General features: G+C 41.4%; 7 protein-coding genes and 2 long non-coding RNA genes across 16 annotated transcripts; 4 read left to right on the top strand and 5 right to left on the bottom strand.

Moving 5' to 3' along the window:
- The first annotated feature begins 8174 nt into the window (after positions 1-8174).
- Positions 8175-36890, top strand: NPHP3 (nephrocystin 3). 3 transcript variants are annotated; one of them, XM_061374913.1, is made up of 28 exons: positions 8175-8762; positions 9042-9167; positions 10289-10439; positions 11826-11978; positions 13180-13313; positions 13557-13717; positions 15607-15739; positions 16315-16389; positions 16984-17163; positions 18503-18606; positions 19275-19389; positions 20429-20572; positions 21141-21238; positions 21706-21808; positions 22392-22474; positions 23478-23616; positions 24377-24541; positions 25348-25445; positions 26230-26352; positions 26716-26905; positions 27048-27289; positions 27647-27722; positions 28852-28979; positions 31343-31583; positions 32567-32692; positions 33785-33900; positions 34106-34282; positions 35902-36890. In XM_061374913.1, exons 1-28 carry the CDS (start codon positions 8415-8417, stop codon positions 35951-35953), a joined length of 3981 nt encoding a protein of 1326 aa, XP_061230897.1. In that variant the 5' UTR covers positions 8175-8414; the 3' UTR covers positions 35954-36890. The 3 variants fall into 3 exon arrangements, with proteins under 3 accessions (XP_061230897.1, XP_061230896.1, XP_061230898.1); XM_061374912.1 differs by having other exon boundaries at positions 8179-8762; positions 15607-15754; XM_061374914.1 differs by lacking the exon at positions 35902-36890 and having other exon boundaries at positions 8181-8762; positions 15607-15754; positions 34106-34457.
- Positions 36891-38841: 1951 nt separating this feature from the next.
- On the bottom strand, positions 38842-47913 carry UBA5 (ubiquitin like modifier activating enzyme 5). Of its 3 annotated transcripts, XM_061374915.1 has the most exons (12): positions 47715-47913; positions 46213-46258; positions 46030-46119; positions 44616-44725; positions 44135-44221; positions 43608-43692; positions 42569-42673; positions 41998-42125; positions 41073-41208; positions 40553-40628; positions 39682-39788; positions 38842-39159 (listed from the first exon to the last, which is right to left on the bottom strand). In XM_061374915.1, exons 1-12 carry the CDS (start codon positions 47858-47860, stop codon positions 39076-39078), a joined length of 1200 nt encoding a protein of 399 aa, XP_061230899.1. In that variant the 5' UTR covers positions 47861-47913; the 3' UTR covers positions 38842-39075. The 3 variants fall into 3 exon arrangements, with proteins under 3 accessions (XP_061230899.1, XP_061230900.1, XP_061230901.1); XM_061374916.1 differs by lacking the exon at positions 46213-46258 and having other exon boundaries at positions 47715-47841; XM_061374917.1 differs by lacking the exon at positions 47715-47913 and having other exon boundaries at positions 46035-46119.
- Positions 47914-48944: 1031 nt separating this feature from the next.
- Positions 48945-80308, top strand: ACAD11 (acyl-CoA dehydrogenase family member 11). The gene is made up of 20 exons (XM_061374843.1): positions 48945-49108; positions 51318-51417; positions 51639-51764; positions 52939-53100; positions 53469-53633; positions 55017-55164; positions 55872-55993; positions 58123-58229; positions 58371-58494; positions 60079-60156; positions 60545-60683; positions 60794-60901; positions 61611-61709; positions 73870-73936; positions 75309-75394; positions 75573-75644; positions 76587-76741; positions 78464-78580; positions 79001-79110; positions 79503-80308. The coding sequence occupies exons 1-20, from the start codon at positions 48972-48974 to the stop codon at positions 79615-79617; spliced, it is 2337 nt and encodes a 778-aa protein (XP_061230827.1). The 5' UTR covers positions 48945-48971; the 3' UTR covers positions 79618-80308.
- Positions 63573-69969, bottom strand: ACKR4 (atypical chemokine receptor 4). 2 transcript variants are annotated; one of them, XM_061374844.1, is made up of 3 exons: positions 69523-69969; positions 68620-68951; positions 63573-65485 (listed from the first exon to the last, which is right to left on the bottom strand). In XM_061374844.1, exon 3 carries the CDS (start codon positions 65476-65478, stop codon positions 64405-64407), a length of 1074 nt encoding a protein of 357 aa, XP_061230828.1. In that variant the 5' UTR covers positions 65479-65485; positions 68620-68951; positions 69523-69969; the 3' UTR covers positions 63573-64404. The 2 variants fall into 2 exon arrangements, with proteins under 2 accessions (XP_061230828.1, XP_061230829.1); XM_061374845.1 differs by lacking the exons at positions 68620-68951; positions 69523-69969 and adding an exon at positions 67708-68540.
- DNAJC13 (DnaJ heat shock protein family (Hsp40) member C13) lies at positions 80151-134789 on the bottom strand. Of its 3 annotated transcripts, XR_009728684.1 has the most exons (58): positions 134572-134789; positions 128818-128898; positions 124545-124620; positions 123930-124079; positions 123558-123599; positions 122312-122512; positions 121144-121350; positions 120965-121060; positions 120724-120815; positions 119788-119954; positions 119621-119700; positions 119372-119541; positions 118427-118526; positions 118068-118175; positions 117380-117535; positions 116583-116639; positions 115166-115287; positions 113886-113961; positions 112741-112836; positions 112451-112594; positions 111278-111292; positions 110702-110784; positions 109077-109230; positions 106873-106976; positions 106635-106794; positions 105584-105646; positions 105142-105243; positions 104878-104982; positions 104293-104495; positions 103763-103847; positions 103142-103296; positions 102183-102228; positions 101814-101968; positions 100979-101180; positions 100112-100227; positions 99337-99415; positions 98619-98754; positions 97367-97551; positions 95888-95962; positions 95407-95526; positions 94368-94547; positions 93306-93473; positions 92642-92755; positions 92199-92315; positions 91469-91646; positions 90369-90460; positions 89937-90036; positions 89435-89509; positions 89159-89271; positions 88587-88756; positions 88203-88245; positions 87174-87347; positions 86007-86186; positions 85610-85750; positions 85025-85168; positions 84228-84327; positions 82345-82456; positions 80151-81009 (listed from the first exon to the last, which is right to left on the bottom strand). XR_009728684.1 is itself a non-coding variant. In XM_061374841.1 (57 exons), exons 2-57 carry the CDS (start codon positions 128883-128885, stop codon positions 80912-80914), a joined length of 6738 nt encoding a protein of 2245 aa, XP_061230825.1. In that variant the 5' UTR covers positions 128886-128898; positions 134572-134789; the 3' UTR covers positions 80151-80911. The 3 variants fall into 3 exon arrangements, 2 of the variants coding, with proteins under 2 accessions (XP_061230825.1, XP_061230826.1); XM_061374841.1 differs by lacking the exon at positions 82345-82456; XM_061374842.1 differs by lacking the exons at positions 82345-82456; positions 111278-111292.
- A 14490-nt stretch (positions 134790-149279) lies between these two features.
- On the bottom strand, positions 149280-171809 carry LOC133223794 (prostatic acid phosphatase-like). The gene is made up of 11 exons (XM_061374834.1): positions 171444-171809; positions 164911-165006; positions 162862-162948; positions 161771-161923; positions 159034-159132; positions 157620-157724; positions 156496-156628; positions 155458-155540; positions 153628-153734; positions 152911-153080; positions 149280-151975 (listed from the first exon to the last, which is right to left on the bottom strand). The coding sequence occupies exons 1-11, from the start codon at positions 171555-171557 to the stop codon at positions 151857-151859; spliced, it is 1266 nt and encodes a 421-aa protein (XP_061230818.1). The 5' UTR covers positions 171558-171809; the 3' UTR covers positions 149280-151856.
- Positions 171810-175894: 4085 nt separating this feature from the next.
- Positions 175895-189240, top strand: LOC133223797 (uncharacterized). The gene is made up of 5 exons (XR_009728682.1): positions 175895-176012; positions 177468-177595; positions 182710-182849; positions 187607-187807; positions 188869-189240. It is a non-coding gene; the product is annotated as an uncharacterized LOC133223797 (long non-coding RNA).
- Positions 179223-193208, bottom strand: LOC133223796 (prostatic acid phosphatase-like). Its single transcript, XM_061374836.1, has 10 exons — positions 193095-193208; positions 191817-191912; positions 189422-189508; positions 188640-188792; positions 186439-186537; positions 185245-185340; positions 182739-182871; positions 181470-181552; positions 180488-180594; positions 179223-180027 (listed from the first exon to the last, which is right to left on the bottom strand). Exons 1-10 carry the CDS (start codon positions 193206-193208, stop codon positions 179865-179867), a joined length of 1131 nt encoding a protein of 376 aa, XP_061230820.1. The 3' UTR covers positions 179223-179864.
- Positions 190974-203323, top strand: LOC133223798 (uncharacterized). Its single transcript, XR_009728683.1, has 5 exons — positions 190974-191802; positions 193113-193268; positions 193709-194200; positions 195023-195189; positions 202947-203323. It is a non-coding gene; the product is annotated as an uncharacterized LOC133223798 (long non-coding RNA).
- The last annotated feature ends 643 nt before the right edge of the window (positions 203324-203966 follow it).

Below are 203966 nucleotides of genomic sequence, written 5' to 3'. Positions count from 1 at the left end.
AATCACATGTTTAAAGGGATATATGCAGCTTTTTTCCAGACATTCCTATTATGCAATGGTTATCTAATCTCTCTGTGTGCCAGTCAGTTATAGCCTCAGGACATTTCGAAGCTGCTGCATAAAAAGAGGAACATCCTTTGGTTTCAATGCACTCCTAGATATAGAATTTCAACACAATATACAATGAAGTGCTAAAAACTCCTGCTAACCCAATAGCCCAGGCAACGTTTTAGGAAACTATATATACTGACTCCACAAAAATGCCACATAATGGTTTAGAAATAAAACTCTACATCCTGTGGTTGTCAGATTCAGCTCACACATGCAGAACTAATGTAGCACATAAGTAATTTCTAATACTATGAACGCCATGGAAAATACCTAAGATTCTTCATTCATTTCAGCAATTTCCACACTATCCAGATTAATTACTTGAAATTATATCCTCCTCAGAAAGATAGTAATACAACATAGCAGCCCCCCTCAACAACGAGCACTTCAAACTACACAATTAAAATGGAGACATCAATAGAAAACCAAAGGAAATTAGTATTTAATTTGCAGCTAGATGAAAAGGACCTTCCTCTGGAAGGCAGGAGTTCACAGCATCAAGACTTTGTAGGGACCCTTCAGAGCTAAAACCAGTTTCAAATGTACATGCTAAGAACAACTGGGAAGCTTTCTAGTATGTATCTTCTTAAAGCTGGGATTTAACATCCCACATGCTATGCCTTCTACCATTAGCCTAGCAACATGGGGATTTCTGAACAACCTTCTTCTAATAGGATATGAACATCATTTCTTCTGTATTGGATCAAGTCAGGAAAAAATCTGTGTGACTGTCCTTATAGCTCCTGAAAGCAAAATTGCTTGTGCATGAAAATAAACGTGACACCAACCGCAAGAAAAAATGGCAGAAGGAATTAGCCCCTTGGATATCAAAGTAAATACTGACGTGATTATAGATCAGGAAGGATTAGACATTGTTAAACTGATACCATAGTGAACTGCAGCCATTTGCATCATTGAATAAAGGTTGTTCTAGAAATAGCCTTAGGAATGGCATCTTCTAGTACTGCCACACCAAACTCTTCAGTCTTTTGCCCTGATTGTGCAACCTGTGACTTTAAATGTCTGAATGCTCTAGGCACTATAGGGTGACAGTCATATTGCACCACAGGCTGAACAAAGACGATAGCTACCCTAAAGGAATGATGAAGAATGGCTATGTTTTATACCTGATCTCTCTTGAGATCTCAGGTGACTCCCTGAATCAGACATCTAAAATGAAGTACAAGTTCATTTCAACTTCATATAGGTATAGATGAGTACATCTAGAGACAGAAGATTTGGGTTTTTAGCTTGCTGGAAGAGAAGAGGAGTCCTAATTAGAGATTTAGAGAACCATGATCCCTATAGTTCTTTCTTTCTGGCCCCCAAAACCATGCACTGTCTCCTGTATGATGTACTGTATATCCAGCTCTCCCCAGACAGTTGTGGAAGGTCCGAGACAAGTCCTCCCTACAGCCTCTTGGTCGGGCAGCCTTCTGGAAAACAAAAGGTGCAGGATCTAATTGCTGTAGTATGAATAAGCCAGTGAACCCATTCAGGTACCAACCTTTTGGGTTGGGTGGCAGCATCCTTTCCACCTCTGTTTTTGAAGAAAATTTTGTTCAGATTTAGGATGCTTGATTTGCAAGTACAGATTAGGATAAACTATTGGGACATCCAGCTCTGCCAAGAAGGCAGATGTTCTAGGCACTAACAATAGAACATAGAATCACAGAGTCATAGAATGGTTTGGGGTGGAAAGGACCTTAAGATCATTCAGTTCCAACCCATGGGCAGGGACACCCCGCACTAGACCAGGTTGCTCCAAGCCCCATTCAACCTGGCCTTGAACATGAAAGTACTCAGGGAATTTCAGTTGGGTACCATTGAGTTTCACATTCCCACTAGCACACGAAGGTTTTGTAAAGAGCACTTTTAGGTGATCTTAAAAATTATTAGGTGCAGTCTTTAGCATATTTTATATTCATCCCTTGTTATGAGCTATTGTAGTTCTGTGGCTCTAGGCTGAAGCAATAAAGGGCACAGCAAAACAATTTCTTATCATTAATATCTCTCAGTTTTATATTTATTTTGACATTTCCCTCCCTTTCACCCCACTTTTCTGGTGAGCAAGATTAGCTGCTCCTCAGCACAGTGAGCACACACAGTATTAAGCCAATTGGTCTGGAATGAAATGGCCATGAGACTGCAAAAATCTGACACCAAAATCCTTCTCAGTTGAGTGACAATTCAGTGATGATAAAATGGATGTTCAACAGCGCTCTTCTTGATAGGATTATAACTTATAGTGGAACTTTCAGCTAAAACTCATTTCAGAGTTCTGACAAACTAAGGTCGCTCAAAGCTTTTAATGGAGAAATGCCACTGAGTGACTTGCCATAAAGATTAAAGGAGTTTAACTTGTCTGACATACTGAAGCCATGAAGGTGAAAAGTTTGGTTTCAATTATGAATTGCATTGTTCTGAATCCGTTTCCTACAGATTATAATGAAACATCTAACGAGTCCTTGTGTTACAAGTTACAAACATAAATATGGTTAAAGTAATAGATATTTGTGGAGACAGAAGATTCCAGTGGTTTCAGACCATTATTTCCATTCTAAATAACGGACTGCAACAACCTTCCTACATAATGATATCTAACTCCTTTGTCAAAAATCAGAACACCCACCAGTTATTTAAGATTGCAAAGCAAAGCCCTATTCTTACTGAAATCAATACAAAATGATCTATGAATTTAATGGAACAGTGTACAGCTCTCTCAAAACTAGTCAGTACTGTGCTTTGCAAATAATATTATTATCTATGACAGATAGCAAACCACTAAATTAAAACTTCAGCTTTTATATATCTGTCTCCTGTGTATTTTGCCTGGAAATATCTTCCAAAATTGTCTCAATTCTTTAAGAAACTTTGTTATAAACTACTTTATTAGAAACTAGAAGCATGTAACTTCTGAACTATTCATTTCCTAACTCTTGTGTAAGAAGTTTCTCTCTTCTCCCTCCTCCTCAGACACCCCCTTTTTCCTTGGGTCTTGGTGTCCTCTAGTGGCGAAGGGTTATGACATGTAAAGCTATGGGAGCATTTAAAAGCATTTAAAAGTCCTCTCCTTCCTTATGATATTCATCATCTCTGCTCCAGGGAATTTTCAGGTCTCTCAGTAAATAGATTCTTGAAAGAAGCTGATAATCTTAGCTTGACAGCCTGTAATAAGTTTACTGAGGGAAACAACAGTGAGTTCAGCAGCTATTTGAACTTAGAAATATGCCCCAAGGTTGAATTAGTTAGGCAGTTTACCATTAACCACCTGTATGTTGTATTATTTTTAGCTTGAAAGCAAAAAGCAGATGCATTAGAGACTCTCATAAACGTGCCTACAGAGTTTAGATGGGATTTTCAGCACATTTCTACAGACTTCGACTGTACAATCCTATTTCTAAAAATTAAGTTTATGACAAAGTCTTGATTTTGAATGTGAATTTCCAACTTTTTTGAGATAATGATGAACTGTAATGAGTTTCTTAGTTACTCTGTCTCCTGTACTCACTCACAACACCTCAAATTACTCAAACCCCAGTTATACAATTTCACACCAGGTCACAGAAAGACTGTGCAAGGTGTAGGCCAATCATAATGATGGATATTGCTCCAGCCATGCTGGGTCACACGAAAAAGATTTCTACCTCCCCACCATCTAGCAGACATTCCCTCAGCTGCACACAGCTCCAGAAGCACACCAGTCATAGTGGCTGGTAATCATGGAACTGCCGCTGCTTAGCATGAAGGTCTCGGAGAAGGACAGAGGCAGATGCCTGTCATGAATGAAATGCAGGTGTTAACACGGTAGAGACAACAAAGTAATTGTCATGCTCAAAGCTAAGATATAGCAGGCAACATTTTTTCCCTAAAAAGAGGGAAGTAGAAACATATTTCATAGAATCATAGAATGGTTTGGGTTGGAAGGGACTGTAAAGCTCATCCAGTTCTAATCCCCTGCCATGGGAAGGGACAACTTCCACTAGAGCAGGTTGCTTCAAGCCTCTTCCAACCTGGCCTTGAACACTGCCAGGGATGGGGCAGCCAGAGCTCCTCCAGGCATTCTGTGCCAGCACCTCACCACCCTCACAGGGAAGAATTCCTTCCTAATATGTAATCTAAATATACCCTCTTTCAGTTTAAAGCCATCATCCCTTGTCCTATCACTACATGCCCTTGCAAAAAATACATATAATCCAGGACAAAACTAGTCTTTTAAAAATGACCATTCTGCATCTTTTTGCCGTGTGTCCTCTGTAGAAATCTCTTAATCATATTCCATCAGACACAGATATTTTTGAATAATGAGTGAGATCATAAAAAATTATGAACTTGATTCAGTGCAGACACAAACAATTTAACAGGGATTTATGAAGGTCTCCTAACATACTTTGCATATGCCTGTGGTATATATACACCTTTTATATATATATATATACAAGGTTATACATAGGGTATGTATAAATATATATAAGTGACTGATATACACAAGATATATAGGTCACTCCAGTATCTGAGCTAACAAAAAGGATGTTAGGTAGAAGTTGGGTCAGCTGCCTTTCATTCAAAGCATCTTCTGCTTTCAGGTCATAATCAACATTCATTCTAATCATAGCAACTGTTATTTCTAATGGGTAGTCAATCTGCAGCAACCTTTCATCTTCGAATCCTCCTCAGTTTCCTCTCATCTTGTTGCATGCTGATCTTGTACAGTAAAGTTTCCAGGAATACATATCAGATACACTGTTACATAAAATGAACACCTGCTGACTTGGAGCTGAACCTAATAATGCATGTTAAAACACCAACCTTCTTTCAGAGGGCCAGTTCCTGCAGTTGTACTTTTCTCAATGGGACAGACCCTTAGATTTTGTTCATTGACAGTCATCAACAACTCCTAAAATAAAATGAAATCAAGAGTAAGAATCTTCAACAATAAAACATGTAGTAATACAATAGATACATCAAAGACAAAAGCAATACTACTATAGATGCCACATAACGGTTTTAAACTGTAGCCCAGCCAATTTTAAGTAACAGTAAACAAAGTACTTACGATATTTGCACAAAATTGTCTATGCTTTTGTCCTGGGTTCAGCAGTAGCAGTCATTTTTCTCTTTCTCAGTAGCTGGTGCAGTGCTGTGGTTTTGACTTTCAGCCTGGGAACAGCGCTGATAACACCAATGCTTTTAGTTGCTGCTCAGTAATGTTTACTCTGACCGAGGACTTTGTGAGCCTCATGTTCTGCCAGGGAGGATGGGAAGCCAGGCAGAAGCAGAGACAGGACCCCTGACCCAAACTGACCAAAGAGGTATTCCATACCACAGCACGTCATGCCCAGTATAGAAACTGGGGGCAGTTACCTGGAAGGACTAGGTCACTCCTCGGTTGGGCTGGGTATCAGTCGGCGGGTGGTGAGCGGTTGTATTCTCTTCCCTTGTTATTTCCTGTATCATTATCATTATTGGTGGCAGCAGCAGTGGTTTGTGTTATACCTTAGTTACTGGACTGTTCTTATCTCAACCCATGGGAGTTACATTCTTTCAGTTCTCCTCCCCATCCCTCTGGGAGCGGGGGGAGAAGAGGAGGGAGAGCAAACGGCTGCATGGTTTCTGGGTGACAAGCTGGGCTTAAACCATGACAGCTTTATAGCACAAAACTACACTGGGTTCTAAGTAACACACACACTAACAAAAAACTATAGCCTCAGCAAGAGAACATTGGCAGAGTAGTTGTTCTATTGTGGATCAGGAGTACAGGCTGCATACTGACCCCAAAGGGAGGTATGAGAGAGGAGAGGAGTAAAATTGTCAGAGGACCAGCCAATGTACTGTATTCCTCATTATGTGGATTCAGGGATGGGAAGCAGTCGGGTTCTGTTACAGCTGAAGTCAGGAAGGACTTTTACAAAGTACAGGTCCTCGTTTGACAAACAGAGGATGCTCAGCATTAAAACTCAGGGGTTCTACCAGCATAGCTGTTCCCAGAAAATGGCTGCTGTCTAGGAGGTGGTGAGCGATGCCTTGTCATCGCTTACTGTTTGTTGGGAGTTTTTGTTACTATTTTCTTTCTTTCTTTCAGTAATTAAACGGTCTCTATCTTGACCCACAAGTTTCTCTCTGTCCAACATGTAGCTGTGCCTGGGATTGCCCGGACCCAGGGGCACTTGGCTTGGTTGAACTCCATGAGGCTGGCATTGTCCACCTCTCAAGTGTGTCAAGGTCCCTCTGGATCCCATCCCTTCCCTCCAGTGTATCAACCAACCACACATCTTAGTGTCATGTTGGTGGCAAACTTGCTGAGGGTGCTGGATCCCACTGTCCATGTGATTAACAAAGATTTTAAACCGATTACTAGATGATAATAGCAGAGGTCCCCTCCCACCCCAATAATTCTGTGATTCTGTAATTACTTTCTGAATTATCCATATCAGTGACTCAAAGCAGCCATTGTTAGCTTACAAATGAGATGTTGAAGAAGGCTATTCTAATCTCTAAACATTAGAGAAACCCCTGTCCATGGCAGCAGGGTTGGAACTAGATGATCTTAAGGTCCTTTCCAACCCTAACTATTCTATGATTCTATTCTATTTCTTTTCAGAAAGGGTTGCGTTAATATGGCCTCTACTATCCATACAAATTCAGTAACACACCTGGAGACAGCATTAGAGAAACAGCATTTACAGTTTTTCTGATCTATTTGTTAAAGTCAAGTGGTTTATCAGGAGGACTCCAGGCACTCTGGCAATGCTACACTTTTTACTCTAGGCTGAAAGCTTGGAGATTTTGACTTTCACAACTCAGAATACGAGAACAATTCAGCTCAAGCACCAGCATGAACGTAGTTTTAGTTATTGCCAGAGCTCAAGCAGCAATGGAGAACCAGCCTGATACCAACATGCAAACGAAGGAACAAAGAACCTTGCTTTGTTAAAGAACTACCTGCCGATTTGCTGAATCACCTAATACTGGGCAGGCTCTTAATGGCAATATTAGAGAAGACATAGCAGCAGCCTTCCTCTTTCCAAAGTTGTCACATATTCTGTATCTGTCCTTTTCACTGAAACAGGGTTTAACTGGAAAAGATCACCAGCATAAGTGTAAATGTTATTCTGACAAGAAATTATTTTTTCCTTTTGATAGCAAAGGAGTAAAGCTCATATTCCTGAATCCCTGAGTTTTTACTCAAATAAACCAACACCTTTTCTCTGTTGTACAAAAGGGATTTCCCCCTCCAATACATTTTGGAAGTTAGAGATGTGTCATTGGAAAGACATTTCTAAGCATGGATCCCTTGATCACGGCTAACAAACCTGGCACACACACGAGGCTAAACTACTTTAGTGCTGGGTCTGCTCTTTGCACAATGGTAGGGCAGGTTCTGAGATAGGTGCACAAAAGGACATGTGCTCCATCTGCTCCTCCGAAATCCCCAGGATAAGGGAAGGAACCACACAGGGCTTTTTGAAGAGGAAGGGAGGGAGGGAAATGCCATTCGGGTAATTTAAGGGGCAGATAACCTATGACCACCTTATTCCTGAAAAGGAAGGTCTTTAAACAGAGTTTTAGATGAGGCAGCGCAAGGTGCAGGCACTGAACTCAGGCGTGACATGGAACAATAACCCGGTACTTACTTCTCAGTGAACCCACTACTTGCTCTTCTCAGCTCGTCTTCTTCAGAGCATGTCTTCTTCACCATGGAGGCCGCCTCACGATTTCAGGGTAGTGAGAGATAAATCCCCCACGAGGTCTCTACCACACGAAAGCCTGCGGGACCCTGTTCGGCCAAGGCAAACGCTGCCCGGCCTGGAGGCAGGGCCGTGCGGGGCTGCGATGATGCCGGTGGGAGCGGACGGGTTTGCAGTGCCCCACATTAGCGCCTGGTTTTTACAGCAAAAGCCTAAAACATCCCGACTTTTCCTCACAGGAGCGGCTTCCCGCCCTTCAGCAGCTACCAGTCCCTGCCGCTCACCGCCGCGGCTCCGCCTTCCCCCGGCCCTCCAGGGCTGCTCCAGCGGCGATGCCGCCGCTACGGGACGGGGCGGGAGGGGGAGAGGGAGGCGGCCCGCGGTGAGGGTTCCGCCCGCTCTCCCTCCCTTCCTTGTCCGGCCGCCTCACGGAGCGGGCCATGGCCCGCAGGTTTGGAAGGCCCTGCGGCTCGGCCGGGTCGGGGGAGCGGTGAGGGGCGCAACCGGGGCGAGGCGGGGAGCAGCCGCCTGTGGGGTCCCTCCGCCTCGGGCATGTCCCCGCCGGCAGGGCCCTCTGCTCGGTGTTAGCGCCTCAAGCCGGCTGCGGGCGCGGTCATGGGGACGGCGTCGTCCCTGGTGAGCCCGGCAGGCGCGGTCGGGGAGGTGATCGAAGACACGTACGGCGGGGGCGAGGCCTGCGAGATCCCCGTAGAGGTGAAGCCCAAGGCCCGGCTGCTGCGCGGCTCCCTGCGGCGGGTCGGTGCCTCGCGGCCCGGCGGCCTCATCGGGGCCAGCTTCAAGTCGACGGCGTCGGTGCAGGAGCTGGAGTGCGTGGCCGAGTACGAGCGGCTGAAGAAGGAGTACGAGATCTTCCGCGTCAGCAAGAACAACGAGGTGGCCTCCATGGTGAAGAAGGAGGCCAAACTGGACAGGGAGAACAAGCGGCTGCGCGCCGAGCTGCAGGTAGCGCCCGCCGCTCTCTCGGATGAGGGGTCTGAGCAGAGAAGCTGTGGCAGGGAGGTGATGGGTGAGGTGGCTTTTCCTTCCCAAGGTGCTGGAGAAGTGGTGCGTGCCTCAGTGCTGTCCTGGTGTGACATTGGTGTGCGGTCAGTGTGTGCCTCTGGGATGGGGACCACAGGGTCCCTGGGTGAGGAGGGATAATATCGTTGCATTCAGACCTGAAGAGGAATCTAAAACCTTTTATCAGTGCTTGCTTTCACTCGGTATATTAAATGTTTTCAGGCACTTCAGAAAACCTACCAGAAAATCCTTAGAGAGAAAGAAAGTGCATTGGAAGCTAAATACCAAGCCATGGAGAGAGCTGCTACTTTTGAACATGATCGAGACAAGGTCAAAAGGCAATTCAAGGTATGGCTTCACTCCCTTTCCTGGGAAAAGGACCAAAAAGAAGATAAATGTCATTTGGGTACATTTCCCCAGTGAACTCTTCTCCAATAGCTTTTGTGAGGAGGACCCTTTCTTCTTATAAAAAATAATTGGAATATCATTGCTGTAGCTGTCTGTTCTGTTTAGGATAATCTTACCATAACATCTCTGTAAGACTGAGGAAAAAGGAGAATATGCAGTGATGCATCTTGAACTAAATTCCTGTGTTATTTGAGCCCAGAAAGTACTCATATTTGAGAGTGACAGGAAAACCTGGGCTGCAAACTGACACATGCTGAAGGAATGTATAAACACAGAGCTCCGTTATTTCTGAATCAATTTTATGTATAGTATTGTAATGTTAAACACTGCTAGCTTACACTGAAGAAAAGTGTGTATTGGTGCATCTCTTGGCTGCTGAAGTGTGATACCCAGTTAAAGACAAAGCGTTTGTGCTTTTGGAGAGGTGACTTGGAATGCCAAGCTGATGCTTCTGCTTTTTCCGTGCTGCAGGTGGTATTCCTACCACCCAAAACAGAGCAGTAGGTCTGGTTTTGCTGGTTTTGCACTGTTTTCAAGATTATCAATACCTTTAATTGTAGCAGGTGTTAATGTTTGGCAGACATATAAAAGGATTGGTTTTGACCTTATTCAAGAAAATGAGACTTAAAGAAGATGTCATCTCTTTGAATTTAGGTTCATGTTTTCTTCCATATGTAAATGTAAAAACAAAATACATGCAGGAATATAAGGGAGCCTTTGAAAAAAGTTATTACATATGGTGGGTTTAGAAGACAATAAACTTTAAAGGATACAAAAAGTTACTTACCATTTTTAATAAACTTCCCCGACTAATGCAAACTTCTGACTTTCAGAACAGTATGCTGAGGTTTAAAATGGTAAAATTGTGAAAACAGGTCATTTAAAACTATGTTTTCCTGCTCATTTATAGGCTCCTGATGGCTTCTTGTTTGCATTTTCATGCCTTTGCCTGCTAAGTGACTGCTAGAACCTGATTTTTCCAACTGAACCAGATAGTATGAATTGAGGAACTGATACTGATTATTGAAAGATTTATGGTTTGTATTTTTCTCTGCTCACAGATTTTTAGAGAAACTAAAGAAAATGAGATTCAGGACTTACTGAGGGCCAAACGGGAGCTAGAAGCCAAGCTTCAGAGACTCCAGGCCCAAGGAATCCAAGTGTTCGATCCTGAAGAGTCTGATTCTGATGATAATTGTACGGATGTTACAGGTGAGAATTTCAGCCTCAATATTTCATGTTGGAATATGGCTGAGGTTTCTGAGTGGTAAAGCACAAGTCAAGTACTTAGGTCCTACAAAAAGAAACATAAAATAGTTTAAAGGGTAAAAGCAGCTGACTTCACAGGCTTGGTTTAGATTGTGGGAACCCCACATTTCTAGTCCTGTGAATGAACTGATGAAGAAAGTAGAGCACTGTCTTGTGTGACCTGAACACTCTTTTAAATTGTTCCATGAACAAGTCTTTATTTTTCTAGTCTTTTCTGAGTTTTCTGTTTCTAGATCTGAGGATCACGCTCCAAAGGATCCAAAAAGCACACTTGAGACTAGAGGGAATCTTAGAATTACTGTTTATGAATAATGCAGTATGCCAGTCTCAGCTGCTGTCCTTTTCGGAACAGCAGTTAGGTATTTAACAACCATGAACTGACCAAAAGAGTAATTTTATTGAAGAACTTTTTGACAGGAAAGCCCTCACAATCTTAATGATATAAAAGGCAAAAGTTTGTTGTATGCTGTAGGAGGTATTTGATAGCATGGGAAGGATTCAGATAGGCACGCGATGAGTCCACTGGCTTTGCATCAGGTTCAAAATAGAGCAATAATAGTAGCAGACTGTTAGCACTTTAACACTCTTAAGGATACCCGCCATTATTTCTTGTACCATGAAGGGTTATTGAGGAAAAACTGTGTGCAACTGCTGTTGCTTAACCTGTGTTTTGCTTATAGAGATCAACTGTTACATCTTGGCAGGAGTATAAATATGCAATCTTTAAAAGTAGAAATGTTTCAAAATGTTTTATGTATTTTTTCTGTCTTTTGTGTTAAACTGATTTTTTAATTCATATTTCCCTTACCTTTTTCTAAGTAATTTTCAATTTCCTGATTTTCTCCATGGAAGGTTTATTTAGTGTCTTGAATGTTGTGTGTTGATTGGCAGAAGTGTAATCCAAGCATGCTGTGAAGAGATACCATGAAAGCTCTTTCACACAGCATAGAGACTATATTTCAATTCTGACCTACAGCCCCTTTATGCTTTTCAGTGCTGGAACACTCCTGAATAAAAGTTGTCAATATTGTGGTATACCAAATGACTGCAGCAATCCTGATTTGTAATGCAGGTCAGCATCTGAACCCAACAGATATCAGCAATCTATATATTGGCAAATAAGCTCATCCTTTAGCTTCACATTACCTTTGGACAAGTGCCTGTTTAGAACGACAGCACACAAAGGTGTGAGCAGATCTGCTAAAGGAGTAAAAATTACAATCAGTGATACATGGCAATGGGTTTCAACTGGAGCATTTAAGACTGATAATTTACCTTGTTTAGTGTCATTAAAAAGGGGGTGGTTTTTTGTTGTTTTCCAATTCTTAGCTGCTGGGGCACAATCTGAGTACTGGAATGGAGGAGCTTTGGGAAGTGAGCCATCCATGGGTAGTATGATGCAACTTCAGCAGTCTTTCAGAGGGCCTGAGTTTGCTCATAGCTCCATAGATGTTGAGGGACCATTTGCAAATATAAACAGGGGTAAGTAATGGTGGTTTGTTTGGCTGGGATTATAGGCTTCTGTGTCATTTTTCTATGTATTCTTAAGTAATTCTGTTCTTTTCTTAGCTCCTTTTCTGTCCATTCATGGGCATGTGAGGGTTATTTGGAATTCTTCATTGTAAAAAACAAAGGAACTGTAGCAGTACATACTGTTACTGTTAATGTATTTGGTGACTGAATATGCGTAGCAGTGATTTTAATGAGCAGCAGTGACTGGCACTTTGTTGAGGGTAAACCAAATACCATTTTGTTACTTATATTGACTAAGGAAGATACTGAGGGGGCCATTGATGGAAATCTGATTACAAGACCAGGATGTATGCATTGTTATGTTGAGTCAGTGTTAGGTATTTTCATATCCATAATTGTTGCTCTGGAACCTTGTTTCCCAAATGACCTCTTGCAGATTGCCTTCTGGTGCTCTGGTTTCCCTCACTGTCCTGGCCCTGGAACCCCTCCTGCATACAGTTGACTTTGCTGGCAGTTTCTCCCTTTTTCCTTCAGTCCTTCAGGCTCTGATTAGGAAGTTTGTGCCTGAAAAGTGGGAGGGCAGGGTCTCTTCTGTGATGGCTCCTGCTTCATACACTAAGCCTTTCATCATCCCATGTGGTACTGAAAGGAGAACCTGCTCCTATCTTGAAAAAGTGACCAGCCACAAAATGAAGAACTTAAGAAAGTTTTAAAATCCATTGCTTCTGTAGGCTTCTATATGCTTCTAGTTGACATTCAGTGCTATAGAAAGCAATGGACTTCATCTCAGTGGGGATTTCCTGTAATGTTCCACTGTGATTTATTCACATAGTCTAATCAAAATAAAGAAATGTAAATCTAGAGAGAAAAGAAAAAACAGCTTTAACTATGAATGATTTTATTGTTTCTGCATATTTTTACTTATTTTACAATTATCAGGTTGGTTTTGTGGATACATTTCATCAATCCTCTTTAAAGGGTTGTAATTGTAATGTATTTGTAATAATATATTTAACACTGGTTTTGCCACAATATCAAATTCTATGACATTGATGATATGTGGACTCTAAATTCAAATTTACAATATTGTTTTAGTAAAAATATTACTACTGTTTTAAGTAACACATAATATTTATGATGTTGAGATGTCATGACTTACCTGTTACCAGTGTAATCAGGCATGAAGATCTCTTTGTTTTGTATTTCTTAGATGATTGGGATGCTGCTGTTGCCAGTTTATTACAGGTTACTCCTCTGTTTTCCCACTCTCTCTGGAGTAACACAGTAAGATGTTTTATTATTGGCACTGATGAGACTCAACCAGAAGTGGACATGTTCATTAGAGTGAGTACCTCATGAGCTTATGCACACTTACAATGCTGGTTTGTTTCCACTGTGATGCTTACTCAGAAAATTGTCTAATATTTCTTGAAAGCCTTAGTGAGTGTAGCCGGATGTCATTGAAAGTATTGTCAAGGACTTCAGAGCAAGAAACTGCTTAGAGAAAAGAAACTGAGATTCATCCAGTAGGTCCGTAGTGCTATGCAGGTTTAGTAATGAAACACCGTTACTCAAATTTGCTTTCAGAACTACTCACCAAAGCTTCAAAGAGCCTGTGAAACAATGGGGTACTTCTTTCAAGTTGTTCATTTTTCAGAAGAACATGAAAGGCCTCTTAAGGATGTAAGAAAATGGGAAATTGAAAAAAGTTCATTAATCGTTTTGCTCCTGCATTTAACTTTGCCAAGGTGAGTGTTTTCCAGACTGGTAAAGCAAATGGAAGCTGGTAATCCATGCAGAGTGCATAGCTTAGTAAAATGTATGTGATGCTTTGCTCAGTACTTTTCCAAATCTACTATCTTCAAAGTGATGCTCCTTCAAACTTCAGGTTTGCTAGTGCAGACAGTTAAAAGAATACATCAGCTTTATATCATTTCCTTTTTCTTTTAGCTACAGATATTCTTAAAACACAGCACTGAAAGGTGTCTTCATAGTACAAAAAGGTTTTGCTTTCCAAGAGCATCTCTCGATTGTGTGTATTGCTGGAGTCTTAGGGATTCAGGATGACTGGTGTGAATGTCTTCTGTGTTTTTCATGTGCTTATCTAGCTTTACACCTGGCTGTAGCATTTTGATTTTATTCTGTCACATATCATTTTCTATCTTTGGTTGGTTTTTGGACTGATTTCTTGGCTCTCCTGTGTGGTACCTTATGCTAGCTTTCTACAGCTTAATTTACTGAGGGTTTACGACAAAAGGTGCTTCCATGTGTTCTGTTTCAGTAAGTAAATTCTTAACTTTCTAGAAGAGGAAACATGACTCAGTAAATGAAAACCACCAAACTAAGAATACTTTTAGAATGGTGTTAGGACTGCTTCTGTTAATGCATTTGGGAAACTTGGGCAGTTTTGATGTTTGGGAGAGGAAGGGATCTCCTTTTGCTGAAGAAGAGAGAAAAAGGGATTAGAAAATGTAATACTAAGGGTCATGGAGTGGTCATTCCAAAACATCTGTATGAATGCAAAAAGCTGGAAATACTGCTATGCATTAAGTTTCATATTAAGAGTAGATTTTGAACTCTAGGGATTTCAAATACTGTGTGTTATTAGAGCTCTTGTATTAACTAGATCTCCTGTTTCTGTAAATAAAACATCTGTCCACAGAGAATTAAAGGCTAGTTTAAGACACTAGTAGCTAAGCTTTACAGCAGTGGAGTAGTTCAGGGAGCAGCCAGGTGCTACAGAAGATGGTGGTTTGTTTTCATAGAGGAATCAGACTAGAGCTGTTGGCCATTTATGCTGGTAGAAGAATAGTGTAAGCTGCCTGGGATATTGGAACTCTGAGGGGATAGTGTTGCCAAATAACCAGCCCTGTGTATGTGGGTCATAAGTGTTCAATAATGAAATACACAAGGAAAAAAAACCCACACAAAGGAATGTTCTTGCCAACAGTATTCACTTAGAGAGTTTCTCTTAGAAAACACATGATGAAAATTGTAGTTCTCATATAAAGAATATAACATTTGAGAGATCCTGTCTGCTGTTGTCAGCATCCTCAAGTTGTACTGTTCTTTGTGGAACAGCGACTGATTGCTGGGAATGATACCCATGGTTATCATTCACATATATAAATACAAAGAGCCTTTGAGTTTGGAGATGCGTAATTCTCCTTTTTAACTACTAAAAATGAAAAGATTATCCTACATCTGACAAATAGTAAAGGACTTCTCCTACAGAGGACAAGGAATAGAACAGAGCCTTCAAATAAGTGGTGACAGAGCATGTGCATGGTGTTTATTAATCGCGTGACTCCATGTTCTTGCCATGCAAGGCAGTTAACCTTCACTCTGCATATTGGTATGACAGGAGATCAACTTTTGATTTACAAAGCAATGATCATAAAAAATAATAAATGGTTTTAATGGTTTCGGTACAGAGAGCGTGTATTTCTCTCTTAGCTTTTCCTTGCTTCAGAGTTTATCCTGAGTTCTCTGCTGAGATATTTGCTTGCCCTTTGTTGTAAATAGATATGGCTTTTGAATTAGATTTTGCAGTGAAACCCATCTTTGGAGCTTGTGTTGATTGAACTGTTTACTACAGCAGTGTAATATAGCACAAGAATGCTGATTTCCAATCTAGTTGTTTGTTGGAGGACTGTGAAGAAGCCTTCTTGAGAAATCCAGAGGAGAAACCCCGGCTCATTTACCACAGAAAGGAAGATGGCAGAGTCAGTTCAGCTTCAGTGCAACAATTCATTGAGCAAATCTCTCATGTGAACAAAGCAAAGGTATGCCGTTTTAAAGACTGATGAATGCTAAAAGGCTTGTTTTCCTGCTATGAACAACATGGAGTGCTAGTAGTCCCACATTTTAGGAGAAACCACATTGAACTCATTGCTCTTGATGCACATTATATGAGCAGATTGAAGCTGGAATCTATGAATGTTATAGAATTTTCAGTAGCAGATGAGAAAAACAGCCACTGCATTTTCACTGAAAATAAAAACCCTATTCTATAAGGATAGAATTTCTCACCTGTGTTTAGCCATTTAAATGGCAAAGTTACTTATCTAAGGCCCCTCTGTATGGCCCCACGGAAGAGAAAGAAGTATGGCTCCAGAGAGACTGTTCCCATCTCAGAATAGATCAGTTGCCATTTGTTTCCCTCTGCAGAGAGAACTACTGGAACTAGGTGCTCAACTTTTAAAACCTTAGACAAAGTGAATCCCGCCTAAGGAAGGCATCAGAATGGAATTTAAATGTGTTCAGAATGTTTTTGTTGGAAGCCCTAAATGATGTTTCCAGTTGGGTTCAGATTTGCATCATGCTTTCCTATTTACTTTTTCAGATGATTGATCATACTGGAGGTGCGGAGGAAGGAACATATGAAATCTATAACTGTGTGGAAAAGATAATTAAACAGGTAGAATACATGGTGCATTTCAGCTTTTACCTGTTTCTGCCTTGATTTATGACCTTAAGTGATGTCAGTATGATTACTACATGTTACTTCAATGTAATTTAAAGGATCATTTTTGTGGTTTTATCATTAATATTTGACAATCGAAGAAATCTGGAAGTGGAAAATAAAAACCCAACCTGATAAGTGATTTTAGGGACAAGAACAGGAATAACAGGGGGAAGGAGTCTCTTTGTGGCTAAAATTCTTCGAATTTCTCTTTAACCATATCATAGGATAAGGAAAGATTGTATAGTCCATTGTTTCCTTATTCTTCCTTGTGGGGAGTTGCTTCCACTATGAGAAGACTAAACCCAATGTCTTGAGACCTGTGCATTCAGTTAACTTGGTTTCATGTAGTTGCTCATTTATTTATGTTCTATGCTACTCTTAAAGGAAATGATCACAGTGATGTTAATAGAGCTGTGTCATACACAGTGGAAATGAGACTAACACCAAATGTGCCTGCACATTTATATATAATAAGAATAATAAATAAGATTTATATATATTAAGAATTAGTTACAGTTTTCTCCATGTAATTTTCTTTTTACTCAGGATATATTGGGGTGTGAAATGACAGAACTAGAAGGCAAGGATTTAGGTAATAAGGAAGAGTCCACTGCTCCTGAAGAAGAAGTTTTTGGTGATGTATTGTGGGATGCACATGATGAACAAGAACAGATGGAAGCTTTTCAGCAGGCCTCTAATTCAACATGTGAGCTGGGATTTGAGAAAGTAAGTACGTTGGAAATGTATATGGATGAAGATGAAAGTCATCACTCCTATCCATCTCTTGTTAGACAAGTTGTACTTCTGCAGAAGAAGCTGTGTCTGAGAGCATCCTTGAGGCTGTTACTCCTTAGGCTAGAAAAAGCCATATGTCTTATATAGATAGCATACTTATTTTTGTGGGAGAGCTGCCAGTTTGTATTGTTGAATGACATTGATGAAGAAGCAGTTGTTGTTCCTGCACTGGAAGAAAAGGACTGTAATGGTGTGCCAGAAGTAGGGTGTCCTAGAAAAGGCTCTGAATGTTTTGGGGTTCTTGGAGGAAATCCAAGCTCTGTCTTGACACCTGGAGTTAGGTCTTTTGGAGATGAGTAATGGAAAGATTACATGGTCCATATGTATGTGAGAAGAGCGAGAGAACTGAAGAGCTGTTGAGTAGCTCGGTCCTTACTCACTACTTGAAATAAAACTTAAAACATTTGAAATTGGGGATGTCAAGCACGATTATAGGTAGGGAAAGTATAGTGAATGTAGGAAGATAAACATTAAAGTGGTTGTGGAAGGTGATGCAACAGCTTATTTTGGCAATATTCCTTGATACTACAATGCAACATAAGCATGCATATTCTGTGTTAATTGTGTTTAAATTGTTAGTACCCTTATTTTACTAGCAAAATTTATTCTTTTACTTCATGATACTCCATTGGCAATGGTTTGGAGGATAGTGCCATCTTTACTACATAGTAGAACAGGAATACAATAGAACATTAATAGAAAAAATACCTATGTATATCTTAATGTGCATCCACTTCTTTTTTCAGCCAAAATAGTTCTCCCAAGTTGATGAAGGGTAATTGTTGGTTTTATCATCCTGAACTCTGCTACAACATTGTTGAGTGTCCATGTGGTGAAAGAAACCCTTTCTTTTGTATGCTTACTGCCTCAAAATACCATTTTACTACCAAAGTGCCAACTTTGAAGGCTTTGTCCTGGCAAGCATATCTAATGCAGTGGAGTAGCTGGGGGGCAAAGAGAGGCAAGGAAGCCTGAACAAACATAGTTCCCAATTGTTTTACTGTAGTAACATTAGTTCAGTTTATTAGGACTGAAAGTTGCATTTTAAATAGTTTTGAAAAAATGTTTCATTTATTTCACTATTTCTTTAAAAGAGATAATAAATTCTGTGGTTTCAGTGTTTAATTAGAGAATTTATTTCAGTAGTTATTCCCATACCTGTATAAATCTGTACATACCTTTTGTATCTAGATGGTTTACAGTACCAAGCACTGTATTTCTCCTTTAAACAGTGGAATATTTGTAATGATTGTTGCTTTTTTTTTTATAGTACTTTGAACGTCTAAATGACCTTGTAGCAGCACCAGCACCAATTCCACCTCTGCTTGTATCAGGAGGACCAGGCTCTGGGAAATCTCTCCTTCTCTCAAAATGGTAGTTTAAACTATTATTTTTTTACATGAATGAAATTTGATGGATTTAAAAAAAAAAAGATGGATTCTATTTCACACATTGTATCAGTTTAATTAGAGGTAAAATGGGAGAATTTACAAAGCACTGAAGTTACTGAAGCATCCTGGAAAGATGTGTAATATTAAGTAGCTAACTCCATCTGGACTGCCTTTAACATCTCCCTGCCTTCAATGTCAATACCTTACAGATCTGTCTGTGGTATCAGTAGCTCCGTAGCTTTGCCCTTCTCTGATACAGAAAGGGGATCCTTTGAAGTCTGTTTAACCAACCTAATAATTTATCATAGAAATGCATTCTGTGGTCACTTGTAGGCTATGACAGAATGTGCTGACATATAAATAAATTGGTAGTGTCATTACTTCTTAGCAGCTTAGTGACATACAGCTGTCCAGTGCCAGGAAGGGCAGTTACTAATGGCTCTCAGTACTGAGAGAACAAAACTTGAATCTGACACAAAAAGTTCAGTTGTAGCTCAGGAAATGTCTATCCTATTTTGCAAGACAACCATCGAACACCTCTAACGCAGACTGTCCATCTCCTTTGGCAAACTAATTGCTTTGATTTGAGATGTATTTGCAAAATTACAGTGTGTTAAGTGCCCTTTCTTTATTTTTGATTTCTCTCATTAGGATTCAATTGCAACAGAAGCATTCCCCAAACACTCTAATTCTTTATCACTTTGTTGGGAGGCCCATGTCTACTAGTGCAGAATCTGCATTGATAATCAAACGCCTTACTTTAAAGGTAGGCTGTGTATTACATACCCTGTATTGTATTAATTCTTTGGAAAGTACCTGTGTGTGTGTTTGTATGTGAAAAGAGAAAATCTTCTACAGGTTTCAGGGTTTTCTACATCAGTTCAGAGTAATACAAATGTAAGGCATTATAGAACGGGGGGAATCGAATCATATATGTTGACTACAGATCAATTAAATAGCATCCCTGGGATATTCACAATAGATTGCCATTGGCACTTGTTCTTCCAGTAACCTATATTGATTGATATAAAACCATATAAGCTGCTTCCAAACTTTCCTGCCATCTGGCCAATGACAGAGGCATGTGGTACCTCTTCTGTCTGTGCATTTAGAAACCTGAGGCTGTATTCATCAGTTGGCGCTATATCTGTTCCTGGACTACTCTGTCTCCTATGATTATTTATTTATTTATGTGTGGTGTGTTAAATATGTGGGGGATAGATGAAGAGTATTTTTGTGCCAGGGCTTGTGCTTTCTTCTTCTTTCACAGGATTAAAACCTTTAGAAAAAGGTCTAGTGGAGGCCAATAAGGATGATCAGGGGTCTGGAACATCTCTCTTTATGAGGAGAGATTGCAGGAGCTGGCCTGTTTAGTCTAGAGAAGAGCAGCATGAGAGGGGCCCTGCCTTGAAAGGGGATTGGACTGGGTGATCTCCAGAGGTCCCTTCCAACCCTAATGATTCTGTGTGAAAAATGAAATTGATTTCTGCTCTCCTTGCAATTTCCTCATGTATTTTAGAAGTCATCCTGTTTAATCTCTGCAACTTTCAAGCCCTTTAAGTCTCCACATCCCATGTCCTCAGGTTATCTCTCTAGAATTTACACAGCGAGTTCAATAAATAGTCTTTGTTCTGCCTATGCCAGCTTTCTGCATATACTAGAAGGAAAGATTTCTGTGTGAACTTGACTATTTTGTGCCAAAATTGTGTGGGGTTTTGTTTGTTTGTTTCTGTCCTGAATCTCCAGGACTTCTTTCGTGAGAGTTTTTAAGGTCAAATTTGCTATATGTGTTTGTAATTCCACAGCTTATGCAACACTCATGGTTAGTGTCACCTCTGACTTTCGATCCAGCTAAACTTCTGGAAGAGTTCCCTCGTTGGCTGGAAAAACTTTCTGCACGTCATCAAGGCAGCATTATTATCATTATTGATTCTATTGACCAGATACAGGTATGTCTTCGAGATACTTACCTCTTGCCAGTCTAGAGGAAATCTCAACTATTGTAATAGGTTTGGCTACATCTGCGTAACAGAAATATTAATGTTTGCTTTTTGCTCTGAACATCACATCTAGAAAATAGAAAATAGTTCTGTAGATAAATTGTGTTCTTTTGGGATTCTTCTTCTATCTTAACACCTTATTTTTGAAGCCTTTTGAAACACCTTTATGTATTGAAAGATTCAGAGCTGGGAGATGATTTATGAGCATCCAAACAGCCTAGTCTTTCTGAGGTAAACTTTTCAACAATAGCATTCTATCATCTGCTTTATTTTATGTACAGTCATGCTCATACATGTCAGTGGGTCAGTTAGTATGGCTTCAAGAACCACATTATGAACATTTATCTTAAGGCAGGGCGGTTGGAACTAGATGATCTTAAGGTCCTTTCCAACCCAAACCATTCTGCGATTCTGTGACACTGGAGAATGTACTGAGCTGTGCAGTTAATGAAATATATCAATTTCCTGCATTGTTTTGAGCAATCTTTGTATTAAGTAACAAAATTTGTTTTTTAAGCAAGCTGAGAAGCATATGAAGTGGCTGATAGATCCATTGCCAGTGAATGTGAGAGTGATTGTATCAGTGAATGTAGAAACATGTCCACAGGCTTGGAGGTATGTTGTATTTCTGAGTTGTTTCAAAGTAGCCTGGCTTGGAATTGTTGTTTTAAATTACAGTTACTTGGTGAAGAGCAAACACCAGTTTTGCCAAGACTTGGAGATTTAATAGGATACAGTTTTGCAACTATTGAGGACAACAAAAGCTTCCCTATTGCAACTGCAGAGGACAGGTTTTAGCTGTTTTGATTTACTGTGATGGATCTGTCCATGTGACTATATGGAAGAGGATATTAAATGCTGTCAGATGCACATGAAGAACCACAATACCATGATGTAGATCCAGGATAAGGCTAAAAGCGGAAATTTGACTTGTGATGACTAGAATTTCTTAGTAACAGGGAATAGCCTCAATTACTGCTGTGATATAAATCTTCAGAAGGGTCTGAAACTTTGATGTCTTTTTTTCCTTTTGTGTGCTATTTAATAAGGTCTGAATATGACTTTGCTCTCTCTTACCAAAGGTTGTGGCCCACTCTTCATCTTGATCCGCTGAATTCCAAAGATGTTAAATCTCTCATTAGTGCAGAATGTAACTCTGCAAATGTTAAATTGACTAAAGAGCAGGTATGTCTGTTGCAGTTCTAAAGTACCTTACTCTAGTATAACTTTTAATGGAAACATACAGGCCCAGGTGCCAGAGGAAAGTATTATATTTAGTTAAGTACTAATGCTCAAGACAGTGTGCCATCTTTTTACCCCATAGCTCATAGCACTGAAACAGATGGAATAGCATAAATTATTAACACATAAACAGTGCAGTTTTACATATTGCTATAAACATGTTACTTTATATTAGAATAATAGGAGGTTTAATATTGTATAATATTGTAACGAAGATTGGCAGAGTGGGGAAAAAAGTATTTTACTTTTAATTTTGCCTTAGAGACCAATTCTATAATGACATCCTCATCTTGAGACGTATGATGGTTAGATCTTAACTCTTTAAAATTCAAAAGGAAACTTTCACTCGTATGCTCCTACAGCTACAAAACTACGCAGTATTTTGTGTGCTGGTCATCATGTCATAGAGTTCAGATCTTACAGATAGAAGCATAGCTAGAACTTTTATTTTCTTATGGAATAGTGAACATGTCATTGGTGCAGTTAATTTCATCTTGGCTTACAGATTTTGTTTGGAATGTTGTAGGAGAAGAAGCTTGAGAGACATTGTCGTTCTGCTGCAACTTGCAATGCTTTGTATGTCACTCTCTTGGGCAAAACCATTGCCTGGTAAGTTGAGGTGATCTTGAAACTATTAACACTCATCACTAGATTAGAAGACCTGAAGTAGGTTTGTTAGCATTTTGAAATACATTCATTTAATGTAATATGAATCTTGTTAAGAGAAAACAGTGGAGCAGCAGTTTCCCCTTTTCACTGACTCTACATGCAATGGGAAGAATAACCAGAATCACCGTTGTTTTGATCCTCAGTGAATCCAAGGAGCTATATCCATCTTTTTTTCTGCTCTTCTGTTTTGATTTTATTTTTGTGTTACTCTTCTGTCTGGGTATGTCAGTTGCTTCAGTGATTTTTAAAGGTATTTGGGGAATGTTGGCATTAAACAGTTTAATTCAGGTCTGTTGTATTTACTGATGTACCAGATAGTTTGCCTCATAGATTTTTAAGCTAAAGGAAGTTCAACAACTGTTTAGTGTAACATCCTGCATATGGTCCTTTGCCCTATAATCCCTGCTGTGGAGAAAATTAATCTTCCCTCTTGTGCAAGAGAATACTTAAGAAGTGCATTGGCTTATTATTAACCTAGACCTCACCTTGTTGAGAAAGATGTATTTTTAGTTGAGAGACTCCCAGGAGATGATACACTGATTGGTAATTTACCCTGGGTGACCCATTTTGATTATTTCTTGTTTCTGTTTTATGTCCTAGAGTGCTTAATGCTCCTGAAAACAGGCTTTGTAAATGCATTAAGCGGAACAGCAGCATGTGGTCTTACCTTTATCCAGCCTGATGTTTTTATTCTGTGCTCCTGTTGGAGGAAAGAACACTGCAACATACTTTAGTAAATAAGAATGTGGCAGTTATTTAGAGAAATCAGTGTAACAGAAGGTGGCTTCAGGAATTCACCTCTTCTGAGTTTAATCTCAGCAAGACCTGTGCTCCTTTTAAACCCAGTAGGCATTCAGAGCCTTTTTGAGCTCTTCAGTAGTTTCCATTCATCTTACTCTGCCAAATTTGATATTCTAAACCATGCCCTTCCTGTCCTGCTCAGTCTTGGAAATACAGGAAATATAGATGAAACCCTTCAACAGTGTTTGCAGTGTCAAGACACCGTGTCACTGTACAGGCTTGTTCTGAGATCAATTCAAGAATCATTGCGGAGTGATTCAGAGAAAGGTCTTTTGAGAGAGGTAAGCAGAGAATGTGTCACTGTTTCTACAGGTATTGTACATTCTTTACTGGAAGAATCTTAAGTTACAAGTAAATACAAACCTATGCTGGTTTATATGTAAGATTAGAGATGGCTGTATTATTAGTATGGAAGGGACAATTTTATTAATTGAATTATATCTTTTGCATAACTGTAGAATGCCTAACTGCTTTGTGTTAAGTTTCAACTAAGTCATTGTCTCCCAAAACAACTTTTCCACTATCATGTGATGCAGAAATAGCATTTCCTTGCTGATCGCTACCTTCATCCAATGATTAACTACACTGAGCATAGTAAATGTAATCAGAATGTGGGATCTTGTGAACACAGGGCACTGCTTCCTCTTCCTACCTTTGCAGAGTTTCCCTGGTGTGTGGAACACAGATTTGATTAGGAGATGATACTCAATTTTTGCTAGAAGTTCTTTGGTGCTGGCAGCATTAAGGCCTTCAGCATATTTTACTGAGATGGAAGTTCCTTATCCTAATGGAGTTATTTTCCAGTGTTTTAGAGGAAGGTTGAAGGAGCCATTCATTTGTCCCAGAGTGTCCCATTTGGTGCTTCATCTATTAGAATGCTAATCCATTAGCACTGAGGACTGTTCTTTGAGGACTGAAGAGGGGAAAGGGCCTGTGTAGGCAGGTGTTGTGTTGGCTCCTAAAGTATTTTTAGTGGAATTTCAGCATAAGTAAGCTCTGTAGCAAACACTGCTAACTATAAAATACTTGTGCTCTATGTAGATACTGTGTGTCATTGGTGTTAGCCACAATGGTGTGAGTGAGTCAGAGCTGATGGAACTTTATCCTGAGCTGTCTTCTGCAGCCTTGGCCTCGCTCATTCACAGCCTGCACAGAATGTGTTTGCTGACATACGGCTGTGGTTTGCTGAAGTTCCAGCACCTCCAGGTAGGTTTTGTTATCTAAACATGTGCAAGTGAAACTCCAACCCCTGAGCCCCTGCTGGGTTTTATAATAGTTCTCCTGTTAACTGGGATGACTGTGTTATGTCTGAGTTTGCTCATCTATTTTCCTTAAGGTCTGATCTGATGTTAGAATCACCTTGAAAACTGCTAGGGCTGTGACATTAGTATTGGCCATTATAGTTCAGCAGTTGAAACCTGGCATTTCAAACCTTCAGAAACTTCTGATCTATTAGTTGTTAACTAACTCCATGTGCTCTAGAAAACACAGGATGCTGGAGAGGGACTCTTCATCAGGGACTGTAGTGATAGGACAAGGGGTGATGGGTTCAAACTGAAACAGGGGAAGTTCAGTTTATATCTAAGGCAGAAGCTCTTCCCTGTGAGGGTGCTGAGGCACTGGCACAGGGTGCCCAGAGAAGTGGTGAATGGTCCATCCCTGGCGGTGTTCAAGGCCATGTTAGACAGGACCTTGAACAGCGTGGTATAGTGTGAGATGTCCCTGTCCATGGCAGGGGTTTGGAACTGGATGATCTTAAGGTCCTTTCCACCCTAAACTATTCTATGATAAAACACTGGTTCTGCAAAAAACAAGCAAAATGAAAGGAAAAGGGACTATTTGCATAACCAGAGCTCTGGTCTAATATAAGACAATGTGTTGCTACTGCTTTCATCATCAAAAGAATTTCAGTTCTACATGATGTGTTTCATAAAGAGATCTTTCATAGCATGCTGTATATCATCAGCACGTAATAAATGCATTTTCTTTCTCTCAATTATACTGTTTTTCAGGCTTGGGAGGTGGTGAGATTAGAGTATATGGAAGAAGGTGAAAATGTTCTTTCTGCCTATAGACAAAAACTAGTGGAGTATTTCACCATGCAGCTAAGGTAGGTCAGAATTCCTCAAGACGTGTTAAATTGCAGGCTTTATGCCTCGGGGATATTTTTGTTTTCTTCATATATCTTCTTTGACTCAGTTTCGTAAATTATTTCAGCAGAATAGCTCTGCAAAACCTTAGTTATCAGGGTCAGTTTATTATTGATATGTTGCTTTTTGATCTTGGAAAATACCGAGGACTGTGGAGGGGAATGGGAAGGAATTTTTACCACATCAGTTACTTTGTGCTAACTGACCCCATGTGCATTTTAAACTCCCAGTAAATGTTAGGAACTTCGAGGTTCCTTAGAACTTGGAGAAGCAAAGGACAGCTTGTGTTCAGCAAGCAGTTAGCACACACACAAGAGGAGGTCCAGTAGGAAAGCTGAACAGCTACAAGTTCACATCCAGCTTGAGAAGTGGTTTGCATTTACAGTCCTGAGGTAGTGTGGCCCACCTGTGGGCTACTGCTTACTGTATCCACTGCTGGGGAGCAGAAAGCCAAGAGAGCCACAGTGTGCCAGGGAAAAGTCACAAAGGGATGGAGGGCACAGGTCAGCCCATATGGGAGGGAGGAGCAGCTTCCTGTGGGGTACCTGGGGGTTCCACTAGCTCTGAGGTGAAGTTAAAATGAAGATGTGAGAAAATGGAGTACATAGGTCTTATAGTAGTCAGTCTGTTTAGGCATTCAAGCATGGCAATTGTGTGCTTGCCTAGTTTTCCCTTCCAATGGGCAAGTTCTTTTAGGCCTCTCAGGGTTTTAATGTTTGTATTTATTTGCTTTTCTTTCAATAGTCGAGACCGAGTGACTTGGAGAAGCGCAGATGAACTTCCCTGGCTCTTCCAACAGCAGGGTGATAAGCAAAAGCTACACAAGTGTCTTTTGAATCTCTTTGTGTCGCAAAACCTTTACAAAAGGTACAAAAGCAGCCACTGCTTCAGCGGTTAGAAACACTTCAAAGCAACTTTTTGTCAATATAGATCAGATAATGACAGATATTTATTAAAAGAGCTGAAATAGTAGAGGCTGAAATGCTAAATGCTCTTGTCACATAAATCATCTTTTTTTTGTCTATTCTGTCACATATGGGGGTTGCTAAAGGGACAAATAAACACTGCTGTTGAACAGCTTAGTCTCTATGGATTGTGTCTAGATGCTGTAGCCTAAAGACAGCCTAAAGACAGCATTCATGCATATGGCCCTTTTCTTCTAAGCTAGCATGAGTCTGAATAGAGGGGTATCAGAGATAAGATGAGCTTCTTATTTCCTTGTTAAAACAGGGGACATTTTGCAGAGTTGCTGAGTTACTGGCAGCTGGTTGGGAAAGATAAGAGCTCTATGGCAGCTGAGTATTTTGACTCTCTGAAAGAATATGAGAAAAGCTGTGAGGGAGAGGCAAGTATGATCTGCCTGGCTGATCTTTATGAGACCCTGGGACGGTTTCTTAAGGACCTAGGTCTTCTCAGTCAGGTAAGTGCACGTAGAGATTGTTGTAACAGCAAGAAGGTGAATTAAGCAGAGCTCAGCGTGTGCTTTCTGTTGCAGTTGTGAAGTCGTTGTAGCATGCAGGGTGCTGCCTGCTGCCATCATACACTGACCTCCCTTGTTCCAGGCCGTGGCTCCTCTGCAGCGCTCTCTGGAGATCCGCGAGACTGCGCTGGATCCAGACCACCCGAGGGTGGCACAGTCACTGCACCAGCTCGCAGGAGTTTATGTGCAGTGGAAGAAGTTTGGGAATGCTGAGCAGTTGTATAAACAGGCACTGGAAATCTCTGAGAACGCTTACGGAGCTGAGCATCCTCGGGTAGCCCGTGAACTTGATGCGCTTGCAACCCTATACCAAAAGCAGAACAAGTAAGCTTAACTACACTGGTATTTGTATGTGGAGGTGCCCAGAAATAACAGCAAAGATTTTCCTCCTGAAGCAATGTTTCATTGGTTCTGGTTTAGAGTTTCATAAGTTCCCATGCAACCGTGAGCATCCCCTCTGTATTCCTGTAGCAAGCCACCCCGTAGGGGCCAATATCTGTTTTTCATCTAACAACAAAGCATTATCTGGCCCTAAGCATCTTGAATATTCTTATCTTTGACAAAAAGTGTGATTTCTTCCCCCAAGATTCTTAAATTCTCCTCAAATGTATACACTCTGGTAATTTAGAGGCTTTCCAGAATACTCATCGATGCTACATTTGGCATTCTAATTGTTTTCAGATATGAACAAGCTGAGCAACTGAGGAAAAAGTCCTTCAGAATACGCCAAAAAGCAGCAAGGAGGAAAGGCAGCCTGGTGAGGAGATGTTTGATACTTAAAGTACAGGGCATGCTATGGCTCTGCAGAATGGATGATAAAGTGCCCCTGCAGAGCTGACAAAGCTCCAGGGCTTTGGATAATGGAGGGCATAGGTAGTGGAGTAGCCCAGCAGCAGCTTTTTCAACTGGCTTTTCATCTCTGCTGTGAGTGGAGATGCATCAGTCCTACTGGTATGGAGTTGAGAGGGGTGGAAAAGAAAGAAGTGGGTATGTCCATTTTGGGTGTGCAAAATGACTGCTGATACAATTGGCAGGGGAATAAGGTGTTCTCTAGAAGGACTGAGGCATGTATCCTAATAGGATGAACAGAGTGTTTTACTGCAGTGAATAATCCAAGTAATAATTTTAGGTGCCATACTAAGTTTTTCCCCATTTTGTCCTCTGGGTTTTTCAGCTACAGAGTTCCTCTTGCCATTCTTGAGTTAATGCTTTGTTTGTCATGCAGTGCTTGTAACTTCAGAGCTCTAAGTTGTACCTCTAATAAAAACAGTGAAAGGCCATAAGAATGTTGCTATTTCCACAGTGCTTAAGTAGAAATGAATTTGAATCTTGAAGATTGTGTCCATTTCTGTAACAAATTCTGCTGCACAAATCTTTCTATTAAGGCTGCAAAGATGGAGAATAGGAGGAGTGTGTAACAGTGGCTGCACTTTCTACTTGTAATTCACTTTGCATGTAAGCATTAGCTTGGCAGCCCATGTTGCAATGATCCATGGAACATTTTACAATGATCCAGCCTGGAGTAATAGTTAATATGTATTTGTAAATGGCATTTAGGATAGGAAATTAAATTGGTTTTGAGTGTAGAAACCTAAGAATTTGATCTGAATTCGTTATTTGAACTGTGGAGTTTAAGCAAATCAGCGTGTGTGATACAAGACAAACAAAGCACAGTAACTTTAAATTCCTGGAAGCATTTTGGGTGAAATTCCCTGTTAGATTGTAAATAAGCAATTGTTTATGTGGCAATCAATCAGCTTGAAAACAGAACTTAGTTAGGATAATTGTGTTCCTTTGGCACCAAACTAAGTCTTCTGATGTTCTGCCTTTAGCTGTACTTTCAAAGTAATGGGGATTGGCTTAAAGTACCTTGTGTTTTGCCATAGTGTGGCTTTGCTCTCCTGCGCCAAAGAGCCCTGCAGTTGGAAGAGCTCACCTTAGGCAAGGATACACCAGATAATGCTCGAACCCTCAATGAGCTTGGAGTCCTCTACTACTTGCAGAATAATCTGGAGTAAGTGTTCCTAATTGTGATGCATCCACTGAGTGTCCCTATAGATGTAAACGGAGGTAAAGCATTGAGAACTAGCACTAAATGTGAACACATGATCAAATGTGGTGCTGTCCCTGATTCATTCTGCCGAGGTTTGTTTGCTGTGAAATTCACTCATCATTTCTACGCTTGATGCTGTTAGCATGTGAGTATTTACTAAGTCAGTGCATTTCCTGCATTCAGAATTGCTGCTCCACAGTTTAAGTTCACTATCTTTCATTGCACATATCAGTTCTTTCTTGACATTTGTGCCTCCTCTACTCAGCGTTTCTGTTTTGTGACCCTCCTTTGTACTGTTCATCTGTGAATGGCAGCATTGTTCTGTAAAATACACTCAAAATATCAGTATTAGTAGAAATTATGAGTTAAATATTCGCTGTGCTTGGAATCCTTCGGCTTTTACCCTGCTGGCCTTTTTAAGGGGATAGAGCAGCACAAAGGTGTTCTAAGAGCAGATAAGCAGGGGTGTTGAAGGGGAATAAAAGGTGCAGAACAGTTCTGATTGCATGGCAAGAAGCCACTCTTCAGATCAGCTTCTTCAGGCTGCAGAGTAGTTTAAAGGTGTGTGTTGTGAGGGAGTTGTAAAGTCACGTTAAATGTTTTCAGAGGAAAAAGAGAGTGCACAGCAAGAAAAGCACAGAGTAAGTTCTGGAAGTCTCTTACCTTCTTCCTATGTCTGATGTTTATGTCACAGTAGTTGTTGGGGAGCTGCAGAAATAAATATGTTGGAATTTAGGATCTGCACATGGAATCTCTGTTAAATGCAGAAATTATAAATATTTAATAATTATATAAATATAATCAATATAATAAATATAAATATGTAATTATATATAATTATGTATTATGTATAAAATATGTAAATATAATACATAATTATATGCTTATATATAATTATAAAGTTATATAATTTATATAATTTCTCATTATATATAATTATATAAACATTATCATATATAATAATTATAAAGTTAGAAATATAACTTCTTTATGGTGAAGCAGTTGATTTTTAACAGTGTTGGAAAATGGGGGGTTTTGCATCAGTTTTCCCTCATGAAGTCATGCTGAAGTGACTGATGATAGAGGAGTGGCACCTCTGTAATGTCATACAAGATCATTTTATATTCCTCATTGTTCATATGTAGTTTCTGTCCAACGCAGCCGAACTTCTAGAGTAACTCTATCTCCACTATTTCATAGGTGAGCAAAAGGATAAACCTTGTGCTAGTGAAGCTTGAAGTCATTGTTTTAACTGGATATTGTGTCTCCATTCAGAATCAGCAAGTCTGAGATTGAATTTTTTGATCATTTGATGCAGTTAGAATGAAATCAATGACAGTTGTGTATGTTAGATCACATCATCCCCCATCCCCTGCATAGAGCGAAGACCTTCTGACATTTCTCTGAGATCTCCAGAACTGAACCTACAGTTCTGTGTATAAATGACTTATTTTTTCCCCTGTAACGTGAAATGGATTTTTCCCATTTCCTAAGCTGACCTCTTGGGAATAGTGTCGCACAGAATTTGTCTGTATGTCAGGATGACAAACTGCCTGGTTATAGTGGATGCTGCCATGGTTACATGGGGATCACGCGTTGTTCCTGACAGAGGTGCTGTAAATCTGTAGTGGAATAGTAGTACTACACTAGTGAGACAAAGTATACCCTTTTGATAGGGCAATGCTTGAATGGTGGCATTACAGAGTCTCTTCTACTTTGTCACTTCTAGACAGCTTCTTCTATGAGAAGCTAGCTTGACATACATAAAACCCTGTTCCAGTCTCTGTCAGCTTGGTGTGAAAGCTGTCTGTTCAGCCCTATAATGTGGTTTATGTTCTTTAAAGTCCCTTGAAAAATATGTGTTCTGGACCTTTACCTCATACCTCACTATTGTTTTATCCATGGAGCTACTTGACTACTGTGCCCAGAAGTCAGTAGACTCTTTTGAACAAGGAAGGGTTACTTGCATAACTGAAGATGTAGGCTGAATTAAAGAGCAGCCATGGGTTAGGGTAACGTTTGCTGAAATGTGCTAGACTGTCTTTTCAGTGCTTATAACAGGGGGGATACAGGATTGCACAGGAATATATTAGCTTGCTGCCTACATCCTAGACACAGCAGGTCTGTGTCAGGGATGTGTAGTTCCTCACTGTGTAAGTGAATCTCTGCTCTGGTGTTTGGTTATTCTGAGGAGAGTCCACTGCCAGATGCCAGTGTCTGTGCAGTTTCCAAGGCTGAGTTTGTTCTGTTTCAAACAGCCACTTCAGCCTGTACGGATGTCCCCAGCTTTCAGACACTGCTGACTGAGTGAATGTGTTCTGCAGGACAGCAGAGCTCTTCCTGAAGCGCTCCTTAGAAATGAGAGAGAGAGTCCTGGGGCCCGAGCACCCCGACTGCGCGCAGTCCTTGAACAACCTGGCAGCCTTGTACAATGAGAAGAAGCACTATGACAAGGCAGAGGAACTCTATGAGAAAGCTTTAGACATCAGGAGGAGAGCACTGGCTCCAGATCATCCCTCCTTGGCTTACACTGTCAAACACCTGGCAGTGCTGTACAAAAAGATGGTAAGCACAAGCCTGTTACTTTTTCTTGACCACCTTGCATTGTTAGTCTTCAATCCAGAGGGAGTGGGGCACTGGAATATTGTCAGCTGTTGGTGATCCACACCAATAAAAGATGCATAAAGATGTGGTCAAGTGGCCTTGGTGTGTTTCCAAAAGGCCCACTAGCTTTCTCAAAACACATTTATAAACACGTACTTATTCCAGGTGAGTTACTGAGCATCTTCAAACTGGTGATGCTTTGAAAACATAAGGAGAAAATACGAGTTCTGCAATTCTAGTGATCCATTTCTCACCATTACAGTGGAAGTTTGCAATATTTAATTGTGATTAAATATGAGAACTCACATTCTAAGAACAGAAGCCTAAGCATACTTGTGAAGTCTATCCAGTCAGTATGTGAGCAGATTGGAATTTGGAGGAAAACAGATTTGCTGGAAAAATAATCTCCAGTAAAACTAGCTGGAATATGAGAGAGGTATCTTAGAGAAACCGAAGTCAAGAAGCCAATGCCTCAGTATGGCAAATGGGAAGCAACAGGTACTTGAAAAGGCATCAGACACTGTGGCTGTTCCAGGGAGGATGGTGTGAACACCACTTCAGTACGTGGAAAACTGCCCAAAAGTTAAGGCAGCTCCATTCCCATTCCCATGTCACCGGTAAAATGTAGGCCCTTCAGGACAAAAAATAAGCTCTGCTCTCTGCAGGATGAGACAATTGTGGAGAGAATATACATTCTAAAAGAAACAGGCATAGCTGAGGAACACATCACCTGGGAGCTGAATGTGCTCAGTGTTGGGGAAAATTAGGTCCTAATCAATATTCATGATAAAGAATCTGTGCAGAATATAACTATGAATTAACCAGAATTAAACCCTTATTCTGGAAACAGCCACATCTTCTCCAGGGCTTTTTGTTTAAAACAGATTTTACTGTTGCCGTTTTGACACAAAACAACTGAATCATTTCCACCCCTTTGTTTCTAGGGAAAACTTGACAAGGCTGTTCCTCTGTACGAGCTAGCAGTTGAAATCCGACAGAAGTCATTTGGCCCAAAACACCCCAGTGTGGCAACTGCTTTGGTCAATCTGGCTGTCCTGTACTGTCAGATGGTAAGTGCTTCATGTCTTTATTCGTGTCATAGGTTGTATAAGAGTAGGACTAAAGCACAACATTTCCAGTGACAGGTGGTTGTCACACTATGAGGAAACAGCTCGACTGCTGACTCAGGGGGAAACACAGCCCTTTGAATCATAGAATCACAGAATGGTTTGGGTTAGAAAGGACCTTAAGATCATCCAGTTCCAACCCCCTACCATGGCCAGAGACACCTCACACTAGACCATAGCACCAAAGGCTCTGTCCAGCCTGGGCTTCCAGTGTCTGAAGGGGGCTGCAGGGATGTTGGAGAGGGACTCGTCATCAGGGACTGTAGTGACAGGACAAGGGGTGATGGGTTCAAACTGAAATAGGGGAAGTTCAGGTTAGATCTAAGGCAGAAGCTCTTCCCTGTGAGGGTGCTGAGGCGCTGGCACAGGGTGCCCAGAGAAGCTGTGGCTGCCCCATCCCTGGCAGTGCTCAAGGCCAGGTTGGACGGAGTCTTTGATGACATGGTTTAGTGTGAGGTGTCCCTGGGTATGGCACAGGGTTGCAACTGGATGATGTTAAGGTCCTTTCCAACCCAAACCATTCTGTGATTCTCTGTATAATAAAATCTGAGAAGGCTGTAGACTTCCTAGTTTACAGCTAATACAAAATTCAAAAGAGATGCAATCAATTTGATAAAAACCAAATCAATTTACCACATTCCTTACTTAGCATCAGTAGGAGCGAGCTGTTGATTTTTTTCTCTCTTTCTGCAATATGCGTATGTGATTTTAAACAGGGATTAAAGTTGTCTCAGGTAAAATTAAAGAGCATTTGGTAACTCAGAGCTTTCAGAATTGAGATCTTTCAAAACTGCCCAGAAGCCCAGACCCCAATTATTACAATACTGGGGGGGGGCGGATTGTATTTGCAAGGGCAAACCAATTGCTCTGACAATCTCAATTACCATCCTCATCTGTCAACAGTATCAAGAACTCAAAACACTTTTCTGGTTAAATATGCACGACTTTGCATCTAGAATGTGTTGATATTCTGTTGGCAAAAGGAATTACAAGTGTAACATACATCTGTAACAAACAACTCTCTCCTACCCAAAGAAAAAGCAGATTGAAGCTTTACCTCTCTATGAACGGGCGCTAAAGATTTATGAAGACAGCTTTGGGCACATGCATCCTCGTGTGGGGGAAACTCTGAAGAACTTGGCTGTGCTTAGGTAAGATTATATGGTTTAGCCCTATAAAAGCAAATTACTATAACAATTACTGGATGAAAGAAAACATCCTGGACTTGTGTACTTAATAGGCAAGTGGAGAGCCTTAAGCACACTTTGGTGATAGCATGGTGTGCATTTCAGTTGAAACTAAATGAGAGACCTGTTTTATTTGCTTGTTTCAACTTTGCTTTACTCTTCTCCAAAGCTATGAAGGGGGAGACTTTGAGAAGGCAGCGGAACTGTACAAGAGAGCTATGGAAATAAAAGAAGCAGAGACTTTGTTGATAGGTGGAAAAGCAACTTCTCGACACTCATCGAGTGGAGATACATTCAGCTTAAAAAGTGCATTATCACCCAATATTTTCCTGGAACATGGACAAAGGTGATACAAACCTGCTCCAAGGAAAGGCAGGCTTTGTTGCTATTTTAAAGCAGACATGAAATGACTATTTTTCCTGAGATAATGTAGTATTTTGGGACCGACCCCTGTCTTCATGAAAGACAGGGAAACAAATGTTGAAGCTTGAAATCCATCCATGTTAACTTTGCAGGCTGCATGGTACGAAGTGAGCTTCTTTCATTGTATATAGATACGCACATTAATTACTAGCTGAAGTCAGAGCTACTACTAAACCCATGGACTGGTTACCTCTTAGCCTAAAGTTCAGTGAAGCATATCAGATATACTCTATGGAGTAACTTATTTCTGTGTTGGAAGAGCTTGGCTTGTAGGATTTGTGTATTTCTGGGTTTCATCCATCCTTCTTGCCTTTTTAGAAGCTTTTAAAGGTGTTTCTAAAAAGAGGAATTTTGAGTAAGTCAAAAATTCCACTTAAAGTACCTGCAGGGTGGCTTCAGCTTGAAGCAAACTTACATTCAAGGGACTTGCGCAAAAATAATTGGTTTCCTTGGGCAGCTAATACCTAAATACACCCTTGTATGCCCTAAATATACCCTCACCTGCAGCTAAAGCTGTTGTCAGATTCAACTGTGTCCAGTAAAAATACTTGCAGTAAGGAACCAGAAGGATGATGATGATGACCCGATTCCCTGTTGTTAGCCCTTTAGCAATGCTTTTGCTATTTATTCTCATAGAATCCCTTAAAACACAACAATATTTGTATTATCTGCAAAAACCTGGTAATTCAAATTAGTTTTCCATCAGATAAAAAGATGCTAATGAGATCTACCTGCTTGCTGTATTTCGTGATACTCTGGTCAGCTAGAAGTCTGTTATTCCAGTTCAGTCATAGAACCCCAGATTGGTTTGGGTTGGAAGGGTTCTTATAGCTCATAGGCAGAGACACCTTCCACTAAGGTGCCCAAGGCTCTGTTCAACCTGGCCTTGAACACTGCCAGGGATGGGGCAGCCACAGCTTCTCTGGGCACCCTGTGCCAGCGCCTCAGCACCCTCACAGGGAAGAGCTTCTGCCTTAGATCTAACCTGAACTTCCCCTGTTTCAGTTTGAACCCATCACCCCTTGTCCTATCGCTACAGTCCATGATGAAGGGTCCCTCTCCAGCATCAATCCATGAATCAATTTAAATACATACTAAAAAAAGACATTTTTATTAAGTGAATAATTAAAACTTCACCATAATGTTTTAGTGGCAACTGATGTAAAGATTTACTTGATCTAATTTTGACTGAAAAATGCAAGTGGCTATCACCATCAGAATGGTACTTCCCTTCCACAGTATTTTCTTCCTTTTTAGAACAGAGTTAAATATAACCTATTTCAGCCCTTGTTCTGGAATTTAACATTCTGGTAAGGGTGTAACTTAGCAAAGGAAACAATATATAAACCTGATAGAACAAACACACAACCCAAATCTGATTCTAAAGGTTAAAATTTAGTTGAAAAAACCCCAAATAGGTCTTGAAGGTATTACAGTACAGCAAACAGGAGTTGACACTGTGTAATAGCTCTCTGGGTATTTCATTCTTAGTTCAGAAAATGGGGTTTTAATCAAAGCAGGAGTTTTCCCCCTCTGTTCCAGCCACCTTGAGAAGCTGTGGAAATTGGGAAGTTCTTTGCAGGATTGTTGCTAAAGAGAAGGAAAAGAGGAAAAGGTAAAAAAGAACACAAAAACCACCCCCCAAACCCTCAACCTTTTCAGCTTGTGGGTGTTTCTGTTGCCTGCTCTGCTCAGAGATGGGAGTTCCCTCCTCCAAAGCCAGTGCTGGGAATTAGCAGATGTCTGCTCAAGGTTGTCACCTCTGTTCTGGTTTTAAAATGTATAGTGGTGTATCTTGTTCTCCTCAATAGCTTTCCTCAGTGTTGTTATCTTAAATGAGAAGATACAACACTGGAGGGTCTAGAAGGGATCAGACTTGCCCCATTTAGTGATTCTCACTTCTGACCTGTCACACTTCTTCCCTTGAGTGACTTCTTTCCAACTCACTCACAGGCTGCAGGGTTGATTTTAGGAGAAAAATCAGTCCCTAAAAAGTAGCAGATCCCGACCATCCATGCTCCACCAGCAAAGATAGTGAGGAAACAACAGGCTTTAGCTGTCAACCCAAAGGAAACCTTCTACAGGAAGTAAAACAGGACCATAAGTAATGGTGGAGGGTCTTGCAGGCCGCATGTTGGCCATGAGCTGATGCAGCTGTAGTCATAGTGCTCTTAAGATAGTTGTCCACGTATCTGCAGTTGTGCCTCATGGATATTAAAGAAGTAACTTGTGTATCTGGTGTATGCCAAATGATACTTCCATGTAGAAAACACCTTAACACAGAGCGTGACCAGTTTCAATGGAGATTTCATCATAGTCAGTATCAACATGACAGTAACACTCGTGATGCACTGTAAAACCAGAAAGCTTCATTTATCAGATTGCCAAATAAACAAAGCTGGGCTAAACCATTGCAAGATGCTTTGTTAGTTCATCATGAAAGGAGTCATAAATCTTCCTTCGTGTTTTATAGTCAGAGGACATTATACTTGTAAATGTCTTTTTAACTTAACAAAATTCCTTGAAACTGCTTTTTCTTTGATGCTGTTTATTTTAAACTCATTTTAACCATTGGCACATACAATCATCTTAATGTGTTTTCTGATTATTTCAAGTTCTTGTATACACAAGCTGAAAGCAGCAGGAGAACCACCCCGCATGCTCTGTAAGCGAGCATACGAAGTGTATTACTTTGCTCATAAAACTCTCCAGGAAGTAGGATGGTAAATGCTTGCCTCTTGTAAAGGTGTCAGTCGTGTATAGCTGTCGTGCCAGCAAATACTGAAGAGACAAGATTAACTGAGCTCTTGCAGAAGTGACACAACCATTGGCCTCAGGATCTCCAGAGCCAGGCCTCACTTCATTGCTCCCAACAGAAAGGTAAAGTCACAAAGGAATGCAAGTAACACTTAACATGAGATTTACACCAAACTAATTGGACTTAGTGACACAGATTCGAGCATGTACCTTGTTAATGATCTCATTGTCCTATTTCCCATCCCTATTTACAGTTCACTTCTAAAATCTGCTTGCTCCAGAACTGGAATCAGTCCAAAACCCCACTTCCATTCTATAAGATAATGCACCGCAGCCAAAACCTCCCTCGCCACCTTCATGAGTGATTTTTACGTATATAAGACCTAGTGTCAGATGTGGAGGAAAGAGATTTTGAAGTTTATAAGCCCTGCTTAGAAAGCAAACCATTTTAAACGAAGTACCAGAAGCACCTGCACAGCACTGCTCTCTCTTTACATGTTGGTTGGATACTACTACCACTAATTACTACCTGGTCTGTGCTGGCTGCATCACACTGTGGAAAGGTAGCTTTTGAAGAGCCCAAGGTGGAACTATTTGTATTATAATGCAACTGGTATTCTCCTAAATCTTAATAATGATCAAATTCTGGATCAGACACCCCCAGTAGCTCACGTAGTTGCAATGGATACTTCCAGTTGTGCAGGGCACTGGCACTGCAGGATGTACATTTACAGGTCAGTTCAACAGGTGACAATTTAAAGGTACTATGACTGTACTAATGTTATTTACAGGACAAATGCAATAACTCAGCTACTCCACTGAAGATACTTGCAACACTAAATGGAGTTTGGAGCATCTAATTTTAGAAGCTTTCCTATGCAAACTCGGATGAAGTATATTCCTTAATATAACCCATATAATGGGGGATGGATCAGAATTCCAGCTGAAATAAAATAAGCAACAAAAATACAGAGATTTTCAAAGAGATAGACAGCATCTCCTATTCTCACCAGTGGCGCTGGTAATTCTTAAGACTATCACAAAAAACATCTGCCAGCTGATGTGGCAATGTTAATACCCAGTTTGCTAGTATAATTACTACTAACTAGAGACTTTGCCTTGGTGCAGCATGCTCAAAGCATTATCCCATACAAAACATACAGGCAGTTATTTAAGAACAACCAGTAGTAAAACACTGATAAACCCAAGGTAGTTAAAAAAAATTCCATCCCAGCAATATTTAAAGTGATGAAAGGGCTGAAATGATCTACTCAGATCAACAGTCACAGCACGATCCATGCCAAGAATACAGAGACCAGTGAGCAACAGCCAAGTACAAGTGCCTGGAAAATCAGGAGCAGCAATATGAGTGACGTACTACCTGCCCTTGGCCTACCAGGTGCTCTCCAGCAGATCTCATCTTTCACTTGTCTTATGCTGTGTTCTGTTCTCATCACATGATGGTGCATATATCATGCTGTGCCTGCTTTTGTGAGTTTCATAGAAGCATGGAATGGTTTAGGTTGGAAGGGACCTCAAGATCATCCAGTTCCAGCCCCCTGCTATGGGCAGGGACACCTTCCACTAGACCAGTTTGCTCCAAGCCCCGTCCAACCTGGCCTTGAACACTGCCAGGGATGGGGCAGCCACAGCTTCTCCGGGCAAACAATGCCAGTGCCTCAGCACCCTCACAGGGAAGAACTTGTGCCTTAGTTTGTCCATCTCTATTTCCTACTGAACAGCTGCACACTAGGAGTGCTGAGGAATTAAGAGTTTACAGTAGCACAACTCCCTGTGTACAACGTAACCGCGTCTCCTTCCTGCCCCTGTAACAGTTCCATTTCATCAGAAACACAAAGAGAAGTTTCAGTGGAGGTAAAAAAAAGAGGGGAAAAAAAAGTGTGGTCTTCTTACAATCCACTGTCAAGCCAGACTCCCCGGAGTTGTACTTAATATTTGCTACATGTTTCTCATTTTGGCCATGAGTTCTTCTAGGCTTTCTTCAGACTCTGCTACCGTTTCCTCAGTTATCAAATTCTCTTCCTATGAGAAACAGGAAGAAAAAGTTGGCATCACAAGTAGCAAACAAAAGGCCCCCCACAAATAAGCTTGAATTCGCAATCACAACATTAGGCCTAAATCATTCTCAGCTTAAACTGTAAACTGTTCTGACGGAGAGTTAGAGTGTTCTGGCTGCAATCACACAGATTCTATGTTCCCCAGGTATACGAATTGCTCTTTGATTACACACAGCTTTAACAAGATAAATATGGTAAAAATCAATTAGTCACCAAAATATCAACTGAGAAATACAGGTTTTCCTTTCCAAACACATTCATTCCTGTCACCTTATAACTACAGTCACACTGACATCCGTCCTTAAGCATCTTTAGAAGCACAAACCTGGACCACAGAAGGCACTACTGGGATGCACTGAGGTACAGCTGCACTGGGACTGCTCCAGATGGAGTTTTAGTGTCGGTTTAAAGGGTAACCAAACTGGCTGCTTATTATAAATGTAATCTACAACACATTTCAAAACTGCACACAGAATAAATACATTACCTTGTTGGGGATAGTGTATGCTACAGTAATGCCCTCGGGAAGCTCAGGAACCGGGCCAGATGCAGCCTTCAGCTCATCTTCTGAAGTTTCTGATACTAATTCAATGCCTTTGCATTAAAACAAATTGAGAACTCCATTAAAAGTTAGAAGAACAAGTTCTTTAAGCACTAAGTTATCACAGTGAGAGGAAAACAGCAGAGACTTTCCCAAAAGAGAAAGAAAATTAAAAGCAGGAAGATCTTTGATTCCAGCTTCTCCATTCCATGATCAATACAAAATATTTTCCCTTGACAATGTATTAAAATCTATGGACAAGAATGGCACCTCTCCTATAGGACTTCCCTCTCCTTACCGTTTAAATCTTATTGTGAGGGCACTTCTCCCACTGGTGAGCTAAGATCATGTAATAAACAGAACGTATATATCTTTTCTTGAAACAGTTATATAAAACACACCATTCCTTAAGACAATTCCTTCTAACTTAAAGCCCTGAGAGGAACATAAAGATCCAGGGGATGGTTCAGCACAGGGGGTAGGGAATGACAAAAGCTCTTGAGTTACATATTTAGTTACACAGTGAGTCAATCTTCTCACACGTTTTATATCTTCAGTCCATCTCCTGAGAAAGTTTCCTATTCCAACAGCTGTTGCATTTTGAGGCTAAAACCTGCACATTACACTAACAATACATCACTGAGTTGTGGTACCATTACTGTCAAATGCTGTGAAAAGCCAGCAGGAGTTACATGGTGTAAATCACAAAGCTGGGAACATAAGGAGTCCATGTACCCTGCGGTGTGTTACCCAAACCAAAGACTTTAACTGAGTCTCCATACTGGGAACATGGTTCAGTCTCCAGCTGAATACGTACCCCAGTCGTTGTCTTCATGTACTATTTCCTCTTGCTGTTCAATTACTTCTTGTTTTGGTTGTGCAGCTGCTTTTTTCTGGTGGAAAACCACAAAAAGATAAACACCATAATGTATGGAATAGTCCAACAACAGCAAGAAAGAGAATATCTAATGTTGACACTCCTTTGAATATTTAAGGTATGCAGTCACTATTTAGAGCTTTGTAGGGCATAAAAAGGCAGAATACCTGCAAGGGAAAAACCCAAACCCACTAACACTCAAAACCATGACTGCCAGAAAGGCTGAGTAATCACTGTAGAAGAAAATACTATTTAACTGAATGTCAGTTCTGCCTCCCCTTTGCTTTGAGATAATGCCAAGTACTGTGTTTTTAGGAACACATGCAACCATCTGAAGACAACACTGCTGAAAACTGGAGCAGCAATACAAGTTCTTCTGCTACAGATCTGTAGCTTGCTTTGTTCTTAAGACTTCTAAGAGAGGAGAGAAAACAAACCAAAACCAGCAAATCTTTTTTACCTTGTAATTTTCTTGCTGTTTTCTGCAGTTTTGGTCACTACATTGTGGGTTTGGCTTCATAGACATAGTTGGAAAGAAATCCTGCATCGCATTGTAACCAAGATAGTAACTCACAGTACCAAAGTTTAACAGGTACCTAGAAACACAGAGAAAGCAGGCCCTTATGTACAAATTCATTCACTCAAGGAATCCTTTTTCCTCAAAGAACTTTCATACTAGTGCAGTTGTAAAGAGCTACTGTAATTGTCCTGAAATAAGCTGTAGTCACCTAACAATGGGATAACTGCATCAACATAGAACTCTTACAGAGGCTTTTGTGGTGTAAGTGTGAGAACAGGTCAGCTACAGTCTCACAGAAAATGGGTTTAGAGTGGCATATGAGAAGCTGTCTCCTCTGCCTTAATGCACTGCTTGAAATGCTCAGTTGTCCTGTATTACAGTGAGTTTTCAGCAGCTAATCAGAACCAGCTTAACCATCTTTACTGGAGGGTCAGAGCTGCAATGGAAATAAACATACAAAACTTGATACATTTGAGAGGTGGCCAATGCCAACCTCTCAACCAAGCCAAGTGCAAGGTCTTACACCTGGGTTGGGGCAATCCCAGGCACAGCTACAGGCTGGGCAGAGAAGAGATTCAGAGCAGCCTCAGGAGAAGGACTTGGGGGTGTTGGTTGGTGAGAAACTGAACATGAGCCACTTCAGTGTGTGCTTGAGCCCAGAAACCCCCCTGTGTGCTGGGCTGCATCAAAAGCAGCGTGAGCAGCAGGTCAAGGGAGGTGATCCTGCCCCTCTGCTCTGCTCTCGTGAGACACCTCACACTGGACCAGCTTGCTCAGAAAACCAGACCCATCGTTATGACGTGTTCCTTCAGGTTTCTTTCTCTCATTGTGCTGAACACTGAATAGCAACAACTCGGTCACTTACTTGAGAACATTTTGGACAAGAATTCCTGCCACAACGCCCATCGTTGTAGGGAGACTCGCTGCACAAACTCCTTCTCGTTTGAGTGTTTTCTCATCGATATTTGCAGCAACTACGAGTGGAGGAGCACACTGAGGGCAAAGAAAGAAAGTGTTAACAGAAGAGAAGGCTGTGTGGAGACCTCATAGCAGCCTTCCAGTATCTGAAGGGGATCTCTAGGGATGCTGGGGATGGACTCTTCATTAGGGACTGTAGTGATAGGACAAGGGGTAATGGGTTCAAACTTAAACAGGCGAAGTTTAGATTGGCTATAAGGAGGAAATTCTTTCCTGTTAGGGTGGTGAGGCACTGGAATAGGTTGTCCAGGGAGGCTGTGAATGCTTAATCCCTGGCAGTATTCAAGGCCCGGTTGGATGAGGCCTTGGGTGATATGGTTTAGAGCGAGGTGTCCCTGCCCATGGCAGGGGGATTGGAACTTGATGATCTTAAGGTCCTTTCCAACCCTAACTATTCTAAGTATTAACCCCCCCCCGCCTTAAGAGCCAAACAAGCAATTCAGCAGAGCAATGCGTACCGCGAAACAGGCGGATTCCCCAGGTATGATCAGCTGGATGTGTCCTGACACTGCATTTTCACTCACTCCAGATTCCATCCAGATTTGTCCAAGTTCATTGCAGGCCTTAAAAAACACAGAAATGCCAAAACAGAACCACACACAGTGTAAACTGAGAGGGGTTAAAAACATGGATCTTCCTGCTTTAAGACAAAAAGGCTATAATCAGAAAAAAAGTAGAACAGAAATCACTCGTCTGAGTCAAAGGACAACTTAAAGATGTCCTGAGGATGCACATGTCCTTCCTATGGCCATGTATATCCTTTGTGCTTTCCTACGGACCTGGCATTTTTGAACAACTACAGGCATTAGTGATCCAGTTACCAGCACACTACAGAGTCTCATTGCACAAACTACTATTATACAGTGTATCTGTGGACCTTCAGTGCACGCAGTTTATGGATCATGTTAGCCAAAGGATAACAGAAAACATGCACTTGGCATATACCCTACGTTGTCTGCTACTATAAACACAATCTGACTAGGTACACAGCCTCAAGGCACTTTATATGCAAGTATAAAAGAAGTCACATGAAGTATACAATGAGCTATACACAGTCTAAGGAGTTTGAACGCTTTAACATCCCAGGCTTTGATCATACCTTTATATAAACAGAGCAATTTGGAAAGATGGTGAGGGCTTACAACACATAACTTTTGCTAACCATTAGCTGCTAGAAACTTGAGTAAGGATCACAGAATCCCAAGGGCTGGAAGGGACCTCAAGAGATCATTTGGTCCAACCCCCCTGCAAGAGCAGGGTAACCTAGAGTACATCACACAGGAACTTGTCCAGGCAGGCCTTGAAGGTCTACAGTTATATTTATGCACGTGTTTTATAAGAATGGGGTGAAAGCTCAGATTCTGCTTCCTTAAACCCAGGAGGAAACTTCTTAGAACATTTTGGTAAGTCCCTGTCTTTTCTCTAGTCCCCACACTTCTTAACATTACTTATAGGAGAAAACAGACTTCCACAAGCTCATGCCCTCGATGCCCTTACCGTGTTAATCGCCATGCGAGCTTCGAAGTTGTCCACACAGCTCAGAACAAGATCCACAGGCTTCCCCTCCTCTAGGGCCCCGTTACTGAAATAAGCACCAGAAGTTTGTGTGAAATTGCTGGCAGAACAAAATGCCAGTGTGGCAATCCACACGGCTGCTTTGGAGCACTGGGAAGTGAGTACCTAACAAAACCTGTGCAAATAGTATGTACTCAAAGCACATACAAGGCCAGGTTGGACAGAGCCTTGGGTGACATGGTCTAGCGCGAGGTGTCCCTGCCCATGGCAGGGTGTTGGAACTGGATGATCTTAAGGTGCTCTCCAACCCAAACCATTCTGTGATTCTGAGATAAGGCCAACTACAAAGAAAAGGTCTAGGTAGGAATGTCTCCACATATATATGTATTTCCCACTGGTTTTCAATTGGAAGCCATTACATCAAACCCCCCACCCCATAAAGTCAGGCCTAACACAAGGAACCACAAATCAGCAGAAGTTATCAAGATGCTTTCGTTGAGAGATTTTACCTTATTCTATCCATGAAGTGTTCAAAGTTGTCCAGGGTTGTGATGTTGTAGTTATGTACTTCAAACTGAACATCAGGATTAATATTCCTTATGGAGGAAATAATATGAGCCAATATCAGTAAATATGATAACTTGCATTCTACCCCCTAACTTCACAAGTGTTCCCACAGTGTTAAGCTTCCAGTCTGACATTTAGAATATCAGTATCAGTAATTCACAGATTAGGAAAACCCCACAACACTGAAGTGGCATAGTTTATACCAAACTTCTGAGCAGAATTAGCCATACTTAAAAAGACTCACATTAAGGTTTTGGTCAGTATAAAAATGTCCATAAAGTACCAACCATTCCCACAACTATTACATACTCACATTTCCAAATGAGATCAGGCTACTTTGCAAGTGATTAAGAGTGAAACATCAGTCTTCTGGAGCAGTACCCCGGGTAAATACATTTTGATACCCACTTCTCTAAGTCATACCTCAAAGTATGCTCTGCTGCTTGCACTTTACTTAATCCAGCTTGATGAGGTTGGAAGAAGAGTCTGTTCATGTTTGCCAGTTCCACTTTGTCATAATCAAACAGAAGCAGCTACAACAGAGATTGGAGATTCACTTATGATAACACAAAGACTATGCAAGCAGAGCATTACGGCAAGGCATTTTATACAACAGAACTCACTCTAAAACCAACAACAAAACCATCCACAACCAAAAAACCCCCACTTCCACAGTCCCATTCAGTTCACATATAAACGCTTTTAAGATTGTATGTGAAAGACTGAATTCTAAGTACTATTCAACAGGAACTGACCAAGTCATGAAAATCACCTTTAAAAAGCAATCTGTTCATTTGATCTAAACTAGGAATATTCAACAGATTATCTACATGAACACGATCATCTCTGTTACCACATTCCTACTTGCTGTTATGGCATTAACTAGGAATACACCGTTTCTTTCACTTGTCCTGGCAGGTAGTTCTTCAAAAGCAGTTCACTTAAAATACCTACATCATACACAGACATGTTGATTATTATAAACTCTGAATCAACTGTCCAATGTCCTTTTCTGTGCCCAAGATGCTGGCCTTCAGGAAATGCTCCTTCACAGGAAGGGGGAATAAACTTTGCAATCAAAAATTGCACCACCTCCTTATTAAGAAACTTCTTGAAGTTCTAAGAGTATATGGTCAGGATTTGCCTGGAAGTACAAACATCTAACCCATTTCCCAGATTCCTTCTTTAAGGAAAAAGCCTGTTCTTTAACTCTGCAGGTTCTTGATACACACATCAAATTACTTTGAATTGCTGCTAAATTTTTAGCTCCAAGTGCCACATGACAAACCAATATATGTGACAAAAATACCAGTTCTACGTCTACCACATTTCAACTTGAGGTCTATCAAATTGCTCTCATAAGACTTTAACATCTATGTCAGTTACCCCCTCCTTTATTTTGTTTTCCTTCTGCAATAATCCATTACAAAGTTTACATAGATGGGCTGATACAGAATCACAGAATGGTCTGGGTTGAAAAAGACCTTAAGATCATTCAGTTCCAACCCCCTGCCATGGGTAGGGACATCTTCCATTAGACATGGTTGCTCAAAGCCACATCCAACCTGGCCTTGAACACTGCCAGGGACGGAGCAAACACACTGGAATATAAGAGCAGGAAGACAAGCATCCAAACAAAAATCATTCCCATGATTGAGGATTAAGCCCTAAGTAAAACCAGACTGTATTTGTGATGTTTACACAAGTGCTGCTCTTGAGTGCTTTCTTTACTACTCTTTTATTGTGTGAAATCAACTGAGTGAAATCAAATCTAGTTCTTTATGAAGACAACTGGTCCATCTACTGTAAAGAAGCAGAGGAAGAAAGCTCTCATTACCTTACCAATGCCACACCGTGTCAGCATTTCAGCAGTCACGCTGCCAACTCCACCTACACCTATGACTGCGACCGTAAAGGTACGGATTTTCTGCAGAAAGAAACCAAAAGCACATCAGTTCCTCAGAACTGGTCCTCAAAGGGGGGAAAATGCAAGGCTGTTTCAATGCAGACAGAATCCTACCTCATAGTCTTTGACAATTCCCATTCTTTTTAATGCCATCAAGCGACTACGAAGAAAAAACAGTAACATTATGTAGACAATGCTCTCTACAGTACTATAAGCAATTTTGCTTTTCACTTACTTAAAATCTTTTTGTTTAAAGACAACCCCACCAAGCACCAAACTCAAGCCTGCTGTTTTCACTGTAGTTGTGATTGACAGCTAGATATAGGCTAAATAAGATAGTAGATGCTTTCCTATTACTCCTTCAACAGAGTACTCAGCCTGCAGAAACTCCAGTACATACTCAGCTGGTATGAGTAGCATCACTGAACTCCATAGCTATCTTTGTAAATGAATCCCTGATTTTCACACTGAAACTCGACACATTTTTCTGCAATGAACCACACAGCAGCAGCCCAGTGAAGACTCTTCTTCTTTCTGATCAATTTAATTAGATTAACTCCAGCATCACATTAAAGGAAAATAAACTAAAAGCCAGAGGTTATGAGGATAACTGGAAGAATGTTGAAGCAATCTTTTGTCCTGCTATTGCACTTTTTCACTGAAAGTATCAAAGGAAGTACAAGACTCAACTTGTATTAAAGCAATTAATCCTGGAAAAAATAATGCATCAGAATTCCAGAAGCGCTGAGCATTAGAAGAGGTTGCAGATGCTCAAGACTTCTCAAATCCAAACTCTAAAATAGTTAAGTTAGAGGAATAAGACCTCATGCAATACCGACATCTGTCCTGTTTAGTACCACCTTAGCTGAAAAACCCATTTTTCTCTCACTCCCCCTCTTAAATGTAAGAGGTTCTCTTGCCACAGGGCATGTGACTTCACAGAACTGTCTGACCAGTCATAGAATGGTTTGAGTTGGAAAAGACCTTTAAGATCACCTCTTTCCAACCCCCTGCCATGGTAAGGGTTGTCCCAGACATAAGGACATGGAGCTGCTGGAGCAAGTCCAGAGGAGGCCATGAGGATGCTCAGGGGCTGGAGGACCTCCTGTATGGAGACAGGCTGAGAACACTGGGGCTGTTCAGCCTGGAGAAGAGAAGCTGCGTGGAGACCTCAGAGCAGCTTCCAGTGTCTGAAGGGGGCTACAAGGATGCTGGAGAGGGACTCTTCATCAGGGACTGTAGCGATAGGAGAAGGGGTGATGGGTTCAAACTGAAACAGGGGAAGTTCAGGTTAGATCTAAGGCAGAAGCTCTTCCCTGTGAGGGTGCTGAGGCGCTGGCACAGGGTGCCCAGAGAAGCTGTGGCTGCCCCATCCCTGGCAGTGTTCAAGGCCAGGTTGGTCACAGGGGCTTGGAGCAACCTGGTCTGGTGTGAGGTGGCTGTGGCCCCAGTGCATGACCCTCAGACCCCCGCCCGCCCGGGCCCACCTCCACACGCCCCTTCCCGAGCCCCACGGCCTCAGACCCCGCACCCCTCCCTCCTCCCCACGCCTCAGTCCGGGCCCCCCCCCCCCATAGCCCGACCCCGCGGGTGCAGCCCCTCGCCCCCGGCCGCACCTGTAGGGGTTGGTGTCCGTCACCTCCGGGCTCATGGTCTCGATGCGGGCCCGCGGCGCCGGCCGCCCACCCCTCTCCCGGGCCAGCTCGTCCTCCAGCTCCCGCACCCGCCGCTCCAGCCGCTCCAGCCGGCCCGGCTCCGCCATGGCAGCGACACGTCTGCCCGGCGGGGTGACGGAGCTTCCGGGAGCGGCAGCGAGCGCCGTCCCCCGCCACGCCGGCGCCTCAGAAGAGTTCCCGCCTCGAGAGGGGCTCTTGCCACCTCACAGAGGGCAGCGAGGGGCTGCGGCCATGGCGGAGGGCAGGTGCGTCCTTCGGGGAGCCGTGGTCTTCCGAGAAGAAGCCGTTCGTATCCGGGAGCCGGTCTTGTACTTGTGCCACAACAGCCCCATGAACTGCTCCAGGGCTGGGGTAGAGCGGCTGGAAACTGCTCATGGAAAAGGCCCTGGGGGTGCTGACTGATGGAGCTGGACATGAGCCGCTTGTGCCCAGGCAGCCAAGAAGCCCCCAGCATCCTGGCCTGGATCAGCACCAGTGCGGCAGCAGGGCCAGGGCAGGGATTGTGCCCCTGTGCTGGGCACTGGTGAGGCTGCACCTCAAATCCTGTGTTCAGTTCTGGGCCCCTCACTGCAAGAGAGACATTGAGGGGCTGGAGCGGGGCCAGAGAAGGGCAATGGAGCTGGTGCAGGGCCTGGAGCACAAGTGTGATGGGGAACGGCTGAGGGACCTGGGGGGTTCAGTCTGGAGAAGAGAAGGCTCAGGGGGGACCTGATGGCTCCCTACAAGTGCCTGACAGGAGGTTGGAGTGAGGTGGGGTCGGTCTCTGCTCCCAAGGAACAAGGGACAGGACAAGAGGAAACGGCCTCAAGCTGCACCAGGGCAGGTTTAGATGGAGCTGAGGAACAATTCCTTCCCCAGAGGGTGCTCAGGCATTGGAACAGGCTGCCCAGGGCAGGGCTGCAGTCACCGTCCCTGCAAGTGTTCACACAGCGTGGAGACGAGGCCTCAGTGCCATGGGTTAGTGGTGGCCTTGGCAGTGCTGGGAGCGGTTGGACTGGGTGAGCTTGAAGGGCTTTTCCAAAGCGGTTGTTTCCATGACCCCATGACTCGATTTGCTCCTCGCCGCCCCTCGCCGGGGACCGCTTTCCTGTCGGACCGAGCCGCCTCCCGTTGCCGGGGCGATGCCAGGCCGGGCCGGGCGGGGCGCAGCGGCGCGGTGGGCAGGCACAGACCGTACGGGGGCGGTGTAGGGGGAGAATGGCGGCGGAGCCGGGTACGGTTGAGGTGCGGCAGCAGCACCGCTTCGACCAGCGGGGCTTGGAGCGGTACCTGTGCAGCCACCTGCCCGGCTTCCCTCGGCAGCCAGCGGGGGCGCTCGCTGTCAGGCAGTACAGGTAACCGGTGGGCTGCTCCGCCTGTGCGGGGCGAGCGGCGGCCTCCCTGGCTGCTGACACGGGCCCTCGTCCTTGGGGCGCCATGCGGCGCGGAGCAGAGCGTAGGCCCGAAGCGTATGCTGCGGGGCGCCCTGAGGCGCTGAGGCGTTGCCCGCTGCCCGGCAGGAAAGGTGGGCAGGGTTCAGGCCCTTTGCGCTGGGGACAGCAGGCAGCGGCCATCGAGGTAAAAGGGCTTCCCTGGGGCAGCGGGAGAATGGTCAAAGTTCACATTGGCGGCAAAGGGGATCTATAGCTCAGCAGGTGGCAGTCTGCAGGCAGGAGATGGGAATGTTGGGATAGGACAAGGGGAATGGCTTTAACCTGCCGGACGGGAGACTGAGATGAGCTCTCAGGCAGAAGCTCTTCCCTGTGAGGGTGCTGAGGCGCTGGCACAGGGTGCCCAGAGAAGCTGTGGCTGCCCCATCCCTGGCAGTGCTCAAGGCCACGTTGGACACAGGGGCTTGGAGCAACCTGGTCTGGTGTGAGGTGTCCCTGGCTGTGACAGCGGGTTGGAACTGGATGAGCTTTAAGGTCCCTTCCAACCCAAACTAGTCTGGGATTCTGATGATTCTATGTGTTGGGTGGACTTGCCACTGTCCTCAGAAAAGCATGTATGTAGCCCTTTATGGTGCACTCTGCTGCAGTATACACACAGTTGTTTTATTGCCTGCTTATAAATCTCACTTTATGTGATTAATCTTTAATTGAACAGCAAATAATAATGTTCAGAAGCACATACATGGCTTAAGAAACCAGTTTTAAAAGCCTTCAGTTAAGGCCAGGTAAGCAAATCCACAAAAAGAGCCTAACGATATTCTGAGATGCCCATTAATGCCTGCAGGGCAAAGCAAGGTGCTACCCCCAGGCTCTAGAGCTGCTGTTGCAGGGAACACCTAGCTCATTTGTGCTCAGCAGATCAATGGTGTGACTTCAGATCAGGAGCAATTAGATGTTACATTATTGCAAAAGTATTAATTGCTTTGTAGACATGACTTCAGGTGCTTCACCTGCAGCTCTCACTAAGAACCAGTAAACAAGTTTTCATTGTCTTCTGATGCAAATATAGATCATCTGTTGTATCCTCAGCTACTTTAATCCTGCAATTGAGGAAGCTTTAGGAGGGGCCTCAGGAGTAGCTGTTAGTAAAATCTGCTAAAATACTGTCAGTATTTATACTTTTACTACTTTCTTTGTCTTGTGGTTGCAATTTGAAGCTTCAACTGATTTAAACCTCTTTTGTGTTTGTCTCTGCAGTATACTTGTTAAACTGTTACAGATTATGCCCTGACTGCCTCAGGGAGAATGGAAGTATTGTGGGGAGCATGAGGGCAAAAGTTCACTTGATTTGGGTTTTCTGCTAGTTGTCTAATCTTTTACTGGACTAGGTCAGAATGTGTGTTAAAAATGATCTAGAAGGAGGAGAGGAAGGCAGGTGAGGATCAGTAAGCTTGATTAGGATATGATTGACAAAGTCTGGTGAAGGGTTTGACTAGGTTGTCCTTGTCTTTTGCACATGTATGTGATTGAAATGTGTACTTGCTACAATTCCTTGCCACTGTAACATTCTTTCTTTAAAATTCCACAGTTACTATAGGCAGTCCTTTAAGTGTAGCATAGGTATGTGATAATCAGGACAGCATACAGTGGGGTTTGGTACTAGAATCATCAGTTACTTGGAGAGCTTTCTCTGTGCTTACGTTGTTCAAAATACAGCTCTCCAAAGGACAAATACAGTTCTAGGGTAGTGTGAATTCTGCTTTCTTTGATTTCCTCCAAATCAGAAAGCTTTACAGTTAGTATCTACTGCCTACCCTGAAACATTAATGATGTCTCTTCAGGGAGGAGAGGTAAATGCCATCTCCGTTTCGCAGGAGACCAAATCGTGTGTCTGTGACCTCTCTGCAGTGAAAGAAGACATCTTCCTTATAGGCAGGAATAAAACCTCTGGCTTCTGAAATTGTAGGCTATTACTTGCATCCTTGTAAGACTATATGGGGGGGGGGTGAACCCAGATAAAACAAGCCAACATACAACTCTTGAGAAGAACCCTTTCCTCTGTCTGCCATTTTGTTCAGGCCAACCCACAGTGCATTTTGCATCATTTCTGTTGAAAATTTGCAAAATGGTAAGTACTTGAATTTGTAAGTAACTATAATCTTCCTCTTTGTAGCTCAGGTCAGTCAAATCCAACCTTTTATCTTCAGAAGGGTGAGAAGGCTTATGTGCTCAGGAAGAAGCCCCATGGCCCCCTGTTACCTAGAGCTCACAAGGTAAGGAACATACGTCGTCAAGCTCCAGACTCTTTGTATTGCTAAATCTGGTACACGATGGTGTGGCACATGGTTGAGTATGTCCAGAAACGCAGTGAATTGCTGGATCATTTGCAGTTCTCTGTGCTGTACTATACATGTCATCAAGGAGGATACGCTGTTGTTCACAGATTTGTGTTTGGGAGCTTTTCATTGAACCTAAATTTCTGTGTCTTCTTCAGGTTGATAGAGAATATCGTGTGCAGAAAGCCTTATTTTCAGCTGGATTTCCAGTGCCTGAACCGCTGTTGTATTGCAGTGATGTTTCTATCATTGGAACAGAGTTTTATGTAATGCAGCATGTGCAGGTTGGTCTTCTAACGTGAAGGATTTTTTTTCTTCTCCCTACTACAAGCTGCTTTTAAATTGTCTAAAACTCTTCCTGTTAGAGCCTTGTCCAGCATTTACTGCATTTTGTGCTATAAACATAAGCAATCCTCTGATATTTTAAGAAATGTTAGATACTGGAAATTCACACTGATTTCAGCTTCTTCAGGAGTTATTTCCCACTTTGTTGAAGTTTTTAGCTCAGTATGTAACGTCTTGGTCTCGTTTAGAGCTCTTGGAAAGATGTCTTGAAATGAGGCAATATTGCTTCTGTTCAAAGCACACACAAGGCAGAGTAAGAACAACCAAGGTATAAAGTTATACTGAACCTTGGGACATCGTGGGGCCTCTTTACTGCTGAAGACAGGAATCTACTTACAATCACCTTTTCTTGAAAACCAAGCAGGGTTCCAATTCAGGCCCTAAGAAGGAAGGAACATGGCATAACTCTGTGGTCTATCACTCGAGGGGTTCTGTGGCAGAGTTCATTCTGTTTCTGCTAGGTTTTGGTGATTCTGATTTGAAGTCTGCTGTATCATCACTTTGGTTTTTTATATACTGTGAGAGGAAGATTGGAACTCAGGCCTCTTCCCTTTTCACCGCATCCTTCTCTGTCATCTGGTTCACTGGGAAAATAGAAATACATTGAAGCCATCATGTGAACCAGTGAAACTAAGGAACTTCAGGCTGCTTTTTCTTTCCAGTCTGTTACTGGCATTGTTAAAGGAGAAAATGGGAGAACACGCTCATCTTCTAAACATGTTAAACTGCTCCCCCTTCCCTTAGGGTCTTCATTAATAGTTTTTTCTGGAATTTAGCTGTTAAGAGACAATTGCAAAACCTTTCATTCCCCCACACACACCCCTCAGTACTTTAGTTTGAGGATATCTGGATTGAATTCTCCAGTTCAGACTTTCATCTACTGAATATATCTGTTATTTTAATTGCCTTCCAATAGACGTACTAATGATCTGAGTTTACTATGAATCCCTTCATCTGTCCTGGGCAAGGAATAAAGCAAGTGAGGAAGGCATTTTTGATTGCATAGGGAGTGTTGCTTCACTGCATTTGGTTTTGCTCCTGAAATGTAGAGCTTTAACTTCTCTTTGTGTGATGTGTACATCCCACCAAGTACCTGATCTCTGATGTTTACAGGGTCGCATCTTCCGAGACCTCTCCCTGCCTGAGGTGGGCCCAGCAGAGCGTTCTGCTTTGTATATTGCAATGATAGAAACTTTGGCTCTCTTGCACTCCTTTGATTTACAGTCATTGGGTCTCCAAGGATATGGGAGAGGACCAGGATACTGCAGAAGACAGGTACAGCTCTTCAAGAAGTCTTCTGTTTTGTCAGGTCTTTGAAGATTTGTTTGATTCACAAGCTAAATTGTTGTTATTAATGACTTGTAAAGTAACTGTCGTATTTTAGCTATTAAATGCCTTCACTTAGTTCAATTATTTGTGCACAGTATAAAGTTAGTATTACATTCAGATCAGTTCTGTAATGCTATACTCAGGAAATGATATTTATTCACTTTTGGAATAATATTAGATTTGGGCTCTGTAAATAGGATTGAAATAGAAAACAGAGGTAACATGGTAATAGTCAAAACCCAGAAGCATATGCTTCAGAATTTATTACTCATGAAAAACTTGTGAATCAGTTGAAATGCTTGTTATCTCTTTAGGTATCCACTTGGAAAAGACAGTATGATGCAGCTGCTCATACCGATATTCCTGCCATGAACAAACTGGCTGAGTGGTTAGCAAACAACTTGCCACCGGGTGATAATGAAGAAAGCCTGATTCATGGGGACTTTAGAATAGATAACATCATCTTCCACCCAACAGAGGTATTTGAAATATATCTGTGCATGTTTAGTACGTTTTGATCCTCCATTTGTTTGCACTCCTACCATGTAATGAGACACTTACATGGGTGTTTTGGCACATGATACATGTTTGAAAGGAACAGTGGAAAACTTAGTGCTTCTCCATACTCTGTCTATGGTGTTCAGCTACCTTATACAGTCCTGGTTTTCACTGCAGGAGCTAGTTACTTGATATATTCATTAGCTCTAGTCCCTACTTCGAAGTCCAGGGACAAGGCATTTTATATGTATAAATCCAGTTGAATTCAATGCAACTTAAGAGCATATGAAGGCTCACTTCATAAGCATCTGATGCAAAGCCTATTGAAATCAGTGGTATGGCTTCAGTTAACAACAGTGGCTTTTAGAACAGGATCTGAATGGATGATACATGATGCTAGTAGAAGCAAATAAAAATCTGCAAAAGCTGCTTAATTATGGAGCACGTGTAGATTACAGAGACCCTGAAGTTCCTCGTTCATCTTTAGGGGAAAGAGAGATTCTTGTTTTCTAGTTTCTTAAATAAATGTGTGTTACCTATCTATCAACACAATCGCATTGTCATTATCTTTTTTTCCATGCTGTTTGCTGGGTTCTGACCAGAACAAATGCTGGGGATTTGTGACCAAGACTTTGCAATTCCTGTTTCACAACAAAGAACAGGTCCCACAGATTCCTGTTGTTGATAGACAACATTGGATCCGTTGATAGACACTCTAGGCTTAAATGGGCTGACAGACTCCCTGAGCAGAGGGGATCTGGCAGTCCCAGGAACTCTCTGTGCTGTTCCTGATGCAGTTGAAAGAATCAACCAAACTGTAAATAGGTCATTTGAAATAATCTGTAGAAACTGTCCATGCAGAAAAGAAGTCTTTTGCCCATAGAGTAAGTAGCCATGGATCATGAGTAGGCTGGAGGTGTCATTCAGGATGACCATGTGTGTTACCCTATGTGTAATATGAGACATCGGTGTTTTGTCCATGAGTATCTGTGCAACAGGACTGGAAACCATAAAAACCAAAACCAACCCAATTGTCAGTACTACCGTTCTTTAGGATACTTTAATCCAATCATATTTTGACTAGAAGAGTTTAGAAGTTTCTGACAGGAAGAACACTACTCAGAAATGAAAAATTCTTACCAGAAATTCATTGGAAAAGTTCTTGTTTTGTGCCCTATAGGAATATTACTTTTCTGCAGATCCTTACCTAGTGCTAAAAGGAACCGTGTTTGCTGTAGACAGCCACAGTGTGTGTTTTTAAACACACAGTAACCGAGTGAAGCTGTTGGATGTTGTGTTGTGCATTTGTGGATGGTGGCAATTTATCTTCTATCATTCACCTGAAGTTTTGATTTTTCTTTAAGGCTCGTGTTTTGGCAGTGTTGGACTGGGAACTTTCAACTGCTGGTCATCCTCTAGCAGATTTAGCATATGCCACTCTGTTCTACTTTTGGCCTCCATCTGTTAAGGACTTGGGTCAAGGAACTGTCTTGGGTTTCAAAGACACTGTAGGTATGAAACTGTAATTTTTTTGTTGAAATGAATCCCAGGGTTGATTTCTATTTTGATGTGTTAACTTTATCATGATAATTAAGATATTTAATTAATAAGCACATACATTTGCACTTGCAAAGAACTTTTCCATTGTTTTCTTTGTAGGAGAAAACAGGCTGATATGGGGGTTTAAGGTCCCGTTTTAACAACCTGTGGTTCAGCCGCAGGATGCTACCTCTGCAAAAGTTTATTTTGAACCTTTCTTGGAGATAATGGAAGAAGCCTGAACTGAAAATGTAAATTTTATCATTGATTAGAAGTAACACCCCTTCCCAGCGGGGTTGTGGAGTCTCCTATGTTGGAGATATTCAAGGCCCGCCTGGACAAGTTCCTGTGTGATGTACTCTAGGTTACCCTGCTCTTGCAGGGGGGTTGGACTAGATGATCTTTTGAGGTCCCTTCCAACCCTTGGGATTCTGTGGTTCCCCTTGTGACACTGATTTCCTGATGGAATGGAGGCAAGGGGCAGTAAAAAGTGTTCTGCCCATCTGCAATTCTGACAACTCCTATGACCTCTTAGCTCTCCATACCACATGAGAAGCGCTAAATCATGTTTACTACGTCAGCGGAATAAAGCTGAAAAACTGTTCAGGTAGTTAAAGAATAAGGTGAAAAAATAATAGAAAATGTTGAATATTCTAAAATGTTCTGTTGTTCTTTTGTAGAAACCCCCTCATTTGAAGAACTGGTTTCCATTTACTGCCGCTGCCGGGGCATCAGCACTGCTTTAGCCAACTTTAACTTTTTTCTTGCTTTGTCATATTTTAAAATGGCAGCAATATCCCAGGTAGTACACTCACACTTGCTGAAATGTCACATGGTTTTCTTATGAGTATTTGTAGTTGGTAATACTTGTTCAAAATACAGGGAAAGGTTGTTTGGGGCTCAGGTTTTTTCCATCAGTTCTCCAGGTCAAAGGGAATAACCTTGAAAAGGCCAGGTGGATCTGGCAGGTTAATAAGTGATTAGAAGGGTGGTGCCATAGTCACAGGTTTGGTTATTTAGAAGATGGAACTTGATTTGGGAGGCTTACTGGAAGCTTGTGGAGCTGGTCTGACAAGAGGAAGAGCTGCTTTGGTAGGAAACTTGCCAGGCTGGTTAACCGATGCTTCCAGTCAGTTACCAGCACTTGTAATAAATGCTTGGAGCAATGCATAGCTACTTCAGCTGCTCCAGCCAATGAGTTGACTTTATGTAGAGCTCGGCTCAGATGCCTCTATACAAATTCCCATAGAATGGGGAATAAACAAGAGGAATTAGAGATGTGTGCACATCTACAGGGCTGAGAAAGTTGGGGCTGTTCAGCTTGGAGAAGAGAAGGCTGTGTGGAGCCTTCCGGTGTCTGAAGAGGGCTACAAGAATGCTGCAGAGGGACTCTTCATTAGGCACTCCAGTGACAGGACAAGGGGTGATGGGTTCAAACTGAAACGGGGAAGTTTAGGTTAGATATAAGGAAGAAGTTCTGCCCTGTAAGAGTGCTGAGGCACTGGAATGAGTTGCCCAGGGAGGCTGTGAATGCTCCATCTCTGGCAGTGTTCAAGGCCAGATTCTACAGAGTCTTGGGTGACATGGTTTAGTATGAGGTGTCCCTGTCCATGGCAAAGGGTGGAACTAAATGATCTTAAGGTCCTTTCCAACCCTAACCATTCTATGATTCTATGATATGATATTGTTGGGATCACGGAAACATAGTGGGATGGCCCCTATGATTGGAGTGTTTGAATGGAAGGTTACAGGCTCTTTAGGAAAGAAAGGTCTGGCAGACAGGGAGGAGGAGTTGCTATTTATGTTAGGGACAGGCTGGTGAGTATGGACCTTTGCCTGGAGACAGGTGGTCATTCAACAGAGAACTTGTGGGTCAGGGTTCAAGGGAGAACAGCAATGGGGGACATTACTGTGGGGATCTGCTACAGGCCGCCCAATCAGGAGGACTCTGTGGATGAAGTGCTCTATAGACAGATAGGAAAAGCCTCATGCTCTCAGGCCCATGTCCTCATGGGGGACTTCAACCACCCTGACATCTGTTGGAATGATGGTACCACCTGGCACAAGCAATCCAGGAGATTCCTCGGTTGTGTGGAAAACAACTTCCTTCTGCAAGTAATAGAGGAGCTGACAAGGAGAGGTGCCATGCTTGACTTCGTGCTCACCAACAGGGAGAGGCTGGTTGGGAATGTGATGCTCCAGGTTAGCCTTGGCTGGAGTGATCATGAGATGATCGAGTTCGAGAACCTCAGGACAGTGAGAAGAGCATGCAGCAAGCTCACTGCCCTGGACTTCAAGAGAGCAGACTTTGGCCTCTTCAGGAACATGCTCAGTAAGGGTTCCATGGGATAAAGCCCTAGAGGGCAGGGGGGCCCAAAACTGATGGTTGATACTCAAGGATCACCTGCTCCAAGCTCAGGTGTGTTGTGTCCTAACTAGAAGGAGATGGAAAAGAAGACCAGGAGTCCTCCATGGATGAATAAGGAGCTGTTTACTATAAGCACAGGAGACCAATCTTGAGATGTGATCAGGGGAGAAAATAAGGTTCCTTGATTCATTGTTACAGAAGTAACTGTTGAATATTCAGCCATTATAGGGCATAAGTATATTTTAATGACTTGCAGCGTGAGGTCAGCATACCACATGTGGGATAAGCTACCTGGTATTAATACAGAGTAAGAGTGTGTATGTGGGTAGTTAATTTAGTTGTGGATAATAAATATGTGTATACTGTTGTCAGTTAGCACCAAGCATGTTCATTATATCAGAAGTGGATCAAAACCACTATTAATCTGTCTGGGTGCTATTTTTTTCCTTTTAAGAATATGTGCATTTAAGTGTTAACTTTCATAGTTGAGGAAATCACCAGTTTATTAAAGAAACAATTTTAAGTGCCTATTTATACCATACATGCATTTCTTTTGGTTTTAGGGCATATATGCTAGATATCTCCTGGGAAATGCTGCTGCAGAGAATAGTCATGAATTTGCTAAGATTGTGAAGCCTTTGGCAGAGAAAGGGTTAGAGCTCTCAGAAAGGTAAGGGTGGTCTAAGCTACTGGTCAAAGGCAAGGCAAAGCTTTTACAACATCCTTACTTTTTAAATACCTGAATAAGGCAGCTTATATTATTATGAGGGAAAATCTGGTCTTACTTGTTATTGCATTTCATGTCCTTTAGGTCATCTTTCAGCAGCACACATCGCAGCATCTCTGGAGAGCTGTTCTGTCAAAGCAGGAAGGGCCAAGAAATGTTGCTGAAGGTGAAGCAGTTCATGCAACAGCACATATACCCAGCTGAGAAGGTAAAAGCTTTCAGTAAACCTGTTCATAAATGCTACCACCAGAGCTTATGAACATGTCAAACTGGAGAGAAGTCACGTCCTATTTCTTTCAAAACAGCCTTATGTTCATGCAGTGATTTTGTGGCATTGCAAAATATTAGCAGAAATCTTTATAGAGTATAGCATTTCCTTTTTTCAGAATTCAGATGTTGTCTGTGTTGTGAATAAAATTGAGAGGTACTTTGAAAACCTTCTAAAGTTTAAGAACTACTCTTTTTAAAGAGTTGCTGTTTCAAGGTATTTGCCAGAAGACTTTTACCACTCACAAACCCCTAAAACTCTTACATACTAAACAGGAAGATGCTTAAAAAGTGGAAACCGCTGGTTTCAACCATACAAGGGTGAATGTTTCTGTTGCCTTATTTTTAAAGTGTGAATTCAATCCAAAAAATGGGATTCCACAATGTATCAATTTAGCCTCATTCCTGTATATATACTGATATCAGTGAAGGTTTGAAATTGGATAATAACGTATACACAAAAGTCCCTAACTAGTGGAAGGGAAAATGAGATGAAGCATTTTCATTCTTAGCCTAGTGATATTAGAAATATCCTACTTGGAAAGTTTGGTTCAACTTCCAGCCTCGTGGAAGCACAGGCCGCTTGTGTTGCAGAATTAGGATTTGTGGCTTTTGGTGGGGTTTTTTCCGTGTTTTTTTTGCAGTCAGGCAGAAGTGCAGATAACATGCGAAAGATTTATGGATGCATCTGCCTGTCACAAAGTTTCCTGAAAGCCTGTTTGTAGTTAGTTTTGGATTCTCCAAGGAAGCCTTACTATAATTGAAGCACTCACTTTAAAACCAAGCCAACCACAAATAGCCATGCAAGTTTTGCACATGAGTAGTGTTGTGCTCCAAAGTTATTTCTGATAACTTGTGGATCAGGACTTACATATTCTACTTAGGAACTTGTCTTACTGTGTGGTTTCCAGAAGAGGGCAGTACTTGTATGCACTAAGAAGGTAGTCTGTGCCAGCTTCATGCCTCACGAAACATGCTTGTGAAAATACTTGGGTTACTGCATAGAGTTTTACTTAGCTCAGAATGACTGCTTACATAACCTGTTAGGAATTGTTTTGACAGGAAAATAAAATGTATTATTTGTGGAGTTTTTGGTGTTTGGATTTTTTTCTCAGTTAAAAAAGATTAATTGGCTTACATATGTGAATTTTATGATGGAAAACCTGAATCTGAAGTGTTAGCGCATCAGGCTTTTACTTGTTGTTTTACTTTAGGGTTCATGCCTCTTGTGCATACTGTTGGTAACAGTTGTATCACCAGAAAACACTGACCTTCTAATGTCATCATCACATGCTTTAAACCACCCCAAATCACTTCCCTGTATGAAATAAGGAGCTGATTGGGATCATCTCCATGATGCTTTTAAAGTCTTACAAAATGAATAGATTGCAACTAACTATATAATAAAACCTATTGAATATTTTTTTACTGGTTTCTTGAGGTCTGGAAAAGACACCATGTTATTACTTGTGTATATTACGCATGTTCTTAATTTAAACAGTATCTTTTTAATTGTTTCTCTAAGGAAATAATAGCATACTATGCTGGACATGGAAGTACTGAGGAAAAATGGAAGAAACCACCACTGCTTGAGAAACTGAAGGTATGGGATAATAAATATACTTGAGAACTCTAGCAGTAAAAGAAACAGGCACTGACACAGAGTGTAAGAATGTTTGGCATAGCCTGCTAGAGAACCTACTTCATATGGAAAGAAACAGAGTGAGGAACAGTGAAAGGAAAGGAAGAAAGGGGTGTGCAAAAGGTGAGAGGTACGAATGAGAGAGGAGCAAAGCAAAAGTGGGTTCTGTGAGGGATACATCTGAATTGTAAGTCAAAGACTGTAGCTACTGAAAAGAGCTGTGGAAAACAGGCATGAGGTATTTTGGACAGTGTGTTAGGCAGGAAGGAACAAAGCAGGCAGCAAGCCAGAATGTTTTACTTGCTTTAAATATATTGTTGATGTTTTTCTCTGTTGATTCTTTCAACAGGAAATGGCCAAAGCAGAAGGTCTGTGGAACCTTTTTCTCCCAGATGTCAGTGGTCTCAGCCAGCTTGACTACGCGCTAATAGCTGAGGAGACTGGGAAATGCTTCTTTGCTCCTGAGGTTTTCAATTGTCATGCTCCAGGTCAGCAGTCCTGTTCTATATCAAAAACACTGAGAGCATTAAAAAGTTGGGCATCTTATGCCTTAGGAGTTGTATGTCTCCAGAAGTAAATGTCTGCTGGTTTCTTACAGACACTGGGAACATGGAGGTCCTGCACATGTATGGGACGGAAGAGCAAAAGAAAGAGTGGCTTGAGCCTCTCCTAGAAGGGAGGATTAGTTCTTGCTTCTGCATGACAGGTAAATTTTTCTCCAGAAGGAAGTTAAAGACAATGGGCAGACATTTCACATGGCATGTACAAGAAGTATAGAACTACAAGTTGGCATGTGTTAATGAATTAATACAGCAATCTCTGCATCTGTGAATGTGTTTGAACATAAAACCGTCTAGGAGGCAAAATGAAGAACGCTTGCTGCCCTTCCTCAGTATTTAGGGTTTTTCATGGTTACAATGACTACTATTTGCTTTACATATATTTTCAGTTTAACTGTTTTCCAGAAAAAATACTTTTTCTGTATTTTTTTGTACCAAACAGGTTTACAATAGAACTTATCCTTTTTCTTTTAATGTGCTTTGGGTTCTCTGGCAACATAAATTAGGTACGATTATTGTGATTAGATTTGTGTAGTTTTGCAGTATGTTATAGGTAGAGGTTTTAAAACATAACCTGAAGATAACTTGCAAAACATATGATGCACTTACTTTACATCTGTAGCTTAACATTAGTTTCAATTCTGAAAGCATTCAGCATCTCTGGAAGGCCTGGCTCTTACTATAGGAAGGTGGCTTTTTAACCATCAGCAGAGTGAGGTTCCAAAACCAGCTTTTCTACTGGGAGCAAAACAGTGTTGCTGTCAACAGGGTATATCTAGAGCCTTATGTTTGTGGAGGTAGTACTACCTGTGTGTTTAATCCAGTGCTCTGGTTTTGGTGTTTTCTTTAATACAGAACCTGACGTGGCTTCAAGTGATGCCACCAATATGCAGTGCAGCATTGAACGAGATGGAAACAGTTATGTGATAAATGGCAAGAAGTGGTGGAGCAGTGGTAAGTACAGAAACCCTAAATAAGAATGTTGAAGTCTAAAATTTTTTCCAGGAACTGATAAACCAAAAATATGCTTCATTTCTGAGATGAAAAACTGTCTCTTCTTGAGTAAAGGCAATGGGATGTAAAAAAAGAAGGAGCTGAATCAAGCTTTTGTTCTATGAAGCAAACTCAGAGACTCAAATCCATTTTGGGGTTTGGGGCTCTTTTTGGAACCTGTGAATTTTGTTCACAGAATGAAGGCTACTATTACTTCATATTACCTCTGTCCATCAGGTCACTTAAATGTTTATGACTGTAACCTTCATATCTTTTTTTATGTAGCTGTCTCAGCAGCTTGTGTGTGTGTAGTTACAGTTAAGATTTGATTGCCTTTTAAAACTAGCCTGTTACGCTGTTGGACTGACTGTTGCAGGTGATTTTCTTGCATTTCATACTATACTTCCCAGAAAAACCAATGGTCAGTGGTAAATGTCCCTGATATTGTAGTACTGTTGCTTTTTTTACCACAAGATATGTGACAGCAACTTGAAAATCATCATTCCCTGGGAGCTCAGAAGCCAACTAAATTGAGATGTTAACTGGAGTGAAACTTGAATGTTTCATTTACGTACCTTTGAGTGTAGCAGCTGCCTACTGACACATGCTGGTGCAATACCTAGAATCACCAGTAGATAGGACTCTGTCTTCTCTAGCACTGCAAAACTGGTGGCAGAAGGAAGCATGCTATCTTGTGTCTCTCAGAGTGTCACTTAACTGCTGGCTGCTACCTTTGCTTGGGGTGAGTGTCTCCCAAAGGTGCATTGCAGTTCCTAAGGAAGCAATGGCAAAGTTTCTAGGAGGTTACACACACAAAATATTATTCATAAAATGAGTTACATAATTATAAAAAGGAGAATGAACATAAGAGAGTGAGCATGGTTTATCTGATTGCTGATAAAAGTAATTGGGACAGTCACATTTGCATAAAGACACATACAAGGCATTGCTGTTTCAAGAGATTTAAGAAACACACACTCAGCTTGGTGTTAGGCAGCCTCCTTTTCTGCCCAGCTGATTGTTCAGGGTTATTTTGGGTGGGTTTGCTTTTTGGCATTGGTCATAGTGTCATTCTGCCTGCAGCCAGCCTGTGTTTGTGAAGATACATGCAAGGAGTCAGTTGCCCTGTGGAAGAACTGATGTTTCTTCCTATGCTCTGCACATCTACAGTAAACTGCTAAGCATAAACATATTAACCCTGGCTTAAATATCTCAGATTCATTGTGTATGTGTAGACCATCTGCCAAGCACTTCTGACTTTTATCTGTTCACACCCTAGTATTTTGCAAAATCCTGGGCAGAAATCCTGTTAGTTTTTGTCATCCAAACAGAGGGAAGAGGCTCGTGGCTTGTTTATGCTACTGTTGTTTCTTCTCTGTCGTTTTGGAGCTTGCTTCTTCCAGTCCCTAATTTTGTAACTAGGAACAATGTGTAAAAATGAGAGATTCTTGTTGGCTTTTGTAATCCATAGCTCGGGCATGTTGTCAGAGCCCACTGGATGTTTGAAGACAGGGACTGTATGCTGTATTACTGCTCTTCATTGGAAGCTAATGTATCTGTATATAGTTGAAATGCTCCCAGAGACTCATGGAAAACTGCTGTTTTCCTGGAATCCAAGCCAGCAATGTGGCAGGGGACAGCTTAGGGAACTCTCCATGGAAAAACTAAATCCTACTGAGTATGAGCTCTGTATGGAGTCAGAACCTCTCTCATCCATCAGCCAAGGCCTTGAGCCGTTTCTGGCTGATAAATGACTATGATGAGAGATGTCAATGCCCACTAAACCAAACCAAACATACATGAACAAATGAAAAGCAGTGCACATTCTGGATTCTTTGATTTTATTGTATCTCCATCTGTTTTAGTAGATACAGTTATGGTAGTGTTTGATTCATTTTACAAAGTCTGACTAGAAATTCCAGGCCCTGTATCTGAAGATTAACTTAATTTTTTCTTACATTTGTGCTAATGCTTGGACTGCACTGCTTTGGCATTTACAGAGATCTAGAACATGCCTCCCATAGGGCACTGGCCTTGTGGATGTTTAGAGTGAGCAAAACAAGAGACGTGAAAGGTTACTTTTGGTAGTTAACTGGTTTTTGTGGAGGATGTTGTTGTGACTATACATATCTAGAAACACATAGAGAATGTCTCCCTTTCCCAGTTCTCAGCCATGAACTTAGACCTCAATTCAATCCGCAAGGCTATCTATGGAATGATAGCTGAGGAAAGAAATGGAACTGATTTATTAGGCAAATGTTCCATCTATTTTACAAAAGAGCTGGGAAAACACAAGATTATGAACTTCTGGTACAAATGGTCCTGTACTGCTGCTTTATTGCTGATAGTTCCTGTTTTAATTAGATGTTTAGAGATGTGCACGTTGGTCATTCTCTAGCTTGTATTTCCACTTGTTTCTAGCAATTTCAGTATTTAGTTCTTGCCTGATGCTTCATTTTGATGGAGCTGTTCCCCTTTGAACTGCTCTGTAGTGACTTGGCTGGTCTGCAGGTTCAGAAAGTCACCTGAAAGTTGACTTGCAGAGAAACAGCTGCTGAAACAATACCTTTGTATAACAGTATTAGTAGTTGTTATAATCAACACTAGTAAATAATTCCTTTGGTTACATAAGATGATAATGAAAGCAGTGGAGAATCTATATAGTGAAACTAGTTGTTTCTTCAGTATGGTCTTCATAATTCATAGAAATCTCTTCAGGTCTTCCATTCTGTTGCTGTCTTCTCCAGTACCCATAATTTTTTGCAATCTTCATAATGTGCATTTTAAAAGAGGCTCCCAGAAAGACATAGAGAAGAGGATTCAGGCAAGTGTGGAATAAAGCTATGCTCTTGGTGACCTGGAGTGCAACGTCTATGCTTTTACTTGTCTCACAGTCAGTGATCAACATGTAGATGATATCTGTGGCCCGCCAGAACTTGACAATGTTGTAAGGTAGCTGGGTAATAATGAAAGTAGTCACTACTGCCAGCAGGACCATGAAAGGTCGAGACTTTTTAGCACTTGCAGATCTAAAGATTGCTCGAGCAGTAGCTGAATAGCAGATCAGCATTACTAGGAAAGGAAGCAGAAATTCCAGGATAATTTCCAGGATTTGAATGGTTGCTTTTAAGAGCGTTTCCATGTTCATTGGAAATACTGGAAAGCATTCGTTCCTGTCATTGTGTTTCTTGACTTGATTAAATACCAGTTCAGGGATACTGAGGAAAATGGCAGTCAGCCAGACACAGATGCAGGTAACACTGCAGTGATGACCAATTCTTCTGTGACCCCTGGATTCATAAGTGGCCTTGTATCTATCCACACTGATACAGGCCAGGAACAGCATGCTAGAGCTGAAATTCATGGTGTACAGAGAAGAAGCGAGCTTGCACATTGCGTTTCCAAGTTCCCATCCCTGCACTGCATTTGCAGCCCAGAAGGGGAGCGTAAAGAGCAAGAGCAGATCCGCAATGGCTAGATGCATGATGTACACATCTGTCTTAGTCTTCGGTTTCTTGCAATAGGCATAAATTGCAACCACTAATGAATTTCCAGCAACTCCAAGAGTGAAAGCCACTGCATAGAACACGGGGAGGAATACTTTACTGAAGTTTCTCACATCACTTTTTTCACAGAGAAGCTCGTATGTATCGTAATCTATAACCGAGTTGACATCCTCCTCCTCATCCTCAATCCAGTAATCAGTTGAGTTATTCAGATCCCAGCCCATGGCAAAGCTACAAGACACACACACACACACAAAAAGGAGGGGAAGGAAACACCAGAGAAATAACACTTGGGTTTAAATTTTAACATTTCTGTTGAAACCTAAACCCCTTACTCAGGGTTTAAAGAAGTTAAAGGACCCCTGGTTCAAGTTTAAAAAAGCTGGATATTGAGAGTACTTTTCTGAATAATCAAAGTAGAGCTAGACTATGATGGAGGCACAAAATAGGGTAACAGACTACATGCAGCCTTCCAGTGTCTGAAGGGGGCTACAAGGATGCTGGAGGGGGACTCTTCATCAGGGACTGTAGTGATAGGACAAGGGGTGATGGGTTCAAACTGAAAGAGGGGAAGTTCAGGGTAGATCTAAGGCAGAAGCTCTTCCCTGTGAGGGTGCTGAGGGGCTGGCACAGGGTGCCCAGAGAAGCTGTGGCTGCCCCATCCCTGGCAGTGTTCAAGGCCAGGTTGGACACAGGGGCTTGGAGCAACCTGGTCTGGTGTGAGGTGTCCCTGCCCATGGCAGGGGTTGGAACTGGATGATCCTAAGGTCCTTTCCAATCCAAACCAAGCTGGGAATCTATTAGTGAGTCTGTCTGTGCAATACAAAGTAAAATGGATTCAACTGAAATGCTTTCATTAAACTTAGCATTTGAGATTGCAAGGTGCTTTGAGTGCACCTCACTGTTTCCACATTTCAGTTGAAGAACCATCATTGCTTAAACTGCACTGACTCAGCTGTGTTTGACAATATTCCACTGCAAAATAAACCTGTTTGTACCTTTATAGGGTTGAAATTACACCTTCATCTTTATAGCCTCTTCAAAGCTGAGTATCAGTTGGAGGCTGTAAATGCTATTACAATAGAGTGGATAAGAAATACTAACAGATTAAAGCGGAGAGGAAAGCAGTAGGATTCTGTGTCTACTGTTATAAATTTTGGCAAATTTGGGGTATAATATAGGAAGAGTGGGCATGTATACTTACGTCTCAGGCGCACATACCTATACATGCCCATTATGTAAAGCACAGCAGCAGCGGTGGTTGCTAAAGAGCAGCAGTTTTAGTTTAGTTTAGTCTCCATCCCACAGAGAGTGAGCCATGCCCACAAGGAATTCCTTCCACAATCAGATTGCTGTGGGTATGCTGCATCGTCCAGCTGGAGACTTTTCAGGATGTTATGACAGGAAAGGAATCTTACCACGTACAAAACTGCCCGCAAGTACCCAAACAGCTCAGAAGCTCTGCTGCTTTCACAAGTACTATCTCATGACACATTTACTCTGTAAACACTACGGCTGCATTCCCAGTGCCAGTTTAGGGTTGAAGTTGGAGTGTTTGTATGATTATGTCTCCAGCAAGTCACATTCTACAGTATTTTCTTCTTTTCCTGTAATTGTGTTCATTGACTGATTTGATGAAATTCTTTCTGTTGTGAACTACAGTCCTGCAGTGCCTTGTTTTCTTGCCTTAAATGGGATTAAGATTTCCTAACAGCAGTAGCAAAAAGGAGCTGAGAATGAAAAGCGCATCTTCCTTTCTCATCCTCTTGCAGTGTTTCAGAATTCCAGGCCATTGTTATTGAAAGCTGCAATTTGGCTTTTTCAAGCTTGAAAACTCTCCAGATGCTATTTCTGGTTTTTAGACAAGTTTTAAATGAAGGCTTGCCAAACCTTTGTTATAAACAGGATCTCTTAAAATTTCTTCTTGTGTATTATATCTACCAGGAAAAGTAAGTTACTGATTGAGCTCATAGTCAGGAATACAGAGCAATAAATAGAGAGAAACTGGTAATTTCTGGTTTTGCTTGAATTTTTTTCCCCCAAATCTACATTTTTCAAAGAGTCTGTTAGAAATTAACTACTTGGTTTGGCTTCATCCCTAATGGCCATTAAATTATTGTGTTAGCATTTCAAAACGCTTCCTCAGATAAACTTTAAACAATGATTACTCCTATTTTAAGTCTTGTAATCTGTCATTTACTGTTGCCTAAATAAGGTGTGCAGAATGGAAAACCACAGTAATTCATTACTTGGGCAAGGGATGTCTATTCTATGCCTAACAAGCTGGACTTTTCAGCTGGGGAAGTCTTTTGCAGCTTTATGGTACTTGGAATAGAGCTTCGGACATCAGCAGCAAATGCATCAGACAAGGAAACTGCTGCAGGGAAAGCTTAAGCCACTTAGTCAAGATGAAAGGTTTGGTTTTGGTCTAAAACACTTATTACAGAACCCACTTGGGAATGCTTAATCAAATTGGACCCCTGGCAAATTGGCTTGAGAGCAAAACACTGAACATTTCAGTGTGACTGTCAAGGCAGCTGCGGATCACAAAGCAGTCTGGCTGCAACAAGGAACATGTGCAGCTGCCTGAGAGGCTTTTGTCTGACCTGGGATTTTGACAGAAACAAAGTTATCTAAAATGCAACAGTTGCTATTTTCCCCTTAAAAACATGTTTTGGGTGGCATACCTGTTCCTTTGTATCATTGCTGTTGTTTCTCAGGCACACCTATACATGCTATTACATAAAGCAGAGCAGTCCCATGGGAGTCAGGTGCTGAGCAGTGGTGGAATGAGCTTAGTTGAGTCTCCATCCTGCACAGAGAGCCACCTTAATTCCCACATGGAATTCCTTAAGAATCAACTTGCTGTGGGTAAGTTGCATTTTACAGCTAGAGACTTCTCAGGATGTTATGCACAGGAAAGAATCTTATCACATAGAGAACGACGCACAAGCACCCAAACAGCTCCCAAGCTGTTTGTTACCAAGTGCTGTTCTCTAGGAGGCACAGTAATAGATATATTAACAGGCAGCTTTGCACGTTTTCTTGCAGACTTATTCCAGCATTCCAGTTACATACAAATTCATTGTTTCTGTGTGTTTAAACTTCACAGGGGATTGTATGTCTATACATTGAATTAAGTTAATATCCCCAATTTAAACAGACAGCTTTTGTATTTCAGTGACTTAAGCAGCATTCCAATCATCTACTGAACAGTTCTGTTAAACTGGAAATGAGCGTGTGCCTTAGTTAAGTTGGCTTTACAGAGAAACATCATTTCACTAAGTAAACCCTAGCTCTCCTCTATATACACAAGATAAGTATATCACAATATAAAGAGCAGTGAATAAGAAAGCAAAACTAACCTTTTTTTGTCAGCAGGCTAATAGCAGGTACTGCGAGTGAGATGTGCTCTGGTGAAATGGTCTGAATTGCTCTGATATTGCATGTAGTCTTCCAGCACCACACCCTCAGCTGGAAGGCAGTTCCACTTTCATTTTGACTGCTTTCCTGGAAGCTCTTCTCACGGTGAACACACGTATTCCCTATGTTCCAAGCGGAACGTGAGCGTTCTTTGGGAGCTCACGACTCTCTCTTGCTGTTTCACTGTGGTATTGGTTGGTTTGTTCCTAAGAATCCAAATGGTTGTTGGTTTGGGATTTTTTCATGTCATCAAAAGGCTTTTATCAAATCACACCTTTAAAGAGGAGATAAGGAGAGAAACGAGGGGAGGTCTGTCGGGGGCAGAGTTACCTGGAGGGACTCACTATATGCTTTCCTTCAGTTTTGATGGCTGCCTATATAAGGCTTTAAGGGATCCTTACATTCCCTTTTTAAGTAACATTTTAGAGGATACAATAGAAAGATGAATTTGCTTTTTGTGAGATGGGGGAGGTTGCTCTTTCAGTATGTGGTATGGAACAAAACCAGGAACATGATAGGGAAAAGATGTGAAAGCAATGATAACTTGTCAAACGGAGTATAAGCAGATATCCTGGACCCTATGGGAGAGCTGTCAGGGACTTTGATGTTACCAGTCAGACTCATAATAAATGTTAGTGTTTGGCAGTGTGTCTATGGAAGCTGCAAGCCAGGCAGATACTGAAGAAGTAAAACAGAAAGATGTTATCCCATCTACGAGGTTCATCTCCCACTTGAAGTGTGCTGTCTGTATTATAGAGTCAGAACTTGGACAGGAAAGGGAAGATGGAGAAATTCTGCAGTTTGCATGCAGGTATCAGTATTTCTGCACTGAGGCATGGACTTACCTGTGTTAAGAATTCCAAAAGTGACTGGATCTTCCTTCAGTTTCCACAATCTCTACAGCTTCAAATTGGTCTCTTGTGCAGGAATATGTTGTGGAGTGTCAGGACCCTTCCATGATCTTCTGCAGCTTTTGCTGGAATCAGCCTGTATGCTGTAGCTGTGTACTGAGTTCCTGTAAATGCAATACTGAAGCCAAATAACAGAGATTTTGAGGTGGCCAGAGGTCAGGTTTTGCCTTTGGCACATGGACTAAATTGACACACCTGCCACAGCTGGATTGGCCATCTGTCTGTGCTTCAGCATGTGAGAGGAAAGCTCCTTCAAAAGGGGCAGCTAAGGATGGAATGGGCAGATGTTTTCCACATACTTCTGGCTGCATTTACATTCACAGCAAGAAAGAAAAATGGCTTGGGAGAGGAATTGGAGTCTAGGGAAAGTGCTACAATATTTGTGCATCTTCTGTAGAATTCCAGGCTGGTTTGGGTCGAAAGGACCTGAAGATAATCCAGTTCCAACCCCTTGCCACGAGCAGGGACGCAGTGTTTTCATGTTGAGTTCTCTCAGTGCTTCACAAGTGTTCCTCAGGGTTGCAGATAAGACATTTGGGTTGCTTCCAACACACCTGCTTCTTGCAAGTTGTGTTGTGCTTAGAGGCCTGAGCTGTATCTCTTTGAAGTGAATCTTTCAGGCTTTGTCTCAGTATGGTCCCCAACAAGGTCAGGCTAGAACTGTGCAAGCTCCCAAGGAAATATATCTGTGTGTTGCCTGCGTAAAAGAATGTTGTGTTACCTGTGCCTAAGTAAAGGGTCCTGTGGGCAGGCTGCAGGAGGGCAGTTCATGTAAATCCTGTGCTGTTTGTTACCATTACATTTCAGTATAGCCCTACAGACCCAAAATAACAAAAGATATTTAGTAAGTAAGAGTGAATACAAAATGACAGTGGATCTTGTTTAACTAAGAAGCACTTGAAGGTGAGGGAAAAAACATTCCTAAACTCAGCAGCAGCTCTCACTGGCACCATGTGAGACTGTGAGCTCAAGCTGGGAACAAGAAGCAGGCACATTCAGTGATGGGACTGTGTAGTCCTTGCTGAATAGCTATACAACCACAGCATTGTCTGTCTCTACTGGTGGCAGCCATATGTGAACTAGATGCCCAGCAGCCTGGCTCCTCCAGTTATCTGCAGAAGATGAGATAAACCTATAGAATACATTGTGCTGGTGAATAGAAGTTACTGCCTGCTCTTGGGGGTCCCCTTTTCTCCATTGGAATGTATTACACCGTATCACACCAATCACTACCATGCTTCCATCCACCCTACTCAATCCAGTTTCTTCTTGTAGGAGAGTCCAGAACACGTGGTTACCAGCTGCCTTTATAGGAAGCTGACAAGTCTGTAATGTCACCAGAGGCCCCTGATCTTTAGCAGAGAGAAGTAACCCACCAGGCTCACTGGTGCAGCAGCCAGCATGGCAAGAGTCATAGGTACTCGGTGCACTCAAGTAGATTATCCTGCCTCAGTTATCGTAGCCAGTAATTCAAAGGCTGGAGACTGAAAAACAGATAACTAGAATGCAAGAATTAAGTGCTGTTGGATTCTGAAACAGGGTTATATGGCAGCTTCTTTAATTAAAGGTTGTACTGTCCATGTTTGTGCAACATTTAGTCCTCTCAAGCAGAAAGAACATGAATTGATTGTGGGAAGGTCAGTAGTCCTAAGCATGTTACACTCCTGATAGCAAGGATTAGGCTTCTAACAGGGTTTGGATCAACCCTCTAAGCACATTATAAAATATCATTGTCTTTGCAATGCATCCAAAGGGGGCCTATAGGGATGCTGGGGATGGACTCTTCATCAGGGACTGTAGTGATAGGACAAGGGGTAACGGGTTGAAACTTAAACGGGGAAGTTTACACTGGATATAAGGAAGAAGTTCTTTACTGTAAGGGTAGTGAGGCACTGGAATGGGTTGCCCAAGGAAGTTGTGAATGCTCCATCCCTGGCAGTGTTCAAGGCCAGGTTGGACAGAGCCTTGGGTGACATGGTTTAGAGTGAGGTGTCCCTGTCCATGGCAGGGGGGGTGCAACTGGATGATCTTAAGGTCCTTTCCAGCCCTAACTATTCTGTGATTCTATTTGTGAGTTAAAAACCATCATGTGTTAGTTAATGATGTTTTCCAGGGTAGCAGCATTGTGGTTTAAATGTTTTGGACAGCTTGTGCAGTCGTATGTATGAAAAAGCTTATTTAAAAGCTTAGCAATATGGAAATAGGCTTCACACTGACCTTCTAAAACCTCTGCTGGTTTTATTTGTTCAATTGTGAGTTTCTTGCAAAACTACTTCTAGCTCCTGCCAAATGAGAGGCTTTTCTGACTCTTCCCCCAACCTCCAGCAGCTGCTTTGAATTCTGTGAGTAATGTAAAAATGCCATTTACAAATGAGAGGTTTATTCCATCCAGACACTGTGTTTTTTCCAAAGCACTGGAGTCTTTCAGTTAGAGCATTAGAGCAGAACTTCCTTCTGGCATTTCTGGGTCAAAGTTGCATAAAATTGGGTTTAGGTTTTCAGGACTTGAGACTCTAAGGAGTATAAAGGCCAGGAATCTGCCTACCTGCCTATGCTCAGGTGGGAAAACACAAGTATGAAACAGGGGTATTCATTCGCCCTCCGGAAACTTGGCCTAATGATTTAGAGCATTTATATCTAGCTCTCGGTGAGCTCGTCACCAAGTTCAGGTTGAAAGCTGCTTCTGATTTGGTTCTGACCCTGTGGTAAAAGTTGCCTCTTTGAAGCAGGATGTGACTTGAAGGTTATTTACAAAACAGCGCTTGAAGAGATTCCAGAAAAGTCAACATCTCTTTTGTGGTAAATTTCCCTTCAAGACAAATGCGCTTTAGGAAACCCCACTTGGGCAATCCTTTATCTTCTGTGCAAAAGGAGAAGAGTCAAATAGCCCTTGGGCAGTGCATTGCAAAGCGCATCTTGTGTTCTTTTGGGGCTGGTCACCTGCTTGTTGCAGTGACCCATATGAGCCAGCTGGGTTCGATCTACCACATTTTAACCAAGCTGGTTTCCCCCCCTCACCCAGCTTTCCTCTCAGTTATTTTAACTCACTTGCATTGTCCAGCTCATGGGCCCCAAATCCAGCCCCACTTTAGAAAACAATGGCTGAAGAGCATATTGCAGAGGAGGAAAGTAAACAGCCAGCAAGCAGCCTGGCCTGGCCTTCACAACAGGCAGTGTTTGTCAGAATGCAATAAATCTCTCTCCCACTTCCTGGCCATCACAGTGGCTGTTCAGAGGAGGAAGTAGCTCAGTACCCAGGTGGGTTTATTGTCCAGACCAGAGGCTCCCATCCTTGTGATAACAGCTGCCAGAGAAGCTTTGTTTCTGACCTCAAAACAGAGCTGGTGCAGATTGAATCCTGAATTAAATCTGTGCAAAGCTTCTCATCTGCACTGAGATAGCAATAAAACACTCACCGGTTGTTATGCACATCAGGTGTAACCGAGCCCCTTTTTCCCTGCTTTACTGTGTGTGTGAGGCTTTGAAAGGAATGAGAGCAAGCTTTGGTACTAAGAAACCTTTCAATATAGTGAAGATTAAGGCTCTTAGAAATAAGATGCCATTTTAGTTAATGATAGACTGTTCTTTAGGATGTGTACATTAAAATGCTAGCTTTATGCTACAAAGACATTCAAATAACGTCTTCAATGGCTTGAAATGCTAAGAGGTTATGTTCAGGTAATGATTTCCACTCAGATCTTTCTTTGAATTGCAAACTAAAATCATCCTGAAGGGGGAAAAAACCCTTAATCCCAGAGAAGTTACACTGAAGTAGTAGCCAAGTCCTCGTGGCAACCCTTTGATAGCCTGATTTACATGATTTGGTTCTAATGTGGTCAGCATTTTATTCCCCCACCAGTCTTTAGAGCTTTAAGAGGAAGTTTTACTTCTGAAATGGCTGCATCTCACCTTGAGGTGTGCTTTTGTATCACGCTGACCTGCTTATCTGTAATGGAGACTGAAGTAATTAGTCTTCATTTCAAGTACCTTCTTGTTCTCTTTTCATAGGAATAGATGATGGAGTTGGATCCTGGAGGGTTTGCATGTTTGGCTTTTCACTGTTCCCCTTCCCACAAGTTAACTCCCTTTCGTGTGTTAAGCAATAAGATGTATTTTGTTTCAGTCTGATTACTCAGAGTATAAACACCAAAGTAGATTGCATGCTTTTGCTCCTGTAGCACGCAAGGAAGGGAGTCAGATGTATTTGTATGAGACTTCACTTGAGTCTACATTGAGATTTTTATACTGAAAACTGGCTTTGTGTTTGTGACTTGTTTTAAGGTGCTGGGAACCCAAACTGCAAAGTGGCAATTGTAATGGGCAAAACCAGGAACTCCTCAGCATCCAGGTAAGGAGTCCGAGGACACTCTCCATCACCTGGAGGTGCTCATGAATCACAGGAGGGTTTTAAACCTGTGCACATGCCTGTTGTGCCCAAGCTCCTGTTTTGCTGACCGAAGGCTCCCAGCCTTTCACTGTTCCCTGCTTGCAGTGGGTGCTTTGTCCTAGCTTTGCTGTTTGTGCAGCTGACACAAACCACACTGATGGACTGGATCAGGACATTTGGGAGGGTTCACTTAGTCATGTTGGTTTTAGTCTGCATCAGTTGTTCAACCAACAGCTATCTCTGGCTTACAATCTATTTCATATAAATCAGTGACCAAGAGGAAGAACTGCTTGCTTAAATGATAATAAACCCCAGACTTTTCAGAGCTTCCCTGAACAGGGAAGCCACAAGCAGCACCTCAGAGACCTACAGTTATCTACTAAGTTTTTCCACGTGATTATCTTTAGGTGAAGAAGATTACATTTGAAACATAGGATGTTTATTACATGAAGTTGTGTGAGCAGAGAGCATTGCACATCTTTAATCAGGCCTCTCATTCCATTCCTGTATGTGTAAATATAATACATCCCTCTTCTTATTGAGAGTATGTTGTTCAACCCTTATTACCAACCTAAAATTGCCTTTTACAAGAACCTACACCAGTGATGAATAAAAGGCTTCATGACTGGTTCCATTAAAATCACACAGCTTCTAATGCAAAGAATTTGGAACCTTTATATCTCAAGCTTGGATTTTAGCCCAAATCCAACTGCTTATCTTGAGATTTGGCTAGGTTCCACTGAGCAGTAAACAGTAACTTACAGCATGCACAGGATGGTTTCTCTGGTGGCCGTACAGACGCTGTTGGAACACAGGTTTGTGGAGGGGATTCTGTGGCACTGTGCTTGCTGGAACTGTGTACTGAATTCAGGGCCCTGGGATGGCACCTCCCATTCTGTGTGACTAATAACTGACCTGAAATACTCTGAAGGAATTGAAACATGGGGATTTTTCCCCTATAGGCAAGCCCAGATGCTGCTGCTGCTGCTGCTGCTAAACATGTTTTGGTAACAGAACAGAAGGGCAGTGGTGATGGGGAAATTGGGTGATTCAAAAGTACCTGCATGTGGCAGAAGTGGTACTTTTTGTACAAGTGGTTGTGGTGCACTCCAGTGCCAGGAGTATGTTTTTACTTGTTGACTTAGGGATTCAAGGAGTGCTGAAGCATGCATGCCACGCCAATGCAGATGGGGACGGCTGTGATCTGTGTAGGTAAATCACAACATGGGCTTTATGGGACTCCTGAATTGATGATAGAAAATCAAAGAAGTGGAGGGAGGGGATAGCGGGAGGCTCAAAGCTGATCCTAATTTGTATGTTTGGTCTTGGTCAGGTACAAGCAGCACAGTATGATTATTGTTCCCATGGACACTCCAGGGCTGAAGCTGATAAGACCCCTCTCGGTGTTTGGCTACCTGGGTAGGTGACAACATTCATCAGCTCTATGTGTATGAATTTGTCAGCAGTCTCAGAAGCTGCAGTAATACTAACAAATACTGTATATGAAATAAATCAGTGAAGTGTATCTATAGAAAAAGGGCTAGGAATTGAAGGTGTGCATTCTTACCCTGCAGATGTGTTTTCTCTGCCCCTGCAGATGAGATCCACGGAGGACATTTTGAGATCCACTTTAATGATGTGCGAGTCCCTGTCTCCAATATAATACTGGGTGAGTTTCAGTGTTAATTCCTTTTGAATTCATACAGCAATGAGCCAAGTCATATGTTCTGAATCATCCTAAGTTACCGTGTTGGCTGTGGTCAGTTGAGCCAGGGCCTCAAACACACTCAAGAGGGAGCTCACTCTTCCCTTTAGCAGGCTACCTGCTGCTTGAGGTGCACAGCAGGAAGGTGACTGAAGGAAGCTGTAGCTCTCATGTGGAAATCACTACACTGAAGCAGAGCAAAGCAGAAACTGTCAGTTCTTTCCCCAAAGCCAGTTCTCATAGACTGTACGGGCTTTGAAAAGAGCATTCTGTGGCCATCCATGCCCAGTGTCTGCCAACTCAGCGGAACTGAAAACAATCATGAAAGAATGGGCAGGCCAGTGCTGTGCCCTTCTGCAGGAAGAACTTTCCTTTGCTTCTCTCACTGACTACAGATCCTGATGTCCTCTATTTATTTCCTCTCTCCTATTTTCATTTCACTGAAAGAGCTTTCTGGCTTGAGCAGCCCTGGGACCCAGAAAACAGAGCCTTCCCCCAGATTCCCATACCAAATCTCTTACATGTATTTGTCAATGTATTGATTTAAATCAGGTAGATCAAGCCCTCTCAGAAACCATCTTAGGGTGTGCTATGGGCTGGAAGCGTTAACAACAGTGTGTCAATGTAGACCTAGCTGGCAGAAACAAGCAAGATTTCTGCAAAATAAACTTAGAATCATAGAACAGTTTGGGTTGGAAAGGACCTGGAGATCATCCAGTTCCAACCCCCTGCCATGGGCAGGGACACCTCACATTAAACCATGCCACCCAAGGCTCTGTCCAACCTGGCCTTGAACACCACCAGGGATGGAGCTCTGGTTCTGTGAGGCCACTTCTGCTCAGAGCCAGGGGTCACTCCCAAGAGGGAATCAAGGACTCTGCATGTGCCTGTTCTTCTTTCCATCAGGTGAGGGCAGGGGGTTTGAGATCGCTCAGGGTCGGCTGGGGCCTGGCCGAATCCACCACTGCATGAGGTCCCTTGGCGCAGCTGAAACCGCTCTGCAGCTCATGTGCCAGCGTGCGGCGCAGAGGGAGACCTTCGGCAAGAAACTCTATCACCACGTAAGCACCTTCCCTCTATGTCCCCATTCCTGTGCTCCAGGCACCACCCTTTGTTTTGCCTGCACAGAACCCTGGGACTCTAATAACAGGCACTGCAATAGATGTGCCCTAAGCTCGATCTTTTCTTCATAGTGCCTCAGGTAGCAAAGGAAAAACCCTATTGCAAGGCTCCCAGTTTTCACTAGAAACCATGGGATTTGACTGAAATCTGGCATTGTCCCAAGTATCACAGGTTAGGTAACTCTTCCTGCAACAAAACCATCTGCTACAAACATTGCCCAATTGAGGAACCCTCTGTGCTTTAAAGTCATTCATTTCTGTCTCAAAGCTAAATCTAAAACCTGCCCATGGCAGGAGGTTGGAACTGGATGATCCTAGGATCCTTTCCAACCCAAACCATTCCATGCTTCTGTGATTCTATTTCCCCTTGCAATGACTTGGATACCCTTTGCTGGATCTGAACACAGGTTTTGGCACCATGGTTTTTGGCTTTCTGCCTTCACTGATCAGTTTGGAATGCTCTGGAATTGAAATACTCTTGTGTGAGAGGAAGCATAATAAAAAGGTGACACTGTTTTTTTTATAGGAACCATCAGCATTTAGTAGTTGCTTATCACATGTCAAGTGTTCCTACATGTGTTTCAAGAGCTAGGATGACTTCATTGGAAAAAACAAGGGCAATGGAAAGAGGAAGCTGAATTAGTGCCTGGCACAGGTTAAAGAAGTTTGTACAGATCCAGAGGGAATCATCTTACATATCCCTTTTCCAGTTGTGTCAGACGCCAACCAACTTCCATTCACAACCATAACCCAGAGTTCATGCATTGCATGAGGTGCACTCTATGTCTCAGCAGCTCAGCAAAGTAAAACTGGTGCTGATGCAGCAGCAGAGCTCCCCTAGAGCTGGGAGGAACCTGTGCTATGAGGCTGCCTTGGGGAGCAGAGGCTGTCACTACCCTTCTGGAGGCAGCAGGGTGTAGCTGAACCCCTCCAGCCGAGCTCAGACCACCTTTGCTGCCATGAGGCTTCACACTGACACGAGCACTGCGTGTTTCTTCATGCCTTCATGGCTACAACATCCCCGCTCCAGGCAGCTTTTGCGCTGACAAACATCCCATGAGCAGGGTTTGGTTTTGCTGTGGTATGTTGGCTGAAAGGGGAATTAGCTGAGAGGAGCAGGGAAGGGCTGCCAAGGCCATAACTTTGTTTGGATCAAGGCAGCTACTGATTTATCATCAGCAGTGTGAACAGGCAGTTGTGGCAGTTATCAGCCCCGCTGCAGCTGTGCACATGACACACCACCACCAGTACTTGATACAAAACAGAACCAATTCCTCTCCCTTTTCACCTCCCACTGGCTGTAGCCTGAGGCATGTTAGACAGAGAGAGGGTTGTCAATCCTAGTGGGTAAAGGAAAGCAGTAAAAAAAGCAGGCATTGAGGGGGTTTGGGGAAAAGGGGAGCAGGCAGTGGTGGGACCAGGAACTGGGTGTGCCAGACTGGAGTTTTTCCCCTTTTCCTCTTTCCTGCCAGGAAAAAAAACTTCTTCCCATTGAGTATTCTATCAGACAAGTGGTTTCTTTCTTTTTAGCTCATCCATGCATTAAACTACCTTTAATTTGCCTCCAAGGGATGCTGAAAGCAAGGGGTGTCCTCCTTGGGGCAGGGCTTCCCAAGCAGGCTGGGAGTATTCACAGCCTGCTGCTGGCTTTGCTTTCTGCAGGAGGTTGTTGCACACTGGATCGCTGAATGTCGCCTCGGCATAGAACAGGCTCGGCTGCTCACGCTGAGAACAGCCAGCAAGATCGATGCGCTGGGCAACAGAAAAGCAAGGAAAGAGGTAAAACTGCTTTTGGTAGCCTCAGGCTAGGACTTGGCCCTGCAATAGCTGTGCATCCAACTGCCTGAAACACAAGCTAAAGCACAGCGCTAAGCATAGCGTAACTTTGTGTTGAAAATAGATGGTCTTGAGCTGTGCTTTTGATTGGTATGAGCTTGGAAAGGGTTCTCAGTTAAAAACTCTGGGCTCCATCTGATGAAGTTGTTAAAAGTTAAAGAAGCTCAAGTATTTCTTCCCTGTCTCAATACAATGAGAGGTTTGGGTGACTGGAAACAGTTCTACCTTACCCAGGTAAGCCCTCATCCAAGCCCAGGTGGAGGAATGGGCTGTGAGCTGCCAATCTCAGTAGAAGGGTTAGGTAAGCATTTTCACTTCATTACGAAACTCTTACTAATAATGTGGGTTCTCTTCTAACTCCAGGTAGCCATGACCAAAGTGGTTGTCCCTCGAGCCGTGCTTAAAGTGATTGACTGTGCAATCCAAGTGTGTGGGGGAGCAGGAGTTTCCCAGGATTTTCCTTTGGCTTTTATGTGAGTAAAGACAACCTCCGCTGTAGCTTCTGAGCATTCCTTCTAAAATCATTTTATAACCCATTTCACCTCAGATAGCCTGAAATAATGGTCTTTATGCCTTTAAGCTAGAAAGAGCTCAAACCATTTGGTTTTACAATTCAATTCCATTGCAATTGAAGTGCTTTACCTTACCTGAAACAGTTCGTAGCAGCACAGAGGGCCTGTTCCTAAAGCTTTGAGGAAAAGCAAACCTTCCCTTTTTCCATCCCACATACCTCAGGCCTGCCAGGAAGATTCTGCTGCAGCATCTCCTGCACGATCACCTTTTCAAAGAGGTTATTGTCACAAGGGATGGCTGGAGCAAACAGTGCAGAGTGCTCCTGCTCCCCCTAACCCAGCTCTCCCCACAGGTTTGCCTACATCCGGACCTTGCGCCTGGCAGATGGGCCCGACGAGGTTCATCTCTCGACCATCGCAAAGTGGGAGCTGCTTGAGCAGTCCAAGAAGCTAACAGCAAAAATCTAACATCAGCACAAAGCACCCTGCAGGCAGGAAGGGCTCCGGAAGGATGTTGTTCAGTGCAATAGTGTTGTTTAAGGTAAAACTGAATACAACAACTTGGTTCTGCCTTATAGAATCATAGAATGGATTGGGTTGGAAAGGACCTTAAGAACATCCAGTTCATACCCTCTGCCATGGGCAGGGATGCCTTGAAGCAGTACACATGCTCTCTTTACTTGCATTTTACACTTACTTACTAATCAGGGGCTTGCTTTTAAAACCTTGCAGAGTGCCTTGTAAATACCAGAGTGTGGCTGGGTTTTCCAACACTAAATTAAATCTATTTTCTAACAGCCCTAAAGTTCCTTCTTTGCTCTGAGCCAAAGCCTTCTTTACCCTTTAGTGTAGGCAAAGCAGTTTTAGCTCAGCAGTTTCACCCCGTGTAGTTTATTGCAAGCTGGGCAATGGCCAGAAGCCCTGTTCAGCCATACTCAAGTTCAAGGCTCTGACCGCTCTTGTTTCCCACACCTTTAAAGAACAGCTTCATAAGGCCACCACCTTTTCTCTCATTAACAAGGCTCTTAATTCCCTTTATTTTAAAATTTTCTGTACATATGAATGATCTGTATAATGTACACTCAATATAGAAAGTTTTTATATACTGGATAATGTATAGAACATTTCACAATTACACTAATTTCTTACATAACGTCAACTTTAAGGTTGGTTTTTTTGCTGAAGCTCTGTCAATTTGGTCAAGCCAGTTATACATACGAATGTCTAATGCTGTCTGATCTCAGGAAGAAGAGAATGTTAATGATTAAGGACATCAGTGAACCGGTGCAGGGACAAACCCTTTGCAAGTCATGTTCAATGGGAGTGCTCATGTCAGACTGGGAAGAGGGGGGGATGCCCTTTTAGTGGGGGTGGGTGAGGTCCAAGTGATTTTAGCCCAGTTCCTCTAGACTGTAGCTCAACTCCAGTCGTGCTAATTCATAAAATATAAAAACTAGGAAAGTTTGATTCACAGTCTTGTAAACAAATAGAAAGGAACAAAATGTGCTTACGTACAACAAGAAAAAAAGCTTCTTGTGTACCCATTTCAGCTGATCCACAGAGTGCTTCCTTGTGGTACAGTGTGACAGAATCACTGACTTTTCCCTAAAAAAAGAAGAACCAAACAAGTCTTAGAAAAAGGAATAACACTGTCTTAAACACTTGGAAAAGGCAGTAAGTTCACTTCAGAGCGTTGGAGGAAAGTGCTGTTCCTCATCACTGGCCACGCTGCCTTCGCCTCTTTCACACGGGTCTGCAGTCCTTAGCTGCCGTCTCCCACTTCGTTGTCTACCGGGGGTGGTACGTGGGGCATTACAGATGCTGTCGTCCCTGCAGTGAGGTAACCAGCGACTCCAGGGCCTTTTGGGAGGAAAACACAGCGCTGGTGAGGAACCTTGAACCCAAAGAGCAACTGAGTAGCTTGATCCCCTCTGGTACCACTCAAACACATCATTTAAGTCAACCAGACACCTTAAACAAGAACATGTCAGAGTTTCCATTTAGTTCTTTGGAATCTGGGAATAGCAGGAATTCCAGGTAACTCAGCCCACTAAGTGGAGTGGCTTGTGGAGGCCATTCTCAGACTTGCTCAGCATTGTTTATTCTGATGTGCCAAATGAGTTCCAGAGGAACCCCAACCACTCTCCAACCCACCTGCACCATGGATATGGCACTGAGGAGGGAGTGCCTGGCCTTTACTAATGGGAGGATCCACTGCAGGAGCGAGGTGAGTTTGGGTGAGCATCCCACCACTGCTTCAGCACTGCAGGGGGGTCTCAGTGAAGGAAGTGCAGAGGGCTGCCTTGTGCTTTAGGCAGCTCTTAGTGCCTCTGGCTAGGAAGAGGAACAGCATTCTTGGGATACACAAACTGTATCAGAGGTACAGAACTCCTCACCATCAATACATCTCGATGTCAGTAACTGGAGGGGTGGGCAGTTTTGCACTGCAGACAAAGCCCGTCTCCATTGAAGCTTAAGAGTTTAAAATGTATAGAGATTTCCAAACACAACCAGAACTGCTGCTGCAGCAGGAGGTATTCCAACAGCAGCTCTTACCAGATTTAACGACTGTAATAAACTGCCAACCCACAACATGCTCCTGCATCGATACAGTGATCAACTTGGTGTTAGACCTTCAACCCACTCTGCTGATCTTCAGCAGGGTAAGTTCTGCTGCATCCTTAATGCTCCCCCCTTAAGTAATCCTCACCGAGTTCCCCCAGATTTGCTACCCCTTCATGCCCCAGCCTCCCTCCTCACACCACAGCCTGGAGCCAGAACATGAGTGGCATTTATCTTCTTGCAAACAGTCCTCCACTTGTCCTGCAAGCAAGAGAGCAAAGCTAACAGGGTCTGTGGTAACAAAAGCTGTCTGGCTTCAGAACAGGCTTCTCTTTGCCAGCCCAGCAGCAGCATCTGCCCAGGGCCAGTCCCACTTCTACATGTCCTGCTGCAAACATTCCGCTAGTTCTTTTGTCTCTCAAGCTTTTCCACCACAGAGGATTCCTAACACACTTCACAAGTTTAGTAGTACCAGTGAGTATCAGCCACTGCAGTTGTTAGTTTTATGCCCCTGTGTGTTGAAGGTGGCATGTTTATCAGTGCTCTGCAGTTTGGGCCCACACGTTTGTTACAGTTCGGACATGCATCTACAACTTGGGAGTGCAGCAAGTGCGTTTGCAAGATGGTATCTACCTGCTTTAGAGAGCTACACAGAAGTGAGCAAGCTGCCTGGCAGAGCAGATCTAAAGCCCACTTCTCAGGTGAAGGGGACTGCTGCCAGTTAGAAGGGAAGGAGAAGAGACACCTGAGGGAAGAGAAACAAGCAAGGGAAGTTTCAAGGGAAGTGCAAATAGCAAAGCAATTTGAAGCAAGACATAAGGCAGAATACAAGATAAAGCAGGTTAAAAATAAAGCTTGTAGTTTGGTTTCCATCAAATACAGCTTATAGTTTAGTTTCCATCTATACTTGGCATTTCTACAGCATCTTCATTCTACATTTGCAAGCACTTACACATTAGGCAACTGAAATGCAGCAGAGGCCTTAAGGAACTGGACAGCTGTATTACCCCCAGTCTCAAGCCTGACGATGCCTGGTAGAGTTTCAGTTCTTGGCCAGTAATCCACCAGCATTTACTTCACATTTCTCATGACAGTATTTATGAGATACCCAGCTCCAAGTGAATCAAGTGTTCTTTGTCAAAGCAGCATTAAATGGTACAATAAACTCAAAACTCCTGTTCCGACCTGAAGTGCTGAGTCTTTCCTGTATGGAAAGTCTTGCCATATACCTGCTCTCAAAATACTAACCATCGCTTCCAGAACATCTAAAGCCTGACTTAAGAAAGGTTCTTGCTTCATTTTCTCAAGACACACGCAAGAAAACGTTCCCTGTCTCTGTGGCCATCCGATGTGTACCTTGTTAATTCACTCACACTCAAAAGCTTTACCAAGATTACTACACTGGGTTAGAGAAAAAGCTCCATGTGGCACAGGGGAGTGTTCATATTGTCACAAAGGCCTTGAAAACCTCACCTGGGAGCCTAGGCTTGTAAGACTGAGCATCAGCTGATAGCTACTGAGGAGGCAGGCATCTGTACCATGCAGGGCTTTAGACAAAGCTTGCTACGATGCTGTTATACAAAGTATTTTCAGATACAGCAACAACTCTGTGACAGCAAAGTTCTGGATTGTGATACAGCAGAATATAGTCAGATGTGTCTGTCAAGTGCTGCATGTCAATGAAGGGAGAACCAGAACTTGATTTGCTATGACTTTACTGTCCCAGGATTATGTTCACCCAGTGCAAGTCCCAGCAAGGATGTTCACAGCAGTTGCTATCCTTTGTGGGTTCACAGTACACAGCACAGCTACAATGATCTTCTGCACTGTTTAGGATGCAGTGGGACTGAAGTGCCATCACAGGCTTGGTGGTGCCATCACAGGCTTGGTGGCACCAGCAGGGCACTCCAGAGCGCACCACAGATACATTTAGGCCACAAGCTCTGTGTACAGGCATGAGGATGTTCCCAAAACACATGGGCCCTGCCAGTGCTCTGAGTCTGACTGGAACATGGGCTCACACCTGAGCTGTTCACTTCCAAACTGCTCCAACACTACTGCTCCAGACCTACCACTAACACACCCTGATTCACGTGGCACAGTTCAAACAGTCTCAGTGATTCTGAGCAGAGGTCACTCCTCCCCAAAACCCTGGAAAACAGCAGGCTCTGCAACTCAAACTGATCCTGAGAAAGCCTGGAAAGATACTGTCATCCATTAGTTCTCATCACACCTCTGCTTTATCACTACAGGGTAGTGGCAAGACTTGCCAGTGTCCAGACTCCACTGCACTGATATTTTATATGTAGGTACAGCAAAGACACTGCAGAAAATACATTCTCAACCACAAAAGTTTGGCTTTTGATAAGTGTTTTAAGAACTTACTGTACTTTTGCAGCACTGAGTGTTCAGGCCACACAATGGCTCTAGATCCTGAGGATAAACTGTATCTCCAGAGTCAATGACAAGTAACAGTTCAATAGGATGCAGGACATAAATAGGAAAGGGTTACTAACCTGTGAGGTATCCTGCTGTTTGTGTCTCAGAAATGAACAAGTCATGTTTCTGATCCTTGAAGGCACTCCACACAGAAGAACGAGACAGGATTTCATTTACCTACAGTTGTTGAAGAGATTAGCAAGATGAGCAAGGGACATTTGTAACGTTCCAGGGGAACAAACCCATTCTCTAGAACCAAACCATTGCACAGGTATTGCACAGCAATAGTTCAGGCTACAGCGTGGAACCTCACAGTTCCAAGGAAACTGTATCAACGGTTTTTCCCCTGTGAATTGTGCAGCTGAACTTCATGAGCCTCCTGCATTATGGGAAGTCATTCAGTTGCTTGACTTTCTTCCCCATTCCCCAGTTCAGGTGACAAGGAAAAGCAAACCCTGCAAGCAGCCACTTGCCATGAACCTAGAGCTGACCTACAACAGGATGTTTCCTGTACTACAGCAAGATAGGGACAGCCTAGAGGAAAAACCCATCCCCAGTTTCCCTCCTACTGATAAAGCTTTCAACACAAGGGTAAGAGTAAGGCACCAAGAACTAGCAGTTACTGGGACAGATTTTACTTGCTTCAATATACATCCCTAACACTGCTGCAGTTGCTTGGGATTTGTCTTTTATTGGCACTCCTCACAAGAATCAAACCAATGACTTCTTCACCAGAGATGGAGACCTTCCAACCCATAATGATTCTGTAGTTTCATGACATTAATGTTTTAGATGGAATGATGCACATGAGAGCCAGACGATGAAACAAGAGATGCTGAGTTTGATGCCCAGTGAAGGACCGGTCAGTACTCACCTGTTCTCCATACTGCAGGCTGCGAGACATGGACTTCAGAGTTTTAACAATCTGAGCTTTTGTTGCAGCTGGGCTTTCCAGGTTCTCGAGACCAACCCCTTCAAGCAGCTTTAGAAGGTAGGGGACCAAGTCTGCCTTCAGAGCCTGCACACATACCCAAAGGAGTTGTCTTAACATAGACTAGGAAGTTCCATACAGAGGTTTTACATTACTGTGTTAGTGTGAACCACGAGTGCCAAGAGCTATTACCAAGTATGTACAGGAGAAAGCACAGGTACTGTCCAGCAGTTCTATGTCTAGCTGTAAGCTCAGTTGAATTAGCTGGCATTCCTCTGGCTTTCTTAGCAGACAAAAGCCAACGCTATTCTTATGCATTAAGGTTCACTGCTAGGGTAAGACCTTGTACAGGTCTGCATTCTGGAGAGAGGACTGACTTCCAACTTCTCCTACATGAAAAGCACCTTAGATAGATGGATTCTGGGAAGCCTCCTGGACACTGAAGTAGAACATACATCCTGTTCTTATGAGCAGTTTAGATACCCAAATGTAATCACGTATTTTACAGTCTGACAATGTACTACTTACTTGGGCCACCAAGTCATTCTGTTCCTTCTGAAACATTCGATTAAGTGCTTCACAGGCTACACCAACTATATCTGATCTCTTTTTCATTCCATTCATGAGAGGGCTGATGGTCTCTAGCGATGCCATTGCTCGAACACAAAGCTACAAAGAGACAGAAACATCCAGAGTACTTTATTTTATGCTAAGCTTGATGAGTATGGCAGATATGGTCAGCCAAGGCCATCAGTTTCTCAGTGTATTTAATTTATCAACTCCCCATCAATTAGCTGCAAGTTCCTGCTCATCTGGCACACAGTATTTATCATTACATTAAGGCCCTTCTAGGAACAGTGTTAAACAACAGAAATAACTCTAGTGATGCTTTTCTCTCCCCTTGAGCACTCAGAGGACTCCTTACCTCATTGTCAGACAGTATGTGCACGACACGAATGGCACTTTTAGGAATGGCGTTGTTCTTGTGATTCATAGCTTGGATTATCTTGTGAAGATGACCAAGTGGAGGAACTTGATCAGCCAGCTGAGGCTGGGCACTGAACAAGCACACAGTTGCTGTGGTAATGGTTTCTAAGGTTTCCCCCTGCAGAAGACGAGCACAAAGTGTAACTCAGCAAAGCCTCACGTCTCACACCATCACAGCAATGTTCCTCACTTGCTCTGCATCACACACTTTTAACTCTAATGCTTTTATCATGTCACTCTGAAGTTGCTAAAACAAGAAGTTTAGAACGTGATCAGCTCCAGCAGTGACAGACATTCACTAGTTTCATGAACACACATCACACAACAAATCCTAAGCACTCTTTCCAGTGGCTAGAGAAGCCAGTGTCCGGCTGCAGCCTCTGTGTGCACAGCAGCACACACACCAATGTGCTCGCTGGCAGCGTGACAGTGTGGATGGATGTTTAGGCTGACCACCTGAATCCTTAAAGGGTCTGCTTGCTGTGTTCTGCATGCCTATACAAAGTGCTGCCACATCCAAAGATGACCATTATAGTCAATGTGCAAGTTGTCTCCCTCCCTGCAAGACTAAGGATACATCCGGACAGCATTTAAAACACAGGCTTTAGTAATTAACATTAAGTTAGACTTGAACATGGTTCTTATTCAAACTGTAACACATTCATTCTACTGCATTCTACTGTTGTTAGATGGCAGCCTGGTGTATGTCACAGTTTACACCAGAATGGGAAACCAGTGTTGCAGAAGGACATGAGAAGTGTCAAGAGTTGAAAACTTCTAAGCATGATAGAACAAGTGCTATTTGCTTAGGTTGGTCAGTCATGGGATAATTTAAGACACTTTAATAGTTAAGCCTCATCTCTAACACAGAAAAAGCCTCTAAGACCTACTGAAGCTAGTTCTATGCTTTCAGGGACTTTAAATGCACTGACTCATGCTCAGAAGTCGCCTAAATACATCTGCATGCTTTTATAGAGAGCCAGAAAAGAGACCAAAAAGCATCATGTAAGAAAGTGTGAGAATCTAAGTTACTCAGATACTAAAAGACTAAAAGCTTAAAACTGCTAAAGAAATCCAAAGAGCAGAATCAGAAAATCCATCTTACATGGGGGTTATTCTTCTCCAGCAGTTCAGTAAACTTTTCCAACAGTGCAATGAGAAATTCTCTTGGTTTCCGTAAAACCCAGGCCGGCTGGGCAATAAAAATCCTTAGGAAGACTCCCCCCACTGAAAGTTCACCTTCTGCCTCACCATACACCACAGCAAAGTCTTCAGGAAGCTGTTGATTGTAAAGCAGAGTTATTGGCAAGGGCATTTGTGAGAGCTGACATCGCTCCTTTAACATCACGGCTCTAGGGGTAAGGGTCACTGAACTAAATGTATTCTCCAAAACCAAGGGACACTTCATCTTGAAGGAACACCACGTAAAGAAGCAAGAGAACAGTGCAGGCAGTACTGCTACAGTGGAACACAGGTAACTGAATCTACATCTATCGTAGTTCAAGAGAAACACCAGCAACAAGACTGATAAAACAGCCCTTTCCCTCCTTCCTTGTACACCTCAAGGGATGGTTTCTCACCATCAACCATCAAAGCTTCCAGTTTCCACCTGCATCTAAACAGCCATCCTTGCATGTGTTCAGTTGTTTTAATGTTGAACTGTTGGCAGCAAGTCATACCAGGCCTTTCTCAGATCCTGGGAAGTAACTACAGACTGAAGCGTCTCACTGACATACCTGACATGATAGAATGGACAGTGATTTCTGAGACTCGGCAGCTTCCTGAACATTTACAAAGAGCAGGTTTACTGCAACAATATAACCAGTGACAGAACTTTTCCCAGTAAATCCATATTCTCCTTTGCTGCTGACTTTTGGCGAGTTTTAGAATGAGCTGAACTGTCAGGAAATTCAGGCTATTACTGGCAAAACCACTGCCAATGCAATGTCTGAGTTCAAGGCACCAGAAACAACAAAAGCATCAATTCAACATTAAAACAGTTATGTTAGCACAGAAGTAAGTTCCGGTTGGTACTTTAAGACAAAAGCCTGCCAGAGATTTACATACATGCAGATACTATCAGCTGGCTTTAGTCTCCCTGGATGCACTCGACACAGAAACAGTGTACTCTTACCTTCCAGTTAGTGTCAGGGTTGTCTCTCTGAAGTTTAAAGTGCCTTCAAAAAGAAAGTACATTTTCACAAGCAGTGAAAGAAGCAGTTTCTCCTGCTTGACACCTCAGCCTCCCCCCTTGTTGTGAAGGAGTTCCACTTTTTGACCCCATTTCCTCCTCTGTGTAACCCTCCCTCCCAAATCTTACAGCAGCGAGCAAACACCTGGATTGTGCATAAGCTGCACTTGCATCACTGAGTAACAGCTACAATATGCAGTGAACAAGTTCCTTCTCACTGAAGTCTGCCTTTTACAGGCAGAACTGTCTGACAGTGCTATAGCAACTCTGGTTTACTGCCACCAAAAGAGCCTCAGTTAAGAAAGGAGTTAGTAGGTCTCCACATACTCAAGCATCATTTCTCGAACTGTTGTTGATACTTTCTCCCTGGAGTTGTCATTCCAAATTAACTCGGGATTTTCATGAGTTCCCTCAAAGATATGAACAGCAGCTTCAGGGTTGTCTCTCATGGCATCCATGAAGACTCCAGGTAAAAACTTCATCAGTGTAATCCTAACCTAGAAATGATGAACAGAATTGACACCTAGTAACTGCAAGACACAGTAACTGACAGAACAGAGAACTCCAGGAAGTCCAAGTATCTGTAGTGCTATCATGCCAACTGCTAGAACACAACAGCACCAAACAACAGTGCAATCATTTTAAATACTGCTAGCCTCAGACTGGTGACAGGTCTCAAATCTGGGGACCTAAAGTCATTACAACTCAAAACCAAGCTGCGTAGAGCAGGTACAGTAAATACAACTGCTGCTAGAAGTCTGCTCACCCTTCTGAAAAAGCTAGATTGCTTTTCATATGAACGTTTCAGTCACTGAACAGGTTTTATTCTTTTGTTATGTCTTTACAGCAAGGCAGGTAATATCAGGACAAGAGTTCCAACAAGACCTCAAGATCCTTACCTTTGGACCCACCAGTTTATCTGCAGTCATTTTGGCAAAGAGCTCTGCTGTTTGGGCTCGAACCTGCGGGTGAGTTGAGTTGCAAAACATATCTAGTAAGTAGATTAAAGCACCTGTACAGAGAGATGGGAAAACACTCAAGGTTTCTGCTGGTCACAAGTAGTATGTATTCACCAGTTCCACACTGATTGTTCTAAAGGGAAGAGGAGGATTTGACCGCTGTATTCACTTTAAGTCCTGTGCTGCAGAACCATTTGCTTTCAGTGAGCACCGTACCTTTTGCCATGGCCTCTTTGATTATTTTTGTGCTAGATGTCAAAGCATACAAAGTCTCAAGGACGAGCTGCCGACCTGTCAAAACCAAAAGTATCGAGAACTTTGATTAGTTAATAGTCTTTATGGCACAAAGAGGAACTAAACAGATCTTAACAGAAAGCTGTATCAAAACTGCAATTAAGCTTGTGATGATTTCAAGCTTAGAGATTTCTGGCTAAACTCAGTTAAGGAATGTCCTATTGTACATTTTAGTGTGGCACAACTTCTTCATCTACCTCAATTGAGATACCTCAGCTCCTTAAGTTAGTTAGTCAGTAAATACCACACACTTCAAATACTTGCAATGCCCGTGTTTCAGCTCACACATTTAAGACAGCAAACAGGTTACTGAAATGCTGTTTTTGCCTAAATCTCTGTAGTAAGCTCAGCCAGCTGCATTCTAATTAATTTCTGAGTTGGAAACCCTTTGCCTTGCAACACTTAAGGATCATATAGTACATACTTGAAGGTAAGGAATGCAGGAGTGCCAGTAAGTTCGCAAGAACCATTGCCTCAGCAATGTTGTTAACACATTCTTGGTTACTTGTCACTATGTTCACCACCTGTAAAAGACCACAAACAGCACCTGATTATACTCCAGCTTAAGACACTGCCCAGAAAATGTAGTGTAGGAAGCCAATCACCTCACTGGCCAACACAGCTAGTATCTATAACGCTTATTCCCATCACCAGATTGTCTTCTCACCTCAGATGGGAGCAAGGACAGAGGCAAGAAACTGTCAGGTATTCCTCCAAGGAGGAACTGACACCTTGGAACCCCAATCTTAATCCTTTTTAGGTAACTAACAGTTACCCAGTCAGTTTTGTTTATGCTGATTCTGTACAGCATCCAGACAAGGGGATTTGTGGTTGGTTGGTTGGTTTGGGTTTTTACCTCCAGAGCCAACTGCTGCACCTGGCCAGCTCCATGAACACGCAGAAGGGAGAATATCAACTTAAAGTGACCTATGCATTCACACTCAGAACCTGCAAGAGACCAAGTACGTTATTCTCTTCATGTTAGCCAAGGCATTTACTGAAAGCTGTCCCAAGACCACATTTCACTTTACAGAGGTGTTAAAAGAATGCATGTGTGTATATAGCCTGCCACAGTAGTTACAAGATCTACAGGACAGCACCTGCTAAAGGGTTACAAAATGCTGACACTGTCTATTAATGCAGCTTCCACAAGGTCACACATCAACAGTGTTTCAAAAGCAGAGGATACTCCCTCCCTCTAAAGCAAGTAACTGAGCTAGTTCTGGGACTCCCTGGTTACTTTCATTCTTACAAGTTATGATCAAACATCAGTACTTCTTGTGTTCAAATACACCTCCCTTTCTGATTTCCCCAGCTCAGAGCAGGGTTGCTATCTGCTACCTTCAGGCTTATAATTACCAAATACAGAGAATCCAGTCAGAGAACAACTTAACCAGCTATTATTAGAAGCCATGATAGTAACATGATTTGCTTTTAGAACTAACATAGTACAGTAGGAAAACATCCTAATCATGTTTCAGGCTTTTAAGTCTGTACATTGATACCTCCTCATTAACCTTTGCTGGTATTATCTGCCCACTCTCAAGAACATCTTTTCCTACTTTAACAAGGCCCTGACATGTTTTTAGGTTTTACTAGTCTGCAGTACTCCGCTCAAGGAGGTTCTTCCTGAAGCAAGGAAGTTTAAAAATCAGCTAAAGATTCTTTGAAGGACTACAGAAAGTTTTATCCAAAAAGTTTAAGTCTTCCCAGCAAAAGCAGGCTAGAATTAAACCCCAGTGCTTCAGAAAAGAAAACAGATAAGGCTTGGATTTCACACAAAACTAATCCATCTCCTTACTGATGATGTTCTGGGCAGAAAGGAAAAGCCTGTATGGCTTATCAAAGTACCAGCAAAACAAGCTTCCTGCTGGCTGGAAGATAAAGACTACAGAGGTCTGCATTTTTAAGGCTGTCCACAAGAAAGCTAACAGGGAAGTTCCGTTTTAAGCCTACCTGGGTTGTGTTTTATCACGTTTCTCAGAGCCTCCAGGGCCATCTCAACTCTCCGTAACCGATCTCCATGTTGATTGGACTCGACTTTTCCCGTCTGGGTTATTGCCATTAGCGTATGAAGGTACTGTGCTTGTGAGCCTATGTAATCCAAGAGGCTTGCAGCGAATGCTTTAGGAAGCTTTAAATTAGACATGAGAGCATTTTTAGCTGTGTGATGCACCAGTGTTCACACTAGAAGAATGGGTATCCAAGTAGCCTGTCCTACATTTCACAAATCCCTTTCTTCCAGACAAGCAGACAGGAAACGCTTTGCTACTACGATCACTATAATATCTGGAGCATATCAACCCTATTTCAGTCTACACACAGCCTTACAAAGCTGCTGCTACTTCAACAGCACTCTTAAGGTGTGTGTTTGTCTATATATATATGTAGACAGCAAAGCCATGAGGCAGAATCACCACCTCCTGAAAGTACTGAATCAGAGTATCTGCAGTCCAAGCTGTTAGAGAACAGGCATTAAGACACCCAAAGCAGCATGTTTTGTGACAGATTTGTACTTGTTTAATTTATTCTGCTCCAAAAGAGATACTCCATAACATGCTTATCCCATTGAAGGAACCTGCCATTAGCCTTTGTTTTTCTCCAGTCTGTTTGTACTGACAGACAAAGAAGAAGAAGTAGCATTCCAAAGACTTTTTTCAGCAGGAAGGTTTTAGCTACATCTCACCTCTAGTTGGAAGGTAGGGACCTCATTGTAGACTCTAACAAAAATCTCTCCCACAATAAGTTCCTTTGCATGGTCACTGAAGACAAAGTCAGATCCATAGCTCTTGTCACAATCACCCTTTAAGCAGAGAGAAGCAACACAAGTTCAGATAGAAAACAACCTTGTCGAAAGTGTGATGCTATAACTCAATAATGAAATAGGCAATATCCAAACAGAAAACTTACAGATTTAGCAAAATCACAAGTTCTGATTGAAGCATTACAAGAAATAAATACACAAACTCTTAGATTTTGTTTTAAGACTGCTAAATGAAGAAAGTGGCTTAGGCACAGACAACAATGAACACTTGTATTAACTATACCACTGCATGACAAGTGGACGTACCAAAACATGAAACAGGTTTAAACAGATAGTAGTGGGATTTAAAATACAGAGTATCTTACTTTCTTAATCATGCTTTCTTGTTGAGATTCCAAAAACTCAACTAGTTCAGCTCTTGTCCCGTTGTTCCAGATTAAGTAGGGGTTCTCTGTGTTACTGTTAAGCATCTTCAGAGTCTAAGAAGTAAGGAATTGATGTGATGTAATGCATTTACAAACAGTTTTCCATCACTATGCACAATAATCAGTGTGTTTCATGATATCAGTTAATCACATACTAGAAAAACAGTATGTGTAAGTTATTTGGTACAGCACAATGTACATTTTCATTTTTCTTTATGCTGCTTGGAGCCATGCTTAGTTCAACTGCCCTTATACTTCTGATAGTGAGCAACTATAAAGTATCTCTTTGTAGATGACTTCCTTGGTACCACTTGTAAAGAGAGACATTTAGTGTTTGCTCTCTATCATCATTATATCCTTAAGCCTTGAACAATTAACTTTTGTTCCCATACTTGTTTTGCAAATATTATCCTACAGGGTACTGTTCCTGCCTGTTATGTTTGAGGCTAAAACAGCTGCTTTTCCTTGCAGTTACTCCAAATGCAAAGAAAACCAAATTGCACTGCTATTCTCTGTATCAAGTTGGTCTAAGAGAGTGTTTTAGAAGTGATCAGGTATTCCTTTCATGAATCACTAAGGTAACTTTTGGCCAACAGATGCTTACCTCAGTAGGACTGACCACAGAGAGCTTCCTTGCAATATAGGGTGTCAGCATTCCAGCCAAGCTTTTCCTGATCGTTGGGTTTTCAGGAGTAGCTTGTTCTTCAGACAGATACCCTCCAAGGCGACTCAGGGCCAGGAGACTGAGCTTAGCAAGGCTATTTGCTACCTCCTGAAAAATACAGAGTTAAAAACCCTTAGAGCTCACTGGAGAAACATCAGAATAGCCAGGAAGAGCTGTCCAACACTTCCACACCAGAGCAAACAATTGGTATCCTCTATTTACCTGCACCACTAATGATGCACTGATGTCTAATATACTAGGTGCTGCAGAACAGCACATACAATCACTGTGTTGGGTGCAATAACAAATGACATCAGCACTGATAAGTAAGAAAAACTGGGGCACCAAGATGAGCTGAAAACTACAAGAGCTATTTAGTGCAATAGCTGCTGACCAGTCAACAGTTCCTATCAGCATAATCAAGTATCAGCATAACAAGCCTTTTATGACAGTGATACAAAGAGTTAGTAACTCCAGACTGTTCAAAGCTCATCTCATCCAGTAGCTGAGGAAGAAATGCCATACTTAGAGGTTCACCATTCAAGGAAATGGAAGTGTGAAGCTACTTTCATAGCTGTGGGGCAAAGGGACAATACAGTCCTAAAGTAGGTATTTCAGATAACTTCATGGTATCAATAAAGAACACCTTCAGTTGAGCTTCAAGAGGCAAAAAAACCCCAACCAAACAAAACATTTTCTTCTGATTGCAGAAATGTACTTTTTTTTACTGATCATTGTAGGTAAAAATCTCTTGCATTAAGCCTACCAGAAACTCCAGGGTTTGGCAGCTTTAACATTTGAACTCAAAACACAAGCTACTCAAAAACACCCCAAACCCCAGCATTACACTGCTACATAAAGGTCTCCTTCCAAAACTCTTCTGTTATTGTTTATGTAATTCAAGGACTCTCAAGTATTTGAAAACACTTGTGTTTGTTACCAAGAGAAGAGATGCAAGCACCAACTCTTGGTGCCTGAAAGCATTCACCTTGTTAACATTACCTGGTGATTTGAATCTTCACTTTTCTGAATACCGCTCTCTTCTAGTGTATAGTCGTAGTTGAAGAGGTAACCCAGTAAGTACCAGAGAACTCCAGCTTGGAACAAGTGTGTCTGTAGCCAATAGTCTAAGGCAAAGGAGCTCACACACTCTACTCCCAAAGCAGCCACTCGTGGTATATTCTGAGGGAGGGAAAAGAAACGTTCCTTAGTCCCTGTGACCAAAGCAAGCCAGCTGGCTTCATTACGAAACACTTAAAGTCAAAACTTGCTCATTCTAGAATACTATCTAAACAGCACAAAGATGAGATGTGAAGTAGACTGAACATCATCTGTGGTTGAGTTCAGTGTCCAGTAGCCAAAACCATGACTAATGAGTCAGCATCCTTCAGAGGAATAGTACTCGAATAGGTATTCCATACGATTATAAAGGAACCCTGAACAACTGGTGGAAAAACAGTTCAAGAAGGTGGCAGAGATTCCCAGGTGAGGTTTTTGTGCCAATACATTTGCTCTGCAGGGACTAAGGAACACACAAGCATCTACAGTCAATTACTATAGTCTGATTTTAGTCTTGTGATTTCTGTAGTCTTCTATTTTCACATAGCTCATACGAGAAGGACAAAGACAAGTTTTCCTTTCTTAATACAGACAAACCCCAACATTTATATAACATGATGCGAGTTCTAAAGAGCTAAATGACATCAAAACTTCTTGTATAACATTTCCAGTTTATGACAATTTAGGAGTCTGCTTACATAACATCTAGCTCTGGTTTAGTAAACCAATGAGCTAGACATGTCAGTTAAAGGGCAAAAGTAACTGAATCCTTACATTGATTGTATTTTAAGTCTATTAAATGGATTCAACTGTAAGCATTGAGAACAAGGCAGCAGAGTTCTCTATCCCATAATGATTAGCAGGGATCTTACAGAAGGATTTAAACAGTCTCTAAAATTGTCCTTTCTCCCTTAAAAGCAGAACACTCCCCGTAACATTTAACAACTAAATACCCATTTACACAAAGAACAGGAGCTCTTACCTTGCCATAATACAGTAGTCTACAGAGGTCCTTAATGATGTTAGGCATTTCTGTAATCTTCTCTCTGCACTCCTCAAACTGAGCTGCCACACTGTAACACTTACTAACATATCCACATACCTACAAAAAGCAGTACTTTTTTGGTTCCAAGTGGAGAGGAAATGCATGTTTACAATCCTATTTTTAATGTATTTAATACTACATTAATATTTTTCTATATATACACACTTCTATAATATCATATTTTATGTGCATATATTCTTATAGTGGTAAATGCTCCATCCTTGGCAGTGTTCAAGGCCAGGTTGGACAGAGCCTTGGGTGACGTGATCTAGTGTGAGGTGTCCCTGCCCATGGCAGGGGGGTTGAAACCTGATGATCTTAAGGTCCTTTCCAACCCAAACCAGTCTGTGATTCTATGCTTCTATATGAACTGTCTCTGGAGAAGCTATTGCCATCAGTTAAAACTGCTGTGACTTACCTGTACAGACATATCATCTGGTTTACTAGAACGAGTCAAGACTGCTACACAACGATTAAATGCTTCTTGCAGTACCTGTGAGGATTGGATGATGCATAAATTCAGTCACAACAAAAACTGATAAAGGCTGGCAGAAATACAACATTAGCTGGTAAACCCATTTTTAATGACTGAAGGAAAACATAGGACAAAATCTACTGCTTGCTCCAATGGTTATTAGAGGAAAAATTCCTTGCAAGAGCTGGTACTAGCCTTTGGTGCTTTAGAGTTCGTAGCGTTCTCACGTGAGCTCATACCTCACAAAGTCTGCAGATGGCACCAAGCTGAGCAGGAGTAAAGATCTGTTGAGGGGTAGAAAAGCACTAAAGAGGAATCAGGACAGGCTGGATTGATGGGTTGAAGCCAGTCATGAGGTTCAGCAAGGCCCATTGCTGGGTCCTGCACTTGGGCCATAACAAACCCCTGCAATGCTCCAGGCCTGGGGCAGAGCGGCTGGAAACTGCTCATGGAAAAGGCCCTGGGGATGCTGATTGATGGAGCTGAACATGAGCAGCTTGTGCCCAGGCAGCCAAGAAGCCCCCAGCATCCTGGCCTGGATCAGCACCAGTGTGGCAGCAGGGCCAGGGCAGGGATTGTGCCCCTGTGCTGGGCACTGGTGAGGCTGCACCTCAAATCCTGTGTTCAGTTCTGGGCCCTCACTGCAAGAGAGATATTGAGGGGCTGGAGCGGGGCCAGGGAAGGGCAACGGAGCTGGTGCAGGGCCTGGAGCACAAGTGTGATGGGGAACGGCTGAGGGACCTGGGGGGTTCAGTCTGGAGAAGAGAAGGCTCAGGGGGGACCTGATGGCTCCCTACAAGTGCCTGACAGGAGGTTGGAGTGAGGTGGGGTCGGTCTCTGCTCCCAAGGAACAAGGGACAGGACAAGAGGAAACGGCCTCAAGCTGCACCAAGGCAGGTTTAGACCGGAAACAAGGAACTGTTTCTTCCCAGAAAGGCTTGTCTAGCATTAGAACAGGCTGCCCAGGGCAGCGGTTAAGCCACCATCCCTGGGGTATTTAAAAGACCTGTAGGGACACGGTTTAGTGGGACTTGGCAGTGTTACGTTAGCGGTTGGACCTGACAATCTTAAAGGTCTTGCCCAACCTAAATGATTGTACTATGTGCAGTGGGGAAAGCCCTTCTGCTCAAGTGACTTGTTCATCTGTTCTTTCACATACAGAATGCAGAAGCTCTCAACAGAGTTTTGTACAGAAGCAGAGAGACATCACTTGTAGTTTGGTTATCCACACTTCAACAGACAAACCTACATCCAGAAAGGAAGGCTTCTCCTACTGCATCCAGAAAAAGAGACAGTAAGAATGGAGAAGCATCTCAAGAAGACCAAAAGTGATTCTAAGTTGCATCTGATGTCTTACGCACTGAGGACTGTGGAAAGTCATAGACTAAAAGAATTCATTTCAGTAAGTTTCTTTCCAGTTACCTCAATTCCATTTTCTCTTCTCAGTTCCTCTGCATTTAATGCTGAGCAGTTGACAGTATGAAAAGCAAGTTCTGTAGCAGCGGGCAACAGAGGAGACTCTTTGGAAAACAAAAGGTCATCTGATGTTTCAATGTTAATAGTCTTTATCAGCATAGGATAGCCTGCGTACTTGTAAGGTTTTAACTCTGAAAGAGGAAAAAAAAGTCAAAGGTTACACAAAAGCAAATTAAGCCACTGCATAATTATCAGCAGCAGATGTATCAGATATAGAATGACTATAGAATGGTAAAGAAAGCCACCAACTGGGAAAACTGAAGCATGACTAAGCAGTCCACACAATCTGACTCCTTGGTCACGTAAGACTGTTCAATGAGAGAAGCTGGAAGAACTCATTTAAGATTAGAAAGACTTATCTCCATCTCAGCAAAGCCCCAAGCTCAGAGCCTCTCAAATGATGCTTGTCTGTCTCCAGAGAAACACAAGTATAACTTATTCTGTCAGAGGCCAGGACTGGTCAACAATAAGCCTATAAGGTCCTTTCCAGTTTGACACGTTTAAAATGATTCTGGTTTTTATTCCTTTAAGGTTCAGCGGTGCTAAAGAACAACTGTGCTAGTCCACATCAATGCCACTGCCTCCACAGAACCAATAGACCTATGACTGCATACGAGGGTCTTAGCTCACCACTTACACAGCAGAATACTGCAACTCTGCAAGACTTGGACACTCCAGCAGCTGCCAGCCAGGTACTCTAGCTAGAGCTACACGTAGAGGGTTAGGGTACTCCTGTTATCCCTTTCCTAGCTGGGTTGTGAATGAGGTACTGTTGCAGCACAGTCACCACAGGGCTCTAGTGGTAGTCAATTTTTGCAAGACTGTCTCATTTTTAATAGCCACATGAGTGTAATCTCATTTATACCCAGAATCTGCCATCTGGGTGACTGAGTGAGGACTTTTCTGCACAGACAGAATGTAAACCTAAGTTATACAAGGAGGAAGTCAAACTGATTACTATTGGAGCAGAGTGCTTCAAAAAGCCCTTCATGCTTCTTTTTTTGAAGTAAATTTTACTTCAGATCAATTTCCTTCATGGAAGCAAAACCCCTGTTTTGAAGCCCTTTACCATAGCTACGTAATGCTGCAGCAAGCCAGAAACCAGATCAACAAAACAGACTTGAGAGGAGATTAAAACTACCCACAACGGCCACTAAAGCAATGAACCTCAAACATTCTCCCAAGGCAGTATGCTTACCTTCCTTATGCCTGTTGAAGAGGATGCTTTGAGTTTTCAAGATCAAAATGATGTTTTCTGGATCTGGCCCATCTATCACCTTGGCAGACTTTGTGCACAGGAACTCATATGCTTTATTTACTTTCTCAAACATATCCTGCAAATAAAAAGGAACAGTTGTAAAAGTTGCCAAGAACACCCTAAATTACTACAAGCCTTTAGATGCAGGTAAAAATAGAGCATTCCAAGTTATTAACTGCAACATTAGCTTTGATGCCTTACTACACTTCAGGAAATACTTCAGACAACACTGGTGCAGAGATCAGTTTTCTCTTGTCTCCTAAACTCCACTCTAGGCAAGAGACTAAAACAAATTCAATTCCACTATGACAAAAGCAATAAGTACAGTTTAATCAATTGTAAGAATGGGCAGAGGATGCAGTCTGTCTTTGAAAGGGAGCAATTAGCTTATTTAGGTCCTGCGTAACTCTAAACCAGATGCTTTGGAGACGTGGTTCTGACCTGATTACATCAGTTTTCTGTAGGAATCCTAATATTCCTTGATGGACACCTGTTCAATTACTCCTCTGTGGTATTAATCTGTATTCTAGCACTCACCTAGGGCATGGCTTTTAAAAGGAAGAAAGGAAACTGAAGTGGGCATTTCAGAACTCTTAGTACACAAACCAGCTTAATTTGCCCCCAGTCTATTACCACCATCAATTTGTGTCATACATACCCTGCCTTCTGGATTCTTGTCTGGGTGATACTTTTGTGCCAGCCTGAAATAAGCTTTCCTGATCTTGCTTTCATCATGCCTACAAGAAAACAAGTCCCATTGCATTAAATAACATCAAAAAGAACCCCTAATCAAACACAAAAACAAGCCTGGATTTTGACAGCAGTACTAACGGTAACTGCAAGTAAGTGAAAACTATAAAGCTGTTCCAGTTGGAAAAAATCCTGTTTTATCAGATGACATGGAATGGTAAATTCAGAGGTTCGTGATTTGTAGCGACTGCACTGTTCTTGAAGGAACAATACAAAGCCCTGTCAGTTCTCTTCCAGAGGCCTGAAGTCAGAAACCAGTGACAAGATAGGAAGCAACAAATCCCAAGGATATTATCACCAAGAAAAGGACAACATTTGGCAAGGGGAAGAAGCATGATTAGTGAAACCAAGTTTCCCTCTGAACATATTCAAGTTCTGCCATATTCTTTGCTCACTATGGTTGAGTCTAATGCTTGTCCTGTAAAATAGCTTGGTGAATGTTCTGAAGCAGAGCTCAAAATACTTCCCCCAGCCCCAGTTTCAGTTTATCTGACTGTTTCACAGGTATTCTCTCAAAGGCTGGACCTGGATTTTCAAGCCTTGATTCTTCCCCTGTGAAAGAAGCAGGTGCTAGACATAACTGATACCACTAACTGGTTGCTAAGTTCTGATGTTTGCTCATCAGTTTGTTCAGAGTTTATGTAAACGTAGTTATACAACTTTAAATACTGAAAACAACTTACTGGCCTTGTCCTTTGGGAAGGTTAAGGACTTCATAAGCATCGTCTATTGACATGGTAGGTGGCTTCTTTTCTACCTCCTTTTTCCAAGCTTCTAGTGTATCTTTCAAGAGTTTAACCTAAATAAGTACAGTTTATTAGAGGTTTATTTATGCTGACACCAGTACACATCATCCTTACTAACAAAGTCCTGCTTTATTAATGAATCCTTATTACCCCATCACTAAGACAAAAGACCTTATCTTTTTACCTTTATAATCATGGGTGCCCTCCAGTCACAAAGCAATTAAGACTTTGCTTCACTGCAGCGCTACATTTTATTCACAGTAAGAGTATCTTAAGATCAAAATATCTATGCCAGAGTCACATTAGAGAGAATCCCTTAAAGGATATGCAGTTCACATCTCAGTACTACAGAAGTTGCATGAATAAGTAAAGCTGCTTAGACAGCTCTAGACCATAAACTTCTTCCCCAAAACCTCATCAATCCAGTTAACATACTGATACCAAGTTAGCTCAGTTCCTTGTACAGCGAGGACAAATAAGAAGCCAAAAGTGAGGATTCCTCCCCATCACCAGTCACTTGAGGTTCATTGAAACACTACCTGAAGTTTCTTGGCTGCTTTATTTTGCTTTCATAGTAGTTACCACAAGGAGGATACACTTATCATGTGATAGCTGTATGGCATAAAGTCTATTCTGCTTCAAGATAAAGAAGTGTTTAACATATTTGCTTATGAACTGAAAGTCAGGATTGACCAATTACTTGCGACAAAGCTAGCATTTGATTTCCTTAATCTGTTACAAACTCCACTTTTAGGGCTCTGAAAGATCAAGAACTAAATGAATCCTAAAATACTTCTTACTTACTGGATCTTTAATTGGCCAGTCTGGAAACCTGAATGTATCACAGAGATGTTTGAGGTAATAAATGTTACAGAAGAGCTCATTTTCCAGTTGTGGATAGTTGATAACTGGGATTGGACAGTACTGGTAGAGTGCTCTTGTATTGCTCTGAAGACGAGGAGTGAAGTCAGCAAGATGAGCTGCAATCTTCTCTATCATAAGACGCCTAAAAGTTAGAGACTTTGGTTTAACACTTGCCAAGCAGTCTTCAATCTCCAGTGACTGTACAAGTGTAGGCAATGATTTCTTCTGTAAAGACCGATCTTTGTAGTTTCCCATGTTTTAGAAGGGTTCAGAATAGGCTTTGGTCCTATTCTGTTATAAAGCCATTTCAATTCCATGAAAATCAGATTATTAAAAAGGATGTAAAGTAACACTGTGCCCTCCCTCAACACCTCTCTACTTTTTGGGAGACCCTAAAAATATATTGTAATATTAGAGGTATAGATCTTAGAGAGGTGCTGGCAATAAATGAGTACAATACATGTAAAAACATGTCTACATACATAGTGAAGTCTCACTCACGAAAGGAACTTAAGTACGATAGAGGTAGATGTCAAAGTTACAGATACTGAGAAAAATACTGCCCTTTCCACTGCTAATTCTGCTCCTCTCCACCCTGTTATGCTTGAGAGAAGCAGAGGGCAATGCAGGACACTGTCCTTGCAGAAGGCAAACGGAGAGAAGGAGTGAAACCACGGAATCTAGGTATTCTTGGCTTCCTTTAGAAGTGGCAAAGCTAAGACCTCTTCAGCATGAGGTGCAGTTCAGATTTGTCTCTTTGAAGGAAAACGGTTACCTCATTTCATTGCTCCAAATCGCTTCTGGAGTGTCAAACTCTCCAAGGAAAATCTCTGAAAACTTTTCTGGTTCATAGTTTTCCAAATAACACACCATTGCTTCAGGAAGAACATGTCCGAGTATACTTCTTTGAACTATATCTTGACCTTTTGTCTACAGAAGAGATCACACTGTCATCACAAAGGTAAGCAGTCTTGAGAACCAGCTTGAGATCTAAAACACTCCTCCCCCTTTTCCCTTTTAGTTCTTAAATGCTAACTTTTGAGACCTTAGAACAAGAACAAGCATCAAGTACTGTTAAAACGACTACAGGTGGTCTGCAAGATTATTTGGAAAGAGGGGCAGTTATTTTTTGCCATCTACTCACTTCTTCAGACTTGAAAGCTTGTTTTGTATGTGTGTATTTCAAAAACCTACAAGAGAAACAGTAGTTATTTTCTGTTTGACACTTATGGCACCCTGCAAAGATAAGAAAGCAGTCCAGCTGGCAAGCCTCATACATTTACTTTGAGATAAAAAAGTAACAGCAACAACTGCATGAGTATCTGTACAAAGTCCATCAAATCCTTAGGAACTCCCAAGTTAAGCACTCCCATGTTTTAGATGTTCATCGCTTCAGTTTGAAAGTCCTGTTCCCAAAAGCTTCTTTTCTCCACACAAAAGAAAAAGCAGCAGACACAACCTTTCCCTATCAACCTCTCCTTGCACTGTTAGATCATCATTGCAGAGATGGAACAAGATGATCTCACACTAACTGCTGAGAGCCCTGTTGCACTACAGTCATCATGTAAACATGCAGTCATTCCCCAAGGCATTTATGGAGAGACTTGACTGGAATTCTACAACAGCTTTTTATGAACTGTTGACTTCAGAGGAAGAGCACTGGAATGAACTGCAATAGCCACCTGCACATGCAGTGTGTCTGTGGCAGGCAGTACAGACTGATTTAAGTATTTCAGGCTTCAATACTAAAACAGGCTATTAGATTTTTCCACCACTTTTGATAGCTGCTTACTATCAAACACCACATGAGCACATCAGTAGCATGTATTACTTCTCTTGAGTGCTTGTAAGCATTGCTCTACAATAAGCCTTGCCTAGCTGTACTGTTAGAACTACATAGCCAGACATGCTCTCCTTCCCACCCTGGCAGTGACATAAGCAATTCACTGTTTTAATCCTGACTAAACCATATGGATAGAATTCCTCTAAAGGGTGTTTTTGCTCACAATCTCATATTGGTTCTAGCAAGTCACACTCCCTGAAGCATTCAGAGCAGCAGTCCTTCTAAGGACCCGTCAAAAAGCTAGTTTTTCTTTTCCTTACCTTGCAATAGGAAGTACATTGGAACCCGTGTACATCATGATAAAGAAGAATACTCCACTCAGATAAAAACGAGGTAACTGAGGGTTATCTTGCATGACATGAAGCAGCAACACAGCGACTTTTTCCACAAGGATAGGATCAAAAGTCAGTAACAGCTGAAATCCAACACAAGCATTTATATTAGCTGCCTGAGTAGTGCAGTTACCTAGCCAAAACTGAAGTTTTTGCTAATTCACTAGTGGGACAAGCCAGTAAACTTAGACAGTTTCAATTAATTACAGCCTCAAACCAACAAGTTTTAATCACAGAATGGTTTAAAATTGGAAGGGACCCCTAAATGTTATCTTGTTGAACCTCCCCTGCTCAAAAGCAGGGTCATCTAGAGATAACATTGTCCAGACTGCTTTTCAGTGTGTCAAGATGAAACATTATGAATGAGATATTGGCTGAAACAACATGAAATGTGTAATACCCCCCAGTGAAACAAATAATTTATTGTCCAGAGATCTGCAGGATGTTACACATCCTTTCATGTGTTTGCCCCAGTTAAATCATCCACACAGGTCAGATGGTGGGTTAAGTCAGATTTTAACTCGGACACATTTTTGGAGAGCTGCTTACCTGAGTGATGTGAGGAAGGCAAGTGCTATCTGACAACAGCCTCTTCACTCTAGGCAAAGGTCTTATAATAGCATTGTCTTGATCCCTGAAACATAAAGTGGCACAGCAGTAAGGACACATGTTGTGCATTCTTGAAAGGAAAAAGGCATGTAAGACCTAAGTATCAGGCTACTGAGATCACATTCAGTGTCATTTTTTTGCTAACTCCAAAGCTTGTTGTTAAAGTGTGATTTACTGTCATGCATTAAAGCAGCTTTAAGTTAAACAAGAGACTGCCTGCTCGAGTAAGGCTATGCCACTGTGCATTAGACACTCGCGTAGCTTGTGCACTCCTTCTTGCAGTCCCTTTCACAATATTAGTGTTGTCTCATTTATAAACTCTATTTGTTCACAGAATTACTTACTACTACATAAAAAGGCTCTTTATTACAGTTCACTCTTGGTTTCCAAGAAAAGCTTTAAGCTAGAATATATAAATCTATGCATCTCCCAAAGACAGTTAACCAGTTCTGCTGAGAATTAGTGTTTACCTGCTGGGAAAATATCCACACATTGTGATGAGCATGTTGAGTACAAGTGTGGCAAGGTCAGTCTCATTCAATACAGGCTGGCCGCTGGCAAGCAAGCACCACTTCAGCTGAGGGATGACCTGTAATGGTCGCCAGCCATCCATACCTTGAGCCCAGCAACGTGTTTTGGAAGTCAGCTTTCCACTGTTCCATAGTTCCTGCATCTATTGCAAGGTAAGAGATGAATTTAGTTGATTCAGTACTCAGAGCTACTGCTGCTCCTAAAGATTCACACTCAAAACAAGCTTTTAACTGCTGTATAGTAGACTAACAACAGTTACACGAAATTCCAACCTATTTACAACTCTATGAGGAAACATGAAGTAGGAGTTGTTAGACTAAATTACAGCATAAGAGGGCATGGAGGGGTAGGCAAAAAGGCTGTGGCTCTTGGTACAGTGCAAATCTCTCCTGTAGCTTTAATCCTTACTTAAAGAGTTGCTATAAGAATATAGTTCAGTGTTGTTCAGAGTTTTACCTCTCGCTGTTTAAACACACTCAATCACCAGGATGGAAATGATTTGAGAGTTTGAAGCTGACAGGTACCTCTTGAAAGCTGTAAGGACCACTCCTTTCTTTGTCAGCATTGCCAAAGTACCATTCTTTCTCGCTCTCCCTCTTCATATCAGGTGCTGCCTCAATCACATTGCTCTAGAAGGCGATGTTTAGAAGAACAGTGTTAGCTTCAGTGCAAATATCAGCAAATGTGAAAAAGACATTGATTTTTTTGGTTGGTTGGTTGGTTTTGTTTGTAAGAATTGACCTTTTAGCAAAGCAATATATGAGTATTAAGAAACAAAGACCACGTACCTGCAGAGGGACTGTAGCTCTGCTTGTGTGAAGATGTGCCAGAGTAAGCAGATCTACAAGGATTCTAACCCCATTTGAATCCATAAGGTCCTTCACATTTTTCTGTTAATGGATGAAGCAAGTTAACAGAAGCATTTTCTAGGTAAGAGTTATTACAAGTACTGAACAGTTTTAGTCAAGTAAGAAATGACCATAAGAAAAGGCAAATCATTCTCTAAAGTGACTAGGATGGTACAATCGCCACAATATCTACACATTTCCCTCAGTTTTCTCAGCAGCAAGCAACATCTACCACACCCCACAAAGCTGCATCAAACACTGTTGTAAGACTTCCTCAAGACTTGAATATCCATTCAAGTTAACCCTTGAGAGACCAGTTCAGACCATTTTCTACAGCTGAAAAGACCAACAGGCTCCTGTTAAGTGCACATGTCCACCTCACCTTATTGAGGATCAGCTTGTTGAGAAACAGTATCAGTCTGTCCCGCTCAAGCCTGTCAGTGCACTAGTATAACAGAAGAGAACAAATCAGTATAGCACGTATTACAAGTTACCTTCAAAAGTCAGTACAGTTGTACATGAAAAGACCCTTTTACTTTTTTCATGCCCAGCATAAAACCAGTATCAAGTGTCCAGTTTCATGCACAGCTAACAAACCCAGCTTTCTGCCACTGAGGAGGAAAGCCTTCCATCCTCTTTGTTGCTGTGGGTCTGCCACACAAACTCACTTTTCTGCCAAGCCTACTGTTCTAAAGGGACAGTGGATTCCCCAGTGAGCTGGTTAACACAAATACAAGAAGGTTTTCAGCCAGCAGGCAGAATAGGTCTTTGATGTTACATCCCTGCTGAGATTATCAAGACTGAAGGCCAAAACAACAAGAGACAGCATTGGTTCAGTTTCACTTGAAACAGCCGTATCCAAAACCCACACTGATGTTAGCATAGAATCCCTTCTTGACTGCATAGAAATGTAGTTTTGCAAGCTGTATCAGTTCTCAGACATTAATAGGTGAAGGAATCACCACTAAAAAAACAATCCATCATGCATGCCCATCTAAGACACATTTCATTAGTTCAGGGGCTATTGCTACTACTCTTGAAGTCAGTATTTCACAACAATGTGATATGGAACAAGATTCTCTGCTTAAAAGCTTTCTGCTTCTGTGTTTCACAAAAGCAAGCACAAGATACCACACAAAGTTCCTTCACACTATTTCTGTACAGCCTGAAAACCTGTTAAGGTCAGTAAAATGCAGGTAATAAAGAAACTATCTGAAATACCACTAAGACCAGCAGGGGATTCTTTTAATGAAACTAAATCAAGGACAGACACTAGGAACACTTGGAAACAGCATGGAAAAGCCATACTCATGTTGATGCTTCACCTTCTATAAAGCAAAAATTTGAGTTTCACAGCAATTTGAAGTATCTGAACACATGCTGGACTAGCTGTATGTTTATTACTGTCTCAAGTGATTTTAAGTCATTCTTACCCTTTCTAACATCCCAACAATGTACTTGGTATCAGAAAACGGTCCTATTTCTTCATGACATCTTCCATAAACTATGGCCAATGCTTGCAGACATAAGCATTTCATATTCACTTTGGGGGTCAGCAAGAAGCGGTGGTAGAGCTCATTGAAGAATTCATATCTAAGGAAGAGATGAGATTTTAGCAAAGGAAACAAATGGAGACCCGGGGAATGAGAGAGGATTTCAATAATGCCTCACGATTTTTTGATTGCTCCACTCTCTTGTGTTTCATCTTCTTCCAGCAGCAACCTTAGATAATAATCCCCTATTTTTATTTCCTCAGAAAGGCACTCGTATTTTACCTGCAATGCAGAACAAGTTATTTAACAGTAAAGATTGTTTCTGCTTCATTAAGTTGTTGTTTGCGTAACAATACTGTACTTGCTTGTCTCTATAAGCTCAACAAGGTTAGCAACCTCTCCTACAGTCTAAGACTGAAATCTGCAAGTCTGCTGTTAAAGAAACACACCTCTACAAAATACATGCCATAAGCTTTCGTTTTGCTTAAGTTCCTTATCTCACTGAAACCTGTTTCCAGCCTTTAAGTAACTTGTTTCTAATATCAGCTGGTTTTATTAGCTAAACTTGGATAACACATGATGTACTCAGTGACTCAAGCTTTAATAAGTAGTTATTCCACTGCAAGGTATTTCACTCAGTGTTACCACACATATAAAATACAAATACGACTTAATTACTAGTTTTACTTGCTATTATGCTGGGTAATAAAAGCCTAGAGGCATCAGGATACACAAGACACTGAAGTGAAATTGCACAGTGAGACCGGTTGTTAACTTCAGAGCAACTACATTAATTTTAACCATATGCCTTAATGCTCAGTGGTTTTAAGCATTTGGCAAGTGCCTCACTTACAGGTACCTCCAACATACCACAAAAGCCACTCTTTACAGTGGTTTTTCTTATCTATAGCTTGCAGGCCACTATGATGAGGCCAAAGTTGACAACGGATTTGACTGCAGCGCATGACACAAAGACATCCCACTAAAAAGTACACTTCCAGAGCAATCCCAAGCCACCATTCCCCTTGGCACAGTGACAGGTTCCACAGCTGACAGATAAGCCTTTAACACTACTATGCAGTTAAGTCAAATACTTACAGCATTGCCTGATGAGGCATTCATTTAAAACATATAAAAGCAAATCTATGTGGCAGCAGTTCAAGGTTCCCTGAGCCCAACCCAAAGCCCTGTACTGGGCTGTAATTGGAGGTATGCTAGTGGTGCATTCTGGTTGCATAAGCCACACTGAAGCACACAGTGCAGGTAGGAAGCCTGTATTACTACGTTTCAAATCTCTAGTTTTGATTCTGCCCCAGTTAGCACCTCTAAAGTGGAGAGACAGAGTTGGTATAACAGACCCCGTGGTGCCCAGAAGTCCTGCACCTGACCCATAAGTGAAGGAAGCTTGAAAAGCTAAATGCCAGTACAAGAAATACCAATCTAACCCCAAACGCAGCTATTTACTGCATCAAGAACTGATCTGTAGCTGTGTGATAAGCTGCTTATATAAAAATCATTCTTTCTCCTAAAGCATCAGCCTGATGTGTTGCAATTCTGATTTGCCAGAGTAGTCAAGTGAGAATTCCTCAAAAGCAGTTCACTCTTGCTTTACTAGTAATCCTCTGCTTGAATTTTAACTATGAAGCTGTACTGTGACCAGGACGGCATTGGGAATATCTATGAATATCTTGCAGTTGAATTCAAGCGTGGTCTTGCTTGGCTTTAGCATTACATATTAATTAAAACTTTGTGGCACCATAAGAACACAGGAAGTGTTTATTAGGTCAAAAACATCTTGCAAGTTGTTTTGAGAAAGGCAATTAGGACCCTACCAATTGCTTTGCAGAAGCCCAAAGGGTATTTTGACTCTAGGTACTGCTGTGCCTAGAACGTGAAAACAGCATCCTCAGTTAGCAATTTACAGCGCAGCATGGTTTTAGCCACATAACCTATTCATGGCTTGGCAATGCAGTATTTAACAGCCTTAAGATCACTGAGGCATGATGGAAATCAAGACAAAGAACTCAGCATCAGGAGGAGGTGACTTGTGAAACTACCCAAAACAAGCCTGATGGAGCACATTTAAGAACAAGAATCTTGACCACAAAACTCCAACTGTTTTCCTCTTAATGCAAGAATACACCAAGAGTTCTCATCATTTGTTTCATCTCTACAGTGTCATTTGTCAGGCTGAAAAGGTTTCAGTTTTGCAGAGTGACACTGGACAACAGTACCTGTTCACATCCCCAAGCCTTAGAACTGTTTATATCAGAACTCCATCTTACAGTCATTAGATTGTCAACGCAAGATTCACTCACGTAGAGACAGAAAAGTGACATTTTAGAGTAGACATATGTTACATACATAGTTTCGCTTGTTTACCTCGAACTCCTGATGGTTCCATGAGATAACATTAGCACTACCAAGTTCTCTGTCAATATTAAATGCTCTCATCTCAGACTCAAGAGTATCTCTCAGTTCTTCCCGTGTTTTGAAGTTCCAAATCAAGTTTGACCTAGCATGATCCTGAAGAAATCTAAGAAAGAAGTTACATGGTTTAAGCCCCTTAAAACATCATCTGAAAGGCAGACAAGGCTCAGCTGGCAAGCTAGAGATTAGCATTAGTGAACATTAATTATAAAGCACTGAGTAGTGGTCTCTAGTCTGTCACAGTAGTTACGGTTGTTCATCTACGCAGTGTTTTCATAGTCATGGAGGTGACAGAATCACAGAATGGATGGGTCAGAAAGGACCTTAAAGCTCATCCAGTTCCAACCCCTGCCACAGGCAGGGACACCTTCCACTTGAGCAGGTTGCTCCAAGCCCCTGTGTTCAACCTGGCCTTGAATACTGCCAGGGATGGAGAAGCCCCAGCTTCTCTGGGCACCCTGTGCCAGCATCCTCACAATGTATAACTTCTTCCTTGCATCTAATCTAAATCTCCCCTCTGTCAGTTTAAAGCCATTTCCCCTTGCCCTATCCTTGGTCAGCCTAGACTAAAGCATGAGTATGTCATCCCTTTTCGCTCAGTTTGTTATCTGCATGTAGCTGATGACCAGGAGGCACGCAAGCTATTCAGCATATCTGCCAATACAGGCTCCAAGTGAACAACAATGCAGGGCAGCAGACACACACACACACACCCCCGAAGTGTATGTTTTAAACAAAAAAAGTAGTTCAAGCAGCAAAATAGAAGTCAATGCCTTCAGTGTCACCAACAGTCTGTGGACATTCTGCAATGGCAGTTACAAAACAGCCTTTGGATCCAGAGACTGGTTGACAGCAGCATTTAATACTCAAGTTTAGCAGCATGCCAATCTTCCTTTCACACATCACTTGTGCAGAATGGACTATATTTGCCTTTTAGAAACATTAGGCATCAAATCAGTTAAGTTTGAAGAATTTCCCCAAGCTCTTTTTCACAGTTTGACAAGCTTTATTAGCCCATTTAACATAACACCTCTAGATAAAGAAAAGCATTAATATTCTTCAGCTGGAGGGCCCTCCCTTGAAACTGAGTTGTAAGAACTCACAGGTAAGCAAGCTGCATTTACAACCTGTGGCACTATTTGAAATCCAGTACCCATGTGTTTGCTTTTTGCTGGCCTTAAACTCGTATCTATTCCAACCCAAGTTAAAACATCTTGAGTAGCTGATGTTGATGCACCAACACACTACAGTGATTTTCAGTGCTGTTCTGCTTAGCCTTCAACATAATGCAGATCTACACCTGCAGTTTGTTATTCATTCCTCCTTTTGGTTCAAGGGAAAAAAATGAAGTAGTTTGATAACATTTGGCAAGCTTTCCAAATCTCTCTCTTTCTTAAACGCAATATAGATCCTCAAGTATACCTTAGGATTTCATTTCTTGTAAGTTCCATTTACAAAGCAGTTTCAAGGCAGGCAGAAATTGGAGTCAAGCCACAGCAACTCAGAAGACCTTAACAAAAAGAACAGCCAGCTAATAGTTCTCATTTGAGACCACCATACCAATCTTTGTATCTTACCTGTAATAGAAGAGATCCCAATTGGCTTCTATTTTTATTCTTTGGCGTCGTTTCCTCAGTATCACTGGCTTTTGAATTATATTCTGCAAAAGAGCCAAAAGTAAGTCATTAGAAAGAGATACTGCCCATTTTCCCCTTTTAAAATAAGCAGCTAGGCTTTTTTTTACTCCTTCAAAAGCCACACTGAGTTAAGCCTCATTAATAAGGTCTACTTTTCTAGCAAGTAGTAGCAACACACTTTCACAAGTGTTATTTACACCAAGTTAAACCATGCCAGAGAAGCTTTCAGCTGTTTAACAAGTCATTAATTTAGAAGCAAGCTGCCCCTGAGGGAAGCTTAGTTCCCATCACCATAAGCACTCATCAGGTCCAAAGCTGATGGAGGGGAAACCCACAAAAATGCTCTTGAATGGCAATAACTGGAGCAAGTCCAAGTAAGTCACAATCCTGACTTGGCCACTGAAAGGTTCCCTAGCTTGACCAAGCATGAAACCAATGCTATACTCTACATGAGGTACCACATGCAAGCAGAAGTCTGAGCAACGTAATCCGCAAGCAGCAGGAATACAGACTCACCATATTGTTTCTGTCCTGATTGCGAAGGAAGGTTGGAAGAAAAAGAAAAGGTACATTTAACAAGCCACAGCCACTGAAGTCATTCCAAGTGGTAACACCTAATTTGCTACTCCCTTTGCCAAGCTACACTTGCATACATTTACTGTGTAGTTAACCAGGCCAGAACTCCGGATAGAAAACTGCCTGTTTAAACTCAGTATCCAGACAAGATGTTTAAACTGCAGTCTGCCCTTCTGCCACTGTTTACTACGTTTCTGCATTCATACTTCATTTGGAACCTCAGTTACCATTACTCCAGAAATATTCCCTGTCAGAGTTCTGCACCACAGACTAAACCTTGAGCTACATTTTACCAAGTTAAGGTTTCCCTAGATTAAAGCTTGTTACATCCGATCAAATATAAAGGCAGGCATTTTCAATACTCCACATTGTGCTGCTGTTTTCATGTTTCTTTGCATAAGTAAGAGTTTTGTTTCCTTTCCAGAATGCAAAAAACTCAAGCTTAGTCAGAAGACTAGAGAAAGTTAAGGGAAATGTCTCATTATTCAAGGAGTTTATCATACAGAACATGACAATAAAATTAAAGGAGGAAGAGACTAACAGTAAGAACTCAAGCAGTGATTGCCTCTTATAACACCAGATGAAAACAGTCACTTATCACTTCAATGTTAACCATTTATGTAGAATATGCTGCTATTTTAGCTCTGAGATGCCTATATTCAAGGTAATACTAAGCTTCTTCTAGCAGGTTCCATAACTAAAACACCACTAGCATGAAGCACATAATTCTGGATGCAAAGACCTCGTTTCTTCCAACTACAGCTTAAAAACTGGTTTGTCTTAGTTTAAGGAATTTCCTATTCTCCTGTATAAGTATCTTGGAAGAAACGCACATCAGCTGCAGTCCAGTTTGACAAGGTCAGCTAAAGCAAGAATAAGGTACAGCTTAATACATATGCTGCTTTACATTGCTGTAGGTACACAGAATACACTTCTAACTCAAGATGAAGGGTAGTAAGAGGCAAAGTTTCCTGAAAGTAAGCAGAACCATGGAGTTTCTTGCATTCCTGCACTTCTAATACTGTCAAATCTCCCTCTGATTTCACGGAGTTGTAGGTGTTCCTCTCTACACTTAGCCAAGTGCCTGCAGCAAAGAGTTCCAAATACTTGTACCTCTTTTTGAGCTATGCCCATTCGATCTCTCCAGTGCATCAAGACTAGATCCACCTTCTCTTTGGCAAATTTTTCAACTTCTTTTGCAGCTTTTCCAGCCAGTCTCTGCCACTCCGGCACTTTATTAAACTTGCCATACTGATCCTGCAGAACAAATCCTATTAGTTAGTTGCAGTTGCATGTCTATCAATGTTTGATGCAGGTCAATGCAGCAGTCAAGTGTCTGCATTAGGAAAGTCAAAGACTGTACATCTATATAATGTAAGAGATAAGAATCTCCATTTACTTACAGTTGCAATTTTTAAGTTGTCTCTAACATGCATCCTATCAGCATCTTTTTCAGGAACAGGATCAGCACTGTCAAGGTACGCCAGCAAACCTGGTGGCTAAAAGCATTTAAAACCAGCGTAAATACACATGCGGCTAACGGAACAGAAACCATCACATTAGGTAACAAGATCATTTCTTTAACTTAAGGTATTTCAAACCAGAAGTTACATGCTGCTCTAAAGTAAGTATGTAAAGCTACAGCAGCTTTCTGTTTTTATTAGTGAAATGCCACCATCTTCAACAGAACCATTCAACAGATGCACATTATCGTCTTCAGTAAAGCAGAGCTCCTGCCTATATCCATTTCTTAAAGGAGTACTTAATGAAGCTAAGGACTTCAGGAAGAAGAGTTGATCCCACAAGAGTACTGAGGTGGGTGAATGCTGTAACACTAGAATCCATCCATATCCTCTGATATGGACTGAATGTTGCATGTGACATTAAGAGATTAGAGTTTCTCATCTGACTCAGCCTTCCGGAAGATAGTGACCATGACTAGGACAGTCTGCTCTGCCAAATAACAAAGGAACTGCCATTTTGAATTTAAAAGTCAATTAATTAATCTGGTTAATTAAAAGTTAATTATATTTTTCCAGATTTAATAATTCATTACAACACTGTTCTTTGAACTAGTTTCACTGAAGTAACGTAAGAACCTTTCAGGAGGCTGTAAGGGTGAAAGAACATGGGAACTATGAGCCAATATATAAAGCTGTGTTATAAGCTAAGTTGGACAGGCACGAAAGCATAGACAGAATTGTTGCCTTAATTTGTTATTGGCACTAAGCATTAGAGGCTATGTTTACTGTGCCTCCAGATTTTTGTCCTTTTAATAAAGAAGTCAGACACCTTATTTTTAAGTTGTGTCATACACCGGTTTTAGAAGTGGCAGGAAAATAACAGGACACTTTAAGGACCCGATATGTTTTCTACTAGTCATCAATATCCCTTCAGTAGCAGACATCAGATTGCTGATATCCCAGGCTAGACTCCCCCCTTGGAGCAGAAAAGGGATATGCTTGCTCTATAGACTATCCCAAGTTTTCCAATACTACAGGCTCTCTGATTTTATTCTTTCCCTACTCCATAACTCATTTTTACTCACCAAAATACGTTTCAACAAGTTCATAGCAGTTTTGTTCTCAGCTGTCCAGAGGCCAACCAAATGTCTACTTAACTGCCTGAAAAAGCCATTGAAACTGCCTGTTAGTATTTTAAACAGTGTTTTAAGCTACTAAACCAACACCCTTACCATGCTGGTGAAATGAAGATGAGCAAAAGCTTCATGCTCTTGAGTGAGTAAGAGCACAAAGCATTATATTGTTCCAGTTCAGGTATATGCTTAGCATGCTTTAAAGTGTTGCCTTTATGAAGTTCCAGTGAAGTTAGTGGAACAGTATCAGCACATGCTTTTTGATCTAGACCTCAAAAGAACACTTGAGCAATAGAGCAGAAACTAATAATCTAATAACCAAGAATAAGTTTAGCCACTCAATCTTAAGTTACAGTTAAAGTTTAATAGTCTAAAAACCATCAAAAAACTCTTAACTGCTCTACTGGAAGCTCTTAATACCAGCTACTGGCTAGGAAAGCCTTTCTGGGAGCCCAGCTTCTATGCCAACTGACACTTGCTGCCAACATTTGTCTCTAGGGTTCTACTGCATTGAACGGAAGCACTGCTTACAAGTGAGTCATAAATAGCAGCTCCAAACAGAACTAGTATGACAGAAGGTTTCTTACTAGCTCCCTCACGGACAACACACAACAGAAGCAACAAGTTCCACTTGTCACTCCATTGCTTAGCAACTCTTTAAGTGCTTCAGGAATGCGCAGCTAAAAATGAAAAACTTCTATAATCTTCTATTTTGGTGGAAAACATTTGAATTCTCACTCATCTTCCCCAGCACACCCTGAGGTTCGGTCTCCCAGCTCCCAAGTTCTACTGACTGCTGAATTCAGGGAGTGATTTCTGTATGAGGAGGCTTTTCTCAGACAAGGATGGGTGATCCTAACTGCATGCAAGATGTCCAGGAGCGCACACCAGAACCTATACAGTCGTATAATCTAAGTTGAACCTTTCTAGAGCTCCAGACATCCTACTTGCTGTTCCTTTCCCTGGATGTTTTCAGAAAAAAGCCCATAAAAATCAAAACTCAAGCCTTTAATGAGTTCCTTAAGTGCCATTTTGGGGGAAAAAAATAAGAAATCAAAGATTTATTAAGTGGCTGCAGTCTCAGCTGAAGTTTGGTCTATTTAAACACAGCAGCTGAAGAAAATATTCTACAGAACTGCAAGCTTTCTTCCTGACCTCCCAACTTTTGCAATGGTAGCTAGGCCATTACTTAAGACTTCTTAAACATAGCATATCAAGTGAGATGGACATACCTATTTGTAAGCATCCTCTGATCTGTGCTTATTGTAAACATAGCAGTGTGCAAGTGACGAGGTAAGGCACCTTCACTGAGGGCAAGATCTTGCATTTTGGTAGCAATCTCTTTGTCTCCTTCCTTTGGAAACAGGGCAAGATGATTACTAAAGAAAGAATCTTAGTTAAGCTGCTTTTATCTTAGTCTATAGTTCCAAGGCCTTCTTAACCATCAGTTACGTCAACTACTATCCAAAAGCCATGAGCTAGAGTATGTCAGGCTTTAAGTGCAAGTTCTCAACAGCAACTGATCAAAGCTATAGTAAAGTCATGGACCAGATAATTGGTAGTTGTATCTATGAGGACAGTAACTGGACAGGGTAAGATGCACATCTCCCATCCTACTTCATCAGCCTCGTAGTACACATTTTACAAGTACCATTTCCACACTGCACTTGCAAATTAGGGTTAAAAAGAATGGCAGCCACAGACTGTTGCTTGACTTTGGTCCACAGTAGTAATTCAAGAGTAACTGGTGCAGTTAGGTTTAAGATGGCCACATGGATAAGACTGTCACTCAGGCAAGGTATATTAGCTGCAATGACTAGTTAGAAAAAGCTTTCATTGCAGTTTTACTTGCCCATGTCCCACTGTAGTTCAAATGACAGGAGTTGTAGTAAATGGGATAGCAACTTTCAACTAACATTATCAGATGTATTAGTGGAAACTTGCAGATTTACAATACCTCTATTTCAAGTGTTCATTCACTTCCATTCGAAGAAAGTTCTAGATGCATTTCAGATGCATAAGCTACTGTGATACAATGAGACACTAAAGCCCTGAATTTCAACACAGGAAAGTGTCGAGAGCCAGTTAGCAAGGCCACCCTGCAACAATCATGAGCAGCCCTTGAGAAGTATGGGCTTGGCCCATACATCTTGTGGTATGGAAACTGACAAAGTCAAATCACTGAAGCAGAGAGCAAGAACAGAGGCTGACATCACTAGTCTGCTCTGGGACATGACTGCCTGCTAATCCCAGTCCCATTCCATTTGGCAATGCATCCCAGGAAATACAGCCTTTCCTCCTTGAGAGACCCTCTTCAACATGCAGGAAAAGTCTGGTGGCTCTGAGGTATGTGACTGAGCTACACACAACATTAACAGCCAGATCTTAACTGCAGTATGAAGACATGCAAGGCACTACCTAATGTCCCAACCAACTCACATGCCTTCCAACCTCCCAGGTGTCAGATAAAGCAAGTTGCTATATTAAAGCACTTACAGTTAAGCAGATGTCCTGTTCCTCACCTTCCCACTCACCTCCCTCCCCACAAGAAGCCAATATACCAAACTTCTATTGCAAGTGCACTTCTGAAACAGACAATACACAACAGACATCTATTATGTTATCCCAGGTAACATTGATAAGGCTCACCTCTATTATCGCCTTCATTACCAAACCTGCTCCTTTCACAATTGCCATGGAAGGGTGCTAAAACAGAACATGGACAAAATCATTATCCAAGTGCAAAATGTGAAGGTTAGATCATCTTCCAGTCAGTTTATCACATCTACATGGCTCTTCTACCTCCATTTCTGGGCAAAATTTCATTCAGTTCTGTGAAAGCTAGCCCCAGGAAGAGTTCCTACCCTATACTTTTTAAGCAAGGGTCTCTCATGCAAGTATCAGATGGACTTCTGAACAGCAATATATAGCAGAGAAGCTGGAATAACACTGGGGAAACTGCCTGGCAAGCTGACACCAATGAAGAAGCAGAAGAGCATCTGTGTTTTCAGAAAGAAAGCATTGACATTTTAGCTAAAAATCCTTATTCTTACAGGTGTAGCATTAAAGCAGATGTTACTCTTGTTTTGTAACTCTCTTATCTCTCATTTGCCAAGAAACAAAAAGGTGGCAGATTCTCCAAAGAGAGGAAGTCCTGTTCATCTGCTGAATCTAGCTTAATATTATACTGGTATTGTCAAGTGTATCTCGAAACAAGCCTAAGTCTATTCTACAACGATTTGGCATATCATCCGCTATGGAATAACCACCTCAATCCAGTATTTGATGGCAAAATCAATAGGTCACTTAACTCACCAAGGCAGAAAAAGTTTAGGCACATTAACCAGCTGAACAGTACAGAAATGTGTCTTTCAGGAGAAGACAAAGTTCATGGTCACTGACTATCTAAGGCCTCTAATGATACTACAAACCCCATTAAATCTTACCTGAAAGAGCTTAAATAGTGTTCTTCCATTAGATGCCACCATTTCCAACAACATGTCAAACTGCTGCCCCTCAGTAGTCTCACTATATGGAGCACATAGGGCAAATGTCAGGAAGTCCAGAAGTGAACTAATTACTAGGGCACCTGTCCCATGATCCTGAAATTAGGAAGATAAGCATGTAATACAGATACAGTGTCTCTCCCCTGCCCTCATGCAAGTCTTAGTACCCATGATGCTGAAAGTGCTCCTCCTTGCCATATCTGCAAGCAGACATTACTCTTGAGTATGGCAACACTCTGGTAACGTATTCACTCCTAGCACATATCAGAGGCTCATGACCTCATATACTACCATGCTGAAATTCCTTTTTCTAGTTTTAACCCCATAATTACCATTTAACCCAATCTTCTCAGCTCCCTTTAGTTAAAAGGAACACCCAGTTTCCATATTAAACATGCCAACATCTGCTGCATGACACTCAAGTTCTGCAGCACAGCCAGCTACATTCTCACCTGTCAAGATCCAAGCTTATTTAGAACAAGCTTCAGTGCCAGACAGAGCTGTATTTTCTTTGCTTAGGTTCCAGGTACAAACACATTCAAAGATCTACCCAAGCATGATAGAAGTGTTTTCAGAGCAACTCGAAAAGACACTTTGGTAAGTTATTCCTTTGCAAAATTTGACTTACCACATGGGAATTGAATTTCTCTAGTAGGTTTTCTAGAAACTTCTTTGAAGAAAGAAGGGAAGCTTTGTTCAGCTGCTCCTGCCTCAAGTCGTAGTCATCATGCATGGGCTATAAAAAAAACAAGCATTCACCATGCAGTCACGTTTCAGCCCTTTGTTCTTAACAGCTGTAGTCCAAAAGCTGCACTCTGAACCCATAAAAAGTACATCCTACTTTAGTTCAAGTTCAGCAGGAAGTTACTGCAGGATAAGTTATTTCATGTTTGAGCACACTGTGAGTTAAAGGGCAGACCCTATCTGGTTCCTATGTGCTAGAAGTTCACACATTCCAAACGGAAAGAGCTGCAATTTAATACTTACACACATCAGAGCACAAAGCATGTCAATAGAGGCATGGGTTACTCCGTCATTGTTCCTTTTGAGGGCTTTCACAACCTTCACTCCTAACCGTTCACGGAATCTTTTGGAAGGAAAGCAAAATCACCAAGATCAGAGAAGAAACAAACCACTATGCACAGAGAAACAGCCTGAGGCCTTTATAAGTTCTAGGTGCATACATCAATCTTCACATCACCCAGCTTCCCCATAGTCCAGAGTCAAAAACATTCCAAAGAAGTTTTAATTTTCAGAAGAACAGCAGGCAGTTTTCCTGCTTTCTTACGTTATCCAATTAAGACAAGCACCAAGCAGCCTGTACTTACTGTAGGAGTACACCTCAACTTCTTAGAACCATAAAATCCCAGACTGGTTTGGGTTGGAAAGGAGCTGATGATCATCCAGTTCCAACCCCTACCATGGGCGGGGATGCCTCACACTAGAACAGGTCACCAAAGGCTCTGTTCAGCCTGGCCTGGAACACTGCCAGGGATGGGGCAGCCACAGCTTCTCTGGGCACCCTGTGCCAGCGCCTCAGCACCCTCCCAGGGAAGAGCTTCCTTACATCCAACCTGAACTTCCTACCATTAAGTTTTATCTTCTGTTGAACTGAAGCTGGCAATGACATCAATAGACTTTAAGAATGAAGAACTGCCTACTTTAAGGACATATGCATGTGTCATTTCTGACTAGGGAAAACATTAAGCTGTATTTGAGTCCAGCAGAAAGTATTTTGTAGCAAAGGAAGAACCAGCTTTACATACTAACGCTCATTGTCAATTCACATTAAAGCCTGACAGAAGCCAGCATGTACAGAATCTTCCAGTCTTTTTCAGACTCCAATTCTCAGTTTTTAAGTTAAGACATCATCAACAGCTCAAGAACTGTTTTCACCTATTACTTCCAAGCTTGAAGAGACTTCTCACTCACTTTGGAAGCTGAGTAAAGGCAAGGAAGCCTGCTTTTGAAGCCACTAGTCGTCTTACTGCTTGGAATTGGCTTTCAAGCTCTGCATTAGATGCTGCAATATCTCCCTCTTGTGAAAGCAATGCTGTTATGGCATTATTAATGAGTTTCTCCTTGTTTTCTGAGAACAGACCCTGGTTAAGAAATAAAAATGATTAATATCTTTATGCACTAACACCACCTGAAGAGGTTGGACAGAGGATTTATTCTTACATCTTGTGTAACTGCATGTAGTACCCCACTGTAGGAAATGTTAGCATTGAACCTGAACACAGCATCTGCAAAGTTACCGTCTGGAAGAAAACATAACAGAAGTTAAGTGCACGGTACCTGGATGTTCTAAACAGCACTATAAAACCATGCAATAAGCATTAGCTTACTTGGAGGAGCAGCCAAAAACCTCAGATGAAGGCTCTCTACTTCTTCATCTACAGGCATACTGAGTAATCCCCAACGCTGGCCTTTATGTGTGGAGGTCATCTTCACACAAACATCTCTATTACCAGAAGCTCTCACTCCATCCAACAAGCTAGCCAGGAGAGAATCTCTGGGTTGGGTGAAACACATATGAATACAATTTAGATCAGAAAAGCGATGCCAAAGATCCAAGTTGTAAGAAAAACAGACCAAAAAAACCCCCACAGAATGAAATGCAGCAATTCTTGGAATCTCTTACCAACACTGGTGCTAGCAGCTACAGCTCTAGAAGTCACTAACTTTCAAGTGTTCCTTTATTCACTGTAAGAACAGAGCTGTCTTACACCCAGTATAGCCAGATGCAGCCTTTCACTAAAGGGATGAGCTCTGGATTATCTGTTAATGAGTGACACATGTTGCAAGCCAATTCATCCCTATGCCTTCTGCAAAACCTTGCTTAGCAGGATTAGACTGCATTACAACTGCAAGTGCTCTTCTGTTGGTTGTTTTAAATAGAATCACCCAAGACCATCTCAAGCAGACAGCTCAAAGGGTTTACAGCCTTCACATTTCCAGATCACTTAAACTGGGCTTTCTTTCCCTGCTTAACCAAGTCAAATATACACAGGACAACACTGCTTTGGAAAAGCAGGCTGTTATCCAACTGTCCAACACTCTTACATGTGGATCTAAAACCTTGCTAGACAGATATGCTCAAAGCTGGGATGAAGTTAAAGGGGAGAGACTTAGGTCCTGAAACAACTCTGGGTTTCTACAGTGGCAGACCAGCAGAATAGCAAGGCTTTGACTTAACATTTCCAAGGGTCAGAGTTTATAGGACTGAGGAACACCCATGGCAACTTCCATTGGAATTCATGACCCTCCAGAGCTCCAGTTACCTCTCTGTTGAAGAGTACTTCCGAATTTGTCCTTTGATAAATTCAATGGTAAAAAGCTGGGGATTTTCACAGTCACATACTATTGCAAACACCTAAAAACAAGAGATAAGGATTTCATTCAGGAAGCAGTGTTATTTATCTACTCTACCACTTAAGGCCATCTTATCGATACTGTCGAATTCCTACATGATCTTTTAGAGCATCTACTTGAAGAAGTGGTATGAGGAGGGTTGCCTCTTACCTCGCCTAAAGGTTTCAAAGTTGCAATGTTATAGGTAGCTGGATCCCGCTCAACCAAGCAAGCTTCTGTAAGAGCCAGCACTCTTTTCACAGGTTCCTTAAGCAAATGGAAAAGGCATGTTAGGAAAGAGAATTCTTAGCGCTTAAGAGGAACCAAGTAAGTTTAGTGTGATATCTTACCAAATGTCTAGGTGTTATTTTCTGAACAACAAACTCCGCTAAAGATGTCACAGATTCATCGTTGCTGTATTTGCCAAAGCGAACGTTCAAGTATTGCTCAAATTCTAGGGATTCTTTCCTTATCCGCAGAGAGATCCCTATGAAGTTGCCAGCATGTTCTATTGCACTTTTGATAATCTCCTCCCTCTGCTCAGATGCAAACAGGTGCTGCAAGTTTTGACAGAAAAAAAACCAAACCCCACAGTTAAAAATATGGCATAGCTCAAGACATCATAGTTCTATAAGTAATCCCCCCCTATATATCTAACAGAATCTTTCCAGCAGCTGGGCTTGACTTTGCTAAGTGCATGGTATAAAGAGGTTACTTATTACACAAGAGAGTCCCTATTAGGTTCACATTTGCTTTTCCAAAATACCAACATACAGCAGCTATTCCAAAGGATACCTTGCTACACATTAGCTTGGTATTAAAGGTCTGTATGCCCTGCGCTGGCAACAGATGCTGACAGGCTGGCAGGAGTGAAGAACCAGAGAGCCATAGAGGCAGCCCCAGCTGCTATCTGTAAAGGCTTCTATCCAGCCTTGCTAGGCAAGGTGAGAGGTTCAATTCTGTATTGCTAGTTCTCTGCCAGAGAAAAGCACGCTGCAGTGCAAGAGACACAGAAACCATGATCTACAGGGCAAAGTCCTATTTTGTTAGTAGTGACCAAGGTAACAGTATTTACATCAGTGACCATGAATTAATTCCTGAAGATTCACTTCAGCTGCTCGGAGTATTGCACACAGAAACCCTTTTAGGATTTTGAAACCAACATTACACTGCAATATTTCCCAAGCAAAGCTGCTGAATATCAATCACAGACCTAAAAAGGAAGCACCACCACTGATCAATCTATTTTTGAATAGAACCTCTTCATCACTTAGGCAGATTAGGAACACTGACTGTCACTTCTGTAGCTTTGAGAAATGTCAGGAAACTCCCTGTCCAAATTACAGTCATACCAGCCAAATATAAATAACTGGCTATTTCATGCTAATAAAATAGAATACATTTGGGTCCCAAAGATGCACATATTTAAATGAACAAATTCCCTTGAAGCTTCGTTATTAAATACACAGCTATAAACAACCTAAGCACCATACCAAGATCTTTTGTTTTAGTACTCACCAATCTACTAAATCCTCCATAGAGGATACAGAAGCCTCCCTGATAGCCAGCAATATCAACAAAGCCTTCAATATTTCTGTAGTCATAGGAGCACAGGACTTTATTCGTTGCAGGATCAATTTGGTCAATACCTCCAGGAGTCACTTCCAGAATCACAGATTTCCTTGTATCACTCCAGTGATGTTTATAGCAGTTATATCTCTGCAGAGAGAGCTACTTTTAGATGTACACACACACACACACACGTTCCTCTACTACACAGCAACAGTTCTTTCCCTGTCTAGTAAGCAGTGTGGGTATAAAGTTCAAAAACTATGATTTCTCTTAATGCTCTTATCTATGTTTAGAACACTATGAATCCAAGTAGCTGTCGACTGACAAGGAAGTCAGCTCCAATAATGTATTCTGAAGAGAGAGCAGCCACTCCAAGAGGAAGTTGCTACATAAGGTGATCTCTTCACAGATAACGTGTGCTGTGGTTAGACAAGGAAACAGCTATTGCACCAGGTGCTGCTTTTCAGCTAATCGAACTAAATTAAGGTAAGCTTACCACTACACTGTGAATTTTGCACCTCCTGCAGTCACATTCCTTTACAAACACTTACTGAGAAACAGCAAAAGCTAGAGTAAGACAAAGGAGACACCCAAATTCCAGCAGTCTTGCTATGCTCATCACTAAAGATCTAGTCAGTAAGTGCTGTCTTCTGTGACAGGAAGACATAAAACCAAATATCAAGTCCAATACTCCATAGTGCCTTGAGTATTACTATATAACCAAGATTCATTACATAGCAATCTTGTCTTTAATTTGACATACAGGTATCTTCCTAGGAAACAACATGCCCACACCAAGCATTCAGGATGTTACACAGAAAACCATCCAGCGTTGGAAAGTCAAGTGTTGGAAGTAGTAAACACTGAATAATGAATCAAAGCTTCTGGTTTAGTTCTTCCTTCTCTCCAAATAAAACACCACGTGGCAAAGGCATTTATTTCAGCAGTAACATTCAGAGTCTTTAAGTGTACTACATAAGGCTTAGACCAAAGGGAGAGAACTCAAATATTCTACTGTTGAGAAGGTTCCCATTGCTTTTGATCAAACTCTTGACTTTCTCTTCTCAAAGCAAGACTTCAGATACAAATTTGCAAGTGTTTTTGGTGGTGTATACAGCACAAGCATCACATACATGAACAAAGTAAAGTCTTGAGATCATTCATTAATGATCCAGAGAAGCCAGGCACTCACCCTTCCTGTGATTTTTCCTTCTGAGAAGTCTGTCCTGAATCTCTGTATTTAAGAAAGTTAAAAATGAATGAATGCAAATGACAGCCGATCTATCCGGAAAGCCTATGTTTAAGCTGACCCTGTTTTAAGGGACTTGAACTAAGCCTCCTTGAAGGCTCACCATTTCACTGCAGTTCAATGCAGTCAGTATTTGCAGTTTACTATTTAAGAATCATGCACTAACTGCTGCAACTGACACTAGAACAAGTACATTAACATAACACATCAAAAGACAACCTGCTTTTATGTAAGGAAACAAAGCATAAGAAGCTACCACAAATTGTAATGATAACCAAGTACTTACTGCTTGCTTGAAGAAAAAAATCATCTTACCAGTGCCTCTGTAAGGAGTTCTGTTCTGTGCTCGGTGGAAAACTTCAGAGTTTCAGACTTTTTTCCACTCCCTTTCCGAAAAGTGAGACTAAATTCTGTTCCTTGTCCTTTTCCAACAGGGGAAATACTACAGATATCTCCATAAGGCCACTAGACAATTGAAAGTAATTAGATCACCCTGTTAGTAATTTTAAAGCTCCATCTCCTCCATTCAAAACCGCTCAGTACCTATAATAACCAAGCAAGTTGCTGTAATGAAACAGTAGCTAGCATGCTACGTGACAGCTTTAGCTCGAGCTTCCTATTTGACACTCTGCAAAGTAAGTAACTGCCCTGAGTCCCTTCAGGGACATAGATTTACAGTGATCAAACTTACACCAGTTCATTCAGAACAGCACACCCAAAAGCAAACTACTGCCTAAGGGCCAATAAAGACAAATTGCCTGAAAGTACAAAACCCACTGGATATTTGTAGAGTTAGTGAAGGCAGCACCAGTTTTCTGTTCTGGTTTTGCCAAGATCTCATCAGACTAGATGGTTTCTGAACCCCAAATGCCACTATTCACTCTGGATGGTGAATGTAAGTCAGAAATCAACTTCAGGAATGATAGTTACCTGATTTGTAACTTCTAGCGTGTTGGGATTGTATGTGGTGATGGCATGGGTTCCTACTGAAAAGACTCGCTTATACCTAGAATACAGAAGAATGTTAGTTTCTCCAGGAGTCACAGAAAAACCCTGCTGAAGCTATATACAAATCATTGTCAGGAAATAGATACGGAATTTTCTTTAGCTCCTCTGTTCTATATAGCCTGAAAGGGCACATACAATTTAAATACTACTAAATATATTTCCTTATGCACATCTTCTCCCAGGTTACCAGCAAAGTCAGGACCAAAGACTCTTGGAAAGTGTACTGAAAGGTACTACCAGATCAGAATGAATTCTAAGAAAAACCTAAAACAAAGACAACACACCAAAAACTCCCACAGAGATTGGAAATGGTCCCTCCAATACTCTAAAGCATCTGTCTGAAGCTGTCTCAGACAACAACTGTAACATTAAAGAAGCCAATTCACGCACCCGTTCACAACACATAACAAGTCAAAGTGTTCCTATGACCAAGCCCGATTTTCTTCACCTTGAGGAAAATCAGGGTTACTAAAGTCACAGACACTGAGATTGCTGAAACTATAGTGCAATATGCAGCTACTCATTGCCTCTCAATATCACAAGTATTTTAACTGCTATAGGGCTTAAAGAACAGTGTAGCACGGTAGCTGCTTGCATTTCAGGCATGTCAGAAACAAGCAGCAGTGAGCTAAAGCTAAGAAATTCAGACACAGCAAGAGCAAAATGGAAACTTTACCAGTTTCATTTCCTAGACAACATTCACAGCATACCCTGAACCATCTCTTTATATAGAGACTTATTTACATCTTTCTGTATCACAAAGTTTTGCAACATAACTAAGCAGAGTTTGAAACAGAAGATTATATTAAATCCTTACTACTTGTACAAACTTCTTGTTTTAGGGGACTTTATCTGGAACCAGTCCTGCCCAGAAAGTCGAGCAAAACCCAAATCAGAACCAGTTCTAGTAAGTGCTCTTTGACCAAAGAATCAGAATCTAAACATGGGTGCCTTTCTTGAATTTGAACCAAACAAAACTAATTCAGTTTCAGTTCTTGGTAACCTGTGGGTTTCCTAGGGAAAGGACCAACCAGATGGCTGACTAATCAGATGCATGCCATACTAGACACTGCATCAAGAAACCACTTCTTTACACTCTGGTGTTGCAGTCCCTTCTCTCTCACATCCCAGGTCTGCAGCACAAGCCATCATTTCTATAGAAGGTCAAACTTTGCATGAGTTTCAGATGCATTCAGAGCTGCTGCCTCATGTTATTTGACCTATCCTCTCTTGTCTCATAATAGCAAAGTCAAAAGTATCTGCCTGACACAGTCAATCTGACAAATTTCATCCCCTGCCATTTTCCATTATTCAGTCTGGTGCAGGTTTAAGCCATTACTGGCCCAGAAGAATTTATCTAGGAATTAAAGCATGTGCTTGTTTTCTTCAAAGCTTAGAAAAACCTGTAATATCGAAGTGACCTGCCACCTTAAAGATGCTTAATCTATTTGAAAAGCCTGTTTGGCTTTCCACGTAGTTGAATTTTCCTCATTTGAGATGCAGGTGAAAAGAAGTTGTAGTAATGAAGCAGAGCATTTGAAGTCACTCTAGCTGCTAATAATTCCACTCTATTCAGTCTGTCAAAGAATGCTCCAACTCTTAGATAAAATCCTTTGAGCAACCCAACTCTTCCCTCTCGTTGCACAATTTAGGCAGGCGTTGTGTCTATGATTTCCAAATAAGGCTTGTTTATCCTATTCTAAAGAACTTATCACAAGTAATAAAGCACTTCAGTACTTGTTTAAGGATTATTTGTTTACTCACCATACTAAAGAGCTTTACAGTGCTTTGTGGCAGAATAAAGATAGCAATGAGCACACGCAACTGAAGACTAGCTTCCATATAGCCCCTACCCTTCCTCCCCTCATGCTCAAGCCAGCATTTCAACATCTAGGAAGCATATCGATTACCCAGCATTCTTAATACGTGATGTGACAAGGAACACAAGACAGAACAGCAGGTTTACTGAGTTACCATTTCCTTCATCTCCTCTCCATAGGTAAATGCAGAAGACCCAAGTCTTGTTGCATGAACAGAGGAGACTCAGAAGTCAGTGTCTGTGAACACTTAAACATACACTTGTCCAGAACCTCACCTCTAACTACATAGAAAGGTATTTATATCTCTGGGCCTTGAAGGCTTACCATTAATTCTCTCTCATACTCTGCAGTACGGGCTAATACTAGGCTGCTTTGAGAAGAAGAATTTGAAGCAAATCTCCTCTTCCCAGTAAAAAGGCTATTGATTACTCACTAGTTCCTTCCAAGCACTCTAGAAGTCATACTTTTCTAATTAGGATCAACCTGGTAGACAAATTTCATACCACCACACTCAAAAGACAGCATTCATTAATTTTATAGAACAACAGAAAAAACAGTGGAGCACCATCATCTGTACTATTAGAAAATACTTTAACTGCTATGCATGCAGCCCATGAAGTGATTCAGGCCATTTAGCACTACACATCGAGTTACTGCCTTTTTTTTATGTTATCCATAGATTATACTGGGATTATAACTACAAACTGAGTGGACTTAAGTATTCAAATATTAGCTTACTAAAAGCCATATAAGCTTCTGCTGCAACATGAGGCAGCTGCTCACAAGATACTGCTTTCCCCTTCATTATGTGAAAAGGGTCACTGAGTTTTAAACTAAGCCTCTGTTGTAGACTTTAGACTTAGTGAGAAGTTCTAGAATACTTCAGAGTTTATCAGACCACTACTGCCAAAGTTCAAGATCATACTACTCCAACAGCCTGCATCATGTAGGAAGAGGCTCTTTAATAAAAGGCATTGGGCAGCAGAAGCAATCTGAGTTCTATCTATTTAATTTTCACCATGTGGCTCAAATCACACGCACGTTACACTTGCACACAGGCCACAGGAACTGCAGAAGAAGAGATCAGATATTTTCTGCTGGGCAACAGAAAGATTAGGAGGGACAAGCTGTCCTAACATTCTACCCCACCATAATATCTTTTTATTAGTGAAGGAAACTGTTTCTTCACCCATGCCCACACAAATCTAAAGGCATGGATCTTAACTCGGGTAGGACCCAATTTACAGATGTACTGAGTTAAAACTAAACACTAAACTTCCAATTTCAAGTCGATCAAGAATCTTGATAAAGGAAAGAGTTTGCCCTCGGAGAGCTGCTCAGTCTAGTCTCTACTCTGAACTACGCAGGGCTTTAAGTTTTGCTGACAGAGGCAGGGAGCAACTTGATTAGACACTAAAGCAATCTCATGGTTCTTCAAAGAACAGCTGAGAAAGATCTGTGGCTGCCACTCCTTGCAATCCCATCCTTTCCTTGCCAGGGTTCCCCAAAACTGAGAGGAAAATTTCATCAAGTATTTATCAGCAGACAACAACAAAACCCCCCCAATAAACAAACCCAAAAGAACCCAACCCTTTTCATCTCACTGGTCAAACAACATCATCTCTTAGTGTTGTCATCAGAATAAAGCTGTACTCATGCTCCTGAAGTGCAGACAACACACCCTGTTGGTTCTGTTGATGTTTAGGTAGCAAGGAAAAACCCCACTTCCACAGCACTACTGTGCATGTGAGAAGGAACAACCAGTAAGGATACCAAAGAAAAACCTATGAAGCTTTATGTATATATGTATGTGTAACAGCTGGCATCCAACTCAGCCTAACAGCTATGACAATTTAATGGACAGCTTTATTAGAAGTTCCCTAGCTTCTGCAGTCAGATGCATCGCTGAAAAATCATTTTATAGATCCAAGACCCCCTTTAGGGTTGAAGTTTATTTGTAGTAACAGAATTCTTCTATCCCACCTAGTACTTTGATGATCTATTACACAACGTGTTAAGTATATGCATGGACTGATCATACTCATCTGTACATAACATACTACTCCTCCAAGAACCTGTTCCAAGAAGCAGCACTTCCACTTTAAAATTAGTGCTTTATACAGTAATTTCAAGAGACTCAGAAGCTGAGTAAGTCAGGTGGTTCATTCCAGAGCTACAGAGTGTGGGAACATGGGCAGGGGAAGGCTGAAACACAAAACTGATCCTAGTGAAGATTCAGTTCACAGGCTGAGCAGCAGGAGCCTGTAGTTCAACTTTCATCCATCAATACAGGAACTACACAGTAAAATCCAATCCTGGAGAGGAGAAACTACACACAAAACATTAAAAGAACCCCCAAACTTTAAACTACTTACTTTCCCCTCCATGAATGTTTTGTTGTGTAGAAACAAGCAAGATCTCTGTTTTCTCGAATTATATTCATGCTGTGCCAAGCCCTGAAAACAAAAGAGACATCCTGTTAGTACTCATGATTTTCATTTAAAAGCAAAGTTCACTCATCATCAATATGCTTCAAGACAAAAAAGACTTTGTTCTTGAAAACTCAAATCACTGCTATGGCAATTCCAAACAAAAGATATTAGGAATACTTGTTTATCAGACAATGCATGGACCAAGTTGCACATGGAGCAGAAGCTAGTCTGCAAGAATACATATCCATAGCTTGCCTGAAGCAATGCTGAAGTAATCTGGTCCCAGTCCCGCTAGAAGTTAGACCCAACCCCAGTTATCGTTTTACATTCAGCTAATTTTCCTTGATTCAGCAAAGGAAGGTTTCTCATTTTGAGATAGATGACCTGTAACATTACCTCATTGCTAATTCCTACCCCCTACAACTTCAGGCTGTTTTCTTGCTGTAGCAGTTATGTAGTCATGAACACAAGAATGGAGAGCCCAACAGAAATGAACTTGAGAATTCCTGCCCCCAGGTGAATGACCAGCACAATAATCACAACCCACTAAAGAGAACTTGTGGTACTGCCACTGGAAAAAGAGAAAAGAGGTATTTACGCATTTCAATGACTCAATTTTTGAGTCAAGCTTTCAGACTTAATCCCTCACTGACTCGTGGCAAGTTAAATTCTCTAAATCCAGTTTTTGGGAACAAAGTTTCAGGAGGGGTAGATATCCAAGAGCACATATACATATACCTGGATTCCTCCATTCTGCCCAGTTTAAGAACTATGTTGCATTGTAATTGCCATGGGTAAGCAGCAAAACGCTACACTCTGTTTGTCCCAGCTACAAAGATCAGATCAGATCTAAAGTTATCTTTCAGAAGACAGTGCCAGATATTCAATCCCAATAACCCTCTTTTCAAGCCATTTTTTTGACATTAATGTGTTAGTAAAAATAAAATAAAAGGCTTATAACAAGACTAGCTCCACTAAGTACAGGATTATAAGATGTATTTTGCTGTAATTCCAAGTTCACTAATACCAGACTCCTCTGACCAGCTCTATTAAGTCTCCCAGACCTGAATGCTACCTGTTGTAGAGTATTTAAAGCAAGATGCTCTCCCACTTGCAAACATCTGGTCTTAATAATACTGAACTGAGAAACACTCATTTTATGAACCTCCATTACTTTCCCTTGGCTTTCACACCAGCATGTCACTAGCTTCACGATACTGCCACATGAAGTATTGTACATGCAGTGAAGTGACAAATTCCCTAGATTGCTTTTTTATTTAATGGAAACTATTCAAATGATAAAGCTTTGATGCGTTACTCATTGTTCTTCTGGACAGTGATTGTAACTCTGTCTCCCACTGAGATGACTTAACAGAGGCAATATATGCCAGAATCTTGCATACATCTTCCTGCAGTTTAACAGAACAAGGCTAACAATAGCCTAGTGTTCTGAGCTGCTGTGTTGAAGCCCAGCAATCATTTTTCAGTTGTCTTTGGTTCCACAGTAAGAGCAAGATGACAGGAAATAGCTCATCCCAAAGACAAAAACATTTCAGAAGAAATCAGGAAGTTCTCTTCCTTCCCTCATTCTGGCAAAAGCAGTGTAGCATCACTTTTACTAGACTAGCTACAATGTAGATAATCATATTATGAGGTAATTTTAGTACCAAAGACAGAATTACCATTGACTTTGCAGAGCACATCAGGTTTTAGTATTAACAAAGCTCAGCTCTATTACCAGTGTAAGCTATAGTGGCCTGCTTATAGTGGTCATATCATATTAATTTCCCAAAATAAGAAAGCCTCCTGTTCCCCTCTACCTCTTCTTTCTGTACTCAAGAGACCTTTAAGAAGTTGACTAACATAAAAATTGAGTTAAATTCTTTATTTCACTCATAGACTTATCCAGAACAAAAAAGCCCCAATTTTAATGACTACCTTAGCATCCTGATAATAGAAAACCACAACTTCTAAGGTTATTTTGCAGCACAGCCATCAGGTATCTGATACTGATGGCTCTCAAAAGTTTAATACTAGAGACACTTAGGTCAGACTTCCACTGGGTAGAAGCAACAAGTACTTTGGAAGTAGCAGCTTATGAACAGGTTTCATCTGGTCAAGGAAGAGCGAGCATGCCAAGCTGCAACTCCTTTTGGGTGCCCAACTCCAGCACTCCCTAGTACCTGGATACTGGAATTAGCTTTCTCACAAAACAGAAGTTCAACAACATTACATTCTCCTACTCGATTCTTGTAGTACTGCAAATAGGAGTGAAACAGCTTTTTGGTGAAAAAAGCTGAAACCACACTTTTGTAAGCTGCACATACCAGAACTAGCAACCCCCAAAGCGAGAGGGCCTGAATTGCTGCCAAGACTCCCCCCTGCCTCAGAGTTTAAGCTACACAAATAGGTACATTACACAAGGTGTGTTCAACTTGCATATGCTTCCCACTTTTCCAGGATTTCACATTCTTCAGACAAAGCCACCATCTGGGAAGCTATTTCAGGAAACAGAGACAAGTCAGTCTCAAAGTAACGAATAGAGTTAGAAACAAAGCTGTGACCTTGCAGGCATCAAATCAATAGGCAGAGCTGTAATTATACATACATCCCTCAGCTTAAACAGTGAGAAGTGTGGACATAGGTTCACAGAGTTTAGTGCAATACTCAGATTTCCTTTTTCCCTGATTATATTATTCCTCCACTATGACAAAGCTTCTGTATCTTTCTTAAGCGCAGGTTTAACCTATGCTAAGGTAGCACTTCAAAGCTTCACACAGGATTACTCCTCTACTCCACTCGGGTGGTAGGAATATCCCAGCAAGGCTAAAACACAAGGTAAAGTTCCTGGAAAGTCTATATGACACAGGTACAGATGCTCACATCAAGCTCAAGTGTGACTTCTCAGAGAGAAGACACAGCAAGAATATAAAAACAGGGACCGACTGGAAAGAAGTGAGAGCAAAGCACTGAGAAAAATCCACCAAGGTTTTGGGGTTCCACACCTGCCTTCTAGCTTCAAGGTCTGAAGCCTGATTTCCAGTCATCTACTCATGGAGCTTTAAAGGCATTCTTTAAATATATGACTTTTTCTGCACCAAAATGCTTTAGCCATCTGCCCCTGTTGGTGCTGTGCGTGCCAACTGGCAAGTTTGCCTTTTGCCAGCTTCTTTTTAACACTGAACTTTCTCCCTGTCCCTAAACACTACTCTGCTCTTTAAGTATTACAGCCTCATCACCTGTGAAAGCTGAGATTTCTTATCTGTTGTGCAGGAACTCATAGCCCTTTTTGTAAGGGAAGGAGAAAGACAAGAGACCCACCAGATCCTTAAGAGAGGATTAGCACAGTCTGCCACACTCATATCAGCATCCCCTACTTCAGTGGTCCAGGCTGCAAACAGGCTGAGTATTTCAACCTCACTACTACTAGAAGTCATGGTCCATCCTCCAGCTGACTGCCCCATTCCCTCACTGAGGACAACCAGAATCTTCCACACTTGTTTTGCTTTTCCGCCTACATTAGCATGCTGCTGTATCAAGGAACCAGTCTCATTCCCCAACGAGGTAGGTCAGTGTCAGAATAGAATGGTTTACTCGCTAATAGGAGGAAGAAAAAAAAAGTGCTCCTTTTCAGTCATATCAGTCATATTTTGACCATCTTGTCATATTTCTGAAGAATATTGTTCTATTTGAAGTCTTACTAGTGAGGTAGGATAATTGTTAAGTTTTTTATGGCATGAGAATATTTTTGTGATGCAAATCAAGACGTTGATTAGTTGAAAGTTCACACTGCAAGATACAGCTGAATGCCAGCTGAAGAATTACCTCAGGAAGCTTCACTTAGTGAGCGAGCTTCAAATCACCAGCTCAGACTGAAACACAGATCTGCCCCCTCAGAACAATCCACAGCACACTGCTTCAAATGTGGAAATTCCCAGTGATTCAGTCCCTCAGGACAAATACGTGCTCGGAAGCTGAAAAATACCACCATGACTCCCAGAGGAGCGAGCTGCACATACGAAATAAACCTTCCGAGAAGTTTATTCCAGCAAGGCTAAAAGGCAAGGTAAAGTTCCTGGAAACTCTGTACTATCCAGGGACAGATCCTCAGCTCCGAGTCTCCAAACACTTTGAAATCTGCGAGTGGAAAAAACCTGTCAGCAATAACGGAAAGAAGTCAGTAATCTCTGGTTAAGTGTTTTGGCACTTGGCTGCCTTTAGCAGGCAAGAAACAGACCACGATGCATATCTATAAACTGAAGCCAACTACAGCCAAGCATAGTTTTTACATCTACAACACTGGTCCTGTTATTTTGAACCAAGCCACGGCAGACTGTTTGAACAGCATCTTCCTAACACAATTCAAAGACAAAACTTGAGCCACTAGCATCCCTTCAACAGCCTTCCTCCTTTTCTGTGGACCTCAATGCATGCAAGTGGCTTGCACAGACAATCTTAATTAACAAGAAAAAGCTTTGGCTTCAAAGTATTTCAGTTCTAAAGCAAGGAGTATTTTGTGAAACACAGTATTACTTAATGGGCACTAAATAATAGGAAACAAAGCCGCTACCTCCTCTGCTTCTCAGACTCACTGCCATAGATCTGATTTCTGAAAAAGCATGAGAGAGCAAGCAAAAATACATTTCAGATTACATTAACTTCAAAAGCAACCACAGAGCAGAGAATAGCTGCACTAACAGCAAGGCTCTAAATAAATGTATATGCCTACGTTTCCCTCTGAGCAGCACGCTCAAACATTCATTGGGCTTGAGGGCACCAAGCTGAAAACAGAACAAACCCTCCCCACCCCAACTGAAACACTAAGCACATTTGTACAGCTCAGAGCTTGGCCCTCAGCAGAGACACAGCTATCAAGGTGCAAGCTCCACACCACCTGACAGGGAAAGAAAATCTACCTCAAAGGCTGCACGCAGCTCACTGCGGGCAGAAAACCACTGAGGATATTGTTTTGCCTTGAGGAAAACAAACAAAAAAATCAAGTAAAAAGCATCCAGAGGAGAAACTCAGAAACCTCTGGAAAAATAAGCACATTAAGGGTGGATTTTCTGAAAGACATATGTAGTTCTACTCATGCTCTTCAAGCATATTATTACCACTCAAAAAAGACATAAAATCTCATCTTGGTGAGAGCAAGTCTCCTTCTTGTCTCTCCCACTCTTCCCAGAGCATCTCATTAAGAGTATATTTTGATCCGAGGCCTGAAGGCAAAAAGTAACATATCTTTTCTCACTGGACACGCTAGTGCTCATCTAGGAAAGCGACAAATTCTGCCCCACGGCTACAGAAGCTGCATCAGGCACAGAGCAGTGAAACACCAGGCAGGCTGAGGCTGGAGAAAAGCCCAGCCTTTCCCCTGCTCGGAGATACAGGAAGAGAAGGGCTCGGGAGTGCAATAAAGCAGGTTCCACCGCAGGGAAGGACCTGGCTGCTCACCGCCGCAGGCCGCCCCTTGAAGCCGGCCCCCCGCCCCTCCATGGCTGGGGCAAGACACGGGGGGCTTCGCAGGCGGAAGCATCTGCCCCCGGCGGCAGAGCGCTGCCGAGCTCCCCACACCGCCCTCACCCGCACGGCCTCGATGGCACCTCGGTGCCTGAACGGCCCGCCCGGGGCTGTAAGGAGGCAGCGGGAGAGACACACCGCCGCCTCCTGCTCACCTCCCCCGCCGCTGGGATTTACCTGGCCGGGGAGCCTGCGCTGCCCGGACCTGCCCCCACCAGCACCGCACTTCCCGCCGCTGCCGGCGATAAGGGCGAAGGGCTGCTGAGCAGAGCCCTCGCCTCTCAGCCTTCCGCTGCCCCGGCAGCAGCCGCTACACCGCTCCAACTCCCTCAGCGCCTGGCGCTGGAGGCCGCCATCTTAGCTCCAGCACCAAGACCGCCCTCCCCACGCAGCCGCCGTCGAGCCCGGCACCGTCACGGGACGCGGTCAGCTGACACGCTCGCTCCCGCGAACCCAGCCACCGCACCCTCCTGTCCCCGCCCCCGCCCCCGCCCCCGCCCCTGCCCCGCCGGGAGCCGGAGCGGTGCCGCCGTGCGCATGCGCAGAGCCGCTGCCGTGCGGAGGGGACGTCGCGCCTTCGTCACCTCAGGCGTGGGGTGGGTCGGGCGTGAGGTGAGTTGTTGTGTAATTGCCGAAATAACAACTTATGGCGGGTTAAATGTGGCTGAACCCTGGTTTGTGTGGTGGTGTGACCACCATCAGAAGTTCTTACGGGACCATTAAGCTCTTTGTCAACTTCTCTCGTTCTGTACTGGACATAAGGCTTGCCAGAGATGGGATAAACTACAGCAGCATTGTAACAGCTTGACACGTTTGCCTTAAAATGCCTAAAGATGTAAGTATTTTGGAACATGACTCACATTAGAACATATGAGCTTACCATGCCTTTACTTTAAAATAGTGTTCTTAAAAGTTTACCAATCATAGAACCAGCCAGTATGGAAAAGAGCTTCAAGCTCGTTCAGTCCAACCCTTCCCAGCACTGCCAAGGCCACCACTAACCCATGGCACTGAGGCCTCGTCTCCACACTGTGTGAACACTTGCAGGGACGGTGACTGCAGCCCTGCCCTGGGCAGCCTGTTCCAGTGCCTGAGCACCCTCTGGGGAAGGAATTGTTCCTCAGCTCCATCTAAACCTGCCCTGGTGCAGCTTGAGGCCGTTTCCTCTTGTCCTGTCCCTTGTTCCTTGGGAGCAGAGACCGACCCCACCTCACTCCAACCTCCTGTCAGGCACTTGTAGGGAGCCATCAGGTCCCCCCTGAGCCTTCTCCAGACTGAACCCCCCCAGGTCCCTCAGCCAAGAGAGAATTGAGGAATAAATAGAACTATTTGTATTTTAGAGAAATAAAATCAGAGGCAGTATATTGCTAATTTTAAATTATTTATTACGTTTATTGTAATATATTTTATGTAAAATATTTAAATACTAGTAAGTCCTTCTGATAACTCTGGTCCTCTAAGTCCAAAATAGCGGTAATGGGAAAATAACATTACATTGAGGAAGATGATTAATTACTTTTTGGGCACAGAACTTTGAGGGTGAAAAAGTTGTATTGCCATACTAGGAACTGCAGAAATGTAATTTCAAATGGAAATGATATAATTCAGGAAATTTTCTTTGGCTGAATGCATGGAAGAGGTTTTGGAGGGGCTTGGAGGGATTTTTTTCTGTTCTCGTTGGTTAGTTGGCTTTGAGGGTTATTTTGTTGTTCTGGGGCTTATATGCTGGATTTAGTGCTTTTGTGTTAGCATAGGGTAGGTAAAACAGCAAGCAAAGAAATAGCTTGTTGGATGTTTATTACTTGAGGCCAAAGGATGACATTTCCGTAATGAAACTGGTATAACAAACTAGTAGTCAATATTTTCATAGCCAAATTTCAATCTGACAACATAGATTATGTTTCAGCATATTTCTCCAGCTCAAAATAGTATTTCAGCAATGAGCTATGTGTTTACTGTCTGTTTTCCTTTAGACGCTACCTCTATTTTTGGACATGCTTTTGTGTGAGTAGTGAAGTTGCCTTTGGTTATAATGCAGTAGAATGGTAAAGGGAAAGGAGGATACAGATTAAGAGTGCGAAGATCCAAAAGAGAATGGAGTAATAATTTTGAAATTACTCAGAAAGAAAGCAGCAGGAAAGGTGTGTTTAGCAGTTGAGACAGGAAGTTATGGAAATGATATTGTACAACATGGGAATAGATCTTCCAGAAATTGAGGTAGATCATGGTTTCATAACTGTTTAATTGTAAAGCGTGTGTGAAATGATAATTGTGTGTAGACAACAGCATTCTAGGTTTCTTGGTCATTGTTTCTTGTGAGCTGCTACTACTGGATGTTTCTTTGTTTTCTGTTTACCTAAAGATTTGTGGAAAGCCTGGAATACAAAAGTTGTGGGGTTTAACACCGTCTTCCAATTTTAAAGCTTACAGTTTTATTTTTAAAAGCCATAAAAAAGAATGAAATTCTCACTCCATTAATGTCAATGGCCGTTTTATTATTGGCTGGGACACGGGTGGTCTTTCACCCTTACGTTTCCCAGTCACTTACAGAGTGAGCAGCCCTATTAGACCCCTTGTCATTATTAAAATAAGAATAATGAAGCATAGCTTTGATGCCTTCCTGAAAGATAAAATGTTAGGTTGCTGCAATCCCCTTTGGAGAAGCAAACTCACCTTCATTACTTCTGGATCTTTCATCTGAAGAACATCAACCTGACCTTGTCAGTTGAAATACTGTCATTTGCATACAAGCTCTGCCCACCTCCAATCTAGAGAGCAAGGTCTCTCCTTACCATCCAATTTCGGAACACCAGAAGGAATAAAGAGTTCCAGTCCGCTACTGAATAATTAACAATGCGCTGGCTATTTCTGTGATCAGCACCTAATCTGAAAGACTGTGGTTAAGGATTCATGAATTCTTCAAGCACAGTACTGATACAGTGGAGAGCCAGTGCTAGGATTCTCTGCAGCAACAGTAACTATGATGATTGTAAAAACAACCTATAATAGCAGAGCTCCTGTTGTGCTTCAAACAGATATGTTGTGGTTTATAGCAAAACCAAAGAACAAATTTCTACCCAGCCTGGATGCAGTGAGCAAAGGATAAGTCAACCCCCTTTTCCACTACTGATTTTGATGGGACAGAATTTTGTGACAGCTTTCTAGAGAAAGGTGAGGTTCTTCCATTCTTCCTTGTCTTACCAGAAAATAGTTTCCTAGTAGAATTGGGAATAGTTACTTCATCTTCTTCCTTACAACATATTTACAGTCTGGGAGGTCAAAGGACCATCCACTTTTGAGACCAGCTGCTGTTTTTCTGCCATAAAGTAATGGGGATGTAAAGATTGTATCTAAGTGGTTCACCACAGCTTAGTGTAAATTACAGATAATGAAGAGAGAATATGCTTAATAATTGTATTTTTAGGTTGCCAGATAACTATAACAGTAATGCTTTGATACTTATTTATAGGACTTGACTGATAGAGGATCACAGAAGCATTTGCAAAGGGGGGGGAGGGGGGGTGTAAGTGTACAAATCCCACCTGAAGCCAATGCAGTAAGATGCCTTTGAAAACCTCTCTCTTGAATCTCGACACTGTTGCTTCTAATCTGTTGCACATGCCAAAATACAGGTTACACAGATGCTCTTCTGAAAATCAGACCCATGTTACTGTATCAGTCTTTGTTCTACTCTGTTACCCCAAAGGTGCATTAAGACCATGCTGATGTTTGCCAGGAGTTCAAAGCTCACATCAAATTTTTATGTATCTTGACATACGTTGTCTAAAAATAGACACAGATAATACTGATAAGTTAGCTTCTCTGTGAGGTTCATTCAGAGATAACTTCTGCATACTCCCTGTTAATGATTCTTTATTTCCTGAAACACCCATTAAACTATAAGTTGTTTGTTACCTCAGGTATTAGCTCGGTAATAATTGCAGCCTATACTAATGAACTTCATGATACTGTTACTGAATTTTGTTGAATTATTAAGAAGGAGCATCAGCAATACAGTGATTCATGCTAACTTTATTCATATCCATAACCATTTCTTTTGGCTACAGTAAGCCCTGTGGATAACCCTTTCATTTTGGCATCAACATATATCTAGTAAATACTGCCATCCTTCTCTTTATCCACCTAGAGCCCTGGTCTTTTTGTTTTGTCTTTTGAAGATAATCTACCCATTGTGTTTAATTCTTTTACCTTCCAGTAGATTTCAACATTACTTGCAATCCAGTCTTAGTAGTTTGTGTGGGTACATCTGGAATAAGAACAGTGATTGTAATAGATTTACTTAATATCTCAGCTGTAATTCTTAGTACAGTCTTTTCTTGGGTCATAATAGCAATGGACAATGCTGTGACAATTATTAACAGAATTCCGTTGTTTAAAAATGTGTGGTTGTATTTTTCCAAAGGAGAATGTAAAGGAGGAACATATTGTTTATTGCTTATAAAACTAGCAACCATTATAAAGTCTGTAAACCCCTTCTCTTTTAACTTCATTTAACCAAGTTTTGTACATCTGAAAAAACTCCATTCACATATGGTCAGTGGAAACCTTGATAAAATATGACAACAAAAACTTCCATATACTTAGCTTCATCTAAATTGCTTTTTGAAATGTCTGTCTCTTGGGGACCATTTTGTCATAGAAAGTACTAAAGATATGCTAGTCTTTTTGTCTTCCTGATGTTAATACACAGCCCCTGCAGTGGAAAGGCCAAAAACATTGAAGAAGGAGCAGACTGTAAGAAAGTCAGGGGGCCTAGGGAAAGAAGAAATTGGAGTGTAGAAAGGAAGACTGGAATTGGGGAGCAGGTGCTAGGTGAGGCCAACATGGTACGATTGGGTTTTGCATATAGGAATCATAGAATTGATAAAGACCTTGGAACAGCTGAGAGGGGAGATGGAGTGTGACCTTCAGCTTCAACAGAGACCTGAGGACTAGGCAGATAGAAAGAGCTGTGAGGCTGCAACGTTGGAAAACTTGAAAGAAGTAATAGACTGTGAAGACACGAAGCACTGATGTAGGGAGGAGTTTTCCTCAAGAAGACAGGTGCAGGAAACTCAGAGAAGAGGGAAAGTAGAAGAGTCGGAAGGGAGGCACTTAGATCTGGCATAGGGAGACACTGCAAATGGTATAGGTAGCAGAGAGGTAAGACTGGGAATAGCTAGGGACTGAGCTGAAGAATTCTGTGAGAAGGAGCTGAGCCAACAAAAGATTGCAGGAAGAGTCAAATTTAGAAGCAAGGAGAGGGAGAAAGGGCTTAGCAGAGCAAAAGGCTGAAAAAGACAGGGCAAAAGAAGCAGTACCCACAATGGTTTCTCCAGGATGACTCCAGCTGAGAAAGCCAATGCCCAAATGTATTTAGCATCCTCTCTATGTCACCTTAATTCTCCTATTAGTTGCTGTTCGTTCTCTTGTCAGAGAGCTGTGGTACAGATCTGGATGTGGTATATGATATAATCCCACATCATAATTATGTGGATGTTTGAATTAAACCTAGAGAATTAGACATCTACACACATAAGCAGCTATGCAATACTGACATGCTAAGCCTAAAAGACTTTAAGAGTTTAAAAATTCCAGAAGATGAGGACTGCATTTTCAGATAGTTGCATGCTTATGTACCATTCTTTTCCTATGGGAACTTTGCCTTATTCACTCCACAAGATGAAAGGACTCATTGAATCAACATGTATGCAATGCTGTATTCTACCCACACTTGCTCAGTTTGCTGCGCCCAAATTTATGTAGCTATATGAACTCTATTATTCAAGCTCCAGATATATTAATTTCCATATTGACATTGCTGTGCCATTCTCCAGTACACTCTCTGAGGGCTCCAAAACATGAATTAACTTATTTTTGCAACATCCATCTGCTTTAATAATTGACTGGTTGAAAGTAAATTGATGTGGTTTTTTTCCATATATATTCTTGTGTGTAATTTCCAAATATCATAACACAGCTTTAAAAATCATGTGTCTCTTAGTGAAAACAGACTCCTGTAAAAAAGCAAAATTGCTGTTTGATTCTTTCCCTGTCTCTTTTTATGGACAGTAGAACCAAAACAGATGATAGTGTACACTGATGGATGATTCTGTGATTACAGTGTATTCAGTGTATCAATTTATGTGTATCATTCAGTGTATCAATCTGTGTGACCCCATGTCATATCTTTTTTTCATGCCTTGCTTAGAATCATAGAATGAACAAGGTTGGAAAAGACCTTCAAGAACCTCAAGTCCAACTGTTCCCCAGCACTGCCAAGGCCACCACTAACCCCTGGCACTGAGGCCTCGTCTCCACGCTGTGTGAACACTGTTCAAAGGCATGGGCAATCAGGTTGTATTGAGATTCCACTGTACCTTACAATCATCACATCATGCTTGTGTTGTGATTTCAGCATAGTCCTGTGCCACTCTTCTAAATCAAAATCCAGCACTGTGTCAAATATCTCCAAATAAGTAAATCTGGTAATAAGACATTAAATCTTCCTGTGATCTCAGACCTGTTAGAGCAGGGCCTGCAGCTCAGGACAGGCAGCCACCAAGTCTCCTTGATACTAGAGGGCCAACAGGCTCCAGCTGGCCCACAAGTCACTGACCTCCTTATCTCTGTAGCACCAAGGAGACATGGAGCAAGCAGAGGGGGGTGGCTGCTGCCCTTAGGGTAGCATGCTGAGGAGGCTCTTTGCTGAACCACAGACTAACATAATTCAGCTTGGCAGGCAAAATGCAGCAGGTTAAGAAATAAGACATAGGATATTGCCTTTTGGCATATGAAATCGCTGCTGGTGCTCATGCAGATGATGATATGGTGGAATCTGTGGGGCAAAACAACGGATTTGAACCCATGGAGGTGGGCACTGGTATTCCCTGTAGAGATATGCTTTCACTCCTGTTGTGCATAGGCAAGAGGTCTGGTCAATGAATGTCTGAAGCTCACTGTGTAACACTGGTGATCACTAGTGCTGGTCTGAGCAAGGGTGGAGAATATCACCAGGCAACATGCCCTCTCCTTGGAAGATGGGCAAAGGTGATGTGCTTATGAAGCTCATGTTACGGGCTGTTCACAGCAATAATCGGCTTGCATCCATGTTAACAACAGGAGAGTGTAGCGTTATGCTGCAGTAACGCTAAACTCCCGCCTTGCAAACCGCAGGCATGGAGAAGCTAATGGTTTGCTTTTCTCTTTTTATTGAATGACACCTTCACTGTAAGAATGCCAGACACAGTGAGTCATGAAAAGAGCATCAGTCAGCAGAATTTTCAGGCTCTTTCCCTTTTTCTGTAATAAGCAGAAGCAGGACTTCGGAAATTTCAGTTTTCGTTTGGGTTGGTAGATATTTTTTCTTAGGTCTTTACAGTTTCACCTTCGTTTTCCTCATGCAGTTGCTGGTTTCGTTTCTCTCATTATGACTGAATTGTTAGTTCCTTACCAATTTCTTGTTACTTCAGAAGTATCAACGTTTCAGTTTTCAGAAGTGTTGCTTCTGACAACCAGAAGGTATTTCACCTTTAATATCCTTAAAATGGTCTGTAAGCAGATCACTGGGTCAAAATGAGTGGAAACAGAAGTGTATGAGTCTGAGAAAGCACAAGAAGCCAGGCAGAAGTGCACACAGCAAGTTAACACCAGTTCTAGCATCCATTTCACGCATTATATTATCCACATTCCCTTCCCACTCCTTTTGCTTTGCTTTGACACAGATCGTGACCAGTGAATGGTATACAAGGCATATGCTGTTGTCTTTAAGCAGAAGCATATGGATACTTACGTAATCTTATTTAGTGCTAGTTTGTAATGATACTATTAATGCTTTAGGTTTTGGCCAAATTTCCCTAAACTTCTGCTGTCCCATTTTTAGTGTATGACAGAGAGGCGTGTAAGAAAAGAAACTTGAATATATCCCCATTTACATCTCTATTTCTGGAAAATACTGAATTATTATTGCATTATAGCAATAAAGCAGGTTTGGACTATAGGAATTAATCAGTTATTTGATAAATGACTCAACAGTGAACTGAAATTAGCTAGGACATTTGGTTAGTTTGCTAGCAGTGCTATCCACTTGAGAGGAGGGTAGTCTGAGGTGTTTAGAAATGGTTGAACCCCAGTTGAGGTGCTGTTGTAGCAGCCATGAAAAGGTGCATGTTCTCTATCATACAAGCACAGAATTCTTTTGTTTCTGCTCTAGGTCCAAACTCCATTTTGACAATTCATATTTTACTATTTCTGTTCCACTACTGGAATGTCACAAATAAAATTAATAAATGAATAAACCACTTTCATAATTGCTCGAGCTTTTCACTGATACTTTTTCCTCACAATATGCAGAATAGGTGGTTTGTTACCAAAAAGGCACTGAGCATATTCAAACTGAATCTTTCATGAGGTGGTCATTACTTGACGAGACCCTTACAAGAAAACTTCTGTGCAAAAGATTGAAGCCAAGAACATGCTCTATACAGAAACAGCCTAAAAATCAATGTTGTTGTATTGAATTTGAATAAACTAAGCATTTTGGTAGTCATTAAGAGAAACTGATGTATTGGATTTATATATTTTCTGCTCTTTTCATATGTAAAAGTGACTAGAAATTACAGCTTTAAGAGAATTTGTTTTTCTCTCAGGCCAGTACTTAGCGATCTGGTACAGACAGTTTGTTATTGCTTGTTATTTGTCTATTAGAGCACTAATAGAGCTTTTGACAGAAGCACAGAGATGACTCAGTACTCGGCAGATAAAACTCTTCAGTCGTGGCCCTAAATGTATTTTATTTTAGTTCAGCCAGCGAACAGGGGCACTGCATGGACTTTGCTGATTAAAAACAAAAGTAAGGAAACAGAAGCTGGGTTTGACAATGTTAGGTGGAAAGCTGCAATCATAGAGAGCTCGGGTAGGCAGTAGGTGGCAGAGTGCTCCCAGTAATCAGGAGGAAGTTGTGACTCAAGCCTTTCCTAATGTCCCCGTATTGTAGTTCAAGCTGATGTAAAGATGAGAGATGTAAAGGTGGAGAGAATCATAGCATCCAAACACACTACCTACGTTTATAAAGTATGCCAGGGATACTGGGGTCAGCACTTGCCAGGGGAGGGTTGTTGCTTCTTTGTACGCTGCGTTATCAGTTCCTAAAGTAACTGTGGCAGTTTATCCTGCCCTCTGGCAGTTGGGTGACCTTGATCTTGCTTTGGAGCATTTGCCGCCGTTGACACTAAGCTAGTGCTTTGCCACCTCTAGAACAATATGAGCATAGTTTACTCACTACTCAGAAATGCCTCATAGCTCCATATACCTCAAGGAGATTTTTAACCAAAATAGAGTTTAACACATGGATTATTAAACCTGAAGATGTCTACAGATAACCAAGGCCTCCACTGTTTTCTGCATACATGCAACATAAATGATGTGTGTAAAGTAGTCTCCAAAGAGCAGACCATCCCATTAAAATAGTTTCTGTACAGTACCCAAAAAGCTGGGATCCAGTCTTCTGGCAGAGCTTTTTTTCCATGCTTGCCCTTCCCTAAATGAAGCTAACCTGGAACAAATCTACCTCTCTCTATTAAGCAGATTGGTTTAAAACAAGTTCACCTTGAGGGGTTTCCACAGTGCCCTGCTGCTAATAATCAACCCACTTAGGGAAGTCCCTTGACCTAGGGAGGCTTGTGGTGTTCCACAAACCCTATAGTCACATTTGTTTTTCATGCCCTTATTTTGCTGACTGCCAGAGGCTCTATCTGGTATATACTGAGAAGTTTTATTACCTACTTAGGACTAGGCTGCTGTATCATAGGAGTGCCCAAAGACTGCTGAAAACCACACCACAGAATGGTTGGTAAACACTTGGGGGAGCTGCCCATCCACTATGTGAAAAGATTTATGGAATGATATGCTTAGTATTCATCAGATAATCTGGAGCTAGTTTTGTCACCAGACAAGATTTAAAGGCAAAAGTATCTATAAACATAGATTTTTTTAATGGTAAAAGCATTATAAAACTACAAAATAACCAAACCTTATGGAAATGATATTTTTATTAAGGTTATGATGTTTTTAAAATGATACTTCCACAACTGCTTCTATATTTAAGTTGGCTTCTGAGACTGCCCCTATAGGCTCTGCTAATAGTTACTGGGACATCACATGGATAGGCAGAAACTTAGTTCTTTCCTTTTTGCTTTTCTTCTCGGGCTATTTAACATTTCTGCCAAGTGCTTTGGTTAGACTAAGATTATACCATTAGTCTTCAGGATGCTATCTCCTGCTTGTGTCTTCCTTAAGTCTTGATGGAATAGCTTTACAAATGATACATCATAGAACATAGAGATTGTCTGAGTTCCCTTCTATTTGCAGAGTTAGCTTGCTATCACTGCATCAATTGCTTAGCATATAGATGAAAGATTGATTTGAAAATGGATGTCCAGCTGTGCACAGCTCCCCTCCTTCCTCCCTCATACACACTTAGTCAGACTTTGGGGAAATCAGGAGCAATACAGTCACAGGAGTGTTTACGAGTGCTTAGTGCACATGGAAGCACATGGTGGAAAGCAAAAACATCTCTGAAAACAGAAAAAGTAGCTCCAGGACCATCCCAATCACGGTCATCCCAATCTTCCTCTGAGAAGAGCTAGTTCTCAAAAGTGTTAGGTTTTATTAGAAACCACCCCAATTTCACACTATTCTGTGATCATTCCTATTGTATTTCCAGTTGGTTTGGGATTTGCTTTGGACAGATAAGAGTCTTCTCTTCCTGAGTCAGCAGTGCAGTTATTTAAAGTTTAGCATTGTTATTTCAGGATATTTGGTCTCTTTCTTCCTGGCAGTATTCAAGGCCAGTGTTCAAGTGTTGCACAGAACCTTGGGTAACATGGTCTAGTGTGAGGTGTCCCTGCCCATGGGAGGGGGGTTGGAACTGGATGACCTTAAGGTCCTTTCCAACTCAAACTATTCTGTGATTCTGTGGTATAATTCTTTGTGGTTTTGCTGATACAATTCTTTGTACATTCTAGAACTACATCCTAAACCAGAAAGATATGCCATTATAAAATAACACTCTCAAGAAGAGTGAGTGTTTGCACTCTCCAAAGTGGCACTTATTTCACTGAAATGAAAGTTTGTTTAGAGTGTTTATTCTGCTTTTGCTAATGCAAGCTGTGGGTATGAAAACCACCTAGTATTTTGTTCAGTCTGAAGCATCAGGTAAAGAATTATTTGGTAACTGTACTCTTGCCTGCAATTCTGCAGAAAACAGTATTCTTCTTAAGGCTCAAGTGAGACAGCCATTAGTGACAACAGCACTTCATGGTGGAGAATGGTCTTCTTGACAAAGAACTGGTATTCAAATCATAGGGAAACATCAACCAGATACCCAGACTGACAAAACCAGCTTGAACTCAGCCAATGCCTTTTTTACGTTACTGAATGTGTGGAAAGAAAGGAAGAGATCTATGTCAACAGAGACTGGTTTGGTACATTAGAATCATAGAATAGTTAGGGTTGGAAAGGACCTTAAGATCATCAAGCTCCAACCCCCCTGCCATGGGCAGGGACACCTCGCTCTAAATCACATCACCCAAGGCCTCATCCAACCTGGCCTTGAACACTGCCAGGGATGGAGCATTCACAACCTCCCTGGGCAACCCATTTCAGTGCCTCACCACCCTAACAGGAAAGAATTTCCTCCTTATATCCAGTCTAAACTTCCCCTGTTTAAGTTTTAACCCATTACCCCTTGTCCTATCACTACAATCCCTAATGAAGATTCCCTCCCCAGCATCCCTATAGGCCCCCTCCAGATACTGGAAGGCTGCTATGAGGTTTCCATGCAGCCTTCTCTTCTCCACGCTCAACAGCCCCAACTTTCTCAGGCTATCTTCATATGAGAGGTGCTTCAGTCCCCTGATCATCCTTGCGGCCTCCTCTGGACTTGTTCCAACAGTTCCATGTCCTTTTTATGTTGAGGACACCAGAACTGTACACAATACTCCAGGTGAGGTCTCACGAGAGCACAATAAAGGGGCAGGATCACCTCCTAAGGTTGAGTGGGGTTATTAGAATGAAGGCTTGGGGGATTAAAGACCCGTTTGGTTCACATCTGTAACCAAATAGGTTTGGTGGTTAAAACGTGTAAGAGTAAGCAACAGCAGCTTGTACTGCTCATTACATTTCAGTACATTTGTTGTCCTTCACCTCCGTCCTGCCAGTAGTTCAGAGGTGAGAGCAAATAGGCATACAAGAGAAGACAAACCAATAACTGTGTTGGAGATAGGCTAACCACCACATCGTGAGGCTTAATATATCCTCTCTTTGTCAATTCCAACTTTGTAAATAGTGAAGTGTAGTGAAAACTAGGTCTTCATTTCTCAGAAGGAGGTCTTCACGTGCTTGTTTGAAGTTAACTGACAGATGAAGGTGGATTTTGATCCACATCTTCTCTTACCAAGTAAAGAGGACTTTGTGTTCCTTGTGCATAAATGAATTGATAAAGCTCTCTTCCACCAGAATATTACAGAGGATGCACAAGATTCTTATGAAGGGCTGCTTATATCAGTGGCAAGTAGTCTCTTCTTTATATGAGTGCAACATAGAATCATAGAATAGTTAGGGTTGAAAAGGATCTTAAGATCATAAAGTTCCAACCCCCCTGCCATTTGAATTGTTCATTTAACTCTTCTGCCCTGGCCTGTACTGTAAATGTACTTCTCTATCAATTTCGTAAGTGAAGAAACTGTTGTACTCCAAACAGTAACTTACTAATCATCACATCCATTTTAATTTTAAGTGTGTGTGGTTCAAAACTCCTGCACAGGAAGTAGGCTTTTTTTCCGCTTCAGCTCTTGCTGCTTCCTGAAGTGCACCCAGGAGAAGCCCTGAGAATGTCTTAGAATGAAAAGAATGGAGAAGCTCCATTTCCAAGAGGTACTGGAAATGTCCTCCGTCAGCTCAGGAGTTGTAGGTGTTACAGAATTATGCTAGTCTTCCTATAATTATAGATCCAAATGCTGTCAAGACTAGTATTTCAGAGAAGAGAGGACATGTGCTTGCCTATTTGGGCCTTAAGTTACAGGGGTTTGAGTCCATATATCCTTTTAATTCTCATCTTCCTAAAGAAAAGGCTTTATGATCATCCTGAATCTTCACAACATTTCTCTCCAAAATTTGTAGGGTAGATGAGCTAGCAGAATTGCTGTGTCATTTGAAGCCAAGGGCTCCCTTTAAGAGGGCAAGAGCTTTAGCTGCCATGAAGAGAGCACAGGAAATATCCTTTTTCTTTTGACATGAACATGACTGGCTAAATATGGAGAGAGATGGAGCCAGGACACTTTTCTTTTACCTGTATCTATTTTGAACTGATAAATGTTATCTTTCTCCCCTCTACAGCTTTTTTAAAAGCTCAGTGTGGAGGATGGCTGGATTTGACTATGTACTCTCAGCTTCAGGAGAGAAAGCAGTGTCATTAATCCACTTTAAGAGAAAGTACAGAAATTAGCACAACTGGACTTTGAACATGGCTTTTTAACTGACTTTCCAACAGTACCTGATCTCCTAATTGTGGCCTTGCAGACCTTGGCCAGTGCTATAAAATCCCTTTGGAAGGAAAGTTGCCTTGTCATAGAAGAGCCCATGTGATGTAAATAGTTCCAATGGTTTGCTATTACTTCAGGAGCAACTCATGTTTATTTATTTGAGTCTTAATACTTGGCAACTAGTGATGAAGAAGCATTACTGTCTAAATCAATAAAGCTAGCCATTTATAGCTAAATGTCTACCTTTCCTCCCCAGCTTGATAAGAAATACTCTAAAGAGTACAGTAGTTGTAGCTATTTTATGCCAAGAATACAATCTTAGGCAATATTGCTAACATCACCTCAGCATGGATTCATAAGGGCCAAAATTCATGCTGAAGAATAATCCAACCCTATCCTCGTTATCACTGTCAAACTGCATCATTGTTAGTCTTTACTCTTATTTGTAGAGTAGAATTTTTAGCATTTTTGGTTTTGGAGAAAAAATTACAATCATAAACTTGTCTTTTAATCCAAACTGAAGATTTTTTTGGACTGAAGAGATTTATTTTTTTTTAATGGAGTGTGTTTATTATCCTGTTTTCTGTATCTTTACCACACCAAAGCAAACGTATTTAATGGGAAAAAAAGCTATAATTAGGATCAAATCTCCCTACATTACAGGTACACATGAACTAAAACAGGGGAAGTTCAGGTTAGGTATAAGACAGAAGTTCTTCCCTGTGAGGGTGCTGAGGCGCTGGCACAGGGTGCCCAGAGAAGCTGTGGCTGCCCCATCCCTGGCAGTGTTCAAGGCCAGGTTGGACACAGGGGCTTGGAGCAACCTCATCTGGTGTGAAGCGTCCCTGCCCATGGCAGGGGGTTGGAACTGGATGAGCTTTAAGGTCCTTTCCACCCCAAACCACGCTATAATTCTATGAACATGAGTGCTCCAGACTGAACTGGTGTTACTCTGGAAGCCAGACAGCACTGCTGTACTGGTCCAGTGTGGGCAATATCCAGGACTGTGAACAAACAAGTTCCAGAATGAAATCAGTGCAGAGGTTGTTGCTGACTGAGCTGGAGAGTGCTGTGTGTGCACTGCTGTCTACCATATGCACCAGAAAATCCTGCTGCAGAGCTTCTAGTTGCCACCATGATTATCATAGAGGCAGATGATGTAACTGCTAGAGGGCAAATGGAAAAGCTTTTTGTCATCATGTTAGTTATGTCAAAGCATCAGTGCTTTAGAAATCTGTTTTTAGAGAAGGAACAAACCTGAACATTCACTTTTGTTTGGGAACTCTGGGCACACTGAAAGCTCCATTATTTTTTACTTAAATACAACTGCAGCAGTTGAACGGTTTTCTATAATGTACTTTATTGCAGTGCTACAAGTTGCCTGGAGATATTTTCTAGTCACAAGCAGTCTGCAAATTATACCAAGCAAATTGTAAATAGGGCTGAAAAATTAAGAAATCCACAAGCTTGTCTGACACAACCTTTTACTCCATTGGAGAAATTTGGCTTGATTTAATCACAGCAAGACAAAGCATCTTTACTATAAGTGAGATTCAGGGCCTACGTTACTAATGTATTACATCTTTATTGTTCCTTCATTAATTGTGAAGTTATATCATATGAACCTCTCCATTACATTCTGCGTAACTTGTGTTTGCTACATCCTTTCTAAAGGACATTTTCAAGCATGACTGTTAACAAAAAGATGTACCTACAATACGATTACTTAATGACAGCTCCTGCCACAGCTAGAATTACCTCATCTCCTGAAATCCTCTGTAACAGCTTAGGCTTGAGAAGCATAACCCACAGAAGATATCTCAAACATTTCACATTTTACTTTCTGTCCAGATGTACTTCTTGTAAGAACCAATTTTGGATAAAACATACCCCATTCTTTTTTTTGTGGACTCCAACTGACTTTCTCCTATTTCACAGCCAGTTCTTACTGTACATTATCAGTCAGTGATACATCTTCACTTGTCAAGCATCTGACTGCCTCTAGTAAAAGACATATTCGGTATACCCTTCAATGAGTACCAGCAGCACTGTGACCATGGTAATACAGAGCTCAGCATCAGGTAATCACTGAGTAGATACATATACAGGACCCAGGATCAGTTTTGTAGTTTGTCCTGAGCTTTTCCCTATTCTGAGTAAACTGCTAATACTAACCAAGCCAGCCCAGGCTTGTTTCCTAGAGCTGCTGTAACACTTCTGACTGCAATGTAGACATTCCTTTAACTGTTTGCACTGAGGATAAGAGCTACTAGTTACAATGTGAAGCTTGTACATCCAAAACATCTGATTTAAGGATAGCCTTTTATCCTTTGACAGCTTTCCCTCAAATTGTTATACAATAAAACATCCTTACCATGTAAGAATCAAGTCCATCACTTGATTATATTTCTTAAATCAGATAAAATAGGAATGTCAGAGATACTAGTAAAAACTTTACTGAGTGGGAATACTGCCTCAAAAGATGGACACCTCAGTAGCTGGAGTAACTACAAGAAAATGCAAAGTGCTGTATTCCCACAAGCCTTTGCTACTTTTATTTATGCTATTTAATATCATACACCTAACTCCAGCACATTTTAACTGTGTCCATAGCTGTAATATAGAGGGCTGATCTCTAGGTCTGTGGTAGTTGACCCAAGCTCTTAGGCTCCACCTTGCAAGCTACAGATGTGCATCAAAGTCAGCTTAGAAGCTGCCTGTTCACATTGATGGGGTGCTTCTATCCCTGAGCTAAGCAGCTCCATCTAAACTTCTGCACCAAAACAGGACTCATTAGCCTGAACATGATTGCTCATTATATCTGTTGGGCTGAACCTGCTGTTATCACCTGTCTGTATAGTTGCCTTGATTTATAAAAAGGCTTCTCCATGGCAATGTGGTTCACAGTATCCTCTGCAGGACTACAGGATAAAAACATCTTGGTTCAGTCCTTGAAACGTGTGATGATAAGCAGTATTTTATACAGCAATATTAGTGCTTATGATACTAGTTTATGGTACTAGAGAGCAATTATGGGAACACATTTCCTGCCCTTAGGAGCTTACAATCTAAACAAAATACATTGCACGGAAGAGATGAGCATACAAAAAGCAGAATCATTGTTTTCTTACTTTCAGTGCAGGTCTTGCTAACATAAGGGATTTTGAACAGAACAAGGAGTTAAAGGTGTTACTGTAAATTAAAATGAAAGGTGATAAACAGAGTGATACCTCAGGAATTAGTGTAAAAGTGGCTCAAAGAAATAAATTATAGAATCAATTAGGTTGGAAAAGACCTTTAAGATCATTGTGTCCAACTCTTAACACTGACAAGGCACTAAACCAGAGCTGTTGAAAAGCAGGCTGCAGACCTTTATTAGCTGAAGGCCAAGGTCAAAACTCATGCATAGATTTGCATGAATAAATGCAGAAGCAGTCTGCCCAAGTACTGGCTTGAATCTTTTCACACAGTAATTGCAGCTTCTGCTCACTGAAAACATTCCCTTGTGCATCAAGAAAATAGCCATTTATAAGATGTAAGGAAAATATTACAGACGGTGATTTTCAAGAGACTCGTTGAGCAGCAGAGGGACAAATAGTAATAGGCAATATGAGAAGAAAAAGCATAGGCAATAGCATCCCTTCACCCCACTACTTAACTTCAGAGTGATTAATAATAGTAGAAAACCTAAGCGCTAAACTGAAGTAATTCCATCTTCCTACAAGAGTGAACTCTTAGCAATAACGTATTTCTACATTATTTCTCCCTGCAGATGTTTAGAGGTTTAGGAGTTAGGCCACAGATACCTCAGCTCTTCAGACTTTTGGAATATGCTTTGGAGATTAATTTGGCCACAGCAAACTGAGGGATATAACTAACTTAATGGATTGCTGCTCTCTCTTTCTTTTCTTTACCTCCCCTTTAAATGTCTTGGTAGTTGTTTCTGCGCCTGCAGCGTCCATAATGATAGAGGAGGTAGAGCAGCACAAGGTCAAAGATGAACAACAAGCCAACAGCAACATCAAAGCCAACAAAAATATCTGTGAAGGAAAAAGAGTAAAGGCAAAGTGAGTTGATAAAGACATACCTGTATATTATTTTAGACAAACAGTCAAATGTACAATGTACAAATGTACAATGGAAATAGAGTTGCATTTGGTAATGTTTATGCCAAGATCACGTGGCCTGCATTAACTGACATACACAACACAAGTATAAAAACATATACCTGGAAATGCATATCTATGCTTTTTCTTTCTCCTGTGCCTTAATCTTTCTCCTCTGTTTTCACAGGGCAAGAAGGGAGCATGTGTAGTTAATGAAAACAAAGCATTTCATCAGGGGTCAGCAAAACACTGAATAAATGCAGGAAGGGGAAAATACCAGGACTATTGATTGGAAAGTAGCATGTATTGCCTTGCCCTTCACTTCCCTCCTGGAAACAGTGCTCAGGCAGGAAGAGGTTATCAGCTGTGGGTAGTTTGAGGCAAATAACTGCTCTGTATGCGTGGATGAGCTGCACTCTGTACAGTGGAGGTTAAGGTGTCCTCAGAACATCATACCTGTGCCAGCAATACAGATACAGCAGTCTTACTGTGCATGTGCAAGCCATTTTTGCTTTACATCTACAGAGGGTCTGATGTGTCCAACATGCACAGGGCTCCTTGCATAGCACCTGCACCCGTACTTCCCTTGGACCTTTCCAGCAAACAGAGCTCTAATTTTGGCCATGGCCTTTTGGTAGCTCCTTATGTGAATACGCTATTAAGAACACTTCCTTCACACTGCTGGGCAGATCTGCTCTTCACATTTTCAGAGAAATTTAATTTCTCTTGGCTTTCCCTGTCCATAGTAAAGCTGGTCCACACTAGTTAAAGGGAGATCTCCCTCCTGTATGAAAGGCACAAAGTTTGGAGCCAGTGATCCTATTTCAGCCTCGGTATCTTGTGTAGGAAATACAGAGCTGTTACCCTACCTTTCATTTTGTCTTTATTCCCACATTCTTTTGACCAGTTTTCTGTAATCACAGGAGAAACTAGTTCAGCAAACTTCTCAAGTGGACAAGAAGAGGTGCATCCTGGCAGGGTCAGTAAGTAAGGAGCCTTTGAGGAGTCGTTCCGATAATGCATTTCAATAGTGTACCGCCTGATGAACAACATTGAAAAGGTGTTTTTGAAAAGGTTCTTAAATAGAAGCTATCCTGTTTAGAGACAATGTTGGAAACATCCTACTCTGGAACCTGTTCATAAAGAATGGCAGCTTTGGGGAAGACATCTGCAACGCCCATTTTACCAGTGCTGGTTACATTATGTACAGATCACTAGCAAGCTCAAAAGGTCCTTCTGAAGGTTCCTTGAGTTGTAACAGCACCATGGTCTTCTAAGCCAACTGGCATACCTTGGGATTTATGGCATGTCTTGGGAATGGTTTTGCTATCATTTGAAGTATTGGGAAAATGTATGTTAACATTTACTTCCTGCTAGTAAGGCCTGTTTTCCTCTTCTTCCTGTTTTTCAAAGCACACAGGTGCATCCATCAAACGTAATTCCTCCTGTTTTAATCTAACTTTATGTCTATTGACTACTCAGTGAATTATTAGTTCAAAACAATATTTGAGAGGAAAATGATTTGGGGGAAAGGGGAAACCGATTCCAAACACTCCTTGTTCTTGCATACATAAGAAGATACTTGCCCACTACTTTCTTGGTAGAGTTCAAAGAACTGGCAAGCAGCATATGGTGGCAGTTTTCCATTGAAAATATTGAGAGCAATCTGGAGGGCCCCAACTGTGGTGTCATGCTATTGGAAAGAAAAAAAATCCCATCCTTGAAAGTCCATTTATCCAGAGTAATGAGACAAGAGTAGAGAGGGAGTAGAAATCAAGATAAATCAATATATTCACCATTGGGAAAACCACATTAACAGGTTACTACAGACAGCAGGAGCATTCTCAAGGAGTTACTGCACAATGTGTCTTACACCATCTGGCAACATTTTGGCAACAGAGATACTGGAGGAAAGCAAGATGTGGCCTGAGTAATAAATCTAGTTTTTCAGTGCATATTGCTACTCCTTTCAGGGGTGTTAGGTTAAGGCAGCATAAGGTAGTATATCCTGTGGCATTCCAAGTGAAGATACAAGTACTTGTTTTTAGATAGAATAAGAATACCAGACAAATAGTTGTATACGAAGATTGTCCTCCACACACACTGCAGAACTTTAAAAACTGTTCTTCCTTCTGTTTGGAATTACACAATAAAATCTCAGTTTGGCTTCTGTTTTGATGGAATCGGTTACCAACCCAGCTGCAGTCTCTTCCTCTCCCTATTATCCCTCCTCTTGCAGGGTATGCCAGGAGGAGGAGCTGAAGGAAGTCCAAACAGCCTGCTGTCTAAATTTTGCAAGCATCTTTATATATATATCTGCAAGGCTTATTTATATTATAGTGTAATAGCCATGTTTTAATTATTATTCAGGATCTGGAACTTTCTAGTTTGAAAAATAAATGTATACTTGGCCTCAGGGCATTAAAGCAGCAGTGAAAATTCTGGATGCACTTCTTCCTTATCAGAAAGAATATAGTAGGGCTAGAAAACATGTTGAACAGGCAGCAAGAAAGATTTAAGGTAATGAGCAGTTTCTATATAAGGAAAGATTAAATAAGGTAGGACTGTGTCTCGGAAAAGGAAAGATGGAAGAGGTGTGACAGAAAATAGGAAATTCAGGAGTGACCCAGAAAAAGGGGCAAAAAAATGATTATTCCCTGTTTCTCACAAAAGAAATGCTGGGAAGGAGCTAAATCAATATTAAGTTTAAAAAATAAAAAATGGAGTACTTCTTTTAACACACAACTCATTGCCACAGAATGTTGCAGAGGCCATAAGTGTAAATGCATTCAAAAAGGGATTAGATAAATTCATGGAAGAAAGTCTGTCAAGAGCTATTAAACACACAGACATTCTATCTCAGGAAGTCCCTTAGCCACAGATTGCAGGAAGGTTGTATCAGGGGAAGCATCACTCTGTGCTGGCATTATTCTCACATTCTTCCCTGCTCTTGGCCATGGTTAGAGACAGGATAATGAATGTGCAAAGTGGATCTTGGTCTGACCCAAATGGCTGTCTTCATTCTCTGAAAGAATAAAAGAAGAACCCACAGCTGTGTGTCATCCCTTCCTAAGCAGAGGGAGGATTTGGAGGTGCAGCTGAAGTTCTGCTGTTTGCCAGCATCTCTGGGTTAGGAGCACTTCAGGAAAGATGCAACTCATCTTTCCTGATGCATGACCCTTTTCAAGTGCAGAAATGGATGATCAACCCCATAGTTTTCTTTAATAAATACAGGTTGACTGTAACTGAGATCCATACTCCTGCTGTGTTCTTGTAATGACTGGTGTTCAGCTTGTTATCTGAATTCAGTTCTATTCTATTTTTCCTTTAACTTACAGGGAGACTCAGATTATTCTCTTCAAGGGTCTTTTACTGGTAAAATCATAGCAAGATTTATGAAAGATGAAAATACTCACTGCAGAGTAGACCTCCATTTTTCTTTGTTTTGTAGAATTGGCAGCTTGCTTGATACTATTTAAAATAGTATTCACAAGGACACCTTTAAAATATGGGAACAAGCAAGAGGAAAGTGAAGATACAACATTTGCATAGACACCAAAAAGGCAAAAGGTTTTGAATATCAAACAGAAGACATATACTCAGCCTTTATACTCTTCTTTTAGCTTACTACAAGTTCATAACTAGAAAGAAGGTATTGCAGAGGAAACCATCTAGAACTATCCTGAGAACTGGAGCTAATGACACTTCCAATTTTGTTAGGCTGAAACCTCCTCTCCATCGTTCTCTGGAGTGTTGCAATAGTGAAAACTGTGCTAGGCTCTAACTACCGCCAAATGGTCCATCCTGCATATATTCAAGCTCATTTGTTTGGGTTTACTGCTCATGGACACCTGGGAATCATATGAGAAATCCCTGGGTTGTGTCCTGAAGTTGTATCAGAACGGGCATAGCCTATGCACCCCAGTTTTGGAGGTAAGCAGTATTCCCAGTTCTTGCAGTTTAGAAACAATTTGAATCTCTCTGTTCTGATCAGACGGGTTTGCAGCAGCTTTTTATCTGTCTCTCAGAGAGCCGTCATTGTACTATCAAGTTTTTGGCACAGTATATAACCAGTTCATCAAAGGAACAATCAAAGATCAGGAAGCGATTGGAATAAATGTTGGAGAAACAGAACTTAATCTAACCTAATATCAGACAAGTAATGACTATACCAATGAGGGCTTACTTTTTTCCCCCTTGAATTTCAGTACTCTTAAAATCCTGGAAAAGCATAGGATAATTAAAGACATTAATGTTTACACCTCTTTTCAATATCTCCTGCATGCAAATGCCAGTGTTCAGCACTTATTTTGGTGCTTAATATGGCATCCAGTATCCAGAATTACAAACCAAGGTTCTGTATCAATTGTTTTGCATGAGGAAGGTGACAGGATGTTGCATGTTACTGTAAGCATTGTCTCCTCCTGCCTGAGAGCTGGGCATTTTATATTTACCTCCTTGCAGTCGTGATTTCTCTTCTGTCTTATAAATCCCAAATAGTGATAATAAGGACAATTCTGCCAGTTTTTCCATCTTGTCAATTACATCTTTGGTAGCCCATACAGGGAGAGTGAAATTGTGAATACCCTGGTGAGAAAGAAAAACAAAATCATGGGGTTTTTCCTTCTACTGCCTTATTACCCATGCTCACACTACTACATTTAGATTATTTGAGGCTCTCCTGCAGTTCTTTGCCAAGTGTGGTATCATTCACCAGCATGCCCTGAAATACACTTTGTGGGATCAGCCTGAAGTGAGTGAATGGGAAAAGGGAGAACAGCTGTGAAGGGAATCCTTTATCGGTATAATGTGTTCTCTCTATATAGGTATATGGGTTTGGTTTTGCTAGTGTGAAAGATTGCAGACATGTCTTATCTTCTTTTCCTCTTTGTCTTTATGGTATAACCTGGATCCAGCTTTTCCTGCCTTCCATAGAGTTGTCCAGATGCCAGTTTTATCAGTGGCCATTTACGGACAAGTGTCACTCTCCAGTCATGTAATAGTGACAGTGTCTTACAGTGTTTTAAGTGCCTCAGTGTCTAGAGGGCATGTTCAAGAGCCTTTATGTGCTGCTCATAATGACTGGGACCAGATGGTACCATGCCATGCTTGGGGCTAGTCTGATTTTACTCACTGGTAGGTATCATTGTCTCCTAATTTTCTAACTGGTAACTTACAATCTTACCTCTCATTTTCAACATCTAGGTATTTTGATGGTTAGCTGTTGGTAGGTGAAAGCAAATTATTTCCTTTTCCTGTTAAAAATCATGAATATGTCATAGGCAGCACACTCGATTCTATAGCAGTTTATTGGGAAGGAAAAGGAGGGAATAAAGGGAATGGATTTCAGTATCAGTGCTTCAGGGTAAAACGTGAAACGGAAACAACAGTTTCCTGAGCTATAAACCATGGGTTTGGGTTATCCTTTACCAGTGCTCTGAATTAGATTTCAATAAATAATAATAAAAAAGGGCAAATCCAGAAGAAAAGGCAACTCCTTCCTATGAAACCACATGGCCATGGTTTAACAGAAGCACCACTTGGTGCTGTTATTCCTTCTCTATCGCCTTATTATTACCTCGCAGTGAAGAGTGTCGTATGTATTCCAGAGCTGGAAGTTATCCAGTATTTTAAGATGATTTAGTTCGAGTCCTGTGTTAACTGCCATCGTTTGTAAAAAATCCTGGTGGAAAAAAAAGTGCAAAGTATACCACAAGTAATACATATGGAACATAGATGCATCCAGATACATTTCCAACCCAAAAACACAGTAGCGGTTAATTTTACACCAGTGAAACCCCTGTAGCAGAGGTTTGTTGCAGATTTGATTTTGTAACCATTTCAAGGTACTGATCTCTATTTCAGACACACTTCTTTTCAGCCCTGCTGTGGATAAATTTGGTGCTTCCTCTACTGCACTCTTCTCGCCCTTTTCTGACTGCTCCAAGATGCTACCTCAGTCCCCTCAAGGCTTCAGATATAAGGAGGGGGAAAGCACTGAGGGAAAAGGAAAATGAGAGTAAAGGTGAGGAGGAAATACAAAATTAAAGACAGCTGAGGAAAATATTCAGGGTGGGGTAAAATGAAATTGAAAAGGAAATTAGGTTTTCCTTCTGCCATCCAAGGGAAGCTGAATGTCTGAGTGATAGTTCCACAATAGTTCCCATAGGGATTCTTTCCGCATGCCGCTATAGAAGAATAAAGGGATTCCGTAGTGTGCTTTATTCCCATGTTACCTGTTTCCTACTAATAACTGAAAGACAGGATGACTTTGAAGTCATCATTTACTTCCCTATGTACATGTGCTGTCAGGGTTTGAGGAGCACAAGATCCCTGTTAGATTTGTGCTCGTACGAAGTGCGTGGTAGGCAAACAGGAGAGCAGCAGCAGCCGCTATCCAGAACAATTGTTATCATCAAGAACATAGTTGCTTGAGGCAGGTACACCATCCTTGTGCCTCCATCCTGCTGCAGCACTGGGATGGGAAGTTCTGAATCTCTTGGCTGTGGCATGTCTTGTGATGGATCCAAAACGCACCTCAGAGAAGTCTGCATAGGCCAGAGTGTTCGCCAGCTTGGGCAAGCTTTAGTTCTCTGTTGTAGTGTCAACTTCAGAAGGTTTCACAGCAAGAAGGCATAAACCTTCCCAAGGCTCAGATTTACCAGAGTTCTTAGACTTGGTTTTGTGCTGCCCATTAAAATCACTGCATCCAGAATTGTCTTCTCCCCTCCCATCATGGCACTTTCACTACATGAAGCTCTAAGTAGTCTCAGCAAATTAATGTTAATGTCATATCAAAGACTAATATAGAAAAATAGGAGAAATGCCTGAGAATATTGAACACACTTTTTGACTCTATTGGTCTAAATTTGTGATTTTAAGAGAGTCCTCAGGACTTTATTTTTGCATTTTAGCAAAAGGAAACAATGCAATTCTGTAACTTCTGAGTTACGTTCCTTCTTAGATTTTGATTCCTTTCTCTTTTGTCTTACCATGTATGGTTGTATTCTACTTTGAAATTCACTTGATGTTTGTGTTTCATTCTGAAGTTCATCAAAACGGGGACAGTCACGCAGAGGAAAATGCAGCCTCTGAAACAAGAGAAGTAAGCTTAGAATAGTTCTAGAATGAATCAACATGCCTCTGGTTCCTGTGTTGGTGAGATTGCTGATGTAGTATGTTCGATAGATTCATGGCTGTGCTGCAGCTACTCCATAATGATTTGTTTGGGTTCCTTGGTCATGAATTCATTTAACATAAGCAATGGGCTGTGGCGGGTTGACTTTCAGTGGCTACTTGTGTCTATGACAGCTCAATTTCCATCAGTTTAACTGGTTTTGCCAAAAAGCGGTTATGCATGTCTGTCAGAGGATTGCTTTGGGAAATGAATCAGGATCCATGATTAGGAATTTAAAATGCTACAATTTCCCTCTTAATTTCAGAATCCCTCTGATGCGGCTCGCCTCCACCTGGTATGGAATCTTAATTGCTTCTGCATCTATACATCCTGCTCTCATCTCTTTGGAGGTAAGCGGCACATTATGGTAAGCATTTTAAGTACCACTTAATGAACAGAACTCGAAACAAGAGTGACAAGTAAATCGTGTGGCTGAAATACCAAAAAGCTGTGAGCCTAATGGCTCTGCTCTCGTTTAGGGTTATGGTTCACTTTTAATAACTCCAAGGGTATGCATTACGAAGTTACCTTGTAGTTCATATTTGAGCTGAACCATGTGTACATACATGTGTCCATGAAACTCTATGCTTTGGTAAATATACCTTATGCCATTTGCATCACAGATGATGCATGCTCCAGCATGAAGTGTCAGTGAAAAGTTACAATGAGCAAATAAGCTTGTGCTACTTCAGCACTTTATGTCACATCGTTACAGCATTTTTGACCCAGCACTAATATCCTATAACCATATAAATCGTGACTTAGTGTACAGTGGAGAAATTAACCTGAATAGCTATGGCTTCTGTATGTGCAAGAAGCTCTGCTCTGTCTCAGGGCAGACATTTGCAGGCTGCACTTGGAGCATGCCTCTTTTCTCTTTGATTTACCAACATGAAGCTTGCCACCAGCTGACACTGGCACACTTGCACTTGAACAGAGCTCCAAGGGTGCATTTTTCCTGTTAACAGCAGCACACTGGAAGGTGAAGTCTCAAAGCTGCAATATGAAACTTGGCAATGTTGTTTAATCACACAATAATAAATGTTTCTCTCGCTGTATGGCTTAATTATCCCCCTCTAGGTGTTATTAATGAAGCCACTCCCTTTGGCTTCATGATGCAATACTCAGTACTGGTGCCTGTCAGGTCTCGATAGATCTCAGTGGCTGAAAAAATGAACTATGATTAGGGTTTTTTTACAGGACTCCACTTGGCCTCAGCTTCCCATTTTGTGTTGCTTAGGGCTTGAAAATACCCTCAAACATCTGCTTGGCTTAACAAGGGAACAGTTTCTTTTTTCAGGTGGTTTGCATATTTAACAGGAATTCTAGGTTGCTGCAGGGGTGTGTTTCAGTGACACATCAATACCCAGTCCTGAAGCAGCAGTGACGAGGTACTAGCGATTCCTACAAAGGAGCTTGCCTTCTGCAAACAGGTCATTGTGCAGCACTGTGATTCTCCTAAGGGCTTTGAGGTTTTATTTGGCCAGAGCTCTGACCACTTTGATGCTTTTTTGGTCTTCTGGTGAAAGAACTTCCTCTAGCGTCCCACATTTAAATAACAGTGACAGCATTCTTTTCTGTTGAGGGATGGAGTTACGTTTGAAGCTGAATCACATTGTGCCTAATCCAGTTTGTGGAAGCCCTTTTTCTCTGTACCTGCTTTCAAGTATGGCCTCCAAGAATGGAGAAATGCCAATGGGAGGCAGGTACAGCCGCCCCCTAATGACAGAGTCCATCCTGTGATGTCGGTGACTGGACAGGCAGTTACTTAATAGGGTTTTTGTAAACATTTCCTTAACGTCAATTTCTGTACTCAAAGGCAGAAGAAAATTAGCCTTTATGTCATTAGACTCAGTAACTTTTTGTCCTTGTTCAACACACTATTCCTTACACAGTCCTTGTCACAGGAGCCACTGCAATTCAAACCTAAACCTGAGTCAGCCAGAGAGGGCTCAATACAGTAATATTTCTACAAGACCTTATTCAGGTAGATCTGCTCTTCTTATGAACTGCAAGGCAAGTGCCAGGGTTTCATTAAATGTTTGTGTAGTGCTGAACATAAAAAGGCCCTTGTCTGTAATTAGGGTACCTAAGTGCTACCAGAAGAGGAAAGTAATAATTGAAAGGCCATTACACTGGCTGGTGAAAATTCCATTGCTTGAATAAACTATGGAGCAAACTTCCTAAGTAGGGGAGGTCTGCCTAGCTGATCGCTGCTTAGAAAAGCACTTGTCCTCTCTAAAGGTTAAGGGCAACTTTCCTTTAATACTGCCCAAAAATGTCCTTCCCAGGAGAAATGTTAGAGCTGTACCTTGAAAATGGTAATGTGTGGTCAACAATTCAGGTATTCTGCAACTACAGAAGGAGGACTTTCATGCTGCTACTACAGCTCGCCTATGATACGCTTGTCAGCCAGTAGCTGCAGTTGATGTTTTCTGTTCCATTGAACTCAAAAAGAATAGAACAAGAACATACTTTAGCCCCCCTTTCCCCTCTTTTTTTACTTCTGAGAAAGTTTAAGGCATTACAAGAAGTGTTTGGTCAGTACTCACCCGATCTGTTGATTTTTGAATGACATGAACTGGAATGGGTTGCCAGAGAAGTTCAGGGTTCCAAATTTGGCTGCTAGTTGGTGGAAAGAGGCCAGAAAGGTATGACTGGGCACTCATAATGGTGCGGTCATAATCTGTACTTTGGATGTAAAACTGAAGATAGAATGGCAGAAAGTTACAAATAAAATGGAAACAAAAAGAATAAGGAAATTCAACCCAACTTATCAATCCTGGCTCCTTCGTTTCAGTTTTATGTTTCTGCATAAAGTCAAAACAGTGAAACTGTAACTCAGCCTTCAAGGGTCGTACTGCGTTTAGCTAAATGGAATTGCCAAAGCATCTCTCAGTTTGGAACCTAACCCTCAGACTGAACTGAGGATAATAAGAAAGCATGATTTAAAAGAAGGAAGCTTTTCATCTTCTGAGATTCAGAGGAACATTGATGTATGTGCATGGGGTGCTTAGGGACATGGTTTAGCAGTGGATTTGGTAGTATTAGATTTACAGTTGGGACTCAATTATCTTAAAGGTCTTTTCCCACCCAAATGATTCTGTGATTCATCTGCTATACCTGGGGAATAAAGACACATAAAATTGTGAATCTCTCTTGGAAGCATGGCAAAGCTGTGTTTTTTATGTTTTTTTTCCATCAATGCATCCTTCGTGTATAGACCAAAATGGCAGTGTTATCTTCCCCACAATGATCTGTACTGTATGACAAGCACATCCGAACAACTGTTAGACCCCTCTTTTACAGGATGAAGTATGTGACATGCTACATGGATGCATTCACCTTTCAATGGGGTAGAAGAATACTGGGTCATTATGTATAAATTGCCAGTTCATTCAGTGGTTTGGAGCTGTTCAGTCCTGGAGAATTGGCCAGTTGAAGACCCAAGCTGAATGTAAGAGCTGAAAGTTAGACTTTAGTCTACGTTTTACCTTGACATAAAAGCCTGACTTTCAAAAATGTTCTTCTATTACCTTAATTTTTCCATTAATGAAATGAATATGATGATGTGGTTTTATCTAGCACAAGTCCTTGGTTCTGCTATGCCAGAACAATGTCCTCCAGACAGTCTGCTATGTACCTCTTGCCGGTTGTATGTGCTGTTCAGAAAGCTGGAATATCTTTCCCTCATGTATTGTCCAAGTTCATATAGCTGCTGCATTCCAGTCTGTGAGGCAAGCATACAGATGATTATTAGATTAAGGTGACTGGAGGATCTTCATGTAGAAGTTCATTTTCTGTTTTCTTTCTTGTCTTCAGCAACCACTTTCTAAGCAATCATTAACCATTTGCGTAATGTAGTAGTGTTGTGGTTTAAGCCCAGCCAACAGCTAAGCACCACACAGCTATTCACTCTCTCACCCCTAACAGGACTGTGGAGAGAATAAGAAGGTTAAAAGTAACAAAACTCATGGCTTGAGATAAAGACAGTTTAATAGGTAAAGCAAAAGATATGCACACAACCAAAGCGATACAAGGAATTCATTCTCTGCTTCCCATGGGCAGGCAAGTGTTCAGCCATCTCCAGGACAGCAGGACTCCATCACACCTAACTTACTTGGGAAGACAAATGCCATCACTCCAAACCCCACCCCTTCCTGCTTCCCTCACCTTTATATGCTGAACATGATGCCATATAGCATGGAATATCCCTTTGGTCAGCTGAGGTCAGTTGTCCCCACTGTGTTCCCTCCCAGCTCCTTCTGAACCCTCCGCCTGCTCACTGCTGGGGTGGTGTAAGGAGCAGAAAAGGCCTTGACTCTACAAGCAGTGCTCAGCAGTAGCTAAAACATCCCTGAATTATTAACACTGTTTCCAGCACAAATCCAAAACATTACTCCACACCAGCTGTTCTGAAGAAAATGAACTCTACCCCTGCCAAACCCAGCATAACTCTGTATGTTGTAGGTGATCTAGAATTTTTAACAGAAATACTAATTTTTAGCTATGAAAAAATGATACATCCTGAAGCACTCAGGCTCTAACATCTGCTGCAGGAAAAGCAATGCCCCTGATTCTATACACATACATTTGCTGCAGAGCAATAGCTCTGTAGACACTCCTGGAGTCGTTAATGATCAGCATTGTTCTTTAAAATGTATGTCAGTGAGAGCTGAGAAAGGATGATAGATAATGTAGTAGTTATTATTGTTACTGATAATCTGTGGCTTGCATTTCAAGTAGCATTCTTCCATATTTGCCTTGGTACCCCTGCAGCTGTCTTAGATTGCACACCGTCTTTCCTCTTCTTCATTACCAAAGCTGTGAGCTGAGCTTTTTAACTTCTAGCTGTTGGAGAAGTACATTCTTGCTTACTGTTGCTAAAAAGGTAATAAAGTAGCAAAAAGCTCTCAAAAAGAGTCTGTGCCAAAGCAAGAACTTCCTGTCTTCCTTCAACACAAGCCATGTCCCTGGGGATAGTAACCTGTTGTCTGAGTGTCTTGAGTTCTACAGATCCTTCAAACCTCACTTCAGACAGTAAATGCTGAACTGTCTCTGATTCATGCTTCTGCATCATGCTGAATTATTATTAGGAAATACATTGGCCTCTCTTTTTGCTAGACTTTCATGTGTCAAATACAGTTAAAGAGGTAAAGCTTGATGTTGAAATTCCAGGGCAAGAAGCAGGTTCACTGCATCCTTGTGAAACTGGGCTGAAAGCAGCCTTGTTAGAAGACACACTGTCCCCTGAAGCAGCCTTCTCCTGCAAGACTTCCCTTGTTTTGTGAGTAGATGTTTGCCAGTCAAATGATGAGATGACACTAGGCCTGATGGGCAGGTTTCATCCCTTTGCCCTGTCACAGGGCCCAGTGCGTAACGGTCATTAGAACGTCATCAATGTTTGTAAGCATGAGTGTAAGCAACGTTTAAACTTGTCATTTAAGTGAATGCAGACACACTGTCATAGAACTGTGGGTTTTAGGAAGGGTTATAAGGCCATGATGACCAAGATTTCAGTTTAACAGAAGCTGGATGGGTAATGTTGCAAAAATCTTTATGAATTCCATGATGTGGCTAATACCAACTGTCAGTTCTTTGGATTTGCTGATGTTTCTGAGACATGCATAAAAAATCTGCCCACTTCCTATTTTAGTAGTATATATAAGTTCTTCTAAATAAGTCAACGTACCTTGGTAAGCTGTCCAAATCCCTGGGGCCATTCACTTTCCTTGTGTAGATCCGTTGGAAAATTTACAACTGGTGTTCGATCACCATGTCGGAAAACCTAACAATATGACCAATAAAAATGGAGTTAATTCCTGGTAACATTCCTTCCTTACCTAGCTATAAGTCAAGCAGACATTATCCTTGCAGGGCCGTTTTTCAGATGAATGTTCTGGAGAGTCTGCAGAAACCTAGTCAGTAATATTGCAGTACATTCTGTACACACAAGAATAGGTATAATTATATAGGAATCATAGAATCATAGAAAGGGTTGGAAAGGACCTTAAGATCATCCAGTTCCAACCCCCCTGCCATGGGCAGGGACACCTCACACTAAACCATGTCACCCAAGGCTCTGTCCAACCTGGCCTTGAACACTGCCAGGGATGGAGCATTCACAGCCTTCCTGGGCAACCCATTCCAGTGCCTCACCACCCTAACAGGAAAGAATTTCCTCCTTATATCCAATTTAAACTTCCTCTGTTTAAGTTTTAACCCATTACCCCTTGTCCTATCACTACAGTCCCTAATGAAGAGTCCATCCCCAGCATCCCTGTAGGCCCCCTTCAGAATGGCCATAATTTTGATCTTCCTCGTAGAACATAAAATTAATCAGCCAAGATGTTAATACTGAGATGACATCCATATCTAGGCAGCCAGACAAGAAAACTGACTGTATTTTGGACACTCAGCACCTCTGAATACTAAGCAAGTTATTGATGTGCTCATATTATTTAATTACTTTGGCATCGACACTTGAAACTTTTGGTAACTACTTTCATAGCAGTATCTTTAAAAGTAATTCCATATACACATGGATTTTATGTGTGATTTCTTAATCATCCTAAAATATAAAAGTATAAGCATTACACTGTTATCTTACTTAATATTTATTAATTGGATGCCGGAGAGGGGCTTTGCATCAGGGACTGTAGCAATAGGACAAGGGGTGATGGGTTCAAACTGAAACAGGGGAAGTTCAGGTTAGATCTAAGGCAGAAGCTCTTCCCTGTGAGGGTGCTGAGGCGCTGGCACAGGGTGCCCAGAGAAGCTGTGGCTGCCCCATCCCTGGCAGTGTTCAAGGCCAGGTTGGACACAGGGGCTTGGAGCAACCTGGTCTGGTGTGAGGTGTCCCTGTCCATGGCAGGGGGTTGGAACTGGATGAGCTTAAGGTCTTTTCCAACCCAAACCATTCTGTGATTCTATGAATTGTTTTACATACATGTATGAAAATAGTTTTGAAGGTCTGTAGGATATTTTGTGTGTTAAACTCGTGAGAGGAAAGGGTATGGTTGCTTTCCTACCCTGGACACTCCAGCATGGTGAGTATTAGCATGATATGTACAATGCTGTGATTTTTACATCAGAAACCTTATATGAGTCTTTCTGTATTTTTATTCCAGCAGCCAAAAAATGTAAAATTCCCAAATTAAACAGTTCTGACAAATTCTGAATTACCCTCCCTAAGCATGTTAGGTGTGGGATTAGAAAAATGAAGTCACAGAAGTTTCATGTGAAAGGCAGTGCTGAAATATAGATTCACGGGGCTCCATTCCATCTTCCCAGGTGCTGACTGAGACTGTTGAGGAAGTTACCTTTGTATCAATGTTCACATAACCAACCTCATTCTTGACTTCACAGAATAAAGCAACAATGTGGAAGCATGGTGTATGTGTTCATTTATTCACATTTATTCAGTAATACCTCACTGGGATGTAGCCTGGGATGTAGCCTGATTTAATGAATACTCTCCATTGGCTTATGAAGCCACATCATTCTTGCCCTAACACCAGAGGTTTGTACATATTAGTTTGGTTGGTTGGGGTTTTATGTTTATACTTTCCACAGTAAACACAAGCAGTGTGGCTTGATGTTGTAATTACAACATACACCCTTTCCATCAGCCTTCTGCACTAATGTGGACAAACCTGCACTAGAGTAGGTGCTTCAGAGATGGAAAATACTCTCCTTTGAAGGCAAATGCAATTGGATTTCTCCCTCTGTTCACTTTCTATAGTAGACAGCAAGGTTTGCTAGAGTGGATGTTACCATTAGAACCATGTAGAAAACTGATTATTATTATTATTTTGCTTTGCTAGCTGAATTTTGCAGATGTGGCTAACCCAAAATGGATATTTTTCAGGAAATCAAGGAGGTTTTTTCACCCTTTTCAGTAATATGTTGATCAACATGAATTTGCACTTTCAAGAAAACAAAACGCCTTTTCCTTTATGAGAACTCATAAAAAGCAAAAAAAGTCCATAAAAGCTTTACTATAGATTTTATCTTTACTTTTCTATGTGATTTTTCATTCAGTGCATGTTCTTTTCTTAGTAATCTGGAATCTCATTTGGTTTACAATAGCAATTTCTTAGTGAACCTCTATTGAACAGGAGAATAAGTAAAGAGCTACATTGTCTGCTGTCTGATTCAGTTGCATGGGGGAAAAATGAGAGAGGAGGACTTTGGTGTCACTGCTGTTTCCTTGGTGGTTTGACGTGCTGGCATACACTGGTGTCAGGTAGGATTCATTAGCTTTTCTGGACAAGCTGATGCCTCTGTAAAGAATGAAGGTTACATTCCCAATTGCAATGTGTGTGCATACTTGTTAAATTATCCAACTTCACAGAAAAGCATTTTAATGAGTAACTGACACTTGCTCAAACCAACTGACATGACGAAATGGCTATTATTATTTCTTTTTAGGAGATATGTAGCAATGGATCAACACTTGGCCAGTGAATTCAGTGAAAAACTACTGAAAATGTGCTAGATTTTAAATACTGATTTACAATACCTTATACTTAATGTGCGACATAACCCTTAGTGTGTATTTCACAGTCACATCACTGAAACCCTAAAATCTTTCAGTAAGCCAGAACAGAGGTTAGAGGGCAAAGAGGTTGAGATCAAAAGATATTCAAATCTATGGGGGAGCAGGAGATGTAAAGGAAAATATTTTCTCTCTTTGTAACCTTAAGAAATGGAAGCAGTGGAGGGTGTTGATTCTCCAAGTCCACACAAAATAGAAATCAGTTCCTTGTTTGTATTTCTGCATCTTCATTGCACAGTGACATAGAAATATGGTATTAACACTAAGCTGGAACTGGGAAGAAAGAAACAATGACATCTAAGAGCAGAACCCTGGTTTTAGGAATTGAAGAACTAAGCTTTTCTTCCAACTGATGTTTGCGCTCAGACCTCCTTCTTGCTTGCTACTCCTGAAAGTGACCTTGCTTCAGCTGTAGCTGGAAATGAAACAGGGACCTTATGAACAACCATTTAACCTAAAAGGCTTAACTTGTTCAGTCATTGCTACTTTTTAATGGACTGTTTTGTTAGAAAGTGTAAGCCTTTAAGAAGAGCTTGTGTATTTGGAAGTTTGTATTTTTCATTAGAACACCTGATACTGTTAGGGAAAGAAAATATATCCCTACCAAGCTTCAAATTAATTTAAAAGCATATGTGCTGCAGCATTTATTGCTTCTGGGCTACACATTGCCTTCCTGACCTTTCAGAAGACAGAACATGGCAGGATGAGCAAAAAGGAACAAGGAGGCCTCATAAAAGGTGAAAAGATACTAGAAACCAAGAAGAAAGCGAGAGCAAGGAGAATGTGCATGAAGAGAACAAAGCAGACCTGTTTGGCAAGTTCATTTCAGCACTTCTGTCTATCTGCAGTGCTTCACCTCAGTCACTTCTCCAAAGGAACAGATGGACAGTTACCAAATACCCTCTCCTTCAACTCTAATGTAGCTTGAACCTGATTTGGTGTCTGGATACTCCCATTCGCTCTTTGTAACTTGGTGAGGGTGGTCTCTTCAGATCAGAGTGGCCACAGGACTCAGGTTTTGGCCAGCATTTGCTTCTGTTGTTATCACAGATGAAAAATCGTGTTGGAAGAAAACTGGTGTGGGGGAGAGAGTGAACTGAGAGTAAGGCATTGGTAATATATGTAACATCTTCATTCAGAAATGCCATGGATTACTGTGGATTATTTTACTTAGAAAACTTAGATGTTTTCATTGACAGACCCGACTTAAAAGAAAAAGGTGACTTGTTTTGAAGCCAGCAATAGGAGTGAAGAAACAAGAGAGAAATAGAACCAATCATACTGCCAGTGCAGGGAAACCATAGGAATACCGAGCAAGTCTAGTCAAGTTTCCAAATGGCTTGGCTTGATTAAACAGACAGATAACATGCTCAGACAACACTTCCTATGCTGAGTTACAAGAAGAAAGACATGATGAAATCGCAGCACCTCAGAAACCACACCTCTTTGTATATATGACAAGTGAAATGCATGCCTGTGCAGAGGCAGAAGTGAGAGGTCAAAACTTCTGTATACCAAAGCAATAAATCAGTATTTCATTTCTAGTTGGGTAATCGATGGTCCTGTGTATTACCTGTTTTCTTCTCTTCTGCCTAGTTTAAATTCAGTGTGCAAGAATTATGGTGAAGATTGATGCGTACATGTGAGGAAGAAGACTGAGAGAGCATTTTGACAAATTGTCTGAAATTAGAGGTTTTCAGACAAATGGACTTGTGGCCAGTAATCATAATGCAGAGAATCAGCACAAAGATGGAAAATGTGAGGAGAGGGAGCACAGAACAGCTCTAGAAGTGAGCAAAAGGGAACATTTGGCTGAGTTTTACTCCCCTGCAGATGGATTTTATATTGTGCAATTCTGCTAAGAAAGTGTTAAAAAGCCATTATGACACACTTTCATAATGCAGTAATACTCTCAGATGAAAATATAGCAAGTTGCAGAGTACAGCTGGAAAATGGCTATTGAATTATCGCAGGAAGATGCCTTTCAAACTTACCTTAACTGTAGCCACACAGTCATTATATCCCATTATACCACTGAAATGCTCTGGGGCCAATTCCTATCCGATTTATTTATGCTAGCAGTTCTGTCCCCATGAAAATCCAGTCCATGAGTGCAGAAGGCAAAGTTCAATTGAACGCACAGAAACCATGCTTTGTTAAAAGAGATGTATGTTGATCATAAGAATAAACCTGTTGTAACGTTTTAGGGAGATTGGTCAGTCTGAGGAAGGTATCAGGGATAAAAGGAAGACAGTTTAAATGGAATTTACCTCTATTTTAATATTAATTGGGATAAGCTACCCTATAAATAAATGATGTCATGTCTGTTTGTTTGTTTGTTTGGTAGGTGGCCGTGTAGTTGTGGTAAGAAGCTGATTTTGGATAAGAAGCCTCTAACTCCATAATGATGAGCATTTCCTGTAAGTCTTTCTGCAAACCCAGTGCTTGTTAGAACACAAGAACAGCTACGGTTCAATAAAAGTCTCCTTCCCTTCATAGAGCTAATTCTGCAAGGCTTTCTGACTACCTGATTTTGTCTGTGTGTCCTGTTCTCCCTCTTATCACTGAAACAACAGTTCAGTATATTGCTATACACAGAATCCTGCTGTGTGTAGTGTCTGTTGGAGCCATAAGCCTGAGCAGGAGTAGGAACTGGTTTTTCCTGTGCTCTCTGGCCTCTCTCCAAGCGGCACATCTACAATGCAGCCAGCAGACACCTAGATGTGAAGTATTTTATGTGGAGCTAGTTGATATGTTTTGGACACAGTACTTCTGTCTGTTTTCTGTATGTGCACATAATGTCTCAAATAGAGAAAGGAGGAAGCAGACCTTAAAATTCCTATTTATGACTATGAATTCCAATCTCCACAACTTTGTATTGAGAAGATCCCTTTAGATATTTTTAGCAGAATACCTCTTATTAAAAAAAGAAATTGGAATAAAAAGGGGGGTTGGAACTGGAGGATCTTAAGGTCCTTTCCAGCCCTAACTACTCTATGATTCTATGATGCTGTCTTCACAATCTAAACTAATTCATTGAATTAATCTGTCTTTCACCTGAGAACTCTGGGGAAGGTGACACTGAGTTAGTGTCTAGTTACTTTAAAATAAGAAATGGCCCAGCAAAATTCCCCTATAAAAGTCCATTTTCAGCCTCATTAATTGTAGTTAAGGCAACATGTATCTCAAATCTCTACATAAAAATAACCCTTTTTGTTTCTCAGTATACTGCTGTGCCAGTTCAGTTATTCTGAAATGGAAATTACTTTTGGTTTTGTGGTAACTTCTGAAACATCATAAGCTTCAGCTTTCAAGCACAGAAAAGGTAGGCCATAATCACCAGCTCTCAGAATATGCACCAGAGTGTCAGTTAAATTAAGCAAGAACAGGCAAACTTAGACCTCAGATCTCTTAACTGCCTTGTACTATGTGTCTACAACAAAGCTAAGTTGTTCAGTTATCTTGAAAGAATAAGTAGGCATTAGGAGATGAAAATTCTCATCTCCAGAGGCATTTGTATCTTTAAACTCAGCAAGCAGAAGGGCAGCAGTAGTTATTCCTAAGTCTAAAAAAGAGGCAGAGCTACTACACACCTTGTTTGATTCGACAGCCATTATCAAATTCCCCATATTCCATGCAACAAAATAGGAAACAGAGCTACTTACTGCAACCACAAACTTCAGTTCCCTTTCTGCAGTAGTCTGTTGAAGCAGAAGGAGGGTAATATGAAAGGAAAAACACAGGATCCTGGATGGGTTGGGAAGCCATATCACTCCCATCCTGGCAGAGGATGAAAACAGGCTTTGTAGCTCCAGCAGCTGCTCAGGCTGAGCAGCCCAGACGTCAGGCTGTACTTTCAAAAGGGGTGGAACTGCTGCTGGTGAACTTCAAATCCAAGAGGAATGTTGTGTGACTACACAACAATTTGCATTGCCCTTTGTTTTCAAATGACTGTTTACATTCTGTTTAATAAAATCATAATTCGGTTCCTTTTCTGTCTGGTATTTTTCTCTTTTGGAGTTTAAGGATGAGTTTAAACTAGAAGGAGTTACTAAGCATTCCTAATTTTTTAACCCACCTGTTCTGTTTCCATTTCTCAGAGCTTGGAATTTTTCCAGACCATAGCACAGCCATGAGGATAACCAGGAGTAAGGTAAAGCTGTTTCTCTTTCCTTTCTGCTGCTCAGTCTTATTTCTGCATCCCTGCCTTTTTTCTTTCATCTTCTACACTGTCACAGTGAAATCAGAGTAATTATTTCAAACAACACTTTCTATAGGTTAAGGGTTAGAGTTCCTCAGGTAGTTGAATAAATCTTGCAACAAGTATGTTCTTTAAGATCCTTGCTAGGCAGTTACTCACTCTTCAACTTGTGTGTGTTGCTTTGCTTTCACTTGGAGTATATGTATACTTCCCATTTTGTAACTGCTTACGTCAAGTTCTTTTTTGGCTTCAATCCTCTAAGAGATGAGCAAGCCCTGGAGCTCACGTTTTTATTGTTACTGATTGAGAACACTCCAGAACAGCAGCTCACTGGCTTTGAGAAGATTGCTCAGCTTGCCTCTGCTGACTTCTTCTTTATAAAATAATGATACTTCTAGACTTGATTTCGTAAGGATTTTTTGAGTAAATGAGTCACATTTTGCAGAGGCCTATAAACAGAGTTCTCTAAATGTTAGAACTTGAGATCCCCTGTGTGTTGTCCAAGTAACCCCATTACTGTTATATCAATGCCTTTCTTGGGGTCCTCTCTCCAGCTCTCTGCAACAGTGTTCTCTACAGCAGGTATTTTACCACGTACCAGAAATTCTGCCTTTAGGTACCTAAGTCCTACTAAGCCTCAAATGCTGTCTTCTCTGAGTTGTGTGAATGACCTTTTGTATCTGTTTGTTCAGATGGGTGGGAGCAGAAGGGAGAAGGACCACAGCTCCCAGGCTCCTGTCAGTTCATGCCCAGTTCTGAACCCTTCCTTAAAGTTTCTTTCTCCACTGATACATCTCCGCCGTCCTTTTTGGTTGTCGTGATTGTGCTCCTGTAATGATTGTGCCTATGCAGAAAGTGTAAGAAAATAACTTCATGAATATATAATACTTTGCCTTTTTGAAAGCAAAAATAAGCTGATCATCTTCCTCTGCTATTCAGGAGTGCCTCAAAATCAATAATGCATATCCTATTTTTCAATCTATGTCTTGTTTTAGATAGGTGGTTCCTAAGCTTTTTCGATTAAGGAATCCTTGTTGGCTCTCAGATTTGTTTCTTGTCCTTCCTAAACCCTTACCATGAGATTCATAACTGGTTTGTTTTTACAAGTTTTCTTGCTTTATTGTCTTTCTTCAATGAGTGACTATGACCAATGAAGTCTCATTATTATGGAACCCTCATAGTAAGTTCTCTTTAGCATGGAACTCAATTTGCCATCCAACATCACCGGAATTTCAAACAGGAATGTTTGAAAACATACAACAACTGCATTTTACAGAAAATCTTTGCTAGCATCTCTTAAAAAATGATATTTCAACCCAAGAGCAAGTATGTGACAAGTAGTTCTGCTGCTTGTGGCTTCACTCTTCCCTTTGGCATGTATACTTTGCTAATGAGATGATTTTATGCCAAAAAGAATGACACCACCGAGTCTTAAATAAACCTCTACACATTCCAAAATGGAAGAATACCCTCATTCATGTGCCATAGTGGTGAAGACAGCATCCTGTAAGAATCCTGTAGGTAAGCTGTATGTTGGTAGCATGTATTTAATTTGGGAATTGTCTTGCTTGTCTTGATTGTTTCCATTTTTACTGTGCATTTGGCAGATGGAAACTACTCGTATTCTGCAGCCATCAGGTCCTTATCCTTTAGGGGAAAAATTGCTCCAAAAGAAGAAAAGAATTCCTAAATAAATCTAGTTGCAACTGCCCAAGCATTATCATGCAAGTGGCCTTAAACAATTTGAATCATGTTTATGTTAATTTGGCTTATTGGCATATATTTTAATGATGAAATTGTGGCATTAAGCGGAATTAGCTTAAACATAATTGTCCCTTTTAAGTGCATGTATCTGTCTTGAAGGCTTGCTGAAGCATAGCTAGATTGGCTTTGAAGTGGACTGGTTGCTAAAGAACCCACGCTTTTATGTACACAAGGGTTACCGTAGGTAACTGCTGCTGGTGGAGCACAACCTACACACTGAAAGGGTGGAAATCATTGCAGTCAAGGCAGCAGGATATAAAACTGCTGCTTGTGCTCATGGGCCAGGCTGCTCACATGGAGAAACAGCTCAGGTTTTTTTACTGACTGAATTTGCAGATCAGCACTTAACCTAGTTTGCATTTTATCTGCAACTATTTTTTCAGGCTTTATTTCAGTTGAAAAAGGAGAAGATAATAAAAATGTTGGTTTCAGAAGCCAAAGTGACACATTTTCTAAGCACCATTTCGAAGCATTTACTGTCTTGCAGTGCTGTGTTGGGGTGACTTCACCCTATGTGGGGAGTAGAAAGGGCCAAAGGAGTTAATTTGTGACACAGGAAGAATTAACTTAGGCTGATGACAACACATGAACCTTTATCTTGTGCTACAGGTGAAAATGCCCTAAGCACAGTTAGTATTCTATGGCAGGAGGAGGGAAGAAAGTGACTATTCCATGTCTTCTAATAATTTCTCAGTTTAACCCAAATTTGTAGCATTCACCTGGTTACAGGGCACTCAGAAAATCTATTTCTGGTCTTATGATTAAGATGTTTCCCTAAGAAATAAGCAGCTTAATTTGTACACCAGGGAATATGTAAGCAAAGAGAACAACAGTGAGGAAGAGGCAGAAAGCACTGTTCATCTTCATTTTCCTTCTGAAACTCTGCAGCCTGGTGATGATTTTATTTTCTGGAAGATACAGAGTCAGATCCTTTGGGGAAAGGAGGGATTTAACTTGTGTCTGCCACATCTCAGGTGAGTCCCTAAGCACTGAGTCAAAAGAAGGAAGACCTATTTGTAGTACTACTTCCATAGAATCATAGGATCAACCAGGTTGGAAAAGACCCTTAGAATCATTGAGTCCAACCTTCACCCAGGGTTGACAAGTCCACCACTGTGTAACAGGAAAAACAGTGAACATCATGAGCTACACCTCACCTATATTACAGCATCTATGACTATTCAGGTTACTGTACTATAGCAAGCCTTCTTTAAACCATGACTGGACTGTCTATGCATTGTTTGTGACGGGAGGGAGTTGCATTTTCATGGGCTTCTGCTTTTGCAACATGATACAAAAAACCCAAATAAACACAAACCTTTTACTTTGTATTCTAAATAATTCCAAAGCTGAACTGTAATACGTTGGTCATTTCTTCTTTAAGAGGAACTGAAATGAAACTGTTTGTGGTTTCAAACCTACAAAAGACTATGGAACAGAGTTTTCAAATGGAGTCAGCTGGTGCAGTGTTAGGAAAACATCATTTAGAGTGTTTTATTGTTCATCCAGTGATATCCCCAATTTATAGTCATGTAAGAGCTGGGATTGATGTTTAAGACTTAATGAACACTGGTGTTTATTTTTCTTTGGGGTAAGCAAGGTATAAATGAAGTCTTCTTTCTGTGTTGCTACAGTGACAATCCTAAAAGCAAAAAAACTCCTAAAGAATGTGTATGATGGGGTGATGGGGTGTCTGTTGAATGGGGATTGGGGGAATAAAATAATTCTGAAATCTCTTAATTTGCAGATTACATTTGAAATCTGATTTTACTCAAATGAAATCAGAATGTTCAAGGTACTTTCACTAGGACACGTGGTCTGATGGTGTGATGTAAAAATGATGAAAACCACCTTCTATTCGTGTTCTGTGAGTTGTGGCCTTAGCTAGGATGCACTTCCATAGTTTTGAACTACAGTGGTCCAGCTCCATGGTCACCCATAACAGACAAATCTGTAGGACAAAAGAAGGGTCTTCATGCAGAGATAGGAACAGGTTCATAATAGAAGAAAGGATGCCTAGGAATTTGTTTCTGGCAGCCAAGTCTACAATCTTTTTAGATGCCTAATAGCAATAAACATAAAATCTGAAACTTTCCTCTCTATTTGCTTTCTTTTATCAATTTTTATTTGAATTACTTCTTGTTACAGGAGGAGTGATAATCAGCTGCATGGGTTTGAGATGGAGCATTTAAATGGCTTGCACTACCTGTCCTATGAGGTCTGCCAGAGCTGGGAAGGCTTTCTGCTGGTATCCATTATGGGTGTTAAGGTAATATGCAAAAAACAAGCTTGTTTTAATGTGTATTAAGAAAGAGCTAGAACTGACTGTTTCATGCAGTTGGAAAACATTTTATCCTTGTTTGGATGCTATGGTAAAAGTGCTTGCATTTTTTTTCAAAAGAGAGAATAATTCATTTTTATCTATGTGTTACAATTTCTTTGCTGTGAAATCTGGCTATAGCTCTTCTGGATGAACTGTGTTTCTTATGCTGGCTTAGGAAGCACAGGATTTGTTGCTGGGTCCTGCTGAGAAGAGAAGGGTTTTACAGTGAGAATTCTGAAACTTGAATTCTTGCTAAAGGAGGAGGCGATCTTTTGATTCTTTTGATTCTTTTGTAGCTTATGGGATAGCAGTTATCTGCCTATGCTGTAGTTCTAAAAAGGGATATACATTTCATAGGCTTAGTATCCATTTTAGAAGGCTGGTCCATGGAAAAGAGTCTAAAATGGCAAAATTTTCTGCATGTCATCTGTTACTCTTTGAAATGACCTGAGAGCAATCAGATTGTTGAAAAAGGTCCTGTCCACTGTGAGAAAAGGAAAAGTCGTGAAGCCTAGTTCTGCAAGCAAAGAAAGCTCCCCTGTTTTCAGAAGTTAGTTGCATCTGATCGTTCTGATCCACCTTTTCTCTTGTTGACATCAAGAACAGCATGGGGCTGACAGTCTTTCCTGAAGAGCAGACTTTATATGATCAGATCAGGGTATACAATCAAGGTAACGTAACAAAAAGAAGGTGTTTGAAGAGGTTTTTGAAACCACAAATGGTTTTTCTTTCAAAATTAACACTTGGCCTTGCTGGCTTTTTGGAAAGAGGTAAAATGGCTCAATATTGGAAAGCCGTGTCAGATTAGACAGTTGCCTGCCAGGTCTTCGTGGTAGCCATCCTGGCTGTTTACAGGCTTCTCTTAAGTCTAGAGCCATGGTCCATTCTTTCTGTAAGTCTCACCTTCCTTTTGTATAGGGGTGGGATATTTGTACGTGTATACAACAGAGAAAAGAGAAAGACATTTCTTAGCTAAGTAAACAGCCATTATCCTAGTTTTTGTAGCTTCTGAGATATGTTTGTGTGAAATACTTCATTACTTCTTGAATAAAATAAAGCACAAGTACACTGGGATGACTCCTCCTTTTGGAAGCTTCTTTTGAAGCACTGCTTCCCTCACTAGTTCTGGAAGTTCTTGTCTCATTCTTCAAAAGAGAGCAACGCTCCTTTAGAGGTATTTTCCAATTTTGCTGAAATTTAAGGCTGTAGTCCTTCATAACACTAGAACTACAATTACATTCTTGAATTAGTCCTGCCAAAGTCCTTTTGAAATCAAGGGGTGTTGAAATAGTACTCTGGTTTTGTACTGCATTTGGGTTTTACCACTTGATAAAATGAAGTGAATGTTCATGATGGATAAGTCACCACTTCTTACAATTTTGGCATGTTTTCTGTTGATAGTGATCAGGAGACTGTTTGGCATGTGATGGAAGTTAATGAGAAATGTTAGACTGTTGTCACGTCCCAGTGTGGGAGGAGATGTTTCATGAAGCTAATCACACTGAAGATCATGGAGGGAACACCTAAAAGTAAGACAGAAAGAAAGAATCATTCATAGCAAATGGCCTCATTCTCCAAAACCATGGCAAATCTGTTAATAAAACCTCAAGAAGTGCATGGCTCAGCCTAAGTTCAGAAGTGTTAACAAATTTGCTCCCATTTTGATGGAATTAGGAAAAGTCTGTTGAAATGGCGAGACAGTCCACACCAAAACTTTCCTGAGCAGCCAAAAGAGCACAGAGGAATCTCCTTGCCAAATATGCTGAGCTATCTCCACTTCCTGTGTTCCACACTGTGGTCACTGTCATGCAGAGGAACTTGGTTCTGATTTATACTGCTACTCTCTTCTGTGACCTGTAATAGTAATGCTTGCCTAACCTCTATATTTTCATGTACTGCACATATAAGTCATCTCCATGAAGCTTCACTTCAGCATTTTCTGGGAACAGCTCAGTTTGGGTGCATGGCTGCAGTAACTTTACTGGATTTCATTAAGAAGAATTACATTTATGGGCTTCTATTAATCAAATGCTCTGAGGCATGTATAATCAAAGTATTAACGTGCTTTAGCAAAGGACAATATTTGAGATTATTATTGACAAAGATGAAAACAGTGATGTTGCAGCTGTGTGTGTATTAGGTGCAAATGTGACCTATAAACTCTGTATCACTTTTCATTTCAGTTCAGCTCCATGGTGTTCCAGCCTATCTACAGTCATTGAGCATTGGTAATGCCCAGTGGTTTAGCTCTGCCAGTGGGCTATGCTGTGCAGGCTCTGGAGCTGTGTGCCTTGGCATTTCCCCAAATGCCACTTGTGCATAGCAGAGAGTTTACAGCTGCCTGCAGGACAAGAGTTATGACCCCAGAATTGGGATCTGGACCCAACAGTCACTGAAATTGAACCATTCTGAACCATGATAAAATTGGGGAAAGTGGCAGATTTTGATATCATAGAATCCCAGACTGGTTTGGGTTGGAAAGGGCTTTAAGATCATCCAGTTCCAAGCCCCTTGGCATGGGCAGGGATGCCTCACACTAGACCATGTCACCCAAGGCAAATACTGTTTGATTACTAATGAAGGCAGTTGTGAGCAGTGATGCTGGACTTGGTGTAAATTGCCTGAACACCATCTAGCTTCTACTTAAGCAAAATTTGAGAACTAGAATAGAAACAGTGCACAGCCTTTTTTTTTTTTTTAATCTTAAAAGGTTAAATATTTCTATCTTTATTCATGCCAAATTTTGATTATATGATTTTTTTCCTTAATTACTCTGCCAGTTAAACAGTTTGCTTTGTGAAGGAGGGGAACTGATTTCCACAAAACCTAGATTACTAAGTACCGCAGTATAAACGTGAAGTACTTATCCATGTCTTCCATGGCTAAATTAGTGCTTGGCCAAATAAAAGTCATTAGAACCAACATCCTCCTTCCCCTAAGGAATTCATCACCTTTTTCAATTAAATATGGTCATTTCCTGATAGGTCTCCTGAGAATTTGTAAGCAATAAACATGGTGATGAAATGTATTTAGTGAATTGTTAGGTGCTCATTTTTCATTCATTCTAACTGAACTATTTCCAGTGTGTTCATGGATTCCAGACGTTGAACTGGAAGTGATTTGTAAGCAGGTGGGTTGGCTGCCTTCATTCTTCTGATCACTAACATTTCAAATTCTTCTTGAGAGCAGTGATTCAGAAAGCCATATGGTGTTTTATAACATTAGGTAGAACATTTGATCATCAAAAAAAGTGGGGACACTTTTGAAACCTGGAGCCTACTTGCTTTTCATCTCCCTTAAGGAACATAGAGCTAGCTACAAGAGAGAGAATGTAATTATCTATCTTCGTGTTCTCTCTTTCTGCAAATGTAAATATCATAACTGGTCAAAATGGAAAGTCAGACATCCTAATACTGAGATAGAGACAACCTACCAGGGAATGTGTTAGTATGCCAATGTGTGTCTGTATATGTTTGACATTCTGGTAAGTACTGGTTGGGTATGCTATTCAGTATTCATCTGTTTTGATCTCTGAATGTCTCCTACAATCAAGGGAATGCATAATGTTGTTTATCAGCTTCTATTTCACCAGAAAGATGGGCTGGAGTAGATAAATGTGTCAATGGAGTAGAAATTATGGCCAGTGGGTACAATTCTGTCTTACTGGACCTGCATATTTTTAATTTCATACCAGACCCCTATGAAAATGCTTGTTACCTCAAGTGAGCTCTTGGCAGAAGATGTAATCCTGACTTTACATTTGGCTACATGTCCCCAAAGCACTTAACTCACCTCATTTTATGTCCTACTCCTACATTCTCTTGTCCAGTAGTGTACCAGGACTGGGGTGACCAACTGAGTGAATCTCTCCAGTGGACAGCGAAATTTGCAGCCAGGGAGAGTGAGGGGGTGAGGATCTCTCTGAGTATTATTCCGATAGTACATTTCTATGGTGTATTGCCTGTTCCAAGATACAGACGGATCAAAAGTTAGGTGTGCAGAACCACTCCGACTTTCCAGGATATAGGGGGAAGTACTTTGGGACAAACTTCTAGCCAGCTAATTTTTCTGGCTGTTAATATGTGCCATTAGTAGTCTGAAGGGATCTTTTAAACAATAGATGGTCAACAGCAATTTGCATGTCATTTGTCTGCTTGGGAGAGAATCAAGGAGTTAAATAGATAAAAAGAGTAGAGTAAAACCTCTCATTACTGTAATGAACTAATATATAGGGGGCTTTCAGGCTGCAGTGCTGTGATTCCGCTACTATCAATAGCTGCTAAATTGAGTCAAATTGTAATAATTCCAATAAATCTATAGTCTTTTTGTGCATCGTGAGCCTTGTTGTATCCAGTTCAAGTCATCTGGGGATTGCTTTTTAGAAAGATGGTATGTTCTCAGTCCAGCTTGCAGATACTTGCCCGTTTTTTTCCTGGTAAAGTTCAAAAAAGTGACAGGCACTGTAAGGAGGCAGTTTCCCATTGAAGACATTGAGTGCTGTCTGTAAGGCAGCAATGGTGGCTGCATGCTGTAAATAGAAGAAACCTTTCATTAAAGGCCTATTGAAAATGATTGCATGTACCTATTATCTAACAATATGTCCAGCACATTATCTGTTATCTGTCCACTTAACATTGCTGATGGGGCCTCATTAATACTTGCCCTCTGCCCTCTGCAACATTAAGCAGTTCTATGGTGGCTGTAGGAACTGAGATGCTACATGTGTAAAATATGCATATCTCTAAATATCAAAGAAGTCTTAGTCACTTGTACTTCTTATTGAGGTTAGTAGGAGCTGTAAAAACTTCTAAAAAGAACTAGTGGCTTTGCATGTTAGATAAAGAGTATTTTAGATCAGATTAGTTAGCTCTTTGGCTGATATGCACCTGATAGGTCATAATCTAACTGCTGCTTATAAAGAGGAGCTTTTTACCAAGAGCAACCCAACTATTTCATTCTCCAGTGACAGCGTTTGCACATCCTAAACAAAACAGTTGAGTAGCTGCCTTTGTAAGACCTTCTAAAATAACTAAGTTGAACTTCATTTTCTTGTCTGGAAAAGATGCAGGAAGCAGGGGGTTTGTTTCTGAAGTATCTTTGTGATAGAATTTCAGTAAAATAAGGCATAGTTCAACAAAACATGAGTCATGGTTTTTTCCAGTTCTCTGCTTGATCAAAACAATATTACAACGAAACAAGCCGTGACATCAGGTGAGAAATGGAATGCTACAGGTTTCAAAGTAGGATCTGTTCATTACAGAGTGAAAATAATCCAATTATATTGAAGGTTAACCAAATAAAAAGTGCTTGTAGCGGTATTTCATGAAGGAAATAAAATTTCATGGCTTTCACTGCATTTAATAACTGCAGAAAAAGAGCATAAAAGAAACAGAAAGGACTCACCGCAGAATACATAACCATTTTTTGCTGGTGTGAAGGCTTTCTAGCATCTGAGATATGCTTTAGAATAGTTTTTAACAGAATACCTGAAACAAAATGGGGAAGCAGTGAAAATGAGAGTAATGCTCGTGATAACATCTTGTTGCTGGTTTAGCACAATCTGTCTTTAAATGCACCAGATTTATTCAATTGACTTTACAGGTAATTTGTGCAGAGTGCCTTGGTTAATTATGACAACTATCTTTTATGTGAACAGCAGGCCTATTTTCTATGTCAGATGTTTTGGGGACCCGTAATAGCCTCAATAGCTTCAAACTGTGAATTCAAAGCCACTGTGTGCCAGCAGAACAGCGCAAGAAGAGCATGGTAATGAATCATCCTACCCTCTTTTGTGTGTAACTCCATGGGCTTCATGATTTCCAGAGAAAGAGCATATCCATTGGACTCTGGCCTTCTTGAATGATGTGGTTGTCTGTGTTTTGTTAATGTTAGCTACTGAAAATATGAATTGAATCAATGGCTGTGCTAGTATGTTAGCACAAGGTTGGAATCTTGACAAATTAAAATCCTAAAATGAGAACTGCCCATGCCAGCAGAATAAGACACGTGTTGTCTTCAGCTACTGGCACATTTTTTTAACAGCAGTTGTTAGTAACGCAAGAGCAGAGGTTTGAACTTTGTACTTGGTTTTGTACGTTGGAGCTCCAAACCAGCAAATGAATTGATCCATGCTTCCTGACTGTACAGTGTCCATATGAAACGAAACCAAGTAACAATGAATGAGTGGAGGAGAATGAGCGATTAGAGAAGGTATAAACTGTTCTAAATTTCAGCTACAATTTGCTGAGCAGAATAAAGTTTAGAAGCAGTTAATCTCATTTTAGTACTTTCAGTAATGGAATATGAAGACAGTTAGGCAACAGAAGTTACATCCTGGAGATTATACAAGTAATACTTTCTTAAGTAAGTTAAGCTTGGTGGCTTACATTAAGTTCAGATTTCATTCAGTTCAGCAAGAACCTGCATATTACTTTGGGTTTCTTATACAGTGTGATCAATACGATATCTCCTTTATAACATTGCATTAAGACATTCATGATTCATATCCTCACCACCTCTCTTCCCATTAATCAAAATCTGTCTGTGCTGATCACCAGTATCCACATCATGGCATCTTTTGCCATTTTACTACAGAACTGGTGTCAATGTTTATTATATATCCTTCTTTTCCATTCTATTGTAGATTTTAAATGGGGTAAGAATTCAGCTTACCTCCCTGCAAACGTGATTTCTGTATTTGTTTGTGGAACCCAAATTCCGCGTGCAGCAACAATTCCGAGAGCTTTGTTAGCTTGGTCCTGACACCATGAGTAGCCCAAACAGGTACAGTGTAATTGTTAATATCCTGTAGTGAAGAGAGAAAACATGGTGATTTTCTTATTGATTCCTGCTGCTAACTCGTGTTTGTTCTGGTACAAGATGCTTGTCAGAGTAAATTCTGAGCATTTCAGTCATGTAACATTCAATAATGACTGTATTTTGCATTTAGACAGCTGTAGAATTCCTATTTATGGCATCACGCTGCGGAAAACAACTTTGAAGGGCAGCATTCAACAAGAGGAAAAATAATAGTAAAGAACATGCAAAAAGCAACTGGCATTATTTGTGCCAATTGCTAATGCAATTGTCTACTGCAAAAAAAAATCACTTGGTGACTCTTTCAGCCATCTACTGGGATATATCCTGAGATGCTTACTGAATCAAATCCTATATACATGCCAGAGTTTTAAGGGCTGGCAGTTGAGATCCAGAGATGAATTAGGAATATGTATAGCTATAATTCAGGTGTACCAGAATATGAGGTATATGCATAGGGATTAGCTAGATAGATGGAATTCATACGTACTTATACCAGTTCTGTTGGATACTGCTGTAGTCCTCAGGCTGAAGTGGGATGGATTAGTCTTTCCTTGGGGATTCAACCCAAGGTACATTAATGTTCACAACTACAAAGGGGAAAGATACACCCAGCTCTCCTGGTTTCACTTATACCCTTGGATTCCTGTTTAAGCAAGGTTGGTATCTCTCCTTTAGTGGGAGGTAACCATTGGGCTGATCTCACCAAAGGGAGTGTTCCTGTAACAATGACTTCCAAGGAAAATGCCAACTACTGGAAGGATTTATTTAAACAAGTGAAACAATAGAAAATGTTTGGTTAAAGCAGCTCAGGTCACAATGTCTCACTTTCTCCTTTAACAAATGTGATTTGTGTCCTGTGACTTGCTGTTTAAGACAGTGCTGTAGGCACACAGGCACCTCAGTCTCCAAGTTACCTGAAAGTCAGATGACACTTAGCCAAAAGTAATAAATACAGAGAGATGCATGCTCCTGTAGTTTCATGAGTTGTGTTTAAAAATCTGTGTAAGAAGGCTCTTTTTGTATGCTTGAAAGGGTGAGAGTGACCTTTCTGGTAGCTGTCTTAACTCATACCCCCAGTCTTCACTGAGTACTATGAAAGACCAAAGCTCGTCAAATCTAACACTAGAAGGAAAAAAAACCCAGTTAATTAGTTTTGTCTACCAGCATTTATCTGGATCCCTGATGGCAGCTGTGCATTTTGCACCTTTCTCTGCTGACTCAGGTTTCTGAGTATGACATAGCAATTGAAATAAAACATTGTGGTCCTGACCTATCCTGCATTTAAAAACACGGAAGGGTGATCTCACCGAAATTAGTGAGATGTGCCAACGTGTTAACATTTCATGTAACTTAAGGCCCTGGCTGACATTCCATTCATGACCACTCTTACCAAAGCTGGACCTTTGCAGAAACTGCAGGGCAAAAGGTAAATTCATTATGATCACACCCAAGTATTTCATGTTGCTTGTGAAATCCGCCTTAAAACTGCCTTAGTTTTCTAGGGGATCTCCCAATACTGGTGATCAATTAATCATTAATATTTAAATGTTAAACAAATTATGCATGAAAGCATTTGTAATGAAAGCTGCCTGCAACAATAACTTGTTAACAAAAGATGCAGCTGTTTTCACTTGCTCCACCTGAGATAAATCTACACTTTGAAGTGACAGGAAGTGGGGCTTGTTACATTAAGGGCACTCGGGTTTTTTCAGTCCCAGTCAGAGGTACCAGACTGTGGGACCCAGATATCCATAACAGTTGGGCTCCACAGCACCCTGTTTGTTATAAAATCCACATTTCTGGGTGATGTGCCTGGTTCCTTTGCTTAGAAAAGGCTCCAAACTTTCACAAACAATTGTTTTTGTCATTCCAATGTCTGCGTAATTCATGACTAGTCCTATTCATATGTGAAGAATAACTTCTCTTGCCTATGCAATATCTTTGTGGAAGCATGCTTGTTTTATTCCTGTGTTCCATATTTGATTCCTGTGGACCTCTGTGATGGGCTTTGGAGGAGAAACAAAACCATTTTATCTGAAGGTATGCTTTTCTCCAGTTCTTCATAAGTAGTCACTGATAGGATCTTGAATTCGATAGGCTGTCAGTTTGTGTTCCTTATAGTGGTGGACAACCCAGAGCAGCCTCACACAGTCAGTGTCTACAGGATTTTCAGTTGGAAGTTTGATGTTAGGTGAGGGTTTCTGAAGAAGCTGAAAGCAGTCTGTGGTTTGAAAAGTTTGGAAACATAGACCCACCCTCTATTGATATCAGTATAATAGAATGAAGAGCTAAAAATCCCAGTTTTGAGGAAGCACAAGGATTTCTATTGGACCTTGGGAATTTTCTTGATATTATTTACCTCATGTTGTAAAGTGTCAGAGAGCTTCCAAATTCTTTCAGTGTTCAGCTTCTTCAATGGGTATCCTGTATGAGTGGCTAAAAACTTCAGAAATGGCTGGAATACAATAAAGCAAACTTGTAGTACACAGGTTCTCTTTACATCATTTCCACTCACTGCCATACTAGTACACAGTGATTTTTAGAAACAAGATAGATTTCACATTTAAGCAATGAATCATTACCTATTGGTGTGAGAATTTGGCCTGTCCTTTTAGGCAAGCTTGGTTATCTGAGTTCAGTTTTGAAGTACTGTGGTGGTTTATGCTTGATGGAAATGTTTGGAAGGGGGTAGAACAGAAGGGACACAGATACCTGAAGAAGTCTGGTGTAAATCCAGAAAGTGCTTAGAGGAAGTGTGCTACAGAGGATTATGATTATGTTTGTATTCAGCAGAAGGGAGATTTGATGTAAATGTCGTAAAACTGGGAATTGTGATTCATTTGCATACAAGACCCAGATGCGGAGCCACAGAGAGATGGCTGAGGCCAGTGGTTAAAGATTATACAAAATTAGGTGAGTTTGAGAGTGTCATTTTGAATAAACACATGAAGAAGTTTACAGCAGAATAGACAAGTGATTACGTACTCATGAGGAAGAGTCTGATGGTGGAGGAAGAAAGGGAAAGGGATACCTTACAGGGGCAAGAACAAAACGTGAGAACCTGAGTAAAGACTTTGCATGTGAAACATGAACAGGTACTTGAGGAGAGCACTGAGGCTGTTAACAGAAAATCTATAGAATGGAGCTGTGAGCGTTTTGTGGTGGAAGAGGAATCTGAAGAAACAGAGTTAGAGAGACAGAGACGTCAGAGGAGTTGATTTACTTTGGAGTTAACAGAGCGAGGTATTGGCACTGATTTGAGCGGAGTTTTTGTTTTGTCTGCTCTCCTGGAAGGTACATGGACTGTTTTGTTGCAAGGTAGTCAGTAGTTTCTCCTTGCCATGACTTGCAATTATAAACTGCTGAGAAGAGCCCAGTCCAGATGGATCTAGAATGTTGTAATAGGTTTTTGAGTATGCTGTCTACACTCACGGTGAAGATTAGAGATCTGGAAGGAGCACTTACTGACTGCCATTATTTAAACCTACCTGTTAGACAATGTTGACAGAAGTGGTACATTTGAATTAGATTTCCAGAACTGAAAATACCTTACCCTGTACTGCTTGAGTTGCCTTTGGAAATCCCTTGTTGCAAAGGTTTCTCTCAGAAGCTCGTTGTACTTTGGACAGTGTGAGAAAGGGAAGTATAGCAACTGAAAGAAAAATTGCAGAACACTAGTTAGGCAAGGTGCTTCTTGTTCTGCAGTTCAGTGTGCCCTTGCAGGGTTGTTGTTATGATTGGCTGCACTAGTTGAGACAAGCTGAAGAATAATTTGGGAATGTCGTTTTCAAGGGTATTCATCTTGAGGACTGTAAGAGTCATACTGATGACTACTTACAAAATAAGCTTTCAATGTTCAGAGGAGTAACAGCTGCAGTAGTTCAAAGTTAAAGGGTTCATTTACACAAGATTACATTTGTTCCTTGACAGAACGCTAGCACAAGCTCTCGTGAACTGCTTTGTGCTTGGCTTCCCCAGGGATGATTTCACTCATTGTGTTCCATCCTCATTTAAACACATCGTCACCTTTTAGTAACAAATAACCCAGCAGCGGCTGGACTGCAATAGGACTCTTTGTGCATACTCAGCTGTATTTAGTGGCCTTACCACGGCTTCATTTAGTTCAGCTAAACTGTGGAAACTTGTGAAGTTTCTATAGCTCAGTTTTGTCTTTCTTTAATTCAGGACATATGAAGGTTAAAGATTACATGCAACTGGGATTACTTCAGACTTTGTTAGTTCATTTATCTCAGCTAAACTGAGTTTATTCTTGTTTGAAGCTTTTAATGTTACAATTTAAACAAAAGTTAAAACAAAATTTGACACTGAGACACTCACTGTTTTTCTATAATATAGTTTTTGCCCCATTTCCAGTAATGAAGTTCTATATAGTTCCAGAGTTAAAAGAACTCCAGAAAGAACTTGAGAGCCCTGAAGGGATAATTGGCTTGGAAAGCTTCCCAGCAGTTCCTCAGTCTCTTTAGAAATAGAATTTACCTATTCCAGAAAGTAGGAAATTATTTCTGAATTATACCCAGAGGTTCATGGACAGGCATGACTACAAATCAATGCTAGATAGTTGTTTTGGATAGCAGGATATATGTGGTCTCAAACTTAGCCTGTGTATGTAGTTAAGATGAATAGAGTTGAACAAAGTGTGAAAAACATGTATGTATTCATGACTTTATGATTTGGTTGAATAAACTTACTTGCTCCCCTAGATGTGACTGAGGTGCAGCACCTGTTTGCTGAGTTTGCTAGAGGTGTTGATACTGGCCATGTATCAACATGGAGTTGTTTGCTGGGGTACCACCATCTGTACCAGTGTCAGAAGGAGCTCCTGACTCTATACCAGATGTGTGCATGAACAGGAAGATAATGTGTCTCCATACCCTCTGTCTTCATGCTTTCGTCATGCCAAGGTGAGAACCATTGCTTCATGGCCTATTTAAAATGATTCACCATCACAGGCTGAGTTAGCTAGACTTGTAAGCCCACACAATTTGTCTTGGATCACGTGTGCAAACCTCCTCTCTCAAACTGGGACTTACTCTGTACACTCCTGATCTTTCCTAGCTTTTTTCCACGGGTTTTCCACAAACGGGAAACTCCAGCTCCACTCAGCTGCCCAGCTTTCCACTCTAGGACAAGTGTATGCAGGTTACAGAGCTGCTATCCTTATAGCTCCAAGGTGAGAAGTTGAGGAAGAGAGATGAATAAATACATTGCCCTGTGAGCTTATGCTCTTAAAGCTCTGAGTCCTCCTTCCCTTTCCCTTTTACTTTTTCTACCAGCCCTCAAAGTGCAGGCACTGACCTTCCAAGTGCATGAAAAACAGTCCTCTGACTCAATTCTCACAGCAGTGAGAGTCCCCAAGTAATGGTTCTGTGTTTTCGTGGTTGACTGTGGATTAAGAAATGTTGAAGCACTAGTGAGAACAGTGCTTCTGTTCTCCCACAAAGAAAGTCATGTTTGTGATAAATCTACTTCTGTTGGTGTTAACTCGTGTTATAGGTTAATTCTTTTTCTCTGTACCTAGGACTTCTGCTTTGCTTCATTCTGTGTTAACTCCAGGTCTCTGTAGAAACTCTTAGTAGTATTTCTACTCAGCTTATTTGGCCTTTCTGCACAATGCCTGTAATGTTATGTGCCTTTCATTGCCTTTACCATGCCCTTTGTCCTGCCCCTTCAACTCATATCCTAGGCATTTTACTAATGATTAAAGGCAAGCAGATGCCCCTGGTTTATACTCACCCTGTCATGTGACAGTGGCACTGTATGAACTGGAATTGGCTGCCAAAGGATTCCAGGGTTCCAGATCTGGTCCTGTGTTGGTGGGTACAGCCCGGCAAGACTTGCCTGAGCACTCGTAAGTGTGTAATCACAATCAGTGCTTTGAACATAAATCTAAAGCAAGGAAAGAATCATAAAAGTTGTTGAAGGTCATTTTTCCTGTTTTGTTTTGGCTTTTTTCTCTTGGTAGGAAAGGAAGGGACAGGTACTACGCACAGGAAGCTGTCATTAAAGTGGAGTGGAGTGAAAGGAACGATAAGGAAGAAGGAGGGAGAAAGATTGAAGCTGGAACAAGGCCTTGGAATAAAATCTTGTTAGACAAGGGACCTGCAACATGGCAGCATTTCCCTTAGAAATCCTAGCGAAAAGCAGTAAGACTCACTCCATTTGAACATGTAGGCTTTGGCACAATGTGTATGCACTGGACTGCTGGACCCTAAATGAAAACTAAGCTGTGTCTGCACTCCAAATGGAAGTATAGCATTAGAGAGATCCAGTATCCTCAGTGCCAGGCAACACTGAGTCATCTGAACCTGATATACAGCCTAAAAAGCTTTCACATGGTGTTTTTGAGTTAACCGTCAGCCTTGAATAAAAGTTGAGCCACAATTTCAGAAATACTTTGGAATGCCATGGGATTCAATGGGCATTACGTTTTCTTTACCACCACCAGACTCTCATGCGTTCAGGAAGCTCCATTAATATCCATGAAAAACATCCTTCCTCCCAGATACAGTACTTGCCTCACACTGCTTGTATACAACGCTCAGGAAATAAGAGTATCTCCTCCGCATGTACTGGCCAAGCTCGTACTGTTGCTGTATGCCAAGCTGTGGAAGTAACAAAATAGTGTAAGAGGCTCCAGAAGCGCATTATGCATCTTCTACAACCACAAAGTGAGATGATATTTCATATTATTCTGATGAAGACCTTTTTCCTTTCTAAAGTGAAGGAGGACAGAAGACAGGTGAAAAAAGCAGTGAAGTTGCTGTGTCTGCAGTATCAGATAGTGTCAGGTATGTCTTCCTGACGCAGCTTTGCATTTTGCTCTGTGGAAGTCTTGCTTACCCAAGCTAGTAAGACTGGCTGAGGGGCAGGGGGACTAAATGCAGGCTTATAGATGTCTCAACACCGTCTGCATAGTGTCTGCTCTATTGCTGGCTCACAACTGATTAAATGGGAGTGGAGGCAGAGCAACTGCCTGTCCATGAAGACGTGTCCAGGATGTGAATCACAGAAGTTCCCTATGGAGGCTGCAGCTGTAGCTTGACCAAGATCTTATTTCTCAAAAAGACTGAAAATCTTAAATAGAAGACTTCACATAAAAGCCCTCCAAGCCTTCAGGTATTTTGTGCAATGGGTAATTATATCAACAGCCTAAACCATTTGATTCTTGGTTCTTGCCAAATTATGTCCCTGTCTTTAAGCCACTGGATCCTGTTAGCCTTCGGAATGACATATTCTATACCATCACAGATCTTATTCCTAACAAGATGGAATCAACTCACTTAATCTTTGTGTTGAACTAAATAGATGACAATTCTCTACTCTCATAGCAAAATGGGGTTTCCAGACTCAGCATTTTAGTAGCTCTTTGCTGAACATTTTCCAACTTACCAACATAATTTTGTAAGAACATGGCATGAAAATCACATGCAATAGCCCTGTACTGGCCTCAGTATTGTCATCTTTTTACTTGTACTTGGTTTCCTGACCTAAATTGAAATGTATTCAACTTTGTTGAAATAATCATTATGCTGCACTGGAATCTCAAGTAGAGTGATTACTCATTGCTTCCTGAAGTCCTTTTCTAAGTCATAGGATCATAGGATAGTTCAGGTTGAAAGGGACCTCAGGAAGTCTCTAGTCCAACCTCCTGTTCAAAGCAGAGTCAGCTATGAGGTCAGACTAAGTTACTCAGGGCTTTATCCAGGGTATCAGACATGGCCCACTGTGTGTGTATGTGCTCACCTCTTTCTGTTGCTGGAATTGTGCATCCATTTTCCTAGGGCATATGCTTGGCCTAGGTTTCTGCCCCAACTTGCCTTATATGTGTGTTGTTAAATCCTGACACCTGAGTAAAGAAACCTTCCATGCCCTGGAGCAAGCTGGCTTGTAGTGCTGAACTTGCATAGTGTGTCTGTGGAATGAGTGAGTCACAGCTGAATTAGGGCACAAGAAGCTGGTCTGTTACTCCTTTTCCTTCATGGGAGGTGATGTGAGAGGAAACAGGCCTGTCCTTGCACACGCACCTCACAGTCTGCCTACACATGGATAATACCCATTTATCTGGGACATCCAGACTTCTGGCACTTCTTCAGCTAGACTGCCTGGTTCTGAGAATGCTAGGCAAATAACTAGTGGATTTTTTCATCCAAGCAACATATCTTGGAGGAACAAGGAATGAAGCACAGATACAGTGAGTGCTACCTGTGGGAATGAGCAGAAGTAGGGTTCAAAGCATGTAGTGCCCATATATTCCCTTACAGTCTGATAGTACAGGAGTTCACTCTTGGCTCCATTCACAAGAGGAGGCAGTTAATTACAGTTAATGCAAAGACACAGTTTCTGCAATTGGACTCTGGAGTTGCTTTTGCTGCTGCTAGTTACTACCATCTGCTGATGCTTGTGTGTGAGCTCAGCTCTGCTGTATTCCACCACTAATATAGCTGAGCTCTAAAGTTAAAGCTTTAAACTTCCCCTGGTATAACATGAGAGAAGATTCGGCTATTACTGATCTTAGTAGTTCATGAGCTAGGAAGTGCTCAGCAGAGACTGAAGGTGGTTTATGAGCACTTCCACTACCTTATCCTACTGATGGTTTAAAGCTTCGTGTTTGGCCTCAAGTGAGCTGTGATGGTCACCAGTGCCTGGCTCCTTCCCAAAGACCCTAGTCTGAAATAGAGCAGGTCAACACATGTTGCTGTTGGACCAGAACAGGCTGACTCAATGCCATTTTAAAATCAGTGACTGCTCATAGCTGTAGCTTCTTAGTAAGTTCTTTGGCTGTCCTTTTGGAGATGTGTATATGGCAATTGAATATGGGCTTTTTCCAAGTGAAAATGAAATTCCAAGAGCCAAGTATCAACAGACCACATTCCAATAGTTCAGTGTATCGGCCCAGGTAAGCAAACGCACCTTGGTAAGCTGTCCATATCCTTGCTGCCTTCCAGCTTCTTTGTGCTTATCAGTTGGAAAAAACTCCTGTGGAGTATGATCACCATGGCGAAATACCTGGAAAACAGATGGAATTCCCTTTGCTTTAATGGGATCCTTTGTGATGGATGTAATTAGTGAAGTCACAAGGAATGCAGGGACAGTGAGTACTGTATCTGACAGATGCTCAGTATATTCATAGTGCTTTCCTTGGGTCTGGATAGCTATATAATACCTGTTTGATTTAGTTAGGCAAATGTAACTCTTTTCTTCCTACCATTTGAAAAGCAATTAGCTCAACATTTTTTTGGGCACGTTAAAAACCATGCTTATGAAACCCCCATGATACATCTTAATATATTGCATATATATCATATTTATATTTTGCATATAAAACTTATGATATATCTTAATATATTTTAGATGCTTTGGGAGCTATAGGCCAAAACATTAAATAAACAGGAAACAAACAGAAGCATGTAAGTAATTTTCCAGAAATATGTTGATAGAACTGGGAATTCCTAAGGAAAAACACCTAGCCGCTTCTCTAGCTACAGTTTCTGTGTCTTACTGCTGTGAAACACTTTCTGGTCAGAAATTAGCCTTAAAATGCTTAAAATCAGAGGTGATAAAAGTGTCATCTAATCTAAATAACAGGCTTTTGTTTTTCACTTCTTAATCAATGTAGAGAGAACTAAAACTGAAACCTGCAGCACAAAGAGTATGGAAGTGATTTGCAAGCTGGTGTGACGTTCAGAACAAGAATCAGGCTTCCTGCAAACAAATGGTACACCATAATCATTGCAAGTAGCATCAGTTTCCCAGCACTGGCTCTGTGTTGTTCATTCGATGCCATTGTGCACTTGTTTGGGTTTCACAGTGAAATTTGGTTTGCATGGTAATCCATTGAAACCACTGGAAAAGTGGAAACTCTCTTATGGCAATGAAGGGGTTTACCCAGTTGATATTTAGTTATGAAATCCTCTTGTACAACTTAAAAAGGAATCCGGTGTAATTCCCCTCTCAGTGCTATAAAAGAAAAAGCTTTATTTGTCAATCCAGAAAGACGAGTTCATGTAGGGCTGCACAAAAGAGACAAAATGATAGAATCTGATTGAAAATTGAGGATTTTTTTGTACAATGCAGTAGTGAATTTTGAATATGCAGGAGCCAAATATTCAGAAAGCCCCCCCAGAGGTACAAGAAGAGCAGGAAGTGACAGGTTTTAAAGTTCTGTTTGCCCATGAGCTGTCTACTTACTACAGACACAAACTTCAGTTTTCTTTTAGCTGTCGTTTGGTGAAGAAAGATGCAAAAGAGGCAGAACGTGAAACACAGACTCCAGATTCCACACACCAGCTGCCTTGCTCTCATCCTGATGGTAGCTTTCAGCTACTTTGCACACTAAGGTCCCTGGATGTGGTGATACAGTAGGTATGCGGCTAAGAGGGGAGGAGTCAGTTATGCTCAGTGAAGTCTGAAAGTGGGCTGTGAGCTTCCCTTCTCTTTTTTCCCTTCTTGGGTTAGTTCTTTTCAGGGAATATGTGAAATGAAAAGGGTATTTTGCAATTGTATTCCATTTCTGTGTCCTTTGTATAGCATAACATGGGATCTCTGAGCCCTCTAATTACTGCCCCTTGCCCTTGCAAGGCAGGTGAACATAAAGAACTAGAAGTTGCCTTCTACTGTTTAAGCTAGGATTTAGGATGGGTCAGTCAGCCTTCCCAAAAGTGAATATGCTGCAGATATGCTGTCTCTTGCTGTATGCAAAAGAACTAGTAAACCATCCTCCTTCCTAGTGCCAGCAGTCTTCTCTGAACACATTGTGCTAGAAAGCTAGAAGGAGCCGTGCTGACAAGTGTTCTTTTATAAAGGGTCCCTAGATTTTTACCTATATTTGCTGTGGTCTGTAGAAAGAATAAACAGCAGAATGTTTTGTTGCACAGGAGCAGGGTTAAGCCTAAAGTCAGGGCAGGAAAATAAAGGTACATGGATGAAATGGATTGACTATGTCTCTAGTGGCAAAGTGTTTTCTAGAACTACCCCCCAGAATTTCATAGGCACATGTTGTATTTTTATAATGTCTCTTGCTGCAAACATTGTTACAGAATGCACAAATCAAGAGTTCTTTCTGCCATTTCCTTGGTAGACCTTAAGTGAAGAAAAAAGTCTAGCTCAGAAGGTGTTGCAAGAGACAGGATTGATGTTACAAGCTTATTGGTCTATGTTCAGTCACATTCATGTGTTAATGAAAGCCCTGTTAATATGTAAAAATTGAGGATGATTCTTAGTGATCAAAAGCTCTCTGTGTTTCAGAATTCAGAAGAAATGACTGAAAAAGAACAGGCATGTTGCTACCCAAAAAGGTTATACAATCACAAGGGAGATCAAGCACAAATAACAAACCACCTCTTCATAATCATTAGATACAGGCTTCTCTAGAGGGATCACTTCCCCAGAGTAACAATGCCAGATATTTCACATCTGTCAGAGCTAAAGAGATTCCTCTATGAAAGATTCAGAGGTCAGACTTTGCTGGTGCGAGATGGTGCATCTGTCATTTCTGCCTTTGTGCCTGACAGGTCTAACACACTCATGCAGAAATGGGTTATGGGGAGCTGCCCACATTTACTGAGAAAGAAATTAAAAACCAAGGGATCTGGGGGAGATAGGAGTCAACTGATTAAAGCTGTTCACACCCGGTACATTCTCCTGCCTCTACTGGCTGTCATACTTCAAAAACCTCTTTGAAGAGACTATGGTGTTGTGCTGTTTCTACAGGACGTGACACCAGATGCCTCTCCTAAAAGACACTGCTCTGGAAGGCAAAGTTTTTAATGAGACCAACTTGTATGGCTGAGGGAAAAGAAGGGATTTCTCAGAATCACAAGACTCCACTTGGGTTCTTCTGATACTGTAGATGTGTCTGGTACTGACAGCAGATTTACAACAGGAGCTGAAAGGTTTAACTTGATGCTTTTCAAGCAGCCACTGCCTCACCCTTTCTGTGAGGTTTCTTTCACAAGAAAGATGAAATTACTCTTACTTTGGTGATACAAAGTATTAGTGTAAAATCTGATACTTCCTTTGATTTGATCTTGGTGCTGCTAATTGTGTGGCAAGAGACACATAAAAGGCTGGAGTTATTTTAAAGTAAATCAAGTTAGTCAACTCTGCTTCTTTTGAAGGTCACAGAGGGAGAATGAAACAGTGCTGTGCCATGTACTGCTGTTCCCGAGACTAAAGCTCTGGAGAGCAGAAGATGGAGCTTTCTTGGCAGCTAACTCATACCTGCAGAAATCCCTCATTGCATGTGGTGAGAGGTGTGAAAACTACAGCTACTTTCAAAGTCAAGGTAACTGATTCTTTAATATACCTGAAGCCTGTGTTAAAACAACAGTGGAAGGTGGAAGAGGAGGAGGTAATGATAAAGGCAATAAATGAACCTCCCTCACTGCCTTGGGAGTACAAAGGAAAATACATGAGGTGTAGATCATATGCCTTTATCTTACCAATAAACTTGGTGAAATATTTATGAGATTGTGATAAACATGCTATTTTCAAGCAAGTAAAAGTACAGCTTTGTATTGTATCCTGTACTGTGCTATCTGAGAAGTCGGTGTGCTAAGAAATGCTGCTGGTCCTTTGACATTGTTTAGGGATTGTAACTTTTCATTAACAGGCCTTCAGTGCTTTGAAGTAGATTCATGGTAGTGCTGTTATTGTGTTTAAAAGCTTGGTAATCCAATGGGCAAAACTTAGCCTTATACCCCAAAAACGCAGTATGGAGAATCTTCTCCAAGCTGTGATGCTTGGAGAAAGCCCCGTTCCCCAGCTTGTAAGTGTAAAGTGAAATCTGCTTGGTATTCAAACACAGTGTAGGATTGGACCTGTGGCTTGAGATGCTGTTTCATTGACAGTGGAGGATGATCAGAATCAGTTGAAGATACACTGATAAAAGCATGTTAGGAGAAGACTCCAGTGTAGAATTAGTGAGGGGAGAAGGAGGTAGTATAGGAGGACTTCAACCCTGCCTCCCCTCCATTCCCCTTGCTGAAATGTCCCCTACTGGGATCCTCATTCCAGCCTGTGGTGTTGAAGTCATGACTGTGGCTTTTGCAGTTTTGATGTTCATGTCCACTTCCATGCCTTTTTCATGTCTTCTTTTCTCAGCTCCAGTCAGATCAGGGCTGTGCCTGTTCCTAAATAAAGTCACATGTTTCCTTTGGTTTACAATGTACCTGTTAGTCTCTTGCTTGCACACTGGGATTAAAGAATAAAGAAAAGTGAGGGTATCATTCATTCAGGTGCAGTGAACTAACAGACAGAACAGAACATTTCCAAGTCACTTGCTTAGTGTCTAAATAGATAGGTATCAGCTGCCTCTGTTTGGCTAATGCTTAACATAGACTTATTTGGTCCTTTATGTTAGGAAAACAAAGGCATGTTGTGTCACCATGCCTGTGCCTCAGGGACACATTACCCCCACCTCAAAAAGCATTCTGCCCCAACCAGATACACCCTTTCTGTTAATGATTTCAATGCTGGCATGCAATATTCTTTCAGTTCAGTTGAAGACTGAGTGAGAGGCATGTTCAGTTGCCCTGAGGAGCTGGGTTGAGACTTGTCAAGAGGATGAACAAAATGGAGCATCTGCACCCTGAAAATAGAGGAATCTACAGGGGCCCTAAAAAGCCGAGCATGATGTTCTTGCTGTCACTAGGAAGGAGGGGGGCTGTGGTTGTTCTTAGGCCATTCAGTATTCTGGGCAGTTGCCTTTCTGATGTCCATCTGAAATAAAGTACTTGTTTTGCACAGTAACCAGCTTCTTCTTCATTACACTGATGCAAATATAAAGTAACTGCACAGACGTTGGTGAACTTATTCTAAATATATTTCCCTTGAGGTTTACACAGCTGTTCTTGCACTGATGTTTTTCTGAGCACCTTCTGATCTTCTGCATTTTTTTGGCTGTGTCTGGGATATGTGCATTTGCGGCTCCACATCCTCATTTGATATGGGTTGGATTAGCTCTTTATCTTTTATGGAGTAGCACTGGCTTACAGGGGCTTAAATAGGCAGGAAAAGGAGGATGTTACAATCAATTTCCTCCACCTGTTCTGACAAAAAGGCATTATTTAAAAACTGGCTCCCAGTGATGATACAAAAAGAGATCTAATTCTAGATCCAATCTTCATCTGGAGTTTTGCTGGGCTGCAAAGCTCCCTCTTCTCAAATGTGAGCATTTTCTCTCCAGTCCCATGTGATTCACCTTTATCATCATGAAATAATGACTCAAAGCAAGTCTGACATGGAGGAGTTCCAGCTTAAGATGCAGCTTGGTAGTTGTATCTTAACAGATGATTACTATAATATCAGAACACAGGGATTTAGCAGGCATTATTCCAGAGTGGTGGTGCTTATTTTGGTCTTAGGCCATCAGTGAGTCACAAACCTGAATTTTGGGCAGTGTAAAAGCCCTGGATTCTTTTTTTCCGTGGGTAAATTCAAGCAACCTTGTTTTGGGTATGATGGATAGTTGTACCACATAACCAGACTGCCACTGCAGGGAACAGTTAAAGTTTATAGCAAATTGGTAGGAGACAAAGACCTTTAGACCACTGACACTAGGTAGTCATTTAGACTTACTAAGGAGTTGTGTGGGACTGAGAGGGTCATGTTAATTTAGCAGCAGGAGGCAAGATAGTTCTCCTATTAGAGGAAAGGAACATTTTCCTCCAGCCAGCCATCACCACAGCTGTCTAGCTTGGGCATAAAGCAGAAGTGTTTCATCCAGGTGCTGACATAAGTCCAAACAACAACCTCCCTGTGTGTAATCAAGCATCAAGCTATTGTCCATGTGCACCTTGGAATACCTGAGGGGTTTGGGTTGCTGCTTTCTTCAGACTTTAATAATTATATTTAACTTTGAGGTAGGCTACAGTAACTATGATTAAAGCAATTGTTCTGCTCAGCTGGAATGATTTCTGATCATGCCCTAGCACAATGCTGCAAAATTTGAAATGCAAATATGTGGGAGGCAAGAAATGTTCTTTTGATAACATTTTTATTTCTATTGGAATGAAACAAAAAGTCCTTTATACAAACCCAAGCTGAGGTCAAACACAAGCCAGCGATTGCTGATAAATATTGAATCTTGCTGGTAATGAGCATCATCTACCCAATGTAGTTTAGTTTTTGGTACTTAAATTCTCAATTAAGAGTGAAGAATTAGTAAATGAGCTGTTTGCTTCAGAACTAGCATCCCCTCCATCCTTCTTTCCATTCTGTGCTGTTATCACCCTTCCTTCTCTTTGGATTCTTGGCTTTTCTGATCATTTTTGCTCTGGTTCATTTTGATCAGTGAAGCGTTTTCCGCTAGGCCGTGAGCTTCCTTTCATGGCACATTGCAGATCTTTTTTTTGATCAAGTGTGTTTTGAGAAGCTGGTGATTGATTTAAATATTTTCTGAATGAAACTGTCAGAACTGTTGCAATGGAAGACTTTGGTTTCATGTCACTGCGCTGTGTCTGTTAATACTAACTAGGCTTCGCAGTGGCATTACTTCAAAGCTCTCTTGGCATTTCCAGTGTGACCTTTATCAGTGAAGTTTTTATTGACTGTCAATATGGTTGTTAGAAGGAAACTGTATTTTTTCCTTAGGCCGTATATCCAGTTTCTCTCACATTAAATTGGACCAAAATAAATATCTCATATCATGGTGGTAGAAATGGAGATGTTTTGCAGACTTCCACTTAATTTAGAAGTGCCATTGGGCTTGTTCTGTAAGGTATTTTGATCTGCCTCTACAAAGTAGCCTGAAAAGATGTCCCACTCCCTTACCTACTATAATCCTGTGTTGTCCATTTTTGTCTTCAGACACATCCGTAAAAAGCACAAAAGGTGTAAAAGTGCCTTTTGCAGAAACGTGGGACAGACTGTCCAGAGGGCAGTAGCTAAAATGATGTATGGATAAAATGGTACTGGCAGTTAACCTGCTGTTTTGGTTTGGGATCTCTTACTGAGTTGGTGGGAGAACAAGTTGTGTGTCAAAGTGGTAATAGCTTCAGGGACCCATTTTCATGTAAAAAGAAGTGCCAGTAGAAGGGAGATATGCTTAAAGTCATGCAAGGATTTGGCCAAGGCGTTTCTGAGCTGCTGCCACTGCTGAGACAGATTCATGTTGCCTTCAGATACTGGTCATTTTTGGAAACAACCAAACAACTGTTCATTAGCCACTTAGTTGATAATTATAATGTGGGTTTAGTTTTAGAAAGTGTGGGCTTATAGGTTCAATTTAGAACATGTTGGGATTTCCAAGGGATTTGTTAAAGTACTGCACTAAGCACAGGTAAACCAGCCAAAGTGCCTTGGACAACTGGATTACAATCCAGGATATCCTACCTTCATAACCAACTTGCATTTCAGTAGAAGCTACATGCTTAGGCAGGAGCCCAAAATAAACAACCAGGATTAATGCTTCAGGTAGTGGAGAAAAATGTTACCCAAAGGAGCCCTGAGTTTAAGAGATAAATGATTAGTTTCGTGGTCTGATTTGTATCAGTAGATGCAAGGTGGTAGCCCACAGAATAAGCTTTCTTCTGATTTACATTTCACTGAGCGTGATAGAATTGGTCAGTGTTCATCATGTTTTACACACACACTGAACAGTGAATAATTCATAGTTTACTTTCAGTTAAACAGTGAATCTCTTCTGTTGGGCCAGCTCTAGATCAGAATATCATCTGAACTTGATTTAAGCCAAACAGCGAGAAAAATGCAATAGCATGGAAGTTTATTTTCATGCAAACCAAGTAAAACCTGTATACCTAAACCTACACAAGAACTGCAAAAGAGGATAATAGATGGGAAAATATTTGCCTCTATCTACAGGCACCTCAGAGAAATAATTTACAAAGGCATATTGCCATCTAGTGTTAAGCTCTCTACCATTCGTTGTACTTTGGGCTAGTGTAGTTGCAGTAGATTCCTCCAGTAGATTCTCACTTGTGTAATATCAAGTAACATCTTGAGAAATGCAGAACATCATCACTGCAACCAGACATGGCCACACTTAGATTACATTTAGTGATTTTCAGTCCTGTATTCAGGGTTGCTGGCAATAGAAATTTGCTCTCCAGAAGGAGTTTGTTAAAGTCAGCGTCCAGTTCTTCTCTCAGCATTGTGAGAAGGGGTGAAAAAATAATGTAGTGTTTTCTTTATACTTGTAGTATTCACTTTTCAGTCATTTTCTCTTTATATGTTTGCATTGGTGTGGTCATAGGAATGCAGCATCTTTCACCAGAAGTCAGTATCTTTGTAGAGAGGACTTGAGCGGCCACAGAGATCAAGGTGGGGTATTTCTTCTTCTCTTCTTTACACATAGCTTTTTGTGGCTTTTTCTCCTTTTCTCTTGCCTCTCAGTTCTGAGTTTTATGTAATGTTGAACGAAGAAATTCTTTATTTTTCATGGTATTCAAAGATATTTCATATTCATATTCAAAGTATTTCATATCTGTCTTTCCATGTTTGCTCTTTTGGACTTACCTGGTTTGTAGCAGTGACTTCCAGCTAGAGAACTGGAGATTAGAATGTTATCAGCTGGCTGGAAACGCTTCCTCTTAGAAAGGATTTTCCTCTATGATCACCTCCTTTATAGTTCTGTAAAACTTTGCCATACTTTAGAGATTGAAGTTGTAATTTCCTTATCTGTATGAAGTGGGTTTTGAAAAAATAAAGTAGTCTTACCTAGGAACAGTATGGCAAAAGGTCCATCCAGCTTTTGTACATCCAGCAGTACATCCAGCTAAGCTACCTTCTCTGTTAAGACATTTTTTCGTAAGAGATGGGAGGCAACAGTTTCCGACAGTGCAGACTAATGTATTTCCATGGAATTCTATGTTGAAAGTTATTGGGTGAGAGAAGGAGAAGAAAAAGAGAGTTTATTCTTTATTTCATCATCTGTTGACCTTGGAAAGGTAAAAGTAAATACGGAGTTTGGTCTGTTTCCGAACTATGTATGTGCAACTTAACTATTAGACTGCAAATGCATCTTGGTTCTTTCATTCTGAGAAGAAGCAACTGAAGATGCAAAGAAGCTTTCTTAACTCTATGAACATACATAAGAGTATCAAGTATATCTTTTGTACTTGCACCGAGATGGAATTGTCCAAGGCAAGTTTGCAGCATCTCTTGTGCTTGCTGTCCGTTACTAAGCCAGTTAAGGAGCTGGTTTGGTTTAAGATAAAACTATGTTGTTGTAAAATCATGGCTGCAGTAGATTTTGTTCTTTTCACACAGTGCCATATTCTGTTTGCTTGTCTTTCTCTTGACACATAGCCCTGTTCCTTAGTTTCTCTTTTTCAAACAACTATTGTTTTTTGATTGCTAGGTTGTTCATTTCCGATAGATTTCACAACACTTTCTTCACCTCCTGTCAGTAATGGCCTAACAAAATTACTTTTAAGACATTTCTTTACTTTTTCCCTTTCATTATCACCTTGTGAAGCAAAGAATATCTAAATCTACACCCTGCTGGTTTGATTTTAGTTTCCTGAAAACATCATTTGGTGATATATTGGAAAGCTTAGTATGGTTTGAGCTGTCTAAACTGTTAATAATATTCTATTGGTAATCTATATTTTACTGAATTAATTCTATTACAGACACCAAGTTTTGATAAATGCCATAAATGGTTTTAGATATTTGGGGGAAATTGTAAGTAAATGCTGGTTTGGAAGTTATATTAATGATTTCTGGTTAAGAACATAAGAAAGGGAGAGATCCCACTGGCACATGTCATTATGCATTTCTAATTGAGTTATCATCCATCTCCACAACCATGAGACAGACACAACATTCTGGGATTGACCTGTGGTTTATAATGGCTCCAGATTTATTCTGTACATGAGTGACTCTACTGTAGAGCTGCATCAGTGGAACAGCGCAAAAGGATGATACAGGTATTGCGATGTCAGTGTTATTTGACTTGGCTGTTTTGTCCATTGGATAACTGAATTTCCATTCCCTTTTCTTTAAACCCTGGGCAGATAGTATTGCTGCTTCCCTGAAGAGCCATTATTTCTGCTCCCGTTGTCCCTGAAAGTTGTTTTTTGTTCCTTTGTTTTCTCCTGTCTAAGCTGTTGGCTAGTGGTCACTCTTTCTAGGGAAGAGGAAGCTCTGAACTGAGGCACATAGATGCTGGAGGATTGCACCGCCAGGAGGTGTTACATACAGAACAGTTAGACAGCACAGTATCCTCTTAGAATAGTAATCAAAATTCTTTCCAGGAGTGAATTGAAAAGAAACTAAAATATCAGCCCATCCATACTGCATACATTTACACAAAGCATAGTTTCTCTGCTATCAGGTAATCTGCAGACATATAGCAGAAGGAACTGTGTGAGTCTTATTACATGGGGCTCCCCATTCCCTCAGTAGTTTTAAGTGTGCCTCCCCAAAACGTTAAGTAAATTCTCCTACCAGAAGGGATTTGTAAGGATATCACTAAGAACATGTGTTTTTTTTCTGTGCTTAAATCTGAATAGAACAGAGAGAAGTAAAAGAAGCAAAGAAAATACACGATGTAACAGGCACTGCTTATGAACTCTGAAGTGTCTTACCTTTAAGCAAGCAAGACAAAAAGTGTATTTCTGGTACACAATATACAAATGCTTCTGCCTGTTCATAAGGCCGTGTAGTTCCTAACCAGTGTAACGAGACTCAAACCTTATGTCTTTGATATACAAAAGAACATGGGAGGCCTGTGGCTTCCCAGGGCTCTGATTAGAACAAGAAAATGTTTATGAACTTGTACTCCATGAAGCTAGAAGACTGCTCAAGGGAAATCTCTTGGAGGAATGTGAAGTCTGGCTTGCAGCTCTGAATACACAGTTGTTTATTTAATGTTAACAGCTTCCTCTCAAAAACCAAGGGCAGCATTATAAACTCTTCATGCAAATACACTTTCCACCCCTGTTTTTTTCAATAGAGAAATGCTCTTCACTATATTCTATTGTATTTAATAATTAAAGAAAAGAAAAAGTGAAACCCCAAACTAAATGCTATAGATGAGATACAGTGCAAAGGTTAAAGTCTTTCTGTCTTCTTCAGAGCTCCTGAAATTTGAATGTTCACATTCACTGCCATTTAGGGGCTGAAGGAAGTGGGGCTATTCAGGCTAAAGAAGACATCCCAAGGGTCTTCACATCTTTAAAGGCTGCTTCTGAGAGGAAGGTAATAATCATTCCCATGCTGAGCAAAAAGAAGCATAGACTGGAATTGCAGAGAGGCAGACTGAGCTTAGACATAAGCACAAACTCAAAATAAGGAGAGTGAAGGAGTGCCTATGAATATTGTGAAATTTCCATCACTGAAGATGTTTAAAAATGAGTTACACGAGTCTCTGCTGTCAGAATATAGCTATAGACTTGCTGGGTGGAATTTGGAATTGACTAGCTGACCTCTTGGTTTATAGAATCACAGAAGCATAGAATTGTAGAGTGGTTAGGGTTGGAAAGGACTTAAAGCTCATCCAGTTCCACTCTCCTGCCATGGGCAAGGGCATCTCACACTAGACCATGTCGCCCAAGGCCCACCTAGCCTTCCTTTTTACTCCTATTTTTTACTGATATTATGATTTCACAACACAAATGTCTTAGGGTGTATTATTTATTAATATTCAGTTTGAGGAACCAGGTTTTCTTTTAGGACTGAATAGTCTAGCAATTGAAAACTTCAGTATTGGGTCTGTATAACAGGGAATAGTTCTATCCTCCTGTCGCTGGAGACAACGACACCATTTAAAGCACCATCTCCTGGGTGATTTTAATTCCTATGCATTGCAGGTAATGGTTTCTAATGAATTAAGTTCAGTTTTAAACCCTGAGTTCATTTTCACCTGTTTGATGTTTACCTCCATTCTGCTGTGGTACTGTTGAATAATTGAAGCCAATGAGTTGGTTGAAGGCAATGAAATGAAATTCAAAGCATCAAGCCTGGTTACTGTAAGTCCGATGCTCACAGTTAAGAGATTACATTCCCTGCCAAGGTTTTGGGTTGTTTTTTTTGAGTTGGATTAATGAAGCACATCCTGGATGTTTCTGTAGAAATCAACTTTGTCCTCAAACCCCT

Source organism: Neopsephotus bourkii, unplaced genomic scaffold (genome assembly GCF_033783945.1).
Source record: "Neopsephotus bourkii isolate Nb327-2 ecotype Australia unplaced genomic scaffold, CSIRO-AGI_Nbou_v1 NB_1655, whole genome shotgun sequence".
NCBI classification, from domain to species: domain Eukaryota; kingdom Metazoa; phylum Chordata; class Aves; order Psittaciformes; family Psittacidae; genus Neopsephotus; species Neopsephotus bourkii.
This window is presented reverse-complemented; position numbering and strand designations above follow the sequence as displayed.

Bases quoted from the DNA above. Each gene is read 5' to 3' on its own strand.
- NPHP3 (XM_061374912.1), top strand. From the start codon at position 8,415: ATGGGGACGGCGTCGTCCCTGGTGAGCCCGGCAGGCGCGGTCGGGGAG. The intron at 27,723-28,851 runs GTGAGGAGATGT...GTTTTGCCATAG, and splicing joins CAAGGAGGAAAGGCAGCCTG to TGTGGCTTTGCTCTCCTGCG. The intron at 28,980-31,342 runs GTAAGTGTTCCT...TGTGTTCTGCAG, and splicing joins TACTTGCAGAATAATCTGGA to GACAGCAGAGCTCTTCCTGA.
- UBA5 (XM_061374915.1), bottom strand. From the start codon at position 47,860: ATGGCGGAGCCGGGCCGGCTGGAGCGGCTGGAGCGGCGGGTGCGGGAG. The intron at 46,259-47,714 runs GTGCGGCCGGGG...TTTTCTTCGTAG, and splicing joins ACGGACACCAACCCCTACAG to TCGCTTGATGGCATTAAAAA. The intron at 44,222-44,615 runs GTATGACTTAGA...TTCCTCCATAAG, and splicing joins GCAGCAGAGCATACTTTGAG to GAATATTAATCCTGATGTTC.
- ACAD11 (XM_061374843.1), top strand. From the start codon at position 48,972: ATGGCGGCGGAGCCGGGTACGGTTGAGGTGCGGCAGCAGCACCGCTTC. The intron at 58,495-60,078 runs GTAAAAGCTTTC...TGTTTCTCTAAG, and splicing joins ACATATACCCAGCTGAGAAG to GAAATAATAGCATACTATGC. The intron at 73,937-75,308 runs GTAAGGAGTCCG...GGTCTTGGTCAG, and splicing joins AGGAACTCCTCAGCATCCAG to GTACAAGCAGCACAGTATGA.
- ACKR4 (XM_061374844.1), bottom strand. From the start codon at position 65,478: ATGGGCTGGGATCTGAATAACTCAACTGATTACTGGATTGAGGATGAG.
- DNAJC13 (XM_061374841.1), bottom strand. From the start codon at position 128,885: ATGAATATAATTCGAGAAAACAGAGATCTTGCTTGTTTCTACACAACA. The intron at 97,552-98,618 runs GTAAGCATACTG...TTCCTCTTTCAG, and splicing joins CTTCAACAGGCATAAGGAAG to AGTTAAAACCTTACAAGTAC. The intron at 91,647-92,198 runs GTGAGATGTAGC...TCTAATTTAAAG, and splicing joins TCCCTACCTTCCAACTAGAG to CTTCCTAAAGCATTCGCTGC.
- LOC133223794 (XM_061374834.1), bottom strand. From the start codon at position 171,557: ATGGGAGTGATATGGCTTCCCAACCCATCCAGGATCCTGTGTTTTTCC. The intron at 153,735-155,457 runs GTGAGTATTTTC...TCTTTCCAATAG, and splicing joins AAATGGAGGTCTACTCTGCA to CATGACACCACAGTTGGGGC. The intron at 153,081-153,627 runs GCAAGTATCTTC...GTTGTTCATCAG, and splicing joins CTCTACCAAGAAAGTAGTGG to GCGGTACACTATTGAAATGC.
- LOC133223796 (XM_061374836.1), bottom strand. From the start codon at position 193,208: ATGAGAGCAAGGCAGCTGGTGTGTGGAATCTGGAGTCTGTGTTTCACG. The intron at 181,553-182,738 runs GTAAGCTGAATT...ATTTTGTTTCAG, and splicing joins GAAATCACGTTTGCAGGGAG to GTATTCTGTTAAAAACTATT. The intron at 180,595-181,469 runs GTGAGTCCTTTC...TTCTATTTACAG, and splicing joins AAATGGTTATGTATTCTGCG to CATGCAGCCACCATTGCTGC.